At 34.3% G+C, this 288,358-nt stretch overlaps 1 protein-coding gene, 1 non-coding gene and 1 pseudogene across 20 annotated transcripts; 1 reads left to right on the forward strand and 2 right to left on the reverse strand.

Moving 5' to 3' along the window:
* The first annotated feature begins 51,152 nt into the window (after positions 1 to 51,152).
* Positions 51,153 to 218,610, forward strand: LOC140641448 (uncharacterized). Of its 19 annotated transcripts, none has more exons than XM_072841339.1 (5): positions 51,153 to 52,133; positions 60,880 to 61,347; positions 132,667 to 132,730; positions 136,279 to 136,426; positions 138,203 to 138,448. In XM_072841339.1, the coding sequence occupies exon 1, from the start codon at positions 51,370 to 51,372 to the stop codon at positions 51,991 to 51,993; it is 624 nt and encodes a 207-aa protein (XP_072697440.1). In that variant the 5' UTR covers positions 51,153 to 51,369; the 3' UTR covers positions 51,994 to 52,133; positions 60,880 to 61,347; positions 132,667 to 132,730; positions 136,279 to 136,426; positions 138,203 to 138,448. The 19 variants fall into 19 exon arrangements, with proteins under 19 accessions (XP_072697440.1, XP_072697444.1, XP_072697443.1 ...); XM_072841343.1 differs by having other exon boundaries at positions 61,176 to 61,347; XM_072841342.1 differs by lacking the exon at positions 60,880 to 61,347 and adding an exon at positions 114,940 to 114,979.
* A 51,373-nt stretch (positions 218,611 to 269,983) lies between these two features.
* On the reverse strand, positions 269,984 to 270,090 carry LOC140642080 (U6 spliceosomal RNA). Its single transcript, XR_012038647.1, has one exon. It is a non-coding gene; the product is annotated as a U6 spliceosomal RNA (small nuclear RNA).
* A 17,775-nt stretch (positions 270,091 to 287,865) lies between these two features.
* LOC140641027 (proteasome subunit alpha type-7 pseudogene) overlaps positions 287,866 to 288,358 on the reverse strand; it is a 6,047-nt pseudogene continuing 5,554 nt past the window's right edge.

Genomic DNA, 288,358 nt, shown 5'->3' on the forward strand with positions numbered 1-288,358 from the left:
ACTGTAAGATGTTTTGAAGCATCCCTGCCCTCAGTCCAGTAACAACTCTTACTTTTGACAACCAAAAATTTCTCCAAATTGACAAATGTTGCCTGAGGGACAAAAATGTCCCCACTGAGAACTGCTACATAGTATAAGTAATTGGCATATATTACACAATTATATTAAGTTTTAACTTTTTATACTTCTGTATACATAATTCACTTATATAAATTATAGAAAATATAAATAGGATTCATTGACTTAGTGATAAAAAATGTAAGAAACCATAATTCAGGATTTTATCTTTTGTACAAAAACTGAATCGCACTTTTGAGTCACAATTGGAAAACTTTAATTAAGATATCTGCTAACATTAAGTAGTAAATCAGCAGGTGATTCTGCCATTATTTCTCAGACAATAACATTTAGAACAAACACAGTCCAACTTTTATATAAATACTCTACAAGTTTTGGGTAAAAGAAATTGTAAAAAAAAAATCTATGTATAAATTATTGGAGTCAAATCAAGGTGATTAAAGCACCTGAGTTAGTTATATACATTAATCTCCACCACTTCTCTAAAATTTAATTTAACCACACATAGGTTACATTTCTTTTAAATTTATTAATGTTGTCATCAATTGGATATACTATTCGATGTTATTGCTAAGAAATTATATGGAAAAGAAGATGGGGAGAGGGGCACATTTCTCCTCAAATTACAGTAAGGACAAAAGACCAAAAGTAATTGATTTGAGTTATTGCAATTTTCGTGTTTTTACTACGGACTGTTGAATATAAAGATTGGTATGTTATTTAAATTATTTGTAGGTCCAAAAAAATATAGATTACTGAATTCTGGCAGCCTAAGGTAGTGAAAAAGCCTATTAGGTAATGGGATGTACTACCAGGAGAAATAAATAACATTCTAAATTGAAAAGTACTTAAATTTATACCGAAAAAAAACTCTTGAGAAAAAAAAAATCATTTTGAGAGTTCTCCAACTACAACACAACTTTCAGAGGAAGGAAATAAAATAGGTTCTATCATTTCAACTGGTTGACAAGTTTTTACTTCGGATTTCATTGGCTATATTTGCTCGAAACTCAGTTCCTCAAATGAGAAGTCATTTCTCAAATTCTGACACACATCCCTCAAAATATTGCATGTTACAGGAAGAGTATCAGCAAATCTGAGAATTACTGATGTGTGTATATGCATACTGACACATGCATATACAATTAGTATTTAAATTTATTTTATACAAAATATAATTTTTATTAGTATGAATTATTTACAAAAATGTATCTCCTAAACTCCTTGTTCTACCATTGTAAACCCTGAAAACTATCTTGAATTCAATACATGTCTAAAATATTTACTTAGTCTCATCTCCACAGTCTTTTATAGGTTCCAAAGATACAAAAATTAAGTAATTATCTTTGCCTCCACCGATGGAAATTTAGAGAAACTCAGTAGCTATTGGTTTAAAAAAAATCTCAGAGAACTTAATAGATTTTAAATAGAAAAATGAATCTAGGAACGCCTGGGTGCCTCAGTGGTTGAGCGTGATCCCAGAGTTCCAGGATCGAGTCCCACATTGGACTCCTTACATGGAGCTTGCTTCTCCTCCCTCTGCCTCTCTCTCTGCCTCTCTCTGTGTCTCTCATTAGTAAATAAATAAAATATTTTTAAAAAAGAAAAAATCTACACTGAAAATATGCATATCCTGGAGATACAAAAAAAAGAGTGTGTTTGGTATTCATGAAAGTAGTATGTACCAAAACTATTTTGGATGGGATAAAAATTAAGCAGTTTTACAGTTTTAAAAAGTGCATTGAAGGAAACTTTGATAATTTTTAAGTAAGTTGTCATATATTTACATATGTGATAAGCTGGTTTGTTGTTAAATTGAATTAGACTCCCAGCAGAGAGAATAAGAGCACTCCTTTCCCCAAATTATTGCCAAAATTAAGTTGTTTTCACCTTTGCAAAATTAGTATTTGAAACTTTCAATTGTGCTATTTAATTTGTATATTGTGGATTATGAGACATAAGGTTCTTAAGTACATTTTTAGTCATTTTGTAAAAAAAATGGAGGAAGGTAATAAATTGATCTTAAATGTGAATTCAAATTATTATTTTCTTATAGACTAATTTGAGCTAGTTTTGATGAATTCCTTATAGATGACTCCTTTACTTCTTTCCCATCATACAATACAACCTTTATCAAATATTGTCTGCTCTATCTTCTAAATATATGTAGATTCCTTCCTTATCACCTCTAATGGTCCAACTACCATCATTGCTAATGTGATGTGGCAGCCAGGAAAATATACCAATCCAAGTTCCCACTGCAGGGAGCTAAGTGAAATAGCTCCAACTGTTGCACTTGGAAATTCCAATCTACCTTTTGTGTTAAACCACGCTTTCTATGGGCTGCTCCCAGATAATGACTGAACATAGCAGGGATCTAAGGCAGACACATTCCTGAGAGATGTGGGATTCGTGTTACAAGTGGCATTGGTTCTATAATTCCCTGTCAATCTTTCAAAAACTTTCATTAAGACCACAATACAATCCAAGAATAACCTGTCTTCCTGGTGTCCTTCCCTTCCTTTCTTCCTTTTTCCCATCTTTCACAGAGGTCAGATCTTCAGTCTTTTGCTCCCCTGCCCCCAGTCCCCTGTAGCCTCCTTCCATTTTTCCCTCACAGATGTTTCCTTCAATAAAAATCTGCTGTACATGGGATTCTGTCTTGACATCTACTTCTCAGAAGACCTGAGATAACATACCAGGATTATTTAAATAATCTCCCAAGTGATCTCACTCTTTACACTCTAATTTCCCAAAAGAATATTCTCAACAGCCAGAATGATCTTTAAAAATGTAATTTGGAATATTACTTTTCTATTCTATCCTCCCACAGCTCTTCTGCTTACTCTGAGTAAATGCTAAAGTCCTTAGAATGATTTATAAGATCAGGGAACCTCGTCTTTGCTCTTCCATCATCAGGGAATACTCTTAACAAATAACCACATGACTCATTCCTTCACCTATTTCAAGCTTTTACTTAAATCTTAGCATCTAAATAAAACTTTTCCTGAACACCCTTTTCAAAATAATGAATTTCCTGGTCTTCAGATACATTTTATCCACCTTTCCTGCTGTCCTTTGAAAGACTGCAGCAGCGTTCTCTGTCTGGTTGCCTGGCAACATAGAGCTTGAACTAATGGCTTGAACTAAGCTCCTCCACACACTTTACTCCTAGTCTCAACCTTCATGAAAGTCTCCAGGTTATCAACACAGGTATGCAACAACTCCTTTGGGCATCTGATTTCAGTTGAAAATAGTTTGAGCTCCCTGGCAAAGCAACTTGATGATGATAAAATCCCTGAACTGCATGTTAAGATTCTACCCATCCCCTAGAGTCTTTATTAAATGTGGAACAAAATAGGGCAGTCATTCTTTTAGATTATAATTCAATCCACATAATACCAAGAATGACTAATGTACACCTTTCTAAGCACAACAGAAGCCTTCAAGAATCTATTTGCCATTTCACTGCTAATCTTTTGCCTGTAAATCCTACTTTACATCATGTGACACAAGTGATAATTACTCAAGCTTCTTGTTAGACAATTTTTCAACATATTGTAGATTTTATTTATTTTGTATAATATTTGTCTTCCTAATTTAGAATATAAGATCCATGAAGGCAGAGATTACTATGACTCTTTTCTTTTTTATTTTATATTCCCAGTTCCTATAATACAGTGATCACTTTAAAAAATATATTTGAATTAAAGATATATATATATATTTTGAATGAATGCGAATATAGATAAATCAAATAAGCATAAAAAGTTGTGAACGAAATCTTTGACCACAATATTTATGGATTTTAATAAAAAGTATATATGCATATAAAATATATATGTATATATATATTACCTGTATATAGGCAATGTAAGTATATGTTTATACAAATATATACAAAATTAAACTTATCTATATCTATATATACAAAATGAAAAGTTATAAAAAAAACTGAACAAACACAATAAAAGCTAATATCCTACATGCATGGAGTTCAAATAATTTGATAAGAAAAATTAACAAAAAAAGAAAATATTAACAGTGTAATAAATGGAAAAAATTTAAAGCAAGTATAAGAGGAAATAGAAATGCATATATCTTTTCAAGTTAGTGCTTTAGTTTTCTTCAGATGAATAACCAGAAATATGACTACTGGATCATATGGTGGCTTTATTTTTAATTTTGAGTAACCTCTATACTATTTTCCATAGAGGTGACTCTAGTTTATATTTCCAACAACAGTGCAGTGCACAAGGATTCCTTTTTCTCCATATCCTCATCAACACTTGCTGTTTTTTTGTCTTTTTGATAATAGCCATTCTAATAGGTAGGTGTGAAGTGACATATCATTGTAGTTTTGTTTGGCATTTTCTGATGTTAAGCACCTTGGCATATACCAGTTGACCATCTGTATGTCTTCTTTGGAAAAATGTCTACTCGTATCTTCTGCTCATTTTTTTCATGGGGTTGTTTGGGATTTTGTTGTTGTTGTTGTGACTCAGTTATATGAGTTCTTTACATATTATGGATATTAACCACTTATCAGATATATATTTCACAAATATTTCTCCCATTCAGTGGTCTGCTTTTTCATTTTGTTGATGATTTCATTTGCTGTGCAGAAACTTTTTAGTTTCTTGTAATCCCATTTGATTTTTGCTTTTGTTGCCTTTGCTTTTGGTGTCAAATTAAAAAACTCATTGACAAGACCTATGTCAAGGAGCTTACTACTTGTATTTTCTTCTAGGTGTTTTATGGTTTCAGGTCTGAGGTTGAGTCCTTAAATTGATTTTGAGTTGATTTTTGTGTGTAGTGTAAGACAGTGATTCAGTTTCATTCTTTTGCATGTGAATATCCAAATTTCTCAGCCCATATATTGAAAAGACTATAGCTTTCAGCTTATACCTCAGTAAGGTTGGCAAAACAATTTAAAAAGAGAAGCCAAGAATAGAAAAACAAAATAAAATAAAATAGAAGTATGAAACAATGAAGCTGAATAAAATAATAAAATTATTGTTCTGTATCTTTTCATATTAAACAAAATAATATCTTTAAAAAAATTATGTATCCATTCATGAGAGACACAGAGAGAGGTAGAGACATAGGCAGAGGGAGAAGCAGGCTCCCTGCAGGGAATCCAATGTGGGATTCAATCCCAGGGCCACGTCCTGAGCCGAAGGCAGACGTTCAACCACTGAGCTACCCAGGCATCCCCAAAATAATATTATCTTAATTAAAAAATACGTGTTACTAAAACAGTATTGCAATAAAATTGTCTTAAATCTAAAATATATCTACACATATGAATATATATATGTATATATATATGTAGTTTACTTAAGCAAAGACAAGTCCAGATGAAAAAATATTTAATCATTCATTTTAATAATAGGTCTCAAAATAATACGGTTCCTTTTTTTTTTTTTCAGGTAGGTTTCATGCCAACTATAGAGCCTAATGCAGGGCTTAAACTCATGACCCTGAGACCAAGACCTGAGCTGAGATCAACAGTCCCATACTTAACCAACTGAACCACCTAAGCACCCCAATAGTATTCTTTTTAATCCTGAGAGAGTCGTTCAATCTTGGAAGGTATAAAAAAATCAGTAAACTTTTCTGGATGCTAAGAAAATAACAAAACACAGGTCATAAAAGGTGTATAAGAAGATAAACCTACTATACAATCTAAGTACTTAGATTTGATGAAAAATTAAAATTTGATATTACTTATACTTTACACTTTTTTTACAAGCGTACCTATTGACACAATTATTCCCCTTTTTTATTATGTACTCCAATAAATAAGAAAATGGTATATGTGTATACACACATAATGCACACACACATACAAATAGATAGGTAGATAGACACAGAAATGCAGGAAAGCAAAATAATTATGAGAATACAATATCAATATTAATAAACTGTTAACAGCAAAGCTCTGTTATGAATATTTATGTACAAAAATATAATGTGAAAATTTGTAAAATATAATCTGAAAAAGTTGAAAGCCAGACAATAACAGGCTGCTTATACAATGTTTTCAGTCTTTGCTCAGGGAAAGAAAAATTAACACATGTATGTGTATATACATATACATGTATGTCATATTATTATTACATGCATTTCAAAAGAACTTATGAAACGTCATTAATTAAGCATTCATATAATAAATCTTGTAAACATTTTTCATTATCAAATCATTCAATAAAATTAAAACAGAAATAAGTAAATTTAAAAACAACAAAAAAATACTAGAATTCACCAATTATTCCAAGAGATAATTTCTAAAACTGATCAATAGAAATGAGAAGTTTTAGAGTATAGCTCAAAAACAAATAAGAGGAAAAAAACAAAAGATAACATCCATGCAGGACTTAATCACAGATACTCAAAAGTAGCACCACTCTGTACTTACTGGATTTACAAAATTTCTTAATATTGGACAATTTTCTAGAAAAATACATAGTATCAAAATTCATCAAGAAGAGTTATAGAGTATAAAGATAGCTATAAGTCAATGATGTCATTGGCCAAATTTATTTCTCAAAATATGCTGTGATCTTGACAGATTTAAGAGGAAGAGTTAGCATATTTGAAGAAGTAGTAACAGTATCTGATAGATTCACTTGCCGAAAACCAAAACTATGCCAGCTCTTTTCATAGGAATAATAAATCATAGTATATTGTAGAATTGTTGAATTGATTTACCAAGTTATATAGTTATTGTAAAAGCTAAAAAATTAGAAGCTTGCTTAACTTCTAGGAACAATGCCCAGAGCCACACTGCACACCCTAGATACAACTTTCTGTCCTGACATAAGCAGGAAAGTGTTCAATCAAGAATCTGCTATACGTCTTCCTCCATGATATGGACCATGAAATAAGTTCTCTGTATCTTACTCTTGGCTCATACGAAGCTAAAGTTTTGACAAAAGCAACTCTGATATAGCTCAATAGTAAAACCTAATAGTTCTTAGCCTGTGCTTGCTAGCATAGAGGTCAAAGTCATGAGATGAATGATCTCCTTCTCATCATGCTCTATGTCTATGTTCTAAAACACCTGTATATTCATCTTATTGGTGCAACCTACATCACATTTAAAAATCTAAATCTAAGGAAGGTCACTTTAATCCTCAGTATGATAAGTAGCTGTATAAACTACAAAATTATAACTTTCACTTAGCTGTTAGTAAGCAATGGTCACAAGACAAGCATGTAACCCGATTTTCAAAGAGATATGAGCTCCTCTAAGGAGAAAAGGGGCACACTAACATTTCATCTGAGACACAGATTAGAAAAAAAGATATAAGCATCCATGCAAGCAGATAAGAAATAAATCAGTTAAAATGTTAATGAACCCCTAAAGGTTACAGATGGGCTAGCATAGTGTGGAATAGTTCGGGGCTCCAGGCACAAGAGGGGTTTGCACCTTCCCACAAAAATATTTTCCACACAATCCCACTTGTGTGGAGAAGGAGCAAAAACTGCATACTTTGAGAACAAAGCCCTTTCTTTGTAAGAAAAAAAATGTCAAAATGCTGGGGTAATAAAACAAAGTCTCTCCAAGGAATTAATCAGCTATGTGAAGTATGAGTACCTATCTTTGCCATTTCCTTTGAGTCCTATCTGCTTAAGCCATTGGTAAAGGGAAAGAAAACCTGGAACCTCATATCCCCATATCAGGACACAAAGATGTGCTGCAGTTGGGGAAGGGTAGAAAAATAATTCTATTCCTGGCTGCAGACAAAGAAACCATCTTACTCATAAGATACAGTGAAGGTTAGTTTATAGGCCAATTTGGCTAGGCTATATACCTAGTTATTTAAAAAAACACTAATTTAGATATCCCTATAAAGGGATTTGATGGATTTGATGGACTTCTACAATCACTTGAGTGCAGGAGATTATCACCAACAACCTGAGTTTATTGAATGCATTCAATCAATCAGATGAAAAGCTGAATGAACAAAACTGAGCTTTCTTGAGAAGGAAAAAAAAATCTGCCTGTAGACCACAGTCAGTCAGCCTGTGGACCACAGCCCTAGGAGTTTCCAGTCTATTAGCCTGCCTTACTGATTTTAGACTTCCTAGTTAGTCCAGATAATCACAAAAGTCAACAATTTTGAATAAATTTCCTTTCATATACATATATTTCCTACGGATTCAGTTTTTCTGGTAGAACCCTAATAAAGATTTTGGTACTGAAAGTGGTTCTAGATAAAGACAATCTTAAGGATAATCTTTCTGAATTTCTTCTTCTTCTTCTTCTTCTTCTTCTTCTTCTTCTTCTTCTTCTTCTTCTTCTTTCGGGGATTGGTTCTCTAGTCTGATAAGATTTAAAGAAACTAAAGATTCTTATGTTCAGGGGTGAAGAGGACACTGGAAGTTTATGACATAATGTGTCAGTTGAGATGTCACAATCACCACTGGATACTTGTAAATACTTAAAAAGGTAAGACGTTATGTTTTTAACATTTTAGAACATGTTAATCAAACTAAGAAGTACAATGATATTGTCTGGCTGCTCCTTCCTGCACTGAAGAATGTGGGGAAAGAAAAGAATGAATTTAGGACTGGAAATCCACATCTCAAATTCTACATAAATGATGTGTAAGCGGTACATGCACTCTGAAAGAAACCTGTATTCCCTACAGCTATAGGGCTAAGATTTCTGAAAAACAAACCCTGAAGGGGTCTCAGGGTCTCACCCTGAAGGTGGCTGAATTACAATGCAAATTGAATTCCCAACCTCCCAGGGAATGTTTCATTAAGGAAATTTATTAGTTGGTAAGAAACAGAATCTTGAAAAGTTGTAATGGAGACACATGGAAAAATAACATGAAGCTGAGAACACTGAACCTCTAAATTCTGCTGAGTCTTCTTTGCCAGTAGAAGCAGCTCTTCTACCCATCTGAAGAGGCTAACTTTACTTTGCCTGTGGTGATCTCCTGTGAATAGTTGCCTTGCAAGTTACTGCTGATTCTACTTACTGTGAAGTGAGACAATGGGCTCAGACCTGTGGAATTCACTGTTATTACCATGTTTCTCATCACTCTGAAACAACTGGCTTGTTGGAGCTGTGTTATGACCTTTTAAAACTCAAATGCAATGCTAGCTGGCTGAAAATATCTTGTAGGTATGGGACAATGTCCTCCAGAAGGTTGGATGTGCTCTAATTCTGTGCCCAATATATGGATTCTGTTTCTCTCATTACCAGAATTCTCAGGTCCAGGAATCAAAGGGTAATCACTATTACCTCTAGTGATCCACTAGCAAAATTTGCACTTCCTGTCTCTATAATCATATACTCATCTGGCCTAGATGTCTTACTTCCAAGGAGTGGAATTTTTCCATTAGGAAACACAGCAATGATTTCGTTAAACTAGAATTTGGCTGCCACAGAGGAAAAGAACAAGAACTTTAAGATAGCCCCATGCTTGCAGCTCAAAACCACAGGGCATGTCTGAGACTGAGGATGGACCAAAACCAAAAAGTAGTTTTTTACCAAAAGTAGCCCTACTTTTCACAATACAAGCCTAATATGGTATAACAAATGATACCAGTCTATCGCTGGAGAGGCTTTAAGAGTGGGAAGAGAAATTTCCTGATGCATAAATGTAGAGAGATGGCTAAAGGTTGAAAGTGCTACCACTGAATAAACTCAGGATTATGTGAGCCAAGTCATACCACAAGGCAACATCATACCACTGCTAGAGGAACATGTAAACTGTGAACACTAAGGATAATAATAGCAAAACCAAAACCAAACAAAAAACAAATTTAGTTCGGGGCACCTGGGTGGCTCAGTGGTTGGGCTTCTGACTTTGGCTCAGGTCATGGTCCTGAGGTCCTGGGATTGAGTCCCACATCGGGCGCCCTGTAGGGAAATGGCTTCTCCCTCTGCCTGTGTCTCTGCCTTTCTCTGTGTGTCTCTTAAGAATAATATAGGATCTTTAAGAGAAAACTCTAGTTCAACTTCTGATTAGACTGACTCAACTGTACCATAGTAACTACTTCACAGATAAGATAGATGGGTCTCTACTCTTCCATACATGAAAAAATGTGTGTTGTATCAAATTCTGTTGGTAAAACAAGACTCCGAAATGATCCAGATGTTAGCAGTCCTAGATAGGGACTTTGAAATAGCATTATTACTATATTAGAGTATCTAGTATGAAAGGTATATAATAACCATGAACAAATGAGAGCTCTTGGCAGAGAGATAAAGATAGAAGAACAAGGTTTGTCTCTCACTTTTTTCCCCTCTATAATCATTTGTTCTGTTTCTTAAATGCTACATATGAGTAAAAATCATATGGTATTTGTCTTTCTCTGACTGTATTATTTCACTTAGTATAATATTCTCTAGCTCCATCCGTCATTGCAAATGGCAAGATTTCATTCTTTTTTATGACTGAATAATATTCAACTTTACAGAAAACCAGTGCTATAGGAAATATAAAGGCATCATCAGGCAGAAGCAACAAGACAGAAGATAGAAACTGAAGGTACAAAAAGTGATGAAGAATTCCAGAAGTCATATATGCAAACAGTAATGTAAAAGATTTTGGTATTTTTTTCTTTGATTTCTCTAAAAAGTAATGGGCTCTTCAATAAAATATACAGTAGCAAATAACAATGGTATGTGTGCCTGCATTATGGGGCACTAGCAACATAGCAGATGTAAAGTTTGTGTCTATACTACTACCTAAAATGAGAATGAATACTTGGAAAGTATAGTGTCTTAAGATTTTTACTATTTATTTGAAGTGGCATGATATAATATGAAGATAGGTGTGTGTGATACATTAAAGTATATATTGTGAACAGTATGGCAACTGGTAAAATTAAATAAAAAGGAAAGACAAAAAAATCCAACAGTTAATACAAAATGGAATTATTTTTAAAAATGTAACTCAGAAAAGGCAGAAAAAATGGGAAAGGAAACCACAAGTAAACCAAGAATAATTTAAAAAGTAAAGAATAACTAGCAAGATGCTAGATTTACGTTTAGCCATAGCAATGATTGTATTAAATTTGAATTAAATGGCAGAGGTTGCCAAATTGGATTAGAAACATCAGAACCCAAATATATACTGTCTCTAAGAAATTAATCTCTGATATAAAGAGATCAATGCAAACCAAAAACGGGTGGTAAATATAGAGAATGCAAGCACTAAAAGAACACTGGAATGTTTATATTAAAGCATAAAGTAGACATCAGAACAAGAATATTATCAAGGGGATAGATAGGCACTGAATAATTATAAAAAGGATTCATCCAGAAGGCATAACAACCCCAAATGTTTAGATGTTAACAATAGAGCTTCTAAATACACGAAGCAAAAAATGTTTGAAAAAATAGACAAATTGACGATTTTATAGTTTAATTTTTCAACAGTCCTCTGGGGAATCAACATAAAAGATACACAGAAAAATCAGAAACAATATAGACAATCTAAAAAACACTATCTGTTAATTTGACCTAACTGAAGTTAATAAAACACTGCAATCAACAACAGAATGTACATTTACTTCAAGCACACTTTGAACATTCACCAAAATATATGATATTTTGTATCATAAAATAAAATTTATAAAATACAAAATAAAAAATCATAAAAGTTTTTTGGGAAATCCACCAAAATAACTAGAAATTTAAAAAAAGATCTACAGATAATATATAAATATTTATCAAATAAATCAGACACTTCAAAGTAATCCATGGATCAAAGAGAAAGCCATTAAAGAAAATTGCAAAATATTTTGAACTCAATTACAATGAAATGCAATGCATACAAATTTGGTGAATGCATATAAAGCAGAGCCCAAGGAGTTCTGTAAGTTCAGAGCTTATCTATTTTCGATATAAGCAATAATTGCTTACATTAGAAAATAAGAAGTTGGTCATATCAATGACCTAAGGACCAGAAAGTGACATTTCTACTCATATTCTACTTACTGAAACTAATAATGTTAGCCCCACCAAAATGGAAGTTGTAATCTTAGCCTGGGAATCTAGATTCAACAACTCTACATTATAGAATGAACCATCTATCTGTCAGCAAAACTTGAAGGTTAAGCAGGATGTCATCTCAAATTTTTCTACTTGCACTTAATCTGTGGTAAAATATCCAGAGAGTTCAGGAACACTGACCTTGATGTCAGCCAATATTAAATGACCAAAAGTAAACTCTGGTTTTAGCTCTACAAATTTATGAGTTTGCACACCTCGACTGGGGTTTGGGAGAGAACGCACAGAGAGATTATCTTCTTGAATTTTAGAAGCTACCTCTCCACATTTTGTAGGCCCATTCCAGCAGCCAACTCATGAACTATATTTTTTGTGTTCAAAAGGGAGGACCCTTTCATTACATCCTTTCAGAAAATTTAATCTGTAGGAATTAAAAATAAGCATATAACTTAGGTCTCCAGATATAATAGGAAGTCTGCCATATTTCAACACACTCATTCAACACTACTTTATGAGTGTTAGAGTCAGAGGAAATCTGAAATACATTAGTTATAAATTTGTAGTCTGTCCAGAAATTCAAAAGACTTATATGTATGAACTGTGGCTTATATTTACCCTTTCAATCAACGTCATGCCTTTGGAGAAGAGACACATTATGAAGAGAATACAAGTTAAGGTATAAAGTATAATTTTATTTTTCTTCACCAATAATTTATGTTACCAGATTAATGGATGTTTCATAAATGACAAAGAACCTTCCATAAAAACCCAAAGTAGTAACAATGACAACTTGAAACATCATGTTATCAATTACATTTATCCATAAACATGAAATAAAAATATAGTGAAGCTTATGGGGAATAAGATAAAAGGTGATAAATTATATATTCAAGTAAATATTATTCAGAATACATAATTAAAAAGGAAATATGGAAAATGTTTTCTCAACCTAGATTGTAAAAGTGACTAAGGCTCACGTTTTTGAAATGGGGACTACAATTAGCTCAGCATGTTTATGAATTCTCTTTTTGCTAAATGAATTTTCCAAATGAATAACATTCTATGTGAATAGTTTCAAGGGTAGAAAAGTAAAGAATTCCATGAGTAAAGAAGGTAATTGTTACTTTGGTCTTAATTTTAGAAAAAAAAAATGGTTATAATTCAGTGAACAAAGTAACCATATCATCAGATTTAGCAATAATGAAGGAATAAAAATGAAAAAAAATTCAAATTACAGTTGGACTTTATAAAAGCAGTTATTTTTGATGGAAATGTCAGTATGTTCATCAAAACCCAGATAATAGCTATTTATTAGCTCTTGTGAAAAATACAGAGTATCGCCACAAAGTCTCTCTGAGAAATATATTTGTACTATTGTTTTTAGTTTAAAGCTACTTTTCTGTATTTAGAGTTTAAAATTTTTTAATTTTTTATGGTTTATTTTTTTTTTAAATTGAGACTTTACTTTTTTTAGAGCAGTTTTAGGCTCAAAGAAAAATTGAGAGGAAGATACAGAGATTTCCCATATGCCCCTTGCCCTGACACATGCAAGGCTTCCCAAATTATACACACCCCCACCAGAGTGGTACATTTGCTACAACTGATGAGCTTACACACATCATATTCACCCAGAGTCCATAGTTTACATTATGGTTCATTCTTGGTATTGTACATTCTGTGGGTTTTGACAAATGTATAATGATATGTAATCATCATTATAGTCTCATACAGAGTATTTTCATTGCCTTAAAAATCCTCTGTGCTCTGCTTACTCATCCTGCCTCCCACTCCAATCCCCAATAACCTTTGATTTTCCTTTTTCCAAAATATTGAATAGTTGGAATTGTATAGTACATAGCATTTTCAGATTGCCCTCTTTCACCAGTAATGTACATTTAAGATTCCTCTATCTATTTTCATGGCTTAATAGCTCATGTCTTTTTAGCATTCAATAATATTCCATCATCTGGATGTGCCATGATTAATGGTTTGTTTATTTATACCATTTTTAAAACAAACAAATATGCCAAAGCAACCTTTTTATCTGGGGAAGAATAAACATAATTCTGGCTTTGTTGAAATAAAAAAAAAAATTGTTGGATATTTTACTCAGTACTGTTCTACATTTCCATAAAAATCTGGTTCAGAATACGGCCCCAAAGAATGGAGAATTTTTTTTTTTAGTAATGATTTTTTTTTTTTTTTTAGTAAGACAATTGCACACACATACCTTATAGAAAACATGACAGAAGAAGGAATTTAAGCCCTTGCAGTTAATGGACTGTACTTGCAATTATAGTTCAGATGGTTAAGTGACTGCAGGGAAATCAATTTACTCCACCTCGCTAGTGAATGCTATTGCTATACACAACAAAGTCTCCACTTGCAATGCATGTTCTAGAAATAAACACACTCAAAGAACAATTTTATTTCATATCATGTCATTGTGTTTCCAGTGATTTTCTTGCAATTCCTACTATTGAGGAGGAAAAACAGTAGTTTCTGTAGGTTTTATGAAAAGCAATGATAAGAGGATTAACTATGGTTTCAAATGGATGTATAATTGCCTGCCTGGAATCCTGCCAATTTCACAAGAGAGGGTAGAAGGAATAATATAAGAAACAACTAATAAAATGAAACTACTAAGGTTCCTATTTTAAGTGTTCATGGAAATACTTAAAATTGAAAATTCTCTACATTAAAAAAAGGCATTGCATATAAATTATTTTGGCATGGTAGCTAGTTCTTTTTTCCTCTGAAAAGGAAGGTTAATTAGACTATGTTATTAATTTTTGTAGGAAATGGTAAAGCAGAACAGTATCTGTTTGCCTTTAGCCATCTAATTTTATTCAATTTGTTTACCAGTTTGATCACTTGGCATTCCTCTTTGCTCCCATGGTAAATGTAGAAGGATTTGCAGTTGTCTTTTCTGAGGAACTGAAATGCTCTCAAAGGCCTTGCTTAAGAGACAAGTAATTAATGTGAGAAGAGTTTTGTTCTGTGCCACTTGAACCTTGGCCTTTCCACTAGAGCATTTGACAAGAGTGCTAAATCTGGTAGTAGCCTCTGGTTTATCCTATTATGGGTATTTGTGTCCGTAAGCACTGGGCTGAAACCTCCAATTCATTTCCAAGAGACCTCGGACACCGACCAGATGGTAGTTCTGTTAGTTAAAATAAAACTGAATTTAAACTTATACCCATATGTGAGCTATTCCATAGCACATTTCCTTATGACCATGGCTTTCCTTTACTAATTTTCTTAATATTGTACCCAAAGAAAACCTACAGCTATAACAGTTCTTATTTAGAAATAATTATATTTTTGATGACAAGATATTCTCCATTTTTTAGATGTTACTTTGACATTCTCTACAAATTATTTTTTGAGAATCAGTCATACTTTGTTTACTTTGTACCACTTTACATTCATCGCACACTTAACACTGAATAATGTGCTGAACTGCCATCACCATTTTATAGGTGCAGACACTAAAGTTCAAAGAGGTAAATCAATTTTTCGAAGACTCATAGCTACTAAGAAATACACTTGCAAAGACTGGATAAAAGCCCACATGCTCATTCCACTAAATTTCAGACCTCTTTACAGTCTTTCACCAAAGTACTTTAATCACATACAAATGTCAAAGTTTAGCTCAAATAGTTTCTTGTAAGTTTAAAATTTTATGGAAGTCTCATGCTTCACCTTGGAAACTAATTACAGTTTATATTGCAATATATGACACATTCATAGTTGTTTTTAAAAAATTCAAAAGTACTTACAGTTAGAGATAAACTGGTGTTCCCAGATGTCACATTATGTTTATTGTTACTTTATTCAATAATTATACAGAGATTTGTATTTCCCAAATTATTGAGAAAGTATATATCACTTTGTGAAGCACAAAACACCATAATACAAGAAGTAAATGGTATGAACAGGGCCATCGGGGAAAACTGGGCTTGGGAAGATAAAGGAATTTCCACGTAGGTGAGAAATATGGTACATGTGAACTTGCTCCTGATTCACTATGGTAGAAGCATAGAAACCATGAGTTATAGTAATTCCTTTTAATTCATTATATGTCAATTTATATGTTGAAAGAGAATAGAAAACAACCAATCTATAAAAACAATTCAATGCAATCCAACACACCCTTTATTAATTGATTAATAAAATGGCTAGCAATATGCTAGATGCTAGCTAGAATGGTACAAACATTTATAAAACATAGTTGCTTCCCTCAAGATACTAACAACCTGGGAGAGGAGACAGACACATAAAACTATAATTACAGGGATCCCTGGGTGGTGCAGTGGTTTAGCTCCTGCCTTTGGCCCAGGGTGTGATCCTGGAGACCCAGGATCGAATCCCACATCGGGCTCCTGGTGCATGGAGCCTGCTTCTCCTTCTGCCTGTGTCTCTGCCTCTCTCTCTCTCTCTGTGACTATCATAAATAAATAAAAATTAAAAAAAAAACTATAATTACATATAATATAAGTAACATAATAGAAGTATGCAGAGGATACACAGAAACCTTCAAAGAAACTGTATGGGGGGATGGTGTCTTCTCTAAGTTTTTAAGGATTTGGTATAGCAGAACAGTGGAGAGTAACACACAGTTACAAAATAGCAGGATATGTTTAATGAATGTTAAGTAATTTAGCAGGCCTGACTGCAAAGGAATGTTCATGCTAGGGTAAAGTGTACTGGGAGGAGCAGTATGCAAAGTGGAATAAAAATAATAAGGTTCCCTTTAAATATTCATCTGGCTTGCTGCATTTCTCTTTTATAAAACTCAATGTCCTTGTAATTACTTGTTCAGTGGCTGTCTTTTCTACTAGGCTGCAAAATCAAAAATTGCAAGGGCTATGTCTTGTCCTTTCCTGCTTAGCACAGTTATTGACACATAGCATGCATGAGGGTTTGGGAAATCTCTAAAGAAAGAAAAAGATATATGTATTTCCTATGGCATGCCAGATAACCAGGGATTAAAAAGTCATAGTGAGGGAACTAGCATGTGGAAAACAGTATCTTTAGAAGACCTAACTGAGAGTTATAAGAGATGGCTTATAAGAGATGGCTTAGGTGGATTGTAGATGAAGTATCAATTCATGCTCAGAACTCAGTTCTAGGATGGTGATAAGCCTAGAGATAATATTAGTGGACCATGTAAGGAAGAAAAGGATGAATGAGAGATATGTGTCCAAGATAAAATTGTCCAGAGTTTGGAAAGATAGTAAATGAAAAACAAAAACCAACAAGATAGAAAGAAGACCATTAATTTCCAATCTGAAGGTAAGAAGGAAAAAGGGTGTCTTGGAAGGAAAAGAGCTTATTTGGGAGAAGGACTAAACAAGACTTGGTAAGAAATGTAATTTGAAACTACTGAGATTTGTTATTGAAGTAATTCATCTGCCTAGGAGATTAATTTTATCATTGATGTGTTAAAATCTTTCAGTTTTAAGGATAATGCTGCAATTCTTTAACTCTGTTTTATTGATTCATATATTTGTTTTGTTGTTGGTTGTTTTTGTTTTTTTTTAATATTTTGTTTTTAATTTATTCATAATTTATTATCTCATAATTTATTCATGAGAGAGCTAGAGACATAGACAGAGGGAGTAGCAGGCTCCCCACAGGGAGCCCGATGCAGAACTCAATCCCAAGACCTCAGGATCATCCCCTGAGCTGAAGGCAGATACTCAACCACTGAGCCACCCTGGAGTCCCATTGCTGCTATTGTTAAACCACACTTTGTATGGTCCATTTACAAATGTGACTACTTAAAAAAAATGTATAATCGTTTTGCTTCAAAAAAATGAATTATTAGAGTCAGAGCTCCTATTGTTCACATTGACTCCAGTAAGAAGGAATTTACATCCTTTGGAAATAGCTTATGTCTTAATTAGATTGCTATGGGTATGCTGGTGAAAAATCTCTTCAGTCTAAACTTAACACTGAACAGTAACTAGTAAAGGAACTTTGGACACCTCCAAAACACTATCTACTTTTTTCTTTCTTTCTTCAAGAGAATATTTCAAACTCTTTCTCCAGCTTTTTGTTTTGTTTTATTTTGTTTTAAGAGGGAAAACCTGTCTGGTCTACTCTATTTGAAGATTTTTTTTTTTTCCCCAGATAGTGAGGTCATGGGGCCTACAGGTCTGAATCAATAGCACAGCACATCAAGTTTTCTTAAGCCCTGGATGAAATGCGGAGGGAGACCAGTTCAAAGACTCAATCTTTCTTCAAATGTTTTGCTTCCCAATGACCAAATGAAGATTACAATAATGTTTACTTTGCTCTCTCCTATGATCAGAATTTTCAGGCTGATTTTTAAAGTGTAGTGGACCAAGTTTCAACTTGCAAAGTAAATTCTTAGCAAGAGAATAAAATGGATATTTTTAAAGGTGTTAGAAGAATCATAAGTGAAGCCAGGTAAAATAAGAAAAAATAAAATAAACTTCTGACAATAAAGTAAAAATAACAGTTAAGCCTAGAAGATATGTTCTTAAAATATACTTTTTAAAAGAAAGGAGGCAAAATATTAAGAGTGAATGAGTAATGTTTGAAACTGAAGGGACTATGACAGGAAAAAAAAATTAACAAATTTGATTCTTAAAGTTCAGTGAGGATACTTTTCATGAAGTGCATTTAGAAAAAATGGTATAGAGGCCTAGAAAGCTGGCACCATGGCAACATTGATGTTTTCCTCATGTTACATTAAAATTGTAGAAAGTGAATATTGAGATGGTAAAGAAGAGACATATGATTATACTGAAGTCATATTTCTCTAAAGTTTATGGTATGGTAACTTACAGTTTCCTGCATTATGAATTGTAAAGAAGTCTGACTCTAATATGTCCAAGTTTAGACAAACTAATATTTATTGTACAGGTTATAAATGTATAGTTCTTATTAATAATATGAAAGAATTTCTTTTTTCTAATTATAAATGTAGGTGGTCAGATTGTCTAAACCCAGTTTTCTCATACTCAAAAGGTATGTGTTGATATATATTTTATCATAATCCTTAGACATTATAGACTTTTCAAATCATACTACATATAGCACATTAATAAATGGTGCTGGGTAATACTTCTAAGGTTTTATATACTTGTTTTAATCAAACTCTTCTTTGACCCAATTTAAATTAAATCAGCTGGTATGAACTGAACATATTCAAACAAGATGCTTCATAGTATTCAGAGACGATGAATAAGGATGTATGATGTAGCCCATATTCCAAGGCACTTTAAATTGAAGCAGATGTTTCACAGGGGAAGCAACCATGGTTCTGGAGCCAGAAAATCTGACTTCAAGATCCAATGATGACATCTAGAGTTTAAAATTATGAAAGAAATTTATTTTTTCTGCCTCAGGATTTTTTTTTCCATTTTTAACATGAGGGTATTAATGCTTTCAGTATATTTTAAGAAAATTAAAGAAGACTAAAAGAATGAAAATAAAATAGACCACTATATCATTGTACATAATAACAGGTATCTTTTGCCTCTACATTGATCATATGGCCTTTCTAGAAAAGGAGAAAAATGATAATGTCAGACAACTTCCTTTTATTTTACACATGCCCACTTTATGTTCACCCTAAAATGACAATGGAAGTCGATCCTCTTAATTTTCCATAATCACAGGGATCTGCCACTTTATTTCTTATATTGGTGCCTTGAATCCTGGCCTGGTAATTACGGCCCTGCTGGGATACAGCCAAGTGCCCTGTTAGTGCCCACCCATCTAAACACACCCTGCTGTGTCAGCTAGCCATTCAATCTTCTTCTGACAGCGTAGCTCATTCATATTTTCAATTTGTAGAATTGGAGAGGAAGTATATTTTTTATCTGTTAATTCTTGGTTGAGAGCTAATAGTATATTAAGATGTATCTTCACAAATAAGTAGAGGTAATATTATAGGCCAGATACAAGAAAAAGGGAGAGTGGTTTGGTACAAGTGGTGTCCTACATGATATACAAAGACAAAGGAGTCATTTAGGAAACCTGGTTTTTAATTACATGCTCCATTTTAAGAGGCAGAACAGAATATATCCTGCCCCATACTAGTCTAATGTGGTGGGACTTGGCTTTGTACATACTTCTTATGAGGCCCTGGTACGCTCCATTATTTTCCTGACATTATATGCATAATCCAGTGGTTACTTTCCTGTTTATACCCCTCTCAGGTTATTATAGAATGGTATAATCACAAGAGAAATGTGGAAATTCTTCTACAGCACACTTAAGATACTTGTTCATAGTCACTGGGTAGGTCATAAGGATCAGAAAGTTTCTACATAGATTGGATATGACAAAAAAATGTGGAACTAGGGAAAATATCCATGAAGAAGGGTAGGCCTGGAGTTACTGGAAATGATGACACAGGAAGAATCCCTAAAAAGAAGGCAGAATAACCATCAAGTTGACTATGCCGATGCTTTGAAAGAGACCAGGCCCTAACTCTAATTTTCCCATGTGTAGGAATGATCCTTCAGAAATTGAGCAAAAGTACATTTCCTACTTGGATATACCTTCCTGTGGTTTTTCCACTGGCTATCATTTTTTTCTACCACTGCTAACTAATATACCAAACAATGTCCTGGACATTCTCTGTTCAGCGGAAAATAAAAATATTGATTTTTATCAATATTCTGGCTGCCAGAAATACTGTATCATCAGGACTTGAAAGAAAAGGTTGGTGCCTATGGTGGATCCAAACCGATCCAGTGTGAGACCACTGAGTATCTGATACCAAAGTCAGAACATCATGGCTTTTATGTTTTTAAATGTTATTGGAATCATTTAATCAGTGAGTCAATGTTGTTTTTTTGCTTTCCTTCCTTATCTATATTCCCCAAAATTATTTTGGGACTGTGTTAACTGTATGGTTTTAATTATAAAAATGAAGTAGCAGGGGAGGAAAGCATTTCTATACATTCAACAGAGATTGGGTAGGAAATCTGAATTTTAAAAAAATAGATGTTAAGTTATATGGGAAATAATAGCAAACAGGTGCTAATTTGTTTGGATCTAGTATAAGCAGCATCTCAATCTTTCAGAAGAACAAAATACAACAGTGTTTGTATGTCACTGTTGCTTTGAAGCTTTTTTTTTTTTCTTTCAGAAATCGTATGCCCTTAAGATAGTAAGGACATTATTCTCCTTGAACTTTGGAATTTTCATTTACAAAGATAGTTTTACAATTGATACTTTGTTTACAAAAATTTCTCCAAAACAGGTCATACCAGCCTTTGAAATCTCAGTTCCTCGCTTAGGTAACTTGTAACCAGATGCACAGGCTTCATAGGTTGCCAAGCAGCTGATATTTTGAAAGTGTCCATAGACCTTTGTTATAAAAAAAGAAAAAAGAATATCCTAAAAGGGAAGGAAGGGTGGTTCAACAACAAAGAATGTAGTGGTGATTATTTTTAAAAGCGTCATCTCAAGTCAAGTCACTGGTCTGTTTGCATTTGATACATTTTAATACTAACTAGCCGGCTAACTAGTTTAATACTAACTATAATAGTTTAATACTATTAAACTACACTACTTAATATAATATACTACTATATTAAACTAATACAGTAGTATATAGTATATAGTAAACTAATATAGTTTACTAGTATATAGTAAACTAGTAATATAGTTACTAGTATATAGTAAGCTAATATACTACTATACTACTAATAGTTTAATACTATCAAACTATACTATTATAGTTAGTATAGTTTAATACTAACAATATTCTGGCTGCCAGAATATTGATAAAATCAGAAGAATATGATATTTTGGTTTATAAGCCATAGTTGTAACAGAGGTGTTACAGGTGGAAAAGGATAGATCATTCTTTATTATTTTTTTTAAGGATTTTATTTATTTATTCATGAGAGACACACACACACACACACACACAGAGAGAGAGAGAGAGAGAGAGAGAGAGAGAGAGAGAGGCAGAGACACAGGCAGAGGGAAAAGCAGGCTCCATGCAGGGAGCCGGATGTGGGACTTGATCCCAGGTCTCCAGGATCAGGCCATGGGCTGAAGACAGCACTAAACCCCTGAGCTACCCGGGCTGCCAGAATAGATAATTCTTAAATAGGATTTGTCATAGGAAGCTTTGCAGCAAATGCATTTTTATACTACAATATTAACACATTTTATTAGGTACTCAGGTGGGAAAATGCAAATAGAGACTTTATGATCATTTACATTCTACTTGAAGGTGTGGTTGGTAACCTCAGTAAGTGAAAAATCTTTATCACAGAGCTATCCTCTGGTGTTAGCAGGAGATTGATTCTGTGAAAGAAGAGTGCCATGTGTATCCTTACTAGCAGTTATAGGAAAAAAAGTATTGGTCATTGTGATGATTAAGAAATTCTAGGAGTGAAGTTTAAGCAGATTAAGGTCTTTCCAAACTTTCAAATCTATACTTAGTGTTATCAGGTGTACAGATATCAAAAAAAGTTGTGTTTAAAGAAGGATCATTACCCATCTTCTGTACTGCATTTACAAAGGTGAAAAGTCTTCAATGCCTGCCATGTAGAGAAATGGCCCAGTTATAGCGCTTGAGTGTTCTGGCAAAAATATACAGCTTCCTTTTTTTTTTTTTTTTTTCAGAAAAAATAACCTCAATATTCTAGGACAACCTCCACATCATTTTACATCTCAGTGTGGATTATTTTATGCCCTGGGTCGTGTGTTTTGTCACAACAAACCACCCCTTTTGTTGGAGAATTAGACATGTAGCTGTGAGGAATTTCCTGAAATGAAACAATCTTTTACTTTAGGAAAATAGATACGATATCATGCATGCTCAAAGTGGAATGTTAAAAGAAGGAATATGTGAATTTTACAATGAGTACTGTATGAAAAGCTAAATGGAGATAGGAAGTCAAAGGGAGGACAAAATGGAAAAGCAATTGTAAGAAGACAATGATTTAGAGCAGATTCTGAAGGCAAATGTCCTGGGTTTAAAGCTGGATTAGCTGCTCAAAGGTGGGAAACCCTAGGCATAACCTTTAACCTCTTAGTGCCTGTTAAAAACAAGACAAAAAAAAAAAAAAAAAAAAAAAAGTTGAGTCACTCATGCTAAGCCCCACATCATCAAAACGACTTAATTACAGTTTCAGCTCTCCCAGAAATGGAATCTTAAACCAGTCAATCAGGAATTGCAATAATCAGCACTAATTAGGTAATCTGCTTGATAGACCTCTGCCATCCTCTAAAGGAAGGTGACCTGGCAATAACCACCCAGCTTTTTTTGCCTTGTCCCACTCCTTCCTGCCTGTAAAAGTCTTTCATTTTGTAAAGCTCCTTGAAGGTTCTTTCTCTCTGCTAGATTGGATGCTAACCAAATCATGAATTGTTAAATAAAGCCAATAAGATCTTTAAATTACACTTGGTTGAATCTTGTTTTTTAATATGCCCTAATTTCCTGAACTATAAAATAGAGATGATAAGAGTGCCTGTTTATCAGGGTTTCTTTTTTCTTTTTTTCTTTTTCCAGTGTTCCTACTTATTTTGTAGCCAATGAAATAAATTTTATCAGAAAATTAATCTATTCTACGTTATACAGCTGGATCCTAGCAGAGCTAAGATTTGAATCCAGGCCTCTGAACTACAAGTCCAGTATCGTTTTCACGATGTCATGCTGTCCTGGTCCTTTTTTTTTTATTATAAATTTATTTTTTATTGGTGTTCAATTTGCCAACATATAGAATAACACCCAGTGCTCATCCCATCAAGTGCCTACCTCAGTGCCCGTCACCCACTCACCCCCACCCCCAGCCCACCTCCCCTTCCACCACCCCTAGTTTGTTTCCCAGAGTAAGGTGTCTCTCATGTTCTGTCTCCCTTTCTGATATTTCCCACTCACTTTTTCTCCTTTACACTTTATTCCCTTTCACTATTTCTTATATTGCCCAAATGAATGAGACCATATAATGTTTGTCCTTCTCCGATTGACTTCTTTCACTCAGCATAATACCCTCCAGTTCCATCCACGTCGAAGCAAATGGTGGGTATTTGTCGTTTCTAATGGCTGAGTGATATTCCATTGTATACATAAACCACATCTTCTTTATCCATTCATCTTTCGATGGACACCGAAGCTCCTTCCACAGTTTGGCTATCGTGGCTATTGCTGCTATAAACATCCGGGTGCAGGTGTCCCGGCGTTTCATTGCATCTGTATCTTTGGGGTAAATCCCCAGCAGTGCAATTGCTGGGTCGTAGGGCAGGTCTATTTTTAACTGTTTGAGGAACCTCCACACAGTTTTCCAGAGTGGCTGCACCAGTTCACATTCCCACCAACAGTGCAGGAGGGTTCCCCTTTCCCCACATCCTCTCCAACATTTGTGGTTTCCTGCTTTGTTAATTTTCCCCATTCTCACTGGTGTGAGGTGGTATCTCATTGTGGTTTTGATTTGTATTCCCCTGATGGCAAGTGATGGCGGAGCATTTCCTCATGTGCTTGTTGGCCATGTTTATGTCTTCTTCTGTGAGATTTCTGTTCATGTCTTTTGCCCACTTCATGATTGGATTGTTTGTTTCTTTGCTGTTGAGAGATGGAAAAATATTCCATGCTCATGGATTGGAAGAATTAATATAGTGAAAATGTCAATGTTACCCAGGGCAATTTACACGTTTAATGTAATCCCTATCAAAATACCATGGACTTTCTTCAGAGAGTTGGAACAAATTATTTTAAGATTTGTGTGGAATCAGAAAAGACCCCGAATAGCCAGGAGAATTTTAAAAAAGAAAACCATAGCTAGAGGCATCACAATGCCAGATTTCAGGTTGTACTACAAAGCTGTGGTCATCAAGACAGTGTGGTACTGGCACAAAAACAGACACATAGATCAATGGAACAGAATAGAGAATCCAGAAGTGGACCCTCAACTTTATGGTCAACTAATATTTGACAAAGGAGGAAAGACTATCCACTGGAAAAAAGACAGTTTCTTCAATAAATGGTGCTGGGAAAATCGGACATCCACATGCAGAAGATTGAAACTAGACCACTCTCTTGCACCATACACAAAGATAAACTCAAAATGGATGAAAGATCTAAATGTGAGACAAGATTCCATCAAAATCCTAGAGGAGAACACAGGCAACACCCTTTTTGAACTTGGCCACAGTAACTTCTTGCAAGATTCATCCATGAAGGCAAGAGAAACAAAAGCAAAAATGAACTATTGGGACTTCTTCAAGATAAGAAGCTTTTGCAAAGCAAAAGATACCGTCAACAAAACTCAAAGAATGGAAGAAGATATTTGCAAATGATGTATCAGATAAAGGGCTAGTTTCCAAGATCTATAAGGAACTTATTAATCTCAACAGCAAAGAAACAAACAATCCAATCATGAAATGGGCAAAAGACTTGTTTATCAGGGTTTCTATGAGGATTAAGTATGTGTTAATACTTGTAAAGTACTTACAAAGTTTCTTGCATATCATAAAATTCACATAAATATTTTTAATAAAGATATTTACAAAAGTTGAACAAAAGATGCTGTGGATAAAATATGAAGATATGGATAATTATCTTTGTGTAGATGATAATAGACTTTTCTAAAATGCTTTATCTGTGTACTAAGGATGGGTGTAGTTTTAAGGTACAATGATTAGCAGGTATGGATTATTTCAGCTCAGACATTCTCTTGTAGTCCCTTCAGTTTTCAGACCTTGCTAGTTACATTGCCCCACACTCAAGAGTCAGCATAGGTTGTCACCACAAGTATCATTGCCATCGATTACATGTGACATGGGTGATATTTGAGTACATTGTAGTACTTACCTAGAAATCATAGTATGCCCAAAACTCAGTCTCAGTTGAACATATTCAACTCCTGGATGTAGTTCACTCTAAACAGGCATAAAGCTTATCACATCATACATTTTTCAGCAACAGTGATGCTATGTGGAAATATTCTATGATGCTAATATTTACACTCTTGGGCACTATTCTGATTCTGTGAATGCTTGCTTATAGAGTACTCTATTCACATTGATATGTGCTGTAGTCAAAAAGAAAAGTAGACTTCTGCGGATAGGGGCAATGTATTATCCTTTATACCCAAGAAGGTGTCTCCAAAGAATTTCATCCTAGTTGAGAGCAGTCAGTCTATCAGTTGCTAAATGAGATTTTTCTCAAGCATATAAAAGAACTAACATGATAAACATAAACACACTAATATGACTTAAGAGGACAGTTCCAGGTTACTATAATGCAGCCAGTTCATCAGGTATTACCATTTATTGTTCTTTCACCCCAAAACTCACAGATAAAATATTCTAGTAAACCTTGTATCTTAACTTCAATCCAATTTATTTTCTTGGAGGGTAGGGTAACTGAATGCTTTTCTAGTATTGACCCTATCTGGAAGAAATAGCGAAAAATATTATTCTCTTAAATTGAAACACTTTTTGGAAAAAGACAAGATATATTTCTCAGTGGCATTATTATTATCTATTCATGTGTCTTCTCCCATTTGTCATAATTCTTTGCTTGCTGCATCCATGTATTGTCTCAACATTTGTCTCTATGGGTAGGAGTTGCTGATTTAATCACACTATCCATGCACAGAGCTGGTAGGAGGGATAAATTTGTTGGAGCTTCCCTCATTTGCATTCTCAAGGAGTAAAGTTAGGACTTTAGAGATAAAGGAAAATTTGGAAATCACTAAATAGCACAGTGATATCTATACTCATTTTATCCACAACATATTATTTTGCTTTCCAGCTCAATGTTCCTCTAAGAATATGTTCAGTCAAATTCAGAGTAATTGAAATAATGTACTGGCTAGTAATGTCATTCTCAGTGAATAGACCAGTATTAGAAACAAGTGAAAAATTTACAAAAGACAAAAAACATAAATTTATGTTCCTCAGTAGTGAAATAGAAATGTAAATTAATGAATCATTTTTTTAGCCTATCAAATTGATACTATATGAATAATAGTATTTTATAATTACTCAACTACATACTATTGATAGAAATATAAGTATTATAACTTCTGACAAAATTCCTCGATATACAGAATCTATTTTGACACAATAATTTCACATTAATCTGTCTTACGGATGTGAGCAGAGATTTGTCATTCATTTTGCTTTATCTACGCTATGAAAAGAAACCTATTTATTAAATAAATAGGTGACTCTGGTTAGCTGGCCTTCTAGATAGCAATATAATCGATCTGTCCAGTAAAATAAATGGTTCTTTCAACAAAACAAAACACAATACTTTAATGGACTCTGATGGGCCTTCAGTTAGGAAAGATAAGGACTCCTGTATACAAATGGTGTGTGATAATTGCTTAATTATCCTGTGATATGAAATGTGAGTGTTTGAAGTTCAGGCATAGCCAAAGAGAAGTAATGTAGTTGGTAATAAAAAAAAAGAAAGCAAAAGATAGAGAGCTGGAAAGTGGAGGTGAGGATGCAGAAGTGGCAACATTTAGGCCCAGGGTGAACGCCAGAGGGCCTAGGAAAAACTGTAGACAAGCAGAATAGTCTATGTTGTGGGAGTTCCTAAGAAATTCTATTGTAACAGTATATGATATTCAATTTTAATTTGCTATGCCAGAAGTAATCCTCTCCGTTTCCCTCCTTTAATAAAATTCACCCAAACAGAACAATCTTCTGATAGTGCTATCTGAAGAATGGGACTATTTTCTCCAAATTAAGGGATACATGAGGAGGGGAAATGTCAGTCATTGAAAGTATGGTATTAATAACATTGAGAGACTAGAAGGAAAAAAGATACTAGAACATGAGAAAATATATCAATATAACTCTTCAAGCATAAGTAAGTATCTTAAGAAGAGCATCATACTTCTCATACTATTTGAAATAGAGTTTAGGGTATCTTTATTTTTTGTTGCTTCTATTTTTTTCTATTTCTATTCTATTGTTTATTTTTGTTGTTCCATTTGTTTCTTTTTTTCCCAAAGATTTTATTTATTTATTCATGAAATAATACAGAGAGAGAGAGGCAGAGGGAGAAGCAGGTTCCCTGCAGGAAGCCCAATAAGGGACTTTATCCCAGGACCCCAGGATCACGACTTGAGCCAAAGTCAGACTCTCAACCACTGAGCCACCCAGGTGCCCCTGTTCCATTTGTTTCTAGTATTAATGTTAAATCCAGAGTTATCTATAGTTCCCTTATGCTAATAACAATTTGTAAACAACCTAAATATTAAAATATTAGAAAATTGTAAAAGCAATTACAAATATTTCATATGTTGCAATAATAGGCATTCATGTATTTTTATCTAGTTAATAACAAGAAATGCTTTAAAAAGTCTCCAGTGGGGGAAAATTGCATATAAAATCTCATCTAATAATAAACTGCACAGATATCATCCTTAAAAAAGACTATTTAATATGAACAAAAATTTTAATAAGAGGCATTATAACTGATTTTTTATGGCTTCCTGAATTTTGTTTTTTCCTATACAATATATCTATCCCTGCTGTAATAAAAAAGTGTTATTTAAAAAATCACATTCATCAATATATTCTCACTGCATGGCAAAAGACAAAGGTTTTGTTTTTTGGTAACACTTGCTTTATTTTTTTCATTTCAGTGTTATGCTGTACAAAACCAAGAAAAAAAAAGTCTGAGAATAAGAGTTGATTTCAGGTTAACAGAAAAAGAAGTCTTTAGTCTACCACATATGGTAAAAATCATAGTGAGACCTGAGAATAGAAAACAACAGAGAATGAGGTATTGGAATGCTGCAAATTAATGGGAATTTTACAGAATCACTACTAGTATTATGGCACCAAACAATCTAAAAAAAAAAAAGAGAGAGAGAGATTTATTTTGAAATGGTTCTAATTTATTCTATTAGACATTTCTTTTAAATAGGAAATAAACTTGGATTTAAATTTGAAGTCAATGAAAAACTAGATCTATTTCATGCAATTCTTCTCAAGATAATTTTTAAAAGCACGTTGACTACATAAATATGTATTCTTAATATTCTACTCTTAATGCAACAGAACCCACTTGTTATAGCAAAATTATTGAGGCTCAAATTTGTAAAATGGTTTCCATTATCTATCCCAAAACCTATAGCCAGAAATAACACTTTTCATTTATTTTACACTAAAAGTGGGAAAGTATGTCATCTATCCAATTTTCAAGGTTCCTTGCTGTAGGGATAATGCTTTTGTTTTCCAATCACTGCTTCTACGACTTGTGGGTAGTAGAAACAGAAAACATGCAAACTTGAAATTGACATGCTTTGCAGAATCTGAGATGGAATGTTTCTCTGCCTATCAGTTCAGGCAGAACATATAATTATTTTCACATCTCACAGGAGTAGTCCTTTCAGTGTTAGATTTTCTTAATGCTCTGAGTTGGCAATGACAAGGAGAAAAAGAAGGAAAAAAACACTTTTGGGGACTGTCATTTGCAGTCAATTCTTTGAAACTAATTTGGGAATGACTTTTAAATTCTGCAAAACATTTATCGCAATTCTCTTGATGGAGAAAACAGTTATTTCACAGTTAAATTTGCCATAAAGTTTTCCCAACTCTTTGTCTTATTTTTGACAGGCTCTTTTCAGGGGTGTCATCACCATAGGAAGGTAGTAGAAGTGTGGCTGCTATCCTAGGAACACTTTCATTAATGCAATCTCCTTATCTAATTCTATAACAACTTTAGATATTTAGATATTTAGAAGTTGACTATGGCATTGGTACTTGCATGGATAAAAATCACAATGACATTATCATTGCAATGTTTTGGATTCAATTTGCAAACTGGAAAATGATTGACATTTGGATCCCACAAAAATTATTTTCTTTGTTACTAGCGCAGGTTGTGGTTAGATCCTGTAGGTAGTTCAATATAAAATGTCTTTTTCAGAAGAATGAAAATAGTTAATGCCATGTTACAGAAACTATGCTAATGTGTTAGGATGTATAATGGGACATAGGTAAATTAATGGATCTGTAGTAAAACTACAGCTTAATCACAGTTTAATCTGTTTCTAATCTATTCATCTCAACATTTGCTGCAAATTAAAAACTTACAAAAAATTATACTGCAGGTCATATAGCAAGGAAATAGTAAGGTTATTTCTTTTGTGTACTGAAAGGATATACATACAGAATGAGAACATGAAATGTAAAAGAGAATCTTGCTGATAGCGATATAAGCTCTTAATATTCTTAAGACTTTCCATAGATTTACATAGATGTTAAAGCAAAGAATGAAGCCCGCTGATACAACTCTTGGCATAACTCTCTGAAGATGAACACTGAAGGCTTATTTTGAAACAAATTCTGTCAGTTGTGAAAACTACTGAATAGTGATCTAAATAGTAATTATACTCAAAACATTGCCAGGGGTTACATTAGAAACAATCACATAGGATAGGATCTCAAATTTATCATTTGAAAAATTCTCTGTATGTTGTTTTCACTGAGGTTAGAAAGAACAACCGTAACGAATACTGAATTCTTAATATTATGGCTAGAATCAAGTTCTAAAACTTTAGCACTTAGCACAGTGTCCTTTCCAATCCACAGCCAGCCTACTCTTAGATTGATTTGCTACCACATTCTCTTCACACATGGCCTTTCACTATGTCATACATTTAGAATCAACCAATACTTTATGCATTTCCATAATTCCATGTATTTTTTGTATGTATGTTATCTTTACGTGTGCAAATTCTAAGAAACTTAAAATGATGAATTGCTATTTATTGTTTAAACTCAGTTCTCAGAAATCTTCTATGACAGCACAAGATAACTATCCCTCCTTTGTTTGCACTATAGTATTTTACAGTATTCTATTAGGGTGAGAGCCATTCTAAATGTCTTTTATAAAAGAGCTGACATTTTCCTATCAGAACTACATTTAAGATGATACATTTCTTCTATTAAGGTAGTCTCCCACTTCACCTGCACTTCTAAGTCATTGACATGTCTCTGTCCCATTATCTTCTATATCCTTCTGATGACAAAATACAAGAAAAGAGGAGTTAAGATAAATTCTGTTACATATTTTTTGCCAAATTTTTTTGTCCACCATCATCACCACTCCCAACCACTAGCAAGAAAGAAGTCCAAGGGTAGATTGTATGCTTATTTCTCAATTAACCTTTCATTAACAATTCTGATTTTGTGAAGATTTTATTTACTTATTTTAAAAGGAGAGAAAGAGAGAGAACAAGGGGAGGGGCAAAGAGAGAGGGAGAGAACAACAATTCTGAATGTTTCAGATCATAAATATAATCTAAGTATTTTTATTTTGACTCATAAACTCATTAAGCAATAACTGACAAAAAGATTTCAGTGAAAACAGAATAAAACAGAAACACAGCAGTTTTTAAAAATAGATATCCAGCAATGATCTAATAAGATATCTATTATGACCTAAATTACTCTTCATCATATGATGAAGAGAAAATTGAAATAAAAAGAAGTTCCTAACCCTATTTTAGGTCAATTATTTTGGAATGGTATCAAAAGAGGAAATGTTAAAACATAACTTTTTCCGTAGTAGAGCTTATGAAATTAATATAGAAATCCAACCCAAACACAAATCTATCATGCAGGAACTTATTGGTTTAACAAATATTTATTGAGAATCTAGTTTTTATTTTGAAAAAGTGAGCACTGAATAAATAAAGTATTTTTATCCTTCAATAGAGTATCAGAAATGTTATGACTAGTAATTTCTATATTTCTTATAGAACATGAGAAAATGTTATTAAATTAAAAAGTTGAGAATGACAACCCTTGTGCACTGTTGGGAACATAAATTAGTTAGCCACTGTGGAAAATAGTGTGGAGGTATCCTATAAAATTTATAATAGAAATACCATATGATCCAGCAATTCCACTACTGAGTATTCGCCAAAGAAAATGAAAACACTAATTTGAAAAAAAATATATGCACACTCTGTATTCATTGCAGCATTTTTCAAGATATTGTGGTAACCCAAGTGTCCATTAATAAATAAATGAATAAAGAAGATGTCATATATATATGAAATGAACTATTATTCAGACATAAAAAAGGATGAGGTCTCACCATTTGCAACATGGATGGACCAAGAAAGTAACATGCTAAATGAAATGAAAGAGACAAATACCATAGGAATTCATGCATATGTGGAATCCAAAAACACAAGACAAACAAAAAGCAAAAACAAACCTCTAAATACAGAGAACAAATTGATGTTTGTTGGAGAGAAGAGGGGTGGGAGATAGGCAGAAAGCTTGAAGGGAAGTTGGAGATACAGGCTTCCAATTATGGAATGAATAAGTTGCAGGAATAAAAGGTACAGCATAGGGAATATAGTCAAATTATATTGTAATAGTGTGGTATGATGACAGAAGGTAGCATGAGTGTAGCATCAGATGTAGACTCTTCATATCACTATGCTGTACCCCCAACACTAATGTAACATTGTGTGTCAACAATACTTCAATAAAAAAAAGCTATGCATGACATCACCAAGATGATGACATAAGTTTTTCTTGACTTCATTCTCCCAAAGAGAACAACTAACAGTTATTCAAAAACAAGACACCACTGAGAGAATCCTGGATGTGAGGATGAGGCTGGAACAGCCCCCTGCACTACAGAGACCAAGAATGGAATGCTTTAGAAGGGTAAGGAAAGCAGCTGCAAATTGACAACATTGGCCAGCATGACACCACAAGAAGAGGTCTCCCCCGAGACTCAGGCTCCTCTAGTGGAAAAAAGAGAACACAGAGGGCATACCAATGGTGCAGTGTGGGCCCCTCAGTGTGGGCCACTTTGCAGCAATCCATACTCAGATCTTGCACCATGAAAATTGCAGGGAATCTAAGGGGCCCAACCACTTTGGATCTGATCATGATGAATGAAGAAGCAAGGAGGGAAACTTGCAACAATCAGTACAGGGATCTTGGCAGACTTAATTCATACCTGCAGTGCTCAAGTAGTAATCCCAAACAGTGGTTCTGCTCACCTGAACCAAGTCAGGAGCATAGCTGGACCAGGAACTCAGTGGGGTGTAGATCTGTCTAATTAAGATTCTGAAAAGAGGAATTTTGTCAGCCCTGGAGCCTGGTTTGCCCATGCCTACGCAAGAAACTGAATCCTAGCTATGCCTTCTGTAGAGTGTCTTCTCCACCCCATCTGACCAGAAGGGCTGGTCAAACCCTTGGAAGCAGTGGAGCCTAGTGATGCTAAAGCCCGGAGGTCGGCAGGCCAACTTGATACTTTGTAGAGCAAAACAAGTGGCCTTGTTCAGTCAGGGAACTCACAGTATAAGTCAGCTTGAGTCAAAACAATAAACAAAAAGCTTTACTGGCTTTAGAGTTGCTTCTCCCACTGCTTCTCCCACCTCAAGGGATTTAATCTGTAGTTCCTCTTAGTGATGAATACAGCCTTCAGATTCTCTGAGCAGGGAACCTAAACAGAGCAAATAGGAAGTTGCACAGCCCATTCAACGGTGCCAGACACAGTGGCACTTGAACAGAGAGCACAGTCATGGCTTCTGCCATTTGCAAAAGAGCAAAACATGTGGCCTCATTTGACCAAGGGATTCATTGTCCATTCTGCCTGACTCAGCTTCCAAACAATGAGCTACAAAGTCTCTGGGGCCTTGGATCCTGTACCAGCCAGAAAAGGGAAGCTAATTCACAGTGCAATTTATAAGTGAATATAGTACCTATTCCTACCTGGAGAATTCAGGCAAACTCAGAACCCGTTTTGTAGTCCAGTTGTGTACAGAACCAAGCCAGAAGCCCTATCCAACTGTTCTCAGCCACCACTACCCCCATCCCCAAAATGCAAATCCCCATCCTCAAAGCTCAAGCAATTGCCATGCCAGAAATAGACCATAATAATAGGCTCCTAGGAATGGAAAAATATATTTGCAAATAATGTATCTGATAAGGGCTTAATATATAAAAAAACTAATTCAATGGCAAAAAAAAACCACACAAATAATCCAATTAAAAATGGGCAAAGGACTTGAATAAACATTTCTCCAAAGAATATGCAGAAAATAAACAATAGATACATGAAATCTCAATATAACCAGTCATCAGGAAAATGCAAATTAAAACTACAATGAGTAGTACTATCACCTCATGCTTGTTAGAATGGCATTCATCAAAAAGATAAGAGATAAAAAATGCTAGTGTGGGTACAGAGAAAAGAGAACCCTGTGTACTGTTGGTGGGATTGTAAATTATAATGCCATTATGGAAAAGAGTATGGAGGATCCTCAAAAAATTAAAACCAGAATTACTGTATAATTTCATAACTCCACTTCTGGGAATATATCCAAAGAAAAGGAAAACACTAACTCAAAGAGATATCTGCACTCCATATTCTTAGCAGATTATTTAAAATAGCCAAGACATGGAAGCAACCTAAATGTCTATCAGCAGACAAATGGATATATATATATACATATGTATATCAGTAGACAAATGGAGATTTTATATATACATAAAATATATATTTTTATTTTATATATATATATAATTTAGCCATAAAAAAAACAAAGAAATCCTACAACCTGATTGAGGCAATATGGTTGGATCTTGAAGGCACTATTTTAAGTGAAATAAGTCAGATGGAGATAAATAAATACTGTGTGATCTTACTTACATGTAGAATCCTAAAACCAACAAACTCATAGGAAGAGATCAGACATGGATTACCAAGTGCACAGGGTAGGGGTAGGGGAAATTGAAGGAAGATGGTTAGAAGGTAAACTTTCAGTTATAAGATGAATAAATACTAGGGATGCAATATATAATATGATGACTATAGTTAACACTGTTGTATATGTAGAAAAGTTGTTAAGAGGGTAAATCCTATGAGTTCTCATAACAGAAAAATATTTATTCATTTTTCTTTATTTTTATTCTATCTATACAAGAAGATGGATATTAGCTAGACCTACTTTGCTAACCCTTTCACAATATATGTAAATCAAATGATCATGCTGCATGCCTTAAACTTATATGGTGCTGTTAGTTAAATATCTCTCAATGAAACTGGAAAAAAAGTTGAAATGCAACTCATATAATAAGTATTATTTTATAGATACATATATATTATGAATGTGTAACATTATAAATTATCTTATTTTATAAATCTGTCTATAAAATATATAGAACATGAAGGACACTAGGGTGGCACAGTCAGTTAAGCATCTGACTCTTGGTTTTGGCTTTGATCTTAGGGTTGTGAGATCAAGCCCCATGTGGGGCTCCTCACTTGCTGAGAAGTCGGCTTGAGATTCTCTCTCTTTCTCCCTCTGCCCCTCCCACTTGTGTTCTCTCTCTAATATAAATAAATAAATAAATAAATAAATAAATAAATAAATTTTAAAAATATATAGCACATGATATACAATTTTATTTTAAAAATATATATTCTAAAATATACATAAAATTTATGAAATATAAATTGATATTTCTTGTTTTCCTTCTTAGCCTTTTCCCTTTTTAAAGTCAAATCTATTTTTATCACCTCAAAGAAATGACTTGAGAGTTTACAAAGAAATTTTCCTGATTTAGTCTCCAAAATAAAGTCTCATAGGTTCTTTTATTTAGTCAAAATATTTGAAGTTTTAGGGGGCAATATTTAGTTTCCTTTCTTATCTCTCAAAGCTAGTAAAGGTTTGGAGAAGGGAGACCTAACAGCTACTTGCTCAGAATGTAGATGTCAGTGAATATTGCTTAAGAGTTCTTGCACTTTACATTCTTTTCCCAGCTCCATGGAGAGTGTCTCGGCACAATTTTAATAACCCAGAGCAGTAGAGAAAATTTGAATTGTTGCATTTCCTTCACTCATCACACAGAAGTGTCTAGTTTAGACACCAAACTAAGAATGGTCTAAGTTGATCAATGCTTAAGACTAGGAGAGGTGATGGATGACTCAACATATGCAGACATGGACATGAGACAATCAGAGACTAGTACAAGCCACACACATGCCTTAGTGCCATGCAAACCCTCTAACATTTAGATTTGACTCCAAGATAAAGGAGGTTGGGCTAAATTAAGTCTCAGCTACTCTGGCAGAAAAGGGTTTTATATTTATGATAAGTCCTCTTCTACCCTCTTCAACAGGTACTAAGACAGTGTAACTAAAATTATCTCCTCCGACTTCTTTTGCTCAGAGTGGGTAAACAATCACTTTTCCTCCACCCCTTTCTTCAATATTTTTAGTAGGGAAAAACTAAAGTTTAAGGGGAAAGATAACTACTTTTAGTGATTCAATGAACAGTGAATAGTGAAATTTGTCTTGCCTACACAGGTTCTTTTTATTTTTTAGATTTTATTTATTCGACAGGGAGAGAGTGCACAAATAGGCAGAATGGCAGGCGAGAGAGAGAAGCAGGCAGAGGGAGAAACAGACTCCCTGCTGAGCAGAGAGCTCAATGCAGGACTTAATCCCAAGATCCTGGGATCATGACCTGAGCCAAAGGTTAAATGACTGAGCCACCCAGGTGCCCCTGCCTACACAGATTCTAAATAGACTTGACATTCGTTTCTCAATATTGTACAGTCTTGTTTGAGTATCTGTGTTGATGCTTAGATTCATTACTTTTTTTTTAAGTTTATTTGAGAGAGCGACACACACACGGAGAAGAAAGGCAGAGGGAGAGGGAGAGAAAATCTCCAGTAGACTCCCTACTCAGTGTGGAGCCCAATTTGGGGCTCAATCCCATGACCCTGAGTTCATAACTTTAGCCAAAATCAAGAGTGAGTCAGATACTTAACTGACTGAGCCTCTTGGGTGCCCGAAGAGTCATTACTTTTAACATAACCTTTTTTCCAATCTTCCAAAGGATCTCCAAAAAAACTGATTTCTTTTATAATTTCTCTCTCTCTCTCTCTCTCTCTCTCACTCTTTCACATACACACACACGCTCACACAGATAAATATGTGAGGTGATGGATATGTTCATTAATAACAACAAAAATAACTGCCTAATGAGATTCTCAAATTTTTGACTTTCTTAATACTCTTTTCTAAACCATTTAAGAGTAAATCAGCCAATAGTTTGGTTTTACTTGAGAAAAATAAAATCCCTAGTGACTGTGCCAGTTAGAAATCTTTAACATTTTTCTTTTTCAGAAATAACTCCAACTTCTCATAATTTATCATCCTCCACCACAGACTTAACAGTACTTCGCTATTTTATGAAAATTTTATTAATTTGGTGACATGCATGAGTCTGTGCTGTAGGCACGTTTTTGATAACACATGATTCTTAAAAACTTAGATACCAGTGTCATTAAATTATCAGGATGTGCATAAATTTTGCCTAAGTTTTAAAGAAAATCAGGGATTAAGGATAAGCTATAAAAACTACCTTATATATTCTATAATTTCTTTGTATTATCTTTGAAATTAGTCTCCTTGATAAAATAATAAAATTAGTAATTTTTCACTCCTGAGGTAAGTGCTCTAAGCTGACTAAGCGAATACCCAATGACAATATTTACAACCTCTATTCTTCATTTTCCATTATTATTGGGTCAAAATTGGGTCACAATTTTGGTCTATAATATATAAATAGAAGTTCTACAAGAAAAATGTAACTTTTTTTCTACTGCTCACTCTTTACTGATTCATCTTCTGCAATTTACTTAATGTACTTCATTCTCATAGAAATTAGACAAAAATGGCAAAAGCATGACTTTTACTAAATGATTATAATATGGTAGATATTAAGAGGAAGCTTTATATATAAGAGTGACCAGAAGATGGGAGGACTTTTGTTCCTTGGTAATGTTGGATTGCTTGTTCCTGGATAACTTACTGTGTGAAACATAGACTTCTTTCTCTTTAAGTAACACTTCATGTTATCTGCAGAATATAAAATGTAGATAGGTATTTTTATACCAGAAGTGGATGTCGCAAGTGAAGAAACTAAAATGTGAGTTATCTGATTGGGGAAGAGGGAGGAGGTAAGGAATTAAATAGTATGTACCCCATAGTCCCAGGATGAGAAGCAAACCTTGTTTAGAAGTGACAAATATTTGACAAAATGTTTGCTTGCTGTATCTTGCAAAACAGAACATTCATCTTCTGTGATGTTAGGGGAATTTGTGCTATGATTTATTATTCCCAAAAAGTCCTTACAAGAGAATGATGTATTCAAACTACAGCTAGCCATATACTTTATATATACATGTATCTTCCCTTATTAAAAATATTGTAAATATTTTCAGTTAAGAATAATTGTAGTCTATTGTTTTAAATCAACAGACTCTCATATCAAAAGCAATTAACAGGAATTATTGAGGTAGCTCTTAATGAGGATATACAATACAAATTATGAAATCTTGAAGGATCACCCAAATGTAATTGCCAAATGACACTTCTTTTTACTGTACTTTTGTTCAAAATTTTGTCCCAGGAAGTCTCATAACAGAAATTTTTAAAGGTGAGGAGATGCTGATAAGACTGTTTCAGTAAATATTTCCTAGAGACACTCCCAATAAAGAGTTTTGGTGAGCCATTCAACTTTAGAAAACATCACCAATTTTCCCCTCTGTCTGTAATGAAACTTTAAGAGGAAAAGACTCAGTTCTTAAGAAAGGGAAGGGAGTCTTACTTTAAAAAGAACATTAAGATTCATGCTATAGCTTTAAGAGATAGCTTTGTCAGTTACGTTTTAAGATAGAGGACTTCTCTGAAGGGAGTATCTACAATTTCTAAACTAGATCAAGCAGTGTTTAACCCAATGGTAAAGTTATCTATATATGTTTATATATATATATAATTGTTGTTTGTTTTCTCAAGCAGTACTCTGGCAATATGAGAAGGAGAAAAGAGCTTAAGAAAAGAGCTGCCCTGGTCACATAAGTAGGGAATTTCAATTAAAAATACAGATGCTATCACCTGTAGTAAAAACCCAGAAAAATAGGGACAAAGAAGCAGAAGTAGGATATACAGGAGACTACAGAAGATGAAAAGAAGTGCAAAGTAATTTTGCTTTTACATTTGGTTTTCTAAAACAAGTCAATATGTGATCTTTTTCACTGTTAGTCTTCTAAAAAGAAGCAATGTGTGCCATAGTTTGTGTCTTATGATCCCAAAAATAAAACATTAGAGGATTTTTTTTTTCATCAGAGGATTTTTAAATTAAAGTCGACCCTTTCCTAAAATAGGGAATCAAAGTCACAGGGTAAGGCATAGTAAGGATCCAGAGGGCATAACTGGATACTAAGATTGGACAACAAACTCTTGTTACTGCTTGAATAAGAAGATCTCATGAATCAGTAGAGAATACACTAAGAAATTTCAATGATACAAAATTCAGTAATATTCCCCACCAGTGTTATTTCTGGGACCTTTAATAAATGTGTCATATTGAATATTTACTATTTGACTTCAAGATATATTCTTCATCTATCTGCCCCCTCTTTTGAGTCTGGGAGGCTGGCCAACATGGGCAATATTAATGGCTTCCATGGATCTCTGACTTTGAGTTGATTTAGCCAATGGGATCCTTGTTAGGAGACTGGAGAGCTGGAGGACAAAGGTGGAGGAGTTACTCTCTCTTGCCTCCTCCTTGTACAGTCATTGTAGGTCTGCTGCCTTTCCTATCAAAGACAACTCAATTAGGCAGCTTTCTCCATCAGCCACTATCCCTGGTAAACAACCAAATCCTCTCTCTTGTCCCTTTAGAGCTAGAGGTGGTATGAGCTTCCTACCACTTTGACAATATATTAGAGATGCTATTTACACACTGTGATTTGTTAATTATACATGAATATTATTGTAATGTCTCAGTAGATTCTGGCACCCATAATATAAGATCACCACCATCTAAGTCTAGGCATTTTTCTTTTTTCTTTTCTTTTCTTTTCTTTTCTTTTCTTTTCTTTTCTTTTCTTTTCTTTTCTTTTCTTTTCTTTTCTTTCTTTTCTTTTCTTTTCTTTTCTTTTTTTCTTTTCTTTCTTTTTCTTTTTCTTTTTCTTTTCTTTTTTCTTTTCTTTTTTTCTTTTTTTTTAAATTTTTATTTATTTATGATAGTCACAGAGAGAGAGAGAGAGAGAGAGAGAGAGGCAGAGACTCAGGCAGAGGGAGAAGCAGGCTCCATGCACCGGGAGCCCGATGTGGGATTCGATCCCGGGTCTCCAGGATCACGCCCTGGGCCAAAGGCAGGCGCCAAACCGCTGCACCACCCAGGGATCCCTTTTCTTTTCTTTTCTTTTCTTTTCTTTTCTTTTCTTTTCTTTTCTTTTCTTTTCTTTTCTTTCTTTTCTTTTCTTTTCTTTTCTTTTCTTTTCTTTTCTTTCTTTCTTTTCTTTTCTTTCCTTTCCTTTCCTTTTCTTCTTTTCTTTCTTTTCTTTTCTTTCTTTTCTTTTCTTTCTTTTCTTTTCTTTTCTTTTTTCTCTCTTTTGGGGATTAAGGTGACTTCTGTTTAGGGTTGGAAACCATAGGTCAAATAGAATACATCTTATTAAGAAATCACTCCCGGGCCTCACTTAGTTGAACTATTAAAATTTAGAGTCGGTGGATGGCCTGATCTTCAGAACTGGGTATGTGATCAAGTTTTCTATTTAAATAAGCTAATTGAAGTTCTGATTATGAAGAAACGTCTTAAATCAGAAATAAGCTCCACTGATCAACACATTCATGATTTATCTTTAGAGGAAATGTATATGAAAATTTGGAACATACAGTAATCCCTCCCTTATCTACAGTTTTGCTTTCTCCAGGTTCAGCTACCCATGATCAGCCATGATCTGGAAACAGATGATCCTTCTGACATCATTAAAAGGTCAGTAGTAGCCTAGTGTTATATCATAGTGCCTATGTCATTCCTCTCATTTAATCTTATCATATAGACATTTTATCATCTAACATCATCACAAGAAGAGGCAGAGGTACAATATAATAAGATATTTGACAGAGAAAGAAAGAGACCACATTCACATAACTTTGATTACAGTTGTGTATTATTAACAATTGTCCTATGTTATTATTAGTTAACTGTTGCTAATATTTTCCTATGCCTAATTTATAAATTAAACTTTATCATAGATCTGTACAGGAAAAAAAAAAGTATATAGGGTTTGTCACTGTCCATGGTTTCAAGCATCCATTGGGGGTCTTGTAATGTATTGCCCATGGATAATGGGAGACTATTGTATTTAAAAATTAATCATATGAGTAGAACTAGATCAATATGACTTAATCCAAGAATATGGCTGCATTACTTGTTATTTTAATACAATGGAATGATAGCAAGTGAAAGAATATACAGTTTTGACACTGACTAGTTAAGAATTAAGGAGGAACAGAGATGGCATTTAAGAGGTGCTTGTGCTCAGAGCACAATGAAAAAGTGTTTGACTTGAGGATAAAATGAAACTCACTCTGTGTGAAATCTGCAGACAGAGAAAATAAACCTCCACTTATTGAATTGTACATTTCTAGCAGCACTAAGTGAAGTAAACTTTGGAATTAAAGGGGCCAGTCTATTAATTTCTTTTAATAGACTTGGGTTACTGGTGATATTTGAAGCAACTACTTTCTCTCTAGGTTTTTTGGCACCACTGGACTGGTTGGATCTTAGAGTATAGGATTATGAGAAAATATCTAATCATGTCACTGGGCAAGATATATGGTTAATTTGTATAACAAGGCCTGAAAAGTTTTAGGAAGGTAAGACCAATAAAATTTGCTCTCAAAAGATTTCAACATACTAGAGATGGCAAAGCTCAAATGACAGGAAATATCAATTGATCCTTAAATAATATCTCGAGAGAGCAGGGAATTTAATTACTGAACAATGGGTCTATGACTAACAATGTGCAATAGAGCTGATTATGGTCTATCTCATGTAGATCTCAAAACCTATAGATATGCAGACACTGGCACATTATTCCTCAGAGCAGTTCACTGCTCATTGCTCTGAGGAATAATGAGAAATCTTAGTGGGTATAAAAGTAATATATTCTTAGAGCCTAAGCATGGATTTACTTTGGCTTCTATATGGATTTGAGCCCAACATCACTCAAGAGTGAAGAAGTGTCCACTGATTGCCTGGAGCTAAACTTAAGTTAGTGAATCCATATGGCTTCAACCACCAGCTACTGCATAGACTGAACATACTCCAGTTTATTCCGTGACTACCAAACCACCAATCCTTTAGCTTAAGAGACCTCTTATTTCTTAGCCATTTTGTAGGGAGTTAACAGACTTAAGAGATAACAGACTTCATGCTAATAAGATAGGTGAGAGATACAATGCACCACTAAATTTTTAATCTTATATTTTTTAAGGGTTTTACTTAATTATTTGACAGAGAGAGAGCACACAAGTCATTAGAGCAGCAGGCTCTGGGAGAAGCAGACTCTCTGCTGAACAGACAGCCTGACATGGGGCTTGATCTCAGAACCTGAGATCATGACTTGAGCCAAAGGCAGATGCTTGACCAACTAAGCCACCCAGGCATCCCATTTTTAATCATATTTTGTGGAACAGTGTACATCACTTTCCTGAAAAAAAAAATCAAAAGCTGGAATTTGGAGTTTTACAGGCAAGTTTCTAGATTGAAAAAAGGAGAAGGTTAAAAGGTAAGGGCACAATTCAAGAACATACCAAGAAATGAAACCTGTATAGACAAAAGTGACCAATTTTAATTTTAGGGACAGGGATTATTAGTAAGCTTTTACAATCAGTATGTCTAATTTCCAGATTATAGCTTTAGGTGGCAATATCAGGTCCTTCTCATCTGTATCCAGCTGGTGCAAGCAGAAAGAACATGAAGAAGACATGCATACTCTCCTAAAATGTCCAATCAGGAACTGGTACAGATCACTTCCACTTAGTTGAATATAGTTTGGATGTCACACTATTTACAAAGTAGACTAGAGAATGTATTCTTTTTGCATGCCCAGAAGAAGTAATGGGTGCAGCTCAACTCCAAATGTCTTACAGACATTTGAAAAAAATAGTCATCACTTCCTATTAAATATGTGCCATGATTAATGTGCTAATTTTTGAAAATAAAACATGGACCACTGAAAACACAAATGTGAATTTGGAAGCAATAAACTAGAAAAAGCTTGATATGTCTAACCTTGCTGTACTTAGAAAAAGGAGAATTTTCAGTCAAGTATTTGCTTAAAGTGCAGTACATAGATCTTTAAAAACATTTCTCCAAAGTACCCTTTCATGCAGTGACCTCTGAAGAGGCTCTTGGGGCCCAGCACTAACTTAAAACAAGGAGGGCACACTTACATACTGGGGATGATTCAAGATAGATGAAGATAAGACAGCATATGATTTCACAAGCAATGAATAGAACAAGTATATCTTTTTTGTGAAAATCAGTGTTTTCAGTTGAACTTTAACACTGGCTAAAAAAAGGAACCATCTAATATTCCAGAGAGAGTATGTGAGATGATGAGAGGAGTTTTAAAAGGATAAAGAGTAATAATTTGTTTTAAAAGAAGAGTAATCTTTTGAAAGAATTTCAAAATAACGTGGATGGCAGGGGATACAAAATTCTTCTGACCTGAACAGATACAGAGAAGAAAGGAGTTTCCTTATGGTGTCTCCTAGCCAAGTTAAAGATTCATGAAATAACTTGGATTCAGATATGAGGGCAGACTTGACACCAGTGGCTTAAGCAAAACCAGCTCCCTTCCCCTTCTCATCTTCATTTACCACAGTCATGATGTTACTAGCTACCTGAGGTTCACATCTGTAGCAACCTTCCCTGAGGTATCAGTAGTTTGGGAATAGGTATAGATACCATATTATATGCCATTTAATCTTAAAATTAATTTTTTAATTGAAAAAATTAAAATTCAATTAGCCAACATATAGTACATCATTAGTTTCAGATGTAGATTTCGATAACTCATCAGTTGCATGTAATGCCCAGTGCTCATCACATCACATGCCTCCCTTAATGCCCATCACCCAATTACCCCATCCACCTCCCATCCAGCAATCCTCAGTTTGCTTCTTCTTCTTTTTTTTTTCTCAATATTTTATTTATTTATTTATGAGAGACACAGAGACAGAGGCAGAGACATAGGCAGGGGAGAAGCAGGCTTCCCGCAAGGAGCCCGATGTGGGACTCAATCTCGGATCCTGGGATCATGCCCTGAGCCAAAGGCAGATGCTCAACCTCTGAGCCACCCAGGTGTCCCCAGTTTGCTTTTTATAGTTAAGAGTCTCTCATCGTTTGTTTCCCTCTCTAATTACTTGTCACTCAGCTTTTCCCTCCCTTCCCCATGTGAAAAATATTTTAAAAGATAATTCTCTGCCGTAAGAACTATTATTGTTTTAAGTCTCCCTTTTCTCTCATCTGTCTTACTAAAGTAACTTGTACCTTGGTTCACTTTACTACAATTATTTTATATAGTTGCCAGATTAAATATCCTAAAGTATAATTCTGATAATTTCACTCCCCAGAATAAAACTTTCTAGTGGCTCTGTGTTGCCTATAGGCTATATACTTTCTTGCATGTCCTGCTTGCTCCTTCATTGACCAAATGCAGTCTACCTTTTCAGTTTTATCTCTTAACCAATTTCTCATTATCATATTATGCTCCAGTTATGCTGAAATATTTTCTCAAAAAGATCAGGTTCTTTTCCACTTCCATAAGATTATGCATTCCTTTGAATACTCTACCTAATTCTTTTCTACATTAAAATTTACTTAAATATTTATTTCAAATATTCCATTTTTAGGAACTGTCACTATTCTTCACGGTCTGAGTGAAGTACCCATTCTTAATACTCCTGGACTACAAAGCATATAGTTTTCATCGCTCTCTTTAGATGCTGTTAGAAGTACTGGTTTGCCTATCAATGTTCACACTAAGGTCTTTGGAATTGCAGCCTACACCTGTTTTTCTTTCTCCTTTTTTGTAATCTGTGTGTCTGATATAGCAAATGATACTTTGTACAGTACTTGGTAAATATTTGTTGAATGATTCATGCACAGTGTGTTGGGCACAGGAATCTGCCTTCATGAAAGTAACTGCTATACAGTTGTAAGCAAATAGCATCCAGCTAACACCTGCCTTCAGAACTTGCCTCACAGTGAGGTACCTCACCCAGGGGCATAGCCATCTGAGTGTGGCCTTTCTACAGTGACTCCTAAAGCTGTTGGTATAATGGCCTGACAATTTGGTCTAATGCAGGATACCTGATGGACCATGTATATTCCATGGGGTTTCATGCCAATGAATCAACCAGCCCATAAGTTGGTGCTGACTGAGGCCTAATAGTTGGAAAAACCCATACCCTCAGTATTTGTCTCTTTGGTCAGAACAAATATTTGACCCCTCCAAGATCAAAGGACTACAATGTATAATTTTCCACCAAGTGGCCAGTTGGTGTCTTTGAGCAATAGTGTCACATCAGAAACTAACCATGAGTTTCTATTGTTGGCAGGTTGAACATTCAATATCGGAATTATATAAATGACCCTTGGTAAGTGGAAGCTCTCGTTGTAGGTCTCATGAGTAGTTTCTATGTATCCCAAGAGGACCACCACTCTGTTTATGTGCCCAACATGCCAACACTACTGTGGTTGGTGACTGAAGTTGCTTGATATCAACTAGCTGGGTCGTTTTGTCTACTTGTTAATTAGTATCTTTTCTGTGGTGCATGTTTTATGATGTACATTCACACAAAGGTCTTCACACTATATACCCACTCCTTGATGTCTGCCATATGCATACTATGGACTCATTCCAAACATTCTCTTCCCAAGGTTCTAACCAACTAGCCAGACCATTTGTCACTGCCCATGAGACTGTATGTATGTATGTATGTATGTATATATATATATATATATATATATATATATATATATATATAACTTTAGGACATTTTACTTTTTACAACAGAATGGATGGCCAGATGGACAGTTTGAAGCTGTCCATTTAGAGAATTTTCCTTTGTCATTAATTATCAAATCCATTCCAAATAAAGCTACAGTGAACATGCTACTCATCTTTGGCATATCCATAACAAAAGCTAGTTTTTACTTCCTCCATCACTGGTCAGACAAGATCTCTTAAATACCAAAGGTGTGACCTGAGAGAGCAGCAGTGTTGAACAGTAATGATATGTAGATCTGGGCTATTTGCTCATGCAGCTTGCTCATTCTAATCATATTTGATCATAGAGGTATAACTTTAATATGATGGATTGCTGATAGATGGATCTGAAAATCTTAAGACATCTGCTATTTGCTCATGCAGCTTGCTCATTCTAATCATATTTGATCATAGAGGTATAACTTTAATATGATGGATTGCTGATAGATGGATCTGAAAATCTTAAGACATCTGAAAGGACCCAGATCATGGGGATTATTCAATCTCCTGGTTCCTTGCTATTCCTTCACCAGATGCATGACAGAAACTTTTTCCTCAAATGGCTTATAATTCATGTTTTGGTTGTCACAGCCTTTACTCCAGAACCCGAGGCCTTTATTGTGATTCTCTCAGTAGCACATCCCATTAAGTCACATGAGCCATTTTATCTCACCACTACCACTACCTCTAATACCATAAAGGTCTGCCAGAACGTATGACAGAGCTACTTGCACTACCACTTTGTACTCATATGGCCCATTTTGGCATTTGAATTAAATGGAACCACTACTTCTATATATTTTAGGTCTTAAGAATGGAACTCATTTTTTCTTATTCCCTGGGATGTGATATTATGTTTTGAATTATTATCTTGGCTGGGATAGGAGGTAGTTTTAATGGTTGCCATCTGGCCCTCTATATAATAACTGTTACTCTTCAGGACTAGGACCCAGTGTGTGGCTTGTACAAACTATTATGTATGCCAATTCCAAGTATAAATTTGGGGAACAAAAAATTAAAATTTGATAGATTTCTGGATTCATTGGAATTGAAACTATCCAGATCTTAGTCAGGACTCCACTTATTTATTTATTTATTTATTTATTTATTTATTCATTTATTTACCTGCCTCTCACATGCTGCCACTATCCTGGCAGAGCAGATAGGGGTAAGGAGAGGGACATAATGATACATCAAATTAATGAGTACCAATGTCAAACTTTATCTCACATCCCTCAATATGTTTGTATATTTCCTACTCACTGGTGTGCACTTATCTAAGTGGATCTATAGGAAATTTTGAGGAAACAAATAGAATTATTATCAAAGTATTTTCTATGGTGTTATAGGGTTCTTTCACTAACAGGCCCAGCTGAATATTCAGGCAATGGAGTCTGTATCGGAAAACAAGCAAGAGTTTGGACCTTCTTTTTTTTCCCTTGTGAGTGGGGGTGAAATCCTTTCAGCAACCTTGTTATCCAACGTTGATTCTTTTTCTGATTAAATAAGCTGATGACTATCTTTTTGGCTACCCATTTATTTTTCCCCTAGAGACACTAAGTTAGGTTAACCACTTCTATAATTTTCTGTAGGTCAATCTTCCTCATCTGCAATTTAAACTTGTTATATTCTGGCAGTTAGCACTGTACCTTGCCTTTATTGTTTTGAGATCCTACTAGACCATTCTTATCATTAGTCTGGTTCTATAATGACCTTTTGCACTGAGGAAATAGAGTGACCATTGACTTTTGAGTTATGCCAGTGCCCCTCTCACAGCAGTCCTTAAAGTCTCAGTAAATGGTACATCATGAACGATCTTATGTATATAATTTTATGGTATGTCTTCCACTGAGCCTTTTAATCCTTTCAAAACTATTATACATGGAAGTTCTGGCATTTTAACTCCACATAGAAAGGGCCAGCCCTTTGTCCATGCTTCTCAGAGTCTTCTTAGGGTCCTTGCAAGGCTGTCACATCCTATAACTTGAAATAATACTCCCAAATCAATAATCTCTCCCTTATTCCAATTTTATGTACCATCTCTCTTGATCAAGAATCTCAGGTAACAGCCTGTATGTGCTCCTTCACTTTCTGCAGGTATACACAGGCAGGACTTGCAGCTCCATTGGAGTGTTGGAGTGTAGTCCTGTACCTCCTTTATCAGGCACAGCATGTCCTCAACCAGGCTATGGTACAACTTAGTTATAGGTGCAGTAGTCAGAAGCAGAGGTGATGGAATATATTAAGGGAACACACGTGTTGTAGGAGAGAGTCCTCTCTATTGTCTTCAATCATGTTCAAATGCTAGCTCTTAATCAGTAGCCTCACAGTAAACAGAGAAGTCATGTGTTTCAAAATGTTGTGAGGAATTCTCACAGGTATCTTGTTTTTTTCTTCTTTTTTTTTTTGGTATGTTTCATTTTTAAATTTCTGTTCTCTGAACCAGAATCATGGATATTAATACTTTTTTTTTTTGCTTTTTTATCCAGGCAGAACAAGTTATTTGATATGAATTCATTGCTATCAATCTGATTTTTGCCATGAGCCATTCCAAAAAATAGCCTCCTTCCCTAGTCATGGGGGTTAATGCCCTTCAACTTCCCTCTGCAGCCAGCTGAATTGTAAGCACCATCCCCAGAGAGACAATGGATGTACCTGGTGCCCCAGGCTCTTAAACCACCAACTGGATGTCTCATGTCACTGACTCTCAGTGGTGGTTGTTTTGGGGGAAAAGATACCTAATTAGAGTCATCTCCATAAATGCCTCAAACCTATACCAACATACACAGACCAAACATCAAAAGTAAAGCCAGCAGAATTGTTTTTCTTGGTCTTCATTCACCCTTTCCAGATTGTCCGTGATGTTCCAAAGTCAATCAGGATGGTTTCGCCTAGAACCCTACATCCCCCATGTCTTACTCTGTCTCCTTGCTCATCTCAGATCTGTTATGGTCATAACTCTGGGTATAACAAGTGTTAACACACCATCGGCAATGATTAAGGATTCTTAGGCAGAAGGCAAATCCTTAGGGTTAGGTAGAAAACTTTTGAGTCAGAATAAGAAATAAATCAGAACAAAACGTCTTGTGTGTGAGCTGAGAAAATAGTAAGCATATGAGAAAGAAAGTCATGATGTCTACTTAATAAATTCTGGGGTCCTTATTTGTTTTAACTGGAGCCCTAATGTTTCCTTAATACACAATGCCTTGGCTATGTGTCCACCCTTCTTGGGAGTTTGCTCTTTCTGACTATTAGAAGTTTGCTCTAATATTAGTTAGAAACTAATATATTAGTTTGCTCTTTCTGACTAGTAGAAGTCTCTACTCTAGTCTTCAGCTCTCTCAGCCTTTCAACAACAGAAGATAAAAGCCTCACGTAGTCTGCAGGGCAGGAGGGGTCTTTTGGCTTTTTGAGTTAATATTCAATTGTCTATTACTGGCCAGCAGATTGTTACTACACTTTGGGTATTTATCAGTGGTGTTTAACCATCCAATTCCATTGTCCTTATAGATATTATTTCCCTGTATTCCTCAAACATCAGATAAATGGCACCAACTAGCAGAGGCTTTCCTCTCTATTTGCTATCACAGTTTACCACTGATAGGGACTTTCAGAATTAGAACTCATACTAGGGATTTCTGAAGTCCTGTTACTAATGACAGAGTCCTTATTTCCAACCGAATAACAAATGATACACCTCCAAACTCCATCTAATAGCCTGCTTTCTACCTGTTTCTGGTAACAGCTGTTACAGTTGTGTTGTCCCTAAGAATAAGATGGAATTTGGTATGCAGACTATTATTAGGAATTACCATTTGTATTAAAGAGGGGACCAAATGATTATTGAGTATACTGAAAAGTCCTATAGCACTGTTGGCTCAACAAGCTTTTGGCCATCACCATGAAGGAATATTTATACTGTACCAGACAGGGGGACTAATATATAGCAAAGAAGGTATGAGAGTGAGCCAAGTTACTTGGAACCTATTGGCTATATCAAATACTATACCACCTGTATTTTGTTAGCCTGATAGAGCACTGGTATGGTCTCTCAAATATGGAAATTGAAAAATAAGCTTAAAAATTGTATTTTGGAAGGAACCAGCACCACCCTTAGGATGTAGTACATATACTGAATCAAAACCTTTATATACTGCTGTATCACCAATAAGAAATCCCTACAATTCTGTCTCTGCAGTGCTTGAGGCCCAGGTCTCCTCATTTGGCATGCTTTCATCAGAGAATTCAACAAGAGTCATAGTGCACCCTGAAGAGCCATTATATTCCAGAACTCCTTGCAGAGTTACACCGCAAGAGTTGCAAGCTAGAGATGTTGATCTCTAATAACAGCTTGCCTGCCAAAGTCCATCTCATTCCCTGTGGCCATAAAATTCAACTGGCCACAACTGCATTAAGATGTAATTCCTATACCACATGTGAAATATATTATCAAAGCTTTCTTGAGAGATATATTTTAAGGGCATATCACAGTTGATGTCTTTAACTTTTACAGTAATTCCCTGTTTGGAGCTTTCCTGGCCGGATAAGCAGCAGGGCAAATGGCAGTTTAGTGCACTTTAAAAGAACAGTGACACAAATATGTCACATTTGTAAAGACAATACATAATTAGTTTCTACTCACTTGTCATTTGACTATCCAAGAAAAGTGAGGATCTCATTTATGCTATTCATGTATTATTTACTATTTCATACATTAGTAGCATTCTAGGAGAACAGAAAATAATGAAACATAATTTAGTCGAAATTACTCCATGAGAAATGGAGGAAGAGGAGAAAGAGGGGAAGGAGGAGGAAAGAAGGAGGAAAACTAATATAAAAATGCAGATATATTTGGATGAAAACTCAAACATCCGTACTGTATGTGTGGCATCTATTATTGGTGTTTACTGCCCCGTGCACTACTGTGGATGATGACTGGGGCATAATCTTGGGATTGCTGGACAAAGTTAATATTTCTTAAGTTGCACATGTAGCCTTACGATCATTCACTAACCTTACTTAGCATTTGTCATTTACTGTCTATCAAAAATCCAAACAATGCAAATCTAGCACCTATTCTGATATAATGTCTTTTTTTTTAAACGAATACCATTTCAACAACAAACTATAATATAAATGATAAAATATAGTTTGGAAGTTGAGGATTTATAATCACTAGACATGGACTAAAAAGTATTAGCTTAAAAAAAAAAAAAAAAAGTATTAGCTTTTCCTAAGGTGTCTTTCCGTGAAGATACTGATTCATCTGTAAAACACCTACATTAAGCAGCAAAATAGCAAAAACCCAGTGAGGCAGCTGTCTTTTTTTTTTTTTTTTTTTCAACTGTCTTTTTAAAGCCCTCCCACCCATTTCAGTGGAGGCATTATATTAATAGCAGGAAAGTAACAAAAACAACAACGGCTGCAATTGTCGTTTGATGGGTGTTCCCATGTGCCCCCTGAATATAATTGATTTTCAATTAATTATGTATAATTATGTCCTTAAAAGAATACAGAAACAAGGCTCTGGTCATTTAAGTAACTTGCCCGAATTCACAAAGCTAGACGGTGGAAGAGCTAACTCCTGTGGTTGTGGCTCTGCTACATCGGGCATGGAAGTTCTCCCAAATCAGCGAAGAGCAGAGTACAAGACAAATCACCTGCAGAACAGGAAACAAGCCTTGAAGAAATCTCCTTCCACATCTAGGTCTACCGGACATTTTCCTCAGGCCAGGTCTGTCTACGTCTACGTCTACGTCTACGTCTACGTCTACGTCTACGTCTACGTCTACGTCTACGTCTACGTCTACGTCTACGTCATGACACGTCACGCACATCGCTGCTCGCCGGCACACGCCAGCAGCCGCTGCCCCGCCCCTGCTTCCCACAATTCTACTCGACTTCCTGTTCACCTCAGGCGGTGTTTCCGGCGGCCTCCCCTGTACCGCTCCCTCTGTTTGATAGCTGTACCTGTCGAAGTCCTGTCAAAGAAATGTCCCCTCGGAGAGACTTTTTATTTGAGGCAATTTGTAGAAAATATTTTCAGAGAAAAGGTAGTGTGAAGGAGAATGGTGCCTTCTAACTTCATGGCATGTACTTGGATTCTCCTGGAGTAGAAAGAGGATAGAGCTAGGAAATAGAAATCCCCAATGCTGAAGGAGACTGAACTGGGATCACCTAGCAAGTTTGAGAGCCGTGGGCAGTAAGTATAACGACCATAATATCAGGTGGGCGTGTGTGCTCTGTGTAAACCGGAACCACCTGCACTGCAGAGGTCAAGGGGCTGGTTGATGAGGGGCGGGATGATCCGTTCTTGGGTCGTGTCACCCAAGACACTCTTGGAGGAAAGCTGCTTGTAAGCGCAAGAGCCGCGCATAGTTACATCCTGGAAAATTTCATAGTTTGCTCCGTATGTATTTTTACCTTAGCCGACTGAGATTTATAAAGGAGGAGGCTGATTTCCCTCTTTCCTTTCTAGACCTTGTGTGTGTTTGTGAAATATTGGGTTGTAAGAACCTGTGTTGTGAGGTAACTGAAGAAATCTGTAAGTAAACAAAATTTATAATAGGATTTATATTAAATAGGCAAGGATTGATATTAAACATACAAGATAAACCTATATCTTTCAGCAAAATAGTATCTAAATATCCCTTTGTCGTTCCCGTCAATGTAGGAATGTTCCGGGCAAACGGGGCTACTAGGCAGGATAAAGGAAAGGCCTCAGAGTCAGGCGCTTACCCATCCCAAGGAAACAGAGGCAAGACAGTAAAAACAGAAAAGTAAACCTGGTTCCCTAGCTCCAAAATGGCTACTAGACTCACAGAAACCCCAGTTATAGAGAAATACTATGGAGGAGATATTAACCAGAGAGAAGGGAACACCTTGTTCGTTCTCATGATATTTGCAAAGAAATACCTTGTTTCTTATAAGTCCACCATATTTGTTCTAACTATGGACATGATATTTATATATCTACCCTGAAATTGGTAAGACATTTACTAAATTTCCTGGTCAGTTTCCTATAAAAAGACAGACCATAGAAGCCCTTAGTGGCAATCCTGTTGAGACCCCTCTCACTTTGAGAGCTTTCTCGGTCTTTCTGCTTAACAAACTTCTATCACTTTGCTCACTCTCTGTTGTCCGTGAGATTCATTCTTTGACTCTGTGAGACAAGAACCAAAAACTCTACTGTATCACTGTGGTTGGCTTCAAAGTGACTAAGCTAATGTTGATAACAATAATAATGGTTACTATTTTATCAGTTATAAAATACCTTATTTATTTTAAAAGTCTTTAGTATAGCTTTATGTTTAAAGATGAGGAAATACATTCAGAAAGGTTAAGTGATTTTTCTCACAAGGCATATATGACAAATGGCAGGCCCTGTGGTTCCAGTTCTCATGTTATCTATTGCGTACTGCCTTTTTCTCTTTGAAGGAAAATAATCATTAGCAAACAATACACCTTTCCATCATGGCACAATAATCCTGAAAGGACAAATGGTATCGTAGTAATTTAAGATTAATTTCTGAGTGAAGAGGAGCTGTTTTAAATAACAACAACAACAACAACAAAAATCTTCATTTCATGGTAGTAGAACTACTTTGGACACATCTTGTGTAAGTGAAGAGCCTCATGGTAAATGTATTCAGCCCTGAAATAGCCTGTGATACTGCTCAACTAACTTGTAATGTGTCTTGCAGCTCAGGCTGCTCTTTGGAAACCACCGAGGCTGCAATCCTGCTGCCCTTGCATTTCTTTTATGCTCACATAACTCACATTAACATTGCTCAAAGTTCAGGGTACCAGGAACTAAGGGCAATTTTTCTCTGCTTCCTCAATTTTCAATAGTTTTGCAGTCATAGACATTTAACAGCACTTTCTCAATTAGAAGGGGGTATTTTGCACAGAAATAAGAAAGCTGCAGGGAAGCCCTGCTTACTGCAGGGAATCTCTGTGTGCTGAGCCACGTGACACATGGCTCTGGTAGGGGACCAGCTGCTTGGAACCACCTCAGGGCTGTAGGCTGTGGGAAGAAAACTCCCATTGGCTCTGTGTACACTTGATTGGCTGTGTGACAGCAATACCTTCCAGCCTAGCAGTTTGTGTTTAGTATTCACCAGATAAAATTAGCAGAGTCAGAAGGAAGCAACTTAAAATTTACCAAAATAGGTCAATAACCTCATTGTTTGCCCATTAATAATCACAAGATATGGCTTTAGAGTGATAAAAGTCCTATGAAAGTTATATAGAAGCATCACTTCTCTCCTGAGTTTTGCCATAACTACTCACTTTGTAAATGTCATTATATAATGTAAGTCTCATGAAAAAAAGAGGAGTTATTTCCAATGGAGAGCTGTTTTTACATACAGCTTACAAGTCATAAGTTCCCTTGTCAAACAAATAATTGGAGAATCCCAGGATATTGATATAAAACTTTAGTTTGTAGGTTAAGGTATGCATGTACCTTTTGTATTTCATGAACTTGCACTTTATCCTAATATTTTTTCCTATGAATAGGGATCCATTGATTGATTTTCATAGATAAAATAAATCATATATTAAATATATTCAATGTTGATATTTAAAAGGATACAAAGCATCACCCCTTAAAGAATGTAAGCAGAACTTCACCCCTAAACCAAAATATTACTCCTTAATTTATTTTTCTGATCAGTGTGCTGCCCTTGAGATATGAACTAATAGTTGAATTCAGCATATTTATTTTTTCCTGAATTTTGAGCATGCAGATGTCAGAATCTTACTGGCTAAAATGTGAATCTTGTTTTAAAGCAGAAGCAGTTATTTTCAAAACTTCTTGACACACAAATTAAGAGATGAGCAAGAGGCTAGAATAAAAGAGACAAATGGAGAAAAAACAGGTGTGCTTTTCATCACTTCTACAGAAGAACCTCAATTTTCCTTCATTGATCCTTTGTTTTACTTTATTTTTTAATTTTTCTTTTTAGCAGTGGAACATATGTTATAGCTAATCATGTATAAGCCACTGGGAGAATAAATGCTGTCACTATAATTAATGGCTTAACTCACTCTGAGTATTTTCAGTATTAATAATCAAAATGGGATTTTTGTGTTAGTATGAGCAGGAACATATGTTGTTTGTTGCATTTTGTCTGTAAGAAATGAAAATGGTGAGCTTGCTCATTCTTCCTAGGTTTGGTCAGTGTCTTAATTAGGAACACGTTAGAGTAGTACAGACAATATCCATTTGCCTCTGCTTTTTGTTGTTGTTTGTTTGAAGATTTTTATTTATTTATTTATTTAGTTTAGAGAGCCAGAGCACATGCACATGTACGTGAGCAGGTGGAGAGGTGGGGGGAAAGGGAGGCAGAATCCTCAAGCAGACTCCCTGCTGAGACCATAGTAGCCCGTTAGGGGCTGGATCTCAAAACCAGGAGATCATGACTTGACCCAAAATCAAGAGTTGGACACTTAACCAACTGAGCCACCCAACCTCTACCTCTATTCTTAACATGGTTTCAGGATAATATAAGAGGTTTCAGATATAATGAATAGTGCTTTTGATCAAGGAAGCAGCAAGCAAATGAAACTTGAAAAAGCATCAAAGCAACCTTTGTCTATTTTTCTAGATTTGCATCCAAGAGCCCTCCCTTATCGAAAGGATTCAGCATCAAATTATAATGTTCATCCCTGGTAGTAAAAGAATTTATTTTTTTAATATGTTTTCTGTTTAAAGCATGATCATCTAACAGTATGAAAATGCTTGTACTCTTACACCTATATGTAGACAATGGTTTAGTCATTGTGGTCTCTTTTTTTTTTTTTTTCATGTTGATTATTTGTTTAGGGTTTTTTTTTGTTTGTTTGTTTTGTTTTTCTGTATTAAAATAGGGCCTTCATATTTTAAATTAGCCTCATGGGTATATGGCTAGTTCTATGACCACACTGATTACGAGGAGTAGAAGAGGCTCATGCAAAATTTACTCTGTTCTATCAGCCATTTTCAGTCTTCTACAGACTACAAATTAGTTTATGAAAAGGATAAGTATATTCAGCCAAAGATAACCTGCCTATTTATTCTTACTTCCAGGCATACCTTTATGTTACTTTTTATTAATAACATACTGTCAAATGTAAACCGGCACCAAATGTTTGCCTAAACAATTTCCATTAAAAACAGATGTATTTTTAGTATCTTTACCTCAACACTGACAGCATATTGACTCTAAGGCCACTTAGCCTACAAAACTCTTGAAGATTTTTTTTTCAAAACTGAGATCAGCATTTAATAGTTGTACATTTATAAACAAAGCGAGCTTTATCTTTTCAACCCTAATTGACATTAATGCATTATAAAGGCATATATGAGAAAACTAAATATCTTCCTATTAATTTTTATCTAAATAAGTGGAGAAAGTATGTTTTCAAGTAAAACTACCATGTAGTAATTCATTTAATAATAAAACTATTATTATTAATCTTTATTATATGTAGCATCTGTCACTAGTCATCAGCATCATCATTAAAGAAAAAGAAGAGACTAAAATCATGGTGCATAGACTTTTGAATGTGTATGGGCATCAATATTTGATCTATGACAATATAAAGTTCATGTAAACAGACACTGTGACTACTCTATCCAAGGCTTTTGCTTCATGTACAGTATGCTACTTTGGTCAAACCATTCCTTAGAGGTGTTTATTTAATAATGTCTATTTGGAGATCAGTAATAAGGAAAATGACTCTCTCAAGGCCATGCATCTAAACTGTATTTGCTGGAATTGTTATCCTTATCTAAGTCTCTACTAATTTGGCAATCTTTTATACTCCTTGTATCCTGTTGTTTTAAAACTATTTTTGAACTTTAAAAAAAGAAGCAATATTTTAAAACATTTCAACAGTGAATGCAGGTATAAGTCTGTCACCTCTGTGCATACATATGATTAGCCATAATATATATTGCATTGGTTAAGCATCACATCACTATTTTTGTATCAGTTTGGCAATAGTAGGTATATATTATCTACAGTCAGTGAAATGGGAGAGGATAGGATAAAAGCCATTTTGACTAAGAGAAAATAATAGACATAGAAATGTTTGAACTATATTATATCATTTAACCAACAAGATAAAATTATTCCCAACTAAAAAGAAAAAGATAATTTCTAAAAATATTTCCCAATGAAGAAATAGGCTCAGAAGAAAGCAATGTGCAATATTGTAGTTACTTTTACTGTTGTTAATTAGGAAAGAGTTATCAAAGGAAAAAGTATGAAAGTAGCAAATAAATAGCAAACCAGTACCCTATGATGAAAATATTGGTAATTTAAAGAGAGTGACTGAGCTATCATAGCAAGTAACGTAACATACTTGAAGCAGTGAAGTGATCCATTTAGAATAATCACATATGAACTAGGACCTATATTCACTGCTGTTACACATTGAGGGATCTGAATTTAGTTGAGTCCTAGGAAAATCAGATTAAAACTAGTAAATATATCCAATTTATAGCAATATCAGTAGCACAGTACATGGTTAGATAGATTGCATATAAACAGGCATAATAACATAATTATGTTTATGTTAAATGTTACATGCAAAGATGTTCTATTTAGTGAATCTAGTAATTCCAAATTAATACATTATAGGTTTGAACTAAAAGTTTCCATTCAATCACTGTGGCCAAGTATAGGTACGAAAGCTATCACAACTGCCTTAAGAGGGAAATGTTATTTGAATTTAATAATTTAAGAATATTATACAAAATGGCACCCAAAGTTGAAATGTTTCTATTTATTTAAAGAAAACTTTAAATAGTCTTATATTTTAAAACTTTATACTTTTCTTATATTTTTATTTTTTATAAAACATCATCTAAGTTATCAATCTCTGCATACTTTTTATACTTATGAAGATCTAATTTTCATGTGAACATTTGAATTATTAGCTAATCCAGAAACATCATGCCTAATTATTTTGGCTTAATTATATGCCACATGGTACTAGATGAATAACTATAATTTCTTAGAACTGATTGTAAGACCTGAACATATACTCTAGAGTAGTTATTTGACCTTAAAGTAATGAAAGCCAGTAGTACTTTTCCCATATACTCTTCTGATTTATTTAATATCATTCAAAATTATTACCAGATTTATCTGAGTTTTTTTTTAACTATGAGGTCAGGAGCCTTCCTTCGGTGTTCATCTGCAAGTCTAGAAGCACAGAAATAAATAAATATTATCCATGCCCCCACAGTTGTGTATCATCATGATGAATTCAGTTCTTATTTGAAAAATTGAGTCCAGAGGTTTCATTTGTTTAAGCATGGTATTCTGTATGTGTAATTTCACTTTTACTTAAATGTAATCTGCATATTTGCATCTACATCACAATTTTACGTATGACTGCTAGAACCTTAGAGAAAGCCCCAGTTCACAAAACTGGTAAATGATACATTCAGGCACAAGTAACAGAATACTTGATGATCAGTGTTCTAAACAGCGTAGAAGATATTTTGTGTGTTGGCTTTGGTTCTTTGTGCTTACTGCCATTAGCTACAATGTGACTTCAGCAGCTCTAAATATTTTAGCACTATTCAATGAAGTAAGAATGGGGGGAGGGAAGAAAAAAAAAACTACCAGCAAGATGTTCCATTACCTTTTAAAAAAAAATCAGAAATAAACTTCACTTAAGTTCTCTAGTAAATTTGCTGATTTGTCTTCATACCTCATTGATGAAAGCTGAGAACATAATCATCTCCATCTTAAGGGAGGTAAGAAATTAATTGTCTTTTCCCACTTATAAAATTTGGTTGGACAAGTAAGAAAAAAGTTGTAGTATTATTTGAAAAGCTCAGATTTTATAACATCAGACTTCACTTAGAGGTTATGAAATATAAAATTCACAGCAATGAAGTTCTCCTAACAAATGAGTTAGAATATTTTCCTAATTATAATTTGAGGGTCACATAATAGTTGCTTCATTTTGCTATTCTAATAATGCAATGAGAACTTCAGTGGTGTATTTGTTTTCTGTCAAAAAGATGGGGTGGAGAGGACTTTAGGTTTAGTCATGTAATGACACATTTATACTATCAAGGTTTGTTGATATAATTTCTCAAGGTTTAACACAGATATTTTAACTGAATAGGCTAGTACATGGAATAATGTGCATAAAACTTTTTGGAAAGCCTGAAAGACTGGAAGTAAGTGGAGTTAAAACTGGATGATAGATTTCGAGAGCTAACACTAACATCAATGAGATTTAAGAAATTTACTCTTGCTTCTCTCGTAACTTGTATCATCAGAGTTGGTTTCACACCCACAAAACTGGTAACTAATAAGAATAGGGACAGCAAACACTATGTTTAACCACTGTGCAGCTCTGTCTCTTGAACACTGAACTCCAGAATCTAGCTACATCTTCATTTCTATAACCTCACTCATTATCAACAGCAGCTAGAGTTGAAGCTATGCTTCAGTGTCTCAAGTGTATGGCATTATTGAATCAGCATGCTAGCTGCAAGGGAGTCTGGGAACTTTTTTTTCCTTATTCTTGACATACTGAAAGGTACACAGAAGTGAATACATTGGGGAACATTGTCCAGAATAAATGAAGTCAGTTTTAGGATCAAGGAAAGTTATTAATGAGGGAAAAATCAATGAAGAAATAAAATGTGGTTTTCACTCAATATGAGTATCCTAGGTAATCTTTTATGACCTTCCCAAAGCAAATTGATAATAGATAATTTCCTGGTTTTCTCTGGTTTCTTGTAAAGATATTAAAAAGTCAATCGATTTGCATTTTGAACGGAATATGAAAAACAATAGTGATTTGGTATTCTGTGAAACATGAAAGTATTTTAAAGTTTTATTAAAGTAATCAGTCATTTATCAAACTGATATTTTGCATATAAGAAAAGGCATTTCCATTTCTAGCAAATAAATTCCGTATATTTTCAACTCAATTATTACATTACACCTCTAGTGGCTCCTGTGAATGATGTTGAAAGATACTTCTGTTCATCTTTATGTAGCTATATGACAAATGTTTGTTCTGTCTTGATGTTTCAGCATTACTTTTGCATTATTATAGAGAGATTCATAACTCCCTAGACAACTAATGCAAAGCACCCCTTTAAAATCAGACAGCCATATAAATTCTAAATATTCCCCAAGCTTTTGTAAAATTTGATTAAAGGATAGTTCTGTCAGTGTGCAGTTATACATATTTCCTTTGAAGAAGTGAAAGAGAGCAGAGATATACAAAAGAAAACATGATTATAAGAGGAAGATATGTATGACTGATATCATTTCCTCTAAATTTAATATGCTATTTAATTTTGAGGAATCCAATTTTATTAGTCATGACTCTTTTTTCCACCTTTTAAAAGAATTTTTATGTCCTTTGAGTTAAAAAAAAATCTTCATACAGGAATAATGACTATATATCTACTTATATGGTATTTTAAAATTTATATAAATTCATCTAAAATCAAGTTGTATAAGTTATTAGATCAGCTTTTTAAGCATATCATGTAAGTAACATCATGTTATTAATAATTATTGAATTGAATGCCCTTCTGAAAACAACATATATAGAATTTAAATTTCAGATATTTTATAACTTTCTGTTGTATTCTAAAATTGCATGCCAATAATGCATAATAATCACTATTACACAAGTCTTGGTGATTCTACCTAATATTGTCTACATATATGAAAAACTTTACTTAAACTTATACATGCTGGTTAATTGAATTTTATAAATGTTAAAAATCGTATTTTTGATGTAACTTTTAAGACATTAACATTTTTACTTAAATATCAGAATGTATTAAGAAAAACTATGCAGAATTACATGGAACAGTATTTTCCTACCAATATGAGTGTATCAAAATTTTTAATATTTGTATATATGTTTATTTATTTATTTAAATATTTTTTATTATTCACTCATGATAGTTATAGAGAGAGGAGAGAGAGGCAGAGACCCAGGCAAAGGGAGAAGCAGGCTCCATGCTGGGAGCCCGACGCGGGACTCGATCCTGGGACTCCGGGATCGTGCCCTGGGCCAAAGGCAGGTGCCAAACCGCTGAGCCACCCAAGGATCCCCTACATATGTTTATATATAGAAGGTTGAAAGTACTAATTTTTTTCTGTAATAATTGGAAGAAAATTTGGACAACTTCTAGTACATAATTTTGGATATTTGTGACAACTTTGGATTATTTCTATTATGACATTCTCTTTTTTCAAAGATTTTGTTCATTAGAGAGAGAAAGAGTCCACAAGTTGGGGAGTGGGGCAGAGGGAAAGAAGACTCCATACTGAGCAGGAAGCCTTGCTCAGAGTGTGACATGGAGCTCATCCCAGAACCCTGAGATCATGTCCTGAGCCAATGTCAGACACTTAACCTACTGAACCACTCAGGTACCCCTATTATATTCTTATATTTAAAAAGTATAAATTCTGTAGCTGTTTAAAGTGTCTATTTTACACTTGAATAAAAAAATGAAAGTGTGAGTAAGGGAAAGGTCTTGAGTATTCATTCTGATTCCACTATATGAAAAGCTGAAGAAGTCATTAAAATTTTTTGAGTACTAATATTTTAACCTATAAAATGAACTTATTCATGTGGCTAATTGTAACACCTTTTTCTACCCAGATATATAGGAAAAAATATTTTTATATGGACATTTCTAAGGCAAATTACTCTGATTATACTGTTTTTATGTGCCATATCTGAAATATCTCTGTGTAGTTAAATTATTTAAAGTCTTTAAAAAATAATAAAGTCTATGGCAATAATATGGGTGGTTCTTCAAATTAAAAGTTACATTTAGAATTTGTACTGTGGTGATATAAAAAATGCAAATAAAACACAAAACATTGACATTACTGCCCTCAGTTGCTAAATATAATGATGTTATTTGGAAAGTCTAAATGTTCCTGTCTTCTGTATTAGCTTTTCACAATACACACAAGTTATTTATCATCACTTCTTGGAGAAAATTTAGAACACTTTTAAGGAAATAAATTTTTCATTTTGAAATTGTGCATCGAATATCTATTTATGTCACTTCGAATGCCTAGGAATGTTTGAATAATAAGTCATCTTTTATTGACTTATGGACCCATTAAGCATTGCAGGCTTTTGAATATAGCTTCATACAATTTATCTGTCTTGTGTCCATAATCCAATGTAGACTGTCGTGTTGACTTTTTGTTTTTGGTTTTTTTTAAGAGAGAAAGCATGAGTAGGGGGAGAGGGAGGGACAGAGGAAGGGGGAGAAACAGACTCCCTGCTGCTGAACAGGGAGTCAGCTAGGGGGAGGGGGAGGCAATAGCAGGATGGCTCTCAGTCCCAGGACACAGGGATCATGACCTGAGCCAAAGGCAAATGCTGAACAAACTTACATTAAGAGGATTATTCACCACAACCAAGTAGGATTTGTCCCTGGGGTACCAGGGTGGTTCAACATGCATAAAACAATCAATATGATAGATCATATCAATTAAAAAAAAAGCCAAGAACCATATGATTCTCTCAATAGATGCAGAAAAAGCATTTGAAAAATACAGCATCCATTCCTGATCAAAACTCTTCAGAGTATAGGGATAGAGGGAACATTCCTTAGTATCTTAAAAGCCATCTATGAAAAAAGCCGAAAGCAAATATCATTCTCAATGGGGAAAAACTAAGAGCCTTTCTCCTAAGATCAGGAACATGACAGGGATGTACACTTTCACTACTGTGAGCATAATACTAGAAGTCCTAGCCTCAGCAGTCAGACAACAAAAAGAAAGAAAAGGCATTCAAATTGTCAAAGAGGAAGTCAACTCTCTCTCTTCTCAGATGACATGATACTGTATATAGAAAACCCAAAAACTCCACCTCAAGATTGCCAGAACTCATACAGCAATTCAGCAATGTGGCAGCATACCAAATTAATGCCCACAAATCAGTGGCATTTCTATACACTAACAATGAGGCTGAAGAAAGAGAAATTAAGGAATCAATCCCATTTACAATTGCGCCCAAAACCATTAGATACCTAGGAATAAACCTAACCAAAGATGTAAAGGATCTATACCCTAAAAACTACAGAACACTTCTGAAAGAAATTGAGGAAGACACAAAGAGATGGAAAAACATTCCATGCTAATGGATTGGAAGAATTTATATTGAGAAAAAGTCTATGCTACCCAGAGCAATTTACACATTCACTGCAATCCCTATCAAAATACCATGGAATTTCCTCAGAGTTAGAACAAATAATCTTAAGATTTGTACAGAACCAGAAAAGACCCCGAATAGTCAGAGGAATGTTGAAAAAGAAAAACAAAGCTGGGGGCATCACAATGCCTGACTTCAAGCTGTATTACATAGCTGTGATCATCAAGACAATATGGTACTGGCACAAAAACAGACACATACATCAATGAACAGAAGAGAGAACCCAGAGATAGACCCTCAACTCTATGGTCAACTCATCTACAACAAAACAGGAAAGAATATCCACTTGAGAAAAGACAGTGTATTCAATAAATGGTGTTGGGAAAATTGGACAGCCACGTGCAGAAGAATGAAACCAGAGCATTCTCTTACACAGCACACAAAGATAAACTCAAAATGGTTGAAAGATCTAAGTGTGAGACAATAATCCATCAATCTCCTAGAGGAGAACAGGAAACAACTTTTTTGAACTTGACCAGAGCAACTTGCAAGACACATCTATGAAGACAAGGGAAACAAAAACAAAAATGAACTATTGGGACTTAATCAGGATAAAAAGCTTCTGCACAGCAAAGGAAACCATCAACTAAACTAAAAGACAACCTACAGAATGGGAGAAGATATTTGCAAATGACATATCAGATCAAGGGCTAGTATCCAAGATCTATAAAGAATGATTCAAACTCAACACCCAAGAAATAAACACCCCAGTCATGAAGTGTGCAGGAAACATGAACAGATGTTTCTTCAAAGAAGCACCTACACATGGTCAACAAGCACTGAAAAAATGCTCCACATCACTTGCCATCAGGGAAATATAAATCAAAACCGCAATGAGATACCACCTTACACTGGTGAGAATGGTTAAAATTGACAAGACAGGAAATAACAAATGTCGGTTAGGATGTGGAGAAAGGGGAACTCTCTTGCCTTGTTGGTGGGAATGCAAGCTGGTGCAGCCACTCTGCTGTGTAAAGATTCCTCAAGAAGTTAAAAATAGAGCTACCCTATGACCCAGCAATTGCACTACTGAATTTTTACCCCAAAGATACAGATGTAGTGAAACAATAGAGGACACCTGCACTCCAATGTTCATAGCAGCATGTCCACAATAGCCAAACTTTAGAAGGAGCCACAATGTCCTTCAACAAATGAATGGATAAAGAAGATGTGGTGTATATATATATGTGGTATATACATATATATGTATATATGTGGTATATACATATATATGTGGTATATATATGTATACACACACAATGGAATATTACTCAGCCATCAGAAAATATGAATACCTACCATTTACAATGATGTGGATGGAACTGGAGGGTATTATGCTGATTGAAATAAGTAATCAGGACAATCATATGGTTTCACTCCTTTGTGAGATACAAGAAATAGTGAAAGGAGCTGTAAGGAAGGGGGAAACTGAGTGGGGAAAAATTAGAGAGGAAGATAAACCATGAGAGACTCCTAACTCTGGGAAACAAACAAACTCTGGTTGAGGAAGGAGAGGTGGGTGGGGGGATGGGGTAACAGGGTGATGGGCAATGAGGAGGGCACTTGATGGGATGAGCACTGGGTGTTATATTGTATCTTGGCAATTTGAATTTAAATAAAATACATATATTTTAAAATGTTTAACCAATTGAGTCACCTAGGTGCTCTTAAGTGTTTCTGGAATAAAATGTGTTTCTGTTATGTCTCATATTATCCCACAGAATGAAACATTTCTTAAAATTTTTAGAAAGGCATGAAATTATATTAAGGATATGCTTCTTTTTTGTTGATGTTTCTTCAGCCATGCTTAAAAGCCTTCATTGATTTAATTTTTCTTAGTTCAAAGAGGCATTATTTTAAATTTGTTTTTTAACATGATTTTGATTGTTGGAATATAGTTTCTGAAAAACAGAGGCTGTTATTTTTTCCTTTTCTTCTTAAGTATGTTATTTTATACATAGAATATTAGAAGAATTTATGCTTAGATAAATTCTGATTATTATTATTTTTAAAGATTTTATTTGTTTATTCATGAGAGACACAAAGAGAGAGAGGCACAGACACAGGCAGAGGGAGAAGCAGTCTCCATGCAGGGAGCCTGATGTGGGATGGATCCCGGGACTCCAGGATCATGTCCTGAGCCAAAGGTAGATGCTCAACCACTGAGCCACCCAGGCATCTCAAATTCTGATTATTATTAAAGGCATTAATAATTGAACTTAGTTCCTTTATGCCAAGTGCTATACCCATTAATTAGTATTTAAATAATTTGCACAAAGGATTCTCTGTCTCATTTAAAGCCACTTTTACTTAATATAATCTAGGCAATTGTTTAAAAGTGATCCCTTAATGACCTTGTAATACAAAGCCACCAAACAATTTGGCTTCTCCTCTCATGAGTATCAAAACAATGTTAGCAACAAAATAAATCAAATAGATTTGGATTAAATTCCATTTATAAATAAATATATATGAATCCATAGTGATATAAGTAAATGAGTGAATTTAAAAATGGAAGAGAATAAAGAAATCTTCCATGGAGAATTTTAAACAGTTTATGTGGATCCTATGTCATCTTAGGATCCCTCTTCCTGAGGGATCATAACTCAACAGTTAAGTGTGGGCTCTGCATGGTGGAGGAGGAGAATCAGCAGTCCCAGTAGCTGCTCGTCACTCATATCACAGCTTAGACAAAAATCAGTTTGAGCTAGATGTTAGATCTAACTTAAAATCAAAATTAGTAAAAATAATAGAAGAAAATGGGTATATCTTCACAATTCTGGTAAGCTAGATCTGAGGACACCAATGTATGACCCATTTAAAACATTGATAAATTGGAATTTATAAAAATCAAAAATTCATGCTCATCAAAAAATATCTCTAGTAGAAGATATTTGTAAATTGTATATTACTGAAAAGGGATTATATCCACAATATATTTTAAAAACGTAAAATCTGGACCTCAGTAACAAACAGGTGAATAAAGTAATGAATTAGCAAAATACTTGAATAGGCACTTCTTAAAAGAAGACATAAAAAATCCAGTAAGTATATGAAAAATCTCAACATTATTAGTCAGCAAGCAGGTAAATAAAAATAAATACAAAAATGATAAAGTTACTTAACCACACAAAGAGCTAAAATGAAAACAATTTAAAGCACCAAATATTCTCCCATTTGTGGAGCACATGGAAATCTAAAACTTTCAATGTAAAATGATACACTACATTACTTTTCAAAGTAATCTTCCTATTATGTTCCTTATAAATTTTCCATTTTTTAAGAATATTTTATTTATTTATTCATGAGACACACAGAGAGAGAGAGAGAGAGAGAGAGAGAGAGATAGGAAGAGGGAAAGGCAGTCTCCCTATGGGGAGCCGATGCAGGATTCAATACTGGGACCTCAGGGTTACGCCTGGAGCCAAAGGCAGACGCTCAACCACTGAGCCACCCAGGCAACCCTCGATTTTCCATTTTTCATTTGGGATCATTTTCCTTTTGGCTGAAAAGTACCCTATATTATCCTATGGTACTTCTAGTAGATACAAGGTTTTTAAATCTTTTTCTGAGAATGTCAGTATTTCATGGTCATTCTTTCAGTAAACTTTTATCTTAAGTTATCCTAGCAAATTCTCATTTGGAAGTCATTTTCTATCAATACTTTGAGGATTTAATTCAGCTTCTATTATGATTATTTACAAGTTGGCTATAGGTCTGATTTTTGATCATGTGAAGGTAATCTGCCTTATATTTGTGGTTCCTTATAAGGTTGTCTTTAACTTTGTTTTTCTGTAAAGTAATTATTTATGTATATAGTGAATTATTTTTTGTTTATACTGTTCATGGGTTTTAGGATGTATTTAATCTATCCCTTGATATCATATGTTTAGAAAGTTCTTAGTTCATTCTTTTCCAAATGTTCCTCTCTCCCTTTCCTGTCCCCTGCTTCAGTGTTATTTATATTCTGTCTCTGCATGCTTCCTTCTGGATATTTATTGTAGTCTGTCTTCAAATATCAGTGAGCCCTCTTGCTCAACTATAATTTCTTATCTCACTTTCTTGACAATGACTAGAGCATTCCAACTTCCAGATCAGAAAGCTCTGGTAGCAAGCAACAGACTGGCTAGAGGACTCTCCACAGTTCCCTTTCCCTGCCTGATTGTGGGCTGAACATATAACCAGCCCCACTCATGATCACATGTTCCCTGCTTTCCCTTTTATACTATAACCCCCTGACCTGTAAAACTCTAGATGTCCATCTTATGAGGAGAGAGGTGGGTTGTTAAGCTTGAGCCTGCCACTTCCCCTGGCTACCAGAACCTGAAATAAATTTCTCCCTTTCTCTTTTCCAAACCCTCATCTCTTGAGATATTAACATCTCTTGTGAGTTTGTTTGACAACAGTGTTGGTAAACTTAGCCCGAAGCCATGCTTTCAATTTGTCCGGCCCCCTCGGGGTACCCAGGGACAGAGCAGTTTGCTGTGGCAGCAAACCAAGACTCACCTGTTCATTTCCTGAATTAATGTCTGATAAATTGTTTGGTAACGGAAGTAAACTAATTCTGTCTTTAGGACTTTCTGATATTCTGCTAATTAAATCTATTGACTTTTTTTAAATTTCTACATTATGTATTTGAGTTGTATAATTTCCAGTTTTCTGTTGAAGTTTTCAATTTTGTTTATATTGCTCAACATATACTTTGAAGTATGTATCTATTATCAAGAATAATTTTAACCTTTGTGTGTGTTTCTACTGTCTGTTGGCTATGTTGATTTTCTTTTATACTGTTTTTCTCCTCATATTCATAATTATTTTTTATTTTGTGTCAGACTGTGTTTATGGTATTAATTGTGGAAATATTTTGAGGCTATGTATAATGTTATTTTCTTTCAAAGATAATTTACCTACTTTTCTGCTAGGTGATTGGGATTGCTAGTAATTTGGGAGCTACAATTCTTTCTAAAGCAGTTTCCTCTGTGTTTTATTTTTTTTCATGCTCCCTAATATATATTTTAGAAAAATAATGACATAATAATAATAAAAGGTTTTTGTGTAGTTCTCTTATGTCCTAGGTACATCTCTCAGTGCTTTGGAAATATTAACTTGTTTAACTGCAACTAAACAGTCCCATAAGGTACTGTTACAAAATTATTCACTTTTTACAAAGAGGTAACTAAGACAAATGAAAATCTAATAATTTGCCCAAGATTAATAGTAATTATTAGAACCAATATTCAATTTCAGGTCCCATGTTCTTTTTCTTTTTAACGAGTATTTATTTATTTATTCATGAGAGAGAGACACACACACACACAGAGAGAGAGAGACAGGCAGAGGGAGAAGCAGCCTCCATGCAGGGAGCCCAATGTGGGACTTGATCCCAGGTCTCTAGGATCACACCCGGGCTGAAGGCGGCGCTAAACTGCTGAGCCACCCGGGCTGCCCCAGGTCCCATGTTCTTAAAACTACTACATAAATATGCCTTCCCATGAAAGATGGTTGCCTTCATCAGCAACTGATCACTTTGTGAAAACCTATTGAAGAAGTTACCCTTCCCTGGAGAATTTATATTTTAAGATAAGATCATCATGGGTGGAATACAAAAGCATTTCTTTCTAACCACAAGCTATCTTAGGAAAGCTTTACAACCTACTAAGTCAAGTAGTGCCTCTCTGTCCTCTGTCGTTCCTTCTAACTCATAAACTTCTCTTATTATAATTGTGAAATTTAAGACACTGGAAGGGAAATAATTATTTGGCAAAGGTTTTCCAGACATAGAGCAGTCAGTCATACAATATATGTAGCTAATACCTATTATGGAATTTACTATGTGAAAGCAAATCTGATGAGTTATTCACATAGATTCTTGATTTAATCATTAAAGCAAATCTATAGTAAATATTTTTCCCATTTAGGCACATGAGAAAACTAAAGATAAAACATTGTGTGATTTCGGGCACTTGGGTGGCTTAGTTGGGTAAGCATCTGACTCTTGATTTTGGCTCAGGTCATGATGTGAGATCAAGTCCTGGGTCAGGCTCACTCAGCTGGGAGTCTGCTTGAGGTTCTCTTTCTCCCTCTCTCTCTGCTTGCCCCCCAACTGTGTGTACACACTCTTTCTCTCTCAAATAAATAAATAAAACCTTAAAAAATTATAAAGTCCCATAGGAAAGATACATAGCATTAAAACTCAATCTTCACCATTTTGACTCTAGAAACCACATTTTAACCATGATACTGTACTGCTTACAGATACAGAGGTGTCTACATATTCTAACTATATGGATGACAGTTACTGACAACATTTTGCTGAGTAATTGGTCTTAACACAGTCTTTTCATTATGATAATTTTTTTTTTGTTTTCTTTTAGTAGTAGTGACACAATAGAATAAATTAGGACTCAGTTGTCAGGCATTAAAACTAGAATATCTGTTATAATTGAGACGTCTCTCACTAATCTGGTAAACAACTTAGCATCAAAATTCAATAAACAATCATGTTTCTTTGAAATGAAGAACCAATTAAATTTCTTTTATAAGCTGATACTGTCTTGATTCCTGTTGATATCAGAAACTTTAAAAAAAGCTATTTCCAATAAAATTACAAGTATATACATTTGTAAATTTAATATTGCAATTTTTCATACAATAACAGAAAGAATGCCTATTAGCACACATGTTCTGTATTATTTATCATGTATAGGCAATTACTTGTTATTATAAAGTTCTGATATGGACTTAAGTAACGTCAACAAAATAATGGCCCATTGGAACTTTGTATTGTAACTGTTTTAATAGCTATACAAAATAATTCCTTACCACTTAGTAGGCCCTATAAACCATATTTTTAATATTTCCATTCATGTTCTAAGTGGGTAGATGTATTTGTATCTTTCCACTAAGCCTTTTCACTGAACCCTTACTTGTTAAGCACTGCATTATGTAGTGTATATATATATAGTGTATATATATCATTATATATGGTGTACATATATATAGAAATATAAAATGATTAGGAAAGTTACAAACATGATGAATATTAACTCACCTAGCTCAATAACCACTCTATGTGTGTGAATGGTTTATATATACCAGAGACCATTAGAATGGTTACAAAGGCAACTATAGTCTATAAGAAACTGACTTTACATATGATGATATAGGTTAAAAGTAAAGGTATGGAGAAAGATATGCAATGATTAGCTGAATTTAAAGAAAGTTGAAAGAGCTATATCAATTTCAGACAAAACAACTTTTAAACAAAGAAGATTGCTAGGATTATAGGAATAAAGAAGGCCATTGCATAATGATATGGAATGATAAAAAGAATTAAGTCTCCAAGAATATAACAATTCCAGATATGTATACACTTAACACAGAGATCTTCAAAGTATATAAGGAAAAGATTGATAGAACTGAAAGGAAAAATATGTACTTTAAATCTACTGGTTATATAATTCTAACAAAGCAAAAGTCATATTTCCAAATGTATTTGTGTATATATATATATATACACACACACATATATATATATATATATATACACACACACAGAATTACTTTATTTTCTTAAAATTATAGAAAACCTCAAGAAACTTTGGGTATGCAGTTATAGTTACCATGTTTACCATATTCATATTACAACCGAGGGATTTAAAAATATTAATTAATTTATAAATGACAATAATAAACCCTTCATACACTTTATTAAAATGTTTATGAAAAACTTATTTCTGCCCCAAGATAGCTGGATTCACAATATTTATTTTATTGTTATGTTGATTTGGTTGAAGTTGAAGTATATGAAGAAAATACAACTTTGCAAAGATATATTTGGAAAAGAGAAAAGTAATTTGATATCTTTTCAGATAAGTGGTAGTTTCTAAGAGACTAGTTGTAGTGTGGAATCTGAAATCATATATTAATGAACATTAACATATGGAACTGTGTAATTGCATACTAAATGTTAACTTGTTTTTTTGTTTTGTTTTGTTTTTGTTTTTTTGAGAGACAAATAGGCCAGAGAGAGGGAGAGAGAAGAAAGAGAATCTTAGGCAGTATCCATGCTCAGCACAGAGCCTGATGCAGGACTTGATCTCACAACCCTGAGATCATGACCTGAGCTGAAATCAAGAGTCAGATATTTAACTTACTGAACCACTCAGTCACCCCTTAACTTGGGGATGGATTTTTTTCAGCTGTTCACAGTTTTGTTACATTGTATCTTTCAAATTTCAAACCAGATTTGAAAAATACTGAGCTATGCAGATAGTGCAAGTGGTGCCACATTTTGTTATAAAATATATAAAGAAAAACAACATTCATCATTATCACCACTGAAGTTAGTTAAGTTGTCAACTTCATGATGGGGCATAGAAATTTCCCAAATTTGTAGTTTGGCTTGAAATTTTATATTTTATTGTTTGCAACAAACAATGTGAGTTGGTTTCTTAAAGAGTCATGTGCAAGACTATCAGCCCCCCAAAAATCTAAATAACCATAATTTGTCTGCTATTCATTCAAACAAAAAAATGTAGCTTCATGAAAAGAAAGTCTAGTTATTTATATAATTCAAACAATTGTAGAAATGTTTTTCCTCAAGTTAGCCAACATATTTCAAAATACAACAGAAATATTTATGAACACTTCTCTTCTCCTGACAGAATATTGCAAAAAGGTGTATTAAATAATTAATAAAATTAATAATTTTAGTGTTTCATCAAGGACAATGTTGATGTTCTTTATTTTTTAATCTTAATGCAAGTACCTGGAAGTGAAAAATACAGTAACTTGAAATAGTGTTTGGTGCTAATGCCTTGATTATGCCAAAATGCTAAGTTTATGCATCCTCAGTGAACACGTCAACAAAGTTAAAAAGACAAAGTCTTAGTGTGATAGGCAGAATATCTGTGTGGTACATGATATTGATGATGATTAAAGATATCATGTCCTAATCCTCAGAACCTATGAAAATATGACATTTATATGACAACAGGAGATTGCAAATGTGTTAAAGTTAATGGCCCCTGAGCTGGAGAGAATATCCTAGGTTACTGGGTGGGTCCAATATAATCACTTGAGCCCTTAAAAGCAGAGAACCATACCTAGCTGCAGTGAGAAAGAGAGATGACAGAAAAAATAAGGAGAGATTTATACTGTGAGAATGACAATCAACCCACTATTAGTGACTGAAGATCGAGTGAGAGGGCCATGAGCCAGGGAATATGCATAGTCTCTGGAAACTAGAAATGGCCCTTAGTTGACAACAAGAAAATGGAACTTCTCCTATATCAACCTGAATTAGTAAGGAAACAGGTTTTCCCATGGAACCTCCAAAAAGGATCACAGTCATGCCAATCATTTTGATTTTAGTCCAGTGATACTGACTTCTGATCTATAGGATGTTAGTTACCTTCTGCTGTTTAAAGTTTGTAGTAATTTGTTATGGTAGTGAAAAAAAACCCAAACCCCCCAAAACCTGATGGAATTATTTAAAAAATGTTTTGGACCTCAAAATCCCCTGGAGAGTGAATGAGGAACCTTGAATAGTTCATACATTGGGAATTGGCTGTTCTAGATCTACAAATATCACCTCATAGTAGAGCTAATTGATGTATCCAAATTGTTTCTTATTGTAATAAAACTAAAATGCTTTGCCATTTTGGGGTGCATTAAATTGAAAACACCCCAAGGAAGTGTTGAAAGCAAAGAACCTTTTATTATTTGTTACAATTAAAGAGACAGGGATATAACTCTCAAAATGCTATCTCTTCTGAGCAAAATTTGGGGGTCACTTTATATTGCAGGCAGCAACGTTTTGGTCAGTTATCCTTTTGATGAGAAAGTGGACTTATTAAAACCTTTGTAATGGTGTAGCTGGGTGGCTCAATTAGTGTCCAACTCTTGATTTCAGCTCAAATCGTGATCTCAGGATTATGAGGTGAAGCTCTGTGTCAGGCTTTGTGCTCGGTGTGGAGCCTGCTTAATATTCTCTCTCCCCTCTCTCCATTCCTTCCACTTCTGGTCTCTAAAAAAACAAATAAACAAAAAACCTTCCTAATCTCTCAAACATAACTAAAAGAAATTTGCTGAACTCTACAATTTCCCAGGTACATGTATGATTTCCATTGCTCCTGGACATCTGCTCTGTTGTAACTGGTGGTCTTTCCAGGAATAGGGCAGTTCTTAAAGACTTGTGAAGTGGAGGATCCCTGGGTAGCTCAGCAGTTTGGCACCTGCCTTTGGCCCAGGATGCGATCCTGGAGTCTCGGGATCGAGTCCCACATCGGGCTCCCGGCATGGAGCATGCTTCTGCCTCTCTCTCTCTATGTCTATCATAAATGAATAAATAAAATCTTTAAAAAAAGAAGACTTGTGAAGCTGAAAAACAAGAATGCTGGGCACAGTTTATTTGTTTTAATTTCTCAGTGTAGTTCCTGATGTTCTTATCCCTAAGTAACAAAATGCCTCTGCTAACCTTTCTACTTTCTGTCTTTTTGACAGAGACACTATTCTATAACAACAGAGTTTGTATTATTAAAACCAATTATTTTTGTTACTTTGGATTAAAATAAATCAAAATAAACAAAAGTGATTTAAAAGGAAATATTTTCTCCTCATCAACCCTATACAAATCTAAGAAAACTCAAACCATCATGATTGAGTGTTGCTTACATACTACTCAATTACTAGACATGCCAGCATTTATTAATGAGGAGAAAACATAGAGTCAAGAACATACTTTTCCAGTTTCAGGAAAGCACACTTGATTTTAGATGCCTAAGTTTGAGAGAAAAATCAATTCTACCAACAAATTATAAACCACTTAACTTTAATTATACTTAATGTTTTTTCCAGTACCATATTGATGGATATACTGTTGTTGAAAAGTTGAAACAGTAATTTTGAGAAGGGATTCAATACATGATAATATATAATGAATGAGGAATGTATTTTTTTCTTGGGAAAATAATTTAACTAACATAGATTTTATATTTGAATATATGGGGATATTAGAAAAGTACAAGACAACAAAACCACAACAGATAAATTGTTATGATTTTACTAGTGATTTTCCTTAAAATTATAATATTGAAAACATATAAAAACAAATGTAAATTTAGATATTTAGTATTGAACCACAACAAATATGTTGTCAGAATTAAAACCAATGCTCTAACATTCTTTTATAAGGAAACATGAATAGCATAGAATAATAAAATAATAATGGCAATTTTGATGTAAAAATTTCTAAATTTTTAAAAGACAGTAGATACACCTATCAAACTAATGACATAGTCACAAACTGTTTTAGAACTTCATACTGATCCTGTGCAACAGTCTTCTAGATCTTTGCTAAGTCAACTCTTTTTCATCATTCAAGTTTCAGTTTAAGTATTTTATAACTAGGAAGTCGTTTCCTAGTCACTCCTGACTGCTATGCAGTGTTCATCTGTCTTAGGACTCTAATTTACATTACTTAAGCATTTGTTTATCCTCAGTACCCCCACTTTAATAAAAGAAGTTTTGCCTACCTTTTTCAACATTGTATTTCAAGTGCTCATTATCACCCCTGGTACATAGGAAATACTCCACAATATTCATTGGAAGAATGAATAACTATTCTGGTTGGCTCACTTAAAAAACTCAAAGGCAGCTTTCATGGATGCCTGGTATAGTAGAGAGATTCATGGTAGTGTTATGGGAAGTTTAGAATAACAGCCTAAGAAGTGCACTACAAACAATTGGAAATAGTATTTATTCCTATAGGAGCAAGATTATGTTAGAAACTCTAAAATATTTTCTAGAAAGAGAATGAAATCTGTATATGAAAATGTCATATATTACTTGAGAGTTAATACAAGTCAAACCTTAACACATGAAGGACAATATAAGCAGAGTACCACAAAGGACTCCTTCTATGCCTACCACAGAAATTTGTGCAATGTCTCCTTGGGTCTGCAAGAATACACAGTGACCAGAATACATCTTGGCCAGACATAAAGGAACACATATGGCCTCTTAAAACCAAAAATAATGTATTGGCAGAGGAAGAAATGGTATTTAGCTTGTTAATTCCTACTATGATCTCAGCATCTCACCAGGGAATTAGTTTTCACACAATCTTCTGAAACAAAATTAAATTGCTGTTTTATAGACAAGGACACTGTGGGTCATTCAGTAACTCCTCCAAGGTTATAGTTAGAAAATTAAAAATTAGGGTATGAACCTAGGGCTTTTTTTTTAAAGATTTTATTTATTCATGAGAGACACAGAGAGAGACAGAGACATAGGCAGAGAGAGAAGCAGGCCCCATGCAGGAAGCCCAATGTGGGACTCAGTCCCAGGACTCCAGAATCATGCCCTGGTCCAAAGGCTGACACTCAACTCCTGAGTCACCCAGGCATCCCTGAACCCAGGACTTTTAAGCTACCTAGTCTATTCTGTTTCTACTACAGAGTGTTAAGAAATTTTCTGAATTTAGAGTTACATTTGTTGATTCAATATTGGAGAAAGAAACTTTCAGGTATTATCATCTTACCTAGCATCAGTGAATTTGTATCAGATTAAAATAAAGTAAAATAGAAGTTTTAACACCTTAATTTATGGTTTAAAAGATATTTAACCTGGTGAGAAAATATTCTTGATCATCACAATAAACATTGGCAGATTTGTAAATGACCATTGGCAACAGTGATGTGCAGAAGGTTGTTCGATATTAGAATCACACCATGGAGTTAGCATCAGAAGGTACAGTGTAAAAGAAGGATGTGTAGACTACTTGAGGATGCATATGTTGCCAACAAGTAGAGGCTTAAACCAGGAGGTAAGAGTGAGGAAAAGAGGGTAAAAGAGAGATAGATGTGCTTTTCTGTCTTTCAAATGTTTTAGCTCAATTGGTTAACTTTTCTATGGTACAACTCCCTTATGGCCATGAATGCTATTTGATGATATGAATCAGAGTATGCCTTGGGCTTACTGCCTTTACTATTATGCCTTTAATAGCTCGAAGGAGACTTCGAGCTATTAAAGTGAACCTACAGTTAATTTGTCTCCAGAATTTTCTAATGATGAAAAGAATACACTTATTCCATTATCAACAAGTGTTTTCAGTGACATTTCTGTAAAACATCATCAACTGGAAGAGATAAACTAACCCATTGGTTCTTGATTTTTTTTAATTTAACATTTTTCAAATCATGTTTTGATCCTCAAACAAATGTATATTTTGATATACATGACAAGTGACATAGACCTTTTTTACTGGTATTATCAGTATTGGGGAATGTGAGGCCTGCACTTATGTCCTCCACCTGACATTCTATTCTCCTAAAGCCTCATCAACATAAAATAAAGATTTTCTCTAATTCAGGCTTCCAGTTTATACCTGATAAAGCTGAGGCCTAGAGAGATGTAATTCCTTGTCTAAGATTACACAGGTGGTTAAGATAAACCTGGAGTCCTGGTCTTATGCTCTCATTAGCAATAAGCTACCTGTGCTCAGCTCCAGATTTCTTGTGCTATCTTTCTACTGAAGACCTAGTTTTTAATCCCATTCCTGGCAATTATAACAGTAACTCTGAAGTCCTGAATTAGCTCTGTGCTTTGGGGAAATGCAGAGGCCTTTATGTTAATCCTAATATCCATAAATGTGTCATATTTATTACCCAACATGCTGAAGTCAGTAGCGATTTTGTCCAAACCTTTCACACACGCTTATATCTATAAACTGCTTTCTGTTACTATTTCAATGTTTCCAGTGTGTGTGTTTTCACAACTAGTGAGAATGTTCTTTAGGGGAGGGCCACATATTAAAATCACATAAAGAAAAAGAAGGGAAACAATTATATATGGGTCATTGTTTACATAATGTCTTTTAAGGGCAAGAGACATTATGGAGTAAGGAATTTTTAGTGTCTATCAGCTAGTATGCAGTACAATGCCATAGAAATGACGGCCTATTTGTTTGTTGCTTTGTTTTTATCTAAAAGATGTTTCTTGGAGTACAGATACTTTCCATTACTTTTGTATGTTACTGCCCTATCTGTGATGTTTATCACTTCCCTATTGTTTGGTTTTGAAAACTAGGATTACAGATAATTGTAATCTCTCAAATAGATATTAAAATATACAGATATCTATATGGCATGCATTTATATATATATATATATATCTTTCTGACTTCCACATGAATACAGGATTCTATTATCTATCTATCTATCTATCTATCTATCTATCTATCTATCATCTATCTATCATCTATCTCTGACAGACCTGGACTACCACTTCAAGTCAAAATCAACACACTTAAACCATTTTGTTTCAGGGGGGACACATAAGATTTCTGATATTCACATTTAAAACAATTTTGAGAATTTCTCATATTTTTTATTCCTTAACATATGGTTTCAATATTATGTATAGTACAATATACTGGCAAGATGAGTTATTTGTAAATGCATTCAAATATCAGTTACTACTGATTAGTATAAATGGTGTCTACTTTGTAAACTTGTGTATGTGGTCTTGAACCAATGTTGCTAAAGAAACAACAAAATCTATTACCACTGGGAAAAGGTACAAATATGTGAATTCTTTGACTTCAGTGATGGATAGAACAAAGACAAAATCGTTGTACGGTAGACACAAAGATATTGTTTATTTATACTTGGCAAACAGTGAAAAGGATCTTCTGGTTGGGTATAATTTGACCTGTTGTTTTTGACTCCAGTTTCTCTTCTCCTCCCTTAACTTGTTTATTAAGGGTGGTGCTACAAATCACAAAGAAATAGTTTAAGAAGTTAAAGTATTGGAGAGATTTCCTGAAACTTTTGCTTCAGGTGTAAAATTTAAGTAGCTGTCATTGGCTAAGCCTTGAAAAAATATTGAAAAATCTATGAGGGAGAAAACATACAAGACAGATATAAATTTGGACTGCAGTGTTAGAAGACTGATATAATATGAGCATGAAGAAACTCTAAATTGTGGTAAATTTCATGATGACATTAAGGACTGGAATATTATATTCGGATGTGTGCCTTTTCTTCCTACCTCTGATCATAGAGGAAAAAGAATCAGAAAATTCATTTATGCACCACAGACTGAGATAGTTTTAAAGGAGACTATATATGTATGTATATGTTTATGCAGGCATACACTATGTATATGTGTTTGTATGTGTGTATATTGTACAGGTAAAATATGTAAACTTATAGCTGATACAGGTAAAAGCCAAATAAGAGAAGCAATAAAATAATTCAAAGTCAAATAACTAGAATAGTAATGTGCTACAAAAAAACAAATAGCTTAATCTACTTTGCAGGGAAAAACTGTATTGCATTTGAAATTGAACCAAATGTCATTGACAGTAATATAAGAAAGAAACCACCACTGGCAGATCTAAATTACCTCTGAGACCTTGGGTATTTGTAGTTCTAATTTATATGATTATGCTGGTCTATAGAAATTCTTTTTGTAACATATACATTCTCCATAGTTACAAATACTGAATGATGAATGAATAAGTTTTATTATCTTTAAGATTTTTTAAAAAACATTCTAATCTAAAGGGATCTCATCTTTCAATATAAAGACAACAGCTGGAATTGTAGAGCTGAAATATTGTTTAGTTTTTTGCATAACTGTATATAGTGGCTAAGTAGATAATATACTTAAAAGCTAATATTTATTTCACAAGTATAGCATGTTACCTTGGTATTCTGCTTTTACACTTGTATATGAGAATTGACTCATAATCATCTACAAGTGGCCTCTTCTCTTAAATTAAAATGTTTTTAAAAGTTTATAAATTCTTTTAAATATACAGTGATAAAAATTAAGTCTAATTTACAAATTTGATGCTTTATTATTATTTTTGAGTATAGTTGACACACAATATTGCATTAGTTTCAGGTATACAACAGCCATTCAGTATCTCTATATGCTGTGCTGGACTTCCATAAGTGTACATATCATCTGTCACTATGTGATGCTGTTATTGTATCATTGACTATTGTCCCTATGCTGTATCTTTTATTTCCATGATTTATTCATTCCATAACTGGAAGCCTGTATCTCCCATTCCCCTTAATCTTTTTTGTCCATCCCCTCACCCCCTTCCATCTGGCAACTGTCAGTTTGTTCTCTGTATTTATAGGTCTGATTCTGCTGTTTGTTTGTTTATTCATTTCTTAGTTTCTATATATGAGTGAAATTCTATGGTATTTATCTTTTTCAATCTGACTTATTTCACTTAATATAAATACCGCCCTGGGTCCGTCCATGTTGTCCCAATGGCAAGATGTCATTCTTACACAACCATTAAAAAAGATGGGATCTTGCCATTTGTGAAATTGATGCTATAAATACTATTGTGGGCTGAACTGTGTTCTACTCCAGATTCATATGTAGAAGTCTTAGGTTGAAATATAAGGAAAAACAGGCACCTGCCAGAGGAAATGTGAAGCTAGCATTTGTTTATCTGAAACAGAGACCAGCCCTAATACAAGTCAGATAAGAGAATTTATTTATAGATTTTAAGAAATTTCTGAAGGCCCAGTATGTGTTAGCAGAAGATTAAAGAACCTTTATAGCCACAGACAGGAGAAATCACACCTCTTGCAGTCCCTTTTCCTTTATTCCTCATTGAGCATATGCAAGGAGGATTGGGAGCAGTGTTGCAGGGTGCCTGGAGAAATCCTCTCTGTGGTGAAGAAGACCTAGAGAGAAGGGAGCACTGAGAGAAAGACATAACAATGGCAAGGAGTACAATAAATTCTAAGAGACAGAAAATAAATAGAGGAACTCTATACTTGAGAAAGCTTCCAGCCCATAGCAGAGGGAGAGATAATCCAGGCAGAAGTCAGCTTAATATCTGATTGGAGAAGGAGCTAAGAACTTGAGAAGATAAAAGTGACTAGAGTTTGTAGAACAGTGTAAAAGAGCTGCATTGAAAACTACAGAGATCTGCAGAGACTTTCACTAGAGTATTCAACAGAATATGCATGAGTGCACTCATGAAGGGAAGTTACTTAACAATGAGAAAAGAACCCCCTGAAGTGATAAAAGGGAATGATATCTGGCACTTAGAGCCAGGAACAGTGTCTGTTCTCACCAGACAGATTGGAAAACTCATAATTCATGGAGCATGGAATTGAGTAAACAGGGTTTTGCCTCAGAAATGAGGAATATAGGTATAGCTCGTTTTATTGTGCTTCACAAATATTGCATCTTTTTTTTTTTAATACAAATTGAAGGTTTGTGGCAACCCTGCATGGAGCAAGTCTGTTACCACTATTTTTCCAATAGCATTTGCTCACTTTGTGTAATTCTGTCACATTTTGGTAATTCTTAAAATAGTTTAAGCTTTTAGTTATTATATGTATGTTGATCTGTAATCATTGATTATGACTCCCTGAAAGCTCAGATGATAGTTAACATTTTTTTGGCAATAAGATATTTTTAAGTTAAAGTACATGCATTGTTTTTTAGACATAATGCTATTGTTCACTTAATAGATTACAGTAGAGTGTAAACACAAATTTTCCATGCACTCGGAAACCACAAATTCATTTGACTCACATTATGGTGATATTTGCTTTATCATGGTAGTTCAGAACCAAACCCACAATATCTCTGAGGTCTGTCTGTCCTTAGCCCTAGATTCAACACTACTCTGGTACTCACTGACAAATTTTAAACATAAGACCTGAAAGGTCAAACTTTTTTCATGTAACTTGTCTTTCTCAGAAAGAATCTCAAAAAGCAAAAAAAAAAAAAAAAAAAAAAAAAAGAAAGAATCTCAAAAAGCAATTTATAAGGATACAAAAATCATCACTCTCTATAGTAAAATTCACAGTGTGTGGATCTAGTAAAAACTTATCAGGTATGCATAGAAATGGGAAATATTACCTATAATGAAATGAAAAGTCAGTATCAACCCAGACTGAAGCAGATGTTTAAATTAACCACACAAAGACTTTAAAACAAAATAACTATTCAATATGTTAACAAAAAGGCTTTTTTGTTTTTTAATTCAACATACAGCATAATATTACTTTCAGATGTTCAATACAGTGATACAACACTTTCATACATCACCCTGTGCTTATGACATGCACATTCCTGAATCCCCATCACCTATATAACCTATCCCCCCACACATCTCCCTCCTGGTAACTATCAACTTGTTCTCTATACTAAGAAACTATTTCTTGATTTACCCCTTCATCACTTTTTTATTTTTCATTTTGCTCATTTGTTTCTTACATTCCAAATAGGAGTGAAATCATATGGCATTTGTCTTTCTCTGAGTGATTTATTTCACTTAGCTTAATACTCTAACAACTACAAATGGCAAAATATCATTCTTATTTATGGCTGAATACTGTTCCATTATATGTATATACCATATCTTCATTTTCTGTTCATCAGTCGATGGACACAGGCTGTTTCCATGACTTGGCTATTGTAGATAATGCTGCTATAAACATAGGGTGCATGTATCCTTTGAATTAGTATTTTTTTATTCTTTGGGTAAATACTAGTGCAGTTGCTAGATCAGAGGGTAGTTCTGTTTTTAACTTTCTAAGGAACCTGCATACTGTTTTCCAGAGTGGCTGCACCAGTTTGCATTCCCACCGACAGTGTAAGAAGGTTCCATTTCTCCACATCCTCACCAACACCTGTTGTTTCTTATGTTTTTGATTTTAGCCACTCTGACAGGTGTGAGGTGAAAATCTCCATTTATGTTTTTTTTTTTAAGATTTTATTTATTTATTCACGAGAAAATGAGAGAGAGAGGCAGAAACATAGGCTCCCTTCCTGCAGGGAGCCTGATGTGAGACTCAATCCCAGGCCCGGGATCATGACCTGAGCAAAAGGCAGATGCTCAACTACTGAGCCATCTAGGTGCCTTATGTTTGGTTTTAATTACCCCAATGATCAGTGATTTTGAGCATCTTTTCATGTGTCTGTTGTCCATCTGTATGTTTTATTTGGAAAAATGTCTATTCATGTCTTCTGCTCATTTTTAATTGGATTAATTACTTTATTAATATTGAGTTTTATAGTTCTTTGTATATTTTGGATACTAACCCTTAATCAGGTATGTCGTTTGCAAATATCTTCTCCCATTCAATAGGTTGCCTTTTAGTTTTATTGATTTTTTTTTCCTTTACTGTGCAAAGTTTTTTATCTTGATGAAGTCCTGATAGTTTATTTTTGCTTTTGTTTCCCTTGCCTTGGGAGACATAGCTAGGAAGAAGTTATTGTGGCTGATGTCAAAGATGTGACTTAACCTGTGTTCTTTAGGATTCATATGGTTTCAGGTCTCATATTTTGGTTTTTCATCAATTTTGAGTTTATTTTTGTTTATGATCTAAGAAAGTGGTCCAGTTTTATTCTTTTGCATGTTGCTGCCCAGTTTTTCTAACACTATTTGTTGAAGAGACATTCTTTTTCCCAGTGAATATTCTTTCCTGCTTTGTTGAAGATTAATTGACCATATACCTGTGGGTTCATTTCTGGGTTTCTATTCTGTTCCATTGACCTATGTATCTATTTTTGTGTCTCTACCATACTGTTTTAGTCACCACAACTTTGTACTATAAAATTGAAGTCTGGAATTTTGATGCTTCTAGCATTGCTTTTCTTCTCTAAGATTGCTTTGGCTATTTGTTTTTTTTTTTTTTTTTTGTGATTCCATACACATTTTAGGATTGTTTGTTCTAGTTCTGTAACAATGCTGTTGGTATTTTGATAGAAATTTCATTAAATATGTAGATTGCTTTGGATAGTATAGACATTTAATAGACGTTCTATTTCATGAACATGGAAAGTTTTTCCTTTTCTTTTGTCATCTTCAGTTTCTTTCATCAGGGTTTTATAGTTTTCAGAGTACAGATCTTTCACCTCTTTGGTTAGGTTTGTGGTGCAAATGCAAATCAGATTTATTCCTTAATTTTACTTTCTTTTTTTTATTTTTTTATTTTTTAAAAATTTATTTTTATTTTTTTTAATTTATTTTTTATTGGTGTTCAATTTACCAACATACAGAATAACCCCCAGTTCCCGTCACCCAATCACTCCCACCCCCCGCCCTCCTCCCCTCCTACCACCCCTAGTTTGTTTCCCAGAGTTAGCAGTCTTTACATTCTGTCTCCCTTTCTGATATTTCCCACACATTTCTTCTCCCTTCCCTTATATTCCCTTTCACTATTATTTATATTCCCCACATGAATGAGAACATATAATGTTTGTCCTTCTCCGACTGACTTACTTCACTCAGCATAATACCCTCCAGTTCCATCCACGTTGAAGCAAATGGTGGGTATTTGTCATTTCTAATGGCTGAGTAATATTCCATTGTATACATAAACCACATCTTCTTTCTGCTGCATCATTATTGGTGCATAGAAATGCAACAGATTATTGTACATTGATTTTGTATCCGGTAACTTTACTGAATTTATGTAATAGTTGTAGCAATTTTTAGGTGGAGTTTTTAGATTTTTCTATATATAGTATCATATCATATGCAAATAATGAAAATTTGACTTCTTCCATGTCAATTTAGATGCCTTTTATTTATTTTCGTTGTCTGATTGCTGAAGCTAGGACTTCCAGTACTATGTTAAATAACAGTGGTGTGAGTTGACATTCCTATTTTCTTCCTCACTGTAGAGGAAAAGCTCTCAGATTTTCCCTATTGAGGATGATATTAACTATGGGTTTTTCATGTATGGTCTTTATTAAGTTGCGGTATGTGCCCTTGAAACCTACTTTATTGAGGCTTTTTATCATGGATGAGTGGTGTACTTTATCAGGTTTTTTTTTTAAATCTGTTGAAAGGATCAAACAAATTAAAGATCAAGGTGCTTTCTTTTTATTAATGTGATTGATTTGCAAATATTGAACCACCCTGCCAACCCAGGAATGAATCGTATTTAATCATGGTGAATGATTTATTTTCAATATATTTTTGGATTTGGTTTGCTAGTATTGTGAGGATTTTAGCCTGTAATTCTTTTTTAGTAGTGTCTTTATCTGGTTTTGGTATCAGGATAAGATGGCCTCATAGAACGAATTTGGGAGTTTTCTTTCCTTTTCTCTTATTTGGAATAGTTTGAGAAGAATAGGCATTGACTCCTCTTTACATTTCTGGTAGAATTTACCTGTGAAGTCATCTAGTCCTAGACCTTTGTTCTTAGGAAGTTTTTTGATTACTGATCTAATTTCTTGCCTGGTTATTGATATTCAAGTTTTTTATTTCTTCCTCTTTCAGTTTTGGTCATTTATATGTTTCTAAGAATTTATCTATCTTTCTCCTGGTTGTCCAATATGGACAATGCCAACTTAGAGGTTTTCAAAATATTCTCTCAATAATCATTTGTTTTTCTGTGGCATTGGTTGTTATTTCTCCTCTCTCATTTATGATTTTATTCATTGGGTCTTCTCTCTCTCTGTCTTTCTCTCTTTGATAAGTCTGGCTAGAGGTTTATCAATTTTATTAGTTATTTCAGAGAACATGTTCCTGGTTTCATTGATCTGTTCAGATTTTTTTAAAGTTTCTATATCATTTATTTCTTCTCTATTCTTTATTATTCCCTTCCTTCTGCTGGTATTAGACTTCAATTGTCGTTCTTTTCCTAGCTCCTTTAGGTATAAAGTTAGGTTGGTCATTTGAGATTTTTCTTACTTCTCAAGGTAGGCCTGTATTGCTATATATTTCTCTTTTAAGATCACTTTTCTTGCATCCCAGAGGTTGTAACCCATTGTGTTTTTATTTTCATTAGTTTCCATGTATTTTTAAAATTTATTTAATTTTCTGGTTGATCTTTGTCACTTGTTGCAATCTTTGCTTTAATGTCTATTTTGTCTGATATAAGTATTGCTACTCCAACTTAATTTCTTGATTTTATTTATTAATTTTTTGGACCCCAGCTTTCACTGACATCCATTTGCGTGATAAATATTTCTTCATTACTTCACTGTCAATCTGCAGGTGTCATTAGTTTCAAAATGAGTCCTTAGAGGCAGCATATAGGTGGGTCTTTTTTTCTTTTTTTTTAAACCACTCTCACTGTATGTCTTTTGATTGGAGTACTTAGTCCATTTGCATTCTAAGTGATTATTGATAGATATGTATTTATTGGTATTTTATTATTTGTATTGCCATTGTTTCTGGAGATCTTCTCCAATCCTTGCTTGTCTTTCCACTTTTGATCCCCTTTAATATTTCTTGCAAGGCTAGTTTGTAGTCAGGAACTCCTTCAGCTTTTGTTTGTTTGGGAAACTCTTTATCTCTCTATTTCAAATGATAGCCTTTCTGGATTGAGTATTCTTGGCACTAGATTTTTCCCATTTAACACTGAATATATCATGCCGCTTCCCTCCCTCCCTCCCTCCCTCCCTTCCTTCCTTCCTTCCTTCCTTCCTTCCTTCCTTCCTTCTTCTTTTTCTTTCTTTTTCTTTTTCTTTTTCTTTCTTCCTTTTTCAGATTTTATTTATTTATTCTTGAGAGACACACAAAGAGAGGCAGATGAGCAGAAGGAGAAGCAGGCTGTCTGTGGGGAGCCTGATGCAGGACTCAATCCCAGGACCTCGGGATCACAACCTGAGCTAAAGGCAGATGCTTAACCACTGAGCAACCAGGTGCCCTGCTTTGACAAGTTTCTGTTGAGAAATCTCCTGCTAGCCTTATGAGTTTTCCTTTATAAGTTACTGTCTTTTGTTGCCATTCTGTTTTTCATTTTTTCCCTTATCACTATATTTTGTAAACTTAATTACAGTGTGTCTCAGTGTTGATTTCCTTTTATTGGTTTTCATGGAAGCTATCTGTGCCTCTTGGATCTGGATGTCTATTTCCTTCCCCAGATTAAGAATGTGCTCCTGTTCCTTCTCTGAGGTCATGGCTCCTTCTGCTGTATAGCACCTGCAATCCCTTTCTCTTCTAAACCATGTCCCCACACTGCCTACTTTCTTCAATGTTGTCTCTTCTCTCCCTTTAGTTTTGGAGTTTGTTCTTCAGTTTTCAGATCTATTTCTGGCGTATTTAAGATGATTTGATACTTATCTAGTTGTGTTCATGGTATGAGCCAAGCCTAGGATCCTTCTATTCTGCTGCCATCTTACTCTCTTCTGGATATGTTAAAAATTTTAAGTAGATGATATTATAAAAATGAAGGAATTATCAATTTTAAAAAATGTTCAACCATAAATTCTTCATAGATTTGTTCTGTAATCCCATCTCTTCTCTTTCACAGGAGTCCAATTACACGTATATCATACCACCTGATGTCATACAACTCAGTGATGCTATGAACATTCTCTTTGATACATTTTCTCTCTGGGGTTCATTGTGGATACTTTCTATTGCTACTTGTAAAATTTGCTAATCTTTTTTCTTCCTATAATATTTGGTTTATTATTAATCTCATCAAGTGTGTGTGTGTGTATTTTTTTTCACTTTGGAAATGAGATTTTATTCTTTTTTATACCTTTTATTCATCTTCTTAAGATTTTGAATGGATTGAATTTGGTTATTTTAACTGTTATAATTTCTGTGATAATTAAAAGATAATCGAATATTCCTACATTTTTGTAAATTAAACATCTTTCTAGATAACCCATGAGATCAAATAGGAAGTGGCAAGAGAAACTGGAAAATAGTGATTTGAATGAAAATTCTGTGCATACCAAATTTGAGGAAAGCTGCTAAAGTAGTTTATGGAAATTGAAGGCATAAGTAATCTAAATTTCCCTGCAAGAAATTAGGGGGGAAAATCAATTACCCTCCAAAATAAATAAATAAATTAAAATCAGGAAAAGGTAACAAATATAGGAGCAAAACTGAGGCTAAAAACAAGAAAACAATAGAGAAAATAGTAAAAATTATTAAATAGCTACTTATCAATAAACATCAATGTATTAGAAATCCTCTTATTAGACTGACCAAGGTGAAAAAAGTAAGACAACAAATGCAAAAATTACAAATGTCAAGAATTAAAGAAGAAGCATTGCTGTCAACCGTAAAGACATTTTCAAAATAATAGACTACTACAAGGAATTAAAAAATAAACCTGAATATATACTCAAGAAGAATAGAAAACATGAGTAGAGTGGTCTGTCTATATTTAAGAGACTGAATTTTTAATGAAAAATACAGGAAAGAATATTTCTGGTCCAATTTTTTTTTAAGAAAAATTCTACCAAACTTTTAAGAAATAATATTGAAATTTCTCTAGTGATGGAGTAAAAACCTCCTGCTGGTCCATAAAAGCACAGGGGCACAAGGACACTGGCAACAATTGTCAAAATCAATTTTTTAGAATGCCAGAAATTAACCAATGACTTGTGCAACAATCTGAGGAACAAAAAGCTAATAAAAATGGCTGGATCTGTTAAGGATAATTAAATCTATAGCATTTTAGTTTTTCCTATTGCATCCCTGTACTCCACAATAAACTTGAAAACCAGGAAACTTACAATCATAGTACTCATGAAACCTGAGAGACTAACAGTCACTAAGGAAGAAGTATGTATTTCAAGCTTCCCCCAGAGTCCCAACATCAGGTATTTTTTCATTATTTGACTTGTCTGGCAGATCTGTGCAAACATTCACTTGTATTGCTTATCTTTACTTGATCTGACTCAGAACTCACTCAAGGCAAACAACCTTTCCCCTGGAACCCTTATCAGAAGCAATCAGTGGCAGTTATTAATAATTGCAACTCTTTGAGATAGCAGTAACAGTTTGAGGAAACTAAAAGCTGACCAAGAACTCAAAATGAAAAGCTGGAAATGAGAGGTCAAAAGGTGGCCTTGAAAAGCTATGTAACTTATTTCTGAGAATCTAAAAAGCTAGATGCATTTGGAGTTTTATACATGAGCCAGGAAAGACCTGATTAGGCCCCACCTAATGTATAATCCCAGGCTGATCTTTTAGATACACTCAACCAGAACGTAAAGTGAAGGCAGAATTTTAATTGTAGGAGTGTTAACATGTTTTGAAGCATACACACAAAACCTATTGCAAAGGCTCAGAGATCTACTAGTTCAAGGTATTTAAGCAAAAGGAATGTCCAACCATAGCTTACTACTATAGTCAAGAAGATATATCAGTGGTCATACACAGCAAATAATATATTATAAAATTGAGGAAAACCACAAACAGTCATTATAAAAACAACCATAATAATCCCTGAGAAGCAGAAGAAATTTAATTTCAAGAGTTGCTACATTACTTTAAATGTTATCAACAAAGAAACATTACAAGACATGCAAAGAAATTGGAAAGTGAGAAAATATCAATAAAAACTTCCTGAATATGCCCAGACATTGACTTACTAGACAAAGACAAAGGCCACTGCTGACCTAACGGAGAGTCAGCAATTTCACCCTTGCCCAGAAATCACTACTCATACTATGGGGTCAATACAGATCTTGTGTGGATCTGGAACTTCCACCTGTATCCAGAGGCCTCACTCACTCAAGCATCAATAGAAGCTGAATCAGAAACTGATACTTCTACCTTTAATTGGATCTTATAACACAATAACCTCCTTCTCCCTCCTTGTAGCAATTTAAGAGAAAGCTGGCAAAAATAAATTCTAAAAGTTCAAACAATCTAAACAGTAACATAATATGAAACATTCTGGTTTCAGTTGAAGATCAAGTTTCAAAATAAGATCCTAGAAAATCACAAAATGACAGAAAAATCACTAGATACCAACAAAGACATAAGAAAGAAATTAGAAATACTTGACAAAAGACTTTAAAATGGCCAAGATAAGAGCTGAGTAAATATGAATACATTTAAAACAAATAAAAAATAGTAAGTCTCAGGAAAGAAATTGAAATTTTAAAGGATGTAAAGGAGAAAATAAATTAATGTGCATTTTTCTTAATAACCATTAGACTGTTAAGGAATCGGAAGGGGAATTAGAAAGTATTTTCAAATGATTAAAACAAACATATACCATGACAGAAGTTACACAGTTAAGATAGTATATGGAGAGAAATTTAGAGCTGTAAACAATAGTAATAAGAAAGAAAAATCTCAACTCAAAAACTATTACCCTAAACTTTACCCTTACTTAATAAAGTAGAAAAAGAACAAACTCAACCCTAAACAAGTAGAACAAAGGAGGTAACAAAAACGTAGAAATAAATAGAATAGAAAGTTTAAAAAAACATAGAGTCTAAAGTTGGTTCTATGAAAGGATAAACAACTAGTTAAACAATGACCTTGGGGGAAAAAAATCACTTCAAATCACAATATCAGGGATAAAGGGATGCCACTATTAGCTAAGATAGTAAAGGATAAAAAGAATCATAAGGAAATACCATGAACAAATGTGTAATAATAAGTTAGATAAAATAAAGCATTATAGATTTGTAATGGATAAAGTGAATGAGTCAGTAATCATAAAATTTCTTACAACAAAACCCCTGGCCCAGATGGCTACTCTGTTTATTTCTACCAAATAATAAAACTATTAACACATATGTTTTAAAAACTCCTCCAAAAGTCAAAATGATGAGAACATTTATCAGCTTATTCTATGAAACTAGTTTTACTGTCATATCAAAATCAGATATCACAAGTAAACCACTGTCTAATAATATGTTATTAAGGTAAATGTAAAGTCTTAAAAAAAAAACAGTGTTCAACAGTATATAGAAAGCCTCACTTACTCATTACATAACAGGTTTATCCTATGTCCACAGGGTTGCACATAGGATACAGCTTTGCTTTTAATGGAGATCAAATGTTCTGTAATTAGCTAAAGGAGATGATTGCATACCTATGTGTATACACTGAAAAGCCACCATGCACTTTTTTAAAAAGGTGAATTTTACAGAGTGTGAATTATATCTCACAGTACTCTTTTAAAAGATAATACTAATCCTACACAATTTGCTTCAAAATAGTGAAAGAGGCAGTAATACATAGTAACATGTTATAAGGATTACTTTGGTCCCAAATCAGAAAAGTAAAAAACTAAAAATAAAAGCAAAACAAACAAACAAACAAAAAACTCCTAAAAAACCCCACAAAATTACAACACGATATTCCTCCTGAATATTTATGTAGAAATCCTCAATCACTTAAATTATGCAATACATGTAAACAATAATACATAATTCCAAAGTGGAATTTACCCTAAAAATGCAAGCCTGGATCATTGTTTGAAAAGTTAGGTGTGCATGGCTAGCTCAGTTGATGGAGTGTGCAACTCTTGATTTGGGGTTGTGAGTTTGAGACCCATGTTGGATGTAGAGATTACTTAAAGCCTTTTTAAAGAAGTGACCTATTTAATTCATTAAAGAAAAAACAAAATAATAAAGGTTAATAGATGCAGAAAAACATTTGACAAAATTCAGTATATTCAACGTTCATAATCAAAACACTCAAACACACACACTCGTATAACTTCATGATTTAAAAAAACAGTGACTCTACAAAGTGGTATAAACGTTGAAGTTTCTGAATCAGATAAAGGGCTTTTACAAATTAACCAGAAAATCACATGTAATACCATATTCAGTGATAGATAGCAGAATATTTTTTTATGATTTCAGGGGGCAAGCATTTTCTGACCTCAACATTCCTATTCACTATTGTAGCTAAATTCTATGAGTTTGTATAACCAGAGAGACTTGGAGTTCGGAGCTGTAAAAATCAGCTGACTCACCACTGGGTAAGCCTGGAAGGAAACAACAGTTTTCCCAGTGTCTGGGGCAAAGAGAAGAAGGTCTATTTATACTAATTTTTGAACATGTTGGGGGACTTCTTAGGGGAAAAAAAGGAAGTGGCAGCCACCATTTTCCTTCCCCATCCCCCAGCAGAAACAGAGCCACCTGTGGAATGTGGAACTAACTGCACAGATGTTTACTACCTAACCTACTATGAGTGTGCCCTTAATTATGAGTTCTCCTGAGTACTCACCCACTCCAAACATACTGGCCTTGGCCTTAGGCTCAGTACACATTTTGTTAGTTCCCTATGCTCCCTACCTAGCCACAGCTTCCATGTGCCCTGCCCTCAGTTAGCCGTCATGCTTCAGGTTATCTGGCCTAGGACTGGTAGGCTCAATGCAAATTTTACTATAATGCCATCTGTGAGCCCTACTCAGCCACCACACACACACAGCACCACATTCATGGCTGCCACTTGAAGCTGCACCTCCAGCAGCCATTCTGCTATGAGGGATCCAGACTAGGACTAGCTGCTCAGTGCAAATTTTGCTAATTCTTCTGCCTCACCCCTGAGTCTTCTTCTAGTCATGCCCCCTAAGAACTAGCATTGACTGAGTTTCTCCACAGAAAGCAAGAACAGCCCACAACAAGCAATCAGTGCAGAGAGTCTGTATGAAAGGAAAAACAACTCAGACACAATAGCAGGATGCTATCAGCACACACATAGGAGACTCCCCTGAAGTAGCAGGTTCTGATAAATAGGGAACACTACACTGCAAAACACTGTTATAAGGCATGGATTACTTTGAAGAAAAGGACCTTTGCTTCATAAAGCCACTACTTTGAAGACCAGAAGATGTAGCCGACTTTCTAACACAAAGAAACAGGTAGAGAGAGGTAGGCAAAATGAAGAGACAGAGGAATATGTTCCAAATGAAAGAACAGGCCAAAATTACAGCAGGAGATCTAAATGAAACAGAAATAAGTAGTATGTCTGATAGAGAATTTAAAGTAATGATCATAAAATTACTCTTTGGACTTCAGAAAAGGGTGGATGTCATTGAGACCCTCATCAAATAGATTAAAAACAAACAGCATATCAGAGATGAAGAACTCAAATGAAATTAAAAATACAATAGGTGGAATAAATAGTAGGCTACAGGAAATAGGAATGTATCAGTCTGGAGGATGGAGCAATGGAAAGCAGTAAACCTGAACAGTTGAGAAAAGAAATACTGCCTAATGAGAATAGACTTCTAGAATTCAGTGATGCCATCAAACAAAATAACATTTGCATTATAGGGATCCCAGGATAACAAGAGAGAAAAAGGGGGCAATGTATTTGAAGAAATAATAGCTGAAAACTTCCTGAATCTGGGAGAGGAAACAGAGATGCTATAACAAATTTCTCTCAGGATAACAAGAGAGAAAAAGGGGGCAATGTATTTGAAGAAATAATAGCTGAAAACTTCCTGAATCTGGGAGAGGAAACAGAGATGCTATAACAAATTAAGCCCAAGGAAGTCCATACCAAGACATATAGTAATGAAAATGGCAAAAAAATAGTGATAAAGTACTTTAAGGGTTGCAAGAGAGAAGAAGACATAACATCCCAAACAAACCTCATAAAGCTATTAGCTGATTTTCCAATAATAGCTTTGTAGGCCAGAAGAGAGTGGCATGATGTATATATTCAAAGTACTAAAAGGGAAAAACTTGCAGCCAAGGATACTCTATCCAATAAGGTTATCATTCAAAATAGGAGAGATAAGGAGTTTCTCAGGTAAATAAAAGTTAAAGGAATTCATGACCACTAAATCAGCCCTACAATAACTGTTAAGAGGGACGCTATGAGTGGAAAACAAAAAGTGTAAGAGTAAGGAAAATATGAAGCACAAAAACAAAACAAAATAAGTATATCTGTAAAAATTAGTCAAAGAAGCACAAAATAAAAGGATATAAACTATGATATCACATATCTGAAACACGGAGGGGAGAGGAGTATAGAATGAGTTCCAAATTAAATAGCTATTAGCTTAATATAGACAGTCATATGAAGATGTTATATATAAACCAAACAGTAACTAGAAATAAAAAAAAAACAATAATAGAAATGCAGAAAATAAAGAGTAAAGAACCCAAGCATATCAAAGAAAACCAGCAAACCTTGAAAAAGAGAGAGGAAAAGAACAGAGATAAACTACATAAAACACAAAATAAGTAACAAAATGGCAATAAATACATATTTATCAATATTTACTTTGAATGTAAATGGACTGAGTGCTCCAATCAAAAGACATAGGTGACATAGTGGATAAAAATAAATTAATTAAAATTAAAAGTTTAAAAATTGTAATAAGATCCATCTATAGCCTAACTACAAGAGATTCATTTCAGATCTAAAGATACCTGCAGATAGAAATGGAGAAACATTTATTATGCAAATGTGTGCCAAAAGAAAGTCTGAGTAACAATGCTTATCTTAGAGAAAGTACACTTTAAACACAGTCTCTAAAAAGGGACAAAGTAGGATAATATATATTAACAAAGGAGACAATCCAACAAGAAATTACAATAATTGTATTTATGCACCCCAATGGGTGCACCCAAATACATAAAATATTTAGTAACAAACATAAAGGAGCTATCAATAATAGTGGGGGAGTTTAATATCTCATTTACACCAATGGATACATCAAACAGTAAACTAACAAGGAGACAGTGGCTTTGAATGACATGCCAACCAGAAGGATTATATACTTTCAGAATATTTCATCCTAATACAGCAGAGTACACATTCCTTTCAAGTGCACACAGAACATTCTCCAGAATAGATACATCACAAGTCAGAATATTCCACAAAACAAGCCCCATGTGGGGTTGCATGCTGGGTGTGGAGGCTGCTTGGGATTCTCTCTCTTCATCTCTCTTTTCCTCTCCCCCTACTCTCTCTCTCTCAAATAAATAAGTAAATCTTTACAAAAAACCTGCTACTAAACAATGAGTGGGTCAGTCAAGAATTCAAGGAAGAAATTAAAAAAAAAAAACACATGGAAACAAATGAAAATGAAAATACACTGGTACAAAATCTTTGGGATGCAGCAAAAACTATTCTAAGGAGGAAGTTCTAACAATATGGGCCTAAGTCAAAAAGCAAGAAAAATCACAAATCAACAATGTAACCTTACACCTATAGCAGTTAGCAAAAGAACAATAAACAAAACCTAAAACCAGCAGAAGGAAGGACATCATAAAGATTAGAACAGAAACAAATGAGATAGAAACTAAAAAAAAAAATAAAAAATAAAATAGACCAGATCAATAATACTAGGAGCTGGCTCTTTGAAAAGATCAATAAAATTGATAAACTTCTAATCAGATTCATGAAAGAAAGAAAGAGTACTCAAATTACTAAGACCACAACTGAAAGAGGAGAAATAACAACTAACACCACAGAAATACAATCATAAGAAAATATTATGAAAAACTATATGCCAACAAATTACCCAATCTAGAAGAAATGGATAAATTCCTAGAAACATATAGCCTACCAAAACTAAGCAGGAAGAAATAGAAATTTTGAACAGACCAAATACCAGCAAGGAGATTGAATCAGTAATAAAAAAATTTCCCAAAACAAAGTCCAGGACTTGATGGCTTCCCAGATGAATTCTACCAAACATTTAAGGAAGAGTTAATACCTATCCTTCTCAAGTAATTAAAAAAAATACAAGGAAAAGTTCCGAAATTATTCTATGTGGCCAGTATCACCCAGATACCAAAACAAGGAAAATATATCGCAAAGAGGCTAGTATCCTTAACAAAATAGTAGCTAACTGGATTCAACAGTACGTTAAAATAATTCATTCACCAAAATCAAATGGGATTCATTTCCAGGATTGAAGAATGATTCAATATTTGCAAATCAAAATATCAATAAAGAAATGGATAAAAATTATATGATCATTTCAGTTGATGTTGAAGAAGCATTTGACGAAGTACAATGTTCATTCATGATAAAAAGACATCAACAAAGTAGGGTTAGTGGGAATACATTTCAACATAATAAAGGACATATATGAAAAACCCAGGGTTACATCACACTCAATGGAGAAATACTGAGTTTCCCACTAAAGTTAAGAAGGCACAAGGATGACCACTCTTCCCTCGTTTTTTTTTTTTTTTTTTTTTTGCAACCTAGTACTGGAAAGTCCTCGCCACAGCGATTAGGCAACAATAATAACAAAAATTAAAAGGTACAGAATTGGTAAGATGAAGTAAAATTTTCACTATTTGCAGATGTCCTGATACTCTATAGAAAACCAAAAGAATGTACCAAAAAACTTGCTAAAACTGATAAAGGAAGTTAGTAAAGTTGTAGGATACAAAAATTAATGTACAGAAATCTGTTGCATTTATATATACCAGTAGTGAGGCAGAAGAAATTGACCTTAAGAAAACAGTCTCATTTGCAATTTTACCCCAAAATAATAAGATACCTTGGGATAAATCTAAAGAGGTGAAAGACCTATGATCTAAAAACTATAAAACACTGCTGAATGAAACTGAACACGACACAAAGAAATGGAAAGATACTACATATTCATGGGTGGGAAGAACAAATATTGTTAAAGTGTCTATACTCCCTAAAGCAATCTACACATTTAAGGCAATCCCTATCAAAATACCAAGAGCATTTACATAGACCTGGAACAAACTATCTTAAAATATACATGGAACTAAAAAAGACGCTGAATGGCCTATGCAATTTTGAAAAAGAAAACCAAGGCTGGAGATATCAAAATTTCAGACTTCAAGTTCTATTACAAAGCCACAAAATTAGGCACATAGATCAATGGAACAGAACATGAAACTCAGAAATGAAACCACAACAATGGCCAATTCATCTTCAACAAAGCAAGAATATCCTGTGGCAAAAAGACAGTCTTTTCAACAAATGGTGTTGGGAAAACTGCTCAGGTACAGGCAAAAGAATCAAACTGGACCACTTTCTTACACTATACACAAAAATAAACTGAAAATGAGTTTAAGACCTAATTGTGAGACCTAAAACCATAAAAATCCTAGAGGAGAACACAGGCAATAATTTATCTGATATCAGCCATAGCAATATTTTTTTAGATCTGTTTCATAAGGCAAGAGAAATAAAAGCAAAAATAAGCTATTGGGACTATATAACAATAAAGTAAAAACAATAAAGCTTGCAAAAGAAACAAGAAATCTAAAATCCAAACTAAAGAATGGAAGAAGTTATTTACAAATGACATGTCTGATAAAGGGTTAATATCCAAAATCTATAAGGAACTTACATAACTCAACATTCAAAAAACAAATAATCCAGTTAAAAATGGGCAGAAGACATGAACACACATTTCTCCAAAGAAGACATAGAGATGGCCAACAGACACATGAAAAATTACTCATCACTCATCATCAGGGAAATGCAAATCAAAGCTCCAATAATATACCACCTCACCCTTGTCAAAATGGCTAAAATCAACAACACAAGAAACAGGTGTTGACAAAGATGTGAAGAAAGGAGAACCCTCTTGCACTGTTGGTGGGAATGCAAACTGGTGTAGCCACTCTGGAAAATGGTGTGGAGATTCCTCAGAAACTTAAACATAAAACTACACTACTATGCAGTAATTACATTATGGGGTATTAACCCACAATATACAAAAACTCTAATTCAAAGGTATACATTCACCTCTGTCTTTATAACAGCATTATATACAATAGCCAAATCACCAAAGCAGTCTAAGTATCCATTAATAGACAAATGGATAACGAAAATGTGTACATGTGTACAATGTACACATGTGTACATGTGTACAATGGAATATTATTCAGTCCTAAGAAGAATGAAATATTGCCATTTGTAAAGATATGGATAGAAACAGTAATAATGTTAAGCAAAATAAGCAGTCAGAGAAAGACAAATGCCATATTATTTCACTCCAATGTGGAAACAAGAAATATGTTTTATTTATTTATTCATGAGAGACACAGGGTGAGAGGCAGAGACATAGGCAGAGGGAAAAGCAAGCACCTGTGGGGAGCCCTGGACTTTTGTGTCTTGGGAGGTTTTTGATGACTGCTTCAATTTCCTCCCTGGTTATTGGCCTGTTCAGGTTTTCTATTTCTTCCTGTTCCAGTTTTGGTAGTTTGTGGCTTTCAAGTAATGCGTCCATTTCTTCTAGATTGCCTAATTTATTGGCATATAGCTGTTCATAATATGTTTTTAAAATCGTTTGTATTTCCTTGGTGTTGGTAGTGATCTCTCCTTTCTCATTCGTGATTTTATTGAGTCTTCTCTCTCTTCTTTTTAATAAGGCTGGCTAATGGTTTATCTATCTTATTAATACTTTCAAGGAACCAACTCCTGGTTTTGTTCATCTGTTCCACAGATCCAGCTTTGGAGCCCTGGAGTCAGTTCCCACAGTAACTATGGAGCTCTCAGCCTCCAGGGGCCTGGATGCTCCCGGGGGCGGGGCCGCTGATCTGCTCAGCTGGGGCAGGAGCGTCCTTGCTGTCCTGGGCCCTCCCGGCCTCTGTCTGTCCCGGGGTGGAGCCCGGATCCTGTGCTGTGTCCCGGCGCCCTGTGCTCCCGGTCTGCGCTGTTGGATTCGCGCTCCCGCCCCGCAGCCCCCTCCGTGGAGCCGCCGCCCGAGCCCCTCCGAGCTGCTCTAGTGTCCCACCGTGCACGCTGCAGCCCGTAGAGAGCTCCGCGCACTCTCCCCGGGGCGCAGTTCCTCTGTTACTGCCCCCGGGAGCCTGAGGGCATCCCCACCCTCCTGGGTCCTGCTCCAACTCCCTGCGAGCCCCTTTCCGCCCGGGAAGGTCGGTGCAGCTCCTGCGTCTCCGGGACGGGGCTCTCCTGTCCTGGGGACACTCGCCCTGGCCTTAGCCCGGCTCCTCGCGGGGCCCCTCCCCCTTGGAGGCCTTTTGTTTCTTTATTTCTTTTTCCCCGTCTTCCTACCTTGATAGAAGCGTGAACTCTTCTCACAGTAGCATTCCAGCTGCCTCTCTTTAAATCTCAGGCCGAAATCGTAGATTTTCAGGATGATTTGAAGGTTATCTAGGTAATTTGGTGGGGACAGGTGGTTTGGAGACCCTACTCTTCCACCATCTTACCCCTCCTCCATTATTATGAGGGGTCCATTATTATTTTTTATTTTTAATGGGTCCATTAAAATATCCATTATTTTTAATGGGTCAATAAAATATTGTACCTCATTATTATTTTTAATGGGTCAATAAAATATTGTACCTCAAGACTCAGTAAAGGGAAGAATCAAAGCCCTTGTCAACTGCCTATCAGCGATGTGTGCTTCATATGTGGTCAGATATGAGTCTGTGAGAGCAGTTAAAGCATTTGGCTCAGGTAGTGCTTACACAAAAAGAAGGAACGGTAATCCTAGTTTGTGTATAGAACTGACTCTTGGGTTGTGCTGATGCTGATGCAATAGTACTGTTACTATGGCCCTAAATGAGCTTTTAAAAATCTGCTTACATAGAAATGGTGCTCAAGGGGTGTGGATACAATTTTTAAAATCACATTTTTAGTTAAAAAGTATACTAAACAAAGCTCAAAACTTTGTTATGTTTCTAGAACTAAATGAAGTCAATATTACATTTCGTATTTCTACTTTGAAATTTTACAGTAGGCCTATATGAGCAAAAGTTTTACATTTTTACAGTGGTTTTAAATATTATTTTATTTCATGGGATAGCATAGTCGGTTAAGCATCTGACTCTTGGCTTTAGCTCAGGTCATGATCTCAGGGTCCTAATATCAAGCCCAATGTTGATCTCTGCACTCAGTTTGGAGTCTGCTTGAGATTCTCACTCCCTCTCCTTCTGCCCCTCCCACTCATACTCTCTCTCTAAAATAAATAAATCTTAAAAGAATTATTTCATAATAGGCTTTCTGCCTCTTAGGAAGGAAAAGCTCAAGCAAGATTAGACATTTCTCTATTAATAATCAGTGTGGTGTTTATAAAAGTCAGACTTTGGTATACCTCATCACAGTCAGTTAAGTGACCAACTCTTGATTTTAGTTCAGGTCATGATCTTGGGGGGCTGTGATTGAGCCCTGCATTGGGCTCCCTGCTCAGTGTGGAATCTGCTTGCCTCTGTCTCCCTCTGCCCTTCCCTCTGCTTGATCTGTGTATCTCAAGTAAATAAGTAAATCCTAAAAAAATAAATAAAAGTCAGGGACACCTAGGTGGTTCAGTGGTTGGGCATCTGCCTTCAGCTTAGGTCATGATCCCAGGATTCTGGGATCAAGTCCTGCATCAGGTTCCCTGAAGAGAGCCTGCTTCTCCCTCTGCCTATGTCTCTGCCTTTCTCTCTGTGTCTCTCATGAATAGATAAATTAAAAAAATAGAAGTCATATTTTTGAAACTATTACATTTAGTATGGGAAAAATGTAGCTTTCTCTCTTCTACTGTCTTTCAAAATTTGAATTGAAAATGGAAAAATTACTTTAAGTCAAAATTCATTGGATGTATTTCCTCCCAATTCAATCTTTTCCTTTTTTTGTAAATAAAATTCATTTGCAATAGTAGCTTAGGTGATGATAGTTACAATGAATAAGATCAAATTAATATCATTTAGTAATTAGCATTAGGCTAAAGGGTTAATTTTAGATAGTAGGGATAATATAGCCAGTGAGAGAGAAAGAGAAAAAGGTTTTATATTCACATTATAACATAAGTATTTATAGAATCTAAGCCAGAACAAAGGCAATGCAAGTTGTTAATGGTTAGGATCTTCTTTGACCAAATAAAGAAATTGTGAAGACTGTGATCACAACCTTTGGCACAATTAGAGTTATTTTTCTTAATGTCCCAGAAAAATTTTAATACATTCTGTCAAGATTGAAAAACTCATCTTTATCACTTGAAGTCAGAGTATTATGTTGACTAAAAGTTGTAAAGGTAAGCCACTTAAGATGATAAAAGTTTTAAGTGACAACAGAACATATATAATGAAAGAAAGGAATTTGAATGACCTACTTTCTGTTAAGATAGTATCATGTTCCAGAATGCGTACTTCTGTAATAGTTTACATGTTAAAGCCTATACATCACATTTTCATGAAATTTAACTGATTCATACAAAAGAACAAAGACCTAACTCTATATTATTAAAAGATAAATATTATAGGATAAAATAGAAAATATCATTTTATTGTAGTAAGAACATGTAACATGGGATTAACCCTTTCAATAAATTTTTAAGTCTACAATATTATTAACTTGAGGCACAATGTTGTGTAACAAATATCTAGAAGTTAATAATCTTACATAACTGAAATTTTATACATGTTAATTAGCAACTTCTCAATTCCTCCTGCCTTAAACTTTGGCAACTACCAATCTATTCTATGCTTCTATGGGTTTTCTATTTTCGGTATTTTATAAGTGGAAACAATCAGTATTTCTACTCTCATGATTGGCTTATTTCACCTAGCATAATACCCTCCAGGTTTATGTATGTTGCTGCATGTTGTATTTCTTTCTTTTTTAAGGCTGAGTACAATGTCACTATATGTATATGCCACATTATTTTTTATCCATTCATCTATCAATGAGCATTTAGATTGTTTCTCATTTTAGTTATTATGAACAATACTGCAAAGAACACAGGAATGAAGATATCTCATGGAAATCTTGATTTCTGTTATTTTATAAAAATACTTAGGACTGGGATTGCTGTATCATATGGTAGTTCTACTTTAAATTTTTTGAGGAACTTCCATACTATTTACCATAATGGCAGTACCGTTTACATTCCCACCAGTGGTTTGGAACATTCCATTTTCTCCATATCCTCACCAATTCCTGCTATCTTTTTGTTTAGTTTTGTTTTTGATAATGGCCATCTTTAACAGGTGTGAGGTAATATCTCATTGTAGTTTTGATTTACATCTCCCTGTGATTATTAATGTTGATAATCTTTTCCTATAAGTCTTGGCCTTTTGTATGTCTTCTCTGGAGAAATGTTCATTCAGGTCCTTGGTCCATGTTTTGATTTTGTTTCTTTTTCTTTTTGCTATTGAGTTGTAGAAGTACCATATATATTTTGGAAATCATTCTTCATCATATACCTGATAGAACCTAAGGCTAGTTCTCAGACAGTAACAAGAGAATATTAATGGAAAATCAGGATGTGACCTATCATTATTTTAACTAGAACAATATCAGAGAAAAAAATATCAGTTATCCAGTGCAGTGTATGAAAGGTCAGAGATGTTACATCACTGTCTTAGTGTATCCTTTTAAGTTATTTCTTCTGTCTTCCTTCCCTCTTCCACAGAACAGATGTTTTCCTGTTAAAAATGGAATTCTAGAGGCATCTGAGTGGCTCATTCAGTGAAGCATCTGCTTTCAGCTCAGGTCATGATCCTGGGGTTCTGGGATGGAGCCCTGCGTCTCAGGATCCCTTACCCACCTCCCAGAACCCCTCACTCTCTCCATCCCCCTGCTTGTGCTCTCAGTCAAATAAATAAAATCTTTAAAACAATGGAATTCTTCCATTTCATATTACTGCATGAGGACCCTAACTCAGTTGCTGTTTTCAAAGATAAAACATAAACTCTCTACAGTGAGATAAAAGATCTTTCACAAAATGTCCCAACCTTCTTTTCCTGTGTGCTGTGTTTTTATTAAATTAACACTTGTGAAGTAGAGCCCGAGTATCAGATGGTAAGCCAAGGATGAAGAAAAGATATCAAGGGAATTGAAATAGAGAAGTGTATTCCCCACAAGTCTTGGAGGAAACACAAGGCATGCCTCAAGGGATCCAGAAGGGGAGGGTGAGGCAAGGTGCAGGCAGAGAACCACAGGATCTGGGGTCTGTTGGGATTCCCAGGCTAAGCCTGGATTGATCAATTCAAACCCCAAAAAAGTGCAGTTCTGGTAAGCTCTGCTTTGGTCAGTCTTATCTAAGGGACACATAAAGAGAAGGCCCTGGGGGTGAGGGAGACTTTATCACAAGGGCCATTGCTGAACTGGCTATAGCAGGAACTACATTTACTTGTTATTCTGACGGTTATTATAGAGAACATGCATTTACAGGAACGACTAATGTCCATTTATCTTTGTAGCAGCCCACTCGGCCAAACAAAATGGGTGCTAAGGCAGCAATACATGGAGTAGCTCAGTCAAAATCTTGATACTATGACATGTACCAGCATTATTTCTACCACCCTCTAGCTAACCTATGTGCTAGGCAGTATCATTTACTCATAACTTTCTTTGTACCTTTTCTTTCCCATTTAATGTTCTGACAGGGTATTTGTATACAATGAAAACAACTCTTATCCCCTTTTGTCAGGCCTTCCCTCATTGTCTTAGCTGGAAATAAAAGCTATTTTTCTCTCAATCTACAACACATTAAAATTACTATTGTGGCACTCAGCATATTGAATTATTTTGCCATTATTCATTTATCCATCTGGGCTCTCCATTAGACTGTGATTTCCTTGAAGATGAAAAATTTGGGGTCATTAATGTAGTTCCAGATCTAGCACAATTTTTGAACATAGGTGTTTAATCAATATCTATTATATTTTCAGATTCTGTCAACAGTTTAAGAACTTAACTCTATATAAATATTGTTTTAGTAATTTATTAAGTACATATATTTAAAAGATATATATATATATTTAAAAGATGAGCCTATTTGTGGTTATATATATATATATATATATATATATATATGCACATATTTAAAGATGAGCCTTTTTGTGGGCATAACTTTTAATGATAGTTTGAATAAGTTTGTCAAAATCTGAATGAAACAGCACTATTTTATTTTATCCCAGAATTTCATCATCCTAGCATTTTTCTAATATTATAATGCTTCACAAACAAGTCACTGTTTACCATAGGCTTTGCCCAGTGTTATGTTATATATTTTTACTAAAGATTTTAAATATTTGCTTTTGTTACAAAGCCTTATGGTTTTCATTTGCCATACTTCCTAAAAAGAAAAAAAAAAACAACTTGATATTATTATTATAGCTTCCACATATAATAATTTAGAAAATATTAATATATTACTTCAGATACAACAAAAAAATGCCCCTTTCACTCTATTTAATTATCACATTTCTAAATTTGTTTGTAGCTACAGACCTTGTTATTTTTTTTTTTTTTTTTTTTTTTTAAAACCTATATAGTTTTTTTTTATGATAGTCACAGAGAGAGAGAGAGAGAGAGAGGCAGAGGGAGAAGCAGGCTCCATGTACCGGGAGCCTGACGTGGGATTCGATCCCGGGTCTCCAGGATCGCGCCCTGGGCCAAAGGCAGGCGCTAAACCACTGCGCCACCCAGGGATCCCCAGACCTTGTTATTAAAAAAAAGGCTGATTAACTCTTTGCAATAATTTGACTTTGAATAATTTGGTATTAAATTTGAACTGAATTTGGGAAGGTGGCAGATGAAATGGGGTAGACATCTGCACCATATGGTCCTGGAAATGTTGCTAATGTCTAAGTAATAAGAAGTCCAGAAAGTTTCATCTCTTATTGGAAGAATTATATCAGCCTCTATGACAAAATAGTCAATAATGAAGTATGTATATTAATTAATAGGACCAAAATCATTCCCCAAGACATTAGAAAACATCTAAAGCTAAGGAAATGGTGACGTTTATGGCAACTAAAATTAAAAAAAAAAGTTACACTTATATGTTTATGGCAAATCAAAGAAAAGGATAAATTATAATATTAAGGTGTCAAACTGAGATAAGCAAAACAAATCATACATATCATATTATAGACAAAGATCATAGAAATAAATTTATATCAAAAGTTCTGGAATAATTATTACTAAAAAAAAAACAAAAACTATTCTTAAAAATTGATTCAAAGCTTGTCCTAAGTGTAATCTTGTGAAGAAATTTTGCATAAATTGCAAATTTATTTTCAACAAATGTTGCGGAAAACAAAGGGCATTATGGCTTGTGACCAAGAGAATGTTTATTTGTAACTTTTTTGTGTTGGCAGTTAGAATGTAAAAATTCAAATAGCTTGCTTTCTTTTCTTTCTTTCTTTCTTTCTTTCTTTCTTTCTTTCTTTCTTTCTTTCTTTTTTTGCCTTTGATGATTTTAGGTTTGTTGCTTTGTTCCTTATATGCATCTCTGTCACTATATAAGGAGATGTCATACTTAATGATACTTTAATTTTTTTTGCATGGATTTGAGTATAGAATATATCTTATTGGTGTTAATTTCCTCTCCCCTGTAGACTAAAATATACAAATGGCTTAGGTAAATGCAGATAAAAGAAAATATAATAATGTAAAAGACACTGTCAGAAACCAGTCTAGCACAAGCAAATTCAACCAATATATGGACTAAAAAATCAATTATACTTTTACAACAAATAACATAAATTTACCCACGTAGTTTTCTCTTCCTTATGTCTCACCTCATAGCCTCTCTCACACTTGATTATCTAGGGCTTTTCACGATGTGGGTCCTTTTCTGTCATTAGAATTAAAAGGCAAATCAGATCTAAAAGAAAATAATCTGAAATTGGTTTAATTTATATTTGAATCTTTAGCCTAATCTCCATAATTTTAATATATTAAAATATAGCTACGTGTTCTGATAAGGGAAAAATTAAAGTTTTAAGTTTCATTTATTTATTGAAAAATGCTCTGCTTTTGAATTTCCACCAACTTTTAACTACATGTTACATATAGAGATATAGACATTCAGCTAGCTTCTTTGGATAGAACCAATTATGAGCCTCTGTAAGTCATGTAAATGTAAGACAAGTAATATGCAGTGTTTTGTAAGAAAGAAAAGATGTCACAGAATGTTTTATGTATCCTTTCAAAGACAGTCTTTTTTGAAACTCTTATTCAAGCAGTCACTTGTGTGTAACTTAGTGAAGAAATAACTACCTGGGAGAAAGGAGATTTACCAGTTCTTTTGGGGACAAGATCATTAGAAGGTTTCAAAAGTATGAAAAGTATGAGGAAGTTGGGCAGTAAGAGACAGAAAGTGGCTATAAAGTTGACAGAATAGTTACCTAGCACCCAAACATTTGAACTTTATATAAGTGAATTATGAGGAAATGGGTTCAAATGAATTATGATACTGTGATCTATTGTTTGTTTGTTTGTTTATACTATTTAGGGTCAAAACTATGGAAACTGAATCTAACTACAGTGTACACTGTACATTAAAGGTATATGTTATCCTAGCATAATCTATAGAGTTGTTGAATCACTATTGTGTAGGGGCCAAGAACAGTCTGCCCCAAAATGTGCCACCTTGGCACACTGATTATTTTAAATAAGAGTTACTTAAGTGACAACCTATGTGGGAAGGACACTCAGACCTTGCTCTATCAAACAAGAAATAAATTACTCATGTGAAATGTACTCTCCCTATACCAGTTGGTAAAAAGATATCCTTACCACCAGATATGAGAATTTAGAACTGAGGAGTCTGTTTAAAGAACCCTTATTACTTTTTACTAATTTACTATCCCAGCCCAAATTCTGCTTGGAGTTCCTTATGAATTGAAGCTTTCAAAGTTAAATTTCCCTTGTCCTGTCTAAAAACTATAAAAACTGCATGCCCTGGTCATTTGTTAAGTCTCAGTTTCATAACTAGGCCTCCATGCACACATCATAAAACTTTTTTCTCCTGATAATCTGTCTCATGTAAATTTAATTCTTAGTATATCTGGAAGATCTTGAGGCTAGAACAGAACTTTTTCTTCTCTTCAGTTGTATACCTGAAATTAAAGTAGCATTGTGTGTTAACTATACTCAAATTTTAAAAAGTAAAGTAAAAGAAAAGAAAAAATAAAGGCATATGTCATACAAACTAGTCTTACAGTATAATGAAATTAGCTGGCACAATAGTATGTATAAAAAAATGGCATTAAACATACCACACACACACACACACACACACACACAATCCATTCACAGTGATAAAATCTCCATTTTAAAAATCCGGCATAATTCCATATAACATACTTTAATATGTAAGATGATATAAAAGACAGGAATAAAACATTTTATGTAAACAACCTAATTCAGACTATTGCTACCATTTTCATCATATCTACTTTTTATATTCGTTATATCTATTTTTAAAGATATTTTTATTTATTTGAGAGAGAGTGCAAGCGAGAGAGAGGGCATGAGTTGGGGGAGGGACAGAGGGAGAGAAACTTCAAGCAGACTCTCCACTGAATGTGGAGCCCATCACAGGGCCTATCTCAGGATTGAGAGGTTTGACCAACTGTGGCACTCCTTTTATATCACCGCTGCGCCACCCAGGGATCCCTATATCTATTTTTTAATGAACATTTCTTTATATCTCAAGATATCTATGTCATCTATGAATGAAATCATCCAATAATAAAGTCCTTTTTGAAAATAGCTGGAATCACACATATTTCTACTTATCCCAATCAGGTCACTAATTTGTCAGTTTGTATAAAAGGATGTAGAAAACATAATACAATTGATTCTGACTTTCAAGATAACCACTGAAGAATTTTACTCAGATGACCCTTAGTTTATGAACTTGAAAATATTGTGAAATAAATTCATTGATAAATACTACTTATAATAATAATCATCTAATATCCTCATACTGTACTGGGATAGTTGCATTAATTCAGATTTTAAGATATTAATTTGTTATGAACTGAATTATCTTTGGAATTTATTTGTGCTAAACATGTACTAACAGATTATGGGAAAGACCATCACTTTGTTGGTAAATGCTTTGATTGTGTTTAGTTTTAAAAATCAGCTTGGTTAGATATATGAATTTGTTCCTAAATTTTTTGCTAGTTTTTGTAATTATTGGTCAGTCATTATCAATAGAAGAAAATAAAAACAAAAATTGACATTTCTGTATAATCATTTCCATCCATTTTTTCTCTCACATATAAAACATTTTTTTCTTTCTGTTACTATTCTTTCTCTACTACTATTAATAATAATATAACTATTATTTTTCTTTCTTTAAAATGATATGCAGCTTATAAGTGTCTTATTAAATATGTACTATTTTTTTTCCTAAGAAAACCTTATAGGGGCAAAGTAGTACATTTTAAGAATATTAACATTATACTATTGGGATTTTGGGTCTTCAAACACATATACATGTAAGATTTATTCATTTTATTTTATTGAAGTTTTGTGACTCCTAAAGAGTTTATTATATTCTAGAGGAAAATCCTTTATATTATTTGCTTTATTTAACAATATGTCAATACGCCTTTAGAAAATGGGTACAGGGGATCCCTGGGTGGCGCAGCGGTTTAGCGCCTACCTTTGGCCCAGGGCGCGATCCTGGAGACCCGGGATCGAATCCCACGTCGGGCTTCCGGTGCATGGAGCCTGCTTCTCCCTCTGCCTATGTCTCTGCCTCTCTCTCTCTCTCTCTCTCTGTGTGACTATCATAAATAAATAAAAATTAAAAAAAAAAAATTTCAACTTCTTAAAAAAAAAAAAAAAAAAAGAAAATGGGTACAGGCCTACTGATACACACATAAATATGTGTATTAATAAGATCTTTCAAGTCTTATTTCCACTATCTACTCCGCTATCATCTTTCTACTCCATTATCATCTTGAACCAGGCTCTCATCTCTGATCTTATATATTAGTCTTGGCCTTTGTTTTTATTTATTTACTTTTTGTCTTCAGGCATCCTTCATTTTGCACTACAATGTTCCTCTTAAATTCTGCTGTCTCAAATCTTTTCCTTGACCAAAGTTCTTTAGTTATCCTCCAACAGATACAGGCATGGTTTTATCAAAATACACTTAGAGCAATATCTTCAGTTGCTAGGCAGTATTAAAGACACTTTATCTTTGAATAAAGACGATGTTTTTTTTTTTTAATTTTTCAATCTATTGCAGACAAAAAACCATCACAAAGTATAATGAAAAGGAATACTAAAAAACAAATCAGAGAAACACATAATACAGGGCAATTTTATATTTTCACACTCCATAGGTAAGAATAACTCCAACAAATTTTTATTAAAATTTATTTTAAAAACATTCTCAATGTCTGCACTTACCTTGTGATATAACATCAGCTAATAGCCTTCAGATTGCCCTGATCAGGAGACCACATTTTGGGTAGCAATGTATTGAAAGATATGCAAAACCATAGGCAAATCTGGGCAGCCTGGGTGGCTTGGTGGTTTAGCACCACCTTCAGCCCAGGGTGTGATCCTGGAGACCTGGGATCGAATCCCACATCGGGCTCCCTTCATGGAGCCTGCTTCTCCCTCTGCCTATGTCTCTCTCTCTCTCTGTGTCTCTCATGAATAAATAAGTAAAGTCTTTGAAAAAAATAGGCAAATCTCCTTGAGTAATGATTATAAATTAAAAAATTTTTGGAAAATCATTACTAATTTTTAGACTTAAAAATTCTTGCCATATATGCATCTAAGCTATATTATTAATCTTTTTAGTTTTTCTTTGTATTCATATAATAAACTAGAAAGAGATAATTTTTTCTATTTAGTCAGTAAATAGAAATGTTTTATTATATTTATTAAGGAAACTAATATCACATGTGGTGAGGTAAGATGTGGTGTTATGCAACCTACTCCAGGGTACACACTGGTTCGTATACAAACAAAACAAAACAAAACAAAACAAAAAACTAGTCAACTACAAAAACAAGACAGCCAAAATATATCAGAAAAATGCACACAATTAGAATCATAGATCCATGGACGTCCATTGAGTAAAATATGTATATGTTTCAGTCTCAGTATAGAAAATAAAGGCAAAATCTGTGGATTCTAAAATCATGCTGTTCAGAATATGGTTATTTTAACCATGACCAGCTTCAAGTTATTTGCTTCTTCAAAGCCAAAAAATTTCTTGGATTTACACAGCAACATTGTGTAATGAAGTGGAGCACTCTTATGACGCTGGCAGATTAGCTGGCTGATAAGAGAGACCTTTTTCCCTCATTACCTGCTAAAATATCAGAAGTTCATCAGAGTCTAGGTTTGAGAAAAAAGACAAAGTATGGCTTTCAGAGGTCTATAACTACAGGGATCCTTGTGGGAACTAGTAAATTTAAGAGCTTTTGGATTTCTAAAAACAGAGAAAAGCTGTATCTGTAGGTACAGTCTTAGCCCACCTCTGAAAGAATAGGGAGCCTAGTGAGCAAAGAACCATTCTCTATATGTGTTAACCATCAGCAGAGGTTCCACAGTAAACCTGCTTAGTCATGCAAAGTAAAAAACCTCCTAACTTCTTCCTAGCTGTGGATTCCTAACTTTGAAAATATTTCCAAAAACCAGATCTAAATACAGTTAGCTAACTGCAGTTTGAACGCAAGAAAATTATTTATTATAACAACAATAAACCAATGTGTTTTGAAGGCATATAACAGAATACAGAGTCTCTATAATACAATATTCAGAATACAGTCCAAAGTTGGCTACATATGGAAAATTTTAAAAATATGATTAATCTTCAAAAGCAAATATTTGAGATTACATACATTGGAGTTATCAGACAGCCATCTTAAAGCAACAATTACACACATGCTAAAATGTATAATAAAACATTCTTACAATGAAAAAAAAACTAGAAAATCTTTGCAGGACATGTCAAATATGAACAAAAAACAAAGTAGAAAACATTTAAGTTGGATAATATAATATCCAAAGTTAAAAACTCATTAGATGTGCTAAAAAGCAGAATAGAAAAGACAGAGGAAAGTGTCAATTAACCTGGAGATAAATTAATTGAAATTACCTTTCTTTGAAAAATGGAGAGAAAAACAAGTATGAAAATAAATGATCTACGGGATTGTGGAGTAATATCAAAAATTCTAACATTCAGGCAGCCCTGGTGGTGCAGCGGTTTAGTGCCGCCTGCAGCCCAGGGCCTGATCCTGGAGACCCTGGATCGAGTCCCACGTCAGGCTCTCTGCATGGAGCCTGCTTCTCCCTCGGCCTGTGTCTCTGCCTCTCTCTCTCTCTGTCTCTATGAATAAATAAATAAAATCTTTAAAAAAAATTCTAACATTCATGTAATAGGACTTTCAGGAGAGGAGTGACAGAAAAGGGCAGAAAAGGCATTTGAAGAAATAATGAGAAAATTTTCTAGAGTTTGTTGAAAGAAAAAGCTTAGAGTTTCAGTGAGCTCAGTGAAGTCAAAGAAAAAAATTCACGAATAAACCACACCTATAAACATCATAGTCCAATTGATGAAAGATGATAGATGAAGATAAAATCTTCAAAGCAATGAGAGGAAAAGGATATATCATATAGAGGGAAACAGCAATATGGTTGACCACTGGTCCTCCATTATAGAAGCTATAAAATTTTGAAACAATTTTAGAATGCGCATTGACCCCCAAACAAATACTAAAACAAGGAAAAACTCTCCACCAAAAATTCTACATCTAACATAAGTATACCTCATGAATTGAGAAAAATAAGACACATTTGGTGGAAGGAATCTAAGAAATCTTTCGCCAACAAACTGGAACTACAAGAAATATTAAGGGATGTTCTTAAGACCACACAGAAATGATAAACATACGGAAAGTTGATTCTTTAGGAATAGGTGAAGAACAAAGGAAATGGTACTGGCATTTCTTTATTAAAATATTTGTGGTGGACAAGGCTAGATGCCACTTTAGTTCTTCTTCAAAGTAGAAGTGCTGTCTGCAGACAGCCTTCAGTTGACATCTTCTGTGGCATCTCAGGTACACATTGCTTACATGCAATGATTGCTCAGGATGGAGGTATAAACATACAGCCATTTCTGAATACAAAAGTACTCTGATGGGTCATTTCAGCTTCAACATTCTTGATGGGGTGAACTGGTGATGTTGAATGTCTACTGTGGGTAGGTATCACCTTTACACAAAGTGTCTTCTTACCTTCTTTCTGTGGGTGTCATTCAAAGAACAGTACAAGCGTCATACACACTAAAATAATCATAACAATAACAGGAATGAAGACTCTAAAGGACAAATCCCTGAGGAGACTAAAAGGGCATCGGGTCATGATAAGGCACATAGTTTATAAAGAAAAAATAGTTATAAAATTGTATGCTCCAAATAACAAAGCATCAAAAGATTAAAAAAAAAAACAGTTTAAAAAAAAAAACAGTTTAAAACTGCAAGGAGATCTTCATAAAAATTTCAATTTTATTGGTAGATTTCTATAAGCCTCATTCATAATTAGACATATATATTGGAAAACATGTCTAGAAGAAGTAAAAATCTATATTTTTAAGAATTATACCCACATATATAAAATATATACATATTCTATTTTTTTAAATAAATATTTTATTTATTTATTTGAGAGAGCACAAGCAAGGGGGGGGGGGCAAAGCGGAGAAGGTGAAGCAGGCTCCCCATTGGGCAAGGAGCCAAATGAGGCTAGATCCCAGGACCCTGGGATAATGACCTGAGCCAAAAGCAGACAGTTAACTGAGCCACCCGGGTGCCACCATACTCTGTTTATTATATATGCTTATATATGCGCAACTGAGAACATGAATTAGTGATTAAAAAGAAAATTTAGTACTTAAGCTTGCAATCAAGGAAGATTCAGAATAATCTAAAGTAATGGTGAGTTGTGACTGAGTATTTCTCCTGAAGCTCTTCACATTGAATTTGACTTTCAAAAAATGCTAGAAATGAAATTACGAGCAATCAATTCAACACAAAATGTAGCTGGTATTCCGATATTTATTTAAATATAGGGCTTTTTTTAATCGATTGAATGCAAATGAGCCTAAATTGACAGTCTTCTAGATAGGACTTTCTGCCTTCAACATCATCCCGTCCCAGTATCACATTTCTTTTAGTGATAACAGATTAAATGTGCTGCTTCCTCCTGCACTGCAAGAAGTCTCTTGCCTGGTGTGAGAATCATTTGGCATTAATTAAGCCTACCTACCTCACAAGAGATCTAGACGTTCTAAAAAACCTTAGTTCACAGCTGTCATGTGGAATAAGCTATGAGTCAACACTGCTGCTTCCATTTAAAAATATCACTAACTTTAAACCTGTTGGGTTAGAATAAGCAGATAAGTAAGTCTGATTTCATGTAATGAAGATAAACAGGTGCATTGTGAAAAACTAATGGCTAACGGTTTCAAATGATGGGCAAAATAGATTATAATTTATGGACATGATTCTGTTCTCAAAAAGCAAATGACACTTTTGAAATAACCTAGACATAATATTCTTTCAAGAGAAAAGTGAATGGATATGGTTTTGCTTACTTTTGCTTTTAATTTTTAACTTCATTTGAAGGACTGTGTTAACATGTTGAATTTAGATATTCTATAAGCTCTGAATGTCATTGTTATATGTAGTTATTCACTTATTTGTCTAACTGTAGCTACTGTATTTGATGTATAAAGTACTAGGAATACAAAGAATAGCAAGATATTTTTCTGATTTCAGAGTCCAGTGCTTAACCACTTGTTTTAAATTTGGCTACTATTATAATCACCTGGTAGGCATGGAAGGTTATCTATGAAGTATAGATGATCAGGTTTCAACTCAGACTAACAAAATGCCATTATCTGAACATAGAGACTGAGAATGCTATGATCTGAAATACTGCAAGATGGTTTAAATGGGAAACAAGATTTGAGAAACTTATGCATACAGCCTATAAAGGGTACAAAATTCAGAAGAAATTATGTCTTTCAATTTTTAACTTAAAATACTTTCAAATTAAATTTTGACTTAAGATAATTAAACCTTAGGTTAAATATTTAGAAATTTCTGAAAATGTCTAACTTCTATCTGATGTTAATGCAAAACAGTCAGTAAACTATAAGGCTACAGAATGCCTCATATATATGACAGTAAAAGACAAAACAACTAAAATTATGTAATTTTGGAGAGGAATATGTGTTACAATTTTTAAATCTATTATTTAAAAAGAAGATTAAACTATCAACTTATTCTAGAATTTAAGAATATGCAAAGTAAAAATATTAAATAACAAAAGAGCTTTTTAAAGTTAAATACATCCAAATTGATAGCAAGAAATAAAATGGCATGGGTAAGGATAATTCTAATCAGTTCATAATACAGTAATAAAAGTGAAAAAAAAGGATTAAAAAATATGGTCTGGATGTAGACAATATATAGAAAGAAGTACATATTATCAGTAGTAGTGCCATATGCAAACAAATTAAACATGCTAGATTAGAAACAAATATAATGATAATTCTGGATGAAAATGCAGAATTAAAGTTTGTGTGAGATAGGCACCAAAAAGTTCAAACACTGAATTCTTGAAATTCAATAAATGAGGGGAGAAAACACGACACAATATAAAGCAAAATAAAGCTATATTAATTTGATACAGAGCAGATTTTAATACAAAATCTTATGTAGAAGTCACTATATAATGATGAAGAGTTCAATTACCCAGGAAGCAATAACAATTTTATACTTGTCTGCACGTAATAAGAACACTTGATATATATAAACTAGAAAATATTGATGGAAGTTCAAAGAGAAACCAACAAATCTTTATCTTATGAGAGCTGTCAAGATAAATATCCAAATTATGGACAGATAACCTATAATATATTTTAAAATGCACAATTAACAAACACAACATATATGATCCAAAGTCAAACAATTCTGGAATACATATTATTCTTAAGCACACTCTCAACATATAAAAAAATCACAATACATATTAGGTCCTGACACAAATACCAACAGATTTCAAAACTGTGACACATAGGCAGCCTTCCCTATGCACAATGTAAGTAAAAGAAGCAAAAGCCAGCTTAACCACCCATATGAATAAAGGCAAAGAGAATGGCATTGTGACTATCACTTTCTCTTTCGCTTATTTTTTGTATTGTCTTTCTCTATTTAGTAAAATATAAGCTCCAGAAACCTAGATATTTTTGTCTTTCTATTAGCTAATGAAACCCTGGTGCTTAGAATGTTGCTTGGTACATATTAGGCATAAGATTTAATTCCAACCTTGGTTCTAACAATTTATTGCAAGTTGATCTACCTCCATTTTCTTATCTGTACTATTTCTTACATGGTGAGGTTTTATATGAACTAAAAGAAAACATACATACACAAAAGACATTTTACATATTGCCACGCACATATTAGGCACTCAGTTAATATTAGCTATATGGTTATATGTAGTTTATTATATATGATGTATTACTTTTATGATTATCATGTTAGCAATAATTAACAATAGTATTTGGAAGGAATCTTTAAAAGCATATTTTTAAGAGAGTATTAATTTTCAGATATTTTGTCAAATATTCTCAAGACACTCTAAGACTCCTCTATGTAGTGTTTTCACTTGTTGCAGTAAATTTAAAAGTCTTAGTTATGCTAAGGCAATCATTTTTTCTGGTAGTGTTTGTGGGAGTTTGGCATCCCTCAAGTCTCTCAAAGTGTATTCCCAAAGACTACTTCATTTCCAACAGTCAAGATCTTTGATTTGGGAAGGACATACTTCCTTAATGTCCCAGGAACCTCCTATTCAGAGCTCTCTATGTTCATGACGGTAAGGTAGGTCCCAGGTTGTATCTAAACTGTAATTTTTTTTTAATTGATTTTCCACCTGCTGAGTTTGTACTGGCTCCTGTCAATGAAGACCACTCCATTTGGGATGTTTTCAATGACTGTTGGTACACAAGCATTCCTTCCTTACGTCTTTTTCTTTTCCTTTTCCTTTTCTTTTTTCTTTTTTACTTAAAAATCTGTCTCAAGATGATAACCTTTCATTTCTGGCAGACTAATGAAAACATTTTCCAGGCAGGTCACTAATTGTCACCTTAAAAGATTCCTGAGACTCTCTAGTAATGCAGACAATGAGTTTCCTACTATTCTGTAATTGTCATGCCATATGATGTGGCCAAGTCATCAGCCTCCAAAACTCTTCCTTTGCCACCTATAGATAAGGCAATTTTTAAAAAGATGAGTTCTTTGGCCATTTCTCATAATGTCCTTAATTATCATAAACCTTTCTTCCTATTTTACATGAATGCTGTGGACAGTCCTTGGTGTTATTATTCAACTTCATGGAAATGGTTAGAGGTGGGTAGACTGTCATATTTTTCTTAATCAGTAGGAAAAGCCTATATATATATTTTGTCTCAAGGTAATAAAAGCTGAAGTTAGGGATCCCTGGGTGGCGCAGCGGTTTGGCGCCTGCCTTTGGCCCGGGGCGCGATCCTGGAGACCTGGGATCGAATCCCACATCGGGCTCCCGGTGCATGGAGCCTGCTTCTCCCTCTGCCTGTGTCTCTGCCTCTCTCTCTCTCTCTGTGACAATCATAAATAAATAAAAATTTAAAAAAAAAATAAAAGCTGAAGTTAAAGTAGTAAACGTCTCTACTGACATGATTTTAGAGTCTTTCTCAAATTTGATGCTCCTTTAAGTCGTATACTAATTAATGCTCAACAAAAATACAATATCTCAGCAATTAGGATGACCATTTATGAAATTATATTGCTTTATCTTTCATATATTTCGGTCTGTCTTTGTAAGAATCTAAACTATGCTCCATTCCTTCCATTATTGGCAGAAGAAACTTACACTTGATTCTGTCTGGGATTTATCCAAATTCCAAAGAAATCATCATGCAGCCTCTAGGAAAAATCTAAATATATTCTTGTTTGTTTACAACTGCAGCAGTAAACTATCAGGCTAAATTACAAAAGGCCTCAAATCACCTATCAAAATAACCAGAGGTGAAATCAGGTGAGAAGACAGAACACATTGCCTTCTCTGAAGATTGTCAATGAACTACACACGGTTTTATATACAATGATAGCAAGTATGTCTTTAAGCTAATACATGATTTTTAAATGCTTTGAAAAAAGTGAGTGTTCTTTACCTCAGTAGAGACCCCAATTTAGAAAAATCATCGGATAAAATAATTTCTTAAGTGCTCTATTGTTTTGTAAGAAACTGACCATTACAAAGGAATAATGTGGAGGCTAAAGCAATGTGCTAGTTTATTAACTAGATTTATAACTAAGACCCAGCTCTATCCCCATGTTACCCAAGAGCTAAATCTATGAAGGCTGTAATGGGATGTCAACCTTTGACTCCGTAATCAGAAAATAATATTGTCGAATGTTACCTGATGATCACCTCTGGTGCTTTCAGAATGGCACTTCATGTGGCACTTCATGTGGCACTGGAAAAATATTTTCCAGAGAATCACTTATCACACAAAAGACAAATAGCCAGTGTACTCTATCATCATTCTTAGCATCCAGTCACCAACAGAAATCATTATAAAACTGTAAAAGCTGGACATAGAAAACTGAACACAACTCAGAGTTGCTTAGAATATTTCTATGCCGATTTTATAGAACTATACTCATGCACTTGATTTTTAATATATTCTCTCCATTTTATTCTGGCTTTCTAAATAGATTAAAACTGTTTCTTGCAGGAAAGCCCTGGCTCTGATAGTAACAACCAAAACAAAATCACTTGATTTTGTGTTCTTTTCCTGAGGAATTTCAACCCATTTCTCCAAGGACTGTGCCCATTTGACTAGAGGTTTCATTTAAAATCTTTTAAAAGCTTCAGCATTTACTCAGAAACCTCACTGTTTTACGTTACTGCAGTCTTCTGAGGCAGTAGAAAAAATGGAATTCTGATTTAGGAAGATAAAACATTCAAAAGTCTCAAGTTTCCATGTTCAAAAAGTAGTGTCAATGGCTTTATGAACAATGAGATCAAATGCTTCTGTTTAATTTTTTCTTCCCTTTATGACTTAGAAACAAGCTAACCATGCATCTAGGAAACCACCTTTGACACTAGACCCTGATCTATTGCAGGCTGGCTTGGCAACATACTTCAAGTGGTTTATGAAATCTACATTCTATTACTAATTAATACAAGTGAATTTTCTTAAACATCCTTTAAAAAAAAATCTCTGTGTTATTTAAAACCTAAAGACTGGAGATCCCTGGGTGGCGCAGCGGTTTAGCGCCTGCCTTTGGACCAGGGCGCGATCCTGGAGACCCGGGATCGAATCCCACGTCGGGCTCCCAGTGCATGGAGCCTGCTTCTCCCTCTGCCTGTGTCTCTGCCTCTCTCTCTCTCTCTGTGACTATCATAAATAAATAAAAATTAAAAATATATATATAAAAATAAAAATAAATAAATAAAACCTAAGGACTGTCTTCTGAAAAAGACATGAAGAAAAAGATATTGAATGCCAATGAAGGATATTATTAGGTATTATCAAGAAAAGCACAACAATAAAATAATAAGCAGTGATCTTCACATGAATATTTTTCAAGTATTCATGGAATACTGAAAAACTGTTCTAGCTAAAATTTTCAGACCTAGACTATATCATCTGATGGTTTTTAGGACAAGGCAATTTCTTCTACAGAACTTTCATATCAGTTCTAGATCCAGCAGATCCCGGTATCTGAAGTAGTTACTTCCTAAATAAAATGAAACAAAGGCAGAACCACATATTATCAGGTTATATCTTGATGCTCATATTCTGCATTTTCTTAGCTGTGTAATATAGCCATATCTAGTTCTGAGAGTTTTAGTTTGGAAATAAGATCAAGAATCTTGGTTTTATTTTGGCACACTGTAATCCTGAAGTACCCACTAAGATCATGATCTTTCTTTTAATAATTTTCTCTGTTGTGCTGCTTGTATACATAATTTCTGGAGTCAAAGATATTGCTGTACATTTTCAGTCACATCATAGTATTTGATAAATTACTATTAAACAAAAAGCTCAAAAAAAAATAAACAAAAAGCTCAAGGAAATCTGACACAGAAGCCTCAACTAAATTTGAATATCCTATATAACAAGTCAAGCAGAGAAGCATCTGGGTTGAGTATGTTCTCAAGCTTATGTTCTTAGTTTAGGCTGAAAGATGACTTCAAGAAAGAACTGAAAACAGAAATAAGGATTTTATACATCACTGATAAATGTGTAAATTGTTATAAACACTTGGTTTAACAATTTGGTGTCATCTTTAAAGGAGGAACTTTCCTTTAGCCTATGACTCAACAATTCTATTCCTAGAATCTGAAAAAGTTACTCTGACCAATATGGATCTGAAGATATAAGAAAACCTAAATAAGCAGCATCTTTCTTCATAATAACAGAAGCCTGGAAACAATATAAAGGGTCATTGAAAGGAAAATGAAAAAAAAAAAGTTGTGGTATGTTTATAAAATGGAGTCATATTTTATAGAAGAAAACGTGTTTCAAGGAATAGAAATAGCTTGTACAAAAGCCCTAAGATCAACTTTCACAAAATATAATAGGAAAAAAAGAAATATTTGAAAAATTCAAACTTGCTAAATATTTAAGATATAAATATTTGTTTTCACATAAAAATGTATAGTTGGCTCACAATTGCATTTTGATTCTCCATATATTTTTAATTTTCCACATTTTATGGTTAAAGAATGATATCTTTAAGTTTAACCAGAGTAAATTAGACATCCCAGTCCTATATTTGCCTTAAACAAAACGTCAAAATTGTAGCTAGGACAAATAAACTGTGTTTCTACAAAAATGTGTGATAAAAGGGAAAATAATTATTCAGGATAGAAACCCTTTTAGGGGGCCACTACTATGAAGAATTTATTTTATTTATTTATATTTTAAAGATTTCATTTATTTATTTACTTACTAATTTAAGAGAGAGAGCAGGAGAGAGAGAGAGATAGAGATAGAGAAGAGAGAGTGCGCACAAGCAGTGGGAGCATCAAAGGGAAGGGGAGAAGCAGGTATCTCACTGTGCAGGGAGCCTGATGTGGGGCTTGATCCCAGGACCCCAGGATCATAAAATGATCTGAAGCCAGACACTTAACTGACTGAGCCAAACACCCCCTATTAAGAATTTATTAATAAAACAGCAGAAATAGCTTTATAACTAGTGTTCTTTTTAGAAATGTGCATTTTTTTAGATAAAAATGATCCCAACACATTGACAAAAGTGATAAGACGAAACATGAACTTTACAGCATTAACACTTCTCAGCTAAGAAGCATAAATAGCTCCTATTCAACATTCCTAATGGAAATTGTCAGTGATGCCCATTACTTTTGTGGAAATGGAATGAAAGAACAAAAGCTGACAGCTAGGTTGATTGAAGAGAAAGCATTGTATCTTCAAATAATAACTGGCATAATAGAAACTCACAATAATGCTTTTGGAAAAGTACTCTCATTGATGTAATGTCTGTCATATATGTCAGTCATATGAAATGTTTAACTTGCCTAGGGAAGTAAAGATGCTAAAAAAGAAAACAATTTCTTTTGAATCCCCTCACAGAGAGGATTAAAGATCACATAGAAAAGCTATAAAAGTTCCCCCCTTCTTGTGCAATTTGGTAAAATGTTTGAAAAGAAGGGAACAAATCATTACACATTCTCAGCCACATTTTCTTTTCTGTGTCAAACTCATGTTAACTAAGAGGACTCATTTGTTCAAATCTTTAGCTGGATGTTACTTGGGAGATTGTCAGAACCTGCTTGACTTTCTGCCTGAAACCCCTTTGAGAATACATATAGTGTTTTTATGGCAAGTTTGTTACCACCAGTTGTTTTTCTGCATAGGGCAGATAACCAAGATCCTCTTCTAAGAGGTTAGCTCAGTTTTAAGGTGAATGTTGCCACTAGTCTTACTTGCAGCTATTACTTTTCATTGTTGGTGTGTTTTTTTGGGTACTGTCAATTTGGCTAAATTCTGATTCCCTATCTCGTTTCCTAGATGCTTATTTCTGCTGCCTGTTGGGCCCAGAATTCCCAAGGATGTCCATTCTTACCACTTGCTCCATTATCCTAATTATGACCTTATATTTTATGTAACTCAAAAATCTGGATTTGCAGGCTAGCAGCATGGCATGTACAATGAAATATACTGTATATATCATAAATAGATACAATAAATACTTAGGGGACAATATAGACTTCAAACCAAACCTGTTGTTTTCCAAAGTTCATTAAATTTCTACCTATCCACCTCCCAGTGTTACTCATAAATTTGCAAGCAATTCTTTATGGCATGTATACAAGGATACATTTCTTTCTGGCATTACATTGTCAACTGCCAGCCTTCCTCCAAAAACCACTAGTTAAAATGCTAGTCAAGAAAGTTGATTAAAATAGCTAATGCTTTACACAATCTCAAAAAGTTTTAGTAGTGTCTATGAAGGAAGGGTCAGAGGGGTATATCTATAAGCTTTAGGGTCTGGACTCAAGCAACTCAAGGTGCATGTTTTATGAAGGGGACCAGTTTAGCATATTATTGGATATTAATTGGGCAAGTTTAATAACCATAGTTTAGAATTCATGGTCACAGTAAGGAGAGGTTCTTGAAGTTAGCCTTGTAATGTGTTGTTTAATAAGCAAGCTATTTACCCAAGTGAGCAATTTTTTATCTGGGTAAGTTGATTTACAAGATTTTCCAAAGCCAAGTAATGAAATTATTTGATGGTTTATAGTATTATCTTCTTGAGAAATAATTTTGGAATAAGTAGTCAACTGATGTTGAAAGAGATAGTTTCCAAAAATAAAAAATAAAAATAAAAAATAAAAAGAAAGAAAGAGATAGTTTCCGTTGTAGGTTACACTAATTCAGCTGTGTAGATGTAAATAGTCTCGGTCATCAACATACATCATGGCAAACGCTCTATGCTTGCTGAACATAAAATTAAATTATGCAGTTTGAATGCAAGTTTGAATATATTAGTGCACAGATGGAGGTGCATTGGCTTTCCTTCCTTGTGAAATTGTAGTGATCAGACAAGGTAAAATCCACTGAAATTCTGGGATTATTTCCTTGTGAAGTTATAGATAAGCTTTGAGTTCATAATCTTGGGACTATAGCTAAAATAAACATATGGAGAACTGTTACTAGTTTCAGGATGGTTTAAGTGAGGGAGCAGGCACCTGTATTTAGATTCAAGGTAGGGAGGGATTATCATATGAAACTCACCTATTTATGAAAACTCAATTTATGTCAAGATTTTCTTTCTTCTCGACTACTTGAGAGCCATCAACAATCTTCTTAGCACTATCTGCCCTACATAAGTATCTCACCTTTTTCTTCTTGAAGACTGTTATCATTGATAGGATTTATTTAAATAGATCTTTTTCATTTTCCCAATAAATGAAATTTTGCCTAATTCTTGAGGGGTCCCTATGTCATGTACCAAATTTCTGGAGATTCAATCTCTGTCCTTTTCTTAGTCTTTAGGTTTGTTTTGATGATCTATTAACTCTGATGCCATAAAAAGTTTTTTTAAACATATAATCAGTATGCCAGACATATCTGCTATTTTTTTTAATTGATTGATATTCAGCTTTAATCCAAGGAAAATGCAAGTGAAGTTACAGAGAAAACTGCTGTACTACTGTAAAATAAAGCAGGCAAATATAGACTAGAGCATACACACAAAAATAATACTATAAAAGAGAAGAAATTGGAACAAAGATTCCAAGTAGTAAAGTATAATTGTGGGATCCCTGGGTGGCTCAGTGGTTTAGTGCCTGCCTTCGGCCCAGGGCGTGATCCTGGACCCCGGATCTAGTCCCATATCGGGCTCCCTACATGGAGCCTGCTTCTCCCTCTGCCTGTGTCTCTGCCTGCCTCTCTCTCTCTCTCTCTCTCTCTCTCTCTGTGTCTCTCATGAATAAATAAATAAATAAAATCTTAAAAAAAAAAGTATAATTGCTACAGGTAGATTCCAAATGAGGTTTGGACTTGTTAGGACAAGAAAGAAGGATCATAAACATTTATAAAAATTACTCAGCTCAGAATAAAAAGCATATAGTTGTTTGGAAAATCATAGCCTTTAAGGAGGTCTATATGATATAGTAAATATTAGTAAATATTATACTCAATATCATTAATATGATATTTAGTGATCTAGTATTCCTCTCAACCATACGCTTGAATGCTAGGTGATAATATAGTATCTAAGGAAAATCATTTACAAAAAAAGTATCAAAAAGGGTGCCTGGGTGGCTCAGTCAGTTGAACATCTGACTCTTGGTTTCTGCTCAGGTCATGATCTCAGAGTCCTGTGATCGAGGCTCATGTCCAGGCTACATGCTCAGTGCAGAGTCCACTAGAGATTCTCTCTCCCTTTTCTTCTGCCCCTCCCCAACTCATGCAAGCTCTATAAATAAATAAATACATAAAAACATTTTAAGATAAAATCTTAGAAAAGCTATCAGAAGACAAGATCTCCATCTAGTACAATATACAACTATTATATAGTCATTTTATGAGAACATATATTTTGAATTTACTAAACATTAAAGAAGGAATTTTAGAAATACAGTGATCCAGAAGCAACACTATCCAAGAAATAATGGTGAATTACCTAAGGAGAAGGAAAGAATTATCTGTTTAGAAACCATAATGAAGACAGTGATACCTTATTACATCTAAGACCAGTGGTATAAAGATTGTTGAAAAGAAAAATCATCACCACAGAAATATACAGAGAAAGCTATGTCCTGGCAAATCCAGATTAATACTGAAATAGAAACAGGTAGGGAATGTAGGGGTACAGTGGTAAATTTTATGTATTATTTTGACTGGCTAAAGATGCTCAGATAGCTGGTAAAACATTATTCTGGGTGTGTCTGTGAAGGTATCCCTGGGAAAGATTAGCATTTGAATTAGTAGACTGAGTAAAGATTTCCATCACCAGTGTAAGTGGGAATCAACCAATCCATTAAAGGCCTGAATAGAACAAAAATGTTGAGAAAGGGCCAATTCACTCTGTGCTTCAGCCGAGACATCTATCTTCTTGTTCTTGAACATCAATGCCCCTAGTTTTTGAGCCTTAGGACTTACACTATTTTAATACCTCCCTACCACTGCCACTAAACACCATTGTCAGGTTTATTGACTTGGACAGAATTACACAACTGGCTTTCCTGGTTCTCCAGTTTACAGATTTACAGGTGGAAGATCATGGAACTTCTCAGCCTCTATAATCATATAAGACAATTCCTATAATAAATTTCCTCTTATATATATCTATATATCTATACATATATCCTGTTGGTTCTGTTTCTCTGGAGAACTCTAATACAAGAAATTACGGACATGAAAGAATTTATTGATAGTGGGCCATGATTTTGAAAGTGATAACTAGAAGAGTTTCAGGACCTGGGGAGAGATAGTGAAATTGGAATAAAGTAAAAAGAGCCATATAGAGCCTTATGAGCATTTTAATGTAGAAGATGAGAGGGACCTGGGAATCTGAAGTTTATTTTTACCAAAATAAAGATCTGGTGTAAAGAAGTTAGTGATCTTAAGGCCAGTAATAGTAGTAAGACTCTGAGTTTTAGAAAGTTAAAAATGCATATTAAAGCCACTGATGGGGGGATCCCTGGGTGGCTCAGTGGTTCAGCGCCTGCCTTCTGCCCAAGGGCATGATCGTGGAGTCCTGGGATCCTGTCCCGGTGGCGTGGAGCCTGCTTCTCCCTCTGCCCGTGTCTCTGCCTCTCTCTCTCTCTTTATCTTTCTGTCTCTCTATGTCTATCGTGAATAAATAAATAAAATCTTTAAAAAAAAAAAAAAGGCCACTGATGGAAGAGAACAAGCTGAAGGAAGGGAAATCTTGAGAATTATGAAAAGTTTTTTTAGTCAAATTTTATAGTATGTTATTCGATTTCTGGATAAATGCTGAATAATATGTATATACTGTGGGTAGTGATACTTACAATCTGTTACTAAATTAAAATTAATTGCATTGAAAGATATTAAAATTCATTAAACATTTTTCAGTTCATTTACATTTAAAAATCATAGAATCCAGAAATTAGTAAGCCTCCTTTATTTCAGAAACAAATGATAGAACTAACTAATTTGTTCAGTATATTTACAATTATGGAATATAAAACTCAGAATTAAAACAAACATATATTAACTCCTAACCCAGTTTTCCATCTAAATTCCAACATCTTCATATATTGAATGCAGGGATGTATGTAGGTGTTTGTTTGCTTGTTTTTTTACCACATCATACATGCAATGAAGTTACAAATAATTTGAAGTGATTAAAAGAAAATATGACCTTTTCTTTTTTTTAAACTTTCAAATCTCTAGTTAGAACAGGTTCAGATATATTACAGCAATAAACTCAGGTTCACTTACTGTTCATGTGACACATGGATATTATCATTTAATTTTAGCTCTTCTCCATATTTTCTTCTTTTAGGAAAGAGTCTAACATTATTTCTCCCATTTGGAACATCACTAGTCACTATATCAGGGGAAAAAAGAACAAAGTATACACCTGCTCTTAAAGTTTTCAATATGAAAGTGACACATATAGTTCCTATTAATTTTTTTCAAGGCAAATGTCATGGCTTCACCTAATTATAAATGTGTGCAAATCAACCATATTCCTCGAAAATAACTGAAAGTAATGGTAAACATAACATAAACATAAACAGTATGGCTACCATATTCTACTTTCTAATCAACATATATTCAGTTCCTTCTTTCCAGACCAAAACACATTCCTTTTTCAAGGGAGAAATACAAAAGTCCTATGTAGGTCAATATACCCATAATCAAGAACAGTGTCTCTGAGAGTTCATGGAAATTTCTTAATAGGGGTCCTGTGAAGTAGTCCTAAACTGGTCCTAGAGTTCTAGATGTGGTTTTACTTGGTCTGGAGACCTGTATATTTTTTTAAAAGAGGAAGTAGGGATTTTATGTTCCCATTCTTCAATATTCAATGGCAGAGGAAAAGAAGGAACTACAATGAATACCTCATCTTAGAAAAGGAAAGAAAAGAAGGGAGAAAAATACTGGTCTTTGATTCTTGGTTAGTAGGAACTAGGATATCTTTATGAGCAGGTATTTTGAGGCATGTTTAGTTAGCTACTTCCTTAATTAATAACATCTCTGTCCATTACTTCTCATAACTCTGGCACTGACACCTGGGAGATTTTTTCTTTTACATTATCCTCAAGTAGATAGTGATAAATTTGTCCTTGTTAAAAGCTCAGCCGGTTTCTCAGCCTATCTACTATCCAAATAGTTGGGGGCCCTAAGATCATTTTTAGACCTAAAATAATGTTAAGTCCAGACTGATATTTCTTTTAGCCTTATATCTCTTTCCAAAACTCAGTGAACTCGGGATACCTGGGTGGTTCAGCGTTGAGCGTCTGCCTTTGGCTCAGGCTGTGATTCTGGGTCTGGGCATTGAGTCCTGCATTGGGCTCCCTGCGGGGAGTCTGCTTCTCCCTGTCTATGTCTCTGCCTCTCTCTGTGTGTCTCTCATGAATAAATAAATAAAATCTTTTAAAAAAAATTGAGTGAACTTACCTGATTTTAAACAGCACCATGTGCCAATATCCACAAAGTATCCTTTGAGTTATAATTCTCATTATTATATATTATTAATTTAATTTAATATTAAATTTCTTTATTTTTTCTATTTCTTTCTTTTCTTTCTTTCTTTTCTTTCTTTCCTTCTTTTTCCTTCCTTCCTTCCTTCCTTCCTTCCTTCCTTCCTTCCTTCCTTCCTTCCTTCCTTCTTCTCTCATGTCTCATTCTGTCTCAAGGTAATTATGAGTGCCTTGAGTTTATCATGTGATGGTAGAAATCACAGCTCTTTAGTTTTCTGTGAGCCATTTTTACCATTTGCAGTGTTAATGTTTCACTTGCAATACACCTTAGATTGGATGTTTATTCTCCCATGCTTTAGGTTTTTCAAATGTTTTCACAATAGAGTAGTGGCCTTTGAGGACAACCTTGATAGATCTTAGTTTCTTTAAACTGTATTTTGTAAAAAGATTTATTTATTTTAAAGAGACCGTGAGTGCAGGAGTTTAGGGGGAGAGAGAGTCTTAAGTAGTCTCTATCCTGAGCTTGGAGCCTCACTCAGGGCTCAATCTCACGACCATGACCTGAGCCAAAACCAAGAGTCAGAAGATTAACTGACTCTGCCATCCTGGTGCCCCATCTTAAACTGTTGTTTATTTATAATTATATTATACCAAAGTGAGAATCTTTTGTATCTCTCAAACCTCAAAGTTTCCAATATTAGACTTTTTCTTTTTTTTTTTTTAAGATTGTATTGATATATTTGAGAGAGTGAGAGAGGGCATGGGTGGAAGGGAGGGAGAAGGAGAAGCAGGGAGCTCCATGCAGGGCTTGATCCCAGGACCCCAAGATCATGACCTGAGTTGAGAGCAGACTCTTGACCAACTGAGCCACCCAGGCACCCCCAATATTAGATTTTTTCTAATCCCTTTTATTCCTGCTTTCAAATTTCCCAGTTATTTCCTGAGTTCAACTCTTTCCTATACCTTACCAATGACAGTCTCCAATGAACAGTACACATAGCTAATATTGTATTGTCTGACTTCTCCCCCTAGCATATGTGTTTAATTAACAAAGACAGCAGTATTACCAAAAAACAATTTCTACTGTCTAACTTGCAGGGTTTCTTTCACACCTTGGTTTACAGTTTCCTTGCTATCAGCCATCTAACCGTTAATCCTAACCATCATCTTATGATTTTATTATGAAGACAGTCAACCACTGGTTTCAGTTTCTTTCTTTTTTTTTTTTTTTTTTAAATTTTTATTTATTCATGATAGGCACACAGTGAGAGAGAGAAAGGCAGAGACACAGGCAGAGGGAGAAGCAAGCTCCATGCACCGGGAGCCCGACGTGGGATTCGATCCCGGATCTCCAGGATCGCGCCCTGGGCCAAAGGCAGGCACCAAACCGCTGCGCCACCCAGGGATCCCATGGTTTCAGTTTCTTGTTACTTATGTACCTTAAAAAACATGCAAACTAGCTATAGTAGAAGGGAGAAAGAGAAAAGGAACCTGAACAGTTAGTTACTTACGTATCTTAAAAAACTTCTTTCTAGAAGCAATGTATGTTATTTCCACTTGCATTTCATTAACCAAGTAAGTCACCTTATCACACTTAACCTCAGGGTTCTAGGCAGTGCAATCCTATCATGTGTCAAGATGATTGGTACTTCTAACTATTACATAGGTCAAATTAATCAGGTATTAGAATTTTACATATTTAGATTAAGAGAGAATGATGATACCATATTTTGTTTACCCATCAACATTAAATATCAAGGTTGTTCAATAAACTTTGATTCAACTCAGGTAAACAAAATGATCTAATTAGCATTTCAAATAATCAGTGATTAACAATTAATCACTGTTAAAATCAATGAGAACATTAAGTGGTAAATTACAACACTACTCCATTTCTTACTTGGCATCTGTTTCTGAGCTCTAAACTAGTCCATTCTGAATTATAATTATCTGAAATATCCTTAAAAATATAACTTCCTTAAAAGTAATTGTTTTTTTTAATACCTTTTTTTAAAAAAAATATTTTATTTATTTATTCATGAAAGACACACAGAGAGAGAGAGAGAGGCAGAGACATAGGCAGAGGGAGAAGCAGGCTCCATGCAGGGAGCCTGATGTGGGACTCGATCCCGGGACTCCAGGATGATGCTCTGAGCCAAAGGCAGGTGCTAAACCACTGAGCCACTCAGGGATTCCCAAAGTAATTGTTCTTTAAGTAATAAAATTTACTAAGAAACATCATTGTTATCTCTGCATCTACAACTCCATAACTGATTCCATAAGTCACCCCAATATTCTTTATTCACTGACACTAACACAATCATAAGGGATGTTACAGTCATTAAGAACTATATTCTTTGTCTTTTAAGGGACTATAAGATCACTCCTTTCTTTATCTAAAGTTAAACACACCCCAAGGCCGAGAGGTGGTGTCATGCCATCGTTGCCCCAAGTTATATGCATAATATAGGCCTTGCATATAAAATACCTTAAAAAAAAAGAGAAATACTGTATCCAGTCTTTATTTTTCCTGTTACAATGCTAGGGAGAGAAAAGGGATTTGGAAGAGTAGGAAGTTTCTTTCTTCTCAGAGGCATGCCATCTCTACAACTTTGTCTCAAATCTTAGCCATACTTGATATCTATTTTCAGAGTACTGAATTACTCTTTTGCTTTTTTTTAAACTTTGCTTTTTAAAGATTTTATTTATTTATTTGAGAGAAAGAGAGAGATAGCTAGAGAGTGCATGAGTGGGGAGGAGAGGGAGAAGCAGGCTCTCCACAGGCAGGGGGCCCAACATGGGTATTGATTCAAGCACCTGGGATCATGACTTGAGCCAAAGGCAGATGCTTATCTGACTGAGCCACTCAGGCAACCCTAAAAAAGATTTTATTTATTTGAGAGAGAGAGAGAGAAAGAGAGGGCACGAGCAGGGGCAGAGACAGAGAAGCAGACTCCCCACTGAGCAGGGAGTTCAAATTGGGACTTAATCCTAGGACCTTAGGGTCATGACCTGAGCTGAAAGTAGATACTTAACCAACTGAGCCAATCAAGCACTGCTTTTTTGCTTTATTTTGAGTAATTATTTGGGGCTGGAAAATAAAAAGGATTAATATTAATTGATCATTTAGTATTATATTATGGTAAAATCCTTTGTAGGTTATATTTCATTTGACCTGCTAGCACTTTTTAAGGATTTATTTATTTATTTTAGAGAGAGACAGAAAGAGAGAGCATGAGCAGAGGGAGGAGAGAGGGAGGGAGAATCTCAAGCAGACTCTGTGCTGAGCATGGAGCTGGACATGGGACTTGATCTTATCACATTGAGATCATTACTGAGCCAAAACCAAGAATCAGATGCTTAACCACCCAGGCACCCCTGACATGCTATCATTTTTATAAACTCAGAGAATCTAATTTTTTCTCAAGAGTCAGAATTTGTAGATAGTGGAGGCGGAACTAATTATCAGACCCGTGTCTCCAAGTCCATATGTCCTATCATGTTACACATCATCTCAAAATACATAGAAGGTATTCAATACATGTTAATTCAAAATTCAAAGCACTGTTCTAGATCCAGTGTAGAGGGGAAAAAAAAGCTCAGCCTTTTTCTTATAATGATTTATGATCTTATAAGGACTGGGAGCAGAGGTAATATTTGTGGTGGTCTTTGGGGAGTAAGGTTTTCATATCCTGAGCTATGGAAGTTTGCATTACATGCTGAGAACAGCATGAGAAAAGTTGCAAAGGAGAGTGCACACTATCTCTATATGGCTGGTACCTTCAGTGAGAAATAAGTCTAGTGAGGAAGGAGGCAGTGGATCATAGAAAGCCTTGAAAACCAGCTAAAGAATTTGAACTTTTACCCTGAACTTTACAATGAATTGCCTTCTTCTTCTTGTCTTCTTACAAATGACATAGTTTGTTTCTAAAGACACTAACTCCCTCACCTTTGCTTGAATGTTTGCCACAAAACAATGAATTCATCCCACGCTTTTTAATCATTTTTTGGGATGGCCTCTTAACATTGAACCAAACTACAAATACCATTCTCAGAAGCCTTATGAAATTGCAAAACTGTTTCTGGGAATACAACATAACTTTTGGCCTGAAGATTTCCTTTGGATTCTAATATTTTTGTTTGAATTCTACTCCTATCCATTAGCACAGTGTCCTCTCTAATGTCCTTGTTTACTCCAAACCCAATATTCTGAAAAGAGAAATGGAATGATGTATTTGGTTTAGGCTAGACACTGACTGAGTGATGACATTTAAGCACATTTTGAGTTAGAACTAGTGCACTATAAACAGCAATTGTGGCTGAGGAGTAAGGAGGATGGGCAATTATGCTTCTAGTAGGCTATTTTTCATGTCCATAACTGGACATAAATATAGGCAATTCAGAGCAGGAAGAAATATGACTAGAACTCAGCTTGGCTGACTTAGTTGCGAGCAGAAAAAGGATCCTGAAAAGGGCTGGGAGTTTGTCCATATTTGCCTCATTTGTTTTCAAGAGGAGTCTGTTTCTGCCTCATTGATTTCGACTCCTCATTGAGTCATGCTCCCATGCTTGTTAAATATCACTTCATTGCTTTCAATTTCATCCTTAGCATCTCATAAGTAAGCCACTGCATAGTAGCACCAAGTTTCAGCCCCCAATCAAGTGCATCATGGCCCTATTTTTCCAACCATGTTCATTTACCTCACTGATCTGAGCCATGAAGATTTCTTTCTTTGTCAGCCACTCTGTTACATCACATCAAGGGACTTGTCACCACCAGGAGCAGTGACACACTGGAAAAAAAAAGAACAGTTTTCACCTTGCAGTATTTCAATAGCACATGAAGGTGACACACAGGATACAGGAAAGAAAGTGGTTTTCCCCCTGCCACCAGTAAAAGTGCTCTTTCACTTTCCTACCCTCACAGATGTATCTCCAATAGCTTCCAGAGAGAGAAATTACTGTGAGCTCCTCATGCTAACTGTTCAGGACCACAGTTTGAATCTACTGAACTGCTTACTTTAAAGCAAGAAATTGATCAGGACTTATATTATCATCTCTTTTATCCCTGTTCATCTCAGGCCATCAGTTATTCAGAAAACATTCATATTTTCATATTCTCATAAAATGCCCTACCCCCATCTCCTTGCAAACTCTCTAGACACGTGATTTTATTTTTTTAATATTTTTAAAAAGATTTTATTTATTCATTAGAGACATGGGGGGGGGCAGAGACACAGGCAGAGGGAGGAGCAGGCTCCATGCAGGGAGCCCGATGTGGGACTCAAACCCAGGACTCCAGGATCATGCCCTGAGCCAAACGCAGGCCCTAAACTGCTGAGCCACCCAGGAGTCCCTAGACATGTGATTTTAAAAAATCCTTTCTGACCTCAAGTTCTCTTGATGTTTCCTTAATCTTCTCACTCTTAGTGAAAACGGGAGCTCTCTTGCTCCATGGCAAGCAGTTTCTCTTTCTTTTTTATAATAAATTTATTTTTTATTGGTGTTCAAATTGCCAACATACAGAATAACACCCAGTGCTCATCCCATCAAGTGCCCCCCTCAGTGCCCATCACCCATTCACCCCCATCCCCCTACCTCCTCCCCTTCCACCACCCCTAGTTTGTTTCCCAGAGTTAGGAGTCTTTATGTTCTATCTCCCTTTCTGATATTTCCTACCCATTTCTTCTCCCTTCCCTTCTATTCCCTTTCACTATTATTTATATTCCCCAAATGAATGAGAACATATAATGTTTGTCCTTCTCCGATTGACTCATTTCACTCAGCATAATACCCTCCAGTTCCATCCATGTTGAAGGAAATGGTGGGTATTTGTCATTTCTAATGGCTGAGTAATATTCCATTGTATACATAAACCACAGCAATTTCTCTTGTGGGCCTCCCTAGTGGAAGATGTTTTATCCCTTTTATTCTTTTAAACTATATACCAGAGATAGTGTAGGTCTTTTCCTGCTTTCCATTCTAAAATGCAAACCATTTATCTTAGCTACTTCTCAAAACATCAGCTTCTTTGAAGTTCATATCAACCAGCCACTAAAACAACAAAAAGGCAAATTAGCCTTTCTTTAACTTGCCATTCACCAACATCTTAGGTATCAACATCACCCTTTTCAAATACTGAAAAGTATTTTGTATTCTTCCTCACTTTCTTCTATTTCTTTACTTCTGTCACCACCTCAATGACCTCAGCCTCCTTATGGGGATGTACAAACATGAGCTCCTTAGTTTCTTAAACTATTCATTTTGAATTACGGTTTTCTCCACTTCATCTCTGTCATGATCACAACTCAGAATTGGTCATAGCTATTGGTTCTTTCCTTTATCATTTCCTGGTTATATATGTTTCCTGTGTCATTACATTGAATAATAATTGAGATTGAATAAAATATAAACTTTACTGCTTTAAAAAGACAATCTTAAGGTAAATAGTCTTTTTTTTTCTTTTAAGAGCATAGTGGTGAAAACTAAAATGATAAATAGTATACTTTGATGCCACTGCTGTGATTAATGGAATGATGTCAGCATGTTTGTCTCCTATTGTTTTTGTTCTAACAGTGCAAATGTCAATGCACTAAAAGGCATGTAACATCTTAGTATTATTTTAAAATAATTTTGACATTGCAAATCCCTTCAAAGTGTCCAAGGGTGTTCATGGGTCTGTGAACTAAACTGAGAACAATTGCTATGGAGTATTTGTTTGAAAGTAAAGAAAAAGTCATGTGAAGAATGAATTTTAAATTAGATACAGAGTTCTTGATGTTCTGAAATTTGTATTATGCTAGAGTGGACAAAAAGTAATATTTTAGGGCAGCTTGGGTGGCTCAGCGGTTTAGCGCCACCTTCAGCCCAGGGCCTGATCCTGGAGACCCGGGATTAAGGGCTACCTGCATGGAGCCTGCTTCTCCCTCTCTGCCTCTCTCTCTCTCTCTCTCTCTCTGTCTCTTATGAATAAATAAATAAAATCCTTAAAAAAAGTAATATTTTAAAGTGGTTATTGTAACAGAGCAAAAAGTAGCATATCTTGATTCTTAAGAGTGGCCAAGAATTTGAAAAACAGAAGAAAAGGAGGTCTAAAGAAAGCTCTACACATAAGCACCAAAGAGTTTGGGTATCATGTTTAATAGAATGTTATTTAAGGATCAGAGGATGATTAACTTGCAGCATTGAAGTGAATAAAAGGTATAAATATTCAGCTATTAAATGTATTGTATTATGTAATTGAGAGACTTGATTCTGTTGTTCAGAGGGCAAAGCAGAAGACAGAATTAGTGTAAAGAAGATATTTCTAATTATGCCAGTTTTATAAATGGTAACATTCTCACTGAAAATATTCATGTTTAAAATAAATTCTCATTTTTTTTCCGACATACTTTAGGGATAAGTGATACTTAGAAGGAAAGTTGGCCTTGCACTCTGCGGTCTCTGAAGCCCATTACCAAGTAAGAGTTTACATATTTTTGTGATTTACCGTGGTTCCCAAATGTACCATCTGAAGCCAAAACTGCATGGCAGCTTAGACATTCAATCAAATTATTTTTCCTAATACTACTCAAATAAACATAACCTGATTTTATTTAGGTTTGGGCTATTCTTACATCACACAAGAGCTATCTGTTTCCCCAGGAACACATCTCATAATTTAAAATTCATAACATGTTCTTATTTCACCCACCTTTGATTGGAAAATATAGGAGTTATTTAAAAGTGATTATGATTGTGTATATCCAATAACTAGATTAAAAGGCATTTATCACTCTTTTTTAAGTAAAAAAACAGATACTTGATTAAAGACATCTACTTTGGGCACAAAAGGGAGAGCAAGAGACTGACATTTTTTAAAAGTTTGAGATCTAGGGAAGCTAATGAAAGTTATTACCAGAGGAAAGTTTTTATGAGCTTCATTTCACTTTTAGGATCTATGATGCAGATTATTTGGGAACTCAGTGGGTTCTATATATGTATATGCTGCCTCTGAACTTGAGTTTGGCTCCTCATAGCCTAATTTGGCTCTTTGGTAGCATTCATTCTGAAATGTGCTGGAAAAGTCTAGACATTCAGATATCGAATCTAACATTTCTAACCAATGGGATTTCAGTAATACATCTGATGACTATGTAGCTATAAAGCATAGTAGGAACATACCGAGGACTCTTTAGTTCCTCTGCTTAGCTCCCTAGAGCAATACCTTTCATACTGAAACAAGAGTGATCGAAGGACAAAATAGGTTCTCCTCTGCATGGTGCATTCCCAAACTATTCATTATTTTTAACTTGAATCCTGTGATTCTGAGGAATAACAACCCAAAGAGAATATAAAGAAATGAATTGACTATTCAATGCCCAAAATTTCTAAACCTTATACAACTTGGAATGTGTTGAATCTAATTGTTTGGACAAAATTAAATTTTTAAGTGAGTATAAAAATTGAATCATGGCTTCTCTATGCTTATTTTAAATTCAAACACGTTTAATAATACATCTTTGCACATGTATTATTTTACCTAAACTGCTCAGTAGAGAATAAATATGTGTACACTTAAAAATATTCCTAAAGTTAAAAAAAAAAAAAAAAACACAAAATTTCTTTCCTATCAACTCAAATTCCACTTTTTAGGGTAAATTTTTTTGCAAATTCCCTCTCCCAGAAATCTATAGGGGCACCTATTAATCTTCAAATGGGATAATACTTTACTTATTTTAAAATTAATTTCCTTTTTACTGTATTTTTGAGATCCTTCCATGTGAACACATACTAATTATCATTTTTACCAGTTTAATAGTATTCCATTATATACACTATATTATATACACTATAATTTACATAAGAAGTCCTGGATGACCAAATCAATTATCCCCAGTTTTTGGTATATGAAAAGCAAGTTAAAGTGAGTATTATTGCCCATATGTTTTTGCACACATATTTTATTATTTTTTAAATGTGAACTTGCAGAGTTAAAAGGTATATGCATATAAAACTTTTATAGATATAAACATTCTTATATTTAGTTTCAGTTGCTGTTGATGATAACTTTAATCAGACTTACTAAGATATTTAATAAATACAATTTGTGAATTGAGAATCAGACCTCCAAAGTATAAAACAATAGTCAAACAAAAGAGGACAGTTTTTAGTAATATAAATTATGCTTTATGATCTATATATGCTAAATACAATGAAAATTGTTCTGTGTTTTATTCAGGAAATGGGTTCCATGTAATTTACAAATGAGGTCTAATTGGATAGATCTTATTTGTTAAACACAAAATATCATAATTTATTTATTCTACTTTTTTATATTTATAAAAATGATATAGGTATTGTCATTTGCCCCAAAAGCTATTTAAAAAAATTTTAGTTACACAATTATGGGGTTTTACAACTTAGAAAATAGAGGATGAAAAAAATTGTGTTTCTACTAATAGACCTAAGGGAAAATATTATGATATTTGCATAAAAGCTGAAAAACTTTTCAACAAATTTCTGTTTTTTTCAACAAATTTCAATACCCATTTCTGATCAACACACATGAGCAGAATAATATATTAAGTGATAGTATCTTTCTTATCATGAAAAAGCACATATACATTATTTTGGACTAACATCTTTCTTGATGGGGAAAACTGAAGTATTTCTACCATGAAAAGGTAAAGGCTGAAAAGACTTGGCCACTGCATACCTCACTAGCAGGGTTCAGGGCCTCTTGGAAAAATGGATATTTCTAGACATACGATAGGAAAATTTCAAGAAAAGCATGATATATTTTGTCTATCAAAAAGCAAAAATCCTTTAAATTTGAGGCACAAATGTCAAATTGACGAGCTCTCTGGCAAAATTAGTTACAATTTAAAGCATTAAAAAACATATTACTCTAATTGTAATACACTAAATATATAAATATATGTAAGTGCATATTGATCATAAATAAACTGAAAATAAATGACTCACAAATTCTTACTGAAGAAACGTTAAAGAAAAAATCAAGCTTATGTCTTACTTAAAAATGGAGCATTGCAGTTTATCATAGTTGATGAGATAAAGTATGAGATTAACTCTAGTTTTTTGTAAAGAACATTTATTAATAAATGGGGGGGAACAAGATGAATTAAGAAAATTTGTATGATCTACCCTTCAAAGCAATAATCATTCAGGCACATGTCATTACTGGGTTAGGCATTATCCTAAATGTTACTAATTAATATCAGAGGAGAAAATTAACCTGTACAATGAAAAGATCTCACTGTCTCCAGTGAAACAAGTGATCCAACTTAACATGATTAGTAGTAGGACAATTTTTTTTAAAGATTTTATTTATTTATTCATGAGAGACACAGAGAGAGAGAGAGAGAGAGGCAGAGACACAGGCAGAGAGAGAAGCAGGCTCCATGCAGGGAGCCTGACGTGGGACGTGATCCCAGGTCTCCAGGATCAACCCTGGGCTGAAGGCGGCACTAAACCTCTGAGCCACCGGGGTTGCCCAGTAGTAGGACAATTTGACTGTAAATGACTTCTCATGAGGGTCAGTGAACTAGCCAATGAATTATGATGTGTTTGTGCCAAAAATGTGTAATCTGAAACTGATCCCATCTTAGACCTGTATTCAATTCATTAAGAATACAGTGTATGAAAAAAAATACAGTGTATGAAGGAACTTATTGAACAACACTACAAAGATAAAAACAGACAAATCCAGACTTCGGTATAGTCTAAAAAACACCTATCTTGATCTTTGAAAAAAATGAATAGTGTAGAAATGTTTATATTACATTTAAAAATCTAAAGACTTATTATAATCTTACTCTTAAATAACCAAATGTAACATGATTTTTGAGTGAACAATGATTCAACAAATTTGAATATGGACTACTTACTTGCAAATGATTCAATAAAACAAAAAAGGCAAAGGTGGATGGACAAATAAGTAGGTATAGATAATTTATTTATTTATTTATTTTAAAGATGTATTTATTTATTTATTTATTTATGATAGGCATAGAGAGAAAGAGAGGCAGAGATTCAGGAGGAGGGAGAAGCAGGCCCATGCCGGGAGCCTGACGCAGGACTCGATCCCGAGACTCCGGGATCGCGCCCTGGGCCAAAGGCAGGCGCCAAACCGCTGAGCCACCCAGGGATCCCAGGTATAGATAATTTAAATAGATGATGATGATGTGTATGGGGAGATAGAAATAGATGTTAAAGGAAATGTGAAAAATATTAATTGATGAGTCTGCATGATAATTTTATTATTTTAACCTGCTCTATATTTTTTGAAACTTTTCTAATAAAAGATGAAAAATATAAATCTCAAAAGGGAGTTAATTCCTCAGATTTAATTTGGATAAGAGAAATAACAGAAAAGTATGTAAGCTTTTAGTTACCATGAATCTTATGACTAATTAAAAAACAGTTATTTGTAATGAAAGTTCGAGTAGATACCATAAATAGAGCCTTATTCATCATCATAAAACTCTTTGTTCCTGATATATAGAAGGTCCTGAACAAATAATGGATTTGAATGGAAATAACATAAACACTTTTATAACTGGTCTTTTGCTTCAAGTTAGCCGTATTTAATATGCATGTCATTTTTTTAGCAAGTTGTATTTTTTCTCAAAATTATTAATTCGAGATTTTAGGTCAAACTTTAAGAAAAAGTTACTTTGCAATACATTGATGTGAAAATACATTTGAACAAATGTTAAGTAATACATTGATACTTATAGAATAAGGGGCCAGAAATGACCCAGTGTAACTATCACTCATAGCATCTTATAGGTTAGAAAAATCTCAAAATACGATTATAGTAGTGTTAATGAGATTTTCAAGAAAATTTCTCAACTTGATAAAATAAATGCTTCGTATTTTTGCTTCTCTAAAACTGTAATGCATATTCAAGAAAATGTTAAATCTGATTGGCTGACATTCTAGCAGAGTAGATTCAGTTTAAAAATTGATCTACTTTGTCATGGCAAGGTTTCTTGGAGAAGATCCAGCTTTTGTGCTGGTCTTTGTTTTTAGTAATTTTATTTTATTATGCTCAGAGTCCTTGGCCTCTCTTAAAACCATTTTAATATTGCCTAAGTGAGACTACGCATAATTCAAAAAAGGCTTTATGATTTTTTAAAATTAAATACATTAATAAGTTTTCTAAGTCTTTTGGTCTACATTCAGAATTTCTTTTGTTCTTACGTGATTTTTTCATCTCCATTTATAGTTACATATAAAAACTAAAGAGCTTATTACATTTTTTAATCTTAGTAACTTTTAGGTTTTTAATTTCAGAATATGTTGGTTTTCTTGTTCCTGTTGTTTCCTTTGCTGTATTGTTTTTATTATACTTTGCACAATAAAAATATCTGCTTTATGTTTATTAAAATTACACTATGTATACTAATGATAAAATTAATTGCCTTCCTTCATTGCTCCTTCAAAGCAATGCTTTCCCTTTCCATCTCACTCTTCTGCAATCACACACAAATATTAAGTATATTAATTGGAGCTCATTTTTATTTTTCTAACAGCTTTAGTTACTGTAATTCTGTTGTCCTATAAGACAATTGTATCAAGTTTTTATTATCCATTGTCAGGCTAGTGAATCACATGGGAAGATCATTTCCCCACATCCTAAGGCATGTCTAGGTTTCCAAATCACAGAAGAAGTAATGGAGTCAGAGCCAGAATGTTTCAGATGCAGCACAGATCAAAGCAAGTATGTCTTCTGCATTCTGCAGACAAGCAGACTAGTTATCCATGTCAAACTCTGGTCTTAACATTCAGTTACTGACATTATCAGCATGCTATGAAATAATACCATTGCATTAAAAGGCTGGTCGTTAGAAGGAAAAAAAAATATGTTCTTGTTTTAAAAGCATCTTTCAAAGGGTAAATAAGTAAATTAAACTTATCCCCTACAGGACTCTTCAATTTAACTTGTTTACATAGACAAGCCTTGAATTTTATCAAGAAGGAGCTTTACATCTGGATTTGAAGACAGACTTCACAACTGCCCATGGCTGGTTGGTGGCCTGGTATTCAATAATAACCGTGTGGAAAGTTTCCATTAAGACCTGACTATACAAATGTCATCACCCGTAGCTGCGTTAAACCTATGTAGTCAACTTTTAAATCGTTCTCTTCAAAAATAAATCAGATTTTCATTACTTTTGTATCATTATCTATATATGCTCTCATTTCTAAACACTTGTTTAGATATATGTTGATGATCATTCTTTTTTGATGATCATCCTTCTCCCTTTGAATCATATTATTTATAAGATCTGTATTTTTTAAATCTAGTCTTTCAAGTAGTGACTCATTAAGTAGTATCACTTCTTTGCTCTTTTATCTATTTGAGTAATACTTTTTGAACCTTTTAAATAACAATATTTTTACTTTAGGTCTTTTCCTTAATTTTGAACAGCTCTTTATACTGTAATGATGTATTATAAACAGGTAGAGTCCTGGAGTCTTAAGCATTTATTTGCTCTTACAACTTGAGATGTTGAGTTCACAGCTCTGAGTCTGTTTTCGATGATATATGGTGTATGTATTGGGGATTGCTACTATTTCATAAGGTAAATTTGGAAAAAAAAAAAGTAACATAAGAAAAGGCAATAACTCTTCAAACTTTTTATTTAGTTCTTTCCACATCACTACATTGCCTTCAGATGTTAACTGATTTCTCTTAAATCTAAATCTCCGATGCTGACACCACTTCCACACTTTGCATCTAAATTTTCATTTCCTTGTAAAATCAGACTCATATTCTTTCAGGAAAAACTGCTCCTATCTAGTTTCACTTAACAAATAATGTTTGTACTATTCCTCTAATTATTCAGAAGCAAGAACTGTGAGTCAGGTTTTATTCTTCCATCTTTCATTCCAATACTCCATTTGGTACAACATAAATTTATTTTATGTATCCCAAAATACTCTTCCTCTTTTTTTTTTTTGTTATGTGTTTATTTACCTTATTGGCAAGGACACATTATTACTCTATAGAAAAATTTAAAAATCATTTTAAAGTCTCCTGAGTATTTACATTTAGGAAAATATTTTGTTTGTGTGTGTGTTCGTTTCTGCTTGTTTGTTTTTTATATAACATGTCTTGATATTTCTTTAGGAATTAAGCCATGAGACTCTCATTTTATTTTTAATCTTGGTGGCATTTAGAAGTATGATTGAAAATATTTTGAGGGATCCCTGGGTGGCGCAGCGGTTTGGCGCCTGCCTTTGGCCCAGGGCGCGATCCTGGAGATCCGGGATCGAATCCCACGTCAGGCTCCCAGTGCATGGAGCCTGCTTCTCCCTCTGCCTGTGTCTCTGCCTCTCTCTCTCACTGTGTGCCTATCATGAATAAATAAAAATTAAAAAAAAAAAAAAGAAAATATTTTGAGTCTTGGTTTTGTTGAATGAGAAACATGACAGTACCTTTTAATAATGAGATAATGAACTTGTCTATATTTCTTCAAAATATTTTTCTTTCTACTCTGAAAATAAATTCTAACAAAACAGAAAGTATTATTGGAAAATAGTGGTTTCCACTGATTTTAGGCTGCACAGAAATCAATTCATCTAAAATTTGCCTCATGTACCAGCAGGAGGGCTAGCCATTACTTCAGATAAAGAGAACTTTCATAATTTATGTTTTTAAACAAATTATTATCATTATCAGGGATCCCTGTGTGGCTCAGTGGTAATGCCTCCCTTTGGTCCAGGACGTGATCCTGGAGTCCCGGGATAGAGTCCCGGGATAGAGTACTTCTCCCTCTGCCTGTGTCTCTGCCTCTCCCTCTCTCTTTGTCTCTCATGAATAAATAAATAAAATCTTTAAAAAAATTATTACCATTATCAGGTATTCTGTGTTTCAGATATCAGTGAAAATACTAATTACTATGGAAAAGTAAACAATAATCTGTATTCCTGAAACTTCATATATTTAAATCAAGATGAAGACTATTTACTTAAAAGTAACTTAGAATGGACCTGTTATTCTCTAAGTAAGTTATTTTTAAAAAGACATTAAAGTGGTTCTAAATTTTTATTTTGAGCTATTAGCTTCTTTTTCTTAGTAATCTTAAGAATCAGCTTTGAGCAAATCGATTATACCAGCCACCTTACTCAGTATAACTTATGTGGAAATTACCAGGAAGATACATCGATTGTCTTTTACTCTTTGGTCTTGAGAATCCAGAGAATCATTTTTATTTCTTTAGAAAATGATTCTTCTAACACACACATATTAGTATTAAATTATAATATTGACCAATTCACCTCTTTCTTTCAAAATGTTCTTTTGGGACAAGTGTAACCCTTAATTTTGAATGTTTTATATCCATGATATTTTTGAAATATATTTTCATCCTTTTAAAAATCAACTGTATACAAAAACAGCAAATAATGCAATGCCTTGAAGTACTGCAATATGGCAAGTTCATTTCCTTAATAATACTCTAGGTTTTCCTCCAATATAGAAAAAAAAATCATGCCTAAACTTAGTCAAATTTTCTCGGAAGTCTATTTTTCTTTTTTTTTTTAAGTAGGCTCCATGTCCAATGTAGCACCCAACACAGGACTTGGACTTACCCCTCTGAGATCAAGACCTGAGCTGAAATCAAGTGTTGCCAGTTGATCAACCTAGGCACCCAGGACTATACATTTTTAAGTCATGCAGAAGACTATAAACCATACTATCAGTTAAGTATTATTTTGTTTAATCCTCAACGTTTATTCCTGTTTTTAGAGAACAAACCTTTCAAATGTTAGCAATTATTTTGTTTTTTAAAGTCTCTGAGCACAATTATGTAGCTTTAAGACAACTATGAGAGTCTTAAAACATCAAAATACTATTCTAAAGTTGTTTTCAAAATTATATCTCATGTAAAATCCCAGAAAGACTGTGGTATTCTGGCAGATGTAAATAAAAGTCACTATGAAAATCATATTGAATTAATTATGATATAAAATATAGATCATTTTCAGTTGTCCCTTACTTTATATTTTAAGTAACATAACTTAGCCTTTGGAGAAAAAATGGAAAAATTTGGAGGGAAGAGGTAGGAAAGAGGACAAAAAGAGCTAGGAGAATAGAGGAATAATTTAAAGATAGTGAAGAGATCATTTAGATCCTGCTTGAAGTACATGATGTCTACTGATTGTGATTGTCTTATAGAAGGCAATTTGGGTAATTCCATACTTGAATTGTTACTTAAAAATATACATTATTCTACTTTGCTATACTTTTTACCAGTCATAAACTGGGAAAATTGTGCATTTGAGAAAAAATTACAAGTGGAATATTTTGTGTGTGTGTGTGAATTTTAATTTTACATTATAGTTTGGTATTCTAGCCTGGAGGCATTACATAAACTCAATAAATTTTCCCAATTTTAGTATTATTTATGGTGATTTCTCAGAAACTTTTAGATCGTATTGAATTTTGAAATTCATATTTACTTCCTTTAAGAAAATGCATGTTTTTATTTCTCAAACTTAAAAATAATTTAAAAACCACAGTCTCTGTGGGTGCCTGGGTAGCTCAGTCAGTTGGGTGTCTGACTTGATTTCAGCTCAGGTTGTGATCTCAATGTCGTGAGATCAAGCCCTGTGGCCAACTCCACAGTCTTAGAGGAATATGCTTATAATTCTCTCTCTCTCTGCCCCTTCCCCTGCTGGCTCACTTTCTCTCTCTCTCTCTCTCTCTCTCTTTCTCTCGAAATAAATAAAATATTTTAAAAAGAACCTTTGAGCTATTCAGATTATTTAACATAATATCTCTGATTCCTGGAATACTTTAAAACTTAATTTTAACATTTGAATCTTGACAATCATGACAAAGATGCCTGGACATCCCAGTAGAGACTAAGTGATTCATTGCTTTACTTGTGGCAAATAAAACTAAACATTTAATCCTAGAGAATATTGTTGTTTTAGCTGTAAGCATTGAAAACTTGGCAGATTTTTAAATAATTCTAAAGGTATGCTTTGCCAATTTGCTTTGATATTTTGGTAGGAGGCCAAAGTTTTTATCTTTGTTTTTATGTGGACTAGATACTGAATGCTATCTCTTTGTAGAATATGTTACCACACATTTCAGAGCAATGTAAAGAAAAAAATAGTTTAAGTCTTTTATAATATGGGATGTGAGAAGTTATAGTCTCAGATAATATAAGATGATTGTTGAACTCATGATTAAGACACTTGTATATGATTTAATAGACATTTTTGGCAGTGAATGATTTGAAATGGCTTTGATGTCAGTAAATAAATTGTTACTACCTTTTGTGTATAAGACACTGCAATATATGGCTTTTAATGCATACTTAAGAGTGTATACTCTTGTATGGTTTGAGTAGACAAAATGAGATAATGAATTAATGAATTCAGTACAGTACTGGGCACATAGAAGATAATTGGCAACTATTAGCTAACATCAGTTTCATTAGTTATATTAGAATACATTGATCTTTCAGTAAATAAAATTCCAATTAGATTAAGTATTATTTTGGGACACCTGGGTGGCTCAGTGCTTGAGTGTCTGTCTGCCTTTGGCTCAGGGGCATGATCTTGGGATCCTGGATTGAGTCCTGCATCAGGCTCCCTATGGGGAGCCTGCTTCTCCCTCTATGTTTCTACCTCTCTCCCTCATGAATAAATAAATAAATCTTAAAAAAAGATTAGGTATTATTTCATATTATAGTTTTGCTAAATACTCAGAGGAAATGTCTCTACATACTTTTTTTTTATTCTACTGTTATTTCTTAATCATCTGCTGCTCTTTTTTTGTTTTTCTTCTTTATTCAGTCTTTAAAATATCCAGACTCTTAGTGTTTTCCACACCTATTAGTCTCAATGAAACTTTATATCTAATTTAGTCAAAGGATTCTAAGAATGTAACAAATTGACTTGTATATCCTAAGACTTCCTTTTAATTTTGAAATAACACAATTCTTATTCACTGTTGAAAATCAATATCTCAAGAGCAGGAAAGCAGGAGCAGGACTCCTAATTTGAGTCTTTATTCCAAGTGGCAATTTAGAATGCTATACTTCTTAAAATGAGAAGTTACACACTGCTAATCTGTGTTATTTGAAGCTGTTGTCAGGTACAAGACTGTAAAATTGTTAAGCTACCAAAATAATTAGCCACTATATTAGGTCTTACTAGGTTATGGTGCAGAGAAGATTAAAAAGTGTTTGTAACAGACTTGAGTCTGCAGCTCTTTGTAGCCTCCCATACAGAATTCACTATCTTGAAAGATTAGGATGGGGTACATTTCTCTGGGGTGAAGGTTCTGAAAAATAATTCACATTCACAGTCCTCCCAAAATCCAGGGAGCCTGATTTCTCACAATGGTCTTCTGAGTGGCAGTACTTGAATGTCCCATTTTAATACTAATGATTAATGTATAAGAGTTGTGCAGTGTAATATCATTTTTTTTCTCCCTGAAGCTTCTTGGATCCTGATTTCAGTAGCTGACTTAACATATAAATTGGCCCAAACTTGGCAAAAATCAAGAATATTTAACAGGGCACAGATGGTGCAGCAGAAAGCAATATCCAGAGATTTGGTGACTTGAGTGCTCTCTAACCCTCCACCAGCTGCTTTAGCTCAAGTGTGAATAAAGACCTTTTAAGAATCAATGAAAATGTCTCATGTTGTGCCTAAGTATTGCCCATCCAACCAAATTGACACCAAAAACAGAAACAACCATATGGTTTTAAGTGTATTAGGGAAAAGTAGGCTGTAGCTTGATACTTAAGATTAAGTATGTTAAAGCATTACTCCTGATTGCTTGCACATTGCATATTTCTAAGAAAATTTAATATGAAAAAATATACTCAGCTCTGACACACTTGGCTATCTTTTAGTTTTCTGCTTAAATATAGAAGAAAGCAAAACAGACAACTAGTGCCCAACGCCAACGGATAATACAGATGACATTACAGGGGTTCCTTTAAAAATTGAAACAAAATAACAATAAATATATTTTTAATACATGTGAGTCCTGATAACATATGAACTGAAGTGAACACTGAATTATTTTCAGTGGCTAGAGGTACTCGATATGATTCCTTTGGCTTGCAGGAAATGATGACTGTACACACTGATTACATTTAACATGTGAAGTTTGATACCTCTTTATGTAACTGAAGACCTCCAGCAACAGCTTTCATTTTCAGCTGCTAATAATAAATAAATGGGTCCTGTTTCTCTAAGTATACATTAAAACTCAAGTGGCTATGCTTAATATAGAATGTGCTTCTAGCCTACAAAATAAAAGATATTTGATTTTAAGTCAGGATTTTATATTTTTCTAGGACATTTTATTAATCACAGAAAGTGAGCATATGGAAATAATTTAGTAGTGTAAAATAAAAGCATTACTAAATGAGGTTAAAAAAAGAATGGATGTGAACTTAATATAAAGAAAATTATTTAGATATTTATACCAGATGCTAATATATTCCACTAAAAGAATAAATCTATCTTAAAAACTGTTTTAGAGGTGCCTGGGTAGTGGAGTAGGCTAAGTGTCCAGCTCTTGGTTTCAACTCAGTTCATGATCTCAAGGTCATGAGATCAAACCCTGCATCAGGCTCCACACTGTGTGGAGTTGGCTTAAGACTCTCTCTTCTTCTGCCCCTCTCCCTTGAATACTCTCTCAAGTAAATAAATATTTTTAAAAACTACGTTTAAATTGTCTAATTGCCATAATGACTGAACACTGTATTTGAATATCATTGTGAGGCAGTGGTATGAGCCTTATCTTTAAGCAGAATAGTGTAAGATTTAGGTTAAAATAAAACTGCAGAAAATTGGAAGCAAGTAAAAGGCGCTGATGGCAAATTTGCTATGTGTTTATTTGGGCTCTTTAACTGAATCCTATTTATACATACCTAAAAGTATTATTTAATGAAATATTTTGGGCTAGAGTGGGTGAGAGAGCAAAGAAGATAACATAGATCTCAATATTAAATTTTCATTGGATTCTGGCCAAGCAAATCAAATGGTATTTAGGAGGACAAAGAATAGAGGTAATAGACTTAGGAGCTAAGGACAAAATAGGCTTCCATCTAGGATGATACTTCATTTATGTAATTAAAAATTTTAAAGTAAATTGGAATCATTCCCTTTTTAAATGCAACTCTAGGGATGCCCGGGTGGCTCAGTGGTTGAGAGACTGCCTTTGGCTCAGGGCATGATCCCGGAGTCCTAGGATCAAGTACCACATCAGGCTTCCTGCGTGGAGCCTATTCCTCCCTCTGCTTATGTTTCTGCCTCTCTTTCTGTGTTTCTAATGATTACATAAATAAAATCTTAAAAAAACAAACCTAATTCTATAATCAGACCCAAAGTACGCTGATTAAGGTGGAGGGTTTTTTGTTTGTTTTGTTTTGTTTTGTTTTGTTTTGTTTTGTTTTGAGGAAGAATGTTGCAATGCCCTTCAATCCTTCTTCAAAGGAGAGCACTGAGGAAAAAAGAATACCAGATATTTTATCTGTTAAATGCAGTCTTACTAAGCACTGATACCAGATGTCCTGAATTGCTTCTTGGTTAGAGGTTACCTTATGGGATGAGATATTGTATGGAGTTCTGGCACAGAGATCTCACATTGGTTACAATAAGCGACAGACCCAGTTTGTGCTTGTTTGCTTGATATTTTAATGCATAATTAGAATGGGCATACTTACCTTGTGGAATGGTTCTCACAGCAGTTTCCTAGCTGTGTTGTAGAAAGATAATGTTAGAAAAAGCCAAGTTCAGTGGTGCCTGGATTGTTCAGTTGGTTAAGCAGCTGACTATTGGTTCTGGCTCAGGTCATGACATATATTTAAAGGGCACTGATAAAACTAATTATTTGTATTACCAATTAAATTGTTAAATACTAAAATGATTAATGATAAGTTTATAAAGATTATGGGAAAACAGTTCTCACATACTAAGGGATATTTTTGCGAATTGTTCCAATATTTAAAGGCTATTACCAATATGTTATATAACAAATTCACATTACTTTTTATTAAACTGTTCCACTTGTCAGAATTTATCATGTATAATCACAGGTTACAGATGACACAATCAGGAGTATAAAAATGTATTATGTAGAACAGCTTACAATTGTATACAAATTAAAAGAACATGAATGTCCACTAGTAGAATATAGCTTCGATATGAAACCTCAATTCTGTATGCTTGAATTATTTTTATGTTAGAATATGAAATCAAGTAATATGTTTTAATAGAGGAAAAGCCTTGAAATATGTACTTTTAAGTGAAAAATATACTTTATGATAGAATGACCATACTTACACGTATGTACACTATTTTTTAGTAAAACAGATGCATTTAATAGTGATTATATCTGGGGATGGTGCAGGAATTTTGATTACCTGGAAAGGTCTATTTTTACTATAGATTGCCTTTGATCCATTTGTACTTTATGTATATTTATTATATTATTATGTATTTATATTAGCCCTGTAACATAAAGTTTGGCTTTACACTGAAAGACAAGTTAAGCCCTTTACAACATATATTTACAGGCTAATGGCAAAAATGACCCATAAAATTAAGACATGTATTTAAAGTAATTAAACTATTAGGTGTAGAAGAGGTTACATTGAAGATAATTGTCCCACATTTGTCATTGACTTTTGTGCAGACAGTCGTTCATACAAGCAGTAACAGCTTAATTAGGTTTCTTCATTCAAGGAATATGTTTTTGCTGTTTGACATAAGGCTAGGCTTCTGGGTAGATGAAGTAGACAGGATAACTTCCAGGCTCTCTTCTGCCCTTTTTCTAAAATTATTTAGTTTCTAAGAAACTTACATTTCATTGATCCATATGTTACAAACAAAATAGATTAAGGAATTGTCAAATATATTTCCTTTAAGAGAGGATATTTTGTTAATTACATTTTCAAATTATATTTCCATGTTTAATAGGATTGTAAAATCAACCTGCAAGCTGGTCTAAAGGTGGTGATTTCAAAATCAATAATAATGTACATTGTAGAGGCAGCCCCGATGGCTTAGCGGTTTAGCACCGCCTTCAGCCCAGGGTGTGATCCTGGACGCCCTGGATCGAGTCCTACGTCAGGCTCCCTGCATGGAGCCTGCTTCTCCCTCTGCCTGTCTCTGCCTCTCTCTCTGTTTCTAATAAATAAATAAAATCTTAAAAAGAAAAAAATAAATGTACATTGTATATCTTGTGTTCTAATATTGGGGCTTTCTTACAATAAAGTTTAGACATATGTAGCTCCATTTTTTTTAATTGGAGTTCAATTTGCCAACATATGGCATAACAACAAGTGCTAATACCATCAAGTGCCCCCCTCAGTGCCTGTCACCCAGTCACCACACCCCCAACTTATCTCCCTTTCCACTACCCCTTGTTCGTTTCCCCTTGTTCTGTCATCCTCTCTGATATTTCCCACTCATTTTCTCTCCTTTCCCTTTATTACCTTTCACTATTTTTTATATTCCCCGAATGAATAAGAACATATAATGTTTGTCCTTCTCCAATTGACTAGCGTCACTCAGCATAATACCCTCCAGTTCCATCCACGTTGAAGTAAATGGTGGGTATTTGTCATTTCTAATGGCTGAGTAATATTCCATTGTATACATAAACCACATCTTCTTTATCCATTCATCTTTCGATGGACACCGAAGCTCCTTCCACAGTTTGGCTATTGTGGACATTGCTGCTATAAAAATTGGGGTGCAGTGTCCTGCCATTTCACTGCATCTGTATCTTTGGGGTAAATCCCCAGCAGTGCAATTGCTGGGTCATAGGGCAATTATATTTTTAACTCTTTGAGGAACCTCCACACAGTTTTCCAGAGTGGCTGCACCAGTTCACATTCCCACCAACAGTGCAAGAGGATTCCCCTTTCTTCACATCCTCTCCAACATTTGTTTCCTGTTTTGATAATGTTCATGATTCTCACTGGTGTGAGGTGGTATCTTATTGTGGTTTTGATTTGTATTTACCTGATGACAAGAGGTGTGTCTCATGTGTTTTTCTCATGTGTTTGTTGGCCATGTCTAGGTCTTCCTCTGTGAAATTTCTCTTTTGCCCATTTCATGATGGGATTGTTTCTTTGCTGTTGAGTTTAATAAGTTCTTTATAGATCTTGAATACTAGCCCTTTATCTGATAGGTCATTTACAAATATCTTCTCCCATTCTGTAGGTTGTCTTTTAGTTTTGTTGACTGTTTCTTTTGCTGTGCAGAAGCTTTTTATCTGGAATAAGCCCCAATAATTCATTTTTGCTTTTGTTTCCCTTGCCTTCATAGATGTATCTTGCAAGAGGTTGCTGTGGCTTGGTTCAAAAAGGGTGTTGCCTGTATTCTCTAGGATTTTGATGCATTCTTGCATCACATTTAGATCTTTCTTCCATTTTGAGTTTATCTTTGTATATGGTATAAGAGAATGGTAGTTTCATTCTTCTGCAAATGGCTGTACAATTTTCCCAGGACAATTAATTGAAGAGACTGTCCTTTTTCCAGTGGATAGTCTTTCCTGCTTTGTCGAATATTAGTTGACCATAGAGTTGAGGGGCCATTTCTGGATTCTCTATTCTGTTCCATTGATCTTTGTGTCTGTTTTTGTGCCAGTACTACACTGTCTTGATGACCACAGCTTTGTAGTACAACCTGAAATTGGCATTGTGATGCCCCCAGCTCTGTTTTTCTTTTTTAATATTCCCTGGCTATTCGGGGTCTTTTCTGATTCCACACAAATCTTAAGATGATTTGTTCCAACTTTCTGAAGAAAGTCCATGATATTTGGATAAGGCTTGCATTAAATGTGTAAATTGCCCTGGGGAGCATAGACATTTTCACAATATTAATGCTTCCAATCCATGAGCATGGAATATTTCTCCATCTCTTTGTGTCTTCCTCAACTTCTTTCAGAAGAGTTCTGTAATTTTTAGCATATAGATCGTTTACCTCTTTGGTTAGGCTTATTCCTAGGTGTCTTATGCTTTTGGGTGCAATGCAAATGGGATTGACTCCTTAATTTCTCTTTCTCCAGTCCCATTGTTAGAGTATAGAAATGCCACTGACCTCTGGTCATTGATTTTGCATCCTGCCACACTGCCGAATTGCTGTATGAGTTCTAGCAATTTTGAGGTGGAGTCTTGTGGGTTTTCTATATACAGTATCATGCCATCTGCAAAGAGGGAGAGTTTTACTTCTTCTTTGACAATTTGAATGCCTTTTATTTCTTTTTGTTGCCTGACTGCTGAGGCTAGGACTTCTAGTACTAAGTTGAATTAGCAATGGTGAGAGTGGACATCCCTGTTGTGTTCCTGATCTTAGGAGAAAGGCTCCCAGTATTTCCCCATTGAGAATGATATGTGCTATAGGCTTTTAATGGATGGCTTTTAAGATGCTGAGAAAAGTTCCCTCTATCCCTACACTCTGAAGAGTTTTGATCAGAAATGGATGCTGTATTTTGTCAGATGCTTTCTCTGCATCTATTGAGAGGATCATATGGTTCTTGTTTTTTCTATTGTTGATATGATCTATCAAGTTGATTGCTTTACGAGTGTTGAACCAACCTTGCATCCCAGGGATAAATCCTACTTGATCATGGTGAATAATCTTAATGTACTGTTGGATCCTATTGGCTAGTATCTTGTTGAGAATTTTTGCAACTGTGTTCATCAGGGATATTGTTCTATAATTCTCCTTTTTGCAGGGTCTTTGTCTGGTTTTGGAATTAAGGTGATGCTGGCCTCATAAAACGAGTTTGGAACTATTCCATCCCTTTCTATCTTTTGGAACAGCTTTAGTAGAATAGGTATTGTTTCTGTTTTAAACATTTGATAGAATTCCCCTGGGAAGCCATCTGGCTCTGGACTTCTGTGTCTTGGGAGGTTTTTGATGACTGCTTCTGTTTCCTCCCTGGTTATTGGCCTATTCAGGTTTTCCATTCCGTCATGTTTCAGTTTTGGTAATTTGTGGTTTTCCAGAAATGCATCCATTTCTTCTAGATTGCCTAATTTATTGGTGTATAGCTGTTCATCATATATTTTTAAAGTCATTTGTATTTCCTGGTATTGGTGGTGATCTCTCCTTTTTCATTTGTGATTTTCTTAATTAGAGTCTTCTCTCATTTGTTTTTAATAAGGCTGGCTAATGGTTTATCTAGCCATTAATTCTTTCAAAGAAACAACTCCTGGTTTTGTTGATCTGTTCTACAGTTCTTCCGGTCTCTATTTCATTGAGTTCTGCTTGAATCTTTATTAACTTTCTTCTTCTGCTGGGTGTAGGTTTTATTTGCTGTTCCTTCACCAGATTTTTTACAGATGAGGTTAGCTTGTATATTTGAGGGTTTTTCCAAATTTTTGAGGGATGCTTGTATTGCGATGTGTTTCTCTCTTAGGACTGCTTTTGCTGTATCCCAAAGATTTTGAATGATTGTATCTTCATTCTCATTACTTGCCATGAATCTTTTTCATTCTTCTTTAATTTCCTGGTTGACCCTTTCATCTTTTAGCAAGATGGTCTTTAACCTCCACATGTTTGAATTTCTTTCAAATTTCTTCTTGTGATTGAGTTCAATTTCAAAGCATTATGCTCTGAAAATATGCAGGGGACAATCCCAATCTTTTGGTATCTGTTAAGACCTGATTTGTGACCCAGTATGCGGTCTATTCTGGAGAAAGTTCCATGTGCATTTGAAAAGAATGTGTATTCAGTTGCATTTGGATGGAAAGTTTTGTAAATACCTGTGAAATCCATCTGGTCCAGTGTATCATTTAAAGTTCTTGTTTCTTTGGAGATGTTGTGGTTAGAATATCTGTCATTTGCAGAAAGCCCCATGTTGAAGACTTCCAGAATAAATGTATTATTATCTAAGTATGTCTTAACTTTGGTTATTAATTGCTTGATATACTTGGCAGCTCCCACAATAGGGGCATAAATATTCATGACTGTTAGGTCCTCTTGTTGGATAGATCCTTTAAGTATGATATAGCGTCCCTCTTCATCTCTTACTAAAGTCTTTGGGATAAACTTTAATTTATCTGATATGAGGATTGCTACCTCTGCTTTCTTTTGAGGACCATTTGAATGGTAAATGGTTCTCCAACCTTTCATTTTCAGGCTGGAGGTGTCCCTAGGTCTAAAATGAGTCTCTTATAGACAGCAAATAGATGAGTGTTGCTTTTTCATCCAGTCTGAAACCCTGCTTCTTTCGAGGGGATCATTTGTCCCATTCACATTCAAAGTTACTATTGAAAGATATGAATTTAGTATCATCATAATACCTATTCAGTAGCTGTTTTTGTGGATTATTTTTATGGACTTCCTTTTTCTTTTACAGAGTTCCCCATAAGATTTCTTGCCGAGCTGGTTTGGTGGTCACTATTCTTTCAGTTTCTGCCTATCTTGGAAGTTCTTATCTCTCCTCTATTCTGAATGAGAGCTTTACTGGATAAAGTATTCTTGGCAGCATGTTCTTCTCCTTTATGACCTTGAATATATCCTGCCAGCCCTTTCTGGCCTGCCAGGTGTCTGTGGAAAGGTCTGCTGCTAATCTAATTTTTCTCCCCATAGAAGTTAGGGATCTCTTGTCTCTTGCTGCTTTAAGGATTTTCTCTTTATCTGTGGAATTTGCAAGTTTCACTATTAAATGTTGAGGTGTTGAAAGGTTTTTATTGATTTTAAGGGGTATCTCTTTATCTCCTGGATCTGAATGCCTGTTTCTGTCCTCCAACTTAGGGAAGTTCTCAGCTATGATTTGTCCAAATACACTTTCTGGTCCTCTGTCCCTTTCTGCACCCTCTGGAACCCCAATTAAGCATAGATTTTTTCCTCCTGAGGCTGTCATTTATTTCCCTTAACTTTTCCTCATGATCTTTTGTTTTTCTCTTTTTTCCTCAGCTCCCTTCCTTGCCATCAACTTGTCTTCTATGTCACTCACTCTTTCTTCTACTCATTAATCCTCATTGTTAGCACCTCCAAGTTTGGATTGCATCTCGTTTAATTTATTTTTAATTTCATCCTGATTAGATCTAAATTCTGCAGTCATGAAATCTCTTGAATCCTTTATGCTTTTTTCTAGAGCCACCAGTAGCTTTATAATTGTGCTTCTGAATTGGCTTTCTGACATCGAATTGTAATCCAAATTCTTTAACTGTGTGGGAAAGAGTACTGTTTCTGATTCCTTCGTTTGTGGTGAGTTCTTCTTTCTAGTCATTTTGCTCAGTGCGGAGTGGCTAAAAACGAGTTGTACTGGAAAAAGTAAGAAAAAGAAAAAGAAAAGAAAAAACAAACAAAAACAAACAAAAAAACAAGGCGAGGTATCTTCTGGTTCTATATACTATAAATCCCTTGACTTCCCTTGGAGCTTTCCAGCGCTGCTGAGTCAAGAACTGCTCTTCCCCCCTCCTTCCAGCTGGTCTTCTGGGGGAGGGGCCTGCTGTGCTGGTTCTCAGGTGTGTGCACCTGGGGGAGCTTTCCCGCCCTCTGCCAGGTGCTGGGCTCAGTGGGAGCTGTTTACTCCCTGTTCCCTGGTGGCCCCGCGCCTTCCCAGGCTCAGGGTGACACCAGGAGGAACAACCCCACTGGTGGAGACCAGCTCTCCAGCCTTGGAGTCAGCTCCCGCATTAACTACTGCAGCTCCTAGTATGTCCTGGCCTGGATGCTCCGGGGGCGGAGGACGCTGATGTGCACAGCTGGGGGCACTGGTGGCAGAAGCGTCCTTCATGTTCTGGGCCCTCCCGGCCTCTGCCTGTCCTTGGGAGAGCACAGGATCCTGGGCTGTGTCCCCCAGCACCCTGGGATCTGGGGCCTGCGCTGCTGGAATTGTGCTCCTGGGGCCGGCACAGCCCCCTGCGCCGCAGAGCCACCATCTGAGCTGCTCCCGAGGCCCCGCCTGGTGAGCACTCCAGCCCTTTCTTGAGCTCGGCCTGCAGTCTGTGGCGCTCTCTCCTGGGCCCACTTCCTTTGTTAGTGACCCCGGGAACCTGGAGGCCCCACGGCCCCTCCTGTGGTTCTGCTCGAGTTCCCTGTCATTGCCTTTCCCTCTGGGAAGAATCTGGTGCGGATGATTAAAGTTCCTGCTTCTCCGGTACTGGGCTTTCTGGTCCTGGAGGCTTTTGCCACCCCGCCACCCCCCACACCCCCTTAGCTCAGCTCCTCACGAGGGCCCCTCCCCCACTTGATATTTATTTATTTATTTATTTATTTATTTATTTATTTATTTCCATCTTCCTACCTTGTTAGAAGCACGAACTCTTCTCTCTGTAGCTTTCCACCTGTTCTCTCTTTAAATCTCAGGCCGAATTCATTGGTTTACAGGATTATTTGAAAGTTATCTAGGTAAGTTGGTGGGGACAGGTGACTTGGGGACCCTACTCTTCTGCCATCTTGCCCCACCCCTGTAGCTCCATTTTTTAATCTTTCCTATTTTAGTATCTGAAGAATCCTTTCTGTTCTCACTTTGAAGCTCAACAGTACCAATTTATTCACCCTTACATTAGAAATGTGAATGTAATTATTCACTTTTCAATTGAAAATATATATCCCGCTACTCAAATCTACATTATTAGATAAATCTTTCCCCAAAATGGAAACTTCAGTTTTGCATTATATTTAAAGAGATTAATGCACAGCAACTCACTTATTATTTAAACAAAGACAATTATCTCAAATAATAACAGTGCAATTTGGGACTAATTGCAAATCAGACGAGGTCAAAACAAGATCTGAAAAATACCTTTGTATACATTTTCTGAAAAAAAAGTTCAATCAATTCTAATTAAATTATATTAGTTATTACCTAAATCATTTTTTACTCAGAAATTTCAGACTTAGCTTGCTTTCATTTTTCTTTGGTTTTCTAAATACTGGGACAACACAAATTTTGGATCGATTTGAAAAGCTCTATAGGTGTATATTTATAGAGACATCAAACATTAATTTTCAAAGAGTTTTCTGTAATAAAAAATAGCTATTTTATAATCCACATATACAGATAATCCTCAATTATTCTACCATAGTAGTTATACTTAGGAATACCATGTTCTTAAATCTTTATAAGGTAATTTTCAGTAAGATACACATTTTGATTACAAAAAATATACAATTTATGTTGTAGACATTTTTACAGAAAATTATAATTTTATCTTCTGAATTTTAGAAATAGGTTTCTATTCCCAATTTTTAAAAAACTAACTCTAAAATAATACTTTGAGCAGGCCAGAGCCCTCAGCTGGCACAGCACCTTAAGGAATCAGGTGTAGGAGTAGTGACCCAGTGCAAATTCTGCTCACATATCCACCTTGCTGCCAAGTTCTGCAGGCACAACCCCTCAGAACTGGCCCACCTGAATTCCATTAACACCACAGAGAACAAACACAGCCCATAACAGGCAGAGAGTCAGTGATTACACTAAAAGGAAAAGTGACTTAAACACAACAGAAGGCATAAGTACATGCAGGATACTAACCTGAAGTACCAGGTTTTGGTAAATAGGGGACATTGCCCTGCAGGGAAGTACAGAAACTCTTATCCATAAAGTCACTATTTCCAAGGGCAGAAGACATAACTGACTTTCCCAACACAGAGAAAGAGACACAAAGAGGCAGACAAAATGAGGAGAGAGAAGTTAATCACAATGAAAGAATAAGAAGAGGCCACAGCCAGAGATCTAAATGAAACAGATATGCATAATATGCCTGATAGAGAATTAGCCAGAGATCTAAATGAAACAGATATGCATAATATGCCTGATAGAGAATTTAAGTTAATGGTCATATGAACACTCACTGGCCTTGAGAAGAGTGAAACCCTTAACACAGAGATAAGGAATAATATAGAAGAGATAAAGGGTTCAAAGTGAAATGAGAAACAAGCTTGATGGAATGAACAGCAGAATGGAAGAAGCAGAGGGATGATTAATGACCTAGAAGAAAGGGTAATTAAAAGTAATCAAGCTGAACAAATAAGAGAGAAAATAATTATGCAAAATGAAAACAGACTTAGGAAACTCAGTGAATCCATCCAGTATAATAATATTTGTATTATAATAGTCTTAGAAGAGAGGGAAAAGGGGGCAGCAGATTTATTTGAAAAAACAATAACAGAAAACTTCCCTATTCTGGGAAAGGAAACAGATATTCACATCCAGGAGGCACAGATAAGTCCCATCAAATCAACAATACCAGATCCACACCAAGATATAATAATAATTAAAATGGCAAAATATAGCAATAAAAAATTAAAGCAGCAACACAAAAGAAGACAGTAGCTTACAAAGGAAAACCCAGAAGACTACCAGGAGATTTTTTTTAGTAGAAACTTTGCAAACCAGAAGAGAGTGGCGTGACATATTCTAGAGCTAAATGGGAAAAATCTGCAGCCAAGAATACTCTATACAGCAGGTCTATCATTCAGAAGAAAAGGAGAGAATTTCTCAGGCAAACAAAAAATAAAGAAATCCATAACTACAAAACTAGCCCTGCAAGAGATATTAAAAGGAGCTTTTTGAATGAAAGGGGAGACCAAAAATGATGGTATGAAGGTAGAAAATACACAATAAGTAAAAAAACAAATGATTATTCCTATAAAAAATCAGTAAAACTCACAAAATAAAAGGACAGAAAATATAGCAATGTATACTTAAAAATGGGCAGGAGAGAAATAATGAGTTCAAACTAAAATGGCCATCAACTTGACAGAGACTACTATAGGCACAAAAGGTTGTAGACAAACCTAACAGTAATGATGAATCAAAAACCACTAATAAATAAGCAAAGAATAAAGAAAGAGGAATCTGAATGTATCTCTATAGAAAATCAACAAACCATGAAAGAAAAACATGAAAGGAACAGAGGAAATCTCCAGACATGACCACAAAACAAATAATAAAAGAATAAATACATATCTATAATTAATTTGAATATAATGGACTAAACACTCAAATCAAAAGATGTTAAGTGAGAGCATGGACAAAAATCAAAACACAACAAAACAAAGAAAGCCATGATCAATCTATATGCTGCCTGTACAAGACTGAGGAAAGAAGAATACCAAATATTTTAGACCTAAAAACAAATGGAGATTGAACGTAAAGGGATGGAGAAATATTTATCATGCAAATGGAAGTCAAAAGAAAGCCAGAGTAGCAATATTTATATTGGACAAAATAGACCTTAAAACAAATACTTAACAGAGACAAGTAGGACACTGTATATTAATAAAGAGGACAATCCAACAAGAAGTTATAACTGCTGTAAATATTTATACACCCAAATACAGAAATAGTTGATAAAACAAGTAAAGAAATTAATCAATAATAACATAGTAGAGGGCTTTTTCAAATATTTATTTTTTTGTTTTTGAGAGAGACAGAGCACAAATGGGGGAAGGGATTGAGAGAGATAGAGAAGTGGACTTCCCACTGAGCCCAGAGCCCAACTTGGGCTCTCACTCTCACAATCCTGACATCATGACCTGACCAAATTAAGAGTCAGTTGCTTAACTGACTGGGCATCCCAGGTGCCTCAATAGTAGGGGACTTTAAGACAGAATTTTTCGAGGGATAGATCATGTAAACACAAAGTCAGCAAGGAAACAGTGGCTTTGAATGACACACTGGAAAAGGTGAATTTAATAAATATATTCAGATCATTACATCCTAAAAGAGTAGAAAAACATTCTTTTCATGGGTACATGGAACATTCTCCAGAACAGGTCACATATTAGCCTACAAAACAAGCCTCAACAAATTCAAGATCAAAGCCATACCACACATTTTTTTCTGGCCACAACAAGATGAGACTAGAAAAAACTTGGTAAGGCCACAAATACATAGAGGTTAAATAACATACTACTAAACAAAGAATAAGTCAACAAGGAAATAAGAAATAAAAAGTACATGGAAACAAATGAAAATGAAAGCACAACTGCCAAAATCTTTGCAGTGTGGTATGGCAAAAACAGTTCTAAGAGAGAAGTTTATAGTAATGTAGGCCTACTTCAAGAAGAAAGATAGGATGCCTGGGTGGCTCAGCGGTTGAGCATCTGCCTTTGGCTCAGGGTGTGATCCCAGAGTGTTGGGATTGAGACACGCATCAGGCTCCCTGCATGGAGCCTGCTTCTCTATCTGCTTGTGTCTCTGCCTCTCACTCTCTCTCTTGGTGTCTCTCATGAATAAATAAATAAAATCTTTTTTAAAAAGAGGAAGCAAGAAAAATCTTAAATAAACCAACATTATACATACAGGAGCTAGAAAAAGAACAGTAAACAAAACCTAAAACTAGCAGAAGGAAGGAAATAATAAAGATAAAAGCAAAAATAAATGAGATAGAAACTAAAAGATGATAAAACAGATCAATAAATCCAAGAGCAAGTTCTTTGAAACCATCAATAAAAATGATATATTTAGTCAGACTTATCAAGAAATAAAAAGAGACCCAAATAAATAAAATGACAAATGAGAGAGGAGAAATAACAACCAACATCACATAAATACAAAAAATTAATGAGAATATTATGAAAAACTATATGCCAACAAACTAGACAACATAGGAGAAATGGACAAATTCCTAGAAACATAAAATACCAAAACTAAAACAGGAGGAAATAGAAAACATGAACAGACCAAAAACCAGCAAAACAAAAACAACAATAAAAAACTAAATCAGTAAGGGGCACATGAACCCCAATATTTATAGCAGCAATGTCCACAAAAGCCAAAATACAGAAAGATCCTGGATGTCCATCAACAGAAAAATGGATAAAGAACATGTGACATATAGATATATAGATATATATCACATCTTCTTTATCTATCTATATCTATATATCTATGTATCTATTCCATACAATGGAGTATTACTCAGCCATCAAAATGAAATCTTGCCATTTGCAATGACATGAAAGAAGCTAGAGGGTATTATGCTAAGTGAAACAAGTCAGTCAGAAAAAGACAAATAGGGCAGCCCTGGTGGCTCAGCGGTTTAGAGCTGCCTGCAGCCCAGGGTTTGATCCTGGAGACCCTGGATCGAGTCCCACGTAGGGTTCCCTGCATGGGGCCTGCTTCTCCCTCTGCCTGTGTCTCTGCCTCTCTCTCCTCTCTGTGTATTCTCATGAATAAATAAATTTTAAAAATCTAAAACAAAAAAAAAAAGAAAGAAAAAGACAAATACCATACGATTTCACTCATATGTGGAATTTAAGAAACACAGTAGATGAACATAAGGCAAGGGAAGAATAAATAAAATACAATGAAAACAAAGAGAGAGGCAAATCATAAGAAACTTTTAACTATAGGAAACAATCTAAGGGTTGCTGGAGGGAAAGTGGGTGGGTGGATAGGCTAAATGAGTGATGGGCATTAAGGAGGGCACTTGAAGTAATGAGCACTGGGTGTTTTATGCAACTGATGATTCACTAAATTCTACTCTTGAAACTAATTATAGAGTATATATTAATTAAATTGAATTTAAATAAAAAATTAAAAACAAAACCCGCAAAACTTAATTACTACCCAAAAAACTTCCAACAAACAAAAGTCCAGGACTAGATGGCTTCACATGTGAATTCCACCAAATGCATAAAGAGTTAATACCTCCCTATTCCTTTCAAACTATTCCAAAAATAAGAGAGGAAGGAAAACTTCCAAATTAATTCTATGATGTCAGCATTACCCTAATACCAAAACCAGATAAAGACACCATTGAAAATGAGAACTATGGGCTAATATCCCTGATAAACATAGATGCAAAGTTCCTCAACAGAAAACTAGCTAACCAAATGCAACAATATATTTAAAAAAAAATCATTCACCACAAGATGGGGGGTCTATTCCTGGGTTGCAAGAGTGGTTCAATATTTACAAAGCTATCAACATGGTACATCACATCCCTAAGAGAAAAGATAAGAGCCATATGATCATTTCAATGGATGCAGAAAAACGTTTGGCAAAGTAGAGCATACTTCCATGATAAAGCTCTTTAACAAAATAGGTTTAGAGGGAATGTACTTCAACTTAATAAAGATCATTTATGGAAAACCTACAGCTAGCATCATCCTTAATGGGGAAAAACTGAGAGCTTATCCACTAAGATTAGGAAACACTCAAGGATGTCCACTTTCACCACTTTTATTCAACATAGTACTAGAAATCCTTGCTTCAACAATCAGACAGCAACAAAAAAATGAAAGGCATCCAAATTGGCAAGGAAGAAGTCAAACCTTCACTATTTGCAGAGAACGTGATATTTTACTTGTCCAAAAGATTCCACCAAAAAACTGCTAGAACTGAAAATAGATTCAGTAAAGTCATAGGATACAAAATCAATGTACAGAAATCCATTGCATTTCTATATACCAATATGAAGCAGCAGAAAGAGAAATTAAGAAAACAATCCTATTCACAATTACTCCAACCAAAATAAGATACCTAGGAATGAACTTAAACAAATAAGTAAAATACCTGTACTCTGAAAACTATAAAAGATCGATGAAGAAAATTATATATGATACAATGAAATGGAAAGGCATTCCACGCTTATGGACTAGAAAACCAATATTGTTAAAATACCTATACTACCTAAGGAAATATGCACATTTAATCCAATCCCTATCAAAATGCCAACAGCATTTTTTTTTAACAGAACGAGAACAAACAATCCTAAAATTTGTATAGAACCCAAGACTCCAAATACTCAAAACAATTATGAAAAAGCTGGAAGTATCACAGTTCTGGACTTCAAGTCCTATTACAAAGCTGTAGTGTATAAAACAGTATGGTACTGGCACGAAAATAGATACATAGGTCAATACAACAGAATAGAAAATCCAGAAATGAACCCATAGATATATGGCCAACTAATCTTCAAAAAAGCAGGGAAGAATATCCGAGGAGAAAAAAAAAAAAACCTCTCTTTTTTTTATGGTTTTATTTATTTATTTGAGAGAGACTAAGAGAGTGCACAAGCTGGGAGAAAGACAGAGGTAGTGGAAGATGCAGACTCCCTGCTGAGTAGGGATCCTGATGTGGGGCTTAATCCCAGGACCCTGGGATCATGACCTGAGCCAAAGGTAGATACTTAACTGACTGAGCCATCCAGGCACTGTGGGGGTTGGGGGGGGAGATTCTTTTCCAGAAATGATGTCGAGAAAACTGGAAACATGAAAGAAAGAAACTAAATCACTTCATCTTACATGATACACAAAAATAAATTCAAAATGGATTAAAGATCTTACTGTGAGACTTGAAACCATGAAAATTCTAAAGGAGTACACAGGCACTAACCTGTGACATCAGCTTTAGGAACTTTTTTTCTAGAAATGTCTCTGAAGGAAGGGAAACAAAACAAAAAACAAAAACGAAAAACTATTGGGTCTACGTTAAAATAAAAATTCCACAGCAAAGGAAACAATCAACGAAACTGAGAGGCAAACAACGGAATAGAAAAAGATAATTGCAAATGGCATATCTGATAAAGGGTTTATGTCCAAAATTTATAAAGAACTTATACAATCCAATACCCAAAAGACAAAAAATCCAATTAAAAATGTGCAAAAGACAGAACAGATATTTCTTTAAAGAAGATATACCAATGGTCAATGGACACATGGTTAGATGCTCAACATCCCTGCTCATCAGAGAAATGCAAATCAAAACTACAGTGAGATATCACTTCACATCTTTCAGAATGGCTAAAATGAACAACACAAAAATCAAAAGGTATTGATGAAGACATGGAGAAAAAGGAAAACTTGCGCACTGTTGGTGAGAATGCAAAGTGGTGCAGCCACTGTAGAAAACAGTATGGAGATTCCTCAAAACATTAAAAAAAATAGATCTACTCTGTAATCCGAGTAATTGTACTAGGGGACATTTATCCAAATTATACAAAGGCACTAATTCAAAGGGATACGTGCACACCTTTGCTTATAGCAGCATTATTTACAATAGCCAGGATGTGAATGTGGCCAAATGTCCATCAACTGATGAATGGATAAAGAAGATATGGTACATATATTCAAGGGAATGTTATTCCATAAAGCAGAATGAAATCTTGTCATTTGCAATGACATAGATGGAGCTACAGAGTACAATGCCAAGTGAGATAAGCCAGAGAAAGACAAATATCATATGACTTCACTCATATTTGAATCCAAGAAAACAAATGAAAAGAGAGAGAGGCAAAGAAACAGATTTTTTTTTTAAGAGATTTTACTTATTTATTCATGAGAGACACACACAGAGAGAGGCAGAGGCACAGGCAGAGGGAGAAGCAGGCTCCATGCAGGCAGCCCGATGTGGGTCTCAATCCCAGGGCTCCAGTATCACGCTGAGTCAAAGGCAGACGCTCAACCTGCTGAGCCACCTAGGCGTCCCCAAAGAAACAGAATCTTAACTCTAGAGAAAAAAATTGATGGTTACCAGAGGGGAGGTCATTGGGGGGATGGGTTAAACAGGTGATTGGTTTAAGGAATGCACTTATTGTGTTGTATGGAATTATGAATCACTATATTTTATTCCTGAAACTAATATAGCACTGTATGTTAACTAACTGAAATTAAAATAAGAAACTTACAATTAAAAAAGATAAAATATTTTGATTTTTTGGATTCACTTTAGTATATGTAAAAGATCCTCTATTAATAGAAAAAAACAAGAAATTTTCAGTCTAACACTCTTCAACAATATTTTATTTTATTTTATTTTTTTTAATTTATTTTTTATTGGTGTTCAATTTACTAACATACAGAATAACCCCCAGTGCCCGTCACCCATTCACTTGCACCCCCCGCCCTCCTCCCCTTCTACCACCCCTAGTTCGTTTCCCAGAGTTAGCAGTCTTTACGTTCTGTCTCCCTTTCTGATATTTCCCACACATTTCTTCTCCCTTCCCTTATATTCCCTTTCACTATTATTTATATTCCCCAAATGAATGAGAACATATAATGTTTGTCCTTCTCCGACTGACTTACTTCACTCAGCATAATACCCTCCAGTTCCATCCACGTTGAAGCAAATGGTGGGTATTTGTCATTTCTAATAGCTGAGTAATATTCCATTGTATACATAAACCACATCTTCTTTATCCATTCATCTTTAGATGGACACCGAGGCTCCTTCCACAGTTTGGCTATTGTGGACATTGCTGCTAGAAACATCGGGGTGCAGGTGTCTTGGCGATTCATTGCATCTGTATCTTTGGGGTATATCCCCAGCAGTGCAATTGCTGGGTCATAGGGCAGGTCTATTTTTAACTCTTTGAGGAACCTCCACACAGTTTTCCAGAGTGGCTGCACCAGTTCACATTCCCACCAACAGTGTAAGAGGGTTCCCTTTTCTCCGCAACCTCTCCAACATTTGTGGTTTCCTGCCTTGTTAATTTTCCCCATTCTCACTGGTGTGAGGTGGTATCTCATTGTAGTTTTGATTTGTATTTCCCTGATGGCAAGTGATGCAGAGCATTTTCTCATATGCATGTTGGCCATGTCTATGTCTTCCTCTGTGAGATTTCTGTTCATGTCTTTTGCCCATTTCATGATTGGATTGTTTGTTTCTTTGATGTTGAGTTTAATAAGTTCTTTATAGATCTTGGAAACTAGCCCTTTATCTGATATGTCATTTGCAAATATCTTCTCCCATTCTGTAGGTTGTCTTTGAGTTTTGTTGACTGTATCCTTTGCTGTGCAAAAGCTTCTTATCTTGATGAAGTCCCAACAGTTCATTTTTGCTTTTGTTTCTTTTGCCTTCGTGGATGTATCTTGCAAGAAGTTACTATGGCCGAGTTCAAAAAGGGTGTTGCCTGTGTTCTTCTCTAGGATTTTGATGGAATCTTGTCTCACATTTAGATCTTTCATCCATTTTGAGTTTATCTTTGTGTATGGTGAAAGAGAGTGGTCTAGTTTCATTCTTCTGCATGTGGATGTCCAGAAGTCAGTGGCATTTCTATACACTAACAATGAGACTGAAGAAAGAGAAATTCAGGAGTCAATCCCATTTACAATTGCACCCAAAAGCATAAGATACCTAGGAATAAACCTAACCAAAGATGTAAAGGATCTATACCCTCAAAACTATAGAACACTTCTGAAAGAAATTGAGGAAGACACAAAGAGAGGGAAAAATATTCCATGCTCATGGATTGGCAGAATTAATATTGTGAAAATGTCAATGTTACCCAGGGCAATATACACGTTTAATGCAATCCCTATCAAAATACCATGGACTTTCTTCAGAGAGTTAGAACAAATTATTTTAAGATTTGTGTGGAATCAGAAAAGACCCCGAATAGCCAGGGGAATTTTAAAAAAGAAAACCATATCTGGGGGCATCACAATGCCAGATTTCAGGTTGTACTACAAAGCTGTGGTCATCAAGACAGTGTGGTACTGGCACAAAAACAGACACATAGATCAGTGGAACAGAATAGAGAATCCAGAAGTGGACCCTGAACTTTATGGGCAACTAATATTCGATAAAGGAGGAAAGACTATCCATTGGAAGAAAGTCTCTTCAACAATATTTTAGAAGTTACTTTTCTGTTCTGCTATTTTGTGTGTGGCACACTTAATAACTTTGGGTTTAAATTCTCTCTCTTGGGGCACATGTGTATCAGTGGTTCAGACTTTGGCTCAGGTCATGATCCCGGGATGTGTATCGAGTCCCACCTTTAGGATGCGATCCTGATCCCATGATCAGTTCCTGGAGTCGAGTTCCCCATCGGGCTCCTTGTGAGGAGCCTGCTTCTCCCTCTGCCTGCGTCTCTGCCTCTCTCTCTGTGTCATAAATAATAAATAAATAAATAAATAAATAAATAAATAAATAAATAAATATCTTTAAAATATTATATTTCCCTTTCCCTTTCCCTTTCCCTTTCCCTTTCCTTTCTCTTTCTCTCCCCTTTCCTGGTGTCCTCTCCCTTCCTTTCCCCTCACCTTCTCTTCTCTCCTCTCCTCTTTTCTTGACTGGTAGTAATTACCCTTACCCCACTAGCCTGGAGGATCATACCTCTCATTTTGAAGTTAAGTCTCCTAATGTAGTAATAACTTTCAGGCTATATAAAATAGGTTGTATACAAGTTATTAGAATGTGCAAATAAGGAGTGTAAGAGGAATTTCATCATCGTTAGTTGATTCTCTTTTACATTTATACAACATGAGTAAAAGTTAGGTATATTTTATGACACCAATGTACTTCCTTGCTCAACATTGTATACCAGGAAGGTACCTTAAGCTTGATAGATCCTAAAATACCCATTTGAATTATAGTACTTTGTCCATATGGATTCACAAAAATAATAACTATGAAATTATCCCTCTTTAATTAAATCAAAACTGAATATTTCAGAATGTTCCTTCTAAGACAGAATGTTCTAAGTTCTTGGTGTTTTGAGGGAGGGAAGTTTTATACATATTGTAATAAGACTATTTTTTTTTCTTTTTTTTTTTTTTTATTTATGATAGTCACACACAGAGAGAGAGAGAGGCAGAGACACAGGCAGAGGGAGAAGCAGGCTCCATGCACCAGGAGCCCGACGTGGGATTTGATCCAGAGTCTCCCGGATCGTGCCCTGGGCCAAAGGCAGGCGCCAAACCGCTGCGCCACCCAGGGATCCCTGTAATAAGACACTTAAATGAAATTTACATCATTACAAATTTGTTTTATAATTTTAATTTTTTATTTTTTTATTATTTATTTTTTAAATTTTTAAAATAATTTTTAATTCCCCTGTCTAGCTCATGGGAATTACTACTCCACTCTCTGCTTCTATGTGTTTTACTATTTTATGAATCTCATATAAATTATAATATGCAATATTTTTCCTTCTGTCACTATGATATTTCACTTAGCATAATGCACTCAATATTCATCCATGTTGTCAAATATGGTAGGCTTTTTGTCTTATTTTTAAAGTTGAATAGAATTCCATTGTATGAGTATACCATATTTTCTTTATCTATTTATCCATCAGTAGACATCACATTTTGGTGCTCTGAATAATGCTGTGGTGGAGCTGGCATACTATTATCTCTCAAGATCTCGACTTAAATTCTTTTTGGATAAAAACACAGAAATGAGATTGCTGAATTATGTAGTCATTCATTTAAAAAACTTTTTTTTTTTTTGAGGAATCATCAACTGTTTTCCATAGAAGCTACAAAATTTTGCATTTGAAGAATAGTGTACAAGGGTTCCAACTTTTCCAAATCCTAGCCAACACTTATCTTGTATTTAAATGAATAGTTATCCAAAGTGTGAAGTAATATCTCATTGTGGTCATGATTTTAATTTCTGATGTTGATCATTTTTTTTCTTATACTTTTGGTCATTCACGTGTCCTCTTTGGAGAAATGTCTTTTCAAGTCCTTTGCTCATTTTTATGGGTTATTGTTCTTACTGCAATTGAGTTGTAAGAGTTCATCACACATTTTGAATACTAATCCCTGGTATTAATGGCCTTTTATCATTACATAATGTTCTTCTTTGTCTTTTGTGACAGTATTTGAAGTCTATTTTGTGTTATATAAGAGATACCAGCCATTTTCTTTTGATTACCATTTACATGGGTAACTTTTTATTCCTTCAAGTTTAGTCCATAGGTATTCCTATTCTTAAAGTGACTCTTCTATAGATAGCATATACTTGGATCTTAGGGTTGTTGTTTGTAGGTTTCTTTGTTTTGTTTTGTTTTTTGAATTCATTTAGGTCCTCTATATCTTTGGATTGGGAAGTTTAATCTATTTACATTTGGAGTAATTATTAATAGAGAATGACTTGCTATTGCCAGTTTGTTAAAAAATTTTTTGCCTGCCTTAAATTTTTTGTTCCTATTTTTCTTTCTTACGTTTTTCTTTGTCTTTCATTGATTTTCTTTTCCCCCTCTTTTAAATTGACATGCTTTTATTCTTTTCTCTTTTCTTTTGTGTATATTCTATAAGTATTTTCCTTGTGATTTTGACAATGCTTACCTAAAATAGTTTATAGTTTTAGTGGTATTGAAAGCTGATAATAATTTCAATAGCATGCAAAAACTAAAATTTTCTTTTCCTCTCAATTTATGTTATTAGTGACACAATTCACATTAATTTATATTTTGTATCCATTAATATATTTTATGGTTATTTTAATGCTTTTGCATTTTAAGTTTTATATTAGGATTAACAGTGATTTTTCCACTACCTTTAAGATATTAGTGTATTATGTATTTGAATATATATATACCATTACAGTGAGTTTTAAACTTTATGTGCTTTTGCATGCTGCTTAGCAATTTTTTCCCCAACTTACAATTCCCCTTAACATTTCTTATAAGGCTACTGATGAATACTCTCAGCATTTGATTATCTGGGAAAGTCTTCACATCTTCCTTTTAGAAGTTCACTTTGGCTGGGTACAATAATCTTCACTGGCATTTTTTCTGATTCTACACTTTAAATATATTATTCCTCTCCCACTTCCCAGATGATACTGTTTTTTCTAAACAATCCTCTGAGAGTCTCATGGGGTTTCTGTAGTATGTGACATTTCACTTTACTTGCTGCTTTCATAATTTTTCTATTGTCATTGACCTTGGTCATTTTATTATAATGTATCTTGGTATGGATTTCTTTGGGTTCCCCTACTGGTATTCATTGGGTTTCACAGATTTTTTTTTTTAATATTTTAAGATTTTATTTATTTATTTATGACAGAGAGGGAGAGAAAGAGAGAGAGAGAGAGAGGCAGAGACACAGGCAGAGGGAGAAGCAGATTCCATGCAGGAAGCCTGATGAGAGACTCAATCCTGGGTCTCCAGGATCATGCCCAGGGCCAAAGGCGGCGCTAAACCACTGGGCCACCGGGGCTGCCCAGGTTTTATGGATCTTGATGTCAATTTTCTTCTCCAGATTTGGGAAGTTTGGGCCATTATTTCTTTGAATAGCTTACTATATCTTTCTCTATTGTTCCTATTATGTACAATAGCTCATAAGTTAGGTCTCTTTAGCTTTCTTAATTATTTTCCATTCTTCCACCCTCCCTTTTGCTCCTCTTTCTGAATAATTTACAATGACTTGTCTTTGATTAACTATTTTTGTTTGCTTTATCTAATCTTCTGTTCAACTTCTGTAGTGAATTTTTGTTTAGTTTTATTCTTCATCTTTGTTTTGTATTTTTAAAACATTTCCTATCTCTTAAAATTCTCAGTTTGAGGGGTGACTGGGTGGCTCAGTTGGTTAAGTATCTGACTTTTGAATTTGGTTCAGGTCATGATCTCAGGATCATGAAATCAATTCCTGCACCAGGCTCTGCCCTGGTGTGGAGGCTGCTTAAGGTTCTCTCTCTCCTCAACCTTAGCCTTTCCTTTACTGCTGGTACATAATGCTCTCTCTTTCTCAAAACAAAAACAAAAGCAAATCACAACTCAATTTGTTCATACATTATACTCCTGCCCTCACTGAATAGCTTTATAATGATTACTTTCAATTTTCCTTCAGGTAAATCATATATTTCCATTTCATTAGGATAAATTTCTAGAGGTATAGTGCATTACTTTGTTTAGAATATATTCCCTTTATTGTTGTTGTTGTCTTTATTTCCCAAATTCTTTGTGTTGGTTTCTGTACATTAGACAACATAGCTAACTAATCTCAGTCTTTATGAACTAGTCTTATACAAGAGAAAACCCATACCAATCAGCACAGTCAGAGATCCTGGGAGGCATTTAAATTTTTGTGCTAGTTCAAACTGCCATCATGTTCTCAGTGATCCTCTCTGTAATCCATAGGTATGTGAAGTTTACTAGATCCCATTAGAGCCCTGAGATAGTCAAAACAGTATCCAGTGGCTTAGGAAACAACATGAAAGTCAGCATTTTGGATGTATGGTCCACTATACTTCCCTCCTTTAAAAAAAACTCGGTTTCTGTTTGTTTGCTTTCTTTCTGCTAAGCTGGGGTATGGAGCTGTGGCATGTGTGAGTTTTTTAGGGCAAACATCAGTCCTTGTTTTCAGTGGCCTCCAAGGAATTAGAGTATGCCAGGACTCATCAGAACTCAGAAACAGGTGAGACAGAAGTCAGTGCCTCAGTAAGCCCCAGCATAATCTGAATTTTGGACCAATGGTTTATTTCTTTCCTTTCCTGCCCAGGGAGAATATGGGAGCTGGGAGTTTCCTTCTAATAGTATAATGCTGTGCAGATGGATGGCTTATGGTGAAGGAGAGTGTCTCAAATGTTTTTACCCACTTTGATGTGGTTGGTTCTGTGCTCACGCAACATGCAGGAACTTTTCACTTAGTTTCTGGATTTCTCACAAAGGAAACTGTTTTGTGTATTGTCATTAAATTTGGTATGTCCATTGGAGGAAAAGATTACAGGATTTCATTTTCACCCAATTATGTATTATGTTTTAGATATTTTAAAGATCCAGGCTGGGTATAGACTACAAATTAGAATAATTCAAGAAATGCTTAGTAAAGGGGATATTTGCAGAGCTATGAGTTAGTGAAAGTGCATGAAATAGTGTTGAGCCACAGGTTAATACAAAGGAGCTGTAGGTAAAGGGGAAAAGTAAGGGGGAAGTTGTGGTTACCAGAACCTGGTAAAAGAGCAAAGTGGAGAAGAATAGAGAATATAGGAAGCTAAATAATGCACTTTCCCCAAACTATATCTGTATCTTTAGTTCTAGAACCTATAGATATTATCTTAAATGACAGAAAATAACTTTACAGATATGATTAAGTTAAAGATCTTGAAATGGGGAGATAATCCTGGATGGTAAAATGGGCCTTAAATGCTGTTATATGAATTACCATAAGTCAGGATGGAGGCAAAGAGATTTGACATAGGCAGAAGAAGTTAAGGTGATGTGATTTATGGAAGCAAAGATTAGAATTAAGCAATGATAAGCCAAAGAATGCTAGCAACCACCAATATGTAGAAGAGGCAGGGAATGGATTCTCCCATAAGAGATTCTGGATGGAGTATCCCTATCTACCATTAATTTTGACCCAGTGATAATGATTTCAGACTTCTGGTTTCCAAAACTGTGAGGGAATAAATTTCTGTTATTCTAAGCTCCTACATTTCTGATAATTTGTTATATCAGCTATAAGAGTCTAACAGAGTAAAGAGAAGGAAAAATAAAGGATTAAAAGGCATGAAGAAATACAATGGAAACATAATTGACTTTGGAACCAGAAAGATTTAATTTGACTTTCAAATCCCTAATCTGTTATTTCTGTGACTTAGTTGTTAGTAAAATAGTGATAATTTTCAATAAACAATATTTCTTACAGTCTCCAATTCATCATACATCTTCTTTCAAGGTAATTTTGGCACTATGATAGTTGTAAACTGTTGTGTAGGATAATTAATATAGAGTAGAAGGTATTGGAATAACAGTTATGGAAAAGGGAATGAAGCTATACAATATGAAGAAGAAGAATTGAACGAACCAAGACCATATGTTACTAAGATCTCTGAATAGGAGCAATAAAACAATAGCAGAAACAATATATCTGAAAGATATTATGACAAATAAGAGAGAATATTCTAGCAAAGTGTTCAGAGCAAGATATGTCCAGAATGTTATAACAGATAGAAAAAAAAAAATAAAGGTCCTCTTGAATGTTGAAACATAATAGGTTAGAAACATTTTAAAATCTCTTAATGTCAGAAGAAATTAGTTGATTGCAGCCTAAGACTATGGTTAAAATTGGGTGAATGCACAGGGAAAGAGTTTAAAAGTTAATTGCTGTGCAGATTTGGTGGCTTTTTCAGTCTAGAGAATGAGAGAAAGCAGTATGGCTTATCTATATATGTATATATACACCTTGTTGATATTCTTCTTGATATCTTTGTTTTTTTATTTAATGGATAGACCTTCTCCCCTAATTCTTACCAAGTTTTTGTGGTTTTATATATTTAATCCATTTCCACCAGTTTTTCTGTGTGTTTTTTTTATAATAGGCAAAATCACAAAACCTTGCTCTTAAATAAGAGGATATATTTTATAGTAAACTAAAATAATAAAATTATATGTCAGATGATATCTTAGTCTTCCTCTCAGTAAATCGTCAGTCTGGAGGGTTCCCTTTTCTTTTTCTACTATTTAGCCATTGTGGAGCAAGGATCAAAGATGGAAAATATGTCACTGCACGGGAAAGGCAAGATTGATTTCCAGCTAGCAGTGCTCATAAAGTTGTTAGTTTTATGACAGAAGATTCCTACAAAAATAACCCACACCATCGACTAACTAGTCAGGCCATAACTGATATTCTGGAATTTAATAAATAAGAGATGACAAGGGGCACCTGGGTGACTCAGTAGTTGAGCATCTGCCTTTGCCTCAGGTCATGATCATGGGATGAAGTCCTGCATCAGGCTCCCAACAAGGAGCCAGCCTGCTTCTCCCTCTGCCTATGTCTCTGCCTCTTTTTCTGTTTCTCTCATGAATAAATAAATAAAATCTTTTTAAAAATAAGAGATGACAAGGGATCCCTGGGTGGCTCAGCAGTTTAGCGCCTGCCTTCAGCCCAGGATGTGATCCTGGCGTGCCGGGATTGAGACCCACATCAGGCTCCCTGCATAGAGCCTGTTTCTCCCTCTGCCTGTGTCTCTGCCTCTCTCTCTCTCTGTCTCTCTCTCTCTCTCTCTGTCTCTCATGAATAAATAAAATCTTTAAAAAATTAAAAGAGATGACAAAATAAGCTATTGCTTAAAATTCAAGGAGCAAGATATATCTGGGCAAACATGGTCTAACCTCAGCATTGGCTGAAATCATCAGCAGTATATAAAATTGAGATTAAAATTATTTATTATTAAGAGCAGAACATATGAGAAAACAATAACCTCATTCTTATAAAAATATCATCTTAAGTTATTTGATTTAAAAGCTAGGGTTATTTTTGTGGTCACCAAACATACTTATAAGGTACTAAAGGGAGAAGATAGGGAGAAGAGAGTAACTGGATCACAATAAGAATTCAAAAATGAGGGACTAGTGAGTGGCTCAGCAGTGGAGCATCTGCCTTCAGCTCAGGGTGTGATTCCAGGGTCTGGGATGTAGTCCCACATCAGGCTTCTTGTGAGGAGTCTGCTTCTCCCTCTGCCTAAGTCTCTGCCTCTCTCTGTGTGTCTCTCATGAATAAATAAATAAAATCTTTACAAAAAAGAATTCAAAAATGACCTTTCCAAATTTCTAGAGTATATGTGTACAGTTTAATGAAGTATTTAAACCCATCCTATAAACTGCTATAGTTTTCTGAGGTTTCCCCTTTTAATCTTGGAGTGTAGAAAAGTGTTAATAAACTGAATTATCAATTATATTTTATTAGTATATTTTATATTTTATTTATTTCATATTTATATTTATGTCATATTAATATATTAATTTAATATGTTTTAGATATAATTTATAGCACAAAAAAGAATAAGTATTAACAATGAAAGAAGGACTGAAAATAATATAAATAAAATATATTTCACTGATTTTAAAATAGTCAATATATGTCCTCTAATGAAGAATATTAATAATCAAGATTCACTTATCATTCAAGAATAAATGTATTAATTTATTCAATCATCTATTTATGCAATTAAAATTCTGTATATGGTTTCTTTCATATGTCCTCCAGGTTTCCCCCTTCCAGGATGATCTTCTCTTAGATATTCACATAACACCATTCTCTTATTTCCTTCAAATTTCTTAAATATCACCTTTCTTTTAAGGCATTTTTTTACTCTTTGAAAATTTAGTTCTTCCACCCTGACAATACCTATTCCATGCCTCTTCTTTCTTTTTACTCCTTGATGCTTGTCACCTTTTGTTTATGGTTGTTGTGGTGCTTGTCACTTAGTAATAGAGTGTATATTTCTTTTAAAAAAAAAAATCTATTCATTTATTCATGAGAGAAACAGAGAGAAAGAGGCACAGACACAGGGAGGCACAGGCTCCATGCAGAGAGCCTGATGTGGAACTTGATCCCGGGTCTCTAGGATCACACCTTAGGCCGAAAACAGCACTAAACAGCTGAGCCACCCAGGCTACCCCGAGTGTATATTTCTTTACTTTAATTGTGTATTGGTCATTTTCCACACTAAAATGTAATCTCATGAGATCATATATTTAAACAAGCTTTGTTCAATCTCTAGCACTTGAAAGAGTGGTTAGAACAGAATTGGTAGTGAAAATGTTTGTGTAGTGAAAAAAATGAATGTATTAGATGGCCTAGGAGGATAATATAGCTGGAAATATAAGTGTAACCTTGAAGTAAAAGAAAATGCAAGGGTTATGTAGAAGAGTAACAGTTTCCAAAAAAGAGATACAATAGTCAGACATATATGGGCTGAAAACTCAGAATTATTCTGTTAGAGAAGCTAAAAGAAAGAGTATTATTACTATTATTTAAGACAGTGGTCAATGGTGTCAAGAGGTAAATGTGTCAAGAAAGAGGATAACAAGATGTCATGTGTGAATTTGTGACATAAATATCACTGATAAAACTCAGAGCTGCTGATTAGAATTGTAAAACCTGATGAATTAGGCTTGTGAATAAATGAGAGGCAAAGAAATGGAGATTCAAATTCAGCAGCCCAGGGATCCCTGGGTGACTCAGCGGTTTAGCGCCTGCCTTTGGCCCAGGGGCAATCCTGGAGTCCGGGGATCAAGTCCCATGTCGGGCTCCTGGCATGGAGCCTGCTTCTCCCTCCTCCTGTGTCTCTGCCTCTCTCTCTCTCTCTCTCATAAATCAATCAATCAATCAATCAATCAATCTTTAAAAAAAAAAAAAAAACAAACAAATTCAGCAGCCCCTTCAGGAATGTTTGAATGCAAATGAAGGCAAGAAATGTAGCTTCAGAAGAGTAAGTGGTTGAATGTGAGATTTATTTTATAAAAATGGGACAATTTGGGGAATATTTAAAAGACAATGGGAAGCCTCCATATCTTGGCTATTCTAAATGATGTTATAGTAAACATAGTGATACATATATATATATTTTTATGTATCTTTTTGTATTAGGTTTTTTCTTTTCTTTAGATAAATAACCAGTAGTGGAATTACTGGATCATCTGCTATTTCTATTTTTAATTTTTGAGGAAACTGCATCCTATTTTCAATAATGATTTTATCAATTTACACTCCCACCAATAGTTCAGGAGAGTTCCTTTTTCTCCACATGCATTGCATACAGTGGAATATTATGCAGTCATAAATAAGGTTAAGATTCTGCCATTTGTGACAATGTGGATGGATCTAGAGAGTATTACACTAAGTGAAATAAGTCAGACTAAAAAGATACCAAATGGTTTCACTTATATGCATAATCTAAAAAATAAGATAAAAAGCAGAATTAGATCTATAAATGCAGAGAACAAACTGATGGTTATCAGAGAGGAGGGCATGGTGGGTGGACAAAATGAGTGAGGGGGACTGGGAGATGCAGGTTTCCAGTTATGGAATGAATAAGTCATGAGAATAAAAGATACAGCATAAAGATTATAGTCAATGATTTTCTAATAACGTTGTATGTGACAGATGGTAACTACACTTGTAAGCATAGCCTAATGTAGATTTTTCCCATGATGATATTTCCAGTTAAAAACATTTACCTCCCATGATTTTATTGTTGTTAAGTGTGATCTTGTGATCCACTTAACTGAAGACATGTAAAGGGAAGACATTGTTTAGGCTTCCAACAATGTTTATTAAAAGATCAAAACATAAATTTTACTTAGAAACAATCCCTAGGATTAAGGATAGAGGTAATCTAACAGGAAGAATATTAGATAATTATCCATGTGGTTATTGACTGTATTCAAGATAAATACATGGCTTGAGTTGAGAAGTAGAATTCAAATATGAGGATTTTGATGAATGAGAGTAATCAAGATTCAGAAGGCTAATTGCTGCAAGGAGAAAGATTGATAAGGCCAAATGGAAATCAGAGGAATGAGCATCGGCATCATTATTTTCAACAAAAAGGGGGAAAATAATAAATCATAAAAGCAATGGGAAGCAAGGACACTTTTGTGAACTCAGAAGGATATAAATTATTGAATAATAAAAGCTTCAATTTAAGAGGAAAAAGATGGAAATGATAGGTTTGGAAAAGAACTACTGTTTGCTTATGACATGGAAGTGATCATACTGTTTCAAAAAAGTTTTAGGATAAAATAAATGTTGCTGCTTATAGAGTGGCACTTCTAAGGGATATACCAGAAGAGAATTATGGTGGAGTGACTTGGGAAATCAGAGTTAAGAGCAAGGAAATACTAAAGTGAATGATGATGATGAGTCAACTAATAGTTGGCCTATAGTCTTCTATCCCACAGTTTCTAAAATTTCTACCAAGATTAAAGATTTTAAATATAGGATTATAATTATGAATAATATTTCACTCTATGTTCTTATCTTTCTCTTATATTAGGCAGTCTTTATTTTAGAGTAAAAGAACAAAAATAAAATATTGGATATTTTTAATTTTGTCTCATTTTAGTGTTTATTAATTTACCAAAAACAACATACCATTCCTTTTGTGTTTTTTAATTTACTTTCTCTCTATTCCTTGTGATATAATTCCATCTACCTTTTAATTTGTAGCCTTTATGGTTTCCTTTATTAATAATTACTCTGCTTCTTCCTTGTCTCTTCCGATATGATTTTCTCTCCACTGTTTTTTTTTTTCCCCTACCACATCTACCAATAATTTCACTGTTAGGTCAGTTTGTTTGTTTTTGTTTTTGTTTTTTGTTGTTATTGTTTTGTTTTTTTGTTTTTTTGTTTTTGTTTTATTTTGTTTTGTATGATTCATATGGAAACTTTTTCCTCCCTTGGAGTTCTTTGAGTTCACTTTGTCAAAAAAAAAAAAAAAAAGATTCACTTTAATTCCCAAGCTTTTAGTATTAACTGAATCCACTGTGGACACATAATTTTAGCAAATACTTCCACTTCTCTGTTTAGTTTCTTTCCTTTAGAAATTGAAGAGTTAAACTTCATTTATTTTAAGTGTCAATTTTTAATTCAGTGGATCTACTTTGTCAGTAACTACCATGTATATTCAGTGTATTTCAGCAAGTATATATTATGAACTAAACGTGTAAGTTTCAAGACTATATACTAAGGAAGAAAAAATGTGAAATCTCTTTCAAATTTTCACTAGCTTGGGCAAGAAGAACATGTCTATATAAGAAATAATAGCCCAAGGAAGACAGTGATTTATGAAATAAGAAAAAAGGAGGAGGGGCAAGATGGCGCAAGACTAGGGTCCCCAAATCACCTGTCCCCACCAAATTACCTAGATAACCTTCAAATCATCCTGAAAATCTACGATTTCGGCCTGAGATTTAAAGAGAGAATGACTGGAATGCTCCAGTGAGAAGAGTTCGCGCTTCTATCAAGGAAGGAAGACGGGGAAGAAAGAAATAAGGAAACAAAAGGCCTCCAAGGGGGAGGGGCCCCGCGAGGAGCCGGGCTGAGGCCGGGGCGAGTGTCCCCAGGACAGGAGAGCCCCGTCCTGGAGAAGCAGGAGCTGCACCGACCTTCCCGGGAGGAAAGGGGCTCGCAGGGAGTTGGAGCAGGACCCAGGAGGGCGGGGATGCCCTCGGGCTCCCTGGGACACTTACAGGCACCTGCGCCCCGGGAGAGTGCGCCGAGCTCCCTAAGGGCTGCAGCGCGCACAGTGGGACCGGAGCAGCTCGGAGGGGCTCGGGGGCGGCTCCGCGGAGGGGGCTGCGGGGCGGGAGCAGCTCGGAGGGGCTCGGGCGGATCCGGGGGGAGGGGGCTGCGCGGCCCGGGAGTAGCTCGGAGGGGCTCGGGCGGCAGCTCCACATGGAACTTTGTCCAGAATAAACCACATACTGGGTCACAAATCGGATTCTGGAAGCCCGAATCCAACAGCGCAGGCTCCAGAGCACTGGGCGCTGGGACACAGCGCAGGATCCAGCCTCCCCCCGGGACAGGCAGAGGCCGGGAGGGCCCAGGACAGCAAGGACGCTCCTGCCCCGAGCTGAGCAGAGCAGCGGCCCCGCCCCGGAGCCTCCAGGCCCTGCAGACGGAGAGCTCCATAGTTACTGCGGGAGCTGACTCTAGGGCTCCAGAGCTGGCAGCAGCCACTGGTTGTTCCTCCTGGGGCCTCAGGAGGAAAACAACCCCACTGAGCCCTGCACCAGGCAGGGGGCAGAGCAGCTCCCCCAAGTGCTAACACCTGAAAATCAGCACAACAGGCCCCTCCCCCAGAAGACCAGCTAGACGGACAAGTTCCAGCGGAAGTCAAGGGACTTAAAAGTATACAGAATCAGAAGATACTCCCCCGTGTTTTTCTTTGTTTGTTTGTTTTTTTGCTTTTTGATTTCTATTTGCTTCCCCCACCCTTTTTTCCTTTCTTTATTTTTCTTTCTCTTTTTCTTCTTTTTTTCTTTTTTTCTTCCTTTTTTCTTTTTTCTTTTTCTCTTTTCTTTCCTTCTTTCTCTCCTCTCTTTTTCTTCTTTTCCCAATACAACATGTTTTGGGCCACTCTGCACTGAGCAAAATGACTAGAAGGAAAACCTCACCTCAAAAGAAAGAATCAGAAACAGTCCTCTCTCCCACAGAGTTACAAAATCTGGATTACAATTCAATGTCAGAAAGCCAATTCAGAAGCACTATTATACAGCTACTGGTGGCTCTAGAAAAAAGCATAAAGGACTCAAGAGACTTCATGACTGCAGAATTTAGATCAGGCAGAGGTTAAAAATCAATTGAATGAGATGCAATCCAAACTAGAAGTCCTAAGGACGAGGGTTAATGAGGTGGAAGAACGAGTGAGTGACATAGAAGACAAGTTGATGGCAAAGAGGGAAACTGAGGAAAAAAGAAACAAGTAAAAGACCATGAAGATAGATTAAGGGAAATAAACGACAGCCTGAGGAAGAAAAACCTACATTTGATTGGGGTACCCGAGGGCGCCGAAAGGGCCAGAGGGCCAGAATATGTATTTGAACAAATCAGAGCTGAAAACTTTCCTAATCTGGGAAGAGAAACAGGCATTCAGATCCAGGAAATAGAGAGATCCCCCCACTAAAACCAATAAAAACCGATCAACACCTCGACATCTAATAGTTAAGCTTGCAAATTCCAAAGATAAAGAGAAGATCCTTAAAGCAGCAAGACACAAGATATCCCTGACTTTTATGGGGAGGAGTATTAGGGTAACAGCAGACCTCTCCACAGAGACCTGGCAGGCCAGAAAGGGCTGGCAGGATATATTCAGGGTCCTAAATGAGAAGAACATGCAACCAACAATACTTTATCCAGCAAGGCTCTCATTCAAAATGGAAGGAGAGGGATCCCTGGGTGGCGCAGTGGTTTGGCGCCTGCCTTTGGCCCAGGGCGCGATCCTGGAGACCTGGGATCGAATCCCACATCGGGCTGCCGGTGCATGGAGCCTGCTTCTCCTTCTGCCTGTGTCTCTGCGCCTCTCTCTCTCTCTGTGACTATCATAAATATATAAAAATTTTAAAAAAATGGAAGGAGAGATAAAGAGCTTCCAAGACAGGCAGGAACTGAAAGAATATGTGACCTCCAAAACAGCTCTGCAGGAAATTTTAAGGGGGACTCTTAAAATTCCCCTTTAAGAAGAAGTCCAGTGGAACAGTCCACAAAAACAAGGACTGAATAGATATCATGATGGCACTAAACTCTTATCTTTCAATAGTAACTTTGAACGTGAATGGGCTTAATGACCCCATCAAAAGGCACAGGGTGTGAGACTGGATAAAAAAGCAGTCTATTTGCTGTCTACAAGAGACTCTTTTTAGACAGAAGGACACCTACAGCCTGAAAATAAAAGGTTGGAGAGCGATTTACCATTCAAATGGTCCTCAAAAGAAAGCAGGGGTAGCCATCCATATATCAGATAAACTAAAATTTACCCCGAAGACTGTAGTGAGAGATGAAGAGGGACACTATATCATACTTAAAGGATCTATCCAACAAGAGGACTTAACAATCCTCAATATATATGCCCTGAATGTGGGAGCTGCCAAATATATCAATTAATAACCAAAGTGAAGAAATAATTAGATAATAATACACTTATACTTGGCTACTTCAATCTAGCTCTTTCTATACTTGGTAGGTCTTCTAAGCACAACATCTCCAAAGAAACGAGAGCTTTAAATGATACACTGGACCAGATGGATTTCACAGATATCTACAGAACTTTACATCCAAACTCAACTGAATACACATTCTTCTCAAGTGCACATGGAACTTTCTCCAGAATAAACCACATACTGGGTCACAAATCGGGTCTGAACCGATACCAAAAGATTGGGATCGTCCCCTGCATATTCTCAGACCATAATGCCTTGAAATTAGAACTAAATCACAACAAGAAGTTTGGAAGGACCTCAAACACGTGGAGGTTAAGGACCATCCTGCTAAAAGATGAAAGGATCAACCAGGAAATTAAAGAAGAATTAAAAAGATTCATGGAAACTAATGAGAATGAAGATACAACCGTTCAAAATCTTTGGGATGCAGCAAAAGCAGTCCTACGGGGGAAATACCTCACAATACAAGCATCCATTCAAAAATTGGAAAGAACTTAAATACAAAAGCTAACCTTACACATAAAGGAGCTAGAATAAAAAAACAGCAAATAGATCCTACACCCAGGAGAAGAAGAGAGTTAATAAAGATTCGAACAGAATTCAACAAAATTGAGACCAGAAAAACTGTGGAACAGATCAACAAAACCAGGAGTTGGTTCTTTGAAAGAATTAATAAGTTAAATAAACCATTAGCCAGCCTTATTAGGAAGAAGAGAGAGAAGACTCAAATTAATAAAATCATGAATGAGAAAGGAGAGATCACTACCAACACCAAGGAAATACAAACGATTTTAAAAACATATTAAGAACAGCTATACGCCAATAAATTAGGCAATCTAGAAGAAATGGACACATTACTTGAAAGCCACAAACTACCAAAACTGGAACAGGAAGAAATAGAAAACCTGAACAGGCCAATAACCAGGGAGGAAATTGAAGCAGTCATCAAAAACCTCCCAAGACACAAGAGTCCAGGGCCTGATGGCTTCCCAGGGGAATTCTATCAAACGTTTAAAGAAGAAACCATACCTATTCTCCTAAAGCTGTTTGGAAAGATAGAAAGAGATGGAGTACTTCCAAATTCGTTCTATGAGACCAGCATCACCTTAATTCCAAAACCAGACAAAGACCTATCCAAAAAGGAGAATTACAGACCAATATCCCTGATGAACATGGATGCAAAAATTCTCAACAAGATACTGGCCAATAGGATCCAACGGTACATTAAGAAAATTATTCACCATGACCAAGTAGGATTTATCCCCGGGACACAAGGCTGGTTCAACACTCGTAAAACAATGTGATTCATCATATCAGCAAGAGAAAAACCAAGAACCATATGATCCTCTCATTAGATGCAGAGAAAGCATTTGACAAAATACAGCATCCATTTCTGATCAAAACTCTTCAGAGTGTAGGGATAGAGGGAACATTCCTCAACATCTTAAAAGCCATCTACGAAAAGCCCACAGCAAATATCATTCTCAATGGGGAAGCACTGGGAGCCTTTCCCCTAAGATCAGGAACAAGACAGGGATGTCCACTCTCACCACTGCTATTCAACATAGTACTGGAAGTCCTAGCCTCAGCAATCAGACAACAAAAGGACATTAAAGGCATTCAAATTGGCAAAGAAGAGGTCAAACTCTCCCTCTTCGCCGATGACATGGTACTCTACATAGAAAACCCAAAAGTCTCCACCCCAAGATTGCTAGAACTCATACAGCAATTTCATAGCGTGGCAGGATACAAAATCAATGCCCAGAAATCAGTGGCATTTCTATACACTAACAATGAGACTGAAGAAAGAGAAATTAAGGAGTCAATCCCATTTACAATTGCACCCAAAGGCATAAGACACCTAGGAATAAACCTAACCAAAGATGTAAAGGATCTATACCCTAAAAACTATAGAACACTTCTGAAAGAAATTGAGGAAGACACAAAGAGATGGAAAAATATTCCATGCTCATGGATTGGCAGAATTAACATTGTGAAAATGTCAATGCTACCCAGGCAATTTACACGTTTAATGCAATCCCTATCAAAATACCATGGACTTTCTTCAGAGAATTAGAACAAATTATTTTAAGATTTGTGTGGAATCAGAAAAGACCCCGAATAGCCAGGGGAATTTTAAAAAAGAAAACCATATTTTGGGGCACCACATGCCAGATTTCAGGTTGTACTACAAAGCTGTGGTCATCAAGACAGTGTGGTACTGGCACAAAAACAGACACATAGATCAATGGAACAGAATAGAGAATCCAGAAGTGGACCCTGAACTTTACGGTCAACTAATATTCGATAAAGGAGGAAAGACTATCCATTGGAAGAAAGACAGTCTCTTCAATAAATGGTGCTGGGAAATCAGACATCCACATGCAGAAGAATGAAACTAGACCACTCTCTTTCACCATACACAAAGATAAACTCAAAATGGATGAAAGATCTAAATGTGAGACAAGATTCCATCAAAATCCTAGAGGAGAACACAGGCAACACCCTTTTTGAACTCAGCCACAGTAACTTCTTGCAAGATACATCCAGGAAGGCAAAAGAAACAAAAGCAAAAAGGAACTATTGGGACTTCATCAAGATAAGAAGCTTTTGCATAGCAAAGGATACAGTCAACAAAACTAAAAGACAACCTACAGAATGGGAGAAGATATTTGCAAATGACGTATCAGATAAAGGGCTAGTTTCCAAGATCTATGAAGAACTTATTAAACTCAACACCAAAGAAACAAATAATCCAATCATGAAATGGGCAAAAGACATGAAGAGAAACCTCACAGAGGAAGACATAGACTGGCCAACATGCACATGAGAAAATGCTCTGCATCACTTGCCATCAGGGAAATACAAATCAAAACCACAATGATATACCACCTCACACCAGTGAGAATGGGGCAAATTAACAAGGCAGGAAACCACAAATGTTGGAGAGGATGCGGAGAAAAGGGAACCCTCTTACACTGTTGGTGGGAATGTGAACTGGTGCAGCCACTCTGGAAAACTGTGTGGAGGTTCCTCAAAGAGTTAAAAATAGACCTGCCCTACGACCCAGCAATTGCACTGTTGGGGATTTACCCCAAAGATTCAGATGCAATGAAACGCTGGGACACCTGCACCCGGATGTTTATAGCAGCAATGTTCACAATAGCCAAACTGTGGAAGGAGCCTCGGTGTCCATCTAAAGATGAATGGATAAAGAAGATGTGGTTTATGTATACAATGGAATATTACTCAGCCATTAGAAACGACAAATACCCATCATTTGCTTCAACGTGGATGGAACTGGAGGGTATTATGCTGAGTGAAATAAGTCAATCGGAGAAGGACAAACATTATATGTTCTCATTCATTTGGGGAATATAAATAATAGTGAAAGGGAATATAAGGGAAGGGAGAAGAAATGTGTGGGAAATATCAGAAAGGGAGACAGAACATAAAGACTCCTAACTCTGGGAAACGAACTAGGGGTGGTGGAAGGGGAGGACGGTGGGGGGTGGGGGTGAGTGGGTGCCGGCACTGAGGGGTCACTTGACGGGATGAGCACTGGGTGTTATTCTGTATGTTGGTAAATTGAACAACAATAGAAAAATTATTATAAAAAAAGAAAAAAAAGAAAAAAACACATGCTTAGATTTTCACAGAGGAGTAGAATTATTTATGATGAGGTAATATGTTAGGAAATGAATTGGGTACCCCCAAAACATAACTCTGTTGAGATAAAGGATGAGGAGAAGGATGAAGATGAAAAGGAGAAAATGAAGAAGAGTAATAGAAATATGGCATAGGATGGAAAGAGGGAGTGAGAACTCAAAGTACAGAAGGGTAACTTAGGAAAGCACAGGAAATCAACAAATTCAGAGTCATGAAAGAGCAAGGCAGTTTCAACCAATGGGAAGTAACTGTGGTTGGACCACAAGGGGTATAGAGCAGAAACAATTTTAGAGACTGAAAAATATCTTGAATTTCCTTTCATGGCATTTAACAGATTCCAACATGACTGTCTCAAGTTTATGAAAATCAAGCAAAGTATTGTTAGGAATACAATATATAAAGAGAATGCTAAATGTAATTTGAGATCCTTCAGGCCAAATTTCTGAATCTCTATTTAGTCATTGGATAGTGATTTTATTTTTGAAATATATTCAAGTTTTGTGTTCTTTGAGAACATCATTATAGTATGCAAAATTAGAAAAAAAAAAGCAAGCAGCATAATTTGTATATACTTCTCTTTTTCTCTAAAAAAACAAATACTTATAAATATTAGTTATCCCATTTAATGTTTAAGAAGTTACTGCTTTTGTTAGGAGATGAACACAGATTAATTTAATACATTCAGTTAGATAACACTCATTATTCACCCACTTAGTGCAGTTGCTATCATATTAGGTATGCTAATTTATACAATTAACCTTATATAATTGGTTTAAAGACCTTGTCTAATAGGGCAGTATATTAGCTTATTGATGGAATAAATGAAGAAGTCTCAAATCTGAAGTAACTTCTTAGAAAACTTATTATTACAGTATACACTTTCTCTTTGGTTCTGTTTTTTTCTCTATTGATATTTAAAGTTATTATTTAAAGAAAATAAATCCTAACAGTATTGTACAGAATCTCCCAAATAAATTAATTTCTTTCTGGTTGGGTATAGCATTTATATTATTCATGAAGATTAAGTACTGGAAAATCATTATTCAAGGCAAAACATGATTTATTTTAGTTTTCTCAATATCGATTTTTAGGAAAAGAAAGACAATAAATGCACTAGTAAAGCAGTATATATTTGCGTATTAAAATCAAGGCACCATATGCAATTTTTGTGCCTCATTGCCCAACACATGCTGATGGAAAGAAAAAAAAAAAAAAAAAGCATGTGAAAGGCATTCACTGGGTAATAGGTTCTGGAAATACTGGCTTGGTGACAGACTACTAGATCAATCAACTCAGCACAACAAAAGCATGTGTTCTAAAATAAAGCCAAGGCAATGAACATGGGAAAACTAAAATATAATTTATTATTTTAGTCACAAATTTCTATCAGATCATCAGATAGGCACTTGATACTACATATACAGAACAGAATTCATTATCTTTTTTCCAAAAAACTTTTGTCATTTCTACTGTATTACTTGCTCCCAGGAGAGCTACTGTCTGGAAGAATTTTAGCCTGGGAACTTTGAAGTCATAATCAAATGTTCACTCTGGCTTATTCCTTACATTCAGCCTATTATCTAATTTTTATGTTATTTTATTTTACATTATGATGTTTGCTCAGTTCTATTTGATCCTATCCTACTCTAATTTATCCTACTTTATTCCATTTCAAGTGCATGCTTTAAAATATCATCTCTTCTTTCTCACTTCCATGGCTCTATATTTTATGTGCCTTGAAATGTAACTACAAGGGATCCTGGGTGGCTCAGGGGTTTAGCGCCTGCCTTTGGCCCAGGGCGTGATCCTGTAGTCCCGGGATCCAGTCCCACATCGGGAACTGCTTCTCCCTCTGTCTGTGTCTCTGCCTCTCTCTCTCTCTCTGTGTCTCTCATGAATAAATAAATAAAATCTGAAAGAAAAGAAAAGAAAAGAAAAGAAAAGAAAAGAAAAGAAAAGAAAAGAAAAGTAACTACAAATTATCATGCGTTAAAACTCTCTTTATGACCAACTGCCCCTAATCTCTGCTTCCTGAAGTGCCTGCTAACACAACCTATTCTTTTACTATTTCATCCAAAATAAGTGTTTCCATTCTTCTTTTTTTTTTTTTTTTAAGATTAACTAATTTATTTATTTTAGGAGGGGATAGGCAGAGGGAAAGAGGGAATCTCCAGCAGACTTCCTGCTGAGCAAGGAGCACAATACGCTGCTGCATCCCAGGATCCTGAGATCATGACCTGAGCCAAAATCAGGACTTGATTGCTCAACCAACTGGGACACCCAGGCAACCCCCACTTTTCTTAGGAAAAAGAAATCCTTGATAGTGCTTTTAGACCTTCTGCTAAGACACCAAGCTACCTTTCTGGATTCATTTTTTGCAATAAGCTAATTTTCACTAAACTCATTCAAACGCCTCCAGAATGCTGCACTTAAGCCATAATGTATTATCTTCAGCTTCTTGAAAATGCTACTTTCTGTCATACCTCATATTTTGCTTATGCATTTTGGTTGCCTAATTTGCTATATTATTCTTTTCTTTAAGAATATTAAAGGTCTTTGATGAAAATTTGATTTCTGTACCTGATAATACTCCTACTTCCCTCAAATTCAAACTTGCTTTCAAGTTTTGTTGGACATAAGACTTGTCTGCTAGAAACTACCTTTCCTGGCTTCCTTTGAAGCTTTGTGTGGCACATGAATAAATTCTAGCTAAGAGGATGTCAAAAGAAGAAAATTGTACACAATTTCAGTTCTATGTCATTAAAAGAAAACTCACTCTCAATATTCTCTTCCCCCATCCAACAGTGAAAAATATAGATTTAATGATGATAAGCCAATTTTAATCATGTGGATTAAGTTAGCACTCTTCATGTGGCAGAAGAACAAGATAGATAGTGTCTAGGTCCTATTGTTATTGCTTGTACTACCTGAGTTTCAGCTCTGGACAAGTTGGTTATTACTTACAAAGTTATGTGAAAGAAAAAAATCTATCTTATTTAGGACAGTATATTTTGAGATATCTTCATTATATCAGATAAGTGGTTTCCAGAGTATTTCTTTTCTGTGTTTTTCTAGTTGTATATAATGTCAGAACATTCAAAATTGTAGTGGTAAATATTTAATAGCTTGAAGCAGAAAATCTTTGCTTTCTTTATCATGATTTTGCTAGTATTTATTTTTTTGGGGGGTGGTTCTTGGTCTTCATATGCAATATTATTCTAACAATTATCTATTGCTGCATAACAAATTGTCCAAAAATTAGAATTTTACAACAGCACATATCTATTATGTTATAATATCTGCATGTGGCTTATTTGGGTTCTCAGACTCAGGGACTCTCACAAGCCTGCAATCAGAGTGTCATCCAAGATACAGTCTTGTCAATATTTGATATTGATAAGATCCAAAATCCACCCAACCTCAATTGGTAGTTGTTAGCAGTATTCAGTTCCTTGCAAGTTTTTGGGTTGAGGGCTTCAGTTCCTTGATGGCTGTTTGCCAGAAACTGTCCTCAATTCCTTGTAATACAGGACTGTCCATAAGGCAGCTTACAACATGGCAGCTGGCTTCATCAATTTGAGCAAGTGGGGACAAACAAGAAAGAGAAAGTGAATGTGAACAACAGAGAAGTCACAGTGATTTACAACCTAATCCTGGAAGGGCATTCCATCACATTGAAGTACTCTCTTTGTTAGAATCAAATCATTAGATCCAGTCCACACTTGAAAGGAAATGATTATAGGAAGGCTGAACTACCAGGAGGTAGAGATCATTGAGATGTATTTCAGAGGCTAACAAAAAGTTTTCTGAAATGCTTGTTAAATATGACGATTGTGTTGTTTCATTCCCATTGTTTGTGTTTTCTCATATTTGGGGTACGAGTAATGGCCATTCCAAGTAATTATGATGGAAAAAAGACTGATTATACAATCCTCTAACTTAAAAATGTTTAAAAAAATCAGTAAAATATACAACTCCCGAACATAAATTAATTTTGATTCTCATAATGTATTGTAATTAAGCAGCAATTATATAGCTAACAGAAATCAGGAGTTGTATTGCTGTCGCTTAATTTGGGGGAAATAAATACCTCAATATCATATTAATATTGGAACATTTAGTTTTCTGCTATCCATATAATTTTCAAGCATTGATCTTTTTTTATCATCTTAGCATACATTTTGGATATTGAAAATCTATCAAGGAAAGCACAAAAACAAATTTTAAAAATAGCACATGATAAAAAAATAAAAATTTTATTAATATATTTGAGATCTTTGTCAAATAATGGCTGTGTAAAGGTGAAATTTTCTTGTTTTTCTATATTTGTAGGTTCCAGAATATAGAAAATTAGATAATAAAAAACATGTACATTGTGATATAGATAAAAATTTAGATATATAGAATACAGATAATGGCATCTGAAAATAACATGAATATATCCATTCATCAACAGAAGCATTCTAGTCTATAACCAACTTTAGGATATTTCTAAAGGCTCTTTGATTTCTCCCCTTCCATTTCTTTCTCTTATGTTCCTTTGACTTGTCTTCTTACTCTGCACATTCATTTGGCAGTATTATCCACTCCCATTATTGCTATTACTATGTATATAATCATTACTTAAAATTCTTTATTTTTAACACAAAATTTATTCATAAAAGAAAACCATTTATTCAGCTTCTTGCATCTTTATATGGGTTTTATTGGAGATTCTGCTTCCACTTTTCCTGCAATTTCCCTAGTTGCAGGTATGAATTTCTTAAAAAAATCAACAATTTGCAAATACAATAATAATCATACATTTAAACATTTAAACTCATGTACATTTAAACATTTAAACACTTCTACATTTAAACTCATCAACATTTAAACATACAGAAGTAACCTTGTCTTACAGGCAAAAAATAAAAAATCTAACTCCCTCCCATTGATCTTATTACTCTTTGCAAATATGACTTTATTTCTTTCATTTTCTTTATGCACAAACTTCTGGAAAAAGCAGCTCCAATCATCTATGACCATTTTTTCAACTCCTACTCCAATCTAGTTCTCATTCACATGACACCACTGAAAATTCTTTTCCACAGATAACCAACAGCCTTGTCTTATTAATTTTTCAAGAATGTAGATTTTGGATCTGCTCCTTTTTTATTTTTTCATTAGGAGTTAGTTCTTCTAACCACTACTCTCTTTTGAGTTACTCTTCTTTACATTTTCTTTTTTTCCTCCTATTTTATTTTCACGTGGCAGACACATTTTCATCTTTCTCTGTTCTGACCTAGGTTATTGAATCTATTATTTCTGCTTATGTTTCACTGGTGGAAGCAAAATGGATAGCTATTTCTCACTTCAAAGGGACGGAAGAAGACCAAACCAGCAATGTGCTCAGAAGATGGAATGTCTATGATGCCACACTTAATAGTTCACTTTTTCTCAATAGACTATCAAGTCTAAGTCTGAATTATAATTTTAAAGTGTTTTTAAGAGTTTTCAACTTTTTCTTCCTTTATCACTTGGAGACTGAGAGTCAAAAAGAACTTAATAAATTAATAGTCTATGTGACTGGTCTCCTTCTTTTACCACTTAGCAAACACCTAAAAACCCAATGCTAACAAATAAGCTTTCTATGAAAAATATGTCCTCAATTTCTTAGTACCAGTTTTGGTGCAAAATCTTCTGGCCATCTAGGAAAAGACTGCTGTGACTTCTCTCTTGTGGATGAGCATAGAGGTAAACAATCAGGATAGCAGATTTTATCTGGCTTTAGTACATGATTCATCTCTCAAATTCAGTATTTCCAAAACTAGATATTTTCACTAAGGACATATCCCAAAGGGAAAAATAGATAGACATATATCAGCAAATATATTTATTTTGGCGTAATATAGACAAAATCTGAAACCAAACTATATGCTCAGAAGCTGGACTATGGCTACATCAATATTTATGTACCAAATTAACAAGTTATTGTTGTCATATAAATGATCATTGTGGAGATTTATATGAAAACCGATCATTATTTTGATATATTAAGTAAAAGAGCTAAATGAAACAATATATTGCACCAATTAAAATAGGAAAGTGTCTGGAAATAAACCCTAATCTGGGTACAGTTAATACCTTACACTGGTATTTAATTTAATTAGGTTTATCATTGCAATTGTTATATTGTGCATGATAAGTAAAAATAGAAAGAAAATAAATATTGGATATTAGGAAGGTGGATATTGGATATAAAGTCAAAGTCCTGCCAATGGGATCTATTTTCCTGGGATTATGTATTAAGACCTCAAAGAGGGCATAAACGATTAAGGAATGATTTTAAAGGAGCTATGAAAGTGATAAAGATAAAAAGATTTTGTAGTGAGGAGAATTTAGAGGTGATATTATTAATATTCTCTGTTGGAGTCTTCAGATATGGAGCTACAGAAGGCAAATAAGATTATGAGCATTATCAATCTCACATTTACTGATTTTATGCTTTTGGTGGCTGATAGCAAATTAGTAATGAATAATGTAAGAACATGAGCTCACAGGGCCCATAGTCCATGGAATATGTAGCAATATTACTCATGTAGAAGATGCCTGTGCAATTCAGTTATTTAACAAGAAAAAATAATATAAATAATTCTTAACTAGGTATGACAATGTCAAATATGTAACTGGAAAAACACAGAATACCAAGGTATCATGGAAGTAACAATTTCATGAAACACCTGCTGCCCTTAGGGCTGATGGGACAAAGGGAGTGGTTTGGATTAGTAAAATTTAAGAATTTGGATAAAAGGTCCTGCATAACTGAAACTCAGATCTCTGAGAAGCTGTGTCCTGACCAGCTAGTAAAGGTATCTCTGAGCTGCAAGGGAATTAGCTTTCTGAAGCTAAGATGTTAGTCAAAGACGCCAGAGTCTCTGATGAGCAATGATGGTATATTTGTGACTTCTGTTAAAAAGTGGTAAACTACATTGAACTGTGACTATTGGAAGTAATTGTTGCTATGATGGTAAAGAAACAGGATTGCTTTAAAAACAAAAATAAAACCAGGAGGCTTCCTCCCATCTCCAGCTTCTTAATCTTTCTCAGATGTCCATTACTCCACAAAGCCTTGAAAGGGAGCAAGATGGCAAAACAAAAATACGGTGAGCAAATTCACATCCTCATTGTTATAAAACAAATTACTAAGGGACAGAAGCTTATTAACTAGTACCAAAGGAATCATCAGAGATTACTGACCAGAGTTTATATAGACTGTCATTTATGTATTTATTTGTATATTCAAGTGCTATGAATATTAATACATATTAGTTACATGAAAAACAAATTACTAGTCTCCTCATATATAACTATATGTCCTCGCACTCCACATGATTATTTTTTAGTGGTGAGTTTGATCCTAGGTCCTAGGTTATTATCTGGATTTATATCAGTTAGCCTGAAATTGTTACTTATAGCATCATGTTTCACTCTAAAATGTATTCCAATTTGGATGGTAAATTATATGGTTACTGAATACATAACTTACACATAAATAGACATATTCAATAGGTATTAATTTGTTTTCCTAGCAACATATATAAGAAATATTAGTGATGAAGGGAACACCTAACTATATTGGTATATATAATACAAATGATGTGAAAGGAGAGATTTTTGGAGGAGGAAATGTTTGAATTAGCCATTAGTTGATTAGTGGAAGTTTACCTTTGTCTTGAGATAAACAAGGATACTTCGAATAGCAAACTAATGTTGGACACATGGGAAGTGCATCAAGTTTTAACCAAGACATGGATTGAATTTTCAAGTTCATGTGAATAAATAAACTAATCAAAGCAATCTATTGCCCACTCCGAATCTACTCAAACATTTCACTTAAGACTATACAATGTTGATAATGCTAGGGGCACTGCAGATATTATTTTATTGAAAAATATGAGAAATAAAATCAGGTATATTTCCAGTTTTTTACTGCTATAAATAAATCTTCTATGAACATTTGTGTACAGATTTTTGCTTGAACCTAGATCTTTATTTGTCTTGGAAAAGTGCCCAAAACTGTAATTGCTAAGTTGATGATATTCCTTTTCATTGGACTATTTTAGCGCTTCTCCTTATATATCTTTATTTTGTTTCTCATTTTGATATTTAAGTAACTGCCATAATCTTGTATTTGCACTTGGCAGTGTATGTGACTAAGTAATGTGCATGCATGTGTGCATGAGTGCATGTGTCTGCATGTGTCTATGTTGTCTGTGTAGAAGTGACCCCCATGGAAGAAGTAGTTGGCCAAAGGGATGGTTACAGTTATGAAAGGGTAGAAAGAGATAAAACCTCCAAAACATGCTTCAAGAATCTTTCCAAGTCTAATCTGGTGAATGGATGCTAGTAGAAAACTTGTTATTGAATAAAACATGTGCAAGGAAAACACTAGACTTTTCTTTCATGGATTTGAGATACTATCTATCTTCCCTTATTTAGGGATGTGTTTATTTCTTTTCCACCAGTATAAATAAGTACAATGTTTTTTAGACATATTGGAGATATCCATCTGGGTATTTTTTCAGGGAGAAACACATCTGGGAACTGAATAATGTTGTAATGCTGTACATCACTAAGCTGTTATATCTAATCCTGGTGAGGAAAGCCATACTGAATGGGTCAGCTTTTAGATAATGCCGCTTTATGTGGTTCTATTGTCGAGTGATCCACTTGTCATTTATGTAGCTGCTGATGGATGCCTTCATTTATCAGGTGTTTGAAAACAGTATTCCTTTAGAATACTGTTATTCCTTTAGAATAAATATATTTTTAGGGAGGGGGAGAGAGAATGAGGAGGGACAGAAGGAAAGGGAGAGAGAGAATCTTAAGCAGGCTTCACTCCCAGTGCAGAGCCTGACATAGGGCTCAGTCTCACAACTCTGAGATCATGATCTGAAGGTAAATCAAGACTCTGACACTTCACTGATTGAGCTACACAGGCACCCCTCCTCAACAGTATTAAAAGAAAATTAAAAGCTCTCATCTGATGTCTGAAGATTTCTCTTTTCCATCTGATATTTTCCTCCAGTTTTATTCTTTCTAAGTTTTTATTTTGTATAATCTTTCAAAGATTGTATTTTTGTATGATCTAATTAATTAATTATCTGTAAAGTTGGCAAAAATAATCATATTTTCAGAAAGATAAAACAATCATTTTCTTAAATTTCTGATTAAGTTTAAGTACATAAAATCCCTCAGTGGATAAATTAAACACAGTGATGGAATATTTTTGTAGGGAGTTTATCAGACTACTCAGTTAATAGAAATAATTTTGCTTTATCCTAAAAACTCTTAGTAGAAATAGAACTCATATATTCTGGGGTCCCTGGGTGGCGCAGCGGTTTGGCGCCTGCCTTTGGCCCAGGGCGCGATCCTGGAGACCCGGGATCGAATCCCACGTCGGGCTCCCAGTGCATTGAGCCTGCTTCTCCCTCTGCCTATGTCTCTGCCTCTCTCTCTCTCTGTGACTATCATAAATAAATAAAAATTAAAAAAGAGAACTCATATATTCTTTGGTATAAGAATACTATTTACCTGAGAAGTATAGCCTTGGATACAGTATCATTGGAGTATTTAGATATTTTAAAAATGAGTTTACATAAATAATTGTCATGTCAACACAAAATTTTTCTAAAACTGATATTTTTAAAATAGACATTTGCAGGAAATGGTTCAATATAATTGTTTTTAAACACATTTTAGAAAGAATACACTAAAGCTCCATATTTATTTTTATTTTCATGTTAAGCTTAGTTTTAAGAGCTTTTATTCAATCCTCCCTTTGCTGACATTTCTTTAAAGGAGTCAGTTACCTATGTTTCCCAATACAATGTATATAATTTTAAGTCTTGTGACCACATATTCATGATACATACTCATACCACATCACATGGCAGACTCTAATGTCCACATGTGTTTTGCATAATCCTTTCCAAAATAGCTATGATTTTATTGTATTATTTTCCATTTAAGAGACTATGTAGTGATTCAAACTAGTGATAATGAGGTAATTACTAGCCAAAAGCAATATTAGATTTTAATGCAATAATTATTGTTAATAATAAATCATTTTTACGTACCTCAGAGCTGATCATGACATGCCTGCATCACATCATGACAGATTAAAAATACTACTTTTAAAGAAGTATCTTAAATATATACATATCAATAATTGTGTATATGTAAATATATAATACATACATTTATTTATATGTGATTATATGATGTATTTTGATATATATGTATATGTATAATTGTGGTAAATATGAAAGAAATTACTTTAGATATAAACATGCATTGGGCAAAGTCTGTTATAAACTTCTTGCCAAACTTAAAATGTGTATCTCTATTCTCTCAATTATGTTTTGAAATTATAACTAAATAGGGAACGCACATAAAATAGGTGGATTTTTTTCAATGTCAATGTTATGGTTAATTAGAGAAGTGATAACTGAAGAAAAAGACTCAATTAATTGAGAAATTTACTTTATAAAATATAACTTCATAGGACATAGGAATGCAAAAATAATAAAGATGGATTTACAGAAAGAAATGTTTAAATTTGGATGTAAGGCCCCTCACTATACTAGATGCCCTGATATTCAACCTAGTGCAAATTCTTCCTCCTCTGTGAAGTTTTCCTCTTCCTATCTTCAGTGATTATTTTCTCCCCTGTGCTCCTACAAATCCTGCTGTTTGCATCATCCTTCAGGTACTTAATCTTGTACTAGTTTATAATATCTCATGTTGTAAATAATTATTATATCTCACATTTATTTATAATATCTCATTATTATCATCAACTATTATATATTCTCCCATTTCTTTTTTGGGGGAAAATCACTAAAGCTTATTTACCTCAAGGAGTCCATAAACTCCTTCGAATCAGAGGTCCTTTGTTAGACTCCTTTCCCGTGAGTATATAATTGGCTGAATTAAACAGTTGTGGCGTTAACTGGTGTGAGACAGGTGTGGCCACATAGCAATGCCAGGGCCATGTGTTACATCCTATAAATTAAGGATGGTAGTCACAGAAGTGTGTATTTTAAACCCTTTCTGTTATAATGAGAAATTTGGAAAGGCTACTTGTATGGTTTTGTTTGATTACTACATCCAGAATATTTCATATTTCATTCTTCCAGGCAAAATGTGTGTATATATATATATATATATCTCAAATATTTTCAAATGGGACAATTTGGAAATCATAGTTTTTTTTGAAATCATAGTTTTGTACATTATCTAATGGTGCATATTTTTATATCTGTATGGAAATATTACCCATTATGTTTAGTTATGTTTCAGTAAATATCTTGCTTTAATTATCTAGCTTTAATTATTTTGTTACAATAGATGTATGTCTTCTATTTTTCCACAGAGAGCTATTAATTTGTATATCCATCAATTATCTAACATTCTAAACCAGCTCAAGTACATTTTATCCAAATATATTATGTGTAAGTTTAAAAAGTGATTACTTTATTTGTCATGTATTTCAATAGTTTGTTTTGTGGACTATGCATTCCATAGATGGAAAAACTGCACTTTTGAAGAACAGCACCACAAAATAAAATGATACTTTTGCACTCTTGGAAATGAAACACAAAGGGAAAATAAGTATTTGAGAAGAAAGCAGTTTTTAGTAATTGAAGTTAAGATCTGGCCTTTGTTCTCAGTACTGTACAGTACATTTTTTTTAACTTTTAAATTGGTACTAAGAACAGTTTATAAAGGTTTATCCTCTTAAAAGATTGTTAACTGTATAACACAGTATAGTTAACTATAGGTCCCATGTTGTACAGTGGATATATAGAACTTATGTGTCTTGTATAACTGAAACTTGATACTCATTGATTAGCAACTCTTCATTTTCTCCTCCAATCAGCTCCTGGCAACTATCATTCTGCTCTCTGCTTCAATAAGTTTGACTATTTTAGATATCTTGTATAAGTAGAATCAGGAATGATTTGTTCTGTAACTGGAGAACTTCTTTTAACATTTTTCACAAGGCAGGTCTACTAACGAAAATTTCTTCAATTTTTATTTTTCTGAGAAAATCTATTTATCCTTCACTTTTGGAGGATAATGTCACATTGTACAGAATTCTAGGTTGATGGGTCTTTCTCTTAACTCTTTAAATATCTCACTCCACTCTTGTTTGATTCGATGGTCTCTGAAGAGAAACTGGATATAATCTTTATCTTTATTCTCTGTGGGTAGTGTTTTTTCTTTGGCTTCTTTCAGGATTTTTTTCTTTTTCTTTGTTTTTCTGTGGTTTGAAAATGACACGCTTGAGTATAGTTTTGTTGTTGTGCTGTTGTTTTCATTTTTTTCTGCTTGGTGTTCTCTGAGCTTCCTGGATCTCTGATCTGTGGTTTCCTGTATCACATTAAGCTGAGAAGATTCATATTCATTATCATTCCAAATAATTCTTCTATTTCTTTCTCTTTTTCTTCCTCTGGTATTCTCATTTCATATATTTTACACCTTTTGTAGTTGTCCCACAGTATTTGAAAATTATGTTTTTAGTTTCACTCTTGCTTCTTAGTTCTCGCTTTTTAGTTTTGGGGAATTTCTATTGATGTATTTTCAAGCCCAGGATTCTTTCTTCAACCATGTCCAGTTAATAAGCCCATTATAGATATTCTTCATTTCTGTTACAGTGTTTGATCAGTAACATTTTTTTTAGGATTTCAATCTCCATGCATATTTGTCCATCTGTTTTTACATGCTGTCTACTTTATTCATTAAAGTCTTTAGCTTATTATTCATAATTTAATTCTTGATCTGATAATTCCAACACTCTGACATAATTGGTTCTGATGTTTGCTCTGTCTCTTCAAAATGTGTGGGGCTTTTTTTCTCCCTTTTGATATGCCTCATATTTTTTTCTTGATAGCAAGACATAATGTGACCGAAACAGAATTACTATAAATGGGCCTTCTGTAATGCATTGTGTGGTATTGTGGAAGGGGAAGTATTTTCTACTTCTGTGACTACTTCTGTCATTCAATGAACCCATGCCTCTGTACTTTGAATTTCACAAGTTTCTTATTTTTTTTCTTCCCCATTTAGTGGGATAGAGTGGGCTGGAGTTGGGTATTTCCCTTCTATCACATGGAAGACTACAGCCAGCTAAAAAGTTTGTTATTCTCCTTCCTGAGTTCAGTCAGCCTCTGTAATACCCAACTGATTTGGCTGCAGGTGATAGTTTTCCCTATGAGCAAGACTTTTTAAGAATGGATTGCTCTGGGATATTTCATTATGATTCCTGTTCTTCTCATCCTGCCAGAAGCAGCAGGGAATTTTTCTCAGATATTAACTCTTAGGAACCTGGTCAAGTTCTTGCAGGCAAATCTCACAATATTGTGGGGTGCCGGCTATGACTGGTGTCCTCCGGAGTTTTTAAACTCTCAGAATTGTTCATTCTGAACTTCTACCAATTTGTCAACTGCAGTTGGAGTCTTCCTTCCCCAGCGCTGGTTTTACACTTTCTATTCCCAAATCTAGGCTCAGGTAAACTGTGAGTCGTTCTTTGCCTGTTTCTTTAATCTTGAAACTGGTAGTTGCCCTGAGTCCTTCCCTCTCTTATAAAGGAGAGTTGCTGATTTTTCAAACTATTCAGCTTTTCACTTGTTGTCAGAATGGAGTGGCAACTTCCAAATTCCTTACACACAGAAACAAAAACTGGTAGTCTAGGGCTTGTTTGTGAGGAGTGCAAGTGGTCTAAAATTGACTGTAATGATGGTATACATACTTGTGAATATAGTAAAAAAAAAACCCACTGAATCACTTTACATCAATGACTTTTATGGTATGTTAACTCTATCTCAATAACACTATTTTTTTTTCTTTTTATCCCCCTTTATTTTTTTCTTCCAAGATTTTATTTAAATTCAAGTTAATTGACATATAGTATAGGTTACAAGGGTATAATTTAGTGATTCATCACTTACATATAAACACTCTGCGCTCATCACAAGTGCCCTCCTTAATGCGTATCACACATTTAGCCCATCCCCACATTTATCTCCCCCACACCAACCCTCAGTTTATTCCCTATAGTTAAGAATCTCTTATGGTTTGCCTCCATATCTATTTTTATCTTTTTAAAATTTTTCCTTCCCTTCCCCTATGTTTACCCATTGTGTTTCTTAAATTCCACATATGAGTGAAATCATATGATATTAGTTGTTCTCTGACTCACTTATTTCACTTAGCATAATACACTCTAATTCTATTCACATTGTTGCAAATGGCAATATTTCCTTCTTTTTGATGACTGAGTAATATTTGTATATATATATATACACATAATATATATAATATCTTCTTTATCCATTCATCTATCAAGGGACATTTGGATTCTTTCCATAATTTGCCTATTGTTGCTAGTGCTGCTATAAATATTGAAGGGGATGTTATCCCTTCGAATCAGCACTTTTGTATACTTTGGATAAATAGCTAGTAGTGTCATAGGATGGTTCTATTTTTAACTTTTGAGGAACTGCTGTACTGTTTTCCAAAGTGGATGGACCAGTTTGCATTCCCACCAGCAGTGTAAGAGGTGCCCCTTTCTCCACACCTATGCCAACATCTGTTATTTCCCGAGTTGTTAATTTTTAGTCATTCTGACCGGTATGAGGTTGTATCTTACTGTGGTTTTGAGTTGTATTTCCTTGATAATGAGTGATGCTGGGTATTTTTTTCTTCATGTCTCTTTGACATCTGTATGTCTTCTTTGGAGAAATGTCTATTCATGTCTTCTGCCCATTTCTTAACTGGATTATTTATTTTTGGGGTATTGATTTCAATGAGTTCTTTATAGACTGTGGAAACTAGCCCTTTATCCGATATGTCATTTGCAGTATCTTTTCCCATTCTGTCAGTTACCTTTTAGTTTTGTTGATTATTTCCTTCACTGTGCAGAAACTTTTTATATTAATGAGGTCCTATTATTTAATTTTTGCTGTTGTTTCCCTAGCCTCTGGAGATGTGTCTAGTAAGAAGTTCCTGTGGCCAAAGAGAAAGCTACCTGTTTTCTATTCTAAAATTTTGATGATTTGCAGTCGTACATTTAGGTCTTTCATCCATTTTGAATTTATTTTTCTGTATGGAGTAAGAAAGTGGTCCAGTTTCATTCTTCTGTATGTGGCTGGCCAATTTTCTCAACACCATTTGTTGAAGAGGCTGTCTTTTTTCCTATTGGATATTATTTCTTGCTTTGTTGAATATTGATTGTATTTCTTCAACTTCTTTCATAAATATTCTATAGTTTTCAAAATACAGATCTTTTACTTCTATGGATAACTTTATTCCTAGCTATCTTATGGGTTTTTGGTACAATCGTTAATGAGATCAATTCCTTGATTTCTCTTTCTGCTTCTTCATTATTGGCGTATAGAAATGCAACAGATTTCTGTGCATTGATTTTATATCCTGAGACCTTGGGAACTTCATGTATTCATTTTAGCAATTTTTGGTGGAGTCTTTGGGTTTTCTAAAGGCAATATCATGTCATCTGCAAATAGTGAAAATTTAACTTCTTGCTGATTTGGGCACCTTTTATTGCTTTTCTGTTGTCTGATTGTTGAGGCTAAGACTTCTAGTACAATATTAAGTAGTAATAGTGACAGTGGACATCCCTGTCTTGTTCCAGAACATAAAGGAAAAGCTCTCAGTTTTTCCCCATGGAGAATATTAGCTGAGGGTCTTTTGTATATGGCCTTTATGATGTGAGGTATGTTCCTCCTATCTCTACCTTTTTGAGGGATTTTATCAAAAGATGCTGTATTTGTTCACTGCTTTTTTCTGCAACTATTGAGATGATAACATGTTTTTTTTAATCCTCTTTTATTAACGTGTTGATTGTTTGGCAAATATCAAACCACCTCTACTGCCCAAGAATGTATCACATGTGAGCATGGTGAATGATTCTTTTAATACACTATTGGATTTTATTTGCTAGTTTTTTGTTGAGAATTTTCCATCCATGTTCATCAAGGATATTGGCCTATAATTCTCCTGTTTAGTGAGGCCTCTATCTGGTTTTGGAATCCAGGTAATACTGGCCTCAGAAAAGGAGTTTGTACATTTCCCATCCATTTCTATTTTTTGGAACAATTTGAGAAGAATAGGTATTAACTTTTCTTTGAATGTCTGGTAGAATTCGCCTGGGAAGCCATTGGCCCTGGACTTTGTTTTTTGGGGATATTTTTTATTACTGATTCAATTCCTTTGCTGATCATGGTTCTGTTCACATTTGCTATTTCTTTCTGTTTCAGTTTTGGTAGTTTGTATTTTCTAGGAATTTTTCCATTACTTCCGTATTGCCCAGTTTGTAAGCATATATTTTTCCTAATATTCTCTTATGATTATTTGTATTTTTGTGGTGTTGGTTGTGACCTCTCCTCTTTCATACATGATTTTATTTATTTGAGTCTTTTTTCTTTTCTTTTTGATAAGTCTGATTAAGGATTTATCAATTTTATTAACTCTTTCAAAGAACCAGCTCTTAGTTTCATTGATCTGTTCTACTTTTTTGTTTGTCTCTATATGGTTTATTTCTGCTATAATATTTATTATTTCCCTTCTTCTACTGCCTTTATGCTTTATTTGCTGTTCCTTTTCTAGCTCCTTTAGGTGTAAGGTCAGGTTGTGAATTTGATACTTTTCTTGCTTCTTGAGGTAGGCCTGTATCAGTATATAGTTTCCTCTTATGACTCCCTTCCCTGCATCCCAGAAACTTGGACTGTCATGTTTTCATTTTCATTTGTTTCAATGTTCTTTTTTTTATTTCTTCTCTAATTTCCTAGTTAATGCATTCATTCTTTATTAGGATGTTCTTTAACTTCCATGTGTCTGTGATCTTTCCAAATTTTTTCTTGTGGTTTACTTCAAGTTTCATAGCATTGTGCTCTGAATATATGCATGGTATCTCAATCTTTTTGTACATCTTGAAGCCTGCTTTGTGACCCAGTATGTGATCTATTCTGGAGAACGCTCATGTGCACTCAAAAAGAATGTATATTCTGCTGCTTTAGAATGAAATGCTGTGAATATACCTGGTAAGTCCATCTGGTCCAATGTGTCATTCAAAGCCATTGTTTCTTTTTTCATTTTCTGCTTAGATGATCTTTCCTTTGCTGTGAGTGGGGTGTTAAAGTCCCATACTACTATTGTATCATTATCAATGAGTCTCTTTATGTTTGTTATTAATTGATTGATCTATTTAGTTCTTCCAAAGCTGGGGGCATTGATATTTACAATTGATTTTCTTGATAGTCCCCATAATTATGATATAGTTCCCTTCCTCATCTCTTGTTATGGTTTTTGGTTTAAAATCTATTTTGTCTGTACAGGGAAATTCTACCAAACATTTAAAGAAGATTTATTACCTATTCTTCTGAAGCTGTTTCAAAAAATAAAAATGGAAGGAAAACTTACAAATTAATTTTATGAGGCCGGCATTACCTTAAGTCCAAAACTAAAGAAAGACCCCATCACAGACCAAATCCTTAATGAACATGGATGCCAAAACTCTCACCAACATCCTAGCCAATAGGACCCAACAGTTCAAGTGGATTATTCACCAAGACCAAATGACATGTCAGATGAAAAGGTAATATCCAAAATCTATAAGGAACTTACTAAATGCAACAACCAAAGACAAATAATCCGATCAAGAAATGTGCAGAAGATATGAACAGACATTCTTTAAAAAAGACATCCAAAAAAAAAAAAAAAGAAGAAGAAGAAGACATCCCAATGGATAACAGACACATGAAAAATATGTTCTACATGAGGAAAATAAAAATCAAAACCACAATAAGATATCATCTCATTGGTATCAGGAAAATAAAAATCAAAACCACAATGAGATATCATCTCACACTGGTCAGAATGGTTAAAATTAACAACTCAGAAAATGTTGGCAAGGATTCAAAGAAAGGTTAGCCCTCTTACATTTTTTGTGAGAATGCAAACTGATACAGCCACTCTGGAAAACAGTATGCAGTTTCCTAAAGAAGCTAAAAATAGAGCTACCCTACAGCCCAGCAATCAGAATCAGAATCAGAAGCAGAAAAGGATGAATACAAAATCAGAAAGGATGAATACTTACCATTTACATCAACATGGATGGAACTGGAGGGATTTTATGCTGAATTAAATAACTCAATCAGAGAAAGACAATTATCGCATGTCTTTCTTATATGTGGAATATAAGAAATAGCACAGAGGATCACAGGGGAAGGGAGGGAAAACTTAATGGGCAGTAATCAGAGAGGGAGACAAACCATGAGAGACTTTTAACTATAGGAAGGAATCAGTATTGCTGGTGGGGAGGTGAGTGGGGGGATGGAGTAATTGGATGATGAGCATTAAAGAGGACATGTGGTGTGATGAGCACTGGGCATTATGTGCAACTGATGGATTATTAAATTCTACATCTGAAACTAATGTACTACATATTGGCTAATTGGATTTAAATAAGAAAAATAAAATAAAATAAAACTCAGTTTGTCTGATATTAGTATGGATTCTCCAGCTTTCTTCTGATGTTGATTAACATGATAGATAGTTCTCCATCATCTCACTTTCAATCTGGAGGTGACTTTGGTCTAAAATGAGTCCCTTGTAAGTAGCATATAGATGGGTCTGGCTTTTTTCTCTATTTTGATACCTTATGTCTTTTTTTTTTTTTTTTTTTTTTTACCTTATGTCTTTTGATTAGAACATTTAGTCCATTTATATTGAGTGATTATTGAAAGACATGAATTTTTTTTAAGATTTATTTATGATAGGCATAGAGAGAGAGAGAGAGAGGCAGAGACACAGGAGGAGGGAGAAGCAGGCTCCATGCTGGGAGCCTGATGTGGGACTCGATCCTGGGATTCCAGGATTGTGCCCTGGGCCAAAGGCAGGTGCTAAACCGCTGAGCCACCCAGGGATCCCGAAAGACATGAATTTAATGCCACTGTGTTACCTGTATAGTTGATGTTTCTTGTGATTTTCTCTGTTTCTTTCTAGCCTTTGTTGTTTTCATCTTTTTTTTTTATCCATTCAGAGAGTCTTATTTAATATTATTTGCAGGGCTGGTTTAGTGGTCATGAACTCCTTTAGTTTTTGTGTGGGGAACTCTTTATCTCCTCTTCTATTCTGAAACATAGCCCTGCTATATAGAGTATTCTTGGTTGCAAATTTTTCCCATTCAGGACCTTGAATATATCATATTTTTCCCATTCAGGACCTTGTGGCTTGAAAAGTTTCTGCTGAAAAATTCCCTGGTAATCTTATGGGACTCCCCTGTCTGTTACTGTCTTATTTTGTATTGCTGCTTTCAATTTTTTTTTTTAAATCACTGTCTTTTGCAAATTTTAATTATAATATCTCTTGATGTGGATCTGCTTTTGTTGCTTTTTGTGGGTTCTCTGTGCTTCCTATATCTGGATATATGTTTCTTTTCCTCAGATTAAGGACATTTTCAGCTATTTCTTCAAATATATATTCTGCCAACTTTTTTCTCTCTTCCTTCTGCAATTACTGTAATGAAAATGTTATTACATTTGATAAAATTGCTCTGCTCTCTATGTCTCTTCTCATTTTGTGTAATTATTTTTTCTTTTTTGTTCAGCTTGATTATTTTTCATTGCTTTATCTTCTAGGTCATTAATTTGTTCCTCTGCTTTTTCCATTCTGCTTTTCATTCCATCAAGCATATTTCTAATTTCATTTTGAGCCTTTTATCTCTACTATGTTATTCCTTATTTCTGTGTTAATGATATCACTCATGTATTCCACTCTTTTCTGAAGTCTAGCAAATATTCTTATGACATTGCTCTAAATACTACATCAGGCATGTTATTTATATGTTTTGCTTAGATCTGTGGATGTGGCCTTGCTTTATATTTCATTTGAGATAAATTTCTTTATCTTATTATTTTGTCTAAGTCTGGTCTGATTATTTGTGTTATGAAAGTGAGCTACATTTCCTATTCTTGAGCATACTGGCCTTATAAAGAAGAGGTCTTGTCATGCCTTGTTATGTGTTCCCTGTTCTCCAGGGCCTGGCCCTGTCAAGAGGGTCTTCAATGTGTGCACCTGTTTTGTCCTGGACAGTTTATCCTTCAGAGTAGTTATCTGCAGAGGCTCTCTTTGCTCCCTATATGCAGTGTTTGGTTCCTGGCCTGGATGTGGTATGTTTTAACTAGGTGTGTTCTGCTCTGCTTGTGAACTGAAACTTGCCACTACCACTGCTGAAAACAAGGCCTCACATAACTCCTGAGTTGAGAGAGGAAGTATGATCAGGAGTTTGGGCTGGTCTTCTGGGGCAGCAGGCCCACCTTGCTTGGACTGAGGAAAACTAGACTGGGTAGGTGATTCCACTTGAACATAGGGTAATGGGGGAGGGGCTTGGTGTAAGCAAGTTAAGTAGAGGGTGTTGGCATTGTGCTGGTTCCCACATCTGGTACTCTGCTTCTACTGAGGAAAAGGGGGGAAGAAATGGCTCTGGCCATTTCCTTTGTTCCCTGAGGGATGTCGCCCTGAAGGCTACCTCTCTGTGATGCACTCCAAGATGAACAAATAATCTCCCCATTGTGTGTCCCAGACACTCTTCAAATCACTCTTTCCATTTATATGTCCACACGTTTATTGTCTGCTTTTTCCCCAAGAGCAGCATATAACTCTCTAGACTCTATCCCTGCCAAGCTCACTGACCTTTGAAACTCCAGGCTTTAAGCCCTGTTGGTTGCCAGAACTCATGAAATGTGACCCCCCCTAACTTTCTAAGCCAATTGCTATGGGGATTTGTTTGCGTGTGCACTTCCCTGTGTGTTAGTCTATTTCTAGCTTTTCTCTGCAACCATATCTGCCTTCCCACTACAGCGACCAAGATCTGTTTCTCTCCCAAATTGTACCTCTACCTTCTTTGATGCAGCTTCTTCTCTACCTCCTTTAGTTGTGGTGTTTGTTCTGCCAGTCTTCAGGTCAATTTCTGGGGTACTTAAGAAGGTTTGATAGTTATCTAATCATATTCATGGGGGAAGGCCAGCCTAGGATCCTCTTACTCTGCCACCATCTTCCAAACACCTCCTGGAGATTATTTTCTTCATTTCTTGTTCATTTTATGTGTTTTAGTGTATTACAAAGCAACAACAAGTGTTTAAATGTTGATTTTGTATCCTAAACTTTACTGAATTCCTCTATTAGTTGTAATAATTTGTGTGTTTCTGTTATCTTCAAGATTTTCTGAATATAAGATCCCATCATCTTCAAAAAGAGATTATTTTACTTCTTTCTCTGATTTATATACTTGCCATTTTTTATTTGAAGAAGCGTATAGGATGTCCAACTCTTCACATGATTGACATCACTCCCTCAACAGAGTATTAAATTTCTATTCAAAGTTTCATAAGTATAAAGAATAAATATATTCATATGATCTATTTTCCTCATATAAGATTTGATAATTCATGTTTTAGAAGGAATTGTTTCTTTTATTTATGCTATCAAGTGTGTGGACATCGAATTGTTCAAAGTATTCTCTTATATCCTTTTTTTTAAAAGATTTATTTATTCATGAGAGAGACAGAGGCAGAGACATAGACAGAAGGAGAAGTAGGCTCCATGCAGGGACCCTGATATGAGACTCAATCCCCCGACCTGGGATCATGCCCTGAGCCAAAGACAGATGCTCAACTGCTGAGTCACCCAGGCATTCCACTTTTATTATCCTTTTAATTGTGATCAGTAGTGAAGCTTCCTCTTTCATATCTGGTAATATTTATGTTTTCTTTCCTTTCATTTTGATTGGCCTGGCTAGAGTTTAACCTATTTTGTAGATCTTTTCAGAAACCTAGCTTTATGATTTGATTTTCTCTTATTTTTCTTTGTTGCTGTTTTCAATTTCATTGAGTATTAATGTCATATTTATTATTTTGTTTTTTCCTATTTGATTTTTGATTAATTTTTTTCTTTTTCAGGTTTCCTGATTGGAATTTAGAGTATTAATTTTCATGTGGAAATATGGTGGGGGGATCCCTGGGTGGCGCAGCGGTTTGGCGCCTGCCTTTGGCCCAGGGCGCGATCCTGGAGACCCCGGATCGAATCCCACGTCGAGCTCCCTGGTGCATGGAGCCTGCTTCTCCCTCTGCCTGTGTCTCTGCCTCTCTCTCTCTCTGTGACTATCGTAAATAAAAAAAAAAAAAAAAAAAAGGAAATATGGTGGGGTGGGTGTTCACTGGAGTACAGCATTATTGTCTTAAAGTTTTTATTTCTAGGCTCCTGCTTTTATAGTTATTAGATTAGAAAAGAAAAGACCTTGTTTCCTCCTGTGCTCACTGGCATATCCAGTTGCTAGCTTCTTTAGATCCAAACCTAGACTATAAGAGGCAAGAGAAAAACTAAAGGAAATTGCTACTGTCTTTTCTTGGGTCTCAGGTCCATAGCTCATCTGTCTTGTTTGTCTTATCTTTCAGAAGTCTTCTTATGTGTGTTTTTTTTTTTTTAATTTTCATTTATTTATGATAGTCACAGAGAGAGAGAGAGAGGCAGAGACACAGGCAGAGGGAGAAGCAGGCTCCATGCACTGGAAGCCCGATGTGGGATTCGATCCCGGGTCTCCAGGATCGCGCCCTGGGCCAAAGGCAGGCGCCAAACCACTGCGCCACCCAGGGATCCCTTATGTGTGTTTTATATATAATATCTTGGGCTTATTGACTTAACTTATGGGAAGAATAGAGGAAAGTACATTTACTCCAACTCTCTGAAGTGGAAGACTGTAAATTTATTTTTTCAAATAGGATTTTATATTAGATACTATACTATACTATACTATACTATACTATACTATGCCATGTGGTCTTATTGCATAAGACCATACAATAAACATCACTGGGCATGTGTTTACATATTGCAAGTGTTAAAATTGAACTATATGTGATTATGTACTTGACAACAGAACTAGCCAAACAAAAGAGAGTTGAAATAAAAAAAAAAAACACAAAACCATAATAACATATATTTCAAGTGACTATATTAAAAATGGTTTCTTACTGGTTTTTAGTACTTTGCAAGAATTTTTTTCACCCTGAATATTGTTCCACCACAAAAGTTACTTATTTTTATTTCCTCAACTTGCATATGAATTATGTTATCTGGTCCTTTACTAAAATAAAGAAAAAGAAAGGAAGGAAGGAAGGAAGGAAGGAAGGAAGGAAGGAAGGAAGGAAGAAAAAAAGAAAGGAAAGAAGAAAGAAGAAAGAAAGAAAAGAAAGAAAGAAAGAAAGAAAGAAAGAAAGAAAGAAAGAAAGAAAAAGAAAGAAAGGAAGAAAAAAGAAAGAAAGAAAGAAAGAAAGAAAGAAAGAAGAAAGAAAGAAAGAAAGAAAGAAAGAAAGAAAGAAAGAAAGAAAGATTCTAGTACTAATAGAAGAAATGGTTATAGTTAGACTTGTTAAGAGCAAGAAGGCCAGTCTATGTCCCATGTCAGGGTTCCTGCCCAGTGGGGAGTCTGCTTCTCCCTGTCGCTAGCCCTCAGTCCTTCTGCTACTCCCCACTGTGCTCATGCTCTGTCTCTCTCTCTCAAATAAATAAATAAAATCTTAAAAAAAAAAAAAAAGAATTCCAGTCTCTGTTGTAATGCATTCTTAAGCAAAATTTAAGATTAATTTTGATTATAAATTATTTTTACCTGTTTTTTCTCACTTTGAAATCTAGTCAGTCCTTATCTGAGTCATGATTTTAATAGTGCTCTATAGTTGCATTTCTTGTCTTATGTTAATTCACTTCATGTTTATGGAAGACTGAATTATCTGTTCTATATTCATCTAAGAACTAGAAAGTGCAAAATTTGTTTTAAGAAATCCTAGGCTATAATGGCTCTCCAAAAGCATTTATTTTATTTTTACTTTTGCAAAGAAACTTTATCCTTACAGTTTTACTCAGTAATTGTATTATACATACACACATATACACGCATGAACTCACATACCAAGAAGTAGCATAACAGATAATTAAAGGAAAAAATAAAATAGTAAAAATCATATTGGTATAGTATAATTTATGCCAGAATGAAGTAATTTGTAAGGTCTCAGAGCTCCTTAAGTGAGTCACTGTACAAAAGCATAGTAATATTATTAATGTTAATGTTTCAACTTTAAGTCACAAAGAAATATTTAAGTTCTGCATATTTTTTAAGAAAAGAAAGTAATGTAAATTGAGTTAATTCTATGTCAAATAGAAACTATATTATTCAAGAAAAAAAATGTAAGTAACTAACGATAGCATATCAAATTAAGATACCACAAGTTAAACTAAGGAAAAATTACATTGAAAAACAGCTGGCAATAAACAGAATCTAGGAATTAACTTCAAGTGTCAATGTGTCAAGTATAATGACTGCCCCATATATGTATGTATGCATTAACCTATTTATTTACCTACATATATAACTGTATTTACTTATATTCTTATTTATTTTTGCCTTAAAATTTGTCTTTAAGTTTTATTCTTTAGCAGGATGAATATTAAGATCAATTAAACTTATTTAGTAAAAATATTAAATAGGAAATTATTAGTTCCTTGACTGTGCTAGGTGAAATATTTAATACTGTGCTTAGATTTGAAGCTTTGATAGGGCATGAAAAATGCTTAAACATTTATATTTATGTTGCTCAACAATGCACATATATGTGTGGATGTTGGAATCCCATTTATATGTACTAATGTAGAAGTATTTTCAAAGAGATAGTCCTCTTGGTACAATTATGAAATAAATAATTTTCTCGCTGTCCTACCCTTATTACTGTGATGCAAAAAATGTTTATACATAAACAGATATTACAACTTGTTTCAACTGAATCTAAATTACCCCTATTATATAACGGTATTTAGTTTCTCTTATCTATTTTCAAATAATTACATTTATGTTTAAATTATGAGTGAATCTTACCTCTCTAAGTTCCTTGTATGAACAATGGCATACTTTCATATAAAATAAAAATAATGCCCACATTTCTTAATTTATAATCTGTGCTGATCTTTGAACAATGTGGCTCAATACTTAAGACTTGACTGAATCAGAAGGAATAGTTGTTGAGGGCAAGGATAGTTAATGATATTTTTTGCTTGTTTTTTAAAAGATAAGCTAAATGCCTAGAAAATATAGAACATTTTCAAGAGTGTAGAGAACCCTTAATTCATATCTCTAGTGTGCACTAAATCTCTTCTTTGAGTGGGTTTGTTTCTTTTGTCAATCAGGGCTTCAAATAATGGATAACATTGGTATAAAATAGTGACCATGTTGTGACAGGTGTTTCTAGGCACAAGAGTCATCTCAGTGATGAAGAGAAGAAAGACCCAGGGTAGCACAAATTAACAGGACAGGCAGACTTTAAAGAGATCATTTTTATTTAACTTTGAGAATGATTTGGGTCTTTATAAAAGTATTATATCCATCATGGGTACAAGCTTGAGAAAGGGTGAATAGGTGTTAAGAAATCTTTCTTAAGCACATCAGCATGAGTCCTGAATCAAGAGCTACATTCCTTTTTCAGGTGTATGAACATTTTTCCCCTATAAAAGATGCTTTTCTTAGTTTGTGTGCCTGTAGATATTATGATAAAGGGAGGAGGAAGGGAAGAGAACTCGAATAAGGATAAATTTAGCTTAATATAGTGACATGTCATTTCTTTTTTGATTTCTGTCTAGCTTTGGCCTTAAGCTTCATTTACAGTAGCTGTAGTTTGTTTTGTTTTGTTTTGTTTTAAAGAGTCAATGCTGACCTTTGGTGATTGGGGTAATGAATTCTCAGTCTTAAAATCTCATAGGCTCCCACATAGACATCAGTTCCTGGCACTTTGGTCAAATCAATATTACCAGGAAAAAAAAAATCTTTCAAAAAAAAAAAAAAAAGGGAAAAAGAAAAAAAAATCTTTCTAATGATAAATTTAGTTCAGGACATCTCCTCCCATTGTAAGCTCAAATGTAACAGAAAGGGGCATTGTTCTTTTTCCTATTGGTTCATTGACTCTTCAGGAATCATTCACTTTCTAAAGCAGGCAGAAACCTGTCAAGATGATCCATGGTCCATACTTGGCTCACTTCTAAGATACTATTACAAACAAGAAAATTACTCTCAGCTCAGAGACAGAAAGAAACCAACATACAAGAATATGATTTAGGCCCACAAAGTATTGAAAGATATCTAAGGTTTTGTATCAGTAGTTTAGAGAATAATAGTCATTACTGTGGCTGCCAATTTGGGCAAATTTGGCCATTTTTAGCAGGCATACAAAATATTATATTAGTTTTTCATCAAAAAAAAAAAGAGGAGAAAGTGAGACATTGCTACAGACACTTTTCTGTAAGAAATACTATTCAAGTATATTGACTGCAAAGGAAAATCCCTATTAAATAATGTTTGCTCCAGGTTGGAAAAGAGAGGAAATATTATCATAGTTGCTTACTTTCTTAGAGTCATTTTAAATGGCCAAACTATGGTAAAAAATACTTTGAAGACATTATTTAAGTTAAATATCAGCATAACTTATATATTTTGCATGAAATACCTTTTAAGATGATACAGTGATTGCAGGTATGGAATTGCTTGCTTAAAGCACTTGCCTGAAGGATTTAAAACCTAAGGCAATTGAGTGATGTGAATATATTAAAATGTGAAAAAAGAATTGGCTTTCTCAGTCATTCAAAGTGAAGATATTATCTGTAAGGGATAAAATATTTTGTAATGTCCAAAAGTCTCAAGAAAAGGGCTTGTCTTTAGGATTGGAGAAGAGAGTAAAATCTACAGAAATTTGCATTCTGAGCACAAACGTCTACATTGATCTACCCCAGTAGTAGAATCAAAAGGTCACAGGTGAAAATCCCCAAAGGGCAGAACCAAATTGCCCCTAAACATATTTGGTGCTAAAACCCTTTACATCTTCCGGGAGCCTGGCAGTCAGAGATGGAGGGAGCCCCTGAGTATATACACTTTTTTAAATAATTTTTTTATATATTTTTATTTATTCATGAGAGAGAGAGAGAGAGAGAGAGAGGCAGAGATACAGGCAGAGGGAGAAGCAGGCTTCACACAGGGAGCCCATCGTGGGACTGGATTCCGGGACTCCAGGATCAAGCCCTGGGCCAAAGGTGGGAGTCAAACCACTGAGCCACCCAGGGGTTCTGAGTATATACACTTTAGATTGTAGTTTTCTTCACTCATGATACTTTACTACTTTGGGATTGGGCTAGAGAATTATGGTCTTGGAAGTTCATGCAGAGAAGAGTAGTGTCTGAAACCTTCCCATTAGAATAAACTATAGCATTCAATGTCTACATGGCATTGAAATGCCATTTGCGAATAGTTACACTCATTTCTTTTTGATTATATTGTTACCAAACCTTTATACATTAAAAGGAAAAGGAAAAGGAAATAGCATTTATAAGCCATAAACATTTTATTGATATGCCTGAAAAATAAATTCACTTGCAAACATTGGTTTGTAAGGTAAATGAAATAAAATATGTTAAATTTAATTGATGTAAAGATGGAATAAATTAAAATGTTTCAAATGTCAATGCAGTAGAGGAAATGATGGAATACATGCATATATTTTATTTTTGATAGGAATGTGGCAATCCAGTTTGAATATATTTAAGTTAATTGTGTATATTTAAGAGAAAGCAAGAGGAGTGACATCAGCACCATGGCAAAATAAGATCTCCCTCATTTTTGCTCCCTACCAACAAAAATTCAGCATCTTCCCACAGACCAAAGTGCCTTTAAGAGATCTATGGGATTCAACAACAAATACCAAAGGACCTAGAGGAAGTCTTGCCCACCTATGTATCAGATAATAGGCAGACAGACCTCAGTGTAGGCTATAGTCTCTTCAGTGGCCCATGAATGAGCTCTAGCCTATCTGCCATGATACATGAGCTCCTGGATAACACTAACTTAGATGGTCACTCAAAGACAAGAGCTTTTATTGAAGTCTAGTTTCCAATGATGTTCCAGCCTTCTGTGAGCCCACAAAAAATGACTTTGGATGCATGGGAGTGGGTAAAAGCAACATTTTTATTTAAATACATCACTCATTCCCCTACCTACAACCTGCTGGGAAAACCTCTCTGATGGATCTTTCCAACTGGACCACAGGCACCCTTAGTGTTCCATGTGTCTCATCTATAACCCATCCCTCATTATCAGATAGTCAGGTCTCTGTGCTCACTATCAATGGTGGCATGAGAGGGCTTTGTCAGATAGCAAGTGAGCCTGGGCATAAAGTTGGAAGACTCTAGTCTGTTGCAAGATCCAGTGAAGGCTGATAAGTTTAAAATTCTGCCACAAGAGGAAGCAAGGAGTGTAGAAAAAGTTTGTCTATAAAGGTCTAAATAAGTCTTAGAATCTCTACCAGGGCTGATACAAAGTATTTCTGCCCTGAAAGAGGTTATTAAAGACTGGAGAAGGTGACTACTATTTCAAATCCAATACATCAGACAGAGGAGTTAAGATGGTAGAGTAGTAGGGGGACCCTATGCTTGTCTCATTCCTCAAAAACAGCTAGATAAATATCAAATCATTCTGAACACCCAAGGAATCACTCTGAGGACTGAGAACAAACTGTACATCTACAGAGAGAAAAATGGCCACATGGTGGAAAGTAGGATCTGCAGAGAGTTGATTTGAGGGAGAAAAGAATTGTGTGTGCTGCAGGCAGGAGCGAGCCCTGATCAGAGAGAGACACAAAAAGCAGTGTGCATGGGATTGCACAAAAACTCTTCCCCAAAACCACTGACTGCAAAAATAAGAGGGGCTGATTATCACAAGATTTTATAAGAGTGGTGCTCAAAGTCTGAAAGAAGTCCACACTGTCACTGGGGATTGTGCCTGGCTGCCTTAGCAGTGCTCCTGTGGGGGGTGGGGGTGGGGGGTGGAGAGGACTTAGATTTGGGAGCAGACAGCATGGTCTCAAGATTACCTGGGTTGCACTGGGAGAAACAGTTCCCCTTTGTGGAGTGCATTTGGGAGAGGTAAACTCTGTCTCTCAGGGGACAAAAGACATGATAGGCACCAGTGAGTGGCTCCATTAATTAACATAGCAGCAGACTTACCTGCCTGAGGCAGCTGACATGGAATCCAGATTTTGGCTGTGGTTTCCTGAAAACTCTCAACTTCTATGCAGTCATGCAACTGCTTTTCCAGGACAAATAGGCACCAGTCACAGCAGAGTGAGACCCTCCTCCAGAGGATCAGCATGGGTCTGTGCTGCACTGGGATCTTCTAATTTACAGTTTTTGAAATCCAGTCATGCACCTGAGATAAAACACAAGAGGAGTACTGCACTGCCTGGCCTGTAGATGGCTCAGACACAGATGACTAAAGCAGAGTTCTGAAGGAACCTGGAACATAAGAAGGGAGATTGTTCTTCTGTGAAGGCTTCCTGAATAGCTGCAGTCTCTCATCTCCCTGATGGAGAGAGCAGAGTGATACCATTTCCCCCCACCTATCAACAGAAACAGGCTTTAGTGGGCAACACAGCATTCTTCAGTGGGGGCTGGAACCACTTACACAATGCCTCACCCTACTGCACCCTGCAGGTGCATCATTACTAGGGCAAGTGAGCCTTAGAATCAGCACAGCAGGCCCCTCCCTCAGAAGGCCAGCACTAACCACCCTGTTCCCTTCCCCACCCTAAGTCTACTGATCATAGAATACTACAAAACTTCAGATCTAATGGAAATAGAATTAGGCTTATTTTAGGAAGCAGACCAAAGCACACCTATTTAAAATGCCACATACTGGAAACGGTCCAAATACTCCCTACTGCAGGCAAGGAGAAACTGCAGAGAATTGACCTCAAGGGAAAGAGCAGCCAAAACACAGTAGCAGAGTACAAACTGTGAAATACTTCCTGAAGTGGCAGGCCTTGGACAGTATAGAACCTCTTCTTAATATAGCCATTACTCTCAGGAGCAGGAAATATAAAAGGCTTTCCTAACACACACACACACACACACACACACACACACACAGTGACCTAGACAAAATACCAAATGGAGGGATTCACCCTGAAAGAGAGAACATGAAGAGGTCATGGTGAGGTATCAAATTAAAACAGATATAATATGCCTGAACTGGAATTTAAACAACAATCATAAGGATACTAGTAGGGCTGGGGAAAAGCATAGAAGACACTAGAGAATCCATTAATACAGAGATAAAAGAACTAAACACTAGTCAGGCTAAAAACAAAACAAACAAAAAACTATAACTGAGATGTAAAACTGACTGTATATAATGACATTGAGGATGGACAAAGAGGAATGAATCAATGATACAGAAGATAAAATTTTGGAAAATAATGAAGCTGAAAAGAAGATGGAAAGAAAAGTATTGGATCACAAATATATATTTAGGAAACTCAGTGACACCATAAGGCTTAATAATATTCATATCATAGGAATCCCAGAAGAAAAATAGGGAGGAAAAACAGAAAGTTTATTTGAGCAGATTCTAGCTAAAACTTTTCTAATCTGGAGGAGGAGATAAACATCAAAATTCGAGTGTCATAGAGAGCTCCCATCAAATTCAACAAAAGCTAGCCAATGCCAAGACATATGATAGTAAAAACTTTAAAACATAGAGAAAAGGAAAGAATCCTAAAAGTAGCAAGGGAAAAGAAATCCCTAAACTGCAAGGGGAAAAAATATCAGATGTGCAGCGGATCTATCTACAGAAACTTGACAGGCCAAAAGAGAGTGGCATGAGACATTCAACATGCTGAATGGGGAAAAATATGCAACCAAGAATACTTTATGGAATATGACTGCCATTCAGAATAAAAAGAGAGATAAAGAGTTTCCCAGACAAACAAAAACTAAAGGAATTATTTATCCATTAAACCAGGTCTGTAAAAAATATTAAAGGGGATATTTTTTTTTGTAAGGAGTTAGAAAAGGAACAGCAAATAAAGCATAAAGCCAGTATAAGAAGGGAAATAATAAAGGTTGCAGCAGAAATAAACCATATAGAGAAAAACAAAAATGTAGAACATATCAACGAAACTAAGAGCTGGTTCTTTGAAAGAATTGATAAAATTGATAAATTCTTAGACTTATGAAAAAGAAAAGAGAAAGGACCCAAATAAATAAAACCAAGTATGGAAAGAGAAGAGATCACAACCAACATCACAGGAAATACAAATAATCATAAAAGAATATTAGGAAAAATTATATGCCAACACACTGGACAATCAGGAAGAAAGGACAAATTCCTAGAAAAATACAAACTACCAAAACTTTATTGGTAGCATAAACAGTTGATGAACATTTTCATGTTATATGTATTATATACTATATTTTTACTATAAAGTAAGAAGGTCTAAATAAGACCCAAGAGATCTGAACACCCAATGTTACTAAGAAAATTATAAGGAAGATAAAATATATATAGTACTGTATTTACAAAAAAATCTGCCTATAAGTGGACCTACACAATTAAAACCCTTGTTCAAATGTCAACTGTACATGTATGCAATATCAAACAAATAAATTTATTAAAGCAAATACTAGCAGATTTGAAGGGAGAACTAGACAACACTACAAAATAGAAAGGACCTTTAATTCTCTAATTTTAACAATGGATATATCATCTAGATAGAAAACCAAAAAAACATTGGAATTGAACCATACGTTAGACCAAATGGCTTTAACGTGTACACAGAACATTCCATCCAACAGCAGCAAGAAATACATTATTCTCAAATCACAAGAAACATTTTCCAGTATAGATTATATGTTGGGAAATAAAACAAGCCTTAACCAATTTAAGAATATTGGTTCTATAGTATCTTTTTCAATCAAAGTGGTATGAAAATAGAAATCAATTAACAGGAGGAACCTTGAAAATTTGCAAATGTATATAAATTAAATAATACACTTTTGAAACCAACATATTAAAGAAGAAATCAAAAGAAAATTAAAAACATATATTAAAACAAGTGAAAATGAAAGCAAAACATATCACCTTTGGGATGGTGCAAAGGCAGTCTGAGCAGGAAGTCTATAAGGATAAATATCTACCCTAAGGAAAAGAACAATCTTTTTTTTAATAATTTTTTAAAGATTTTATTTATTTATGAGAGACACAGAGAGAAAGAGAGAGGCAGAGACACAGGCAGAGGGAGAAGCAGGCTCCATGCAGGGAGCCCAACGTGGGACTTGATCCCGGGTCTCCAGGATCACGCCCTGGGCCAAAGGCAGGTGCTAAACCACTGAGCCACCGGGCTGCCCGAAAATGAACAATCTTAAACTAGTTTTATGCTGCAAGGAACTAAAACAAAGAAACAAAACAAAACAACTAACTAAACCAAAAGTTGTCAAAAAGAAAGAAATAACTAAGATCAGAGAAGAGACAAATGTAATAGAGACCCCAAAAAACAATTAAAAAAGGATCAATGAAATTAAGATCATGTTTTTAAGATAAACAAAATTGGCAAACCTTTGCAGAGACTACCTAAGAAAAAAAGACAGAAGATTCAAATGAATAAAATCAGAAGTGAAAGAGGAGACATTACAACTGACATAACCAAAATATAGTTTCCTCAAAAAATTAAAAATAGATCTGCCACATTATTCAGGATTTCACTTCTGAGTATATATCAAAAGGAAATGAAAATAGGACCTCAAAGTAATATATTTTCTTCCATGTTCTTTGCAGCATTATTCACAATAGTCAAGATACAGAAACAACCTAAACATCTGTCAAGAAATGAATGGATCTGTGATCCACATGTTCCAAAAGAAAATGTGAGGTGTATGTGTGGGTGTATGCAGTGTGTGTGTGTGTGTGTGTGTGTGTGTGTGTGTGTAATGGAATAATATTCTTATCTAAAAAAGAAGAAATTTCTGCCATCTGTGACAACATGGATGGACATTGAAGACATTATATTAAGTGAAATAAGCCAGACAAAGAAAGACAAATATTGTATGATCTCACTTAAATATGGAATCTAACAAAACTGAGCTTATAGAGACAGAGTACGATAGTGTTTAGCAAGGGCTGGGAATGTGGGAGACTGGGAGATGTTGGTCAAAATGTACAAATTTCCAGTTATCAGACAGATAAATCCTAAGGATCTAATGTACAGCATGGTGATTATAGTTGATAATACTGGGTTATATACATTGAACTTGCTAAAGGAGTAGATCTTAAATATTCTCACTACAAAACAAAAGTAGGTATGTGATGTGATGGAGGTTTTCGTTAATGTTTTGGTGGTAATCATTTTGCAAAACATATATTTTCCAAATTAATAGGTTGTACACCTTAAACTTACATAATGTTATATGTCAATTATTTCTCAATAAATCTAGGAAAATATTAAAAGTATAAAGTAAGAGGGATGCCTGGATGGCTCAGTAGTTAAGCCTCTGCCTTCCGCTCAGGGGACTTGATCCTGGAGTCCCGGGATCAAGTCCCACACTGGGCTCCCTAATGGAAACTGCTTCTCCCTCTGCCTGTGTCTCTGCCTCTCTCTCTCTCTGTCTCTCATGAATAAATAAATAAAATATTAAAAAAAGTAGAAAGTAAGAAAAAATAAATTTGTAGACTAAAAAAAAGCACTTCTTTTCTTATCCCTTGATCTGTTATATCTTTGCTAATAGCAAAAGTTAATGTACACACATGTATATATGCTTATATATTATATAAGCTTATTATATATATAATATAATATATAAATATATAACATATATAATATATAAATATATAATATAATATGTAATATAATATATATAATAATTATATATATATATATATAATTCTAGCATAGCATATCTTTTATGTAGCTCCTAAAGAATCAAATGCACAATCTACTTCCTTTTCTCCTGTCACATGCAGACTACTCTGGAAAGGATCATTTATAAGTAACACTGAAAAAGAGTTAACATTTTAAGAACACCAAGCCAAATTTTAAAGTTAATGGAAAAAGTATATCTTCAATGAAAAATAACCTATTGATACCCTTTCCAGACTAACAAGGTTGATAGAGATTTATAATTTCTCTTTTCCACTTGATGTTTAAACTAGATTATAGAATTTCCATCTGAAAATTAGTCAAGCGAATTGGCCTTTTGTTTTTTTGTTGTATGAGGTTCATGAAAGCGAAAAGCAACACTTTCATCCTTTATTGTTGGGCATTTAGGAACACATATTCAGGATAAGAAACATAAACATGAAGCTTCAACCAATGCTTAATAATATTTCTTATTTTTCTAAGCTATTCCTGGTTCATATGTTTGGCTAACAGGAACAAAAATTATTGTTTCTAAGATTTCTTCAGAGTTACCCAAAGATAAATTCATGACATACACTTTTGAACTTTTCATTGATTTTTTAAAAATATGCTGAAGACTCAACTTTTTCATATGTCAATTTATAATTAACGGAGTAAATATAATTGTGAAAGGTGGTTGGAGAGTGTTTTGGTAACATATATGCAAACTCAAAATGTAACCATAGTCAATTAGATTAAATATGGTTAGCGTACTGTAAATAATAGAAACCAAATTCAGTTGCATTTTACTGTATAGCTATAAAGTGCTCTATAACATTTACCAGAGTAAATATATTGTCTACATGTTCCTAGCCATTCACTAGTCATGAGAAAAAAAATTTTACCTGGCCTCACAGAATATACATTTTAATAAAAGATATAAATTTTATGTAAACAAATATATAGATTAAAATGTGTCCATTTGGTAAAGGAACAGAACAGGGTGCCTTGAGAAAATACAATAAATTTTGAGCATAGAAATTTGAGGAGTCTCATTAAAATAATATTTAACATGAAGAGAAGGAAAACTGAGTAGAAAGAAAGCAAGAATAGCATGAGAGAAGCTTGAATCATCAGAATATCTTCTGGAATTCTTATGGTGTTAAAAGACAGAAATGATAAAAAAGAATGAAATAAAATTGCAGATCCAAGAAAGAGATATTTATAATGATTTATCTCACAGGAAGGAGTTTAGATTAGAAACTCAGAGGAATACAAAATAAAGTGTACTATATTTTTAGAAGTGCATAACTGTTTTAAAAAGAGGGGATGAAGGATAGAAAGAAAGGATAGAAAGATAAAAATGGAGGAAGGAAGGAGGGAAGAAAGGAAGGAAGGAAAAAAATGGTCTGGAAATCTAGGGCCAACTTTGGAGTTTACACACACATTTCCATTCTTATTTTATTTGCTAAAATAAAATCATAGGGCCCTATATAAATGGCAACAAAGGCCAAGAAAAACTGGAGAGCAAAGAAATAAGCTTGGTTATTTGATGATACATTCTGCTACAATTACCTATTTCATTCTAGTTTGAAGCATTCTTAAAATCTCAGAGAAATATTTTATATCCCCTTTTCTCTCATTTAACAAGGGTTAAATTATGTTTCCAAGGTGTTAAATGTCCTTCTCCACTAAATGAACAGTTTAAATTTTCAGACATCGGGATCACTGGGTGGCGCAGCGATTTGGCGCCTGCCTTTGGCCCGGGGCCGATCCTGGAGACCCGGTATCGAATCCCACATCGGGCTCCCTGCATGGAGCCTGCTTCTCCCTCTGCCTGTGTCTCTGCCTCTCTGTCTCTCTCTGTGTGACTATCATAAATAAATAAATAAAATCTTAAAAAAAAAAATTTTCAGACATCTTGCAGTATGAATGCTTATTTCAAAATCTCTGTATTAAGTAGCAGCAATAACTTATCTTTTCTCAGGTTCCAAGTAGTGTAAAAAATAAAGTCATCACAATAAACTAAGACAGTCAGAGTAGTAAAATCAAGAAGAAAAAGACTTTTGGGTTAAAGTAAGAGATCAAAAGTTTTTAGAAAGCTATAAAGGAATAAACAGAAAAAAATTAAAACCACACCTCTTAAAATATGATTGTGACCATGGATTTGTAAGTGTATGCAATGTATTGCAATATCCCCTACGTAATGCACCCAATAATGAAATCCTAATTTAAGAATTTAGTGGTGATAATATACTATATCAAATTATTAGTTTAGTTAATCTAAGTAATGTACAGATTTTAGAAAATTTGATGCAAAAATATGCCATGTAATTAAGTAATATCAAACACTTTACATTTAATGATACTTTATTATAGATTTTGACGTGGATTTATAAAATTGGTTTTATTTATAAGGAAAGATATACTATTACAGAAAAATATATGTTTCTTTCTAAATTATAATCATATAGAATTGACTAAGCAATGCATATCCTAGTATTTGCTGTGTGATATATTTTGAAATTATCTTGTATTTCAAGAATGTAATGTTATACAAATCTTTTAAATTTTAATTGTTCTAATAGGCCTATCAGATATTAGATATTATAAAAACTTTATTTTTCAGGGATCCCTGGGTGGCACAGTGGTTTGGCGCCTGCCTTTGGCCCAGGGCATAATCCTGGAGACCCGCGATCAAGTCCCACGTTGGGTTCCCTGCATGGAGCCTGTTTCTCCCTCTGCCTCTGTCTCTGCCTCTCTCTGTGTGTGTATTTTCATAAATAAAAAAAAAAGAAAAAAACAACCAAAAAAAACTTTATTTTTCTAGAACCTAATAGCCAAGCACTTCACAAATAAAGAGAACCACAGAATCATAAAATGAATCATAACAAATTAAGTAAAAATTGTGGTGTGATTAAAGATAAATTTGCATATTATGCTTTTATTTCAAAAATATCTACTTAACTTTTGCTAACATTAAATGATTTAATTAAAACTACAAGTAGCTTCATTGGGTAAAGTAATTAATCTGAATAACACTAGAGATAGATTCTATATTAAATTACCAGTTCTGGAGTATTTAATGTTAGCTGGTAACATAAAAATAGTTAATATGTGTCAATCATTTTGTGGATATTTAAACATTTGGCAATCTGTAGAGTTAAAACATTTCTAAGTCAGTACACATAGCTAAACATTGCATATAAATATGTTTCTAATATGTGAAATGTGCATAGAACATGTTAAATTAAAACCAATGCCACTAGTATCTTTCACAGCAGTACAATTTATGAATATATCCATTGATATTAATCAAGAGCAATATTTAGTGCACACTCACATGCACTGAATCACAAAGTTCAAATATTGCAAGCAAATATTGGAAAGACATAAAAAGTTTGGTTCTCCGATGAGAGCTGTGAATATATGGATTCAGTTAATTATCTGTTTAAAGGCATGGATAGTAGTCTTTTAATAATTTACAATACTTACATGAGTTAGTGAAATCTTTCTCAAACAGCAAAAATAAATTTTAAAGGCTATAGAAGTAAATTGGAAATTATACACATTATTACAATATTACAACTAATTTTCTTCATATTTGTATCTTATTTAAGTAGCTCTATTGACCATCTGCCCTTTGCCAGTTGTGTTGGAATACTCCTCCTACACATGGGTTCCTATTCTATTTTGTGTGATTGTTCTTAAATCCAGTAATTACATTTCTGATCCAGAGTAAAAGATTATATCACTTTCATTTCATATGTATGAGATTGACAAAACAGTAGCATACTATTAGGAACTATTTCTAGAATATTTTTGCCCGGAGTATTCCTACCACATGAATTTTCAAAGACTTTTGTAGGATTTGATAAATAAATCTGGAGAATGATTGTATTTGAATGATAAAAAACAAACAAACGATATTCAGGAATGTGTATAGGTACATACATGGTATTATAAGTTGCCATTGTGTTTAGTAAAAGGACTTTAAAAATGACTGTAATAGTCAGCAAATATAAGTGTTTGGAAAGTGTTAAATTTTCCTGCTTTCCAAGATAAAAGGATTAATTTGCTTTTATGTAGTAGGGCTGGTAGAAAGCAATGAGAAACAAGGGACAAGTGCCTAGCTCTGTTCTCTGACATAAACCAAGGATATATCTGGAACCTAGCTATGGAGGTTGGAGATCTTGACCAAAAAAGGACTGCAAAACACTTTCTTGTATTCTGTGTTTTTAATAGTTCCTTCCTGTTAATGTAATAATATATTGAAGAAGGTCACATCAAGGTAAATCATTAGGTGCTTAGTATCACATGCTTTTTGTAAGCTCACCTTGTAGAGACAATGGAGAAGAAGTTTGGGAGGTATTTTTGAAGTGGTCAAAATATAAGAGATTAGAAGAAAATGATTTGGTTATGAAACAGAATGCACTCAAATCTGTGTATTCTGCTCTAATGATAGCCCTCATATGGTCTGAGTCAGTTCAAATGGTCAGTACTTTGTAGAAGCACATTATTGCATTCAGTGTGTCTGCTCACATTAGAAATGCATTCTGCTTGTCGCATGAGCAAATTGTCTGGAGACCTAATTCATTGTAGAAGTTTTCTATTCAGATTGCTTGTTACTCCCTGACTAATGCAAAGAAGGTTCAAGTCCGTTCTAATGCCTTATGAATAAGACTAGAAAATCAAAACCTTGGGCAAAGACAAGCTGTGAAGAAATTTATGCTTCTGGGAAACAAATTAAAGTAAAATTGCAACAAGTCCGGTCAGTAACTGTCTTGCATCAGACCCAAGGTGGAATTGTAACAAGTAAGCAAAAGTTTTATTAATATCAGAATTTTCTTTTTTTATTGAAACACAAAATAAAGCACTTACTGAAATCTTTTCCTTTATTAGGGACACTGATGTAATCAGCTTTGCAATCTTTTCTGATTCCTAGTACATATTAACTATTTCTAAAAAATATACTCATGGTATTGATTAGCCCCTTGGTATCAAAGTATGAAAAATAAAGATCATCAGGCACTAACCCAGATATACAGAATCAAAATTATATTTCAGTAAAATTTTTAGTTATCTCTATAGGTTGAGAAATACCAATTATGTATCCTACAATAATGTAATTTAATTTTCTTTATGTTTTAGGTAAAATTTCTTCTCAGTATTAAGTTGCTTGATAAATAAATCCTTGTCTTAAGATATTTGGTCTCAGTATCAAGATCTATCAAATTTCCTTGTTCAATAAAATTGAGTTGAATATATTCTACTTATTGCATTCAGTAACTTTTTATTCACTTTCATTGTCCTTTATAACAGTATCCAAGTACTTTGATCAAGACTGGACAAATGAATTGATCCAATGTAAGTTGTAGAATTTCAGTTGAAACAAATAGATTAATTCTAAAATAATTAAAAATATTTTTCCAAGAATATGTTGGACAATAAGTTATCAACTCTTTAAAGAGGCAATCACTTACACAGCCACCACTCATGATGTAGTATCTAGTGTATTTTATGCTTCTGAACTTCTGCCCTGTTCCAGATGAGCCTGCTTGATTTTTAATGATGCTTTCTACTAATAGCTGCCCTTCAAAACAGACATAAACCTTAATTATTCTGATAATCCCTCGGGATCTAACCTAAGTATGAAAAAAAAAATAAGACAGAAACCAAAGTATGGAGGATAAACTGTCTTATAGGACACATGAATGCTTTCATCTGGCACTTAGAAAATCTGCTTTTGTAATATAGATTAGATACTAGCCAATCAACAATGCAATAATTAGAGAATGCAATAAACCAAGAATTTAAAAACTTAGCTTTTCTTTAAATATTTAATATTTACTTTTCACTTTTTATTATCTAGCCAGAAAAGTTTATTTATTTATTTTTTTATGCTCTGGACAAATAACAGCCTTGAGTGTCCTCAAGAATCAATAAGATAAACAGAAATCCTGACTGATAATGGACACTCATAAAATGATGTTGGTTTCAAAAACAATAATGATAATATTTCTTATCTGAGGGTATATGTTTTAATCTTTTTGACATTCTTAGATTTTAAATGAATTAGAGTCTTAATGCATAAATTTTGTGACAACTCAGTATTTTGAGGTTCCAGGACAGAAATACTAATTATTTACTCAAAATTTGTCTCAAAATTCTAGTAATAATCTATTCATTAACTCAATAATTGCTGAGTGTTTATAGTATGCTATGAGGCATTCTTATTATGAGTATTAACTTGGTCTTTGACTTAATGGTGCTTATTTTCCCACAAAAGAGATAGAAAAAAAAGAGATAGAAATATAAATACCTAATGCTTCTAAATGAGATGAGTATTAGACAAAAGTTTCCTACAGTTATAGTGAGAATACCTACATGTTGAAGAGTAAAATTAAGTCAGTACAGAAAAAGAAAATGTTATCGATTTGGAAGTTATAAAGAAATTTTTTCAGGATTTAAAAAAAATACAAAAGTGGAGCCAGGGAAATCGAAGAATAGGATTGTTTCTCCAGCTCCAAATATATGAATTAGTAATAATAAATATTAAGCCTTTATACTCTTGCTTCATTATCATTGTGGATAGCAAACTGAGATAGAGAGGTAGAAGAAAGTATGAGTACCCACCTTATAAGAAATACTAAAGATCTTTCAAGGTGAGATAAAATAATACTACACAATAGCTATACACATGAAGACATATGGGGAATAAGTCAGGTAAGTAACTACATAGATAGGTTTCCAAATATATTTATAATTTAAACATATGTCGTCTATATTTTTAAATGGACAACTGCATATAAAATAGTTATAAAACTAGTTTGATAACCTAATAGTATATAAAGACATAAGTAACTCATAAAATAATTACAGATGAAGGAGGAGGGAGTGGTACAATACTGAAGCAAAGGTTTTGCTAACTGTAATTAAATAAATACAAATACAAAAAAGATTAATTCAGCATAAATAGTTAATTGTAATTTCCAGGCCAAAAACTAAGAAAGAAAAATAACTAAAAAATATAATAAAAACAAGTAATTAAACTAGTACACTAGAATATACCTACGTAATAAAATACAAGGTAATAGAAGGATGGAGGAATAAAAAGGACATAAAAATATCCACTAGTAAAATGGTAGATAGAAACTCCAACTCATTAGTAATTACATTAAATATAAATTATTTATATATGTCAATTAAATGATAAAAATTGGCATAATGAACTTAAAAGAAAGTGTGTTCCAAACTGTATATGTTTACTAGAGAATTATACTTTAGATTTTTGGGACCAAATAGGATAAAAAGAAAATCATGCTAAATGTTACTAAGAAAACAGCAACCAAAAGAAACCTGAAATGACTATAATGATAATGGAAAACTATACTTCAGGTCAAAATTTGTTAATAGAAACAAATAAGTCAGTTTATTTATAAAAGTATCCACTTATCAGGAGGATATAATAGTTATAAGTTATATGTGTATCTCTAAACAATATTTGAAACAAAATTCTAAACTACATGTAGCAAACACTGAAAGAATTTAGGAGAAAAATAGACATCTCAGGAATAACACTTGGATATTTAAATATCTCATTTTAAATAATGGATAATAATTATAAGTTCAATAATAAATATTTAATACTTGAACAACACTATCCACTTACTAGCCCTGATAGATATACATATATTTTACTCTCTACTCCAAATCAGAATACATATTCTTCTAAAACACTTGTAGTATTTTCCATGATAGAACATGAATTTGGCCAACCAAAAGCTAAATAAATTTTAAATTATTTAAATAAAAATATATTCTCTAACAACAGTGGAAATAGAGAGCAACAAAAGAAAATTGGGATTTATATATATGTACAATTTAAGCAAGAAACTCTTAAAATCACATACAAGTCAGGGATCCCTCGGTGGCGCAGTGGTTTAGCGCCTGCCTTTGGCCCAGGGCACGATCCTGGAGACCCGGGATCGAATCCCACGTCGGGCTCCCGGTGCATGGAGCCTGCTTCTCCCCATGCCTGTGTCTCTGCCTCTCTCTCTCTCTCTCTGTGTGACTATCATAAATAAATAAAAATTTAAAAAAAAATCACATACAAGTCAAAATATAAATCACAAGTGAAATTAGAAAATAGTTTGAGGAGTGACATCAGCAAAATGGTGGAATAAGAGGACCTTTACTCATATCTCTTCTCAGCAACAATGATTTGGCAGCTTTCTTCAATAGGTGAATGGATAAATAAACTGTGGTACATCCTGATGATGGAATATTCCATGCTTAAAAAGGAATGAACTATCATGCCAGAAGACACAGAGAAAACTTAAGAGCACATTACAAAATGATAGAAATCAATTGAAAAAGCTATTGACTCTATGGTTCAAACTATATTACATTTTTTTTAATTTAAATTTAATTTGTCGGCATACAGTATAATACCCGGTGCTCATCCCATCAAGTGCCCTCCTCTCCATCTCCCCTTCCCTAACCCTTTGTTTGGTTCCCAGAGTTAGGAGTCTCTCATGGTTTGTCTCCCTCTCTAATTTTTCCCATTCAGTTCCCCTCCTTTCCCTTATAATCCCTTTCACTATTTCTTATATTCCACGTATGAGTGAAGAAAGCATAGCTATAGTTTAGTAAACAGATCAGTGGTTGTTAGAGGTTGGAGAGAAGGAGGAAAGGTGAGATGAATACGCAGACCATACATTATTTTTAGGGTGATAAAATGATACTACAGTGGTGGATATATGTCATAAAACATTTGTCAAGACACTTAGAATGAACAACACCAAGATAATGTAGACTGTGGACCTGGGGTAGTAATGATGCGTCAGTGTAGTTTCATCATTTGTAACAAATGTACTTCTGAGATAGGAGAAACAGCAGTAAGCCAATAAAATACTGTTGGAGAATAGAGAAAACAGGAATAACACAACCACCATCACCAAATGAGTTACAGACTTTTTTGGAAAACAACACACAAATTAAGGCAACAACAAAGTATTTTTGAAAAAAACTTAAATATCAGCTAACTTCTCCTTCACTTATCAAAGCCATATGAAACAATTTCAGTGTACAAGAACTTTGGAAATTTAGCATCTATGGGATCTTTGAAAAACTTGTTAGAGGATAAGCTTTTATTTAACCACTTGGTTATAGGCAGACATAAGCAAAAAAGTGATGACGAATATTTTAATATATAAAAATGAAATTTTAAAACATAAGAGATGTGGATAATAGTAAAATATTAATATGTAATGTTACATATTGTGACAGAGTAGAGCTAATGCAACCAAAACAGAAGTGGAAAAAAGAAAATATTTTCATTGATGGTTGATATGGCTAATAGTTGAGAATTAAAGAAACTATTAAAAACTGACAATCCAGACAAAGAAAGATAATTACAAAAATGAGGGACTACAAGAATTAAGAAACTACAGTAGTAAGCATTAGATTGAAAATACAAATATTCTGGAGTATCACTCTTTAAAACATATTAAATAGCAAGTATCCACATTTCACAGAGAACTAATGAATGCATGAATAGGAATAGGACACAATGGTTAAGGAGAGGAGAGATATTTCTCTGATAATACTTCTTTATGTAGTGAATAGTGTGACATGTATAATCTTAGCAATATTTTACATATCTCAAGAATAAAATGTTAAAATCATCCCAAATGTGTGGGAGACCTCTAATTCAAATAGTAATAAGTGTATCTATATGCATTACAAATAATTAATGTAACCTCATTGAAGGTTATGAAGAAGATAAAAAATAACATGAACAACTTAAACAAAAATTATATGTTGATATACGGCAAGACTAAAGACAAAAATACTGCACTCAAATGTCGTACTATGGTTAGCAACTTTGTTTTTCACTAGCTATGGGTTGGTGGTTCTGAAACTAGTTTACGTGTGTTCTGTGATTGAGCAAACAGATAAAATGGTATAGATTATGTGAGCCAGGTTAATCACTGTCTATGAAAGTAATTGCAAATGGGAATGGAGGAAGGATAAAATGAACTGGAAACTGAGGTATCAGTATAAACTTTTTAACACACACAAATGGAGATGTACAGAAAGAGATACAGGTGTGCATGAATATACACATACATACATATGTATATATATATGTATATATAAATATATGTATATATATATATATATATATTAGATTTGTTTATTGGGCATCCTAGAACAGTGGCAAACTAGTAGCAATAAATATGCCCAGTAATTAGTTGTTGCTCTAAATATCATTCTTTCAATGCCATAAACCAAAACTCTGAAAAACTGCTGATGCCAGAACAAGATATGCTTGGAATGTTTAGTAGTGCCAGAAAATAAGGAACAATATTTTCAAAAAATGATTTAGGCTTATATAAAGACAGAAACTAACTTGAAAAATCTCCCACTGGCCAAATCTAGGACAATTTTAACAATAAAAAATTGAATTTTAAAAAAATATTTATTTATTTGTTCATGAGAGAGACAGAGAGAGAGAGAGAGAGAGAGAGGCAGAGACATAGGCAGAGGGAGAAGCAGGATCCCTGCAGGAAGCCCCATGTGGGACTCGATCCCCGGACTGGGATCACAATCTGAGCTGAAGGCAGATGCTCAACCACTGAGCCACCCAGGTGCACCCCAAAATGGAACTGTTAATAGAATAAAATAAGTATGTGATTCCATAGCAATATAAATAAACAGTTGAACAAATTAATATATTGGGTAGAAGAGATTGCTTTTTCTTACAGCAGAATTCCAAGAAAGATGTGGAAAATAGAAAAAACAGAAAATCATCTTTGGCAATCACTAGATTCTTGCCTTCCATAGTCAAGAATCCCAGAGTATACTAAAATTGATGGGGCCAAATATGATAAAATATAAGACGTGCATAATCTTGAAGTTATCTTCCCATAAAATACTAAATATTTAGTAATCCTTATTACTAAATAAAAGATTACTACAGGTTGCTTAATCTTTAATAGCATTTAGTGGTCTTCTTACCAAAAGTGTATAACTTGAATCTAATCCTGACAAAATATCAAACTAATCTAAATTAGAATAAATTCTACCAAATAATTGGGTAGAACTCTTAAAATAGGTTAAAGTCAAAGAAAACTGAGCAGCTTTCCTCATACAGAAGATTGAAGGAAAATGACAAATATCAGGTAGGATCCTGTTTTGGATCTGAGACCAGAGAAAGGGGATTAGTGGGATAATTGGTGAAATTTGAAAAAGAACTATAGATTAGTTAATAGTATTGTAGCAAAATTAATTTCTTGTTTTTGCTAACTGTACTATGATTATGTAAGATGGTAATGTTTGAAGAATTTAGACCAAGAGAATATAGGAAGTCTTTGTACTATTTTGTAAATTTTTGTAAACCTGGAATTATTTTAATTCTATAAAATTAAGAAAGAAAAATATTTAAAATTATTGTATAGATCATAAAATAAAATCAGGCAGGAAAGAAATAGGGTAAAAGGAGTCAAATATTCACCAACAGACATGTAATTAGGCATTTTTTTCATTTATTTCATTATATTCCCATGACATTCTTTGAAAAAGCTAGTGTTATTCTAATCTTGCAGGTTAAAATATTATCTATTATCTCATATGTTTGTTGGATATAATCAATCTGCAGTAAACAAAACAAACAGGGATTATCAAAATATTCGGATTATAATTTTGTCAGCCCAAATGTAGGAGCTCTTGTAGGAGCTTAAGAAAAAACTGAAGAGGCATCAGTGTTCTTAGATCTCATCTATTTGATTTTATTTGTACATTTAAATCTATGTATCGCCATCTTTTCACCTTAGGTTTTCTACTTAGTCCACAATATAAGATACTGAAGCTCCAACCTCCACATTTATAGACATTTATAAAGACTAGCTGGGCAAACTCCAATTGCAATTTGAAGCTTCACAATAGTACAAATATACTTGCTATGGTTTAGGAACTGAGGAGATATGGGTGCTATTTCTGGCATTTCTTATCTTCTTATCTCTGTTTCTGTTTAAGTATCAGTCTTATATTCTCTGTCCCTACTAGCTCTCTTTAGTTTTGTGCTTACATTGTGAATGCCTTTCTCCAACACCTACCCACCCACACACAGCTTCCCACCCCCCAAACACACAGATAAGCCTCCTCTATCAATAGAGAAAAGCTTGTGCAGGCATCCACAGAGGTTTAATCAATTGTGACCTGTGGGACTGAACTTAGAAAGTGTAAATCACAGTTGCTGAGGGCCACATTTGTGGCCAAGGATGGAGCATTTTGAAAGTAAAGGGAGAAGGAAGGACTAGTAAGAAAGGCAGAGGCTCAAAAACTGCTAGGCAGATAGTATGAATTCCATTAATTATGGGCAAATGACCTAGTGAGGGTTGTTTAACCCCACAGTATCTATATTCTTATGTGTTTAATATCTATCTCTATACTATTATTATTATTATTATTATTATTATTATTATTATTATGCAGGAACTTTTATAAGTGATTTTAGATGTATCATGCACTAGTCATATATATATTATATATATAATATATATATTAAATAACTTATAAAACTTCCTGCATGTGTAAAGCACTGGCAAATATTATCTATTTTTATCAGGAGAAAGTAGGCATTCTTGGTGAAAGTACAAGATGTAATAAAACAAGTAATGCAAGCAATACCAGTGAGAATATAAGTTTGAATACAAAAAAAATAAAGCTATTTGATTAAGGGAGCAAAGGGAAATAGAGTGTGGTCAAAAATACAGGAATGGAAGATTATAAAGATTCTGGAAAGTGTCATAGTTAAAGAAGCCCTCTCCTGCCACCTTTAGCCTCAAATATCACGTTGGATATAAAATACATGAACAAGCCTGAGTAAAAATGCTGTTCCAATGTAATCTATATAAAGAGTCTATATATTTGCAGAGAATTATTGGTTGCAAAAGTAAAGTGTCAGCTTCAGACTTTTGGAAGAAGAGACCTATTTGTTTATTTTTTATTGGTATTGTAGCTACTAGATCATCATGTTGTTTGTCTTATCTGCAATGTCCTTTCTGGCCTTGCATTTCAGGCAAATGTAAATCAAAAGCCTTTAGAGTTATGGATTCTGATGATTCACAAGGTAATCTTGCAAACACAGCAGGGAAATATACGATTTGCAAATTGCTTAACTGACATCTCTGCTATTATCCTAAAATATTGTTGCAGTAGAACTCATTTTATAATATTTCTGCTTGATTATATTTTAAAACTTTACCTTTCTCAAGATAAATATATTGCCTCCCATTTGCATACTTTTATTCTGTTAAGTTGTATGTGTATTGAAGAGCAGGATGCTTTATTTCAGGATGACCAAAAGTTCTCCTTTTCATGTGAGTTATTCCTAAGTTTGTTAAACTTTTCCTATTGAATTTTTTAAAAAATTTCTTTTCAATGGACTTTCTTACAATTACAAATTATGATTAAATTTGCCCATAAATTAATATTACAACATTCTTAAAGATTTTCAATTTTGTATTATGCTTATTTCATGAAAAAAAATGCCTATTGAGTGTAGAATTCTTTGGCACTTTCAAATGATAATATCTTTAACTAGTACATTTTTCATCAGTCTAATATACTTTTCTACAATAAGCATTAAAATGTACTTACCAATATTACACAAGGCTCTTTTCACTCAAATATCTCATGCTGCAAGAATGTAACTGAGGTACTACATTCTTACAGACTTTTATTAATTAAACCTAGGATTCATAGTGACTTTGCAATTGTGACTTCAATGCACACATATACCTGCTTTAATGCATATTTAAAGAATAAAATAGAAATTATTTTAATATGTTAGAAAATATTATAGCCATCCATATCTTGTCAAGTAAGTATTATAAGATTTAATTGGATAGATGCTATTCAGAGCAGAGTAGTAGACCAGGAGGTTCAATGGCAAATCATTTAATCTTTTACAGATAAGAAAAAGGAGATTGATGGAAATCATCTCTAAGAATGCTGTTAGTTTTAACCATTAATGGATGATATTTTAAGCTTCATTGTAGAAGAACAAGCAAGATTTACATTTATTATGTGCGTGTGTATGTATGTATGTGTATATATAATATATAGTTACATATATTATTAACATAATTATAGTTACATATATTACATATATAGTTACATATATTATATATATAATTAAAGTAAATATTTTGAATCTTTATTTAGTTATATACCTTAGGTCCTATAGAATCAAAATGAAATAAGGGAAGAATGTAAGTGGTAAGAAATGTCTTCTTGATGTAGAAAGATGTATTTTTATGAGGCAAAAATATCTTTTTACTAACATGAGGCAAAAGAGATATTTCTCTGGAAGAGAGGAAGAAAGGGGAGAGAAAGGAAGAGAGGGAGAGCAGGGGAGTAGAGGATGGAAAAGAGGAGGAGAGAGAGAGAATATGCTGTGTGTGCTAAGAGCATCCACTCTCTCTGGCTAGTTTTTAAACAATATTGTGTCATGTTTGTCACATACGAAAGATAAATATCAATTTACTTTTTCCATTGCCTTTTGGAGGGTATTATCTTGGAAAGGAAATCTGCATAGAAAAGATTCTATCAAAGTTTTATATTTTTAACAATATATCTCTATATTTATAGTGTTTTAAATTTTAAGATGTATTCCCCCTCCCTGCTTGTTTTTTTAATTCATTAATATTTTTTTATCTAATATATAGATACATTTCTCTTTTCTTCTTTTTTAAAAATTCCAGTCCTTATCAGTACAGCATATCAAAGTGAAAGTTGACTCTAAAAAAGCGAAACAAATGTAACTCAGAGATTTTGAACAGATATACTTTGAAGACCTTTTGTATTTTTTAAATATTGATTATATATCACATGTAATTTTTACATATTTCCTTCCAGTATCCATAAATTATAAGTATAGTTTTTATATATTTGAACACAGTGTTTCGTATATATAAATATAAGAGGGAAATAACTATAATAAAGCATTTTCAGGTGAATGAAACTACTTTTTTATGTCAATAATAGAGAAAACAGTACTATTCATGATGCTAATTAACATGCAAGAATCTTATTTACAAAGGTAAATATAATGAAATTGATATTAATAGGCAAAGTTTAGACACAGATATTTACAATATTTAATTAAGGTCTGAAATCAACTTAAGTTTTTTCCCTTAAACAGTGTGGAATCATGATTGTGATTTGGCCTACATATATTCAAAATATATGTGTTATCAGAATTAAGAGGATTCTAAGTTGCATATAAATATGAGAAGTGAGTTATAAGAAGTGGGCTTCCTAGTTCCACGATTCTTTCTGAAGTTGTCTGAAGACAATTATGTAGAAAAGGATGGAAATAAAGCTTTATTTCTCCATGTAAGCAGTAAAAAAAAGGGGGGCACAATTTTAAAAGGAAAAGATATTTACTTACAGAAAAAAAAAAATGTTGTGTACTCTGTTGATCCAAAGTAAGGAAAACTCTGAAAGGAGAAGAAGGGAAAGGAGAAAAATATAGCAGAGAACATGGAAGTTAGTTCTCTCTGGAAAAGAAACTTCTTTGTAGTTTTTAGATGATTCTTGCTTTTTAAACCTTGCCTTTTGCTACTTTTATGTAGGGATTGCAAACTTGTCATAGTGAAATATCTTGAGATATTAATACTTCCCTGGCACCATTCATCAATGTTCTTAGTTGGGGCCTTATGGAAAATCTAAATAGGAATACATTGAAGATGCAGAATATAAAAACTATGGAAAAGAAGACTAAAGAGAAAAACATCAGTTTCACTGAAGATAGGCAGGACCTAGTGAATAAAAACAATGGAACATGTGGACAAGAATTCAAATTTATGTTCACATAGAATATTGGATTGCAGCATTGTATATTAACAAATGTGAACCCAGATTGAGACAGGAATTTATTTCCTCTATGCATGCCCAGTGGGAAGAAAACAAAGTCTCAGCAGATATAAAAGAATGAATATTTTAAAGCTAGTTCTGGGGTACTGAAATAAATGTCTGGTGTTTTGTTAACAATTTTATTACTTAGCATTTTAAATAATACCTGATGAATCTCTGAGATAATTGGATGAAATGTAAACTTAAAAAAAAGTAAATTATCTGCCCTCTTATTTCCACTAATGAATGTTAGAGTACAGCTTCACTAAACACCCTGCTTTCTGAGAAATTCTATTTGATTGCTATCTTCCTTCTTCATATTTGAAGACGGTATGCTCTCCTTACAGAATACATAGTTTTTGAAGTCTTCTCTTAACCTTCAGAATGTTTTAAGGCATGCTGAATAATCACATGCTTTTTAGTCTGGGCTTGCAATTTCTCTGCAATCAATTTTTTCAACAAGTTCTCTTTTCTTCTGTTTGTTTCACTTTCCTGTGACATCAACTCTATCTTATGTTCTTAGCTAGGTGTTTTTCAAAACTACACTATTTCTTTGGCTTCTGGTTCCCTTATATCTCTTTCTATTTAATGACTATATGGAAGAATATTTAATGGCTGAGGCCATATGGAACAATAAATGTAAAGGTCATATTTTGATCTGTTCTTTGCCAGAAAGCTGAGTCACTTTGATCAGCTGAAAAATTTCACCAGGCCTATGTAGCTAAAAGCCTTTTGCTGTGTTCTCTTTCCCAGGGATCTGGAAATATTTGGCTTGTCCAATATTTGGACACTGCAAAATTCTAGACCTGCTTTTGTACTTAATTTATACTTACAGAACTGAGTAATTACTTATTGAACTTATCTTTTTCTGGTTTTGCCTTGTCAGATGAAATTAATAAAAAACAGCAGAAATTACTAAAATTTTGTTTTCCAAATTATTTCCTTAGAAATACAAATTAATAGTCATGTAAGTTAACTTCCAAGTTACCAAAGGTGATTTTCCCTCTAAATTCTTTGGCAATGTATAGGTGGATTTTGAACACTGCAGCCTGATTTATCTTTCTCATGCACTGCCTTCTGCAAGGATCCTATGCCAATGTTACAAGTTTGGACTTAATGCTCTGTCAGTGTAAACTAAATTCTCTAATGAGCAATTCCAAAATCTCACTGGATTACTTGCTTATGTTACAGCCCAAAGCTGTTTGGTTTCTCTTTTCCAAAGGGTGGCTAAGGACGAAGATTCATTTTATGGCATGGCTCCATCATATTAAACATTTGGATCAAAGGAAGCAGTAATGTCTTTTAGTCAACTGACAGGGAAGATGAGAGAGAGAGAAGAGAAAGAAACAAGAGAAAGAAAAAGACCAGGAGACCTGGAAGGGACACATGGTGTTACTACTTGGGCTCCTATTTAAGATTAAAAATTAATTCTATGCATAAATTTTTTTTCCAGAGAGGATATAGAGATGGCCCACAGACACATGAACATGGAAAGATGCTCAACATCGCTCATCATCAGGGACATGCAAATCAAAACCACAATAGGATATCATCTTACACCTGTTAGAATAGCTAAAATAAAAAAGACAAGAAATAACCAGTGTTGGCAAAGATGTGGAGAAAAAGGAACCATCATATATTATTGGTAGGAATGTAAATTGGTATGGCAACTGTGGAAAACAGTATGTAGGTTTCTTAAAAATTAAAAATAGAAAATTATATGATCCAGTAATTCCATCACTGGATATTTACCCAAAGAAAACGAAAACACTAATCCAAAATATATGCATCCCTACATTTATTGGAGCATTATTTGCAATAGTTAAGATATGGAAGCTAATTGTATCTATTAATATATGAATGACTAAGAAAGATGTGATATATATATATATATATATACATATATATATATGGTGGAATATTATACAGTCATGAAAAGATTTGAAAATGTGTCACTTGTGACAACATGGTTGATGCCATAGAGTATAAAACTAAGTGAAATAAGTCAGATTGAGAGACAAATACCATATGATTTCACTCATATGTGGAATCTTAAAAAAATAAATAAAAGTAGAATCAAACATGTAAATATGGAGAACTCATGGTTGCCTGAAGGGAGAAGGTGGGTAGATGGAAAAAAAGTGAAGGACAGTGGGGAAATAAGGGCTTCCAGTTATGAAATGAATAAGTCTTTGGAATAAAAGATGCAGCATAAGAGATATAGCCCATGATATTGTAATAATATTGTAGGGTGCAGAAGGTAGCTACACTTGTGGTGAGCATAGCATAATGTATAAACTTGTCAAATTACTGTGTTGCCCATAATAGGCAAAGAGAGCCTCTGCAGACAACTGGACTGAAGGGAAAAAGAGAAGAAGACTCAATACCAGGGCACATGCAACATACATAGGAGCCACTTCTTAAAGCCTGGCCTTTGGGAAACAGGGGACACTGCACTGCAGGGTGCCATAGGATCTCTTCCTCATAAGGCTATTATCTTTAAGAGCAAGAGAATTAGATGATATTCCTAACACACAGAAACAGACACAGAAAGTCAGACAAAATGAGGTTACAGAGAAACATATTTCAAAGAAAGAACAGAATCAAACCACAACAAGAGATCAGAATGAAACAAATGTAAGTAATTAGCCTAACAGAAAATTTAAAGTAATTATCATAAAGATACTCACTAGATTGGGTAAAATAATGAAGAGCATCAGTGAGACCTTTAACACAGAGTTTAAAAAGAAGCATCAGAAATCAAGAACACAGTAAATGAAATAAAAAATAGACCGGATGGAAAAAATGCCAAGCTATATGAAGCAGAGGAATGAATGAGCAACCTGGATGACAGAACAGTAAAAGTAACAAAGCTGAGCAAAGAAGAGGAAAGAAAATTATTCAAATTGAGTATAGTCTTAGGGAACTCAATAACTGCATAAGACATAATAATATCCATATTATAGTGATCTCAGAAGAAGAAGAAGAGTGAAAGAGGGGCACAAAAATTATTTGAACATATAGCAGCTGAAAGCTTCCTTAATCTGGGGAAGAATACAGATATCCAGATCTAAGAGGCACAGAGATTCCCCAAAAATTTAATCCAGGGGGGTCCACACCAAGACACATAGTAATTAAAATGACAAGAAGTAGTGATAACAATTAAAGCAGAAAGAAAAAAAGAAGACAGTTACATACATGGGAAATCCCATAAAGTGAGATTTTTCAGCAGAAATTTTGCAGTCCAGAAAATAGTGGCATGATATATTCAAAATGCTGAAAGGGAAAGATTTGCAGCCAAGAATATTCTATGCAGTAAAGCTATCATTCAGAATTGAAGGAGAGATAAAGAGATTCCTAGATAAAGAAAAACTAGAGGAGTTCATGACCACTAAACCAACCTTACAAGAAATATTAAAGGGGAATTTTTGAGTGGAAAGGAAGACCAGAGGTGACAGTATAAAAGGTAAAAAAAAACACAAAAGCAATGAAAACATATATTTCTGTAATATATGACAAAGGATTCAGAAAATATAAGTATGCAAAATACAACACCATATACCTAAAACATGGGAGACAGAGGAGTGAAGAATGGGTTTAAACTTAAGTAACCATCAACTTCTTATAGTTGGCTATATGCAGATGTTATATATAAACCTAACAGCAATTATAAATCAAAAACCCAGTAATATATATGCAAAGAATAAACAGAAAGGGATCCAAGTATATCACTAAAGAAAGCCAAAACAACAACAATAACAAAAAAACCAACAAACCATGAAAGACAGAAAAAGAAGAAAGGATCAGAGAAAATCTATACAAACAACTACAAAACAAGTACCAAAATGGCAATAAATACATATCTGTCAATAGTTACTTTGAATGTACATAGATTAAAAAATCTAATCAAAAGACATATGTGAAAAAAAAAGACATATGTGATAGAGCACATAAAAACCAAAAAAAAAAAAAAGAAGAAGAAGAAGATGGATCTATATACTGCCTACAAGGGACTCATTTCAGACTGAAAGACACCTGCAGATAGGGAGTAAGGGGATGGATAAACACTCATCATGTAAACGGATTCCAAAAGAAAGCTGGGGTAGAAATATTGATATCAGAAAATAGACTTTAAAAGACTGTAACAAGAGTCAAATAAAAACGTTATAGAATAACAAAGGGAATGATCCAAGAGGAGGATATAACAATTGTAAATGTTTATTCAGCAAACATGAGAGCACTCAAGTACATGAAACAGTTAAATAACAAACATAAAAGAAATAATTGATAGTAATCTTTTCAAAAGCACAAAAATGCACACTGAACACTTTCCAGAATAGACTGCATATTAGACCACAATACACATCTCAATAAATTCAAGAAGATAAAAGTCATACCATGAATCTTGTCTGACCATAATGCTATGAAACTAGATGTCAGGAAAAAAATCTGGTAAGACCACAAATATATGGAGGTTAAGTAACATATAATTAAGCAATGAATGGGACAACCAAGAAATAAAAAACATTACATGAAAACAAATAGAAATGAAAATACAATGGTCCAAAATCTTTTGGATGCAGATAAATGGTTCTAAGAGTATATAGCCACATAGACCTACCTCAAGAAGCAAGAGAATTTTCAAATAAACTACATAACCTCACACTTAAAGGAATTAGAGAAAGAGCAATGAACAAAACCTAAAGACAGAGGAAGGAAGGAAATAATAATGATTAGAGTAGAAATAAATAATATATAAACTAAAAAACAAGCTAAAAAACAAAGAGATCAATAAAAAACAGGAAATTGTTCTTTGAAAAAAATCCATAAAATTGAGAAATCTTTAGCTAGATGTATCAAGAAAAAAAAATGATTCAAATAAATATAATAATAAATGAGAGAGGAGAAATAATACCACAGAACTACAGATAATTATAAATGATATTATGAAAAACTATGCACCAACACATTGGACAACCTAGAATAAATGGACACATTTCTAGAGACATATAAACTACCAAAACTATAACAGGAAGAAATAAGAGACTTGAGTAGACCAAAAACCAGCCAAGAAATTGAATTAGTTGTCAAAAAACTGCGAAGAAAAAACCTCTAGGGCCAGATGGCTTCACAGGAAAATTCAACCAAACAGTTAAAGAAAAGTTAATATCTGTTCTTCTCAAACTATTCCAAAACATAGAAAAGAAAGGAAAAATTCTGAGTTTTATTCTATGAGGACAGCATTATCCTGACACCAACACCAGAAAAACTCCCCCAAAAAAGAAAAACACAGGTCAATATCCCTGATGAAAATAGGTGCAAAACTTATCAAAATACTAGCTAACCAAATCCAACAATATATTAAAAAAAAACATTCACCACAATCATGTGGGATTTGTTTCTAGGTTGCAAGTGTGGTTGAATATTTTCAAATCAATCAATGAGATACATCATATCAATAAGATAAAGAATAAGAACCATATGATCGTCTCAATAGAGCAGAAAAGCCTTTGACAAAGTATAACATCTATTCATGGTAAAAAAAAAAAAAAAACTTCTCTGCAAAGTATGCCTCAATGTAATAAAGGCTATACATCAAACCTCCACAGTGAACATCAAATTCAATGGGGAAAATCTGAGAGTTCTTCCTCTAAGGTTAAGAACAAGAGAAGGATGTCCACTCTCACCATTTTTATTCTACAATAATACTGGATGTCCTAGCCTCAGCAATCAGACAAGAAAAAGGAATCAAAGGCATCCAATTTGGTAAGGAAGAAGTAAAAATCTGACTGTTTGCAGATGGCATACTGTGTATTGAAAACTAAAGACTCCACCAAAAAAAAAACAAAAAAACAAAACCTACTAAAACTGATAACTGAATTCAGTAAAATTGCAGAATACAAAATAAATGTATAAAAATCTGTGCAATCGTATACAGTAAAAATGAAACAGTAGAAAGTGAAATTATGGGGGAAATTCCATTAACAATTACACAAAAACAACAGAACATCTAAGAATAAACTTAACCAAAGAGGTGAACAGCTTGTATTCTGAGAACTGTAAAACACTGATGAAAGAAACTGAAGACAATGCAAAGAAATGGAAAGATATTCTATGCTCATGTGTTGAAGGAATGAATATTTTTAGAATGTCTGTACCATCCAAAGCAATCTACACATTTAATGCAATCCCTCTCAAAATACCAATGCCATTTTCTACAGAACTAGAACAAAAACCCTAAAATTTATATGGAACACAAACAGCATGAATAGATAAAGCAATTTTGGTAAAGAAAAGCAACGCTGGAATATTACAAATCCAGAATTCAAGTTATATTGCCAAGTGGTAGTAACTAAAACAGTATGTTACTGGCATAAACATAGACAATGGGATCAATGGGATGGAACAGAAATCTCAGAAATGAACCCACAATTATATGGTCAATTCATCTTCCACAAAGGAGAAATAAATATTCAATGGCAAAAAGACTGTGTCTTCAACAAATAGTGTTAGAAAAACTGGACAGTCATATGCAAAAGAATGAAACTGGACCACTTTCTTACACTATACACAAAAATAAACACAAAAAGGATTAAAAACCTAAATAGACCTGAAACCATAAAATCCTTGAAGAAGCAGTTATTTCTCTTACATTGCCCATAACAGTGTTTTTCTAGATATGTCTCCTGAAGGAAGGAAAAGAAAAGTAAACATAAATTATTGGGACCACATTAAAATAGAAAGCTTCTTCACAGTGAAAGAAATAATCAACAAAACTAAAAAGCAACCTACTGAATAGAAGTTGATATTTGCAAATGCCATATCTGATAAAAGACTAGTAATCAAAATATATGAAGATCTGATACAACTCAATATCTAAAAAACAAATCCAATTTAAAAATGGGCAGACACATTCCAGTAAACCTATTTTTGACTGTAAAAAAAAAAAAAAAGGGCAGACAACATGATAGACATTTATCTAAAGAAGACATCCAGATGGCCAACATTGTATGACAAAATGTTCAACCTCACTCAGCATCAGGGAAATACAAATGAAACCTTACAATGAGACATCACGTCACACCTGTCAGAATAGCCAAAGTAAAAAATATAGGAAACAACAAAATGGCTAGGATGCGGAGAAAAAGAAACCTTCTTATAGTGTTGGTGGGAATGCAAACTGGTTCAGACACTGTGGAAAACAGTATGGAGATTCTCAAAAAATTAGAAATAGAAGTATCCTACAACCCAAGAATTGCACTACTATTTAAAAAAATACAAAAACTCTAATAACAGAGGGATACATACACCCTTATGTTTATTACAGCATTTTTTTTTACAACAGCCAAACTATGGAAGCAGCCCAAGTGTCCATCAATAGGTGAATGGGTAAGAAGATGTGGTATACACACATACACACACATGTGCGCACACACATACACACAGAGGAATATTATGTAGCTATCAAAAGAATGAAATCTTGCCACTTACAACAGCATGGGTACAACTAGAGATAACACACAAAAAATGGATTTTTATTAAAAATACAAGGAAAGATTTAATAAAGTTACGATGGACATACTAATTTACCTTCTCTCCTATTCCAAATTCATGATATTTAAAATAATAAATGTTTCTAAAAGAGAAAGAGAAAGAGAATCAGACATGTTAGAGGAAAACAAATAATATAATTTATAATCATATTAGAAAAAAGGATTCATGCTCTTACTAACAAAGACATTTTGAGGAGTTATTAATATATTTAGTCAATGTTCTTCAAAGAAAACCAACAGGATGATATGTGTGCATGTGTGTGTGTGTGCGCGTGTGTGTGTGAATGAGTTGGCATTGGTTTGTGAGATTATGGAAGCTGCCAGTCCCATGATCACAGTTGGCAAGCTGGAAACCCGGAAGAGCCAGTGGTGTAATTTCGGTATGAAAGCCAGAAGTTTGAGACCCAGGATGAGTCAATGCTTCAGTTCAGTATAGAGGCAGGAAAAGGATCTATGTCCTAACAGGAAGGAGGTCAGGCATAGGAAGTTTCCTCTTATTTGGGGAATGGTGAGCTTTTCATTCTTTCCAGCCTTCAGCTGCTAAAATGGGGTCCATCTACATTTGGAATGGAAATCAGCTTTATTCAGTCTATCAATTTCAGTATTAAACTCATCTAAAAGCACCCTTAAAGAAACACTCAGATCAGGGTTTGACCAAATATCTGGGAACCCCATATCCTCATTAAATTGATACATAAAATTAACCATGGTAGAAAGAAAGTAGGAAAACTCAGAGGACTTATAGAACACAACTGGAGGAAATCATCACCTAACACACATTCAAGAGAGGATTACTAAGAAAGTGGAAGCAGTCTAGGTGACTTAGTACCCAGGGATACATACCAAGGTAATAATGGAGGAGCAGCAGTTGAGTGTATTTTGCAGGTAGCAGCAGCTTTTACTAGAGGCTAAAGGAGAAAATATTAATGCTAGGACCAGGGACAGAGTTACCAGACCTGCAGTTATTTTCTCCCTAAAAGAGCAGATATTCCCCATACCTAGAGAGCACCATGCTGGATGGCATATCTCTCCTTCCTTGAGGATCATGGGAGCCAGGCAACTGTAGAGATCTTGGTGAAAACTCAATCAGATATGACGTGCCCATCTAAAAATCACCAAACTTTTGAGGAAAACATTTCCCACAATGAGAAGTATGCTCCAAACTTGAAAAATATATTATATTATAAATATATTTTTAAAATATTGTGTATATAATATATTTCTTTCTCCTCTCTCTCCCCATCCCACTTTGTCTTTCCCTTCACTCTCAGGCTTTCTTTGACTGACTGTCTGTGGTAAGCAGTCTATCTGCAAAGGAGAGTCCAGTGGTTTGTCCAAATATACCAGTAATGTGGTGGTTAAGAATGTTTATTTCAAAGGTGAATTCTTAGAATTTGTGCTTGGATGGAAACCTAAAGTATAAGCTACATACAGCTCCATGTGGCTTATCAGTACAATAGAGGTTATTTTCATCTCTGCCTGATTACTTTGTCTATCCAACTATCAAAGGATTGAGAAAAGAAGGGCTTACTTAAATCATATTCAAAAACTCTGATATATGGCATACTGTTAAGAAATTTTGAAAGATGAATAAGAATCATTAAATAGAAGTGAGGCTTTGGTGTAGACTTGATATGAAAGTCACTTGGGGTTTGATCTTGGTCATTGTACCTTACATGTTTTACTTACATGCAGGCTACACTATTTTTAGCTTACTTTTGCAAACAAGCCATTTGAACCTTTTAATAAAATTTTTGAGTATAGTTGGCATACAATGGTAACATTATTTTCAGATGAAAAACATGGTGTTTTAACATCTCTGTACATTATGCTATGCTCATCACAAGTGTAACTACTGTCACCTTACAAGACTATCATTGTACTCCTCATGCTGTGCCTTTTATTTCCGTGATGTATTCATTCTATAACTGGAAACCTGTATCCCCCACTCTTCTTCACCCATTTTGCTCATCCCTCCATCCCCCTTTTCTCTGTCAACCATTAGTTTGTTTTTTGTATTTGTAGGTCTAGTTCTACTTTTTTATTTGTTTTTCTATTTGTTTTGTTTTTAAAATTCCACGTATGAATGTAATTATATATTTGTCTTCTTAGTCTGACTTATTTCACTTAGCATAATACCCTATAGGTCCATCCTTGTTACAAATACAAGATTTCATCTTTTTATGGCTATTTAATATTCTATTATATATGTGGATACACATATACATACATACATATACCACAGCTTGGCCAAGTATTGCAAGGAGGGCTGAAGCAGACATTCTAGTGTTTTCAGTATTGAGGGAAGATCTCTTTTTTTCCCCCTCTTTTACTGTTTTTCAGTCAGACTTGCAGTCACTAACATTAAACCTGTGCTCCTTCAGACCTAAGGAGACCATACTAAACTGGCTGCTCATATGTCATTGCTATTAAAATAAAGCCATATTTTTGATGCAACATCTAGTGGAGATGCAGAAACTAGAATTATGATCAGAACACTAATGATTAAAATTTATTGAAACAAGATATATACCAAATATCAGTATGAATAGAGATTGCAGTTTCTGCAGCAGAGCAAAACAAAAGCTATTTTTGTGTGAAAAAAAGTTTTAACGGTTTAATAAAGTGGATAGTATAAAAAGACCTTATATAAAAATACATCACAAATTTGATGTTTCCCTTAAACGGTCAAGGGTAATATTTGAAATTAGTTGTTTGATATCAGAATTAAATATCCACCAAAAAAATTAAACATTTTTAACAATATGAACTTATTAGTTTGGAAAGTTGTGAAACAGCTTGGATTTTTGACATAATGATGGACAAAAGTACAAATAACAATTATTTCTATTATAGAAATTTTGTTAGAAACTAGTGAAATAAAATATTATAGATATGTTATAATAAATTAAAGATCATCTCTCAAGTCACCACAGTTATATAAGATCTTTAAAAAATTCAAAATCATAGAAGAATTTTGAAACCACATCAAAAATTAATTTATTCAAATTTTGAAAAAGGTTAAGAATTTTTCTTTAGCTTTAGATGTCTTACAACATATGAAATACTATAAAATTATCATATTCAGTATGTTTTGTTTCAAGGTGATTTCAAATTTTCTAACAAGCATTTTATTAAAATCATTAACGTTATTGACTCTTGCACAGTGTATTTTTATGCATTTACATTTATCACAGAATACCAGATACTTGGTTTTTTTATTGTTTGTTTGTTTATTTATTTATTTAAATACCAGATACTTGTGAAAAAAAAAAAAAAACTAAAGTACTATCTCAATGGTCTATATGCCAACTTTACTAATAATCTAATTAATTAGAATTTTACAGCAAAAGATTGATTTTTTCTTATTGATTTTCTCTATTCTGCTAAATATTTAAAATATTTGTGCTCAGTTTTCTGAGGCAGACTCTGGACAATGTCATGTATATTGTTTTCAAAACCATTCAGTTTTGCACAAATTGATTGATGACAGAAGTAGAAGACAATGAATTTTATGATAGTTTTTTGACAATGCTTATCAGTTGTATAGTGGAAGAGTTTTACACAGATTTACTCCACTACTAACTAAACTTTAAAATTATCTTAAAATAAAAGGAATGTTTGATTAAAATTATTTAATCACAGACAAAATATGGTCTTGTGGCTTATATTCTCTCACTATATTGCACTATAATGAAGAAGTTCAATTTAGAACTACAGTAGGAAAGAAAAAGCTTATTTGCAACCTAGATAGAAAGGTACAAAGATTTGTATTGAAAATGAATTTTAACATAAGGAAATCAATAATGATCATTATCAACATTTTCTTATATTAATCAATATAAAGATTTTAATTATGGACATTATAATGTAAATTGCTGTAAAGCTACAAAAAATTTAGAAAACATTTTCATTTGATAAATTTGAAGCCACTTTCCAATTTATGCAACACACTTTTGAATTTAGCACTAAAAGTACTAAATTTACTATAAAGTTAGGTGATTTATTTAACATAGATGTAATTTTGAAATAGATATATTTTCATTAAAAATGAAGTAAATTATTCTTAGGTAAATGAGCTAGTTGTCTCAATGTTGAATCAAACATTAAATGAGAATGAATTTTCAGTCTTCAATCCAATTAGTGGAAAGTTTAATTTTGAAAAAACTTTGGGGAAAAAAAAAGTTTGGTATGTGTGTCTCTTTTTTCAACTGTAACTTTTATGAAAACTGAAGGTAAATAAATAATCTTAGAATAAAATGTAGGATCTGAATGAGATGAACTATTAAGTGTAAAATATGTACTTATTTAGAAGATTTAGTATAAGAAAAAGTATGTGAACATCTCATTAATAATTCTTGTTGTTTACATTGTGTTAAAATATATTACTTTAATTTTGATACATTGTATTAAAATATATTAAGATGAAATGTCATTTTGTTTTTTTAATATGACTACTGTAAATTGTAAATTGCATGTGCATCTCATATTACATTTCTATTAGAAAACACTTATCTAGAGAATCTAATATCCCTTGTTTCAAATATACTATCTTAAAAGATGACTTTACTTTTTTTAAGCTTTTCATTTGTGCCTTTTGTAGTCTAAATTGTCTAAAGATGTATTATCCAAATATTCTCAATTCATCCAGAAGCTCAATAAGTATATTCACCCAATGTTTATCTAAGTTACAAAACAAGAAGGGACAATAAAAATGCCCAAAATACAGCTATAGGGTATTAGTGTCTAATACTGTATGCATGCTGCTATTGAATTTAGTTTTCCTAAGAAAGCAGATATTAAAAAAGAGAGTATGCATAGTTCCATAATTGCTACTTCCCTAAGGAGAAAATACCTGCAAAGGTAAGGAACTTTCATGTAAACAAAGTGTGAACTGCACAAATGACTTAATGTATCTTTCTTTTGTTGACCTGGATTTCACTATAATGGACTAAATTTCTCCTTTCACTAGAACTACTGCCAGATACTTAAAGATTGTTCAGTTGCTATAAATGATTCCAATGACATAAGGAGAGAGAAAATAAATATCCCAAGTGCAAAATTAACACTTTAAGTTATTATGGTTAATCTCTAAAGGTCAGATGTCAAGTGGATAATTACAACGAGACCATCGTGTGTAACAGTATTTGTGGTCATTGGCTACACCAAAAGTCAGAATGATGATAGAATATCATAATCTCTTCATCAAAGGACTTGAAGGCTAAAAGCTTGCTAGATACAGATGATTTATTTTAGTTTCTGACAGGAAAATCTTGATATTCTAATTTAATTCAAGTAGATTTTCCAGCAAATGATATTTCAAGTCGATGATTAAGATGCTGAAAGGCTCCTAAAAAGTAAACAGCAAACGTAACAAAAAACTTAGTATTATTATACTTTAGTATAATAGTTTCTTCTAATTGCCTTTTTATTGAAAATGGTGCCTGATGGCTTGAATAAATTTAATAACTAGTGGTTATTAGTAGCCCATGTATCACCTACAATGTAATAGTTATTTTCATTTGTCACTATCAAATTTATCAGTAGACATTTTGGGAAAATAATAAAGCAAAACCAAATACAATCTAATTGGATCTATTTAAAATAGATACAATGAAATGATGAAACCACAGATTTTGTTTAAATCAATTCTCCTGAGTATAGATAGAGAACAGAATTTAATCTATGTGGCAAAAATGAATAAAGGTAAGTTTAAAATAGGCATGGTAATTTTAGGATTTCAATGGTAATCTGGAGGCAGACATAATAGGGAGGAGAAAATCATCTCCTGGCATTGTTGGGGTTGGAGACTTTGTGAGATTTTTCAAACCAGTTTAAATGAGGCCTACAGAATACCAATAATATGCAAGAGTAAGAGATATAAGTTACCAAAAAAAGGGTGACATTAAGACATTAAGGTATCAGATGATCTTTTAGATAAAAATAAAAGTATCCATCTGTTGCTTCTCTGAATTCTGTTAGCATAGTAATGTCTTGATCAATGAAGCAAATATAGTGAACACATGGAGTTCCCAATTCACATAAGGAATGAGAGTCTCATTTTCTTGCCATCAGCTTGTTATACAAATTTGGAGTAGGTATTTTCCTCCTAAGTTTATGCTATCAAAATCTTGAAGTAGTATTGCCTACAATAGCGAAGTCCTGATGTAAAGACATGTCGAGGAAGTGTTTACTATGATAATCAATAGAGAAGATTTTAAGATTTTATTTTATTTTTTAAAATTTTTTATTTATTTATGATAGTCACAGAGAGAGAGAGAGAGAGAGAGAGAGAGGCAGAGACATAGGCAGAGGGAGAAGCAGGCTCCATGCACCAGGAGCCCGACATGGGATTCGATCTCAGGTCTCCAGGATTGCGCCCTGGGCCAAAGGCAGGCACTAAACCACTGCACCACCCAGGGATCCCGATTTTAAGATTTAAAAAAAAAATTGTAAGACTAACATCTACATGTAAGAGGTAGCAAAATAGATGCTGTCTTGTGCTGATTGTAATTTCTGATATACTCTATTCATAAAAGCAACTCATACCAGTTTTCTTTTCATACCTGTTTATATCAAACACTTTAACAATTTCTGGAAGAAACAAAGACAGAGAGGACAAGGACAAACATATTTTGAATCTCATTATTTCTCTGTCAGATCTTCTAGTCTTTCTTTTATAATTTAGTACAAAAAGGAAAACTCACATCCCACTTCACTGTATTGTAGAGTTCAAATTAGTATGCATTCAAAACTAATGTGTTTGTCTATAGATGTGAAAATTAGATAGGGGCAGCTCCGGTGGCGCAGCGGTTTAGCGCCGCCTGCAGCCCAGGGCGTGATCCTGGAGTCCCTGGATGGAGTCCCACGTTGGGCTCCCTGCATGGAGCCTGCTCCTCCCTCTGCCTGTGTCACTGTCTCTCTCTCTCTCTCTCTCTCTCTCTCTGTGTGTGTGTCTCTCTCTGTGTGTGGGACTCCCTGCATGGAGCCTGCTCCTCCCTCTGCCTGTGTCACTGTCTCTCTCTCTCTCTCTCTCTCTCTGTGTCTCTCTCTGTGTGTCTCTATGAATGGATAAATAAAATCAGAAAGAAAGAGAAAGAAAGAAAGAAAGAAAGAAAGAAAGAAAGAAAGAAAGAAAGAAAGAAAGAAAGAAAAAGAGAAAAAGAAAGAAGAAAGAAAGAAAGAAAGAAAGAAAGAAAGAAAGAAAGAAGAAAGAAAGAAAGAGAAAGAAAGAAAGAAAGAAAGAAAGAAAGAAAGAAAGAAAGAAAGAAAGAAAGAAAATGAAATAGGCTAAATTAACAAAATATTTTGCAATTATTTTTTTAGAGGGGAACCCATTCATTCAACAATATTTTAAAAATACAGTGTTTTAGCTGCTTGTGAAAATCAGTGAATTAAATAAAGACTAATATGTTTGTAAAGCCTACTGTTAGTAGGGGGCAGGGAGACTATAAAAAATAATTCATTTTCAATATACAATATTTGGAGATGAAACTGACAAGGAATAAAAGAAAATGTAGAGCAGGATAAGAAAGATGGGGAATGCCAGTGTGGGTGGGCATTAAGGAGCTAACCTAAATTTGATAGTGAAGTTAGACTCATTTAAATGGTGACGATTGGACAGAGATTTTAAAAAACACAAGAATGGTAGAGTGAGTTTGGAGGGCTCCTGGGTGGTTGAGTCCCTCAAGTGGCTGACTCTTGATTGAAGCTCAAGTCATGATCTCAGGGTCTGGAGATAAGCCCTGCATGAAGCACTGCATCAGGCTCTGCATCCAGTGGGGAGTCTGTGTGTGTATGTGTGTGTGTGTCTTTCTCTTCCTCTCCCTCTACCCTTCCCCCCACTCATGTTTTCTCTCTCTCTCTGTCAAATAAATCTTAAAAAAAAATAAAGAAGAGTTAAAAGAAAATTCAAGACAAGGGGTAGAGCTAGAGTTGTGTTCACCAATATGGTAGCCATTAACCACATGTGGCAACTGAGTACTTGAAATGTGGCTAGTGACATTAAATATCTACATTTTAAATTTTTATTTATTAATAATTACAATTAAATTAGAAAAACAGATACTTCACCTGGTTATTCAATAGTTTGGTTATGTAAATCTACTTTTTCAACAACACATTTCATAAAATACATGCAGACTAATTATCATCAATGAAAATTTAGCATGTACTTTAAAGATATGCTCTAAAGTGCATACCAGATTTAAAGATTTAGCATAAAAATAATCTAATCTACCTCAATAATTTTATATTGATTATGGGTTGAAATGATAAAATTTTGGATATATTAGGTTGGCTGAATATATTATTAAAATTAATTTCACATATTATGTAGACATTGTGAAGAGAATTAGATGTAAAGGAGACTCCTTAAAATAAGATATTTATGTATGATCAAAGTGGTAGTGGTTTCTGTACATAGAGATAGGCTTATAGATATAGATAGGTAGAGAAATTTAGCAAAGACAAGGAGAAAATAGACAGCCTTGGAAAAATCTTTTTTTTTTTTTTTTTTTTTAGATAATTCTATTCCTTTTTTTTTTTAATTTTTTTTTTTCATTTATTTATGATAGTCACAGAGAGAGAGAGAGGCAGAGACATAGGCAGAGGGAGAAGCAGGCTCATGCACCGGGAGCCTGACGTGGGATTCGATCCCAGGTCTCCAGGATCGCGCCCTGGGCCAAAGGGAAAAATCTTATTATTGATAGGATACATCAGAAGCTATAAGAGTACCAATGCAAAGACAAACTGTTTAGTCAAGAAATTTCTCTCCCTAATATTCTCTGCCTCAGAGTTCTATTCAAATACAAAGCAGCAGGAAAACATACGTAAATCACATATTTCTCTTGATAATTGGGTTCTAAGACTCTCCTGGTATAGAATACAAAAATGAACCAAAGACAGCTGATATTGCTTCCAACTTTCTGCCAATCTGAATTAATGAGAAAAAATATATATGGTTTGGGATTCGGGGCATTGGAATAATCAAAGATAAATTCAATATGATTAAAATGTTGCTGTATCACTGGCTCAACTTGAATCTAACTTGACACTGTCTGATAACCCTCTCATCTTAACCAACCCACAATGAAAAGGCTTAGGCATTTTGGAAATAAACATTTACAGTGAAACAAAGTATTAAACTACAGGCTTCCCAGTTCATTTTCACACAATGTCTGGAATACAATTTAAAAATAAAAACTACAGGAGGAACCATGAGAATGTTCCAAAAATCAAAAGAAGATGCATTCAATGAAACCAGGTGATTCAGGTATTTAAATTACCAGATAAGTTCTTAAAAACAAATTTTGGGGGATTTAAATAATTTTTAGGAATAATTTTTCTATCTCTATCATATCAAATGACATTCATTCTGCCATTCCCAAACTCCCTGAAGGAAAGGATAACATGTAGTTTATCCAAAAAATAAGAATACTTTATTCGAAAGACTAGGATTCTTTTTCTGGTGGTAGTTCCACTGTCTACACTTCCATATTATCTCTGTACTAGGTAAGCCTTTTGTTAATCTTCATGTTAGAAGTAAAATTTGTATCCTCATCATGTCCATCCCGTGAATTTATATATTTGCCATATTTGACTATTGAAATCACTCTCAGTTAATATACTTGACAACCTTGTATACAATATACCACATAGTGCATTGCTATATATACACAGGTTGATTGGACAATAAGAAACAATATTTATCAAAATTTTTATATTTTCATGACCTGTTCTAAGATTTTTATAGACACGGCTTCATTTAATTTTTACAATAATCTTATAAAGTTCAACTTTTTTTTTTAAAAGACTTTATTTATTTATTCATGAGAGACACAGAGACATAGGCAGAGAGAAAAGCAGGCTCCATGCAGGGAGCCCGATGTGGAACTCAATACCGAGACTCCAGAATCGTATCCTGGACTGAGGGCAGGTGTTCAACCACTGAGCCAAACAAGCATCCTAAGTTCAACTTTTTTAAAAAAAGATTTTATTTATTTGAGAAAGAGAAAGAGAGAATGAACGAGCATGAGCAAGTGGAGAGAGGGGTAGAGAGAGGGAGACACAGACTCCACACTGAGTAGGGAGCCCAATTTGGGGCTCCATCCCAGGAATCTGAGATCATGACCTGATCCAAAGACAGATGTTTAACTGACTGAACCATCCAGGAACCCTTCAACTTCTTGATGTTATTTTACACACGAGGATATTGAGACACAGGGGAGCCAAAGTTCATATATACTTATATGACAGGGTCAGGAGAGAAATCAGGGAAGTCTGGTGACTGCTTAATCTAGTTGGTAGGACACTCAGCCCTAGCTATGAGTCTTGGATTTCAATTTTTTCAATGCATGATAATTTTTATTTTTTGGATAGTATTTATTTTAATATGAAAAACAATACTGAATGTCTCCGTATGAGGAATGAGCAGCTAAGATAACATAGGAAAGATTAATTGAGAATGATAAAAAAAATAAGACAAGGTGAAGGAATATAGGTGGTATTTAAAAAAAAGAAATATAAAACAGATTAGCAAGAAGAAGTAATGATCTTACATTGACCAATTTAATCTATCCCAGGAAAAAAATTTATTTGCATTCACATTAATTATTTTCTATATTCGTTTGGTAAAAGAATTCACTTGCTGTATTCAGGTATTATATTAAAGCATTAATTTTTACATTCTCCACATGAATTTCATGGAAGTTTAATCTAACTTTGTAGGCCTACCCCTCTTTCATCATTATTTTCTTTCTTCCACCTATTTCACTCAGAAACTGCAAATGTAAATTGCTTTACTAGCTGATGAAAATTAGGTTGGAGCTCTCTTTCTAACTAAGAGTTCAACAAACAACAATTCCCTTCCTTTTATCATACTCAGTTGCTTTGAAAGGACAGTTGTTCTGAAATTACATTTTGAAGGCTATAAAAGATTGTGGTTTAAAACATGGACTTTGGGATTAGAGAAATTCATTTTAAAACACAGTTCAGCCTCTTTCTAGCCAAGTAAGAACCTCATTTTTTATTTTTAATCTCTAAAAACTTGAAATATATTAATTATACATAAATGATATATATACACATATATATCAGCATACATCAGTATTATGTACATATGGAGCATGCATTCAATTTAAATAAAGAGGATAAAAGTAAATACCCATACATCCATATATTTTTAGACATAGGTGTTAGCCAATAGATCTGAAGAACTGTGTGCCTCTTTTCTATAGCTTCTTCTTCCATTCCCTTCTCCTCAGAGATAACTACTGAAAATTTTTTATTAACTATTTCATCTCTTTGAGAAAAACTAGGTTTACCAGATTCATGTGAATCCATAAGATATTGTTTTGTCATTTTAATTTTTACATAATAGAATAATGTTATAGTCTTTTACAATTAACCTTTTCCTTTCACTTTTAAGTTTCATTCATGTGGTCACATTTGCTTATATTTCACTTATTTTTTTTGTTGAGTAGAATTCCTTTGCATGGCTATAGCCAATGATAGATGTCATTGTTCGTGGAGACATTGAGTTGTTTCCAGTGTTTTGCTATATTGGAGAATGCTGTAATCATCTTCCTTATTGTATGAGTACACTGCAATTTGGTTATCCATTCTCCTGTTGAGGTACAATGGCCTTATTTTCAGCTTACGGCTATTATAAATCATGATACTGTGAACATTCACGTAGGAATCTTTTTGGAGTCATATATATTCTTTTTTTCTAGGGTAAATACATAGGAATGGGATGTTTTGGGTCATATATTAAAGTGCATGTTATAAGAAGTGATTGATTTGTTTTTCTTTTCCTTTTTTTTTTAATTTGAATTCAAGTTAGTCAACATATAGTGTAGTATTGGTTTCAGGAGTAGAATTTAGTGATTCATCACCTATAACAATCAGTGCTTATCACAAGTGCACTCCTTCATTCAGGTCACTTGCTTGGCCCATCCCTCCACTCCCCTTTCCTCCAGCAACCCTCAGTTTGTTCTCTATTGTTAAGAATATCAACTGTTTTTCAATAAGAATACAAAGTTTGCATTTCTGGCACTGTATCAAAGTTCTAATTTCTCTACCTCTTGGTCAACATCTGGTACTAAGTTATTTTTATGGTAACCTTTCCAATGATTGTATATTGATATTATATCCTGGATATAAGTAGTATTTCTAAGTGACTAAAAATATCAGTCATATTTTCATTTTCTTGTTAACCATTCTTAGATATTCTTTACAAAATATCTATTCGAATATACTGCCTATTTTGCAGAGTTGTTTGTCTTCTTAATATTGAGCGTTAATGGCTGTTTATATAGTCTAAGGACAAGTATTTTACTGATATATGTTTGGTAAATATTTAGTTCCATTTGTGGCTTGGATATTGACTGGGACTGCATTTAAAAATTAGATAAATTTAGGAATAATTAATATGGAAATTGACCAGGCATCCTAAATTTCACATATTGCACTATCTGGGAGCAGCTTTCCTAAAAGAGTGCTACGATGGCCTAAAGGAGGTAAAGCTGATGTGCCAGCTTGGAGGCATTCTGCAAGAATGAGACACCATTCTCAAGGATATAGTACAGTGTATGTACTGAATCAAAAATATCTATATGATACTGTGTTTCCAATAAGAAGAACTGTGGATCCAGAAAACAAAGAGAAAAGCTGGATTGGTCTCCTTTACCATCAGTGGCAGTGGCTCACTGGAGAAATAGTGCTTAATTGGTAGTTATATGCTTCAGAGCTCTTTTTAAATCAAGGTTGATTATAGGAAATCTTGGCATGCCTTAAATTCTTGGCTGACTTTTATGAGCAAAATCTTCCTGCCAACCCACAGATGAGATGTAAATTTAGTTTTATACACTAAATATATAAACCTTAGTTTTATCCAGCTATGGGGATTTTTCAATACTTTGTTACTGCAGTGTTACTTCTGTTATACTGCCTGATACACCTGCACATGGTAGGTGCTTACAAATAAACAAATCAAGTAAATATGAATAAATAGATAATAATGATTGAAATAGTGGAAAGTTTCCTTTCTAAGGACTTGCATATGTTTTGTGCATATGTCCCTATGGCAAATTTATCATATTTTTCACACAAATGATAGTCTTTATTGTTGTTGTTGTTTTAATTTTCATATTATTTTTTTCTGTCAACATCAATAGGCTGAAATTTTAGAAAGCCTAATACTAATGAAATATTTCAGTAATATATCTGTCTTTTTTATATAAATTGTAATATACTTTTGAATATAATATGATATTGTATTTAAGCTAGACATTCAGTCTTAAGACCTAGATTTATTTTATTTGGATAAGTTCAGTTAAATGCCTTTATTATAACAAGTAATAATAGCCACAAAATTTCAGCATGCCTGTTTTTAAATTCCTTAAGTCATTTTCTCTAATATGCAATGTATTCAGGTCATTGTTTACTAAATAGCACTTTTTTGGACACAATTTCATATACTTTTTTCTCATAACTTTCCCTACCTATCATCTAAAATGACTTTAACACAAATAAATGGATTTATTGTTCTGCTAAGTTACATCCATATGGAATATAGCTACTTGGGTTCCTACTAAAATTTTATTAGATATGTACAGCTAGATTTGCTTATAAATTTTTAATTGAGGATTTTTTACATCTTGGGTATTCTATTTCATTATTTGTATTAATATATTCTTCATAAAGTAGATATATATATTAAACTACATTGGCTTCAGATTGTCTTTTTCAATCAATAGTTACATGAACATTGACAGAAGCCTCTATATTTGCAAAATTGAAAACAAAATTAAGATTTTCTGATTTGAAAAATCAGCAAATGAAACATACTAGTCATTAAAGAGCTCAGATTTAAGTAATAAGTAAATAAATAAATTTTATCTGTTATCATAGAAAGAAAAGTAGAGAAATATTAATCCAATAAATTAAATAAATAGGAATTGAGATATTTTGCCCAAGGAAAAGAATAAAGAGAATAAGTTTTTATGCAGATGAAGAGTGAATAAATGGGGGAAAATAACAAATTAGAAAGTGATATTAGCAGAGGAAACTATCATAACTTTTTAGTGTCTCTATTGATCCCAAATTAAATATTAAGTCATCTCATTTATGTGTAATCATCTTAACAAATATATTTAAGTTTAGATACTAAACCTTAATGTACAGCTTCCACATTCACTCCAGCCATCCTGTCCTAATTTATCCAGTGTTCACCGGTATCTAAACATTGAGCTGTCCACATCTAATCCATACCCTAAGAAAAAATTTCACTATTTTACAACATTAGGAACATTAAATAACTTGCCCAAAAAGCACAGAGCTACTATGTACTGTTTTTTTTTTTCACATTCAGAATGATCTAACATCAGGATGCATTATTTTGTAGTGTGTTTCATAAGATGAAAAATACAATGAATTCTAATGTGCAAAACATATATGAGAAACAGAGGACAGAAAAAAGACAAAAATCTCTTAATTAGTACTGTCTATAGGAGAATAACGTGGAATGAAAACTCAAGTATGAGATGAAATTTAAAACAGAAAAACGATATCACTAATATGGATAGGTATCTTTTTCTCTGTCTGATGGACAGATCTCTTTAAGATGGAGAGGATGGTGGTAATAACTAATTTTTATGAACAAAAGTTAAGTACCAAAAGAATTGGTTAGATAAATAGATACAATGAACCAAAGAAGATCAACTAAGGAATAGTGATTTGATGAGAAGCAATCAGTAATTAAGTAAATGGGGTACTGGGTGAAAATAATGCTCATTGATCAAGTACAGTCAGAAGAGTTCTTAAAGGTTTATTGGTTAAACCTATAGAAACTTTATAGGTTTTCTATAGAAATTCTAATATGCTGTGATGAATAAACAAGTTAGCGAGCCACAAAGAACCAGACAATAAAAGTTGATTGGCTAATAACAGATCTTAAGAATTAGTCAATGTTTACCTAAACAACTAGAAAATTTTCTAGTTAAGAATGCTGCCATTGGATCACCTGGGTGGCTCAGCTGTTGAGCATCTGCCTTCCGCTCAGGGTTTAAACCCAGGGGTCCTGATATTGAGTTCCACATCAGGTTCCCCACAGGGATCCTGCTTCTCCCTCTGCCTGAGTCTCTGTCTCTGTCTCTGTCTCTGTCTCTCTCTCTCTCTCTGTCTCTTATGAAGAAATAAAACAAAAACAAAGAAAGAATGCTGCCATCCAATAAGTGTATGAAATTTAGAATTGAGAGGCTAGAGTGCATCTCTGAGATGGAGTTTGGTTGCAGTAAATTTATTAAGAAATGTTCTTTGAATGGAGACTTGTATTAAGAAAAGTGGGGAAGTAAGCAGGATTGAGCAGAGGGAGAAAGAGAAATCAACCCATTTTGTGGAAACAACAATCCAGCTAACTCCATGGGAAGTTCTTGAGCTTAAATATCTCTTCAGAGTGTCCTAGTATTGGGCTGGATGGCCCACACTTTATATCCCATCATCAATTAATATTAAATATGGGCTACAGGAGGGCCATAGAAATGGCCAGGCAACTCTCTAATGTTGAAGAAGTCCCTAAAGAAGATAAGAGTTGAAGATTATTCAGCACATTGCTCAGCAGTGAGGCAATAAGTTCTTCTGGAAAAACCCACAACAGTGTCCACCATGGGTCATGCTGGGCAGCACTCTGATGCACTCTGATTCACTTCTTCACTCTAGGAGCAACTTCTCCAGTATTACAGTTAACCTCTACATTTTTCTGAATTTAGAAGGGGAAAATTCAAGGAATATTCTGTTTTGACCAGTGAAGCAGTTGGTCTTGGAATGCAGCTAATTCTCTCTCTCTCTCTCTCTCTTTTTAAGATTTTATTTATTTATTCATGAGAGACACACAGAGAGGCAGAGACAACGGCAAATGGAAAAGCAGGCTCCAAGCAGGAAGCCCGATGCGGGATACTATCCCAGGACTCCAGGATCATGCCCTGGGCCGAAGGCAAGTGCTAAACCGCTGAGCCACCAGGGACCCCAATGCAGCTGATTCTCATTGCTTCTCACCACTATTATTATTTTAGATTCTTCTCACCCTTGTCTAGCAACTCTAACTGGTGTTGATAGTTTACCTTGTCGTTTGATCCAGGGACTCTAAACACTGCCCTTCATGTCCTTCTCTGGTCAGAGTTCCTATTCTTGTCTTTATTGTTATAGTTGGGCAAGACATTTTTAATAGGTGTTTAAAAATACTTCAGTGTGGGGACACCTGGGTGGCTCAGCTGTTGAGTGTCTTTCTTTGGCTCAGGGCATGATCCCTGGGTCCCAGGGTTGAGACCCACATGAGGCTACCTGCATGGAGCCTGCTTCTCCCTCTGCCTGTATCTCTGCCTCTCTCTCTCTCTCTCTTTCTCTCTGTGTGTGTGTCTCATGAATAAATAAATAAAATCCTTAAAAACATGAAAAATAAAAATACTTCAGTGTTAAAATGTATCTCATCCCATTGGGTAACAGCAGTGTAGTCAATTACCTATTACAATGAAACTGATTCCTTTTTGCTCATTAGTCCCTTGGCATAGCATCCTCAGTTATTTATCTAAAGCAGTAGTTAAAGATTATCATCCAATGGGACTCTTGCTGTGGACCTTCTCAGAATTGTTCCCTACTTTGGGAAAAAAGATCTTCAGAACAACACATTCTGTATTACTAAGAAAAAGTCTCTGGATCATCTCCAAGCAAGGCAGTATGGTTTTAGCAGAATAGGAAGACATGAGTCATTACTGAAGATTTAGAAGGTGCAGGAAAATCTTCAATTATCATTTTTGGAACGTTAATACAAATCAGGTAATCCCATGAGGCTCTATTCTTTGCCAAGGTGCTGAACTTGCTATAGCCGACATGCTTGTACTCCCTGCTAAGTTACCAAGGAGACTCTCTGGCTTCTACACTTGCCTCAGTCAATAATTGGAAATTAATCACTCAGATTAATATCAATCTTTTCTAGACTTTCCTGAACATAGAAATAGACATTGAAGTCATTATCTTTATGATTGATATTTTTAAATGCATCAGCAAATTCTCTTTCATCTGTAAGTTATTCTAATTCAACATAACTGCTAGTTTTAACAATTGGTTTGCCACTCTGTGGCACTCTGCTAGGCACTCTGTGTGCTCAGCTACCACCAGTGATGGGATCTTCCAATGACAATCAAGAGCTGAGTGATTCAGGTCCAAAACATAATCCTAATTCCTCCTTTATCAAAGAAGTGTTGTTTTCTTGGTTCCCCAGGAAGGTGACTCTAAAACTGAGTTGGATCTGAAGGTTGCTTATTAATAAGGACATTTGGAATTGCCACCTATGGAATGGAGAGGAAGAAAACACAATTGGAAATAAATTGAGCTGTGCTACAAACTCAACAGTAATCTTGCTAATCCTGCTGAGATCCTTGCAATAAAAATGGCTTTTCAGAGTTGTCTTGAGTTTATGATCAGATCACTATTATCAGGACTTTATACTTCCCATTCATTTAATTATTAGAGGTGGGCCAGCCCAGGAAGCAGTGAAACGTTGAACCAAGTTGAAGCTATCTCTAAAGATCCCTGAGACCTAAAGTTTTTTTACTATCAGTACTTTCAACAACTATAATCATAAGTCCTTTATTGAAGGGAAATCTGTGTAATGAATTGCAAAATCTACCATGCTCATTATTAATAAAAATAGTATCGTATTTAGATATATGGAAAGCTATTTATTGATAACAAATGTTACACCCATAGTTTATATATTAAGAAGTTGCAAATGATTTGTATTATTTATCTGAGTTTGATAACAATCTAAACTTTGTACACTTGGAAACTTCCAATATTAGGAAGCTCAAGAAAATCAACGTTTGAATTACACCAAATTACATTTAGGTGAGACTTAGCAGGTCATATCTTCTGATTATAAGTTTGAATATTAGATCTATACAATGCTTAACTAGAGGGTTAATAAAATTGATAGGTTTTCATTTCCTATTATGAGGTATATAAACAATATCCTACACCATAGCAATGAACAATTAATAGATTTTCATTACCTATTGTGAAGTATATAAATACTATCCTAGGCCATAACAATGAACAAAACAAAAATGGAATTTCCTTAGTGAAGAGATAGGCAGTTTAAACATGTACAATTAATTGCATGTGATATGATTGTAAGTTCTACAGAGAAAAGGAGTACATAGAAGAATAGATGAGGGGTCCCTGGGTGGCTCAGTTGGTTAAGTGTCTGCCTTCAGCTCAGGTCATGATTCCAGAGAGGGAGCTTGCTTCTCCCTCTCCCTCTTGCTCCTGCCACTTATGCGTTCTCACTCAAATAAATAAAAAAAAAACTTAAAAAAAAATTAAGACAAGAACAGATGAACATTTGATGATTATTCAATAAATATGTTCTAACTTTGTGTGAAAGTGTGTAAGTTGAGGTAATTTTTATTTCACTGATGAGAAAAATGAGGCAAAAAAAATTAAATAAAGTGCTTACATTCTCACAGGCAAGTGGCGAAGTATTGAAGCCCAGATAACTGTGGCTTTAATATTCTGGCTCTCAACACTATATAAGTAGTATAAATGTTCACCAGGATGGGTTTGGAATAATCACAAATGTTGTAATGCTATTTCAGGGAAAATGAACTATAATCTTTGAGTTTCTGTTGCTGCTGAGTTTAATGGCAAGCTCAGATAGGTATCAATAAAGCAACAATTCTGCTACTTCTTTAGATTTAAAAAAAGTCTATTTCCTGTTATAGATTAAGATATATAGTATACATATTTGTAATATATTGGATGCAAATATCAAGATATGTGTTTATGTACAGCATATGTGTATATGTGATATCTGTATCTGCATGTCTCTGTGTATATGTGACCAGAGTTCTGGGAAGAGAGAAATATAAAATCCTTAAATCTAAAGTACACGAAAATGTCATCATTGCTATATTGACACACAAAGAAAGGGATCTTGGGTTACTTATTAAAATATATGTATATTAGAGATAAAGAGATTAATCATTTATAATTACTGATAGCTCTTCACATCATAGCAATTATTTCAAATATATAATGAAACTAATTTCTTACCTGTCATTTCTATTTATAGAGAATCACAGTTTGTATTTTTCTTAGGTTTAGGTCTTTTATGTGAGAGAAGAGCAAATAAAAGTCTAATTATTACAAAAGAAGGTCTCATGAGGATTTTTTAAGTGACAGAATTTGCAGATTTTTTTTCTTTAGTCATAAAGTATTGATGAAAGAGAAAGCTGTTACTAAGCAATACACACACACACACACACACACCAACTTATTTGGCTTCATGTACAAATTGGCTGAAAAATGAATTGATGAGTGTTTTTCACCCAAATGTGCCCAAATCACAATAAAGACCACCATCTAGCCAAAGAGGAAGCTCAGAGAAGGAGAGTACTCTTTTCTATCATATTGCATAAAATTCAATTTGCATGTGTGTTGTTCTGAACACGTAGTGGTTATCTAGTTATCTCTTTTAGGCAGTTTTAAGTTAGTGGATTTCAATAAGTAGTTTAAATTTCTCTACCTCTATATATTCTCTCCTTTGTTGCTGCATAAAATATGAGAAAACCATTTTTTTCAATGCTATTTCTTTAAATAAAGTGTTATTTTGATTTGAAATAGAATGAGTAAAACTTCTAACTGGAAGTTGTTTTTTTCAAAAAAAAATATTTATTTATTCCTGAGAGACAGAGAGAGAAAGGGAGAGAGAGAGTGAGTCACAGACACAGGCAGAGGGAGAAGCAGGCTCCATGCAGGGAGCCCGATGTGGGACTCCAGGATCATGTCTTGGGCCTAAGGCAGGCACTAAACCACTGAGCCACCCAGTAATCCCCTAACTGGAAGTTTGTACCCTTTGTCCATCATCTCTCCATTTCTCCCAATCTCCAGCCCATGGTAACCACCATCTTACTTCCAGTTTCTCCAAGTTCCACTTTTTTAAATCCCACACATATGTATTCACATGCAGTATTTGTCTTTCTCTGACTTGTTTCTTTCTTTTTTTTAAGGTTTTGTTTATTTATTTATTCATGAAAAACAGAGAAGCAGAGACAAGAGGGAGAAGCAGGCTGCTTGCAGGAAACCTGATGCAGACTCCATCCTCGGGCCTGGGACCATGCTCTGAGCCAAAGGCTCAGCTGCTGAGCTACCCAGGGGTCCTATGTGACTTGTTTCATTCAGCATAATGCCTCAGGGTCCATTCAATGTGTTACAAATGGCAGAATTTTCTTCTTTTCTATGGTTGTTTTTATTACTTCCAGATATATACTCAAACATCAGAATGCTGAACACATGGCAATTCTATTTTTAATTTTTTGAGGAACCTTCATTCTGTTTTCCATAATGGCTATAACAATTTGCATTGCTACCAACAGTGCAGACTCCCTTTTCTCCACATCCTCACCAAATTTTATCTCATCTTTTTGATGATAGTCATCTTAACAGGTGTGAAGTGATATCTCATGTTCTTGATTTGATTTCTTTAATGAATAGTGATGATGAACATTTGTTCATGTACTTATTGGACACATATTTCTTGTTTGGAAAAAAAATGTCTATTCAGTCCCTCTCCCCATTTTGTAATTGTATTTTTGATATTGAGTTGAATAAATTCTTTATATGTTTTTGATATGAATTTCTTATCAGATAGTTTGAAAATATTTTCTGCCATTCCATAAGTTGATATTCATTTTATTGATTGATGTTTTTTCTTTCTTTATTTTTTTGCTTTTTTTTTTTTTTTTTTTTTTTCTGTGCTGTGCTTCTTTTATGCTGTACTTTTTAGTTTGATATAGTCTCTCTTTTGGTTTTGGTGTCATATCTAAAAAATTTAGGCCAATGTCAAGGAATTTTTTGTGTGCTTTCTCCTAGGAGTTTTATCAGGTCTTATATATAAATCTTTGTTACATTTGACTTAATTTTTGTGAGTGGCGTGAGATAGTGGTCTAATTTCACTTTCTCAGGACACCTGGGTGGCTCAGTGGTTGAATGTCTGCCTTTGGATCAGGGCATAATCCTGGAGTCCCAGGATTGAGTCCCACATTGTGCTCCCTGCATGGAGCCTTCTTCTCTCTCTACCTATGTCTCTGCCTCTCTCTCTCTCTCTGTGTGTCTCTCTTGAATAAATAAATGAAATTTCAAAAAAAATAATTATAATAATTTCACTTTCTCCTGTGATGTTCTGGTTTTCCTAATACCATGTATTGAAAAGACTATAATTTCTCCATTGAGTATTCTTGGCCCCCTTGTCAAATATTAGAGGGCAGTATATATGGGGTTTTATTTTGGGGCTGTATCTATTTTACTGGCCTATGCATCTGTTTTTATGCCAGTACCATACTGTTTTGATTACTATAGCCTGTAATAAACCTTGAAATCATGAAGTGTGATGCCTCTAGGTTTAAACTTCTTTGTCAGGATTTTTTGGCTATTTGAGATCTTTTGTGGAAACCTCCAAATTTTATGACTTTTTTTTCTATTTCTATGAAAAATGCTACTGGAATTTTCATAGGATTGTATTGAATCTATAAATGCCTTGAGTAGTATGGGTATTTTAACAATATCAATTCTTTTACTTGAACACATCTTTCCATTTGTGTCTTTTTAAATTTTTTTCATCAGAGTCTTAACAGTTTTCATTGCACAGATCTTTCACTTCCTTAGTTAAAATTTACTGCTAAATAGTTTATTGATTTGATGTTATTGTGAATAGAATTGTTGCTTTATTTTTCTCATATTTTGTTGTTAGTGTAGAGAAACAACTGATTTCTATATGTTGATTTAATATTTTACAACATTACTGAAACCATTGATTAGTTCCAACAAATGTTTTGTTAAATCTTTAAGATTTTCTATATGTAAGGTACATAATCAACAGAGACAATTTTAATTCCTTATGCCTTTTACTTCTTTATCTTGCTTTATTGCTCTAGACTTTCAGTGCTATGTTGAATAAGAATGGTGATCATGGGCACACTTGTTTTTTTCCTCATATTAGAGGAAAGATTTTACCTTTTGCTATTAAATATTCTGTAAGCTGCATGTTTGTCATACATAGTATTTATTATAGTAAGGTATATCCCTTCTATACCTAGATTGTTGAGGGTTTTATCACAAAAAGATGTTGCATTTTTTAAAATACATTTTTTATCTATTGAGATCATCTATGTTCTTTTGTCTTTCATTCTATGATGTGTCACATTTATTGATTTGCACACGTTTAGCCATCCTGAACCCTAAGGATAAATTCCACTTGATTATAGTATATGATCTTTTTAATGTGCTATTTATTTTTGTTTGCTTCTTTTAAGACTTTCCCTTTGTCTTCTGTTTTCAAAAAATTTACTATTAATCTGTAGCATGTTTTTCTTTTGTGAAGTTTGAAAATTTTAGTCAATATCTCTTTGGACATTGCTATTTTTCCTCATTTCCTCTTTCTCTTTTTAGAGACTATGTATCCTAGAATTTGTCCCAGTTCTCTCGTGTAGTTCTCATGGTTTTTACCACATTTACCACTTTTAAAAACTGTCTGTATACTATATCAAACATATTATGCAGCCAAGACAAATTAGGCATTTAAAATTTTAGAGTCATGCTCCCAAAAATGATACTCAATTCTTTCTACTTTATCCATTTGACTAATGATGAATAACTTTATTATATTTCCAAAACTATAAATCCAACTTAAAATTAGGAAAATTTGCCACCTTGGAAGAAAGTCATATTATCAAAAAAATATTTTTTGAAGACTTTTTGAAAAGATGGAATCCAGTCTGAACTTTAAATGGTGACTATATTTTTGCAAAGAAGAATTAACAGTGATTAAGAAATAATTTATATATAAATATATATAAGCAATATAAATAATCTCAGAGATATGAGGTTACATTAATATTTTTGAAAGTAGAATGTAACAAGTAGTGAAAGAATGGTGAATGTTACAGAAAGTTTAGTATATGATTGGATTGCTAGTAGCTCTGTACAACATACAAGGAAATGTGTACTTACTGTATATTTTACAGAGACTCATCAAAGAATTTTGAAGGAAAAAAGCATACTCCTTTATTTTTTGGTACACAATAGTTTAGAATCTTATTACTATAATTCATAAGTCAAGTAATGAAGGATTTAACTAGAGAAGTAAAATGAAAACAAAGGTTTATAATTTAAGAGAATGATGGTTAGTTAAAAGAAGGAGAAAATCTAGCCCAATAGATTAGTTTATGAGTGATGCAGTGTTTTATGTCTAAGTTATTGGTAAAGGAGTCATATATTAAGTAAACAAAGAAGAAGAAATAAATTTGGGGGGATAAGAAATTGAATTTTAATTTGGACATGTAGAATTTGGGTAAATCATTGATGTAAATTCTAATTTAAGAATATTGTTGAAAAACAGGTGTAAACAATTTAGAAAAAACCTTCTTTATGGTGATAAACTTGCTGCTGAAGCTATGAATGGATTTATAGTGTCACTCTGCATAGAAAAATAGGCTGATGTTATTTAAAGATCAGAAACTATGTATTAAAATTTTCAGAGAAAAGAACTGCAGGGAGTATAACAAGAAGAATATCTTATTGCTAATTTCATTAACACTGGAGACCCTATAATGTAGATGCTGTCATCAATTATCTTGGTATATGTAGTTAGTAATAATTTGAAAAACTCTGTGAAACTACTTATCATAAAAATAATTAATAAAAGCATCATTCTAAGAAAATATTAAAAAGTTATTTAGAAGACAAAACCAGTAAATTGATTAGATGAAAAATAGTAAATTTACAGCATAGTAATTTCACTCTTGTTTATAATATTACTATTTTTAAATATTTATTTACTTATTTTAGAGAGAGAGCATATGTGAATTGAATGAGGGGTAGAGGGAGAGAGAATCTCAAGCAGACACCCTGCTGAGCAGGAAACCTGGTGTGGGGCTCAATCCCACTTCCCTGAAATCACAACTTGAGCTGAAATCAAAAGTCCCATACTCAACAGATTGAACCACTTGGGTGCCCCAATATCATCTATTAGACAAACTATTTTTTTTTAAAACAAGGCATGATTTAGATACTACATAAACTATTTTTACTTCCTTATTTTATCATTTCCCTTCTAGATTTGTTTGCTTTATGAAGGACAGTTATGATGTCATAGGACATATTTTTTTTTCTACCAAATCATCATCATTTAACATCGCCTTCCTTATGTTGCCAAATTCCAATTAGATTTATATCACTTAAAACATTTTCTTTATAGTTTTCCTATAGTTTCCTTAAGTTCTCCATAGTCCTTTAGGAGTTTTGGGCAGTGGTGTTAAAAACTCAGGCCACATTTTCGTCAAGATTTAGTAATTAATTGAATTTGGAATTTTGTTATTTGTAAATGCTATTTTATGAACTGTATATTTAATGTTATTAACTTTTTTTATAATTCCATAAGACACATAGTTATCCACCATTTTTTTCCAAAATAGAACTCAAAGAATTTTGCCTTTAGCACTCAATCCATTTATTTAATAGGCTGGATTAAAGATGACATATCACTAACCAATAAATTGTATTTGAAAGTATGATTCTATTTTCTTCAATACAGAGAAATAAAATTCCCTCTTTAAGTCTGCCCATGCTAATTTTTGTGTCACATTAAGCTGGTTATAAATTATTTGTAACTTTTTAAGCTTTATTTTTTTCTTTTTAAGCTTTAAAATACATGATTTTCCCTGGAAATGAAAATTTGTCTACCTTGTTGCAGGCAGTTGCTATATTCTTTCCTTGGTTTTTAAAATACATATTTTGTGATGTATATAATGCTTTCTGAGTTATTTTTTGTAGGTAATATGGAAGTTAACTCTTTATTGTACAGTGATTTCTCAATTTAACTATATATTAATTAGTGAGTTTAGCTCTCCTTAAAAAGATGTTGAGTAGTATTGCTGGAGAGAAATTTACTCCCACACGTGGTCATTAAGTTGTTGATTTTTCTGACAATATCCACAATATCTAAACCATTCAGTAACTGTGGTAAAATAATTATCTTTTCATATGCATATTTTTCTGGTACACACAAGTTTAATTAAATTATGTTATTAGATGAAATATTACATCTAAATTAAACTGATTTGTGTGCAAACCCAATCAATACCTGGTAAATCAACAATCAGTGCAGATACAATAAAGAGTAGCCAACTAGCTTTAGTTAATATGTTAATGTTAACATATGTTTTACATTAATATGTTTTACAAGTTGTGTTGAGAATATCAAGTAATCTGTAAAATCAGTTTGGTGGAAGCCAATTAACAGAACTAATATCTAATTTCTGACTTTATCAATGGTTCATTAAAATTGGTAACTTCAATCTCCATCAGAGAAACAGTAAGAGAAAACAGTGTATCTAAAGATATGATGTGTTAGGAAAGAATGGAGTGAAGAATTATTGAAATATGATATTGAAGCACGCAAATTAATGTCTCTTAGCATTCCAAGGATGAGGATAACAGTTTCCTGTGGAATGATAAGTTGAGGCTTTAGTGAATAGAGAAAAGGAAAAGTAGATAGTAGTGAAGGAGCATCTGCTTCCTTAACAATTTGGCTCAGATAGTGCTTAGTGTATCCTCACTAGGGAAATAAACTATTGCTTTGAATGATAAACATCAGCATGTGTATTTAGAGGTGGCAGGTGTGTTATTGTTTAGCATTTCCATTTGCTACAGCAATGAATATGGGAGGACTGTATTAGTAAAAACATTTAATTTTTGCATTGTTAATGATACCCTGCCAATCATCTTCTGGGCACATAGAGAACCAAGTTCATTATTTCTTGCATGCCAAATGAAAGCAAACAGAGTTTTCCTAAATTCTTCTAATCTTTTTTGCTTGTTCATTTGGATATGCCTATGTCTAGTTGCATAATATGCACTCTTACAACACCATTTAACAGCTCACCTACAGATAAATGCTTTCTATAAATTTTCAGGATGCTTTCTATAAATGTAAATGAATGCAACTATCTTCCTGTCACTCTCCTTTTCAGTGAATTGACTATTTGTTTATTTTGCTCTCTCAGCAGAGGTTTAATGCAACCTTTCAAATAATGGAACTTCCCCTACTATCAGAGAATAGAAATAGTCACCCACTATTTAAAGAGAGGCTAGTTACCGTAACATTGAAGATGTTGAAATCAAAATTGTTTCTCTTTTTTTGCATTTTACAATATTTTAAAATACACATAGGTAAAAATTATCACATAAAGAGAAAGATGCAAATTCTATAGTATATTTACCCATGTGTACCTGATAATTAAACCATTGATCTAATTCATGGCATGAATATATATATTTGAAAATAAACATAAATATTTAAAACTCAGATTTAATGCAGATTATTATTAACCAGAAGGGGAAAAAAAGCCTAAGTAGATATTTAACTTTTAACAATGATGATCTTAGGTAATAGATATACATATGCAAGAAAGCAGATAACCCTATTTGAGCTCTGTCCCAACTGCAATCAATTGCATAGTAAATCAGAAAAAAAATAAATATTCATCATATCTAAGACCCCATTGGACTGAAAAAACAAAACAACAACACATAGTATTGCTGAGGATTCCAGAATTTACAGAGTTTACCACACTATAGTTGAGTCCTTTCCAGGACTTCAAGGAATCCTTATGTGGTATGTATCTGCATGGGAGATTGATTACAAATCCTAGACTGGGAGGCTACCTGTTTTGTGGTAATGGACCAAATATTTGTGACCAAATAGAAGAGGTCAGTGAACCTTTTCTCAAAAGTGGCTAACCATTAACAGCAATAAGCAAGGTAAATACTTTAGGCTTTGCGAGCCACATGCAGTCTCTGTTGCACAGTCTTCTTTTTGTACAAGTTGTGAATAATTAAAATTTATTATTAATTACCTGTGTGTGGGGGGGGGTGGGAAGGCCAATGGGCCAGATTTTATCCTCTGCATGGTAGTTTGCCCACCCCTACTCTGTAGGAAGACTGATGAGGAAATATAGGTAAACTGTAAGATAACAAAAATGTGATTTCAAAAATATCACAAAGCTAGGTTAAGAAAGAGTATTGTAAGATAATTCAAATTCAAGGCTGATAAATGCCAGAAGGAAGAGAGAAGAACAAATACCATCCTTGCTGGTTAATGTTTGCAAGATTAGGTATTCTAGAACATCTAGAAAATTGTGAGGGGAAAAGGCAAGGAGCAGGAAAGAGAATTTTAAGGTCTTTATATTTGACTTGGTTGTAAAAAGAATTAAATATCTCTTTTGACAAGAAATTGATACCTTAAGTGCAAGTACCAGCATCTGGGTCAAATTAAGATTTATCGCATCCCAAATTTCTGACTGATAATTTACAAGCTTATTATAAACCAAAGGGTGGGGTGCAATTTTAATGGATGAAGTTATTACATATGATTGGATTTATTGAGGAAATTTTACCAAAAAGGGACTAGAAATGAACATTGACAGCCAATACTTCTTAAAACTATAACTTTTATAATGAAGACTATTAACAATTAGATTTTCAAATAGCCTGTATCTATATTGATTCTTTGCTGATAAATAGGACATAGCAGCAAGGAATGAAGTGATAATAATTCACAGAATAGGGTAATATGAGTAGAATCAGACGATGGAATTCACAAAAAATGGTGATGAAGAGCTTTAACATCTCTGAGGGGGAATGAGGGATCCTGGGTAACTTTGTGTTTCACCTATCCAGGTTGACAGGCAGGTGGAAGATTAAAGAGAAGGAGTGGGAAAACATCCCTTTCCATGTTTGCCCTTCCTGTATTCATGGTCTTTAAAACTTTACAGTGTTGTTTAAATGTACAGACAACTTAGGTGATGTAAAACAAATATCTTTATGTTGCTCTTTTTTTTAAGTTTTTATTTAAATTCCAGTTAACATACAGTATAATATTAGTTTCAAGTGCATAACATAGTAATTCAAAAATTTCATACAACACCCAGTGCTCATCACAAGTGCCGTCCTTAGTCCCCATCACCTATTTCACCCATTCCTCCTCCCACACCCACCTCTCTTCTAGTAACCAGCAGTTTGTTCTCTATAGTTAAGAATCTATTTCTTTAATATCTTCTCTTTCCTCCCTTTGCTCATTTGCTTTAACTCTTAAATTCCACATATCAATGAAATCATATGGTATTTGTCTTTCTCTGACTGACTTATTTTACTTATAGCATTATAGTCTCTAGTTGTATCCATGTTATTACAAATGGCAAGATTCCATTTTTTTATGTCTGAATTACATATATATATAATTTTAATATATTGTTGATATACATTTTAAATTTAATGTAATTAAATGTAGAATACAAATGTATAATAATTTTAATATATACATTATATATAATAATTATATATATATATATAATTTCTCCATTCATCAGTTAATGGACACTTGGGCTATTTCCATAATTTGGTTATTATAGACAATGCTGCGTAAACATCGGGCACATATATCTTAAGGATATATCCTTAAGAATTAGTGTTCTTGTACTTTTTGGATAAATACCTAGTACTTTGATTGCTGGATGATAGGGTAGCTCTATTTTTAACTTTTTGAGGAACCTCAATACTGGTTTCCAGAGTGGCCATACTAGCTGCCTTCTGATCAACAGTACAAGAGGGTTCTCCTTTCTCCACATCTTGGCCAACACTTGTAGTTCTTTGTTTTTTATTTTATTTTTTTATTTTTTTTAAATATTTTATTTATTTATTCATGAAAGATAGAGAGGCAGAGACACAGGCAGAGGAAGAAGCAGGCTCCATGCAGGGAGACCCATGTGGGACTCAATCCTGGGACTCCAGGATCACACCCTGGGCCAAAGGCAGAAGCTCAGCCACTGAGCCACCCAGGTGCCCCCCCTTGTTTTTTATTTTAGCTCTTCTTACAGTTATGAGGTGATATCTCACTGTATTTTTCATTTGCTCTTGATGTTGCTCTTGGTGGGCTATTGACCAACAACTTTTGGGTTACTGCAGGTGAGTGATCTTCACTGCTTGAGTGTAAAAGGGACAGATAATATCACAGTCAATACAGACAAGATGCCCCGTTTTCAATAATAATTAGTGAGAACTTGGCTCCACCTTATTGTTTGGAGCCAAGAAAAGACAATGATCATTCTTTTGGGAACCATAAATATGGACTCTACTTGCACTCACTAGCTCCTCTAGACCCATTCTCTTAACCTAGCTAATCCATCCTTCTATACCCTGGGTCATGTCTTCTTTCTCTTTTTCCATCACATCTCCAGAATTTCCTATCTAGCCTTGTAAGGGAGAGCAATCTGGATCTTCCTCTATTTTCCTCAAAGTTTACTGTTCATGATATAAACCTTAGCTTTGGGTTCTCAAGCTCTTCTAATCCCCAAAGCCTTTTATTTCAAATGTTTGGTCTTTAGTTCCTCAAAACTGAAAGTTTAAAACAAAGTTCAAAACTGAGCTCTACTCCTTTCTTCTTTCACATCTTTTTATAAAAGTCAACTTACTTTAAAGGTGATGCCTATAGAAAGCACTTGTTACTACTTAAGTGAAGGTAGTGGAGTAGAAGACAGGAAGAATATGGAATAGAGGCAGGAAAATTGTGTTGAGAAACAGCACAAACAATTTAATGTGAAAATATTTCCCTGATATATGCATTAGATAATGAGTCACTTAGCTTGACTCTTGTTAAGAACATGTAAAGAGATAGTAACAGTTGAATGTCGAATGGTTAATTGAAGCTATAAAGTAAAAATCTACATTAAAAACTAATCCTAATGCCCCCTTGTCTAATAGGTAACTGAGAATTGTTAAAATTTCCCAAAGTGATCAAGATCTAGTCAGTTTCACCTGAATACAGATCAATTTAGAAGAGAAAGTATGCTGGATTGACAGGAGAGGAAAGGTGGAAGTGGTGTTACTATACATATTCACTGACCTATGACAGTCCCATTAGGTACCAAATGTCCCAACATAATTATCTACTTTAACTTTTAAAAAGTGAGCCAATAGAAATTATATTTTCCTCTGGACATCCTAATTAAGGAAAATGGTTGATATTATATAGTATTATAGAGAATTAGAAGTAGGAATGCGATGTTAAGAACAAATTTTAAAAAGCTATAAAGCTATTTGATTATCACAGCAGCATGGTGTGGGAGCTTTCTCAAGGATATGGATGCTGCCGTTTCCAGTTTAGAAGATACAGAGTGGCAGAAAACAGTCCAAGGATGTGTGTGTTTCAAATAACTCACACTTCACTTACTGACACAGTAGTACAATACATTAAAATCAAATTTCTGCTCTACTATACGTTCCTCACTGTTATTCTTTCTAATTGTAATAACTATTCATTCCACGTCCTCAAAGTGAAGCAATTATTTCTCAAAAATACTCAGAATTTCTCCAGAGAGACATGTCTGACCTCTCTCCAAATAGAATTGATAGCTCCTTCATCTTGTGATCTCTGTACCTAATACATTCTTTGATCGTTAAGTTTCTGGCATTGTTCTGTAATTTACCTATTTCTGTATCTCTGTACTCTAATACATATTAGTTTTTTTTTCCAGATGACACATTATTATAAAAATATGGAACGCTTCACGAATTTGCGTGTCATCCTTGCGCAGGGGCCATGCTAATCTTTTCTGCATCGTTCCAATTTTAGTATATGTGCTGCCGAAGCGAGCACCATATTAGTTTTTTTGACAGAACTGATGGCTTTTCTATTCATCCAAGTATTCCAAGTGCCTGGCAATGGATCAATATATCCAAATATGTAGACTATTTTAATATTAGCCCCAGATAGTTTTAACTATTAAGAAAAGCATTCTTTTATCATTGATTTTAAGCATTTTAAATAAATTCAATTATTTTTATAAGCAATTTATTTACAAAGGTTGCCATATCCACATCATTCTTGCTTTTTCAACCAAACAAAAACTAAGGTATTATCTTCATTGCAATTTGCCTAGTGCTAGGTATAACATATGCTTGGAAAGATCTAAATTACATTAAATTTTAAATGTATATTTTTATAAGACAATTTTAAAAAATAAACTCTTTTCCCAACAATCTGGTTTTTAGGAGGTTTTGTCATGCTTGAATCTGGACCAAGACTGAAAATTAAAAGTGAGGAGTTTCTTTAGATGTATTAAATTAACCTATTGCATAGTATTGTCTTATAGATATATACAAATTATGAAGTAGACATTTTCGGTTACCTCAGTACGCTTTGTTTTAAAAATTTCCTAAAGTTAGGCATTTGACTTTTACAATCTTGCTTCCCCCTAAATTAATTTCACACTTTGCTTTTTAATTTCCTGTAATTTTAGAGACATCATATAATTAGATCAATTTATTTTATAAAATTTTCAGTGAAATTTTTAGGTAAAAAAGATGGATGTAAGAACTAGGTCCTTCATCTTTATTTTGAAAACATGAATTAATATATTTTCTCCTTATATTTGTAATATTTTATTTATAGGTGTTTTATTTTCTAATGTGGCCTTTAATTTACTTTTAATTTTTTTTCTCCATTTACACATTGGGATGCCTTATATAGAATAGATGCTCCATAGATCTTGCTATTTTTCTTTTTTTTTTTTAATCATTATTTTCTTGAAGAACAAATGTTAAATTAATGTGCACTCTGGCTAATTTGTTTCTTCAACTACAAATAACTTCAAGGAACAGAATATGGCTCAGTGTATAAAGTATACCTTTAGAAATTAACACTTAGAATTATTTATTGATTATTTTGGAGAAAGGTTTATAGTAGGTTTTCCAAAGAGAAAGAAAGTCAATAAAATTTATATTTTTTTCTTAGGTAAAGACAAAGACATATAAAATTTTCAGTTAATTTTGGCTAAACTCACTAAATTGCTACTTAATATCTACAATATACCACAGATGTATAAATTGTCAATGTACAGAAATGACTACTCTTATTTCATAGGCATCTTCTCACTGTTAGCATAATAGGAAGTCTTACCTTATACCAAGTTTATCTTATTCTTAGTTATTTATACCACTAAGCTCAATGGCCAACTAGGTGACATTTCTATTTAGATAGCACAGGATTATATAATACCTTGTGCTAATGGTTTAGAACCAAAGTCTACAGATTTAGAATGGGTATTTTATCATTTACGGTAGTAGATTTCCATTGATGAAGTGAACCAAACTGCAGTTAGATGAATATAGCAACATAAAGCATACGTGTGGCTACATTAAAAGGCAGTAACAGACCTCATTGCAGGGAGGCACTTTGCTACTTTATATGCACGTTGCCACTACAAATAGATATTAGTGACAGATTTAATTTAAAACCAATGGTCTTTCTGAACATTTATTACCACTTCTTGGGCCATCCATTTCAATGATCAACAATAAGTTTTCAAAATGTTTGGTGCTGCAGTTTTAGTGAAAACTGTGATATATTGAGACTTTGGAGATATCTCAAGTACAGTTTTTGCTTAGACTTTCTACCTTTCCCAGGACATATAGTGTTACAATGAGAAAGCTAAGTGTCCAGTGATGTATGTTGACTTACATCCTTGAACCATGATGCTACTTCCAAGAGAAACAGACATTAGAGAGAGAGAAAAAGAAAATACATGTCACCCAGGGAATTTCTAAGAAACAATATTCTCAAAACTCCATGGGAGACTGATATGCCAATTGTCAGACTCCACTTACCAGGACTTCACTGAGCAGTGTGTGTGTGGTCATAGGGAGGACTTGGAACTAGGCCAGATCCTTTAGTCCTATTAATGTAAAACAAACAACCTTAACTTAGTGACATAAAACAACCAATTTATTATACTCAAAGTCTGTGGTTCAGGAATCAGGCCGGGCCAAATGGGATGGTTTCTCTGCTGTTGTCTATATTTAGGGCCTTGCCAAGAGGACTTGATTAGCTGGGAATGATGTGAACATTGAGAGTTGAAATTATCTGGACAATATTGTCTGTTAGGGTTGTGAAGATATGAATGCTGGTTTCATTTGGGTCTGTCAACCAGTATGCCAACCAACACGTGGCCTCTCCACGTGACTTGGGTGTCTCACATTGCAGCAGCTACATTCTGAAAGGGAGAATCCTAAATGCAAATGTCCCAAGAGAATCAGGCATACTGCATAGTGTTTTATGACTTGTTCTCAGAAGTTCCAGGTATACTCTACTAAACTGGTCAAAGCAGGTATTAGACTTCCCAGATTCAAGGGAGAAAATATAAATCTCCCCTCTCATTAGGAATAGTGTCAGATGTATGGTTTATTTTTCTTAACTGATATGGAAGGTTGAGGGTCAGTTGAGAAAGAAAAGATTAAGTATGGTTAAGCCAGGAATCTGAGTAAAACCCAGTGCCCGTATTAAAAAGGTTGTGGAAAATCACAGTGCTAAGTATGTAAAAGATAATTATCAATATATAGGAAGAACCTTGGCATAGTTGAGTAGATTTATACCATAGAATCATGAAACAAAATAAAAAATCAGAAAATATGGGACACCTGGGTGGCTCAGTGGTTGAGCGTCTGCCTTCTGCTCAGGGTGTGATCCCAGAGTCCCAGGATTGAGTCTCACATTGGTCTCCCTGCAGGGAGCCTGATTCTCCCTCTGCCTATGTCTCTGCCTTCTCTCTGTGTCTCTCATGAATAAATAAAAAAAAATCTTTTAAAAATTTTTAAAAAAATCAGAAAATAGAGTTAAAAGCAAGAGGTATATAAAGGTAAAGCATATGAATAATGAATGAATAACAAAATGGGGGAGAGATAAATGTACAGATGATAAGTACAAGACAATTTAGGATCCAAGATCCAGATAAATTTTCCTAAAAATGAATATGTGCCTACCTTATGTATACAAACTTAGGGTTAAAGACAATTATTGTGCAAATAATGCCATTAAATACATTTATAGAGATTTATATAATTGTAAAATCTTTAGTCAGAATCAGAGATACAATTGCCACATTATGGGAGGGGATTGTTAGATTTGTTGGGAGTACACTATTCTAACATTAAATAACAAAGGCAAATATGTAGGTGAACATTATTTATTCACATATGAGAAAATATTTATGTAGCAGATCCAGTAGATATTCGAAAATGACTGGTGATTATATTTTATTCAGAAATAATGTTGAACATCTGTTAATTACAAGGCACTATGAAAATATCTAGCAGGGATTACAAGATAGCTAAATATAGACATACACACTTAGCATACGCACACATAGTTTCCAATTTAATAGACCCAACAGTAAGAATACACATACACATATAAAATCTTTGATACCTAGTACACCATTATTTTCAGGCTATCTACTATTCCTTAAACACAGAGAGATAGATAGATTTAAATAGCATATAGCCTAATCATGATGGAACACTAGATATTGATAGCATAGGTATTGATAGGTATTGATCATGGGATTTAGAGATAGAAATAGGATCAAAGTATCTAGTGTCTTTAAAAAGTTAAGTTTTGGGGACACCTGGGTTGCTCAGTGGTTGAGCATCTGCCTTTGGCTCAGGGCTTGATCCTGGGGTGCTGGGATCAAATCCCACATCAGGCTCCCCTCTTCTGCCTATGTCTCTTTGTCTCTCTGTGTGTCTCTCATGAACAAATAAATAAAATCTTTAAAAAAAACCTGAAAATACAAAATAAAAAGTGAAGTTTTTATACAAAGTTTAGAATTATTTGGGATTCAACAGTTTTATTTTTGAATAGTAATTTATCCTCAGAAAATAACAATATACTTTAGCACAAAAATAAAAAATCAATTAGTTGTTTTTCTTTTCCTTAGACATTCATTTGACTAATATGAAATGGAGAATTATAAAAATATCTAAGGTTTTCATTTATTCTGTTTATAAAAGTCATAGTGAAGGAGGGAAGCACTTCCAGAATGGTAGAGAGAAAAACCTTTGATAATCTGATCCTCACATAAGGTAACAAGAACATAGGCAAAATTGTCAAAAACTATCTTTTCAAATTCTGGAAATTAATCAATGGTTGCAACAATAGAGGAGTGTTTATTCAATGAGACAGCTGAATCTCAGTAGGAAGAGTATACTTTGTGACATTTTACCTTTTCCTATTTTTGTAAGTCTCTTCCCTGTCCTGCAATAGATTTAAAAATCAGCAGCCCTATAACCTTCCTAGCTCTGAAAGACAGATGACCAGCACACACTGAAGGAGGATAGAATCAATTTATAGCTCACCAAAAAGCCCCATCCTCAAGAACTGTCACTATTTCACATGTCTAAAGGCTGTCTGGACAAACCTGAATCACAGGGCTTGTATATATTTTACCTTAATCTAAACTCTTTCAGTACTAAAAGATCTATTTTCAGGGTGTTTGTCAAAAAAAATCAGTGGCAATTGTTTAACATCACAACTGCCTCAGGTAGCAATTTACCCAGTGGGGCAAATGAGTGGCTGGTGAAAAGCATGAAAAGAAAATACAGAGCAAAAGGATGTCAGTAGGGGGCTTTGAAATTCTTCAATTTTCAAAGAAGTATTCCTGAAAATCCAAAAGGCCATGCACATGTACAGAGCTTTGTGAATGCCTAGGAACAATCTGAAAAGACCTTAATCTCTCAACTCTGACCTTGAGACACTGTGTAATGAGAAAGTGAAGGCTAGGGCAGGGCTGTAAATTGAAGGAACATTAAAGATGTCCCCAAACACACAGAGCATTTCATTTTGATTCATTGAATTTAAGAAAATTCCTGGGTTCTGGGTTGTTAGTGGTTAAGCATCTGCCTTTGGCTCAGGTTCTGATCCCAGGGTCCTGGGATTGAGTCCTGCATCAGGTTCCCTACACAGAGCCTGCTTCTCCCTCTGCCTATGTCTCTGCCTCTCTCTATGTGTCTCCCATGAATAAGTAAATAAAATCTTTTAAAAAATTCCTAACCATACATTATCTGACCACTAAGATAATCAATCAGAAGCTATACTAGCCACACACAACCAAGAAAATAAATTTTAGGGAATTAGATATGGAAAGTCACTAAACAGAGAAAAAGAATCATGACAAGCTTCAATAAAGAGCAACAACAACAAACACTAGAGAGTAGATATTTGATTTCCAGATTTGTCACTTTTCTTTATTTCAAATTGATTGTGTATATAATTTTAAAAATGTAAAATATGCAAAGAAAAAAAGAAAATATTGCCCTGTATGTTTGGAAGGAACAAACAAATAAAAATAAACAGACAATAGAAATTGTCCCTGAGGTAACCTATATTGGACTTAGAAGACAAAGATTTGGGCAGCCCCAGTGGCGCAGCGGTTTAGCACCGCCTGCAGCCAGGGGTGTGATCCTGGAGACCCGAGATCGAGTCCCACATCAGGCTCCATGCATGGAGCCTACTTCTCCCTCTGCCTGTGTCTCTGCCTCTCTCTCGCTCTCTCTGAATGAATAAATAAATAAATCTTAAAAAAAAAGACAAAGATTTACATCAGTTATTATAAATATGTTCAAGAAAGGGAAGTCTTTCTAAAGATCTACAGGGAAGTCTCACAAAATAAAGCATATCAGTAAATATAAAGAAGTTATTTTTTTAAAAAAAGAACTAAATAGAAATTCTGGAATTGAAAACTATACTAATTGAAATGAAAAATTCAGGGAGAAATTTAGAGGCAAATTTTAATTGGTACAGAAAAAAATTAACATACTTGAAGGTAGATAAATTATAAGTATGCTGTCTGAAGAAACAAAGGGAAAATTAAGAGAAATGAACACAGACTCAGAGATATGTGAGATATCAAGTGTACCTATTAGAAATCAGAGTGAAAAAAGATGCAAAGGAATACTTGAAGAAATAATGATCAAATTTATCAAATTTGAAGAAAAACATTAATTTACACATCTGAAAATCAGGTATACTAAACTCAGAGATTTGGTCATAGCATATGATCATAGACAAACTGCCAAACATCAAAGACAAATTGACAATCTTGAAAGCAGCAAGAGAAAACATCATGAACAGGAAATCTCAACACAATGAACAGTTGACTTCTCATCAAAATGATGGAGGTCAAAAGGCAGTAGAATAACATAGCCAAAGTGCTGAAAAATTAAGATTATCAACCAGAATTCTATAACCAGAAAACTTCCCTTAAGAGTAAAGCATGTTTGCAAGATACAAGATCAATATACAAAATAACAGTTGTATTTACATGCAATCTGAAAACAATTCCATTTAAAATATCATTTTAAGGGAATCCCGGGTGGCTCAGTGGTTTAGCGCTGCCTTCAGTCCAGGGTGTGATCCTGGAGACCCGGGATCGAGTCCCACGTCAGGCTCCTTGCCTGGAGCTGCTTCTCCCTCTGCTGTGTCTCTGCCTCTCTCTCTCTCTCTCTCTCTCCCTCTCTCGCTCCCTCTCTCTCTCCCTCTCTCTCTCCCTCTCTCATGAATAAATAAATGAATTTAAAATATATATATATCATTTTAAAATCTATTCAGAAATACATCTAGCAAAAATTTTCAAGACTTGTACACTGAAAACTATTAAACATTATTTAAAGACATTTAAATGAAAACAAATGGAATGATATCCCATGTTCATGGATTGAAAAAATTAATATTGTTAAGGTGACAATATTCCCCAATTTAATGTACAGATTCAATGCAATCTCTTTCAAAATCATGGCTAATTTATTTGTAGAAATTGATGTGGACCAAAACAGAGATGTCAAGGAGACGAACAAAATACTAATGATGAACAAACAAAAACAAACATATAACACTGTCTAAATATGATATCTCCTTAAAGTTTCATGTCTTGGTCAAAGGTTCTACAAACTTCAACTCTAAACTGATAATATGAATGGAAAATTAATCAAAGAGCATATAACGTATCAAGGATGAGGATAAACATGTGTGTACATAGGGTTTTCCATTAAATAAAATTTAATAGAATCTCCTCTATAAAAGTATATTTATATAAATATGTCTTGTTGGTAGTTATAGATTTTGATAATTTAAGGTATTGAAATTTTTATATGGAAATTTTACTGTTTTCATCTTAGTCTTACAATACAAGTATATACATAGATAACAATGAGAAAATGCATTGCAGGATGTATCCTAGAGTCCAATGCATTAGAAGAAGGGTAATACCATTGATAATTACTATATTTTTCAAATGACTGAGCTATTTATAATGTAACCACATAATATTAAATAGATTTATTCTAGTGCATAAGGAATAGATTGATAAAATATTCACATATTTTAAATATATTATCTTTATGTCACAAATAGTTATAATAGTTTGAATCATTACCTGTATCAGCCTCCCTTCCCCCAAAATAACACATTTGAAAAAAAAAATTCACTAGAATCCATTTAGAATTTAATCATTCTACATTTTTACAAAAAGTACTATCTGAAAAAAACTTCAACATAATTTGAAAAGATAAGATTTCTCAAACATTTTTTCCTCCCCAATGTTATGTTTTATGCCTTTAAAAGTTATCAAATTACTAATGGAAAATTGATAATCTAGGCTTTTGAAGCATCAAAGTTCCAAATGATTTACTTTAAAGGGATTAAGTTTCCTGAATCATTAAAAAACAATTCCACATGGGGAGCTGCAGATGAGCTCTATGCTCCCTTTCTAGATTGATGACTTCTTGTATGCTTAACATTTCAAGCTACAACTACCCAGTTTAAAGTCCCAAAAGAGTGTAATTTTTTTCCCCAGTAATAGGGGTCTGGCTATGGTACTGAATAAAAGAAAGTTGTGGCTCTAGTAATGAAAAAGAATTGTCACACAAAACAATCTGTCTTGAAAAGAAACTTGTTTAAATTTGTGAAAGTTGTTTTTTTTAATATTTTAATTATTTATTCATGAAAGACACAAAAAGAGAGGCAGAGACATAGGCAGAGGGAGAAGCAGGCTCCCCACGGACCTGAGTCAAAGGCAGATACTCCCACTGAGCCACCCAGGTGCCCTGTGCAAGTTGTTTTAATGATTAAAAATAAATTTGTATTTATTTTACTTATTAAATGACTGACTAAACCCATACCCTATTAACATGAAATGAAGTTCTAAGTTTTGCAAATACAATTGACCCTAACTTTGCAATTATCATTGATCCAAAAGTGCTAGTCTGAGAGGTCACGTAAGGGGATAGAAGACTGCATTCTCTCTGCTATCCAGATGGACAGAATATAGAGCTAAAACTTTACTTTTGTTCAGTTCCCTAAAGTCAGCATCAATTTAGAGGCTCTGCTAAGGAATAGTTTGATAATATTGCACTGTGAGAAGAGGGCAGTCAACTTTGTGATTGGGGGGGGGGGGGAGGTGTTAATACAGACCAACTGGAAAAAATACTTTTTTTGCTGTTTCTTATTCATAGATCTCAGATTCCTCAGGTAAAATTTTTAACTTTGAACATGAGGCATGTCTTTGTGCTTTTCAAAGAATAAATTTAGCCACCATTGGAATGAAGGAAAAACATGCTATATAAACCAAATTAATTGTAGAATGCTGACATGCAGAATGAGTGAAAAGCTAAATGGGCTTTAATATTTTTATTTTGCTAAGTCACATACCTGAAATCTCTTCCTACATAGTCCAAAATGGTGATTAGGAAGAAAGTTTATCGGGCAAACAATTGGGAAATGAGAATGAGAGATGAAGTTTTAAATAAACAAAGAGGCTTCCAGAAGTCTCCTTAGTAGTTTGATAATAACAGTATCTTTCTTATAATAAAAGCATAGCACGTAGCTGCTCAGAGTTTGACGTCTTTCCACCAATTTTGCCTCATCTCTTCCTGTGCTCTCTTCTATGTCCACCTAGTGCCAATCACAAGGAATTATTTGTCTCCTTGGGGGTATTTCATGGTTCCCCATGTTGTGATGAATTTATTGATGTGCTATTTCCCTCTGCCTCAGAAGATGCTTCTTGACCCCATCTCACTGGAGAAGGTCTATTCTTCAAGTATCTGCAATTTCAGCTTTTTATAGAGTGTTTCCACTCTTTTTTTTTAAAGATTTTATTTATTTAGAGAGTGTGTGTATGCACACAGGTGTGCAGAAGCTGGGGGAGGGGCAGAGGGAAAGGGCAAGCAGACTCCCCACTGAGCAGGGAGCTAGTTGCGGGCTCTGACCCTGAGATCATGACCTGAGCCAAAGGTAGATGCTTAACTGACTGAGCCCTTCTAGAGTATTTCCACTCTTAAAGGCAGAACAAATCATTCCCTCTGATCATCCAGACCACCTTGTACAGTCCTCTGATAAAGCATTTTGCACAGTGTATCATGCTCTTTGTAATGCTTGCACTTCAGAGCAGAGCCTTGAAAAGCAGGAAATATATTGCTTTTAGTTATGAATTTTCTGGACAATTTTTAGCCCTTAACAAATTTCCAATAAGTTTGTAGAATTAAAATAATAGCACATAAGCATGCATTTTTTAAACATGCCTTTTAAACTCCAGATCAAAGGTGACTATCCAAGAATTACAGGACAAGAATGGCAATACGTCAGTTTTCCATTGTGTAGGTATAGGAAAGAGAAGAGAAATGATGTGAAACAAGATGTTGCTTCTTCATCTTTTGGAGAAATTAAATCTCTTCCATTTCTTATGAGTTGTTATGCTCTTGTTCTTTTTCATTATTTTCTACTTTTTTCTACTCATCCTCCTTAGCACATTCTGATGCTATCCCTTCTCCCCAACATGCAAACACATCATTGTTCCATGGGAAAATTTGACCATAAGGAAAAACAGTGTAATTAATCCAGTTTTTCCCTTGCCACTTATTTTTAACTCCAATTCTTTTAAATGATTATTTCCTTTCCTTCTTGCTCATATGTCTCTTACATGTGATCTCCATACCTTTTAAAATAGCCTAGACAGAATAAGGCTAAATTCTAAATTTTTAACTCACTATTTTAGGTAAAAATATTGTCAGAGTTATTAAAGTATGCATCTATGTGGCCACAAAAGATACTGGGGGAAATCTATATAGATATAAAATAAAATATACTGATGATTTTGCTACAAGGTAAAATGTAAAAAAGAAATCTATTTTCAGATTCTATGTGCAAGGATATACACATTTTGTACTGGGGAAAATAAAATTCTGTATATTCACTTCACACAACGTGTGTAGAATTTTTTTCTTTCATGTGGTGTCCATTAATATAAATTATTAACATTTCATTAAGTAGTTCCTGTATGCCATATGCTATGTTATATTATCTGGTAAGTTGGATTTACAGATGTCAGGATATGATTAAAAATAAGAGTTTTAGTCTGGGAAATGTATGAGATGGATAAAGAGTTAGGGTGAAGAACACATAGGATATTTCTCCTGATTTCATTGCAGGTCAGACAATATGAAGGAGAGAGGAAAAGAGGAAGCTTGGGTGTCAAGGACTTTCCACTGACAGCCCAGGTCTATGAAGGGTTTCATCAAACCCATTGGAGTCTTCTTGCCAAAGTCTCCAGTGAAGGAGTCATGTTTCTCTCAGGATTGAATTTACTTTGGCTCGAATGTTCTCAATTCTTTTTTCATTTTGTATTTAATTTTTTTATTTGAGTATAGTTGACACACACTGTTACCTTAGTTTCAGGTTTACATTGCAGTGAATCAACAAGCTGTACATTATGCTCACCACAAGTGCAGCTACCATCTATCTCTGTAGGATTGTAGTCCTTATCCCAGTTCTTCAACATTGTCTGGAGCCACCTTCAGGAAGCACGGCCTTATACAAGCACTTTGAGCATTTAGAGGGGCCTTTGGTCAATTATTTTCCTTGCAGAGCATAGCTTAATGGTGTAGCCTTTTTTTCCCCCTATAATAACAACTGTCTAAGGTAGAAAGTATTGTAATCTTTGTCTTACAAAAAAAAGAAATGGGAGCTCAGAGAGGCTAAGTCATTTTCCTCTAGGCTCGCAGATAAGTAAGTGCTAGTGATGGAATTCAAACAGATTCCTCTGACTTTTGAGTTGAAGCTCTTTACAGTTTCTTTCATATTGTTAGGAAGCAGGCACAGAAATGATATGTGTCATTACACTTAACCCTATATTTTGGCACTAAATTACAGTCATAAAATTATATTTATAGAATTAAATAGCTCATAGTGTTTGCAATATATCTCAGAATATCAAAATAACAGAAATCTCAAAGGGAAATTGTGACAGTAATTGGCCAAGGATATGGGGTTACTATGTTCTAAATAAATGAACACAAGCAGGTGTAGGGTTTTATACATAATTTTTAAAAATAGATTTCTTGCTTTAGTTTTGGCCCAGCTCCCTCCTTTCTAACCTTTACAAGGATATGGTACAGACCATGTGCAGGAAAATTTCAGTAACATGTGGTGACTAAGAATATAGTGAAGAAAAAACATTGTTCCTATGGCTGTTAAAAAAGAAAGATCGTATTAAGAATGTCTGTTCAAAGAATGTGTTGTCCGATACTCCTTAACTTGTTTTCTTGTATCTCTTTTGTCCAATTGCTAATTACATTGAAAAAACTGATATAGCTAACCAAAATATTTAGAAGAATTTTAATGATTACTTATTGAGATGTAAATTTGGTTGCATATGTGTACATAGATATTACATTCATTATGCATTAAAATAGAGTATGTGTAATGGATATGATAGTTAACTGGTAAGTATAACTCCTAAGGGATGATTGAATTCCTTTTAAGTAACATGATATATTATAGAAGATCAAATAACAATAATAATGGCTAATGTACAACAGTTTTATCATGTTCAGTGTTTTTTTAAAAAATAATTACAACCATTAACTCATCTAATCCTAACTACTATTCTATGGTGCATGTGATATGTGATATCCCCCCCCCCCCCATTTTACAGAAGGAGAAACCAAGGGGCTGAGAACTCATATACTATGTCCAAGGTCATAGTGTGTTAGAATCAGGATTTGAACCCAGGCAGACTACTAGAAAAGAAAAGGCTTTTTGAATAATGGGGAAAGTCTCGCAAACAATACTCATCTCACCATATTCATCTCCACTGTTTGAACTAATTCTTTAAATCTATCTCATATATTGAAAAGAACAAAAGACATTCAATTTTTTTGCAGACTATGGGAGGCCTCCTTACTAAAGTAGCACCTTCTGCAGTTTCTATTGCTTAGATTTTATTTTATTTTTTCCTATCAGCAATTAGAAACAGAAATAACAAGGGCAGTGGAAACATACTTGCTGAACTCAGGGGAGTTAAGCCAGGAAGTATTTTCTTAAATCACTGAAGTTTAGCAAGTAGTAGACAAAGAAAATGACAGCTCCTTCAGTTAGAACACTAGTGCTGATCCAGAAAGAGGCCTGTCTAGCAAGTTTTACTGTGGAAGGCAGAAATTAGAGATGAAAAACTGACAAAAGAAAGGCAAGGGCAAAAGATAAAGGGTTCCAGGAAACTCTCAATGTCCCTGTTCTTTCTGGGGACAGGCCATTAAAACAATCATCAACACAATCAACATGAAAGCATAGTAATTGTGTGAAATTAAATAGAAAAAAAAGTCACCTATACAAATAATGCAATGCAATATTTACAACTCTGATTTAGCGAATATAGTTTAGCACTTAGTAGGTTCTGACTGTTTGGGATATATGGCTTCATCTGATTATTTTTACAAAGCCATTTAATAATACATTTTCCACTATCTGTTTTCTCATTCATAGATAAGGAAAATAATCTTAGGGAATTTATTTTATTTGTTCAAGATTAAATATCTACTTACTTATCGAATTGGAATTAGAATCTTTATCCTCCAAATCAAGTCTTATGGAGACTCCAGTTCCCACTGGGCTAAATTTTCTCAGTCAAATCTAGTGATAAGATAAGAACTAGTCCACTATTCTCTATATTATTAGATAGATACTGATTCAGTGGAACCTTATCTAATTTACACCTTGAGTTTGTGTGGCCAACTGCAGTTCTCATATGAACAATTTCCATGACCTAAGCCCACTTAAATGAATAACTTTCTATGGAAACTTTAGCTCTGAGTTTGGAGAATGATGCTTTCCTGAAATATTCTGTACAAATTGTTTGCTTCTGGTTGCCTTGGGCTGTCAGAATAATTTACAGCCCATGTGACATCTGTACTCTTTACTCTATTGGTAATTTTTTATAATTTATAATGGTGTCATTCCTGGGACTTGTCTTGCTTCTATTGAAAAAAGCATGAAAGGAACAAACTAATGTTATTTTTATTTGAAGTTTAGACAATCAACTTGGTCTAGACCAAAAGGGATTACATAAATCTACTTTAAGCTGCAGGGAATATAATCTCAGTGATAAAATCTAAATTGCTTTTGAGATGACATCATGTACAAACTCTTACATTGTGGATGATGGGAAAACACTTGTTCCTGGGAGTCTTAGGTATTATCAATTAGGTTTCCAAGGCTGCAGTACAATTTTAGAGTCCTGTAGGTTGGCAATTAAGATAATCACATTGTTGCCTCTGGCTCTGCTATTTTCAGTGTCACTCCAACATGCGTTTTCCCAACACTCTTGGTCAGCATCTCATATCTGACAGATTTTTTAGCTGGTGTAGGACAGTGAGCGCTCTGTTCATGTGGCAGAAATGAAGTGATCTTTCTTAACTTGTTTAAAAGTATGAATTCCAGAATTTTTCTAGGTCAAATTAGTCATATAGTAGGTTATTCCTAAAAGTAATAGATATTTTATATTTAGAGGGCGACTTGCTATTTTCAAAACAGATTCATAGTTTTGATCCTCATAGCAACTTTCTAGCATTGAGGAAATGAAAGTATTATTTTCAGAATTTTTGAAGAGAAGGAAATAGAAGTGCCATAAAGTTAACCATACAAATTCCTAAGGGGCAATGTTACAATTTGAATCAGATGTTTTTCTTGCCTCTATACCATAATTTTTCATGGTAATTTTTGAATGATTTTGTATATCATCTGCCTTTCCCCTAGCAGGCTTCAGTAAACATGTCAATACTTGGTATTTTGATTCATTGACCTATTGTCTGATAATAACTCTTAACACATTTGCTATTTCAATGGGTTAGGAGGCATAGTTTCAATCCCATGACTGGATTTGTATTAATATTTGTTCATTTCTTCTTAGATTATTGTAAATGCTTAACCAAACATCCTGGCTAGGTTGGTATTTTATATATCCTTTGGCTCACTCTCAATTTTTAAAATCAAAATTTGTTAAATTTCTATATACTTCTGAAAAAGTAAATATATATTCACTGGATAATTAAAGTTATAACCAATGCAGAAATTCTTAATTAAAAAAGCAATTAATCTTGAGAATAGAAACTATAACCTAGATTGTGATTTCTCCTTTTTTAATATATTAGAAAGCATAAAGTTTTTAGCCATAAATAAAGAAAACTCATTAATCTGGTTCCCAATCTGGATTAATTTCCCTTAGTGAAAGGTCTAAATTGTAATTTTTTCTTTTTAATGAAATACATTTTTTTTTTCAAAATGCATTTTCAATACCCTCTTATATACTATAATTGGAATTAGACTAACAAAGCACTAGAGTTCTGAAACTGAATAGCCTCAGTGAATAGATAAGAATGAGTTGAAATTAGCTCATCAATTGCTTGTATGTAAATGATTTCTAGAGTGTTTGGACACCTGAAAACAGGTCCTTACATCCTTTTCAATTATTTCGGTATTCTCTGGGCAAGTATTAATTTTCCCTCGAACTCCTTCATTATAGATAAGTAAAAGCTCAGACCATTTTATAACAATTTGGTAAATGCTCTAAATGAATTATTGGAAGTGTGAATTAGTGAAATTCAAATTAATGAGAGTGCCCTATCATAACTAAAGGTATTTATCAGCCTAGTTTTGGATTTATAGCATTAAGTTTTAGGACTTCTTGACTTCAATACAATATCTTTCCAGACACTATACAAATTATAAACACACACAACCACACATACACACATATGGCTTATACAATTAATACCCTTGTAACGATTCAAGCATGATAACATGATTTCCAGAGGGACTTACAAAATTTTGAAAGATATTTCTAACAGTATGATTGTATAGGGGTAATATAACAATTGAGCTAAGTGCAGGTTTACAATTCAAGTGTTCTAAGTTTAAGTTCCAAGTTACCCTTTGGATTGTTCATTCAATCTTCTTGCATGTCTATGTCTTCATCTGGACAACTTTAGTATTAATATGTATATTACAATAAACATTTAGATCTTAACAACCGGCTAAAAATATAAATCTAAAACACTCTGGAAGTGTAAATTGCTACACAACATCATTCTATTGGGGGATTTCAGCTTGCTTATGAACTTAGCCATCAAGAAAGTCATTTAAATAGAGTAGTTCCATTTGAAGCCACTACCAGTGAAGCACAGCAACAAACTGGATGTGAAAGAAACCCCGGATTCCAAGCCTGTTTCTTTCATGGTGGTAGCTGAGTGACATGGAGCCATTAGATATGCTCTATGAATGTCAGTTTCCTCAACTATAAAATGAGGATAATCATAGTAAGCTCACATGGTTAATGATTTTAAGTGAAATAAGTTATATTTGTTAATCTCTAGATTTCTATAGAGGCCAAAGCTATTTTAATGATTGCCCCCCCTTTTTTTTGGTTAAGTCAGATTCTTCAATGGCCAAGGGACTTGAGCTCTCTGTCTGTGGAAACCACAGGATTTACTCACTGCGATAAACTGGTCTGTGCCTCTGGCAAAAAGGATGTTAAAGAAATTACCTCAGGTTTAAGAAAGTATAAACTCAGTCCAGGTGGAGAAAAACATGGCTGCAAAAACTCTGTCGTTATTGGTGAAGAAGAGAAGTTCAGTATGTCAGGACTGGCATGTTTGCATAACTGAAGTTTCTTGTCACAGGTCTCTGACACTGTTTAACGTTGGAATGTGGGCAAATGATGAAGTGTAATATATGCAAATTGGAATTATGTCCTAGAAGTTTAAATATAACAGTCCCTAGTAAGGGTTCCCTCACCCTTTCTCCTTGTTACTTATTTTTGCTTCATTTTCTATTGAGAAATATAAAAACATAAGGAAATAGCATAAACATAAATGTAACACGTAGAATTTTTAGAAAATGAACACCCATACGGGCTCCTGGGTGGCTCTGTGGGTTACGCCCCAGACTCTTGATTTCCTTTCAGGTCATGATCACCAGGTTGTGAGATGGAGCCCCCCTAATGGGCTCTGCACTGGGTGTGGAGCCTGCTTAAGATTCCTTCTCTCTCTCCTTCTCCCTCTCCCTGACAGTCATACATGCACATCTTTCTCTCAAAAACAACAACAATGAAAAGATGAGTATCCATGTAAACAATCACACAAGTAAAAATTAAAATACAGCCAGCAACTCAGGAGCCCTATCAGTCAGCATTCTCCAGGGAAATCAAACCAACAGGATATATATATCAACATAGGATATTCTCACTCTTTTCTTCACTTTTTCTCTCTGTGTATATGTGTGTATGTGTGTGTATTCCCTCCATGCATTTATATGCATATATATATACTCCAGAAAGAGAGAGAGACAGGGAGGGAGGTTGAAATTGAGATTTATTTTAGAAATTGGCTCTTGCAATTGTGGGAGCTGTTAAATTTCAATATCGTGGGGCTGTTCAATAGATTGAAAATTCTGGTTAGAGGTGATAGTACAGTCTTCAGTCCAAAATGCACAGGACAGGCCAAAAGTCTGAAAACTCAGGTAGGATTTCTATGTTACAGTGTTGAGGCAGAAATCTTCTCTAAGAAGCCTGTTTTTGTTTTTAAGGCCTTCAATTGATTGGTTGATATCCACTCACATTAATGGAAGTTATTTGCTTTACTTAAAAAAGTCCCCTGATTGTGTTAATCACATATACAAAATACCATCACAGTAACATATAGAGTAGTCTTTGACCAAACAAGTGAGCATCCCAGTTAGCTCCCAGTCAAGTCAACACATAAAATTAACCATCACAAGGGTGCCTGAGGGGCTCAATTGGTTAAGATGCTACCAATCTTGATCTTAGGATCCTGGGATGGAGTCAGACTCCCCGCTCAGGAGGGAGTCTGCTTTTCCCTCTACCCCTCCTCTCACTGGTGCGCTCTCTCTCGCTCTCTCTCTCTCTCTCAAATAAATAAAATCCTTTAAAAAATTAACCATTACAGACAATTCCACTTAAAAATTACAGATAACAACAACACCAACAAAAAAATCCTTCTTTGCTCAAAGTAATCACTGTGCTGATATTTCTTCCTCAGTTCAAAAAGTGATTGTTTACTTTCCTTGTTATAGTTTTACTATATAAGTACAAACCCTTAAACACTATGATTTAGGTGCAACTGTTTTTTTTAATTGAATATGAATGGAATAATCATATAGCATGTTTTCAATGTACCTGTTGTGGCGATAGTTGTTTTAACAAATCCAGGAGTTAATTGCAGGACACTTGGACAGTAGATAAAGGAATGGAAATGCTTACATGTCATTTGGAGAATCACCCATGCTGAATTTAAAAAGCACAACAACCAAGATTTCATCATCATTATGCTTTCTTTTTTGTTTCTTTCCACTTTCTTCTTTCTCTTTTTCAATTTCAGCAGTATATTTCTCAATTTCTTCAGGATTTAAGATCTTGAGGGATTGATCTTGCCTCATGACAGCCAGTTCCATGTTTTTGCTGCCAGACTGAACCACTTCTGGGAGGGCCTTGATAAGTAGCTTGTCATCTTTCTTGGGTTCTCTGTGTCTCTGGCTTTGTTGGTATAATTATTCTCTGGAAATTCAAGTCCTGCCTTGGTATCCCAGCCTATGGCATTGGCCTTCTAGGCATGGTATATCCACCAAGCATCAGTCTGATGGATTCTGGTGGTGCTATCAAAATCAAACTCCACAAAAAGGGAAGAGATGACAAACATCCTGTGTCCATTTCTCTGCATTTAACACTGCTTCAGATTGGTGACATAGCCAT

Source organism: Canis lupus, chromosome 10, assembly GCF_048164855.1.
Source record: "Canis lupus baileyi chromosome 10, mCanLup2.hap1, whole genome shotgun sequence".
In the NCBI taxonomy this organism is placed as follows: Eukaryota; Metazoa; Chordata; class Mammalia; order Carnivora; family Canidae; genus Canis; species Canis lupus.

Excerpts from the sequence above, each read along its gene's own strand:
- LOC140641448 (XM_072841346.1), top strand. The coding sequence starts at position 51,370 with ATGGGTGTTCCCATGTGCCCCCTGAATATAATTGATTTTCAATTAATT.